The 266010-nt window shown below is 45.6% G+C and overlaps 2 protein-coding genes across 3 annotated transcripts; both read right to left on the minus strand.

Annotated features, from left to right (window-relative positions):
- Nucleotides 1–16328: 16328 nt before the first annotated feature.
- On the minus strand, nucleotides 16329–101857 carry WDR75 (WD repeat domain 75). 2 transcript variants are annotated; one of them, XM_069983542.1, is made up of 21 exons: nucleotides 101548–101857; nucleotides 86080–86209; nucleotides 82513–82578; nucleotides 80475–80565; nucleotides 79135–79259; nucleotides 77127–77194; nucleotides 76914–77030; nucleotides 74999–75087; nucleotides 71031–71189; nucleotides 68332–68391; nucleotides 61526–61641; nucleotides 50896–51074; nucleotides 48463–48626; nucleotides 47272–47452; nucleotides 44846–44940; nucleotides 39798–39893; nucleotides 33253–33422; nucleotides 32988–33047; nucleotides 26007–26159; nucleotides 17405–17496; nucleotides 16329–16609 (listed from the first exon to the last, which is right to left on the minus strand). In XM_069983542.1, the coding sequence occupies exons 1-21, from the start codon at nucleotides 101631–101633 to the stop codon at nucleotides 16390–16392; spliced, it is 2517 nt and encodes an 838-aa protein (XP_069839643.1). In that variant the 5' UTR covers nucleotides 101634–101857; the 3' UTR covers nucleotides 16329–16389. The 2 variants fall into 2 exon arrangements, with proteins under 2 accessions (XP_069839643.1, XP_069839644.1); XM_069983543.1 differs by lacking the exon at nucleotides 101548–101857 and adding an exon at nucleotides 101338–101397.
- Nucleotides 101858–121072: 19215 nt separating this feature from the next.
- Nucleotides 121073–243105, minus strand: SLC29A4 (solute carrier family 29 member 4). The gene is made up of 11 exons (XM_069985334.1): nucleotides 242888–243105; nucleotides 204110–204293; nucleotides 202406–202534; nucleotides 195734–195847; nucleotides 187577–187705; nucleotides 186719–186793; nucleotides 177844–178097; nucleotides 163669–163792; nucleotides 143080–143267; nucleotides 135048–135288; nucleotides 121073–122341 (listed from the first exon to the last, which is right to left on the minus strand). The coding sequence occupies exons 2-11, from the start codon at nucleotides 204276–204278 to the stop codon at nucleotides 122199–122201; spliced, it is 1566 nt and encodes a 521-aa protein (XP_069841435.1). The 5' UTR covers nucleotides 204279–204293; nucleotides 242888–243105; the 3' UTR covers nucleotides 121073–122198.
- Between the last annotated feature and the right edge of the window lie 22905 nt (nucleotides 243106–266010).

Raw genomic sequence — 266010 nt, forward strand, 5'->3', positions numbered from 1 at the left:
TTGTGGGGCTTTCTAACATACAGGCCCCTCAAATACACTTTAAACCTGAACAGGTCCCTAAAAATATCTGATTTTGAAATTTTACTGAAAATTTGGAAATTTGCTGCTAATGTTTTACGCTTTCTATTGTCTAAAAAAAATGAAATATAGTTTAATAAATGCTGCCAACATAAAGTAGACATGTTGCTAATGCTATTTAATATATAATTTATGTGGCATAACCATTTTCTGTATAAGCAGAAAAGGTTTAAAGTTGGAAAAATGCATTTTTTTACAATTTTTCACAATATTTTGGTTTTTTTCATAAAGATTTGTTATAAGTATCGACTCCAATTTACAAGAAATGTGAAGTACAATATGTCACGAGAAAACAATCTCAGAATCAGCCGGATAGGTAAAAGCATCCCGAAGTTATTAATGAATAAAGTGACACAGGTCATAATCATAAAATTTGCTCCGGTCCTTAAGGCCATTTTAGGCCCGGTCCTTAAGGGGTTAAGCGATCACACGCGCGCCAATAACAAACATGTTTATTTATTTTTATTTATAAAATGGGAAAAGGGGGGTGATTCAAACTTTCATTAGGGGAGGGGATTATTATTTTTATTTTTTTTTACACATATACAAGCCCCCCTGGCGATCTTCCCACTAGACACCAGGGAATCGGCTGCAGTAAGTCTTCAGATGCAGCTGTCAATTTTGACAGCTGCATCTAAAGACTTAATTAGCGGGCACAGCGATTGGACCATGCTACATGCCGCACCCGGGACCGCGGCGGCTCAGAGGGGGTTGCCGCGCGGCCCCACTCTGAACTCCCCCACCCGCGCAAAGACGTACAGTTACGCCCTCGTGCGGGAAGGGGTTAAAGAGTTAACTATGTAAAATTGAAAAATATGACATCTTTTTGTCACTTTTAGAGTTAGTACCACTCAGAGTTTATCTAAATAAAGGGTGCATATGTAAAACCCGTATATTCATCCCTGATGGCTTCAGCTCTTTAATTGAAATATCCATTTAGCTTCTACTTTTAGTAAAAGGTTATCAATGTATCCTACTCTTTGGCCAACTTTATGTGTGCTTTTTGTCATGTGGCTATAGATCAAAAAATCTTTGAGGTTTTTCCCTCTCCTGTAAGTAATCATTGGATAAGCTGATAGAACACAAACAGGATGCTCCCAAAAGGGGCCCGTATATACGTATATAGATGACATACTCATTTTCTTGGAGGTAAGCAAAAACAAAATCAGAAAGTAAGGTACTCTTTACCAGCACTGTCCAAAGGAATGCCCACAATAGCCAGAGTCTAAAAAATGGATCTAACATAGTAACATAGTAAATAAGGTTGAAAGAAGACAAGAGTCCATCAGGTTCAACCTAGGAGAATTCTACTGTGTTGATCTAGGAAGGCGAAAAACCCCTATGGGGCAGAAGACAACCGCCCCACCACCTGGAGAAACTCCCCCCCGACTGCAATGGCAACCAGAACAATCCCCGGATCAACGTATCACCAGAAATCTAATGCCCATAACTTGTAATATTATATTGTTCAAGAAAAGCATCCAGGCCTCCCTTGAACTTATTTAATGAATCGGCCATGACAACCTCATGTGGCAGAGAGTTCCACAGTCTTACCGCTCGTACAGTAAAGAACCCGCGTCGATGCTGATGATGAAATCTTCTTTCCTCTAGACGTAGAGGATGCCCCCTTGTCATTGTTACAGACCTAGGAGTAAAAAGACCACTACAAAGATCTCTGTACTGTCCATTCATATATTTGTACATTGTGATCAGATCGCCCCTAAGACGTCTTTTTTCTAGCGTAAATAACCCCAAGCTTGATAACCTGTCTTGGTACTGTAACCCCCCCATTCCCTTAATGACCTTTGTTGCCCTCCTCTGCACCCGCTCCAGTTCACCTATGTCCTTCTTATATACCGGTGCCCAAAACTGTACACAGTATTCCATATGTGGTCTGACTAGTGATTTATAAAGAGGCAAAACTATGTTCTCATCTTTAGCATCTATACCTCTTTTGATGCACCCCATTATTTTATTAGCCTTGGCAGCTGCTGCCTGGCACTGATCACTAAAGTTGAGTTTACTGTCCACCAATACCCCCAGGTCCTTTTCGGAAGTAGTTTTACCCAGTGTTTTATTATTTAGCACATACCTGTACTTATTATTTCTATGGCCCAAATGCATAACCTTACATTTATCCACATTAAACTTCATTTGCCATTTCTCCGCCCAAGCCTCTAGCTTCTCCAAATCCCTCTGTAATATGATATTATCCTCCTCTGTACTGATTACTTTACCCAGTTTAGTATCATCTGCAAAAATGGAGATTCTACTCTGTAGCCCCTCTACAAGATCATTAATAAAAATATTAAAAAGAAGTGGACCCAACACTGACCCCTGTGGTACCCCACTAGTAACTAAAACCCAGTACAGATATTACACGTTTTGGGAACTTAACTCCTTTCATCATATAACCGTATATAACAAAAAAAATCTGGTTTGGTAACGCTCATCTCTACTCACCAAGATCATATCGGTTTTTTTTTTCAACCGTATTAACTATGTATGCTTTGAGATGGATATATCTTGTATTTTCTGAACAGTATCTTTTGTGTCGCCATGTGACCAAAGTAAGTCACATGCAAATCTTACAACACTAACCACACGAGGAGCGACAACGCCACACGGCCGTGTGAGACTGCCACCACCCACTGGCCCGCCCCCTAACGTAATTCTCAATCGTTCACTTCACAGGTACCGGTAAGATGGATATCTACTGTGCAATTAATCTCGCTTCTCCTTCTTGTGTGGTCTTACTGGCATGTACATGCGAGGGTAATCTGCACCACTTGTGAGTTGTGCCTTGTTCCTTGTTTTCTATTTGTTATCATGTAATATGGATGTATATATAAAGCATTATTATGCAGACACTTATCAAGACCCCTTGTACTGATGGAAATCTTTGGGGCAGGGCTGTGGCAGGACCACTCTTCTTTCTCTTACATGGATCTTATACCTGCCTGGTGAGGCTGCATTTGCACTAATTTAAATTTGTGTATTTATCTGGACTTATACTTGTTGCACTAAGACACCTTATACATTTGCACTTGTATTGAATATCTGAGTGTACAAAGTGTTACATAGTTACATAGTTAATACGGTTGAAAAGAGACACATGTCCATCAAGTTCAACCAAGGAGGGGATGGATACAGGGAAGGGGGAGGGGTGATAGGTTCTATACATATGCATCTATATTATTTTGGTCTAAGAACTTGTCTAGCCCTGTTTTGAAGCCCTCTACTGTTGTTGCTGTGACCAGATCCTGTGGTAGACTGTTCCACAGATTCACAGTTCTCATGGTAAAGAAGGCTTGTCGCCTCCGGAGATTGAACCTTTTTTTTCTCCAGGCGGAGGCAGTCCCTCTTGTCCTTTGAGGGGGTTTTACCTGGAACATCTTTTCCCCATATCTCTTGTAGGGGCCATTTATATATTTAAATAAGTTAATCATATCTCCCCTTAAACGTCTCTTCTCCAGACTAAACAAATGTAATTCTTTTAATCTCTCCTCATAACTAAGATGCTCCATTCCCCTTATTAGTTTAGTTGCCCGTCTTTGTACCCTCTCCAGCTCTAGAACATCCTTTTTATGAATCGGGTTCCAAAACTGGACGGCATACTCCAGATGAGGCTGCACCAAAGCTTTATAAAGCGGTAATATTATATCCCTGTCCCGAGAGTCCATGCCTGTTTTAATGCATGACAATATCCTGCTGGCCTTAGAAGCCACTGACTGACATTGTGTGCTGTTCTGTAGTCTATTATCTACAAGTACACCCAGATCCTTCTCCATCGGCGACTCTCCCAGAGTAACTCCCCCCAGGACATATGATGCATGTGGGTTATTAGTACCCAGGTGCATAACTTTACATTTATCCACATTGAACCTCATTTGCCAAGTGGACGGCCAAACACTCAGTGTGTCTAAGTCATCCTGTAACATCTGCACATCCTCCATAGACTGTACTGTACTACAAAGCTTGGTGTCATCTGCAAAGATAGAAACATTGCTGTTAATTCCATTCTCAATATCATTAATAAACAAGTTAAACAGAAGATGGCCCAGTACTGACCCTTGGGGTACACCACTTATTACCGGGGACCATTCGGAGTAGGAATCATTGACCACCACTCTCTGGGTACGATTATTAAGCCAGTTTTCAATCCAGTTACACATTAAATCTTCCAAACCGATAGACTTTAACTTACCCATCAGACGTCCATGAGGAACTGTGTCAAACGCTTTTGCAAAATCCAGGTACACGATATCCACAGCCGCGCCGCCATCCAGGCTTCTACTTACCTCTTCATAGAAACATATTAGGTTCGTTTGACAGCTTCTGTCCTTAGTAAAACCATGCTGGTTATCACTTATAATACTATTAGCCACTACATATTCCTGGATGTAGTCCCTTATAAGCCCCTCAAATAGTTTCCCCACAATGGACGTTAAGCTTACGGGTCTATAGTTACCTGGGGAAGTTCGAGAGCCCTTTTTGAAGATCGGCATTACATTTGCCTTACGCCAGTCCCTCGGCACAATACCAGTAAGCAAAGAATCACGGAATATTTCATACAAGGGTAGTGAAATTACAGAAATGAGTTCCCTAAGAACTCTGGGGTGCAATCCATCAGGCCCTGGAGCTTTGGTTACATTGAGTTTGTTTAATTTATCTTGGACCATATCTATAGTAAACCAGTTCAGTACATTACATGTGTTAGCAGCAATGGCCCCACCCCCACCCACCACAGCTCCATCCTCTTTTGTATATACAGAACTGAAGAACCCATTAAGTAACTCAGCTTTATCCTGATCCCCAGTTATTAACTCCCCGTCGCCATTATTTAGGGGTCCTACATGCTCTGACCTTGGTTTTTTTGCATTAATATATTTGAAGAATTTTTTGGGGTTTCTTTTGCTTTCTATAGCTACCTGCCTTTCATTGTGAATTTTTGCTGCTTTTATTACATTTTTACAGGTTTTGTTGACTTCTTTGTAATGTTTAACCCCTTAAGGACAGAGCCTGAAATGGCCTTAATGACAGAGACAAATTTTATGAATATGACCAGTGTCACTTTAGTCATTAATAACTTCGGGATGCTTTTACCTATCCGGCTGATTCTGAGATTGTTTTCTCGTGACATATTGTACTTTACATTTCTGGTAAATTGGAGTCGATACTCATAACAAATCTTTATGAAAAAAACCCAAATAATGTGAAAAAATGTGAAAAAATGCATTTTTCCAACTTTGAAACTTCTTTGCGTATACAGAAAGTGGTTATACCACATAAATTATATATTAAATAGCATTAGCAACATGTCTACTTTATGTTGGCGGCATTTATTAAACTATCTTTAATTTTTTTTAGACGATAGGAAGCTTAAAACATTAGCAGCAAATTTCCAAATTTTCAGTAAAATTTCAAAATCAGATATTTTTAGGGACCTGTTCAGATTTAAAGTGTATTTGAGGGGCCTGTATGTTAGAAAGCCCCACAAAGCACCCCATTTCAGAAACTGCACCCCCCAAACTCTGCAAAAGCACATCCAGAAAGTGTTTTAACCCTTTAGGGGAGTCACAGAAATAAAAGCTAAGTGTGTAAGGAATTTGAAAATTTTAATTTTCTGTGCAGAGATTTTATTGTAATCCAATATTTTTCATAATTATAAACCTATTACCAGAGAAATGCACCCCAATAATTATTGCCCCGTTTCTGCAGTTTATAGAAATACCCCATATGTGGCCCTATTGCGCTATTTGACGCAACCACAAGCCTCAGATATAAGGGAGCGCCTAGTGAATTTCAACGCCTCCGTTATATTTGGTCATTTTTGACTGTACCACTTCAGGTTGGCAGAGGCTCTGGGGTGTCAAAACCTAAAAAACACCCCTAAAGGGACACCATTTAGAAAACTACACCCCTCAAGGAATGTAACAAGGGGTGCGGTGAGCATCTGGACCCCACAGGTGCTTCACAGATTTTCCGAACAATATGGCGTGAAAAAAGAAAAATTTATTTTTTACACGAAAACGTTGTTCCAGCCTTCAATTTTTCATTTTCTTAAAGGGATAGAAGGCAAAAAAAGACAAAAAATGTGTAGCGCAGTTTCTTCCGAGTACAGAAAAACCCCACATGTGGCGATAAAGTGCCGAGGGGGCGCAGGACGAGCCTCCAAAGGGAAGGAGCGCCAATTGGCTTTTGGAAGCTGAATTTCACTGAAAAGGATTTCAAGGGCCATGTCGCATTTACAGAGCCCTCGTGCTGCCAAGACACTGGAAACCCCCACAAGTGATTCCATTCTGGAAACTACACCCCTCAAGGAATCTAACAAGGGGTGCAGTGAGCATATGGACCCCACTGGTGACGGGCACAAATGTGGAACAATGTGACGTGAAAGGGAAAAATTTCATTTTTTCACTTTCATGGCACAAATGTGCCCGTCATCAAGGGGTCCATATCCTCACTGCACCCCTTGTTAGATTCCTTGAGGGGTGCAGTTTCCAGAATGGGGTCACTTGTGGGGGGTTTCCAGTGTTTTGGCAGCACGAGGGCTCTGTAAATGCGACATGGCGTTCATCATCCATTCTAGCCAAATCCAACCTCCAAAATCCAAATGGCGCTCCTTCCCTTCGGAGGCTTGCCCTGCGCCCACATGGCGCTTTATGTCCACATGTGGGATAAATTCAAGGCTAAACCAACATTATAGTGTGAAAAATGTAATATTTCATTTTCACGCCACATTGTTCCACATTTGTGCCCGTCACCAGTGGGGTCCATATGCTCACTACACCCCTTGTTACATTCCCTGAGGGTTGTAGTTTCCATAATGGGGTCACTTGTGGGGGGTTTCAACTGTCTTGGCAACACAGAGGCCTTTTGAATGCAACATGGCCCCTCAAAATCCATTCCATCCAAATCCAGCCTTCAAAAACGAAATGGCGCTCCTTCCCTTCGGAGGCTTGCCCTGCGCCCACATGGCGCTTTATGTCCACATGTGGGGTATTTACGGACTCGGGGGAAATTGCGCTACACATTTTGTTTTTTTTCTCCTCTTTTAACCCCTTGTGAAAATGATATATTCAAGGCTAAACCAACATTATAGTGTAAAAAATGTAATATTTCATTTTCACGCCACATTGTTCCACATTTGTGTCCGTCACCAGTGGGGTCCATATGCTCACTACACCCCTTGTTACATTCCTTGAGGGGTGCAGTTTCCATAATGGGGTCACTTGTGGGGGGTTTCAACTGTCTTGGCAACACAGGGGCCTTTTGAATGCAACATGGCCCCTCGAAATCCATTCCATCCAAATCCAGCCTTCAAAAACCAAATGGCGCTTCTTCCCTTCGGAGGCTTTCCCTGCACCCGCATGGCGCTTTATGTCCACATGTGGGGTATTTCCGTACTCAGGGGAAATTGCTCTACACATTAAATGTTTTTTTTATCTTTTAACCCCTTGTGAAAATGAAAAAACATGACAAGATTAATGATTTAGAGTAAAAATTTTACAAAAATTACACTAAATGTTGGTCTAGCCTTGATTTTTTTCCATTTCCACAAGATGTTAAAAAAGAAAATGAACACAAAACGTGTAGGGTAGTGTCCCCTGAGTACGAAAATACCCCACATGTGGGCATAATGTGCCATATGGGCACAGGGCAAGTCACCAAAGGGACAGAGCGCCATTTAGAGGCTGGAATGGAGGATGGAGGCCATGTCGCAATTACAAAGCTCCTGTGCTGCCAGGACAGTAGAAACCCCCGACAAGTGACCCCATTCTGGAAACTACACCCCATAAGGAATCTAACAAGGGGTGCAGTGAGCATATGGACCCCACTGGTGACGGGCACTTACGTAGAACATGTGCCGAGAAAATAAAAAATACAATTTTTTTCATTTTCACGTCCCAAATGTGGCCGTCACCAGGGGGCCATATCCCCGCTGCCCCCCTTCTTAGATTCCTTATGGGGTGTAGTTTCCAGAATGGGGTCACTTTTGGGGGGTTTCTACTGTCCTGGCCGCACAGAGGCTTTGTAATTGCATCATGGCATCCTCTAATGGGAATGGCGGCCATACCTACTTAGCTGGGGAAAAGGGACAATTCTAATTTATTTGGGGGTATTAGGCCAATTATTAGTTTATAAGGTTGAAAATGACAGGTGTCCATCAAATTCAACCTGTGTTGATCCAGAGGAAGGCAAAAACCCCTCGTGAGGCAGACGACAGTAGCCTCATCACAGGGGAAAAATTCCTTCCAGACTCCATAATGGCGATCAGAATAATCCCTGGATCAACGTGACCCCTGAAATAGGAATAAGGGACAGAATTTAGATAATGTAGAACCCCAGTGACGTGTGGTGCGCCTTGGAGCGATCCAGTATGCAGAGGCCGGGGGATCAGGACAGGTGTCACACTGGAAAATGGTGTCCTTACTGATCCCCCTGTTACGCCACACTCTGCACTTCTTCTGGGGTCTCCTGTTCTCCAGTGTGGGGGACGTCACCTGGAAAATGTTGTCCTGGTGCGATACGGGGTGCTTCATATCCAGAAGCACTGGGGCCGCTCCATGGCTGCTAAATATTAGGGCGCTATTACTACTTCTGATATGTTCGGATCGTGCCGCAAGCTACAGTAGCTCAGGCAGCGAGGGAGCGGAAGAGGGGGTGCTGGTATAAAAGTTATCCCCGCACAGGTGGTAACCTTTATCCAGCAGTGGGAAGATCAGTTCCCAAACGATCTCCCCACTAACTCCGAGGATGGGGGGGGAGGGGGCATCTGGGGGCTGCATTCGGGTGTCCCTTCCTACATACACTCTAAGGGTACGTGCACACTGCGGAATCGCGACAGATAACCCTTCGTGCATTCCGCAGTTGGCACCCACCGGCGGACTGATGCAGGCGCACGTTTCCATCCGTGTCATAGACTCCATTCTATGCATCCGCTCTCTGTCCAACGTATTCATTCTTTGAATGGACGACGGAATCCGCCCATGCATAACATGGAGTCTATGACACGGGTGGAGACATGCGCCCGCATCAGTCCGCCGGCGGGTGCCAGCTGCGGAATGCACAAAGGGTTATCCTTCGCCATTCCGCAGTGTGCACGTACCCGAAATCTGTAAGTGTACCCTGAGGTACTGTCACAGAGTGTGTAGAATTTCACACCATACCGTCATCTCTTATTGGGACGGTACTGGCGGAAAAGACGTGTCTGGGGGGCAGCGTACGCTACGCTACTCCCAGACATGTCACTGGATGATGAGTATGATGAGGATGAATGGAGGAAAGAAGGATCCCCCCCATTCATCCTCACTGGCTGTTTCGGTGTCGGAGGTAATAATAACGTATCCCTCTGACGCTGAAAACACCCTGGGGGCCATTTGTAAACGGGGATTGGTATATGGGGTATGTAGTGGTGTAGTGTCAAACTTTATTCAATGTAGTGTGGTGTAATGTAGTGTTTTTTTACAGTAAGTATAAAAAAAAAACCTACGCCAACAAAGGAGTTGCTGATAAATGCCGCACTTATGTGCGGCACTTATCAGCAGACCGTGGCAGTAGAATATAGAAAAAAAACACCCTACGCCAAAAAGGAGGAGTTGCTGATTAGCAGCGCACTTTCGTGTGATGCTGATCAACACTCAGCGGCGATAGGGTGCGGAAAATAGAAAAAAAAAAATTTGAAAAAAAAAAATAAAAAAATTTCTACATTCTGAACATCCCTGTAGCTGCTGATAAGTGTATTACACATATCAGCCGCTAGAGGGCAGCAGAGCGCAAAATATGGAAAGAGCCGACGCTGGAGCCGAAAATAGCCGAGAGAAGCCGAACGTGACGTCACAGAGGAAGCCGAAGACCCGAACGAAGACGAGGATGCCGCGAACCCGGAAGACGCCGATCAGGAGCCCGGGACAGGTGAGTAATGTACAAATACCTGCTCTGGACCCCTCGGCTACCTAGCTGAGGGGTCCAGGGCAGGTATTTACTATATTGTGGGACTCTGATCGCCATGCCACCGGCCCGATCGCCGTGAACGGCCGGCCGTTCACGGCGCTCGGGCCGGTGGCACAGCGATCACCATTACTTTTTACAGTAATGGCGGTCGGTGCCGTCCTCGGACAGCACCGACCGCCATTTTTTTCCGGGTCATCGGGTCGCCGATGACCCGGAAAGGTTCCGATCGCCGCTATTGGCTGATCTGAATTGATCAGCCTATAGCGGCGATCGTAAGCACGGGGGTGTTAACCACCCCCCGTGCCGTGAAGCTAAGATGGCCTGCTATGATTTATAGCAGGCCATCTTCCCCGACCGCTGTGTGTGAACACGCAGCGATCGGGGAAACATCGGGCGTAAATTTACGCCCTGATGCGCCAAGTACCAGGGCGCGAGGGCGTAAGTTTACGCCCGATGTCGTTAAGGGGTTAAAGGCTACAGCTGACCCCTCTGATTTATATTTTTTGAATGCCCCTTTTTTCTCATTTATAGCCCTTCTAACCTCGGTTGTAAGCCATGTGGGATTGGATTTTAACCGTTTATATTTGTTACCCATAGGAATATATTTGGCAGTACAGTTATTTAATGTGGATTTGAAGATTTCCCATTTATTAGCTGTATCCGTATGTGACAGCAGCCGCTCCCAGTCTATGCCCTGAAGTTCTGCCCTTAACCCAGGAAAATTGGCCCTTTTAAAATTAAGAGTTTTTGCCCTCCCAACATGTTTTTCTTTTCTACACTTTAAGCTAAAAGTCACTATATTGTGGTCACTATTACCCAGGTGTTCATGGACAGTGACATCCCCAACCAGCTCAGCGTTGTTAGAAATCACCAGATCCAACAAGGCATCACTTCTAGTTGGCTCCTCCACAAACTGGCCCAGAAAATTATCCTGCAGGAGGTTAAGAAATTCCCTACCCTTTGTGGTTTTAGCTGAACCGTGACCCCAATCTATATCTGGGTAGTTGAGGTCCCCCATTATCACTACTGTTCCCTCCCGGGCAGCCCGCTCTATTTGTCTATTCAACTGGCCATCTACCTCCTCAGTAATGTTGGGGGGTCTATAGATTACACCAAGAATAATTTTTTCACTCTTTACCTCCTTCTGTAGTTCTACCCATAATGCTTCCACATCATCACAGTCATCTCCCACTATTGCATCTTTTACACTCACTTTAATATCATTTCTGACATACAGACATACTCCTCCTCCCCTTCTGCCCACCCGGTCCCTTCTGAACAACGTAAATCCCTGAATATTGACAGCCCAGTCATGTGAGGAGTCCAGCCATGTCTCAGTCACACCAACCACATCAATGGACTCCTCCAGAACCAAGGCCTCTAGCTCCCCCATCTTGCTGGCTAGACTTCTGGCATTAGTAACCATACACTTTATATTACCATCGAGTTTAACCGCTTCATTATAAGAAATGGGATTTATTACTGTGCTGTGGCTACAATCATCCTCACTGTTCATCTGCAACATATGGATCTCCCTATGCACTGTTTTTATCCTCCCCCCACAGGACCCTTCTCCTCCCTCCTCAATGTTCTGTCCCCTCTCTAACCTATCTGCCACTACATTACATACTACATTGTCCTCCCTCCACATCCCTAGTTTAAAAACCCCTCCACCCCTTCTAGGATTCTCTCCCCCAGCACAGCGGACCCCCTTCCATTAAGGTGCAAATTATCTGCGGAAAACAGATTGTACCCCAATGAAAAGTGTTGTGCATGCCCTCTCTGCAGGCTTAACAGATAACATGTGATATACAAAGAAGGTGGTTTTGTAATATATTACATTGCATGTATTTGTGTCCTTGGATATTGGGGTAGGGATGGTACGGTGTCCCATCTCTGTTTTTTTTTTTTACTTTCTGTATACAAATGCAAACATGGAATCTGATTGGTTGCTAGGGGCAACTGAGCCAGTTTCACTTTACACCATGTTTGATAAATCTCCCCCTATATTTTTACATTTGGATAAGCATACTTTATTTCTATCAGAGCCTTTTTTTTTAGTTGAGGCTTCATAAATCTTTTTCTGACATAGTGTATTGACACTCCATACACTCTAACGCCCTGTTCACACATGGCAAAACAGCGGCCGTTCTGTGAAACCTAATCATCACTTTATTTGGGTATGCACAATTAGCAATAGAACACAGTGTAAAGTACAGCTGGAAGCTATACTTTACACTGTGTGCGCGCACAGGCTATTTTGAGCCGCCGCTGTTCACTGAATAGCAGCCGCACAAAATAGACATGCAAATGTTTCATTGTGCGGCCACAGTGTATATACACTGCCACCTCCTTTTTGCATTCTGACTCCTCTACACAGGTGTAAAGGGTAAATTTAGCAGTTTTCATCATTATTTTTTATCATACGTCATGGTGCTTGTTCAAGTAAAAAGTGATCTTTTATAAACTGCAGATTGTATTAAGTGGGCGGGGCTTTGTGGCCTTAGTCACTTAGCCCCACCCACAATGCCAGTGTTGGCTCCGCCCCTCCACGACATCATATGCAAATAAGCCCCGCCCCCAAAACCGCTAAATTTACCCATTACACCTGTGTAGAGATGTCATAATGCAAAATGGAGGTGACAGTGTAACTTTAAGCAACGGTCATCCTGCACCAATAACCGTTGTTTTACACTGTGTAACCTGGCCCAAGGGTATGTGCACACTGCAGAATCCTGGCCAATCACCCGCTCATTCTTCGGGGGAATCTGGCAAACCATAGAATGAAGCCTTAGGGACCAGAGGAGATGCGGGCGGCTGCAGGCAGGGGCAAGTTGTGGAATTCGGTGGGGATAATCCGCTAGGATTCCATAATTTGGTGTGAATTATTTGTCAACAAGCTTGTGTATAAGATCATTGCCAAAGGACCACATTCTCCCTCTAATTTTCGTTTTTGCGTTTTCATTTTTTCCTCAACACAATTCTTTTTCTTTGGGGGGTTTGCGTTTTTACGCTGTGTGTCCTATGGGAAAACTGACATGCTATATATGTTCCTCAAGTCGTTACGATTACAACGATATGTAACATGTATAACTTTTATTGAATCTGATGGCCTGTAAAAAATTCAAACCATTGTTACCGAATATATGTTCCTTAAAATCGCTCCATTTTCAGGCTTATAACGCTTTTATCCTTTGGTCTATGGGGCTGTGTGAGGTGTCATTTTTTGCGCCATGATGTGTTCTTTCTATCAGTACCTTGATTGCGCATATGCAACTTTTTGATCGCTTTTTATTACAATTTTTCTGGATTTGATGCGACCAAAAATGCGCAATTTTGCACTTTGGGATTTTTTGGCGTTTACCGTGCGAGATCAGGAATGTGATTAATAGTTCGGGCGATTACGTACGCGGCGATACCAAACATGTTTGTTTATTTATTTATTTTTATTTATAACATGGGAAAAGGCGATTCAAACTTTTATTAGGGGAGGGGACTTTTTTTACTAATTTTTTTTTTTTTTTACACATATACTAGAAGCCCCCCTGGGGGACTTCTGGTATATAAACTTTGATCACTCATTGATCCATGCTGTATACAGTCCCGGAGGAGCGATCTCCGCCACTAGACACCAGGGAAGTGCTGCATCCGGTAATCGGATGCAGCCGTCATCTTTGACAGCTGCACCTGATTACCTTATTAGCGGGCACGGTGCATGAGGCACCCCAGACTGCAGCGGTTCAGAGCGGGGTCACGGCAAGGCCCCGCTCTGAACGCCCACACCCGCGCGAGGACGTACAGTTACGTCCTAGTGGGGGAAAGAGTTAAAGAGACTTACTCGCCTTCCTTTTCAATCGTGAAAGATTTTTCCCATAGCTCACATCAACATGTGAAGTCTTTATTAGAGATGAGCAAACGTCAAAAGTTTGGTTCGGCAGGTTTGCAGAATTTTCGTCCGAACCAAATGTTAAATGAACAGCACTAAAACAGTTAAACTATGGCAGTTACACTAGTGGGACTATTTGTGCTCTTTTGCAGCAAAAAAAAAAAAAAAAAAAGTACAAAATGCTTTCTTTTGCAGCAACAAAAGAATATGTTATATTGCTTTCTATGGGTGAAGCAGCTATTTCAAGTATCATGAACAAATGAATTAAACCAGAAAAGACAGCTAAACACCATTAGAAAGCTGCATCTACATCACTGTGTTTGCGCTTCCATGGACCTGAGTCTCTGCCTGTGTTCCCGCCCCTGCATGCCGAATGAAACCAGTTAAGAAAAGTATGGCGAGAAGTAGGCAGCGTGGTGCAGGTGTTCGTGAGCAACTTGCTTATCCGGAGTCCCCCATCTTTTAAAAAAAAAAAAACAACTTCTGATTGAAAGGACACTATACAGATTTACAGTGACAGAAGTCTTATGTTATCGTGTCTCCACTGCAGCAGTCACCAGACTTTTGTTTACAGGATGCTGTCAATTGAATTTAAAAAAATTAAAAGGACTACTCTGTACTATAATGAATGCCAATAACAAGTGCCTTATCAAGGTGGCTCACTGGGTTAAAGGGGAACTCCAGACAAGGGAAAAATTTTATATTAAAAAATTATATAGATGTGTCTATATAATGTATTACCATTAGAGATGAGCGAACCAGGTTCGGGACGATCCGAATGTTCGGTATTTGATTAGCTGGGGCTGCTGAACTTGGATCAAGCTCTAAGGTTGTCTGTAAAACATGGATACAGCCAATGACTATATCCATGTTTTCCACATAGCCTTAGGGCTTTATCCAACTTCAGCAGCCACCGCTAATCAAATGCCGAAAGTTCGGGTTCGGATCGACTCAAGTATGCTCAAGGTTCGCTAATCTCTAATTACCATATCTGTGCGGTCCTCCCACACTGGTAGTTGAATGACATCCAGGAAGTGAGGAAAACTGGCCTCTGTATCAATTTACTTTGTCTCCTGCTTAGTCTGCTCTCCCACCTCAGGAGAGAGAGAGATTACATGCATCTGTCTCACATTGAGTTTATTTGCTGGGCACAGGCTGATTATGCAGACAGGGGGCAGGGCGTGATGTCACAGGAGGCTTGGCTGAATCTCCCACCCCTCTGAGTTATTCACCATCTCTGATCAACCCCTCTAGCCTACACATGAGCAGGCAAGGAGTGAAAGAAGCAGCTGATGCAACTTCACTGATAGTGTAAAGTTCTGCATTGAAATTAGGTGTGTTCACACATGTTGGAACATATCCACAAAATTGATGCAGCAATTCAATTAAATGATGTTAAAAAGGCACAGAGGATCAGAGCTGGCCCTGTCAATCCCACCTGGACAAAAAACAGGGCATAAATAGTATATCCATGTATGATAAGATCAGGGTTCAACTTAAAAGATAAAAGATGCTCAATTATAATATTTGTGTGAAGATGAGAAGAATTTTTTTTTAATTAAATTCAAAAAGTTCCTTACTTTATTCCAATATCAGCGTTATAGGTAGTAACAGTGTGCTGAATGTGTGTTACAGGTACTAAACAGTGTGCTGTGTGGGTGTTACAGGTAGTACTGCAATTTATTCAGTAACACAACGAAACTGCAATGTGTAAACACAGCCTAGATGTTCTTCAACAGTTGTAGGCAGGGAATGGGCAGGGTGGAGGACTGTGATGAACAGCTAAAGGAAAGCATTGCATTTTGGAACTTGTAGTATTATAGACAACTGCTCAACCAGGAAGTACAGCCACAAAATACAGAACAAATGCCCCCAAAACAAATGGATTTTTGGTAGTATCAAAACTGGGTTAGACAGGTAATCAATGCTATATGCTACTGCAGCAGGTTTATTTATTATTTTATTTTTTTACCTCTACCTGGAGTTCCCATTTAACTTCATCAAGGAGAGCTGTAGAAGGAGGATTACTGGCATACAATAACTCATTGAATGTCAGAGATCTACCAATGTTCACAGCAGGGCTGTGGAGTCTGTAAGCCGCAGCTCCAACTCAGACTCAGACTACTGAATTTTATCAGAACCGACTCAGACTCCACCTCTGCTCCTTCATAAATGGCCAGTCATATACCAGGGGAGTTTGTTTTTTTTATACAAGGGGGGGGGGGGGGGGGGGGGGGGACAGCTCTCTTAGAACACCATTCACATAGGCAGGAGCGCATTGCTATGGCTATACTAAGGAAAATTAATCTGATTCACTCATCTCTATTTCCAGACATTGGCAAACACTGCTCGCTATCCCTCATCCTGTGGGGAGAACTTTTTGAGACTGGAATATCCCTTTAATGGCTTAAGGGGAAAAAAGCAGACAATCTTTATTTTCAAAGTAAAAAATATATAAGAACATTTTATCATAAATCATTATACAGGACTGACATCCAAGAAAAATCTCTCCTTCTTATCCGTTTTAGTTCCTTTTCTTCACACTTTTTGAGAGGAGAATAATCAGAAAGAAAAGGATTTTGACTTTCTGTTGCCTTACATAGATCTTCATCAGTCTTCATATCTTCATCCGAGTCCTCTTCTGACTTTTCACTTTCCAGGTCATCATCTTCACTATATTTCCCTGTACTATTTTAAACAATAGCAATATTAAGGACGTTAGCATATTTGCTAATAAAATCAAATGACAAAACTACAGCACAGTAGATTTACATATCATTAAATTTGCATCAACCAATCTTTAAAATGAAAAGTCTAGAGGGGTCCATATGAATCTTAAGGCGATGTAAAAGTATATAAAAAAATCTGTATAACAAATACATACAAACCAGATTTTTGAGGGTACCAATATTTTAAAAGTTTTAAGTCTCTTATTATTTATATAGGTGAAGAACATTTTGGGATTTTTTTTACTTTCTGTGGCTATCCTTCTTTCTGTTGCAATGTTTGCTTATTTGTTTTACACAATTCTACACAATTTATTTTTCTGCCCATGATTTTTCAATGCTTTCCCACTACCTTCTTATTTTAGTAGTCTGAATGCTTGTTTTTTAATCATTTATTGCATCCCTAACAGCTGTAGTTAACCACATTGGTTTTCTTCTATTTGTACTACTTTTATTCTCATAGGGTATGTATCATATGCTGTCTAAGGGCATTGTCCCAGCCTATGTCACAAAGGTCCTCTTAGGTTTGGGAAACTAGCCTTACTGAAGTTTAAGTTAACTAATGCAGACGCCTGTGCTTTGCTGAGATACCAACACTATCAACGCCTGAACAAGATCTCTGCACATGGCGCTGTATATCTATAAGACCACATGGATTTAATTGTTTGCATGTTCATACAGTGGTTAGTGAAAAGACCCATAGTTTCAACTATATAATAACGAATTAAACATGAAATTGTAATTTAACATAAGTTACCATTTGTTATGGTGGGAAATCAGCAAGGAATCCACAAACAAGGAGCACAAGATGGCTGCAGGTGGCAACACGTGAGCTGGAGTGTGAAGAAACTATGTGGATAAAAGAAACATCAATAAACACGTTTTCACTGGTTCAAAGCACACATCAGGTCTACAATTTGAATGTTGCAACAATTTATAATGTAGAGGTTTAAAGGGGTACTCCGGAGAAAGAAGTTTTTTAAATTAAATGTTGTCATAAAAATATACAGATTTGTAATTTACTTCTATTTAACCCCTTCATGCCAAAGGTCATTGGAGAGAGATCTAGGTAAAATTGAAGCAATGTTCCTCCTCGCCTTCTTAGAATCAGAACGCTTTTATTTTTCTCACCTACAGGGCTGGTTGGGGTGTCATTTATTGGTGTGATACTGGTATAAAAGAAAAATTTAATTGCTTTAATTTTTTTTCTTATATACTCACCAATCAGTTAAAAGATGCTTTATTAGGACAGTAAATGGATCAGCAAAAGGCGCTTTCCACAAAAATTAAAGAGCGACGGCCTTTTCACGTGTAAAATACTTCTTCTCGGCTCAGAGGGCAGAGAAGAAGCGTTTTACACGTGAAACGGCCGTTGCTCTTCAATTTTTGTGGAAAGCGCCTTTTGCTGACGCCTTTACTGTCCTAATAAAGCATCTTTTAACCGATAGTGGTGAGTGCCGCCTTCACTATATTTCTATTGCCAAGATATTGCTGGACTTGTTTAAGCAGAGCACCACAAGTGGTCAAGTGTTATTACATATGGGAGTGTCACGCTGAGGTCTTCATGTGGGTTCCTGTGCTGAGACGGTGCAGACAGTTTGCCTTCTGTATTATATATATTTCAATAGATCTGACAATTCTGTATGCTATGATCTATAATATGTTTATTTGTTTATATGTATATGTGTATATATATATATATATATATATATATATATATATATATATATATATATATTTATTTATTTCATACAAGTCCCACTGTTTAGGGGTCAGTGACAGGAGATGTTTTCCCGACTGACAAAGGTATAATAGTTACTTCTGTGAGGTCCAATTGGCGATCTGCGTAGCAAGGTGCCGATAACACTGATTAATTCTATGCAATGGGATGGAACTGAACAGTAGAAGCAATTTAACGATTGATATAAGTTAAATAAAATATTACAAAGCCCAAAAGTCCAAATCATCCCCACAATAGGGGAATTATAATCATAATTAAAAGCTATGGGTATTGTTATATTGTATTGTTTAGGGACCGACCTACAAGTGCATTGTCTAACACCGGAAAGGCCCCAAAATATGCAAAATGACATTATTTTCCCAATCTTACCCCATAATTAATATTTTGAGGGTTCTGTGCTATATTTTATGGTAGATTGAAAGGAGTGATTTTCAAGTAGAATTGTTGGGAAAAAAGGCCCTCTTAGCAGGCAGAGGTAAAAATTAAAACTCAAAAATTAAAAGAGCTCTGTCCTCATGCCCAAAATCCACTGTGTTCTTAACCCCTTTAAGAACACATTGGATTTTTGACAGAGCTACGGCAAAAAAAAACAAAAAAAAAAACAAACAAAAACAAATCAACCGGTGTCAGAAAGTTATATAGATTTGTAATTTACTTCTATTTAAAAAAAACTCAAGTCTTTCAGTACTTATCACCTAATGTATGTCCTGCATGAAGTCGTGTTTTCTTTTCAGTCTGACACAGTGCTCTCTGCTGCGACTTCTGTCTGAGACAGGGACTGTCCAGAGCAGGAAAGGTTTTCTTTGGGGGATTTGCTCCTGCTCTGGACAGTTCCTGTTAGAAACAAAGGTGGCAGCAGAGACGCAAAGAGCACTGTGTCAGACTGTAAAAAATACACCAGTTCCTGCAGGACATACAGAAGCTGATAAGTACTAAAAAAAAAGACTTAAATAGAAGTAATAACAAAAATTCAGATGCTATTCACGTTGTAAACTGCTGACCCTGTTAGACAGGAGACACGGTACATTTCATATATCTGATTGTGCTTCCAGAACATAGAAAAAAAATTTTTATTCTCCACTGAAAGGTTTCTGATTTTTGACATGCTGGAATACCTCCAAACTATCTTTGTCATGCCTGATCTGACCCTGCTTGACTGACAGTAAGCGGCAAACAAGGGAATGGGTGGGAAGGGAGGTATTGCTACAGCCTAGGAAGATTAGGAGTTTGTGAAAGCCTTTCTGACACTTTTCACTGAACAAAAGCATTTTTCTACAATCTGGAAGTGCAAAGAAATATATGAAAAGTAACAGTGTCTAGTTGACCTAACAGCTATCCAAGAGTGTCAGCAGTTTGCAACATGAATTCCATATAAAAGATTCACTTTAAGGCCATGTTCACACATTGTAAAATAAATAGGTAATACATAAAATATGTCCGGCCATATTTTTAATTTAATTTTGTGCTCAACTGAAGTTAAAGAGAAAAGCACGATTACTTACGGGTAATCTTGTTTTCAATAGCCCATGACAGCACCCCTGGAGAGGACCTCCCACCGCAGAACAGGAAACATGAGAATATAAAAGCTTGACACACCTCTCCAGCCTCAGTTCAAACAAAAGTACTCCAGCGGAGGTAATAATCAACATAGGTAACACAACACAATACTTTTAAACAATATTTCAGCAACGTCCGGCTATATAGGGCAGGGTATGCATGAGGGGTGCTGTCATGGGCTATTGAAAACAAGATTACCCGTAAGTAATCGTGCTTTTACCCCAACGCCCTATGACAGCACCCCTGGAGATTTAGAATAGAAACTAAATTATTAGGGGGGGACTACTGCTGACAGAACTTTTCTGCCGAAGGATAAATCAGAGATTGGCCTTAACTGTACCCTGTAGTGTCTAAAGAAGGTGTGAACAGAGCTCCAAGTGGCAGCTTTGCAAATTTGATCTAAGGTAGCTTCTGCCCTCTCTGCCCAGGATGTTGCCACTGATCTCGTGGAATGAGCTGTGAAGAATGGAGGGGGATCTTTATTCTTACTAGTGTAGGCTAGAGAGATTGACTGTTTAATCCATCTACTTACAGAAGCTTTAGAAGCTGCCTTACCCTTATTAGGTCCTGAAAACTGAACTAACAGGTTTTCAGCTGACCTAAAATCCTTTGTCTTGTCTAAATATTCAAGGAGACATCTCCTGACGTCCAGAGTATGGAAGGACGCCTGCTTCTGGTTTTTAGGGTTGTTACAGAATGACGGCAAAATAATCTCCTGATTTTTATGAAACTCAGATACCACCTTTGGGAGAAAGGTAGGAAGTGTTCTCATAACTACCCTGTCATCTAATATCTGGGTGTAAGGGGGATGTGCCGACAGAGCCTGTATTTCACCTACCAGTCTGGCAGTTGTTATTGCCAGGAGGAATGCCATTTTTAATGTGAGCAACCTAATTGGGATGTCTTCTAGGGGCTCAAAGGGAGTCATAGTTAGAGCCTCCAGGACTAGGTTCAAGTCCCAATGAGGCACCAATGTCTTCTTGGGTGGATTAAGACGAGAAGCAGCAGTTATGAATCTCTTTACTAGGGTATTTTCTGCCAGTTTAAAATTCAAAAAGGAGCTTAGGGCCGACACTTGTACCTTCAAGGTATTCGGGCTTAAGTTCATGTCCATACCAGCCTGTAGGAAGTTGAGCACCAGAGGGATATTGGGCTGGTCTAACGGATCCTGTTTACCTTTGGAAAACCTCAAAAAGGCACGCCAGACTCTAAAATAGATGTTTGTAGTCACATCCTTCCTGCTTGCCAGAAGTGTATTGATTACGCTGTCAGAGAACCCTCTTCTTTTTAGGATGACCCGCTCAGCATCCATAACGTCAAGTGCAGATTCGGGGTATCCGGGTGCTGTACTGGGCCCTGCGACAGCAGATCTTTGTTGTTCGGAAGTACCCATGGCTGTTGTACTGACATTTTCCTCAGGCAGGTTATCCATGGCCTTCTGGGCCAGAATGGAGCTACCAGCAATGTCATTGCTTTGTCTTCCCGAATCTTCCTGATGACCTTCGGGACCAGACGGAATGGTGGGAAGGCATAACCTTTTTCCCTCCCCCAGTCGAGGGAGAAGGCATCTACTTTCGTTGGATTGTCCAGGGGATTCAAGGAACAAAACCTGCTTAGTTTTTTGTTTCCTCTTGTTGCAAACAGGTCTATTGAAGGTGTGCCGAACCTCTTTAGTATTAGATGGAACACGTGATCGTTTAGTGACCACTCTGTCTGCTTTATCTGCACCCTGCTGAGAAAATCCGCAACCTTGTTTTCTTTTCCTCTCAGGTGTACTGCTGAGAGAGATGCCAAGTTTACTTCTGCAAAGGAAAAAATTTGAGAGGACAGATTAAAAAGTGTCTGGGATCTAGTGCCCCCCTGTCGATTCACATAAGACGCTGCCGTTGTGTTGTCTGAGTAGACTACCACATGTTTGTGTCTGACTTGAGCCTGGAAACATCCTAGGGCTAACTGTATTGCCAGTAATTCTTTGTAATTTGAAGAACTGTGCTTGGATTGTGGTGACCAGCGACCCTGGTGGTTTTGATTGTCCATGTGAGCCCCCCACCCCCACGGGCTGGCATCTGTTGTAATTCTTACTATTGGACGAGGGGACCAATGGATCCCTGAAGAGAGATTGTCCGGATTTAGCCAACAGCGAAGAGACAATCTGGCTTTTGAGGATAGAACAAGGGGCCGGTCTAGTGTGTCCTGGGTTCCTTTCCAGGATGTTAAGATGTTCTGTTGTAGATCCCTCGATTTGGACTGAGCCCATTTTACCGCCGGTATACAGGATGTCAGAAGTCCTAAGACAGACATTGCCTCTCTTAAGGATGGTCTGAATGTCCAGAATAACGCCTGCACTCTGTCCATGATTACCTGCTGCTTGACTTCCGGAAGGAAGGTCATCTGAAGTGTTGAGTCCAGCAGGTATCCTAGAAAAACGAAATGTGGTAGAGACAGAGCGGCTGGCACTACTACCTGCACAACCAGACTGCGATGTAACAGACAGGCAAGCTCTAAACTGGATAAAATATACGGCTAGTGGAGGTGCCCAGTGCCAAAGAAAAACAGTCCAGCAAGAATGGGGTAGAAAAATTGAGGCGGTCACTCACCACTTTAGATGCCGAAGGTACTTTATTAATCCAGACATGAACATAGCAGGGAAGGGGGAAGATGGAGGAGCGGGTGCAATCAGATCTGATTGCACCCGCTCCTCCATCTTCCCCCTTCCCTGCTATGTTCATGTCTGGATTAATAAAGTACCTTCGGCATCTAAAGTGGTGAGTGACCGCCTCAATTTTTCTACCCCATTCTATCCTAGAAAAACACAACTGGGAGACGGAATCAGGTTGGACTTTTTTAGGTTGATATTCCAGCCAAGCTGTCTTATTATAGCCGAAGCTTGTTGTATTTGGAGCGTCAAGGTCTGAGATGAGTCTGCCACTAGAAGGAAGTCGTCCAAGTATGGAATGATGACTATGTTCTTGGTCCTTATGAAGGCTGCCATATGAAGGCTACTACTTTTGTGAACACCCTTGGGGCTTGAGAGACCCCAAACGGGAGCGCTTTGTATTGGAAGTGGCACCACCGCCCCTTGATGTTTACTGCCAGCCTCAGATATTTTTGGTGTGAGGTATGGATAGGGACGTGATAGTACGCATCTTCTAAATCTATCGACGCCATCAGGCACCCTGGATAAAGAAGATGGATAGCTGATTTGAGAGTTTCCATACGAAATCTTTTGTATTTCAGGTGGACATTGAGTCCCTTTAGATTTATAATAACTCGATAAGTACCGTTCGGTTTCTTCACCAAGAACAGTGGGGAATAAAATCCCTTCCCCTGTTGATTCACAGGGACTGGGATTATCACATTTTTGTTTACTAAAGAACTTCTGTTTCTAATGCCGACTGTTTCTCTTGGTCTGACATTAATCTGGTGGGAAGATATCTGTCCGGGGGAAAGTTGTTGAACTCCAACAACAGACCCCAAGTTATGGTACTTAGAACCCAGGGACTGGAGGAAATTTCCTTCCAGGCTGGGACAAAATGAGACAGACGACCTCCCACCTGATGAATATCATTGTGACTCCTTGGGCTTGTCCCTTCCTGAGAAAAGGAAACCTTTCCCTTTTCCTGGGACCCTAAATTTTCTATTGGTGTCTTGTCTAGCACGAAAGGGCCTTTTAAATGGCTTCTTCCCCTGAGTGGACTCTTGGGCTCTTTGTTGCCCTGGGAACTGTTTTTTCTTCAGACGCTTTCTCCAGAAGAGAGTCCAGGACCGGCCCAAACAGTGATTCACCGTCACAAGGGATAGTACATAATTTGCCTTTTGACGCTATATCCCCTTTCCACGACTTCAGCCATACTGCTCGTCTAGCAGTCATTTTTAGCGAATCCACTGATGCATCCGCTAGAAAATCTGCAGCTTTGGAGAGAGTTGGTAAGTCTTCCAAAATTCTAGCTGGAGCCTTCTCCTTGATTAGTTGGGTTTTCAAATCTCCTAACCACAACCTTAAGGATCTAGCAACACATGTAGCCGCCACATTAGTTCTTAGGGCACTGGTGGAGGCCTCCCATGTTTTGCGGTTATAATGGTCCGCTTTGCGGTCCATCGGGTCCGGCAGTGACCCAAGGTCCTCAAAGGGCAGACTGTTTTTCTTGGCTATTTCGGCCACCGGGGCGTCCACTGCCGGAGCTTTCTCCCATGTTTTACAATCCTCTTCTTCGAAAGGATACTTCCTTTTAAAGAAGCGTGGAATAAAAAACTTCCTATCAGGGTTCTCCCACTCCTTCTTTATTAGTGACTTAATATTAGCATGGAGAGAAAACGTACGGATCTTTTTAGGTCCTAGACCTTCATATAAGGCATCTTCTGCTGACTTAGGCTGTGTGACTTCTTCTATGTTCATAGACTGTCTTATTGCCTTAATAAGCTGATCCGTATCTTCAGCAGGGCATAATGTATTACTAGCCGAAGAGCCTTCCTCCTCTTCTGCCTGCTGTTCTACTTCCCCTTCTTCTAAATCAACCCAGGTGACCGAAGGGACAGGGGTAGACTCTGTTTTGAGTGTCCGAGGGACCCGGTTGCTCCTGCTGGGGGGTCAGACTTAGATGACCCAGAGAAGCTTTAATCTCATCTCTCACCATCTGTTTAATGCTATTTGCCAGCACAGAGGATTCTTGAGCAACTAGCTTATCAACACATGCAGGGCAAACGGATCTATTATAATCTTCCTTAAGTTCCTTCCTGCATTCACCACACTCTCTGCGGCGATGTCTCTCTTTACTAGAGGACTTAGCACTTGCTGGTGACTTCTAAAATATAAACAGCAAGAAACACCCCAAAAACATAAGTGTAAATAAACAGGACCTCTCACCACTCCCAGGTCTTCACTGGTACCGGACTAGAGTTCTTTCTTTTTTCATGGCGTCCTTTGTCCCCTCCAGAAGGTTCAGACATCACTGCAGGAGGTGTACCAGGCAGACTTGTCAGCTGTAGTACGGGCCGGCTGATGGGGGTCTCAAGCCCCTGGACGCACGAGGCTACGGACGCCAGCTCCCGCTCCCGGGTTTCTAAAATAGCAGAGTCCTGGGCGTTCCGCCGGAAGTGACGCATCCCGGCCGGAAACGTCATCAGAGAGCGCAGGACGTCACTACGTCAGCGTGCACACGCACGCGTCCTGACGTCACACCCAGGGAAACCGGAAGCCGACACACACGGATGCCGGCGTTCCACCATGAGACCCCTCTACTCCACTGGAGATATCGCGCGGTCCCATAGTCCGGAGCGAGGTGGTCATCCGGCGAGCTCCCCCACCAGACTTCCAGGCTGCTCCCAGAAAGAGTCTTATGCCTGCAGGTAACCTCACTGTGCAATGCAGACGGAGGACCTGCGGCCTGCAAGGTGTCAAGATCTTCTTGCTCCCATAGAGGGAGCGTCTTCTCAGACCTCCCATCCGCACGGACAGGAAACCTGAACTGAGGCTGGAGAGGTGTGTCAAGCTTTTATATTCTCAGGTTTCCTGTCCTGCGGTGGGAGGTCCTCTCCAGGGGTTCTGTCATAGGGCGTTGGGGTAAATTGGACGTATAAAATAACATCTATAAATATGACCATCCATAACGAACATGTTGATTACTTACTGCCTGCTTTTGCAAAATACTGCTTTATCTGTCCATACATTGCTTTGTTTTCACTCAAAATTATGGCCGTGCTTAGCGGGGGGGGGGGGGGGGGGGGGGGGGGGCGGGGGGGGATCTGTTTGAGAACCTAGCCCTAGGGTGCTTCACATGCATCGGATTCGCAGCAGATTCCACACTGCAAGTTTGCAGCGAAATCCGCAGTGAATCCTTGTACTGTGAAGTTCAATACCCGCAGCGGTATTTTCATTCCACTGCGAGTATTGTAACCCGACCCGTTTAATCCCCGCTGCCCGGAGCCCACAGCATTCACAGTACAAGAATTTGCAGCGGATTTTGCTGCAAACTCGCAGCGTGAAATCCGCTGCGGATCCGGTACGTGTGAAGCTACCTTAAGAGTGTATTCAAGGGAACAAAAGAGTAAAGATTATACAAACCTCTTTAATGGCAAAAGAATGTTGAGTTTTGCCACCCATTAGAGCAGATTTCTCCAGTTGCCTCTCTGTCTCATTCTCCAATTGTTTTTGTTGCCGTTTCGTTTCCAACAACGTGAAGAAAGGTGTGAAAGGTAAACTATCTTCTGCTGCCAACTAAAAATAAAAGAAGAAAGCATTTGAGTGATATTCAATATAGTTTGGCATTAGAGACAAATATGTGTACTGGTTTTTACCACCATAAGAACGGAGTTGATTCTCGTCTTAGATAATGAGCCTCATTTTACAAATCTCATGTGTCACTCTGTACAGTAATAACTTAACCCCTTCCCCCAATATGACGTCCAGGGACGTCATGAAAAGCAGTGCCAGAACGCATCATGACGTCCTTGGACGTCATGCTTTCCCTGCCTCCCCCCACTGTCCCTATCCGAGATCGGGAAGCAGGAGGAGGCTGTGTCACACAGCCTCCTCTTGCTGCCACTGCCCAGAGGGGAGCTGCACCCCCCAGGGCAGGTAACCCCATAAACGCCGTGGTCATTGCGATCTATGGGAAGACATGATGTCTCCTCCTGCTGATCGGGCGCGGGAGGAGGCTGCGGCACATTGCCTCCTCCAGCCGCCACTGCTGTGATCCTCCCCGTGCTTCGCTCCCCCCTCCCCTCCATGATCCGGCTTCCTCCCCGTGCTCCGCTCCCTACCCCTTCCCGATCTGTCCCCATCCATGGTCCGGCCCCTCCCCGTGCTCCGCTGGCCCCGTTCAACCAGATCCGGCCCCCTCCATGGTCCTGCCCCTGCTCCGCTCGCGCCCCCCCCCCAACCCGTATCGGTCCCCGTGCACCGCCCCCCACCCTCTCACCGTGCTGCTTTCCCCCCTTCCCGAAGCCGCAGGAGCAATCCTGCAACTCCGGGGGTTTACCATAGTGACCCAGACGCTGCCTGGTGCGTCTGGGTCACTATGGTATATAACGATCAGGTCTCTGAGGCAGGGACCAGATCGTTTGAATGAGCTTTCAGCTGTATAGCTGACAGCTCATTCACTATATAATGCAGTGCAGCACACATCATGTGCTGTAATGCATTATATATACACCTGAAAAAGTAAAAAAAAAAAAAAAAAATACACATAAATTAAAATAAATAAATTAAAATAAAATCAATAAATATACACATTCCCTATCCCACTTTCTAAATGATCCCCAATAAAGTACACATATTTGGTATCACCGTGTCCGTAATGACCCCATCTATTAACCTGTTAAATTATACCCCCCGATTAATGCCTTAAAAAAAAAAAAAAAAAAAAAAAACGAACCAAAATGAAATTTTTTTGTTAATCCTGCCCCCTAAAGAATATAGAAAAAAGCTAGCAATACGACACATGTACCTAAAAGGTGTACCGCTATAAACGCCAGCTTATGCCGCAAAAAAAAAAATCCCTCACATTTAAATTTTAAAATATTACTGCTCTTACAATATGCAAGACACAAACAGTATTTATAGTATAAATGCCATTAACTATAACAAAAGTTATATAAAATGGATATCTCTGTAATCGTACCGACCTGAAGAATAACGATAACATGTCATATGTAACGTATAGTAAACGGCGTAGAAAAAAAAATGGTGAAAAACAGCTGCTAAATTGTCTTTTTTATTCGTACCACCTCATAAAAAAATTAAATATTGATCAGGGTGTCACATGTCCCCCCGAATGGTACCGATGGAAACGTCAACCCGTCTTACACAAATATTTTGGCACTGCAAGGCCTCTGTGACATTAAATAATGGCTAAAAAAAAAAAGAAGACTGAAATAAAGTAAGACCCCCAAAATACACAAGGCTTCTGTCATGTCTGCGCCCTGTGGAGTCAGGTGACGCACTGTGGCCACATATGGGTGATTTCTAGAAACACTAAAACATGGGGAATAAATAGTGAGTTCCATTTCTCAGTTAGTATTTGCTGTGTTATAGGAAAAAAAAATGCATTAAAATAGAATATCTGCCCAAAAAAAGAAAATTTTCAATTTCCCCTCTAACTTGCTTACATTTTTGCAAAAAAAACCTAAAGGGTTAATAAACTTATTAAACCTATTATAAACTTTGAATACTTTGAGGGGTGCAGTTTTTACAGTGGAGGGATTTATGCGGGTAACTAACATACAGGCCCCACAAATCCACTTCAGAACTGAACTGGTCCCTAATAAAATCTGAATTTGAAATTTTCCTGAAACTGGAGAGAGAAAAAAAAAAAATTGCTGCAAAATTTCAAAGCCCTCTAACATCCTAAAAAGTAAAAGGACGTTCACCAAATGATGTAATCATAAAGCAGACGTTTTAGATGTTGCAGTAATAATTAGTTTATGTTCAAATTTTTGCGCAAATGTTTTAAAAAAAAAAACAACAAAAAAAAACAGCTGAGTGTATCAACCAAAGTATACCAAAAACAATCTCAGAATAACCGCAATAGTTAAAAGAATCACAGATTTATCACTACATAAAGAGAGACAGGTCAGATTTGAAAAATAAGCCCTGGTCATTCAGGCCAAAACAGGCTGCGGAGGCAAGGGGTTAAACCGTACCCGTCGTTATAACTTTCTAAATCAACAGTAGATGTGCAAGTTTGTAATATACACTCATTTATTTTTTAGTTATCATGGAAAATACGGCACTTCCTGTGCTCTGACTTGCAAATTTTCTTATTTCACATCTACTGTTGATTTAGATTTTGAAAGTTATAATGACAGGTACACTTAAACTTTGGGATGCTTTTATTTATCAGAGTAAGATTTTTTTTTTTTTTTTTTCATGACACACTGTACTTTAGGTTAGTGGTTAATATTCAGTGTGTTTATTTAAAAACATTTTCAAGACAGATATTCATAAAACCAAAATGGTAGCAGCAAGTCACATTTATCATATTTCTGCTTTGTGACTACATAATGTGTTAAAAAAGGGTATTCTGGTAATAAGTGATACCCACCCCAGTTTCCCACCCCACCTTCCAACTCCTCCTGGTCCCTTGCTGCTTGTCTCCTCTCTCTGCTTCAGAGAGGAGAGACTGATGCAGTGCCTGATCTGATCTCCCCTCAGAAGTAGGAGAAGAAATTAACAGGGATCGTAAAGATCATAATGGTAGCTGTGTGGATTGGGGTAGGTAACTATCACTTCCCCAATGTCCTATTGGCCTAACAATGGATTCTGTCTCTCCACCCTGTGAGAGCCGCAGGACAATGATATTTTTACGCTTAAATGTATGATACAGAGTGTATTAATGAATCACGATCATACCATTCTGGCCAAAGAGAGTTTAACCCCTTAACGACCGGGCCAATTTAGATTTTTGCGTTTTTTTTCCTCCTTGTGCTTAAAAGGCCATAGCACTTGCATTTTTCCACCGAGAAACCCACATGAGCCCTTATTTTTTGCGCCACCAATTGTACTTTGCAATGACAGGCTGAATTTATTGTTATATATGTTCCTCAAGTCGTGACGATTAAAACTATATGTAACATGTATAACTTTTATATTATGTGATGGCCTGTAAAAAAAATTCAAACCATTGTTAACAAATATATGTTCCTTAAAATCGTTTAATTACTATGCCTATAGTGCTTTTATCCTTTGGTCTATGGGGCTGTGTGAGGTGTCATTTTTTACCTTGATTGCGCATATGCAAGTTTTTGATCACTTTTTATTACAATTTTTCTGGATTTGATGCAACCAAAAATGTTTGAGCTAATACTGTTTACCGTGCAGGTTTAGGAATGTGATAAATTAATAGTATGGGCGATTACGCACGTGGCGATAGCAAAAATGTTTATTTGTTTACTTTTATTTATTACATGGGAAAATTTCATGGGAAAAGGGGGGTGATTCAGACTTATTAGGGAAGGGGGATTTTTTATTATCACTTTTTATTATTATTATTATTATTATTATTATTTTATTTTTTTATTATTATTATTATTTTATTTACTTTAACACTTATACTAAAAGCCCCACTGGGGGACTTCTAGTATAAGCACTCTGATCTCTCATTGAGATCTATGCTGTATAGTAATACAGCATAGATCAATGAGATAGGCACTCGTTTGCTTTCGGCGGCTGCAGCCGAAAGCATCCGAGTGCAGAGCTGGGATCAGCGCCATCTTGGCGGAGACCCCGGCAGGCAACAGACACTGAGATCGCTCTCCGCCACTAGATACCAGCGGTCGGCTGCAGCTAGTAATCGGATGCAGCTGTCAACTTTGACAGCTGCATCTGATTACTTGATTAGCGGGCACCGTTGGTTGCTAGGGGCAACTAAGACAATTCTACTTTACACCAGTTTGATAAATCTCCCCCTTAGGGTTTTCACAAAGGGTTTGGAAACACTCTCTTATTCTACCGTAGGAGCGAAGCAACTAACAAGCAATATGACAGCATCCATAGAACTTTTCATAAATGGACAGTTCCTAGAGGTGTTGATCCAGATTCTCCTTCAACTCCGCAAATTCTGAACTTTGTACAGAAAGGATTTGATAATGGCCTTAGACCAAGCTTTATTCGTGAACAAATTGCTGTTATGTCAGCGGTTTTAGGTATCAGATTGCTGCAAATTCAAGAAAACAGTTTTCCAAAGCTATTGAAAGGATAAGGCCTCCCCTTAGTATATCAGTTTCAGCCTGTCTGTTCTTAGACAACTTTGTTGTCACTCTTTTGAACCACTAGAGGAAATAGAAATCAGATTCCTAACTCTCAAGGTCACTTTTCTCTAGGCTATAGTAACAGCTAAGAGGGTTGGAGAACTACAAGCGCTAGGATGTACGGAGCCTTATACAGTGGTGCCTTGGATTACAAGCATAATTCGTTCTGGGACCCAGCTTGTAATCCAAATCCACTCTTAAACCAAAGCAAATTTTCCCACTAGAAATCATAGAAATGCAGACAATTGGTTCCACACCTCAAAAATAAATACTTATTATTCTGAACAACATGTAAAACTAATGAAACAAACATTCAGAAACAGCAGAATGTGTGATATTATAAGTTACTGTACAGTAATGGAGAGGATGGGAAACACAAGAGCGGACAGAGACTGCAGGGAGCATAAAGGAATGAGCAGGACAGATGTGGGCACATAAATGCAGTGCTCACTGTCCAGGGAGAGAGGGGTTACAGCTATGGAGAGAATACCTCCACAGTTCTCTCCTCTGATGCAAGCCCCAGCCTGAAGTATATCTGCAATGATTTGGAAGGTGAGGGAGACTTCCTGGGTCAGAGTACAGTGTTGAAGACCCCACTATGCAGTCCTTCCCCTCCCCCACTCACGCTCCCACCCAGTACATGGAGCTCTTAAACCAAAACAATGCTCTTAAACAAAGTCACAATTTTGAAAAACTGTGAGCTCTTAAACCAAAAGGCTCTTAAACCAAGTTACTTTTAAACCAAGGTACCACTGTATATCCTTTCTTTCAGATAAAGCCATCTTTCAGACCTAAAAGGAGAAGTCCGGCCAAAACAATTTTTTTTTATATGTTATTACTTACGGAAAGTTAGACAAATTTCTAATGTACATTAATTATGGGAAATGCACATATAGGGCTATTTCCCTTAATTTATTAGATCAGGGAGATCTCAGATTCTCTGAAATACCGTGACGTCACGAACTGGGGGTGTAATTACAATGGAGTGTCCAGCAGGGGCGCACTATATATAGAAGTATATATTCTATATATAGTGCGCCCCTGCTGGACACTCCATTGAATTACAATGGATGTGTATGTAAATGTCATATACAGTGTTTTTGATTAAATATATTTATGGAATACTTTGGGGAGCAAGTGTCCTTGCTCCCCAAAGTATTCCATAAATGTAATCAATCAGTACATTTGGATATCCATCACAGTAAGCCCGCCGAACCGCCACTGCCGCTCTGGACTTAACTGAGCTACTACTCTCATCACCTGCTCATAGCATGAGCAGGTGATGGGAGGTGTAGCAGCTTGGTTATCGCTATGAGATCGCCGCCGATGCTGCTAGGCGCCGCTCATCACTGCAGGGAGGGGGAGGGGGACGAGGAGAGCATGGCTACCTGCTGAGGTCAGTGCTGGGCACAGTGCACTCTCTCTGGGGGCTCCAGCAGTATGGCGTCTGTTTCTCTCTTTACCTCCATATGTGCTGTGAGCTGCACACAACCGCTCTCAGCTTCATTGTAGCAGACAGGACGCATTCCACAACCACAAGTGGTAGCCACAGCCCCTGGCACAACGGGGAAAAAAAGAGCCCTTCTAGCCCTTTCCAAAACTAATGTTTTGTTTCGCCTTTTTTTTTTTTTTAAACACTCTAAAAAGCATTTTTTTTTTAAATTAACAAAATGGTGGTTACTTTAATACAAGAAAAATAAAAACAAAACAAAAAAACACTGGTATATTTATCTCACTTTACATGCTCACTAGCGGTACAGCTTCATTGATGGCATCCATTAACATTTTTTGACATAAATGCAATGTAGGAACACAGTTTAACACTCACCACTCCCTGCTCCTGTCTGTATGGCCTGGCAACTTCCTCTGCACTGCAGCCTCTATTAGGGTGTGATCATGTGATAGTCACAAGAGGGTGCAGTGCAGCTGAAGATGAAAGGACACAAACAGGAGCAGGGAGGGGTAAGTGCTTGTTCCCCAGCTTCTGTAAGCAGCAATCTGTACAGAATCTGGGCATTCACACATCACACCTATTTCTAACTGCAATATGCAGAGCACGCGTTACAGATTGATGCTTCGTGTGTGTCATAAAAACAGTTGTATGCTGTTTCTATGCAGCCTTAAAAATAAAATAAAATTAGAAAAAGTTAATACTATCTAAGGATCAAGGTCAGCAAAAAAAAAAAAAAAAAGTTTACCCCCTTGGCAAGGAGCTACGACTACTTTTCTAACTTCTCAGGATAACTTTTACACAAGAATGCATATTTTCTTTTGGTATACAGATGTAAACACGTACCTGCTTGCTTAAAGGTTTCAACCTCTCCTCTGTAGATTTTGTGCTAAACGTCATCAGCTCCTAAAGAGAAAAAAGACCATGATGTTGCATAACAAGAATATAGTTGTGTTGGAGAACTAAATCTATTAAAATACTAATTGTTACTACAAACTAGATCCATTTCATAAGAGCATATAAATATAAAATTTTTTACATCATAAAATAACATTGTTACTTTTTTTTTTACAAAACTAAAGCTAAACATGGCTCCACTTATGTTAATTACCTGGTTTCTTGTGAGGAAATACAGCTGCGATTTCACCAGCCAACTGTGCTGCTCTGAATGCAAAACTTCAGGTTCATCTCTTGGCACAAATATAGCCCACTGAACAGTACCTCGACAGACATCCGCATGGACATACAGGGGCACGGGATTAGCAGGGTTGAAAATGAACACTGAAAAAGTATATATAGGCTTTTTGAAGAAATAAAAAGGTGCATGCAAAGTCAACATAAGGGACACAAAGCTATACTTACTTAAAGGGGTTATCCATTGCTACAAAAACATGGCCACTTTCTTCCAGAGACAGCCCCACTCTTGTCTCCAGCTTGGGCTGGTTTTACTTTTCAGTTCCATTGAAGTGAATGGAGCTTAATTGCAAACCGCACCTAAACTGGAGACAAGAGTTGTGTTGTCTCTGAAATTAAGTGGCCATGTTTTTGTAAACCCCTTTAAAATTCAGGTTCAGTCTCCTGAAGGCAGTTTTTTAGTCTTGTGTTGGAAAAAAAAAAAAAGATACAGGAAATACAGGAAGTCCCGGACAGTACTATGTGTCACAGCTCAATGAGTCAATCAATCTAATAAATGCCTTCTCTGGGAGCACTCAGATGACAGGGGCTTCCAGTGTTTAGTCTTTTTTTCAACACAAGACTAAAGTGCTGCCTTCAGGGGACTGGACCTGGTTTCCAAGTAAGTATAACTTTGTTTTAGAGCATGATAAAAAAAAATAAATAAATAAATAAATAAATAAATAAATAAATAATAAATAATAATAATAATAATAATAATAATAATAATAATAATAATAATATTATTATTATTATTAATAGGAAATAAAACCTCTGAAGAGAACAAAATGTAGCTGTGTTATAAAATAAAATGTAATATAACACGTGTAATAATAATAGGAAATAAAACCTCTGAAGAGAACAAAATGTAGCTGTGTAATAAAATAAAATGTAATATAACACGAGACAATATCACACCTTACTATTGCCTTTCAATATTTAACTCCAGGTATGGATCAATTACACTCATCAAATTAACTCTAAGGTGGACATTTATCAAGACTGGCATACACCAGTCCTAAATAAAGCCCCGAGCCCTTTTTCCCGACTGGATTAACTAAGCTGCGCACGCCTTAGTACAGCTGTCCGGCCCTGGTGCAAGTATTGCGAAAATATCTAAACCTGCTTAGAGCAGATGTAGATATTTGCCTGGCGCACACCTTAATAAATCAGGTGCTGGAAGAGGCAATGTCTCCTCTCCTCCTCGCCTTGCCACACCTACAACCTGCTCATTAGGCGAGTAGGGGATACTGTTGGCGAAAGTAGTGGCATAGACCGGTGTGCATGTTAGTAAATGTGCCCCTAAATGATTCTATTAACAAGGAAAGCGCCAATGCCATGCATTGAACAGTGTATGCGATCTAATGATTGCATTTAATAGTCCCCTAGGGGGACTTCAATAGTATTTAAAAAAAAAAAAAAAAAGGTGAAAGAAAAAAAGGTTTTAAAAATATGACAAAGCCCCCACACACCTTATTTTACAAATAAAATATGTTAAAAAAAAATAAAAATTATGTATATTGCAACATATATGATATGCGTAATTGTCCGATCTGTTAAGATAACTATTCTAGTCGTAAACGAAAAAAGGGGAAGAAAAAAAATGCACATATTTTAACAGCAACAATCTTACACTTCACAACTGGGTCCAACAGGCACAGGTCCTGGTAAAAAAAAAAGCAAGGCAAAATAAAAGTACTAAAAATTTATTTAAAAAAAAACACATGTTTCGGGATCGCACCGATCCCTTTCTCAAGGTCAGACACTTGAGAAAGGGATCGGTGCGATCCCGAAACTCGTTGTGTCGTTTTTTTAATAAATTTTTGTACTTTATTTTGCCTTGCTTTTTTTACCTGGACCTGAGCCCATTGGACGCAGTTGTGGAGTGGAGGATTCTGTTGCTGTTACTATCCCGTTGAGGTTGCCTGGGAGTGGCTGCAGTTCATATGCCTGCTGTGGTCAAGTGTTGTGCCTTGTATTTGCACAACACCATCAGGTGAGAATCTCCATTTTCTCTTTTTCCTAATGCCCTTCTGCCTGATTTCTACACTATGGAGCGCTGTTCATTTTTATAATAAACATATTTTGTCACATCAGAAGAAAAAGGTAGATATAAAAAAATATTAACACTATGATACTAATAAAAACTTGAGATTGTGGAGCAAAACATGATGCCCAACTAGCCCTGTAGGTGGAAGAATTTAAGTGCTATGGCTCTTAGAATGGCGAGGAGGTAAAAAACAACAAAAACCTTGTGTAGACACTAATCAAAAGTTTAATGGTCGTAGTCTGATCACAAGAACAAGCGCGCACCTCAAAAGCCAATGTTTCAGTTATTAGGACGGGGCAGTTTTTATGCTAAAACCTTCTAGTATTTATTAGAATTCATTAAAACACATGAATGCATAATCTGTGCAATTTTTTTGAGCAGGTGATAATTTTTTGCGCAGCCCGTAAAAAGTATCATTCGGCGCAAGTGCCTTCATAAATCTAGAAAAACCTTTTCTGAGCACTTTTTGGGTTAAAACAACTTGGCTAAAAAAAATAAAAAATGCTAGGTGTGGAGTACTGCTGCACAATGTTTTGCGCAAATACTGAAAAATTGTGCAAGATAAATTCCACTAACAAAGTAGCTAATAAGTAACCACGCCCCTCTAAGCGTAAAAAATACAAAATGGCACAACCGTTGTAAACTGATCATAAGTAACGCAAATGCCTTTATAAATCTAATGCTATTTTTAACACCGCGCACAAAAAAAAAATCTGTTTTAACCTAAAGTGTACTGCAAACACAATAATGTATCTATCCCTAAAATTCACAAGAATCCCTGTACCATTAACAGGAAAACAAAGATTTAAACACTATTGGTGGCAGATAAGATTACAGTCAGGCACTTTTCTTTGTATGAAAGAAATAGTGAAATGACAAAAAAGGTAAAGAGGTATTCCATTATACAAGTGACTTGTATAATAGTACTCAAGAGGGTGGTAAAAAAATCTTATTACTTTTTCCTTTCTCACTTCCCCGCTCAGTCAGTGGCTGCACCCAAGTAGTGTTACACCTAATGGTGCGTTTAAACAGAGATTTATCTGACAGATTTTGTGAAGCCAAAGCCAGGAATGGATTTAAAAAGAGGAGAAATCTCAGTCTTTATGACCTGTTCCCTGTTATAGTTTGTTCCTGGCTTTGGCTTCAAAGATCTGTCAGATAAATCTCTCTGTGTAAACGCACCATAAGACACTGACTGTTTATAAATCCCCCACGATGAGTTCGAAGAGTGCGGATTTTCTGAAAAGTCTGCACTTGCCGTCGCTGTCCGATGACGACTGTGCTTCCCTTAGCGCTGCAGTCACTAAGGAGGAGGTTGTTGCCACCATAAAATCTCTAAGTAATGGAAAGGCTCCCGGACCCGATGGTTACCCGGGAGAGTTCTATAAGATTCTGTCAGCGCAAATCACCCCAGTGCTTACTGATTACTTTAATTTTGTTCTGAGTACAGGCACCCTTTCCCCTTTGGCAAAGCAAGCGCACATTAAAGTGCTCCCCAAGCCAGGTAAAGACTTAACAGACCCAGGATCATACCGTCCCATCTCCCTGATAAATCAGGATATAAAGTTGATTACTAAGATCCTTGCGGATAGGTTGGCTGCTCTTCTTCCTGGTTTGGTGGGGACCCATCAGGTGGGTTTTGTGAGGAATAGGTCATCTGTAGTAAATATTCGCAAGGTCCTGACAGTGATGGACTTCGTGGGGCGCAGATCTCAGACAGACTCCCAACCGGTTTTACTGACACTAGGCGCAGAAAAAGCGTTTGATAACGTGAGATGGGACTGGCTGGGATCTGTGCTTGATGAATTCGGGATCCGAGGCAACTTTAGGATCTTTTTATCAGGGTTATATCCGGGTCTCACAGCACGTATTTACACGCCGGGCATACTCTCCCCACCCTTTCCGATGGAAAAAGGTACCCGCCAGGGATGTCCCCTATCTCCCCTTTTATTTGACTTAGCCATAGAACCCTTAGCAAGACACTTATTACCTTACGCTTTTGAGGGCATACATCTCCGTCACCACACCGTAAAGTTAGCCATGTTTGCCGACGATGTGCTCCTTTTTTTAAGTAATCCCGTGTCTGATTTGCCTCGCTTATTTCAGTTTTTCTCCTGGTATGGCTCATTCACGGGCTACAAGATTAATATAACAAAGAGCGAGCTCTTGCCATTGGGGAAAGCCTGTGCTCAGTTGCATTCAGTAGCAAGTTCGCTAGGTCTGGTGATAGCCTCCTCCTTTATAACGTATTTGGGAATCAAAATAGGGAAGTCGATCGGCCAGTTATACTCATTGAATACGGAAGGTAGTAACCGAATTGCAGTCTTGGCGCTCCCTTCCGCTTTCTTTCATGGGGCGCTGCCATTTGATTAAAATTATAAGTTTTGCTCGCTTGTTATATCCCTTACAAACCTTGCCACTCCTGATAAAGCATGCGGATATTACCGCACTCCAGGCGGCCTTTTCCAAGTTCATATGGAGTGGCAAGCGGCCGCAGATATCTCTAGCAAAACTTATGTTATGCAAGGCGGAAGGGGGTGTTAACTTTCCAAACGTACGTGGATACAATTTGGTGAGTCTTTTCTGCCATATTATGGACTGGTTGCATGACTCCTCCCACTTCTCTAATCTTCTTTTAGAAAAGGATCTTGCTTTTCCTTGGAACCTTATAAGCCTTTTGCATACCAACTATACCAAATTACCCTCTGAAATAAAGCAATCCTGCATACTCCGTGACTCGATAGTATCATGGAAAGTACTCAGAAAGATGCTTGGGCTTCCTTTTCTGCTGTCCAAGCACATGCCTTTAGATAGACATCCAGAATTTTTGAGGGGCCAAAATGTAGACTGGCTGAAAGTTTGGCATGAAAAAGGCTTTAGCTGCGTTGGTGACCTCATAGATCCTCATCAGCAACGTTGGTTTACACCTCAGGAAATACAGACGAAATTCCAGTTGCCACTCGCACATAATTTATATATTAACCAGGTCCATACATTTTGTACCGCTAGACTTAGGAACATCAGGAAGGAATCCCAACAGCATGGGCTAGACGGGATTGGTGACAGTACTAATAAGGCATCCATATCTATCTTATATAATGCCCTAAGGAACGACTTCCTTAAGGTTGATCCCGCAAAGCTTTTCCACAAATGGGCACTACTGACCGGAGACGAGAACATTACCGAAGTAATTTTGTCAGGGTGGGCGGTTATCAGGAAATGTGTTATAAATGAGCGATGGCGGGAGACATACTTTAAACTCTCACATTCAGCATTATATGGATTCAATATCCTTCCGTCGCCATCCTTCCCTGATAGAATCACTGAATGTCCTAAATGTCACTCCCCCCTGACCAACCTGTGGCATGGAGTGTGGACTTGCCCCTCCACAGTCTCTTATTGGACCATGATAATCACTTACATTCACACCTCTTACAAGATTAAACTTGATTTAGCTCCGAAGGTGCTCTTATTTCACCAATTGAGACCCCCCGAATCGACATTGGATAGCAGAGCAATACCGCAATTGGTGCACATCACTTTACTGATTGCTTTACGGTGCCTGTTTACCAATTAGTTATTGCCTAATGTACCTGACCTTGATTTGGTAGTGGCACAGAAAAAGTTCTTTTTTGGAATCGATAAGATTGATACGGAGAGGCATAAAGATTCTGGTTCAAAGAAGTTTTTCCAGAAATGGAGACCCTTTATTTTACAGCATTATGATACGCAGGCCATTCATGACATAGTGAAGCCCTTCCAGTTCACAAAATGGTATTGTACGGAGTCGCTGAAAGATACATTGGGGGCCTTACAGCTGCCACATTGACTCCCTTTCTTTGTTACTCTGTTTGAATCTTACTAAACCCCTTTGCTATGTTGTAATGTGAGTACCTTTCTTGGTATGGTATGTTGGCCACTCTGTGCTTCTAAGGGTCTCTTTATATGTTCCTATGTCCGGATCTTTTTGGTTATGATCCCGTTATCGGGCTATGTTTTCTCTATTTTTGCTTTATATATGTTGTAATCTTTGTGTCTTGCACGACACCTTATTGTTGTTCTTGATCATCATTTCTGAAAATCCAATAAAAATGTGTCAACCCTAGATGTGCTGTGCATAGAGAATAAAGATCTGCGATAACAGCAGAAGTGAGGAGGAAGGAATACAAAAATTCAGAGAGATTTAAGAATACTAAGGCAATGAGCGGCGCACCAGTCATTGCAATTTGTGCCAAGCTTGTAGATTGAAAGTCCTCATGGGCAGGGTCCTCTTTCCCTATGTACCAGTCTGCCATTTATCTAATTCATGTAATGTGTTTTTGATCTTGTAATGTTCCTGTTTGTTAACCCTGTTTGAATAGCGCTCTAGAATCAAGGGCGCTAAAAAAAATAAATAAATATAATAATACTTTTTGCCTGAAGTTTACACTTACTGGTTGAGCTTCCAGAGATAAATGAAAAGGCAGCAATATTTTCTGAAACAGTGTCAGGTTGCAAAACAAAAGCATTGAGTTGTGCCTTCCACGTTACTGTTAAAAGAAAAAAATAAATAAATATATATATATATATATTAGAATACTTACAAATGTTACATTTGCTTTAAGGGTGGTAAAATATAAACAGGGATATCTTAATTTACTTTTCAAGCACAGTATGGACAATCTTAAGCACAACATGAATCCTTTAGATTATACAGACTGACTCAACTTGCACGTACACAGTTCAGGCTTTCTTCCCTAGACATAATACTAAAACATAATAAATCATAATAAAGTCCTATGTGCCCAATCCCATTTACCCACAGTGCAGCCTCACGGCTCATGGTCTCACGCTAGACTGTGATGTCACTGCCCCACTCAGAAATACCCGGCCAGCCTATCAGTGAGCGAGGCGGGGCACAGCTGCAGTCCCTGACTGGCTGAGCGAGTAGTTCCTGTGGGGCTGCGATGTTTCAAGAGTGTGGACGCTGAAGGAGCTGATAAATCTGGGCTTTTGGCTGACCTTTACATCTTCTAGGTTCTAGGCGCACACACACAGAAGAATCTGCTTTAAATCTTTCCTTATTTGCTAGTAGATCTTCCCAGGATCATGCAGGACATTACACAGAAGCTGCTGAGCCAAGTGTACTTTACACAAGTGTGATAAATAACTCCCCTGGTGTCTTACTGGTCATTTATGAAGGAGCTGGAGTCAGTCCCTGATAAAATCAGGAGTCAGAGTTTTAGTTGGAGCTATGGCTTTCTGACATCACAGCTCTGCAGGGAACCCCAAAGTGTTCCACTCTCAAGCAGACACACCCACACAGTAGGTGTACAGAGCATACATCATACTGTTAGTACATTGCACATGCAATCTTCATGGAGAAAACTAGGTTTGTTTAAATCAAACGTTTCGGTTTAAATGCGTAAAAGGGTACAGTACTTGGGTTACAAAAGATGGTTAACAAAAGAAACACAGACACGGAATATAAAAGCAAAAAAAAGATAAACAGTAAAGTTATGATGCTTAGCAGTAGAGCTCTTCCTTCCAAGGGCATTGGGCATAGACAATTGTACACAAATCAATTTGATTGGTCCCCAAACTTTGTTATACACAAACGTCACATTACTCTCTTTTTAATCCAATTGCTAATGAGGCTGGCCAGAGGCTTCACCTCACATCTGACGCAGCCCCTCTGCGCAAAGCTTCATTACACAGACACTTTCCCAGGTTCCACCAAAAAGATAAGGGTGCAGCCCTTCTTCTTAAAGGGGTAGTGCGGCGGTAAAAAATTATTCACAGAATGACAGAATGACATCAGCCTCTGAGCAGCGATTGGCCGAGCACAGTTATGCTCAGCCAATCGCGGCTGAGCAGCTGATGACGCGGCCGGCACTTGGAAAGATGGGAGGTGTTCAGGCCGGCCGATGACGACGTTTGGCACAAGATTGCGGACGCGTGTCGGCACGGATCAGGTATGTATAATGCACTACACTTCCGGGTACACGGGTGGGGGTGGTGGGACACGGGGAAGGGGGCCATTCACAGACATAACATGCATTACAAAGTTTTATAACTTTGTAATGTGTGTTATTCTGTGAATAATTTTTTACCGCCGCACTACCCCTTTAAATCATATCACACCGTACTGATCCCTGGCACATTAAACACAATATGTACTGGGCATTCAGGACATGAGATCATGCTAATTACTATGTGGAGAAGACTAGCTGCTCTCTCCAAACAGCAAAGAGATGGCAGACTCCACACCAATCGACATCAGATATCAACCTATGAATCAGCACCTATGCCAAGCAAAAAGTTTAACAAAGGCCCAAACAAAAATACTACACTAATATATAAAATATTCACTGTAAATATACATAAATGGACACCACATATGATATCACTTTACAAGAACAGAGACAAGGCTGTCCATATTCCTCACATTCAATTTAATCAAATAGCTTTTCTGATGGCTGGAAAAACTGATCTGCAAAGGTTTTTCAAGTTTTTTTTTGGCACTTTCAACATGTTAATTTTGTTGCCCAGGTCATTACAATCACTATGGTAAATATACAGTAACTGAATTTAAACATGCCTAGGTTAAACATATATCTATCCTAAGATAATAAGAATGGAAATGTAAAAAAAAGGCAAAGGTGGTCTTTTTCTACAGACCTTCTTTTTCTCTATGTAACCCTTACACAGAGCGGACTACAGAAGTTCACTTTCTTGCTTCTCTAAAGGCTTATTCGCAAATCATGTGCATGGTCTATAAATACGGAAGTGCTATGGAACGGAATTCGCAGTGCCCAGATTCATGTATCATTATGATGTCAGGAACTCCAAAACTGTTTAAAGGTTTGCGCTAGTGTACTGACAGCCTGACCTGACAAAAAACTGTATTGACTTTTCTCAAGAGCCTGACCACACATCGGGATTAACTGTAAGGTGGTTAATAACATCATATATTATATACATATATTAGTTTGATAGTACAGGCCATTATGAACAATTTTTTTCTTTTTCTTTTTTTTTTTCAACACATTTAAAAAGGAACCAATCACCTTCGGTGATTGGTTTCCTTTAACCATTAGGTTGTAGTCTTTATACTGATTTGTAACTTAAAGGGGTAGTGCGGTGTAAAACATTTTTCTCCCATTCTGACCCTTTGCCAAAGTTATACATACCCCCCATATGCTTCCTGTACCAGAATGGTCCTTTTCCCTGACTTTGAGCCCCCTCTCCAGCTGCACAGGAATTCCTGTAGTTCTGAAAATCTCTCTGAATGTCGTCACATAGATTTCCCTGTCCTCCATCTTGTGCCAAACGTCAGAGAAGGTGGAACGTGACTGGGCAGTGCTGGCAGTGAGACAGTCTCTTCTTATTGGTTCCCTTCAGGGCTAACTTAAATATGTGGGCGTATGAATTCTTATTGGTGTAGTAGTAGTAGTGAGCAGCAGCCAGGTTGTAACCCACGTAGAATAGCTGACTGCTCATGTCTCTAATGTGATCTCCCTGTATGTACATACAAGCTCTGGTGGATTACAGCGTCCTCCTGGTGTAGCAGAGATGCGTTTCACTGTAGTGCTGCCATGGTCCTGGAGGTAATTTTGCTTCAGGAGCATGGCAGCACCGTAGTGAAAGTCAGCTCTGCTACATCATCAGGGAGATGCTGTAATCCAGAGCTTATATGTGCATTCAGGGACATCACGCTGCCGAACTTCCCCTGGATGCCGCCAGAGTGATGGATGTCCCAGCCAGCGGGGGCTCTGGAGGGGGGGGGGGGTGGCGGCATCCAGGGGAAGTTCGGCAGCGTGATGTCCCTGAATGCACATATAAGCTCTGGATTACAGCATCTCCCTGATGATGTAGCAGAGCTGACTTTCACTACGGTGCTGCCATGCTCCTGGAGCAAAATTACCTCCAGGACCATGGCAGCACTATAGTGAAACTCATCTCTGCTACACCAGCAGGACGCTGTAATCCAGCAGAGCTTGTATGTACATGCAGGGAGATCACATTAGAGACATGAGCAGTCAGCTATTCTACGTGGGTTAGAATCTGGCTGCTGCTCACTACTACTACTACACCAATAAGAATTCATACGCCCACATATTTAAATTAGCCCTGAAGGGGACCAATAAGAAGAGACTGTCTCACTGCCAGCACCGCCCAGTCACATTCCACCTTCTCTGACGTTTGGCACAAGATGGAGGACAGGGAAATCTATGTGACGACATTCAGAAAGATTTTCAGAACTACAGGACTTCCTGTGCAGCTGGAGAGGGGGCTCAAAGTCAGGGAAAAGGACCATTCTGGTACAGGAAGCATATGGGGTGGTATGTATAACTTTGGCAAAGGGTCAGAATAAGAGAAAAATGTTTTACACCGCACTACCCCTTTAACCCCTTAGTGACTGCCATGCAGCCTTTTCACGGCGGTCACTATTGGGCTTTATTCCGATGCATACGCCTTTTAACAGCAGATGCACCAAAATAAACTGCCGCCCCCCTGCGGCAGCAGAGCAGGGGATCAGCTGTCAGTGTGACAGCTGAGCTCCCCCTGTAACTACCCGGAGTGGGCTCTATTCTGCTGCCATCAGCTCTTTATGGCAATGGCACAGAATAGTGCAGCGGCGCCGGTAAGGCCCGCAGCACCCTCCTCTCAGTTATTAACACTATAACGGTCCGATAACATGTCCGGTTTTCCCTCTTTTTAATAAATTGTATTTTTAATGCTATGTAATAAATTTTTATTCGCTACTGAAACTAAGTAGTGTGTGGTAGTATTGGATTTCCAGTATACAAGCCTCCTACATCCACTTACAAAAAAAAAACGAACTGGTCCCTAAAAAGAAAAAAAATGAATAAATCAGTTTTGGAAATTTCATGAAAACTTGATAATCAATCTCAGATTGATCTGTGTCAACAGTTTTTTTCATGCATGTAGTAGCAATAGTTCGTAGTTGCACATAGCAGCAATCTGTATTAAGCATGAGATGTGGCCACAGTATTGGCAAGTATGTTAACAACCATTAGAAGATGGCAATAAATTGATGGTTTTAGTTTACATATTTTGAGGCAAATATACATACAGTATATAGTGTAGTGCTTAGCACTGCTCAGCACTCACTGCAGCTTGATTTGTCTGGCAACATTCTGTTTACTCTTCTATTGGATGGAGAACTGGTATCTGGAGCTAAGTGCATTCTCTTAGATAAAGCTGAAATCTTTGCGCAAGCACATGGGCTGATCGGGGACGCTGGTGCCAGGAGGACTAAGAGCACGAATTTAAAAAACTATAGCATTGCTGCACAAAATCCAGAGATGTTTTGTAGTGTTGTCATCTGTTCCTTTTCGTTCTAAGAAAGATCCCCATGTCTTAATGGAAATAAACCTGGCAGGCAAGTAGAATGTCGGATCCAAAATTAGCTTGAGCTAATTAGTTAAATTAAGCAACATGGGAATTTTTTTATATTTACATTCTATATACTTACAATTACAAGTAAGTAAGTCCCAGCAGTTTATAAATCCATTGTCAGTTGCAACTAGAAGATATTTGGAAGAACTCATTCTACCAAAACAAAGGCTTCTAGAAAAATAAAAAAAGGTTCAAAAAAAGTTAAATTAAAATAGAATTACACATACTGTACACACTCATATATACACACACGCATCTAAGAAATTAGAATATCAAAAAGTTTTTTTTCCCCAGTAATTCAGTTTAAAAGCGAAACCGCTATATTATAATGACTCCAGCATTACAAACAGAGTGAACTTTTTGAAGTGTTTATTTCTGTTGATGATTATGGTTTACAGCCAAAGGTAACCCAAAACTCAGAAAATTTGAAAACTATATAAGACCAACTGTGTGTGTGTAAAAAAAAAAAAAAAAAAAAAAAGCTTTTGAAACTGAAATTTTGGCCGAAATAAAAAGCATATACAGTAATTGCACTCAATACTTGGTCGGGGCTCCTTTTGCATGACTACCAATGTGGCATGGCATGAAGGCAATCAGCCTGTGGCTCTACAGAGGTGTAAAAGAAGCCTCTGTATTGTTTTCATGCAGTTTGATGTTGAATCCTCCATCTAATAGGGCCGTTTAGAGCAATGGGGGCAGGGCTACGGCCTTCAAAGCACCAATCCAGCAAAGCCTGCCCTCTCCACTGATAATCATTAGAAAGGGCAAGCTGCCAGGAAAAAAAAGTCTGTGCTCTTGGGGCAGTAGCCCCGCCCCCACTGCTTCAAGCCGCCCTACTAGACAGAGGATTAAAAGTCAAACTGCACAGAAACAGCCTGTGTGCAATAGGGAGCTATCAACAGGGTAGATTCTTCTAACCGCTTGTACCTACAGATAGCTGCTTTTAATCCAAGCTCTGTCCTGGGGTCCGTTCGGCAGGGGATGCAGCTATTGTCCCAAAAAACAACTTTTAAACTTGCAGCCCCGTGCCCTACAGGAGTGGCTTAGAATATCTGTGCCCTAACTTTTCACCACCTCACCCCCACCCTCTTAATCATTAGGAATGCCACTGGAACATTTTCTGCATGCTGAACATTAGCACGGAACATGGGCTGAATCGTTAAGGCACCTGTGCAAACGGGGGGAATAGGAGACAATCTGCCTGGAGCATTCCTAATGATGAGGAGGGCGGGGAGGAGGGACAGAGAGGTTGTGCCAGCCTATTGCATACACAAACTAGGCCACACCCGTAGGTCATGGGCCTGCAAGTTTAAAAGTTGTTTGTTAGGACAATAAATGCATCACCTGCCGAGCGGACCCCAGGACAGATCTTGGACTAAAAGCAGCTATCCGAAGGTACAAGTAGTTTTGGGGTGTCAAATTGTGGGTACCGAATCGCTTTAATGGTTAAAGGGGTTATCCAGCGCTACAAAAACATGGCCACTTGCTTCTAAAGACAACACGACTCTTGTCTCTAGGTCAGGTGTGGTTTGGAATTGAGCTCCATTCAATTCATTGGAACTAAGTGGAAAACCCCACGCAATCTGGAGACAAGAGTGGAGCTGTCTCTGGAAGAAAGTGGCCATGTTTTTGTAGTGCTGGATAACCCCTTTAAGCACACTGTTGGTTGTAACATATAGATAACCCGTTCTTCCAGAGGATGTCGTGTCATGCAGTGAAACATGTTGAAGGGGCATTAAATGACATTTTAAATAGCTGCTATATTTGTAACTGTTTAGACCAGGAGCTACAGCCTTGGCATATACACTAACAGCTGTATATTTGTGAATTGGATAGGATCCCACAAATGAGATTACTTATGAGTCACATATAACCCTTTTTATATTTAACCTTGTTTTGCACTTTTAAGTTATTAAATAAGTTATATTTTAGGGTTAGGTTCACAATAAAGGGGGTCTTTACACCCCAGGCCTTTGTGCCTGTGGGTTTGTTTAAATATATTGTGAAGTGGATACCCTCTGGCCCACCTTATTGAGAGTAGTGTGATTTTGATAGGTTTCTGGAATATAATATTACAGGTTATTAGTTACCAAGTTCTGGAGAGAATTCAATGACCCAGTGATTTATTTTCTATGCCAATTTTGGAATCAGGAAGGAATTTTTCGCTGTAAAATTGAGAAAACTGGCCTCCACCTCCCAGGGGTTTTTTTTTGTTTTTCTCTAGATAAGGAATGGGAAACCTGTTGCACAACTACAATTCCCATCATGCCCAACCAGTCAAAGCTTTGGCTGTCCAGGCATGATAGCAACAGTTTAATCATTCCTGCTCTAGATCAACACTGCAGAGCAATGGGCTAAACTGAATGGATGTAATCCTTTTTTCAGCCCTATGAGGTGGAAAATGTTGGGAAAAACTGCATTAGACTAACATCTAAATGTTAAATCTAATTATGCTAGAGATCCTAGTTAACGTTTGATCACAGTTCCGTTTTTGTTACTAACCTTATTTTGCCAGGTGGTTGACAGAATGTATGTTTTAGATCCCAAGAACTAGATTCCCATATGGTTACTATATCTTCAAAACTGACAGCAAGAAGAGACCCATCTTCAGAGAAGCTGCAAGCAGTAGCTTTTAATCCATGGTAGCTGCCAAGAAAATCACAGCTCCAGCCACTACTTTGCCCTGCACAACAAAAATAAAAATGTTTTCATAACATGGAGTTTAGATACAAGATAATTAAAATTAATTTATCACAAAAGATTCAGATAACAGCAACAACCCCTTAGCCTATGTGATTGCCATGACACGCCTTTATGATATGGTGTGCCAAGAAGCAGAGCGCACAAAATAGCCAGCTGTCAATTACAGCCGTGTTCCTGCTGCAGCTGCTGAGAGCAATGCTGCCGCAGTTTAACCCTAATGATGCTCCTTAGGTTGTCCATGGGAACCCTTGCAATGCAATCGTGAGGTTCTGATGGATGCCTTGGCCGCTGGGTCTGCCAGCTACAGAAGCCTGTGAGGTCTAGCCAAAATGTAAGTGTGACATTTTTTTTGTTTACAATACAGTCATAAAAGGTCTAAACAGATTCCGGTCAAGGCATGCACAGAATTACCTATCTGGTGCCGCCACGTCATCATGAAGGTGTATCCCCCACATCTCTCAATGATGACGTTTTAGCGCGAGTGCTTATGGCCTTCCACACACCACTGTGGCCATCTTGGGACTTGTGTTACACACCGAGCAGGGCTTCTGGACATGGTATGTGTTATCCAAACATTATGATGTTATTACTACTAATTATTGATATAGTCTTTAGATACTTAGCCCATTTCTTTGCCTATTACCCCTAAGGAAATCCAAGGAGTGGATGGAACGCGTGGGGTTCAGTGTGTTCCGTCCTGTGCTATCCCTGTTGCTACATTATGGTGACACATTGCCTTTCCTAATATTATGCACAGCACTTTATTTCCATTTTTTTTGTGATCGTGCATATGTACCATTTGTTCTAATCATCTAATAAAGACCTAATATTCATATTTGGTGTGCCAGTTGTTTATCTACGTACCCTTCATCTTTCTTGGGGTTGTTCTGTTGTGTATATATGCAATTAATGAAATGACACTACAAGAGCTCAAGGAACTGGAAAGGTTACATCATGCCATGCAAATACAGATTCACATAATGAACTTACGATATGTGTCAGAATTGTCCTCCAGTGTCCAGACTTTAAAAAGGCCATCATTTCCTGTAGTTACTAAAGTTGGATGACCTTTTTCCAAATCACATCCACACTGGAAAGCGAGAGATGTGACTTGATCTTCGTGAGGCAAGTTGATTGTGGTATTTAAGACAAAGCTTTAAGATAAAGAATTGTTACTAAAAGGAATTAACATTTTTTATATTTATGAAGTATGACATGGAATAAGCTTCATGTTTTACTGCCATGGACATATGTAATTTCTCGTGTCTCCTGCTCTTTTACAAGCCATCAAGCAAGACTTAAGACATCTGGTAGGGAGTGACGTTTATCTGTCTTGGAAGATGCTAAATATTCTAAATGAATATTCGCCTTTTCACTCTTCTAATGTTACAGACTTTACAAATATACAATCGCAAAAACTTCTTCCCCGCTTAACAACCTGGGCACCATACTATTCAGTCTGGCCTTCAAGGGGTTAAGCCCCTATTCCACGCGCCGACAGTGAGGAGCAAACAAGCGATGTAAGCACTCGTTTGCGTATCATTCCCCCCTTGCTGCCACCACTATTACACACAGCGGCAGCGAGCAGGTAAGTGCAGGAGGAGCCCCGGGGGGAGGGGGGGGGGGTTGGCTTCACTTCCTGGATAAAATGGTGATGTCACTACCCGACTCCCAGAGCTGTGCGGGCTGTGGCTGCTGGAGAGGATGATGGCAGAGGGATGCTCAGTGTCCCTCAGTGTCCCCCTGCAATCATCCTCTCCAGCAGCCACAGCCGCACAGCTCTGGGAGTCGGGTCATGACATCACAAATTTATCCAAGAATTGAAGCCTTGATGCAGTACTAAGTGCAGGGAAAAAAGCACTTTATAAGCATTTCCCATAATAAGTGTATATGGGTGATTTGTATAAATATTGATTTGTATAAATATTGGCGGCAATACAATGTTTTAATACAAAAAATTTCCCGGACTTCTCCTTTAACTCTTAGGCGACCCTGGACGTACCCGTACGTCCAGGGCCGCCTCCCCGCGTTCATAGCAGGGCTGCGCGACGGCCGCGCTATGAACCGTCGCGGTCCCGGGTGCCGCTCGTAGCCCAGGACCACGGCTATTAGTGGGCACGGTCCGATCGCCGTGCCCACTAATAGCTGCATCTGATTACCGAATGCAGACGTTCCCTGGCGTCTAGTAGGGAGGAACGCTCCTCGAGCGATCCACACATCTTACCTCGTCTGGGGTCAGCGCCGTAATGGCGCTGATCCCGGCTCGGCACTCGATTGCTTCCGGCTGCAGCAGCCGGAAGCAATCAATGTGCCTATCTCATCGATCTGTGCTGCATATCTATGCAGCACAGATCTCAATGAGAGATCAGTGCACTTATACTAGAAGTCCCCCATGGGGGCTTCTAGTATAAGTGTAAAAGTAAAAATAAAAGTGTTATTAGTAAAAAGCCCCCTCCCCTAATAAAAGTCTGAATCACACCCCTTTTCCCCATGTTATAAATAAAAATAAACAAATAAACAAACAAACAAACATGTTTGGTATCGCCGTGTGCGTAAACGCCCGAACTATTAATTTATCCCATTCCCGATAGAAAGAACACATCATGACGCAAAAAATGACACCTCACACAGCCCCATAGACCAAAGGATAAAAGCGTTATAAGCATGGGAATGGAGCAATTAAGGAAAACATATTTGTTAACAATGGTTTAAATTTTTTACAGGCCATCAGATACAATGAAAGTTATACATGTTACATATCGTTGTAATCGTAACAACTTGAGGAACATACATAACAAGTCAGTTTTACCCCAGGGCAAACAGCGTAAAAACAAATACCCCCCAAATAAAAGAAATGCATTTTTTTTTTCAATTTCACCACACTTTGAATTTTTTTCTGGTTTCGCAGTGTACTTTATGAAAAAATTCAGCCTGTCATTGCAAAGCACAATTAGTGCGCAAAAAATAAGGGCTTCTGTGGGTTTCTAGGTGAAAAAATGCAAGTGCTATGGCCTTTTAGGCACAAGGAGGAAAAAACAAAAATGCAAAAATTGAAATTGGCCGGGTGTTCTAAGGGTTAACTGCCGCCAATTGTGTGAACATGGACAATTATGGACTTGTAATTATGAATCTCTCATTGTTTTCATGTTTATTATGCATAGTATAGGTATTCTATTAACTTCACTCTTTATTTTAGCCATATTTTAAATTGGATCATTTATTATAGTAAATCAGCAGGAGTTTTCACCAGGGTATTAGCCAATTGAATTATTGTCTTTCCTTTTATTTATTTATTTTTTTTCTATTTGTGTGTTTGAATATGAAACAATAAAATAACTAAAATAACTGACTAGACAGACAAAAGGGTGCCAATAATCTCAGCCATGACTATTTGCCTGTAAAATAATCTAGTTCCATAGTTACCTCTGTAGTTTATCGTTGTATTCCCAGAACTTCATCTGCACTTCAAGATGATTTGTTCCTTTGCTTTTTAACTCTTCAACAGTTGCTAGCCAGTTACCCTTCTCATCAAATGCAGCCTTCACCAAATCTACATGCTGTAGTCCGGCCTGATGAACAAACTCCTCTTGTACTATGTCCAGCTATGTGCAAGAATATAAATGTTAACATAAGGTAATCCATGAATACATGCACAAAAAACACAACATGTCTGAGTACAGATAACTGCTGTATAAGAAAAAGCCTGAAGTCTCCACCCCCCCTCCCCCTAAAAAAATAATAAAAAATTATTCAACAATCATATGAGTTCAATATTATATGATAGCTTAAGGTACTCAGAGATTAATGGCAGTCTACTACTACCCCCCCCCCCCCAAAACCTTGACATTAGGGTTTTAGTGTCTGCTTGATGATTCAGGAAAACGTCGGGAGGGGCAGATATTCAATAAGGGATGTGACTTACACACATGAGGCTGGCCACCTGAATTTTGCTATATGTACGAAATTCCTTCAACTTCACTGGATGTGCGCAGGCACAGAATACTACACAGAAGCCGGCTACACACAATGAATAGGCATTCCCTTTCCAGGGCTACTTGACAACTCAGCAGACACATCACTGCAGAGATGTAGGGTCTAGATATGCTTAAAGAGAACCAATCATGGACGAAAGTTAAAAAAAATTTATTCCCTAATTAGATGTAAATCATCATTTTATTGACATTTGTAAATATAATTCATTATTTTTATTGCCACGTTTTCACGTGGCAATTATTCACTTTTTACTTTCCTGTCTCGAGCCGGCTCTTTTCAAAAGAGCCGGCGCGAGACAGGAAACTCCCGTCATGCAGAGCGGCAGGAAAGGTTCCCATGATCCTTTGCCCGCCGCTCCGTTAATACACAGTGATCTCGCGCTATACAGCGCAAGATCGCTGTGTATTTTCTAGTCCCTCTTCTCTAATCTATTTATGAAGATACAGACTGCCTCTGCAGTCTGTATCTTTATACTTTACCTATCCTCTTCTTCGGTGCAGCAAGGCCGGCGCCGCCATCTTGATTACGTCACTTGCGTTCCAGCAGTGGAACGCAAGGCCCGTAATCAAGATGGCGGCGCCCGGCCGTGCGGCACTGAAGCAGAGGATAGGTAAAGTATAAAGATACAGACTGCAAATACAGTCTGTATCTTCATGAAGTCTATCTATGAAGATACAGACTGCCTTTGCAGTCTGTATCTTTATACTTTACCCGATTCTCTGTTCCCTGGCTGTTCCGGCGGCGGCGCCTTCTTGACGACGTCACGCTGGAACGCACCGCTGGAACGCAAGTGACGTCATCAAGATGGCGGCGCCCACCGGAACAGCCAGGGAACAGAGGATCAGGTAAAGTATAAAGATACAGACTGCAAATGCAGTCTGTATCTTCATGAATAGCCTTAGGGAGAGATATACTTTCATAATAGGGACAGTTACATTTAGGTGATTGGTTCTCTTTAAAGTACAAGACTTTCTACATTTTTGTCTTAACATTGGACCCAAAGATGTATGACAGATGCCTTTAACCCTTTAAGGATCGGGCCTGAAATGGCCTTAAAGTGACACTGTCACCCCCCTTTTTGAATTCTGACCTCTCTACACAGGTGTAAAGGGTAAATTTAGCAGTTTTCATAACTCATTTTATATCATACTTCATGATTAGAGATGAGCGAAAAGGGTTCGGGTTCGAGTCCATCCGAACTTTATCGTTCGGCATTTGATTAGCCGTGGCTACTGAACTTGGATAAAGCTCTAAGGTTGTCTGGAAAACATGGATACAGCCAATGACTATATCCATGTTTTCCACATAGCCTTAGGGCTTTATCCAAGTTCAGCAGCCACCGCTAATAAAATGCAGAGCGTTCGGGTTCGGATGGACTTGAACACGAACCCGGTTCGCTCATCTCTAGTCATGATGCTTGTTCAAGTAAAAAGTGATCTTTTATCATCTGGGATTGGGATACCTGGGCGGGGTTTCACGACCGAAGTGCCACTTAGCCACACCCCATCACCACTTAGCCACGCCCCTCAGAGACATTATCGCCGCACAGGCCATATCCCCTTAGAGGAAGTGGGGCCTAGACCTTTACGCCGGCCCTTGCAATGGCTGCTGAGGGGGTTGGGCCTATGCAACAATGACGTCACAGAGGGGCATGGCTAAGTGGCGCTGGGACGTGGCTAAGTGGCGCTCCGGACTTGAAAACCCGTCCAGGTATCCCAGATGATAAAAGATCACTTTTTACTTGAACAAGCACAATGTAAAAAGGGGACGACAGTGTCACTTAGGGGCCAAGGCAGATTTTATGAATATGACCTGTGTCAATTTATTCATTAATAACTTTGGGATGCCTTTACCTATCCGGCTGATTCTGAGATTGTTTTCTCGTGACATATTGTACTTTTCTGTAAATTTAAGTCGATAGTCATCACGAATCTTTATGAAAAAACGTGAAAAATTGCGAAAAATTGCATTTTTCCAACTTTCAAACTTTTCTGCTTGTACAGAAAATGGTTTTGCCACATAAATTATATATTAAATAGCATTAGCAACATGTCTACTTTATGTTGGTAGCATTTATTAAACTATCTTTCAATTTATTCAGACAATAGGAAGCCTTAACCCATAGCTGCACCAGGACGTTATTTAACGTCCTCGTGCCGCTATGGGAGTTCAGAGGGGGGTCGCGCGGCGACCACCCTCTGAACTGCCGCGATCCCGGGTGCCGCGAGTAGCCCGGGCTCGCGGCTATTAGCGGGCACGGTCCGATCGCCGTGCCCGCTAATTAAGTACTTAGAAGCAGCTGTCAAAGTTGACAGCTGCTTCTAAATACTTGCGGTTACACATCCCTGGTGGTCTAGTGGGGGGATCGCCCCCCTGCGGCGCGATTGCGGGGGGGCGATCCCTGCATCCATACCGGGCCGGGGTCTGCTCCGTAATGGCGCTGATCCCGGCTCGGCATTCTATTGCTTTTGGCTGCAGCAGCCAAAAGTAATAGAACACCGATCTCATGGATTCATGCAGTATAACTATACTGCATGGATCTCTATGAGAGATCAGAGTGCATATACTAGAAGCCCCCCAGGGGGGCTTCTAGTATATGTGTAAAGTAAAAGAAAAAAGTATTTTTAATAACACAAAACCCCCTCCCCTAATAAAAGTCTGAATCACCCCCCTTTCCCCATTTTATAAATAAAAATAAATAAATAAATTAATAAACAAACATGTTTGCTATCGCCGCGTGCGTAATCGCCCGAACTATTAATTAATCACATTCCTGATCTCGCACGGTAAACGGCGTCAGCACAAAAAAATCCCAAAGTGCAAAATTGCGCATTTTTGGTCGCATCAAATCCAGAATAATTGTAATAAAAAGCGATCAAAAAGTCATATATGCGCAATCAAGGTACCGATAGAAAGATCACATCATGGCGCAAAAAATGACACCTCACACAGACCCATAGACCAAAGGATAAAAGCGTTATAAGCCCGGGAATGGAGCGATTTTAAGGAACGTATATTGGTTAACAACGGTTTGAATTTTATACAGGCCATCAGATACAATATAAGTTATACATGTTACATATCGTTTTAATCGTAACGACTTGAGGAACATGCATAACAAGTCAGTTTTACCCCAGGGCGAATGGCGTAAAAACACATTTCCCCCAAATAAAAGAAATGCGTTTTTTTTTTCAATTTCACCACACATATAATTTTTTTCTGGTTTCCCGGCACATTTTAGGCAAAAATTACATCTGCCTTAGCAAAGTACAATTAGTTGCGCAAAAAATAAGGGCTCATTTGGGTCTCTAGGTGGAAAAATGCAGGCGCTATGGCCTTATATACACGAGGAGGGAAAAACGAAAACGCAAAAATGAAAACTGGCTGTGTCCCCTAAGGGTTAAACATTAGCAGCAATTTTCCAAAGTTTCAGTAAAATTTCAAAATCTGATTTTTTTAGGGACCTGTTCAGATTTAAAGTGTATTTGAGGGACTGTATGTTAAAAAGCCCCACAAAGCACCCCATTTCAGAAACTGCACCCCCCAAACTCTGCAAAAGCACATCCAGAAAGCTATTTAACCCTTTAGGCGAGTCACAGAAATAAAAGCTAAGTGTGTACAAAAATTTAAAATGTCAATTTTCTGTGCAGAAATTTTATTGTAATACAATATCATTCATAATTATAAACCTATTACCAGAGAAATGCACCCCAATATTTATTGGCCCGTTTCTAGTGTTTATAGAAATGCCCCATATGTGGCCCTATTGCATTATTTTACGCAACCACAAGCCTCAGATATAAAGGAGCGCCTACGGAATTTCAATGCCTCCGTTATATTTGGTCATTTTTGACTGTACCACTTCAGGTTGGCAGAGGCTCTGGGGTGCCAAAACAAAAAAAAAAAAAAAAAAAAAAAAAAAAAAACACCCCTAAAAAGGGACACCATTTAGAAGACGACACCCCTTGAGGAATGTAACAAGTGGTGCGGTGAGCATTTGGACCCCACAGGTGCTTCACAGATTTTCAGAACAATGTGGCGTGAAAACAGAAAAAAAAATGGTTTTACACTGAAAAGTTGTTCTAGCCTTCAATTTTTCATTTTCACAAAAGGGATAAAGGGGAAAAAAACAAACAAAAAAAAAACACAAAACGTGTAGCGTAGTTTCTCCCGAGTACGGAAATACCTCACACGTTGACATAAAGTGCCAAGCGGGCGCAGGACAAGCCTCCAAAGGGAAGGAGCGCCAATTGGCTTTTGGAAGCTGGATTTCACTGGAATGGATTTCAAGGGCCATGTTGCATTTACAAAGCCCTCGTGCTGCCAAGACACTGGTAAACCCCCCACAAGTGACCCCATTCTGGAAACTACACCCCTCAAGGAATCTAACAAGACCTGCAGTGAGCATATGGACCCCACTGGTGACGGGCACAAATGTGGAACAACGTGACATGAAAGTTAAAAATTTCATTTTTTTTACTTGCACGGCACAAATGTGCACAAATGTGCCTGTTATCAAGGGGTCCCCCTTGTTAGATTCCTTAAGGTGTGTAGTTTAAAGAATGGGGTTATGTTTGGGGGGGTTTCCACTGTCTTGGCAGCACGAGGGCTCTGTAAATGCGACATGGCGTTCATCATCCATTCTGGCTAAATCCAGCCTCCAAAATCGAAATGGCGCTCCTTCCCTTAGGAGGCTTGCCCTGCTCCCACATGGCGCTTTATGTTCACGTGTGGGGTATTTACGGACACGGGGAAATTGCTCTACACATTTAGTGTATTTTTTTTCTCTGTTAACCACTTGTGAAAAATGATTAAAAAAAAAAAAAAAAAAAAATGAAGGCTAGACCAACATTATAGTGTAAAAAATGCAATATTTCATTTTCACGCCACATTGTTCCACATATGTGCCCGTCACCAGTGGGGTCCATAGGCTCACTACACCCCTTGTTACATTCCTTGTGGGGTGTAGTTTCCATAATAGGGCCACTTGTGGGGGGGGGGGGGGGGCGGGGTTACTACCTTGGCAGCACAGGGAGCTTTTAAATGCAACATACCCCTCGAAATCCATTCTACCCAAATCCAGCCCCATAAAGCTAAATGGCGCTCCTTCCCATTGAAGGCTCGTCTTGCGGCCGCATAGCCCCTTAAATCCACATGTGAGGTACTTCCATATTCAGGGGAAATTTCTCTACATGTTTTGTTCTGTTTCTTCTCTTTTAACCCCTTGTGCAAATGAGAAATGTCAAGACTAGATCAATGATGATGTGTAAAAATCAAATTTTTTACACTTAAACATTGGCCTAGCCGTGAATTTTTCATTTTCACAAAGGTTTAAAAGAGAAGAAAAAACACAAAACGTGTAGGGCAGTTCGTCCAGAGTACGGAAATACCCCACATGTGGACATAAAGCCCCATGCGGCCGCAAGACAGGCCTCCAAAGGGAAGGAGCGCCAATTGGCTTTTGGAGGCTGGATTTGGCTGGAATGGATTTCAAGGGCCATGTTGCATATTCAAAGCCCTCATGCTGCCAGGACAGTGGTAAACCCCCACAAGTGACAAGTGTAGTTCTAGAAACTACACCCCTCAAGGCATCTAACAAGGGGTATAGTGAGCATATGGACCCCACTGGTGACGTGCACAAATGTGGAAAAATGTGACGTGAAAGTAAAAAATTTCCTTTTCTTTTTATTTTCACAGCACAAATGTGCCCGTCATCAAGGGGTCTATATCCTCACTGCACCCCTTATTACATTCCTTGATGGGTGCAGTTTTCGGGGGGGGGGGGGGGGGGGGGGGGGGGTGTCACTTTTGGGGGGCCTCCACTGTCTTGGCAACACAGGGCCTCTGTAAATGCGACATGGCATTTACCATCCATTCTAGCCAAATGGCGCTCCCTTCCTTCAGAGGCTTACCCTGCACCCGCATGGTGCTTTATGTCCACATGTGGGGTATTTCCTTACTTTCATGTTTTTTTTATCTTTTAACCCCTAGTGAAAATAAAAAAAAATAAAGACTAGATCAATGATTGTGTAAAAAAATTAAAAAAATTTTTTACGCTAAATGTTGGTCTAGCCTTGATTTTTTTTTTTCATTTCCACAAGGGGTTAAAAGAGAAAATAAACACAAAACATGTAGGGTAATTTTCCCTGAATACGAAAATACCCCACATGTGGACATAATGTATGGCACAGGGCAAGCCACCAAAGGGACAGCACGCCATTTAGAGGCTGGAATGGAAGATGGAGGCCATGTCACATTTACAAAGCTCCTGTGCTGCCGGGACAGTGGGAACCCCCCACAAGTGACCCCATTCTGGATACTACACCCCTCAAGGAATCTAACAAGGGGTGCAGTGAGCATATGGACCCCACATGTAGAACATGTGCTGTGAAGATGAAAAATACAATTTTTTTCACTTTCACAGCACCAATGTGCCAGTCACAAAGGGGTCCATATCCCCGCTACCCCCCTTGTTAGATTCCTTAAGGGGTGTAGTTTCCAGAATGGGGTCACTTGTGGGGGGTTTCTACTGTCCTGGAAGCACAGAGGCTTTGTAAATGCAACATGGCAAGCCTCTAATGGGAATGGGGGCCATGCCTATTTAATTGGGGAAAAGGGACAGTTTTTAATTTATTTGGGAGTATTATGCCAATTATTAGTTTATAAGGTTGAAAGGACAGGAGTCCATCAAATTCTACCTGTGTTGATCCAGAGGAAGGCAAAAAAAAAAACCTTGTAAGGCAGACAACAGTAGCCTCATCACAGGGAAAAAAATTCCTTCCTGACTCCATAATGGCAATCAGAATAATCCCTGGATCAACGTGACCCCTGAATTAGGAATAAGGGACAGTATTTAGAAAATTTTGAACTCCAATGACGTGTGGTATGCCTTGAAGCGATCTTTATGCAGAGGCCGGGGGGATCAGGACTGGTGTCACACTGGAAAATGGTGTCCTTCCTGATCCCCCTTTTGTGGCACACACTGCATTTCTTTTGGGATCTCCCCTTTTTTCCAGTGTGGGGGACTTCACCTGGAAAATGTTGTCCCTGTACGATACGGGGTCCCTCTTATCCAGAAGCGCTGGGGCCCTCTCCGTGGCTGCCGAATATCAGGGCTTTTAGTACGGCTTCCTGGAATTCAAGGTATTTCCCCGGGTGGCCGGCACATCGGTACAGCACAAAAGCGTTGTACATCTCTGTCTGTACCAGATATACGGCCACATTTGTATACCACCGTCTGTTTTTTCTCGTGGCGTTTTATGGTTTGAGGACTTGATCTGAGAGATCAACTCCTCCCATATACTGATAGTAATCTAGAACACAATCAGGTTTCTTCACCACGTTTGTGGTACCACGTACAGTGATAGGGGTGGCGCTATTCCTGTGAATTGTGGTCAAAATAAGGACATTCTGGGGGTTGGATTTGGGTGTCCCTACCCTCATATACTCTAAATACCTAAGTGTACCCTGAGGTACTTTCACATAGTTTGTATAATTTCACGCCATACCGCGATCTCTTATTGGGAAGGTACTGGCGGAAATGGAGTCTTCCTTTGAAGCTGAGGAGCGACTCATCTACTGAGATGTACTTCTCTGGGATATACATCTCAGTAAAATGCTCTATGACCGGCCGTACTTTGTACGGGCGGTCATATGAGGGATCATCTCGTGGGGGGAAAATGTTGTCATTTCGGCTGCATCAACATGGGTCCACACCATGGGCCTGGCAAAAGAGGAGGAGGGGTTCTGGGCTATAAATTGGTGCGCATACAGGTTTGTTTGCGCCATCATCAAATTTATAAGGTCACCAGAGAAATAGAGCTTGAAAAAGTCCATTTCTCTGAGACCTGTGGGGTTGATTTGGATTCCCGCCATTGCAACAAAGCCAGGAATCTGGGGCTGATAATTTTGGGGGCCTGGGGTCCAGATTGGGTCATCTGTCTGGGGGAAAAAGGGCGGGATGGGATGACGTGTTTGGGGGGCAGCCCGAGGCATCCTCCTTGGACGCCTAGGTGGATAGTCATCATCACTGGATGATGATAATGATGATGAGGATGAATGGAGGAGAGAAGGATCCCCCCCATTTATCCTCACTGGCTGTTTCGGTGTCGGAGGCAATAAGAGCCTATGCCTCTTCCGCCAAAAACACCCTCTGGGCCATTTTTATACAGGGATTAGTACATGGGGGAAGGGCGCAAAAAAATAATAATATATATTATATATATATATATATATATATATATATATATTATATATATATTATATATATATATTAGGTACCTCTTCACCCCAAAGCCACTGATTAGTGTATTATATACACTAATCAGCCGCTAGAGGGAAGGAAAACGTACCTGGTCGAAAATGTCGAATAAAGACGACGGAAACAGACGGGAGCCGAAGAAAGACGACGGAGTTAAAAGAGGACGCCGCCGAACCGCAGATCTTCAGTCTGGATGCCGGGATCAAGTGAGCATGGTGCTCACACACCACACACACCTGCTCTGCTTTCCTTAGCTAACTAACTAAGGGGTGCAGATCAAAGGGTGGCAACATGGCCCCCTTCACTATACACACTAATGGCGATTGGTGCTGTCTCAGACAGCACCAATCACCATTGATTTCCGGGTCCTAGGGTCACCGATGACCCGGGAACCAGAAAATCACTGAAGTTGGCTGATTTGAATAAATAAATGACCCGCTAACTGCCGAAGCCTAAAGCAAATAGGTCAAGGAGAAGGAGCACAGACTATCTTCTGCCTTCGACACAGTTGACCATTCTCTCCTCTTACAAATTCTTTCATCCCTTGGCGTTACTTGCTTAGATCTCTCTTGGATCTCCTCTTACCTCTCCAACCGCACTTTTAGTGTCTCCCACTCCCACACCACCTCCTCTCCTCATCCCCTCACTGTTGGTGTTCCCCAAGGCTCTGTACTCGGGCCTCTTCTTCATCTATACCTCTGGCCTGGGACATATCATAAAAACCCACAGCATCAGGTACCACCTCTATGCTGATGACACTCAGATCTACTTCTCTGGTCCAGATGTTGCCTATTTGCTATCCAGGATTTTAGATTGTCTATCGGCTATATCTTCCTTCTTATCCTCACGCTTTCTAAAACTCAACATAGACAAAACAGAACTAATCATATTTCCCCCATCTCGTTACACCCCACCGTCTAATCTGTCAATCACTATCAATGGTTGCGCTCTGCCCCCTGTCCCCAAAGTCCGCTGCCTTGGGGCCACCTTTGACTCTGCCCTGTCATTTAAACCACATATTCAGGCCCTGACCACCTCCTGCTGCATTCACCTCGAAAACATTTCCAGAATCCGCTCTTTTCTCACCGCCTCCACAAAATTGTTGATACATGTTCTCATTATCTCCGGTTTGGACTACTGTAACATCCTCCTCTCTGGCCTTCTAACTCCCGACTGCCCGACTAATCCACCTTTCCCCTCTGCCAATCCCTTCACTGGCTCCCCATTGCCCAATGTATTCACTATAAATTGTTGACGTACAAGGCCATCCACAACCTGTCCCCTCCGTACATCTCTGACCTGATATCCCGCTACCGTCCCTCACGCAACCTTCAATCCTCCAGTGAGCTCCTTATGCGCTCCCCCCTTGTTCATACCTCACACAACCGCCTCCAGAACTTTGCACGAGCCTCCCCCATACTCTGGAACTCACTACCCTGACAAATCTGTCTCTCATCCACCATCAAGTCCTCCAAAAGAAAACCTGAAAACTCATCTCCTCAAACTAGGCTTCAACCTACAATAACTCTGCATCACACTTAGGAGGTAAAGTGCAGTCAGTTCTCTCCTGTATCTTCTAGATTGTAAGCCCTCACGGGCAGGGTCCTCTTCCCTCATGTACCAGTCTGCCATCTGCCTTCATGTAATGTGTTTTTGATCTTGTATTGTTCCTGTTTGTTACCCCCTATCTCTTTTATAGCGCTTTGAAATTAAGGGAGTTCTATAAATAAATAATAATAAATTGAGTAATTGAAGAACGCAGGAATGCCCTCTCAGACTGGCCATATAGTACAAACTTACATTATAAAGCTGTTTGTCTTCATATAGCGAGTAAAACTGGAGATGACCTGGTTTCCCATTGAGAACTAAAGCTTTGGTTCTAGGATCAAACATCAAGCCAGTGTTCACATCATTTCCTGCGGTGTAAAAAAAATATATATATATATAGAAATTGAAGCTATCTAAAAAAGTAAGCTACATCAAGGATGAGCACATGCAACACAAATTTATTGAAAAAAAAAAAAAAAAGGTCTATATTAGATTAAGATCATGCTGAGCCCTGTAGTCCCCTCTATGGCATGCTGGGTCTTTTAGTCCTCCTGTGTATGCCATATGCTGGGCCTTCTAGCCCCTCAACCTCCCCTCCCTCAACAGCAGAGATGTCAGCGCATACCAGACACCAAATTCCCCAATAGAACATGTCCTATTTTTTGATTGTGTAAATACATGAATAGGATTGAATGGGTCCTAAAATTGACGTGGATCCATGGCCACACACAATTTCACGGGTCATGTGAATAAGGCCTTACACAGAGGCAACATCTAAGATCATAATTATTAGAGTAGATGGGGTGTGGGTATTGTGAAAGGATTGACATAAAATCTAAATATTCCTAGCAAGGCATATGAAGGTAAGAGGAGGTGCCTTTTTTTAAGCAATCATCTCTCATCTCTGTTGACTTTAAGGGGTACTGCAGAGAAAAAAAAATGTTTTTCAAATCAACTAGCGTCAGAAAACAGGAGTTACTCACCGGGTAATGATGTTTCCTCGAGTACATGACAGCACCACGGAGAGAGGGACCCCGCCCCCTGGGACAGGAAACCTGAAGTATAAAAGGATTAGGCCCTCCTCTCAACCTCAGTGAGTATTCCAGAGACCGGAGAGAGCCATGATTAGTATCAGGATTGTTTAATCTTAAGAAGCACCATCACCAACTATAATACAAATTTTTTTTTTTTTTTTTTTTTGCACACTTAAGTGAAACACAGTGAAGGAACCAAAAAAGGGTGGGTAGTAATGGCGCTGTCATGTACTCGAGGAAACATCATTACCCGGTGAGTAACTCCTATTTTCCCCCTCGACATGACAGCACCACGGAGAGAATACCAGAGATAAAAGAAAGATTAGGGAGGGACTATAGCCAGTAAGACCTTACGCCCAAAGGCAACACCAGAGGAATCAGAAAGATCCAACCTATAGTGTCGGAAAAAAGTGTGCGGTGAGGACCAAACCGCCGCCCTGCAGATCTGAGAGATGGAAGCATCACTTCTTTCCGCCCAAGAGGTAGCAACAGCTCGGGTGGAATGGGCTCTGAGCCTAAGGGGAGGAGAAAGACCAGCAGAAGAGTAAGAAGAGCAAATAGCCTGCCTTATCCATCTGGCTATAGAACTACTACTAGCCTTACACCCCTTATTGGGCCCTGAAAATTGCACAAATAGAGACCTAGACTTTCTAAACTGCTTTGTTACTTCTAAGTATTGCAGTACAGAACGTCTTACATCTAGACAATGGAACTCACTCTCCTTCTCATTGGCTGGTTTGTCACAAAAAGAGGGTAACACTATCTCTTGAGAGCAATGAAATTCTGACACCACCTTAGGCAAGAAAGCAGGATCTGGTTTGAAAATAATTCTATCAGACAAAATCTTAGTGTATGGTTCACTGCATGAAAGGCTCGCCAACTCCCCCACCCGTCTGGCCGATGTCACTGCTACCAGGAAGGCGGTCTTAAGTGTAAGATTTTTTAAGGATATATTAGACAAAGGCTCAAAAGGGGCATCTGTTAGACTTTTTAAGACTAGGCTAAGGTCCCAAGGAGGAACTGATGGTGATAATCTTGGCGAGAGTCTGGCTGCTGCTCTAAAGAATCTGACCACCCAAGGATGAGTAGCGATTTGTTGGTTATATAAGGCTCCTAAGGCCGAGGCGTGCACTTTTAAGGTAGCTGGCTTAAGGCCCTTGCCTAAACCCCTCTGTAGGAAGTCTAGGATCTGTGCTATGTTAGGAGAATAAAGATCAACCTTTTTAGTTCCCAAAAATGAAAAATATGCTTTCCATATTCTAAAATAGATCTTTAGAGTTGTAGGCTTCCTGCTCCGCTGTAAGGTAGATATGACCTCGTCCGAGAGTCCATGACTTTTAAGAACTAGCCTTTCAAAAGCCAGGCTGTCAGGTGCAGCTGTTTCGTATCTTGATGAAAAATCGGTCCCTGAGAGAGTAAATCCGGACGGTCCGGTAAGACCCAAGGGTCTGTCACCGACATTGACCTGAGACCTGAGAACCAAGCTCTGCGAGGCCAAAAGGGAGCTATGAGAATCACTCGAGCCTTCTCCTGCCTGATCTTTTTTAGCACCCGGGGAATTAAGGCCAGTGGAGGAAAAGCGTACATTAGACTCCACTGCCAGGTCTGGCTTAGTGCGTCTACACCTAGGGGCCGGTCCGCTGGGGACAAGGAAAGAAACTGTCTCACCTGTCTGTTTCCCCTGGTTGCGAACAGGTCTATGACCGGTCTCCCCCAAAGATCCGTGATCATCTGAAATACAGAAGGATTCAGGCGCCATTCCCCCTGTAGAAGCTGATGTCTGCTGAGAAAATCCGCTCTTATATTCAGAACCCCCTTCAGATGGACTGCTGACAGACTCAAAAGGTTGCGTTCTGCAAAAGAAAATATGTGATAAGACAAGTCCAATAACAGAGGGCTTCTAGTGGTACCCTGTCTATTGATAACTGAGACTGCTGTGGAATTATCTGAAAAAATCTTAACATTAGAGCCCTTAATGTGAGACTCTGCCACTGTTAGTGCAAAATAAACGGCCGCTAATTCCTTAAAATTAGAAGATCTAACGATGAATTCATCGTCCCAGGTGCCTTGAAAATTGTATCGGTCGGTGTGTGCACCCCAACCTGATGGGCTGGCGTCTGTAGTTATCACTTTTGGAGAATCAATAGTCCAACTAAGACCCTGCAGGAGATTAGACCTAGATAGCCACCAGGAAAAACTCTCTAATGTCGCTTTGGACAGGGAGATTTTCCTGTCAAGACCCTTGGGAGATCCATCCCAGGCCTCGAGGAGCTGAGCCTGCAAAGGTCTAGAGTGAGTCTGAGCCCATGGGACTGCTGGAATGGTAGCTGTGAATAGTCCCAGCAGAGACATACCCTTCCTTATAGATGTCACCGGGTTTTTGAGAAGAAGTTGCGTTAAACTTTGTAGTTTCTCTATCTTCTCTTCGGGCAGGAACGACCTTTGTGTCAATGAGTCCAGAGTGATCCCAAGAAAGAGCTTTTTGTTCTCTGGAACTAGAGAGGATTTCTCGAGATTTACAATCCAGCCGAGCTTCTTTAGGATGGATAGAGTTCTTCCCAACATTATCAGAAGTTTTTCTTTTGTTTCTGCTACCAACAGAAAATCGTCTAAATATGGTATATAGATGCCTTCTTCCTCCCTTATGTGGGCTGCCATTTCCGACACTATCTTGTGAAGACTCGAGGAGCGATGGAAATGCCGAAGGGCAGCGCCTGAAACTGTAGGTGGACCAGAGAGTCGTCTATCCAGATTGCCAGCCTCCGGTATCTTTGAAAGTCCTTGTGGATCGGGACGTGTAGGTAGGCGTCCTTGAGATCTATCGAAGCCATGAAACAACCTGGAAAGAGCAAGTTTACTGTACTCTTTATGGTCTCCATTTTGAATCTCTGATACCGTAGATACTGATTTAAAGGTTTGAGATTTATGATGACCCTGTAGTTTTCGTCTGACTTTTTCACCAGAAACAAGGTTGAGTAGAACCCCTGATTTTTCTCCGATTCTGGTACCGGAACAAGCACATTCTTTTCCAGGAGAGACTTGACTTCTGTTTCTAAAGCTTCTTGACGACCTTTGGTTATGACAAACCGAGTGGGAGGTCGGGATACGAAATCTAAGCGAACGCCATCTTGAATAGACCGCAGTACCCAAGTGCTGCCGCAGATTTTCTGCCATTCTTGTGTGAAATGACGCAACCTGCCTCCAACCCGTGGCCTGGCGTCATTGTGTAGAGGATTTTTTGGAAGGATCGGACTTCTGTGAGAACATATATCCCTTGGATCTGTTGTAGCCTCTTCCTCAAGTAGACTTGTCTGTGTTCTCTCTCTGAAACTTTTCATTTCCTTGTCCACGAAAGGACTGGAATCGTTTCGATTGGTAGGAGATAGGAAATCCCTTCTTCCTATCCGCGGCTTTAGCAAGTAAGTCATCCAGATATGATTCAAATATATATTCTCCCTCACAGGGGATGGTGCATAATTTTGCCTTAGCAACTGCATCAACCGACCAATTCTTTAGCCACAAGGCTCTACGAGCCGAGTTGGATTGGGCTGCCGAGCGAGCAGAAAATCTGAGTGCATCGGTAGAAGCGTCAGCTAGAAAAGATGCAGATTTTTTAAGGAGAGGCAATGCTGTCGTAAATTTATCCTTGAAATCATCTGATTGGAGATCTTCTTCCAACTGGGAGAGCCAGACCATCATTGATCTTGCTACACAAGTACCTGCAATGCTAGGTTTGAAACCACCTGTTGCTGCCTCCCAGGTTTTTTTAAGGAAACCCTCTGCCTTCTTGTCCATGGGTTCCTTGAGTACTCCTATATCGTCAAAGGGTAACGAATCCTTGCGTGATATCTTGGAAATAGAAACATCAATTTTTGGAGCTCTATCCCAAGCTGGATTTTCTGACTCGTCAAAAGGGTATTTCCTCTTAACCGCCCGAGGTACGAATCCTTTTTTCCCCAGCCTGTTCCATTCCTTTTGTATAAGGGCTGACACATTTTTATGCACAGGGAAGACCTTCCTCTTTTTCTCTTCCAAACCACCAAACATTATGTCCTGTATGGACTTAGGCTCCTTAGGATCCTCAATGTTCATTGTGGAGCGCACTTCTTTAACCAGGGTACATACATCATCTAAAGAAAATAAAGATCTGATTCCAACATCTGTGTCAGATTCCTCAGCCTCTTCTGCTTCCTCCTCATTAGCTGCCCCTTCCTCGTGGTCAGGAATGGAAATAGTGGAAACTCCATGAGATGGCCCCGGGGTACATACTGGAGTTGCAATAGTAGTGCTCCCAGAAGAACTCTGCATTCCCGTAATCATGTCCTTAACTGATGATAGAATAGACTCTAAGGAGGGCACCTGAGCAGCGACTAACTTATTAATACAGTCCTCACACGTTGGTTTTTCATAACTTGAACTAAGACGTCCTTTACAAACTCTACATTCTTTATGTTTATGGGGAGTCTTAGATTTCCTGGAAGATTCCTACACATGAAAACAAATAAAACAAACTTTTAGGCTTAGGGCCTGCAGTATTCCATCATCTTACCACCCCTACCAGGAGAGAAGAGAGTCAGTACCCGGGAAGAGGCAGGAGCACCAGAAGAATCCTTCCTTGCCTCGCTGCTGGAACTCATGGCTGCATCAGCTGTGAGTCTGCCGGCCGACCTCACCACAGCGCATGCTAGCCTTATCCGGCGTCCTACGTCATATCCTGTGCGCCGCGGAACTCCCCGCCACATAACTATGCGACGTCACCGGAAGTCCCGCGCGCCGGACCGGAAGTGTAACCTAGCGTGGAACGCACGCTCCGGACGGATCCTGCCTCGGCGGCAGCCTGCAAGGAAACCCCCCCCCTCCGCTGCCACTGGCAAACTCTGAGGGTTCCGGTCCGGCCCAACCGCTCTTGAATGCGGTATGTGTGGTGAAGTCGGGCTTAACGGTGCTACACCGGCACCTCCCAAAGTCTTCCTCCGGCCATTCCAACCGGAAAGCCGCAGCAGGTGAGAAAAAACTCCGGCCCATCTAATCCCAGGGAGACCTACACCGAGCCTCCCAACTCCAGGCTTCCCGTAGGGACAGGAAACCACACTGAGGTTGAGAGGAGGGCCTAATCCTTTTATACTTCAGGTTTCCTGTCCCAGGGGGCGGGGTCCCTCTCTCCGTGGTGCTGTCATGTCGAGGGGGAAAGATAAACCAATTTGTAAGTTACTTCCAGAACTAATCAGCTGCTTTAAGTCATGTAGGAAGTGCTTTATTCTTTCCAGTCTGGCAAGGTGCTTTCTGCTGCCATCTCTGTCTGTGTCAGGAACAGTCCAGAGCAGGAGAGGTTTTCTATAGTGATTTCTACTGGCAGCAGAGAGCACAATGTCAGCCTGGAAAGAAAGCTCTACTTCCTTAAGGGCATACGGCAGCCATTAAATACTGGAAGGCTCAGGGTTTTTAAAAAGAAGCAATTTGCAAATCTATATAAAATTTTGATACCAGTTGATTTGAAAAAAGCTGTTGCTAATAATATTTCCACTGGTGATCACAATTGAAATTTTCCTTGGCAAATACTAATGTTGGCTGATGTTTTAGGAGCCTAACCCCTGCATCACCTGAACGTCCTGACAGTTTTCATATCAAAACGATCTAATGATAAAAACTAAAAATTCATAGATACACCTTCTTTCAAAGAAACCATATTCAACAGTCGCAGCATATCTCTTACTGTGAATAATGGTTTATTAAGAGGTACAATTGCTCTTTTTATTTTTTGGGAGACATATGTATGGGAGACAATGGTTGGCATTTGTCACAGTATGCCTAATTTGTTACTAATGCCACGTCTAAGGGCTTGTAGCCCAAAACATGTCGGGTTGTTGGACTATGGAGCATTCGTTTTTACATCAATAAAGATATTTGCATTGGAACCTTGGACTGGAGCTGGACATCTATCAGTTGGGGCTGTATGCCTGTATGTGTTAACATTAGCAATGTTGCAAAAATAAATAAAACCTAAATAAAATAAAAAAAAATTACCTTTTACTAAACCTTGGATGATTCCTGTGACCTTTAAACTGGCATCAATGATTGTAATCTCTGGAGATTAAAATAAAATACACATATATACAAAAGCTTTACAAAAATGAAACCAGGAAGAAAGAAAAACATACAAAACAAAATATAAAGCAACCGAATTTATACACACCTATTGCTAACATACAGACTCCTACTGCCAGCAGTATGTCACCTACATCAACCCTACTATACACTAGGGCAGGGGTGGGGAACCTTTTCCATGTCGAGGGCCGGTCGGGCCTTAATAAAATCATTCGAGGGCCGCACTCAATGTTATACAGTGCGCGGCAGTTAGTAGCGGGGGTTTGCAGCACCCGAACAAGGCAAAGTATTGTTCCCCTAATGCCCCTGCTATTGTAGTTAACCCTCTGTGATGCCCCTTGTACCTGATTTGAATCCTTAGTGATGCCCCTGGTAGCCTAGTTAACCCCCCAGCCATGTCCCTGGTGGCCTAGTTAACCCCCCCAGTCATGTCCCTGGTAGCCTAGTTAACTCCTCAGTCATGTCCCTGGTAGCCTAGTTAACTCCTCAGTCATGTCCCTGGTGGCCTAGTTAACCCCTCAGTCATGTCCCTGGTGGCCTAGTTAACTCCTCAGTCATGTCCCTGGTAGCCTAGTTAACTCCTCAGTCATGTCCCTGGTAGCCTAGTTAACTCCTCAGTCATGTCCCTGGTGGCCTAGTTAACCCCTCAGTCATGTCCCTGGTGGCCTAGTTAACTCCTCAGTCATGTCCCTGGTGGCCTAGTTAACCCCCCAGCCATGTCCCTGGTGGCCTAGTTAACCCCCCCAGTCATGTCCCTGGTAGCCTAGTTAACTCCTCAGTCATGTCCCTGGTGGCCTAGTTAACTCCTCAGTCATGTCCCTGGTGGCCTAATTAACCCCTCAGTCATGTCCCTGGTGGCCTAGTTAACTCCTCAGTCATGTCCCTGGTGGCCTAGTTAACTCCTCAGTCATGTCCCTGGTGGCCTAGTTAACCCCTCAGTCATGTCCCTGGTGGCCTAGTTAACTCCTCAGTCATGTCCCTGGTGGCCTAGTTAACCCCCCCAGTCATGTCCCTGGTAGCCTAGTTAACCCCCCAGTCATGTCCCTGGTAGCCTAGTTAACCCCCCCCCCCCCAGTCATGTCCCTGGTAGCCTAGTTACCCCCCCCCCAGTCATGTCCCTGGTAGCCTAGTTAACCCCCCCCCCCCGTCATGTCCCTGGTCGCCTAGTTAACCCCCCCCCCCCCAGTCATGTCCCTGGTAGCCTAGTTAACCCCCCCCCCCCAGTCATGTCCCTGGTAGCCTAGTTAACCCCCCCCCAGTCATGTCCCTGGTAGCCTAGTTAACCCCCAGTGTCTGCCCCAAATCCCACTCACCTTTCCTCCGCTCCCACGCTGTCCAGGTCCTCTTCTCCCTCCTCTCTTCTGTGCCGGTCTTCTCCTGCAGGCGGCGCGCAATGAAATGACGTCATCGCGCGCGGCCCGCAAGAGTCAGAAGACGTGCGCCGCTCTGCGCCGCGCTGGTGAGGCAGGAGCCGGCATACAACACATCTTCCTGTGTCTGTGCCAGCTCCTGCCTCACCAGCGCGGCGCACGTCACAGGAGGGCAGGAGTCAGAAGATGTGCACCGCTCTGAGGGGGAAGGAGCCGGCACTCACAGCATCCTCCTGGCAGCTGTCACAGACACAGGAGGATGCCGTGTGTGTCGGCTCCTTCTCCTCCAGAGCGGCGCATGTCACAGGGGAGCCGCGGGCCACATCCGGAGGTGTCAGGGGCCGGATGCGGCCCGCGGGCCGGAGGTTCCCCACCCCTGCACTAGGGCAATTTTCAAATGTACGTCAGACTTTTCCAAGCTTTGCTTGTTTATTAGAAACACAAAGGAGACTGTGGTGGGAGAAGATTCACTATGGCACTTAACATTAGTGTCTAATTCAACATTGAAAAAAAATATATATATTTTTTTTTTGAATATGCGCCTGATGAAAGGTGTTCCTATTTAAAGCCACCTGCCCTGAACCTTCACCAATCTAATTACGATTACGGACCACGCTTGTGGAACAACTTAGTGTCCACTAGCTGCATAAGTCTAGCTTTCCCACCCTGAAGGAGAATAAAGGATTAAGACCTAGAGGGCAATTAGACTCTACCCCCTGGGGTGGCCCAAAGCCAAACCAATCGAGCAACACAGCAGGTCCAAACTCGCTGTCTGTTAACAAGTAGAAACCCTCTCCAATCTCTATGGTAAAGCGATTCCAGGGATAAAGACAGACTCGCTCAGCTTAACCCCAAAGGTAAAAAAAAAAAAAAACTAGCAGCAAAAAGGTTAAACATCCCACATCAAACAACTGAGTTGAGGCCTCAATCATACTGAGCTGCAATGAAGAAGTTTCTAGCTGCAATGTTGGGTAGCCAATTTTACACCATTATTTACTGTGTGACGAAAGGACCAGAAGTGGAGATCAGCAGTGACCCGCTGAGGACTGGAAAGGCGGCACCCAGGGGAAACTGCTGTGAGACTACTACACAAAACATTTATTTTAAGCCATTATTGCCATTCGTGCATTTACAAACTTAACTCCCTGTAATTGTAATTTTTCCAAACTCGTTTCTGAATGTAAATATACTATTTGGAAAAACTATTACGTTCTTAACACTGTGTACCAAAATATGTTTGGGTCTTACTGTTATCAGTGTGAGACGTGCATAACAAAGAACCATCGGGGGAAGTGCCAATGTGTTCAATAGCTGCTCCAAGACGAGGAAGAAATTCTCTCTTGTGTTCCAAACCGTGAGACCACTGGACCAGCACTGATTCAATGCCACCACTGAACAGTATAGTACCTACATAAATAAAATAATAAAATGAATTTAACACAAAAAATTTTTACACTACCAAATTTGACAACTTCTTAAAAATCACTTTTAACAAAATGATTTGACTTTAAGAAAAAAAAAAAGAAATCCACTATAAACGTGCAGCTGTCAACTGTAGATTTAGAGTACTGTATGTACAGGAGCAGGTACTGTTTATCCCCAGGCTCCCGGTTTCTGAATAGTGAGCAGCAAAGCATACAGAATTGTCTTCATCGCAGTGCCAGTGGCTCAAAGCTATTCATTTACTCTACGTAGCTTCTCTCTCCAGCACTGTAGAATAATGTGGTTTTAGAAGCCAGGAGACTTCAGACAGAAAAAAGATTATACTGGTGTACTACACACGACAAGGACAGTACAGGTTTCCTGAATTGTCACTACACACTTTGCCATGATCCACCTTTGAAGCCTGGGCAGAAGAAGGAAAGCAGGGAAAATAGAGAAGGATGGAGTACTTTCAAGGAACAACTAAGCCATTCGGTGCAAAAGCCAGAGACTCCTATGTCCAAGCCACAAAAAATATCAGGTCAAGTAATTCTGATGAAGGGGACATTTAGCTGGATCCAGATATTTTCAATTTAGTAGCTGTACTGCAGCAAGTGCCCAACTCGTTGAGTAAAGGCATCAGAGGGAACTTCAGACACAACAGGAAAAGGAGGCACAGCAAACTCGTATGGGGGTGTCAGTCCTGAAGTTATATACTTATTTTTTTCACATGCTTCAAGGGAGGCATTAGAAGACCTAAATACACAGCCACAGCCACAGCCAGTCTGACAAGGAAGGTTCTAAACAAGTGGGAACCAACTTGGGTGACCACGGATGACATTTTTATTAGGGGTTCTGACAGAAACAACTCAAATGAACTCATTGCAAAATTGTGAAAGTTTACTTCAGGATTCTTTGTGCTCTTCTCTGTGCACCCCCTGGTCTCTCTGCTTGCCCTCTTTCAGTCTTTAACTACTTCACCTTCACCCACACTCTGTTCTCTCCTGTGTATTCTAGAGCTGAGTGAACTTCAAGCACGCTCCTGTTCGTCTGAACCCAAGCGTGCGGCATTTGATTAGCTGTGTTGTCTGTTCCGAGCAGAAAGGAGTAAGGCGTAACACCTTATTTACACGTTCCATAATTGTGTCTGCAATTGCGAATCTACAATTATGTTCTTGAGTTATTACCCATTAATTTCTATAGGGCTGTTTACACCATTAAGTCTGTGCATGTGCCAGTGCAGATCCTTTTTTTTTTTTTTTTTTTACAGATTCACCAACAGTAGTCAATAGGATCCGCTTTTTTGTGAGGGATTGTAACCTTTTGGGATTTGTATGATCTGTAAAAATAAAAAAAGGGGATCTGCAATAGGTTAACATCTTTTTTTCTACCCTGATCATTTTTATATAAACTGGTACAGTACACATTTAACAAATTTGCAAAAAAATTATGAATTGCAGATGCACTACAGATAGACTATCCATATTTTTTGGTGGACTGTAAACATAACGGAACAGACAGAAAAAAAACACGCGTGCATAAGGGTTAACGTAGGGAAAATTCTCTCTCTCAGTTAGAACCAAACACCAAGTTTATAGCAAGATTTTATTCCTGCTAGCAAGGAGACATCACACACAGACAAAGGCTAAAGTGAAGTCTAAGGAAAATACAGCGCACCTAGCTTTTAGGCTACGTGCACACAGAGCAAAAGTGGCGGAATTCCGCGGCGGAGCCTCCCTGTCATAATGAAGTCTATGCAAGCCTCGGTCGCCTTCTCTCCCCGCGTTGAAGAATGAACATGTTCAGTCTTAAGCGCGGAGAGAGGAGGTGCCCTCCCATAGACTCTCATTATTTAATTCCGCCACTTTTGGTCGGTATGCGCATAGCCTTATTCGAGTTAAGACAACTATGAGCTAATATTTACAACATCTGGTAAAATACTGGGAAGAAATTTATCTATCTGGGGGTCAAGTAAGCAGACTCCTAAATCTTTATTGTTTACTCATGACCCCATCCCTGAGTATATTAATAACCCATAATATAAGAAATTAATTTAACCTTTTATGACATATTTTAAAGCATTTTCCAACAGTTAATTGCTGTGGCCCTCTGTTGACCTTTCCCTTTTACCATCATTTCCTCCTCCCTCCCTAAACATGCATGGTCATTTTAGTCACGAAAAATAACTTTTGACCATGAAACATGTCAAAAAGTTGTTCAGCAAAGCGGGTCTCACCTTCTAAGACCTGACGTGATTAGGAGATCTAGGAGAGAGCACTGCAACCACTCCCCAGCTGTATATCCTTAACGGCTAATTATGACCATGTCAGTCTATGAGACTACATGGTCAGAGTAAGAGGCCAGCCAGGGAGTAGATCATGCTGCCGCAGCAGCGCACTCTCTAAAGCTAAATCTCCTGATCACAACAGGTCTGTGTTCTTTAGGACGGGCTCTCATTAAAGGGGTTATGCAGCGCTACAAAAAACATGGCCACTTTCTTCTAGAGAGAGTCCCTCTCTTGTCTCCAGCTTGGGCGGGGTTTTGCTGCTCGGTTCCATTGAAGTGAATGGAGCTTAATTGCAAACCACACCTGACCTGGAGACAAGAGTTGTGTTGTTTCTAAAAGAAAGTGGCCATGTTGTTGTAGCACTGGATAACCCCTTTAAGGAGAGTCACTAACCCTTTGATCCACGTCGATAGACCTCTCACTAGCCAGCCAACACCTTGCTCTGCACGGATGAGGGGCAAAAACCCAGAAACAGCTGTCTGCAGATGGAAAATCTTTCCTTTTGGAGAGATTGTTTGGCTTGGCATAAAATCCTCAGTCAATGTTCTAAGGCTCCTTGACTGAGCGAGACTTGACTTGAAGAGACATCTCTTTGCTCAAGAGGTAAAGAGGTATGAGAGCTATTTTGCATATCCTTTCTTCCCAGAATTCTTAGTGGAGCAGCAATGGTCTGTAAGTCTCCACACGTCTTTATGATGGGCTCCCCTTTAGGAGAGTCACTACCCCTTTGACCCATGCCTGTTGGTTTCTAAGGGCCCTTTTACACAGAAAGATTATCTGACAGATTATCTGCCAAAGATTTGAAGCCAAGGCCAGGACTGGATTTGAAAAGAGGATAAATCCAGTCTTTCCTGTATGACCTGATCTCTGTTTATAGTCTGTTCCTGGTTTTGGCTTCAAATCTTTGGCAGATAATCTGTCGGATAACCTTTCTGTGTAAAAGGGCCCTAACAATCCTTAGAGAAGTTGACTGCAAAGATCAACAATAACATCTCAAAATTTGAGTCTATATGGTCTGTATGGGACGCTTACTGTGGTCCAGACCCTACCTGACGTACTCCTAGGATCAACCCCCCCCCCCTCCCCCACCTACTAGGTCTTCTTGTTATGTCCGGTGTCTTTCCTCCCTGTTATTGTGTCCATCGTCTCATGTTTTGAGTTTCACTATAATCAGTTGGGACAGTGTTCCGTTTCTCTCTTTATCTCATACATAGTTATGGTTTGCGTTCTATGCTTATTACAGTATCTCATGGCTAGATTCCATTGTTATTCTTGGATACTCTGTCCCCAGCTTCCTTATGTACATGTTTATTACTCTTGGTGTATAAATGAAAAATTTCAATAAAAATTACAGTTATAAAAAAAAAAAAAGGGCCCTAACAGTCACTGCTCAGCAATGTAATGTGTGGACCAAGCACAGTAATTGACCAATAGTTCAAGTAATAGGACATACCGTTGTGGAGCTAACATACATAGATGCTTTAGTATTAATGTATCTATTACAAACCTTGAGCAGAAAAGGCCAGATCAGCAACAGAATCGTGATGCCAGTGCAGAGAAGAGTAAGTGTAATCTTGCTTATGGTTAAAATTTCTCCTATTAACAGAAATAAACACAAATTTAAAAAAACAAAACAAAAAAAAAAAACAGAAAGAATAAGCACACAAGCTATTTTCTGCATTATGAAGCATAACTTAAAGCATAACTATAAAATATTTTGACCATTCAGTTTTAGTTAGCTTAGGTCATGATAAGAATTTTTGCAATATACTTTTAATACATTAATTTTAGACTCGTTTTGCATATTTAAATTTTGGGGGGCATCAGTGGAGACTCTTGATTGAGTACTTCATTGGAGTTTTTTTTCACTGTTCTCCTTGAGTTCAGTGATTATTGTGTTTTGTTGGTTGATTTGTTATTGCCCCAACTAGCCAGAATCCTACTCCACACTGACGAGGGGCAAATACCCCGAAACGGCTGTCTGTAGATGGAGGCCTGCCTTGGCAAGCCCTTGTCATGATCGCAATACTCGTACCTTGAGTTAGACATTGACAAAAGGGGCCACCCTGGTATTTCGCTGTTGTGTTCCAATACTCGCAACAGAGTGGGACTTAAGGGGCTATTTATCAGGGTGGTGTGGTGCTCTCCCCATCATGGAGGCACCCCGTTGCAACAGGCTAGAGATATCTGGCTATCCTGTGTTTTGAAACTCGCAACCGAGACTCCACGGACTCTTGTTTTGCATATTTAAATTTTTGGGGGCATCAGTGGAAACTCTTGATTGAGTACTTCATTGGAGTTTTTTTTCACTGTTCTCCTTGAGTTCAGTGATTACTGTGTTTTGTTGGTTAATATACATTAATAAACTAAAATGAACAGTTTTTTTTTTTTAAATACATAAAGCTGAATGTCCCCTCAGAGCTCTGTCTGCCTCTGTGATACATGAACACGCCCCTCCCTGGGAATCCATACTGGGTGTACGGACTCTGACAGGAGCATCAGATAACAGCCCTGACACAGACAGAGACAAAACCTCGCCCCCCCCCTACCCTCACAGAGGTCACTTAGCAGAGCTGAGGGTGTTGTGTGAGAAGCAGCGCAGGGGAGGAGCTTGATGGAGGGACCCAGTGCTTTACCCAGGAGGGAGAGTGGGTGAGTCACTAAGGGGAGGACTACAAGTCCCAGCACAACACAGCTGTAGTCCTTCCATAGTACATATAACATTCACTATCAGATGTTGGCAGCAGGTGCCCCACCTTCATGGCTGACATTATCCTACAGTGATGAAAAAAAAGGGAGAGGAGGGGTGCTTCCTTGTGTAGTATGAGGGGGGCCAGGAGTTTGGTAGTAGATTTCTACAAAGATCAACTCACCAGATTAGGCACAACTCTATTGAAGGGATATAAATGTACTCCGCCGCTATTCCGGGGGCATTAACACCAGGAGTGGGAGAGAAGGATGCAGGAAGCGTAATCAGCCGATTACAGGACCAAAGTAGAGTCCCCACACCGCTTGGATCAGCGCAGGAGTACAGGAGTGGGTGCACGGCAGGACAAGCCAAAAACATTAGCCCACGGAGGGTCTCATCCAACCACAGAGGATGTAGTAAAACATATACTTTTATTGCAACGCGTTTCGGCCTTATGTATAATAAAGGCCTTTCTCAAGCATGCTTTTTAATGTGTGTTAATTAAGCAGAAAAAGAAAAACACAGCACTACCCCTTTAAATCTGATCTATAGTGTTTAGCTACAATAAATGCTGATCTAAAGTTTGAAAATTTTAAACAAAAGTTTTAAAAACCAATACTGTATAAAAAGAAGCTAAAATGAATAAAAATCCCTTTAAAAAAAAGTTTATTACGGATGTTCTGTAAATATGCACAGGTGCAAAAAGCTCCAGTATATTCAGGAACATACTCACCATAGTCTTATTTTGCCATCTTTATGCCCTGTAGCAATGCAGTCTTCAACAGGATGGCAGGTGACCACAGTGAATGTATTATTTGCTCCTTTCTTACTTTTACCACTTAATGGAAACCTGGCAAATAATTTACACTATATTAATGTTCATTCCCAAAAAACAAACACACACACACACAACGTAAAGTATCAGTGTCAACTAAAGTAACCTTACCGAAATAGTTTTTTGTTTTTGAAATAGACGAAGAGACAAAGTCCTTTCACTGTAGCAATATACTCTCCCTTCAAAAAATAAATACAAAACTGTAAAAATTGTCTTTTAGGTAAAACATGTAGCACATCACTGTAAAGGATTGTACACATTGGAAACAATGTCACCTGTTGTCTGCTCCATGCTGTGGTTCTCTGAACTGCCCTAAGCATGGTAGGGCAATCATATTAAGGTATTTTATGAGTACTTAAAAGGGGTTGTCCAGCGGGAAAAAAAAATTCTTTCATATCAACTAGAGTCAGAAAGTTATATAGCATTGTAATTTACTTCTATTTAAAAATCTCAAGTCTTCCCATAGTTATTAGTTACTATATATCCTGCAGGAAGTGTTGTTTTATTTACATTCAGACAGTGCTCTCAACTGACATCTCTGGCAGAGACGAGAACAGTCCTGAGCAGGAGAGTTTTTCTATGGAAATTTGCTGCAGCTCTGCACAGTTCATGTCTCGGCCAAAGATGTCAGCAGACAGAACTGTGTCTGAATGTAAATAAAACAATACTTCCTGCAGGATATATAGAAGCCTCTTCTATGGGAAGACTTCAGATTTTTAAATAGAAGTAAATTACAAATCTATATAACTTTCGGACACCAGTTGATTTGAAAGAAAACAGTTTTCGCTGGACAACCCATTCAAGTAAATCATGATAAATCAGGTGCAGGAGGCGGCTACACCTCCTCTCCACACCCCTCTGCCCGCCCTTTAGGCGAAATAGGCTGCGTCTGGTGAATACTTTAAAAATGCACATTTTGAAAATTTGATTTTTAAGTATTCACCAGGCACAGGAATTATAAATCTGGGCCAATGCTTTTTTAGCTCTGAACCTGAGGCATTATGAGATAAAACGAAGATCTGCATAGGGATCCTACAGCATTGCCTTAACGATCTAGACGGTAGTCCCGGTGTGTCCACCCATCTGCCCCACACATGCAGAACATGCTGTATTTCCACTGTACTGCACATTTCAAAATGGGGATTTTTTATTACTAAATATTTTTTTTTTAAAACTTATACAGCCATTTAGTACAGCCACTGGACCCCAGCAAAAGGCCTATAGAGGACATTTAAAGAGAATGTACCATCAGGTACATCCTCTTTAATTTGACCCACCGATAGAATGGCGCCGCCATGGGGAAGCCAGTGCCGTGGTTCGTTTTTCGATCCGTGGCCCGCTTCCCATGTACAGCGCCATCCTATGCACGGATATCGGGCCGGTGCTCAAGCACTGGAGGCCGGCCCGCCCCCAGTGGGAAGGAATTCCATTGAGCACCGGCCCTGTACCCATGCATAGGATGGCGCCGTACACGGGAACTGGGCTGTAGGTCGAAAAACCGACCGCGGCACCGGCTTCCCCGTGACGGTGCCGTTCTATCAGTGGGTCAAATTAAAGAGGATGAAACCAAAGCCTTCCTATGATTTTCGTGTACTCATTAATTAAAAAGCAGTGTTAAAAAAGCACATTTCTGAACAACGTTGTGAATTTTTGTGCAATGGTTCAAAATGTTGTGCAAATCACAGGAAAGGTTGCAAACTATTGATCACCTCAGCTGATTGCGATCTTTCAACATGTTGAAAAATCCAGATCACGTCGGTGGCCCCCAACGGCAGCAGTAGCAGACAGTCCCCCAACGTCAATAGCAAGCAGGGAAGCAGGCGATGAAATGACAGGTTGGCGTTCACTTCCCCCTTATTATTGTGCCGTGTAATACAGTATTTACTCACATAAGATGTGAAGAAAAAAAAACAAAAAAAACCACACTTGCAGTTATCTGCATGGTGCAAAGACATGGGACTTCTCACTGCACTGATAGGGCTCCCAGAACACAAACCAGAATCAGTAACTGTTCCATTCCAACACTACCTTATTCAGGGCTTTTTCTAGCCATGTACAGAGGAATTTTAGATTCAGCTTTTTTACATTAACTTGCACATACTTTCTTATAAAGACTTACATTTCTTCCAACAGCTGTTGCTTTTGGCGACTGGCTGACATCTGCAAATACTTCTATCAGTTCTTTTGCTTCACATTCTTGTTCTGTAGACTTGGGAAGCTTTACCGTCATCAACTGAAATACTTCTGAAAAATTAAGATTCGATGGTTGTTATGGATAAAGCACTAGCACTACAGGCAAAGGCGCTTTATAGAGGAAGCACAAAGTACATGGGTGGTGAAATCAAAGATTTCCCACATTTAAAGGTATATGTAACAGTGTAGGCAAACAGCACAGCGCTGCTTGCACACTTCTAAAAATACAAGAGAGGGGATTCATAAAGTTAAGGAGCAGATGTAAGGAGCAGATAGATGCAATGGGTGGAAGGGCATATACAGATAGGTAAAATTAATATAAGTATTAAGACTGGAGTTCATAATAGGGATAAGCAATATGGCCTACAAATAAATATGTAAACCTTGGATGGACTATACATTAAGACCACTTTTGTGATGTTTGCTGAAGCAATGTAATTAGTGGCAAAATGGGGGGAGGCTTTAATTGATAATAAAGCACAAGTATGGGGGGGGGGGTTCTTTACTTTTTGGTCATAATAATGGACTTTATTGGGAAAGATTTAGTTTTTTTTAAACATCTATCACAGTACTAATATAGCAAAATTAGATCAATACAGCCCTATAGACACATTCAGTGAATCAAAGTGACCCTGTACCCACAATCTGCCCACCCCAAACTGCTTGTACCTTCAGATAGCTGCTTTTAATCCAAGTTCTGTCCTGGGGTCCGTTCGGCAGGTGATGCAGTTATTGTCCTAAAAAACAACTTTTAAACTTGCAGCTCTGTGTCAAACTGGCGTGGCCTAGAGTGTGTGTGCATTAGGCTGGCACAACCTCTCTGTCCCTCCTCCCCGCCCTCTTCATTATTTGGAATGCCCCAGGCAGATTTTCTCCTATTCATCAGCTGTGTGAGCACGGCACATGGGCTGGATCGTTAAGGCACCTGTGCAGTGTTCACTGCAGAGGAATAGGAAAAATCCTGCCAGTGACATTCCTAATGATGAAGAGGGCGGGGAGGGAGAGACGGAAGGGTGGTGCAAAGTTAGGGCACAGATACTCTAGGCAACGGCAGTTTGGCACAGGGCCGCAAGTTTAAAAGTTGTTAAAATCAGCTATCCGAAGGTACAAGTGGTTGGGGGGGGGGGGGGGGAGGGGGAAAAATTGTGGGTACAGAGTGGCTTTAAGGAAAATATATGTATATATACGCCCAATGAACACTGCAGTATGTATGGCATATAGATAAAAACCTACACTCAGTATACAACAGTAAGAACATATACTTACCTGAAGAGTCATTGTTTTGAGTAATAACACACACAGAATCGTGTTTCGGAAGAGTATACAGGCCATAAATTTTTTTCCCGATTAGAAATGTCTAAAAACAAAAAATACAACATTAACACTGATGCATCTGATAAAAAGAACTCATAATCACCCCTAAGTCTGACATCTGTGCTTTTTATGTTATGAGCTTTTTCCCCTAAACCCTAAAATGTAAGTACTGTATTTAAAAAAAAAAAAAAAAAAAAAGGACAAAGAATACAAAGACACATACATAAAAAAAAAAAAAAAAATTAGCACAATTGCAGACTATTACCCTACACACAGTACAGAACAGGACTCATACAGTATAAAACTACTGACACCCGTTTTGCTGCAAGTTTTCTTCCTGGAATAAACTGCACGTAGCAGCGAAACATGCATCAGGTTTTGGGGATCCAGTCTCCCCTCTATTGATTAACAGTGTCATGCTTTGAACTTGAACTACCGATACTTTTTCTTCTTAGATATATTTCCTAAATTGTCTTCTGTGTAGTTCTTCTTACAGGCACCATGTTGTTTATGCATCTACTTTTGAATATTTGCCTAATTTTCATATCAGGGCAGAACTAATGGAAATAGAACCTCTCTGCAATTCCTCTTTATACTGCATATTATATAAAACTTTCAACACAGGGGTTTTATACCGTTCTGTCCTGTTCTGTACTATGTAAAGGAAAAGTCTGTAATTTTGTTCATTGTTATTTTTGTATATATTTTTATATTCTATGTCTTTGTTTTTTTCCATGACTTTTTTTTTTCAATAACATTTTTTTTCTTTTTTTCTCATGTTCATTCTGTATTTTATGTGTGGGATATCATTATTATTTTGGGAGTTCTTTTTTTTCTAAGAAATCTAGGATAAAGCTAAGTCTCTCTGCTTGTCTCATGAACGAACAGTATGTGACGCATATATGGACACATTACCTGTGACGCGTCTTTTGTGGTGATGCAACGGATATGAAGCCCTTATGTGTAATCTTCTGCACTACTGCATACAGCTATCCTGGATGATCGTATAGCCATAGGGAATTTGTTTTCTATTCCATAATCTATTTATTATACTTCCAGTCTAATCTAGAGGTCTCAATACACAATTGTCCTGCCTGTTAGCTACACTGTGAGTCACTTTTAAAATAGAGACAAGAGGATGATGGATAATGTTTCTCTACTGGCACACTATAATGTATACATTAACCTGTTGATACCTGAACTGTCCCACCACTTGTATATGACATGGTCTAAGCTGCAAACTATTATGTGGAGAAAATGGCCAGTTTGTTATTATTCTGGCGAATGTTTGTACCCTCTTGAGTGTTTTGCCTGGGATATTGGTGTATCTTTCATCTAGAATTTTTTCCCCTGGCTTCTGAAAAGTATTCACTTTCATAATGCTATTGTATCTGAGCCTTGCATGGTATCTATCCTAGGGCATTACCAGAGTATTTAGGGTAAGATTTGAGACTGGATTGCCCAAGAGGGGCTGATCTCCAATTAGGTAGGGACAGAACTTTTATAATAAATATAGGGTAAGCTTAAGGAGCTGACAACAGCATTTTAACTTATATCAATAAAAGGTTACATTTTACTAATCCTTCTGTGATATCTGTTTAACTAGTGACAAATTTTTCATTTTGATGATAATCTCTTTTAATACAATGGTGGTGTGTTTGGCTCAATTTTCTAGAAAATGTAGGAGCTGCCAGTTTATTCTTTGTTGTAAATACACACTTATCCCACCCATTGCATATTTTATACTGCAGATTTTACACTAAAAATTTGCAGTGTAAATCTTTGTACACCAAAACAAAATCAATACATTTAAAATGAAATTGCAGAACTGCTGCAGATACGCACAGGTGAATGTACCTTAAAAAATACAATGGAAAGAGTAAATAGTTCAATATGAAATCCATATTAAATTATTTACGGTTTCCATTGTATTTTTTCATATTATGAATAAGCAAGTGGAACAATACAACTTCGCTAAAGAAGAAATTACCTTTATTAGAATGCCATCAATGAAGTCCCATAACTTAACTGTGCCATCCAAAGAGCAAGAGTAGAGCTGTAAAATAAGCATGTAATAAGTAAATAAGAAAAAAACAGTAGCACCAATAGCTTGCTTAGACTTTACTGAGGTGCAGAGGCAGCCGCAAGATATGTAATTTATTAAAAGGACTATCGCTTAATAAATAAGGACCAGACTACTGTCCTGTACATTACCTAAATCTAAGATTGTATCAAATCCCTGCTGCCTATTCCCTGTACTGTGCACATTCCACCCAGTGAAAAAGTTGCAGCTCAGGAAAAGATATGGGACAGCTCTTCTGTGACACTGCAAGCTGCAACACTGAATCACAGTAAATGGCTGTACTGGAAGTTCCAAAGGGCTCCATTATAATTTTGTCAGCTGCTACTTTAGCAGTGAGATGGAGATGAAGAGGCAGTGCATGCGCTGCTGTGCCCGTCTGCCCCTTTATAGCATAGCATTGATCAGTGTTAGGCTGGGCTCACACATTTTTGCAAACTGTGTGCATCCGTTTTTCCATTGACTTCCATTGTAAAAAAAAAAAAAAAAAGTTGGTCAACCATGTTTTTTGTCAGTCAAAAAGGAAAAAAAGGATCCGTTTTGATCAGTCTTTTTTTTTTATAATAGAAGTCAATGAAAAAACAGATGCCCACAGTTGCATCCGTTTTTTTCATCCGTTTTCCATCAGTTTTTTGCAAAAACGTAGTGTGAACCCAGCCTTATCTGCGTGTGCGTTTAGGGGTTAATGGTGGGCGGTCTGCCATTGACAGTGAGGACCAGCTCCTGAGCTGGCCCTGCCACAGTCACTCACTGGCTGGACGGGACCTACAGGGGCCTCAGATGCAGCCGGAGTATGGACCAGGTAAAGTATGCTTCAGGCGGTGACAGGTTAAGAAGGCCTCTTAAAAATGACAGTTTGGGACCCACAGCGGATCAGTCCTGTGTGAGTCTACCCTAAGGGTGCGTTCACACGTACAGGATCTGCACCAGATTTGAATCTGCAACAGATCCGCAGCAGATTTCATGGTCCAGATTGGATTTGCCTTGAATCTGCAACTTCAAATCAGCACCATCAAATCTGCTGCAGATCCTTTACATGTGAACGCACCCTAAAGGTATTCATTTTTTTTTTAAAAGCAGTCAAATAAAATTATATAGGTTGCCTATTGTAATCGAGTCAGGAATTAATTTTTCTTCCTGCAATGGGGCATGAGGGTTCTGCCTTCCACTGGATCAACAACAAAGTTGAACTCTGATGTTTTTTTTCCCAACCTCATTAACTATGAAAGCATGATACAACAACAAAAAACAAAACACATTTACAGTCATATTTAAAGGGGTAGAGCAGCGGTAAACAATTATTCACAGAATAACACACATTACAAAGTTATACAACTTTGTAATGTATGTTATGTCTGTGAATGGCCCCCTTCCCCGTGTCCCACCACCCCCACCCGTGTACCCGGAAGTGTGGTGCGCTATACATACCTGTCACGTGCCGACTCGTCTCCGATCTTCAGTCAGCGATGTCTTCTTCGGCCGAATCCCTCCGTCCGTCTTGAGTGCCGGCCGCCCTCTGCCGTGTCATCGGCTGCTCAGCCTCGATTGGCTGAGCATAACTGTGCTCAGGCAATCGCGGCTGAGCATCTGATGACGCTGAAGAGGGCGGCCGGCACTCAGGACGCTCGGAGGGATTCGGCCCGGCCGTCCAAAGACGACATTGCTGACTGAAGATCGGAGACGAGTCGGCACGTGACAGGTATGTATAGCGCACCAAACTTCAGGGTACACGGGTGGGGGTGGTGGGATACGGGGAAGGGGGCCATTCACAGACATAACATACATTACAAAGTTGTATAACTTTGTAATGAGTGTTATTTTGTGAATTAAAGTTTAGCTCCGCACTACCCCTTTAAGTCGTTGTCCTAGACCAGGGGTGTCAAACTTGCAACCCTCCAACTGTTGCATTGCTACAATTTCCATTATCCATAGGTAGCCAAAGAAAAAGGTTTAACTGTCCAGGTATGATGGGAACTGTACTTTTGAAACAGCTAGAGGGCCACAGTTTAAACACCTGTGTTCTAAAGGAACATGTAGGCAGAGGAGTTACACCGAGTTGCCAATGTTATAACTTGCAACTTGTAATGCTTGTAGTAGTGCTTGTAATCCAAATCCACTCTTATACCAAAGCAAATTTTCCCATAAGAAATCATTGAAATGTAGACAATTGGTTCCACACCCCAAAAATCATTTTATAATCATTATAGCAGCAGTGTGTATAGCTGAGTGTGAGTGCAAGCACATTATAGCAGCAGTGTGTATAGCTGAATGTGAGTGCAAGCACATTATAGCAGCAGTGTGTATAGCTGAGTGTGAGTGCAAGCACATTATAGCAGAAATGGAGAGGATGGGAAACACAAGGACTGATAGAGACTGCAGGGAGCATGAAGGAATGAGCAGGGCAGATGTGGACACAGTATAGAGGCACTCTCTGTCCGGGGAGAGAGGGGTTTAAGCTATAAAGAGATTACCCCCCACAGTCCTGTCCCTTGATGCAAGCCCCAGCCTGAAGTGGATCTGCTATAAATTGGAAGGTGAGAGAGACTTCCTGGGTCAGAGTACTGTGCTGCAGACCCCGCTATGCAGGCCATGCCCCTCCCTCACTCACGCTAAAACCCAATACCAGGAGCTCTTAAACCAAAGCAATGCTCTCAAACCAAGTCACAATTTTGAAAAACTGTAAGCTCTTCTTGCAAAACGCTCTTAAACCAAGTTACTCTTAAACCAAGGTACTCTTAAACCAAGGTACTCTTAAACCAAGGTACTCTTAAACCAAGGTACTCTTAAACCAAGGTACCACTGTACACTTATTACAGGAAATGCACGTAAAGTGTTTTTTTTCAGCGCACTTACTACTGCATCAAGCCATCACTTCCTGGATAACATGGTGATGTCACAACCAAACTCCCAGAGCTGTGCGGGCTGTGACTGCTGGAGAGGATGATGGCAGAGGGACTCTCAGTGTCCCTCCAGTGCCCTGTGTCCCTCTGTGTCCTCCTGCCATCATCCTTTCCAGCAGCCACAGCCCACACAGCTCTGGGAGTTTAAGGGGTAATGACACGCTGCAGCCTGTCATTAACGGTGACGGCCCAGTAACTCACTGCAGCCGGCCCCCCACCTCCTATGAAGCGCGCTCCGCTCCGGAGCACGCTTCAGAGGAAAGGACGTACCGGTATGCCAAGGGTCGTCTGGGGACAGTGACCCATGGTGTACCATTAAGTCCAAAGTCATCTAGGGGTTAATGGCCATGCCACTTCAAACTTTTGATACATCACAATACAAACTTTAACTGATCTGTAAATGAACAGATGGCAAAAAGCTTCACAGAAGCCATACTCCTGGAAGAAATTTCTGCAGATAGCAGTCTACCTATGGAACCATCTCTTGCAGAGAAAAAAAAAATTAGACTAAGAAAACATGTTCACCTTTACCTGAAACTATACATGAAAACATTCCCAGGCTAGTTTTATTCCTCACCTGTAAAGGATTATTTGAATTGAGTTCAATGCCCGTAACCAAATCCTTGTGACTCCACAATACATGTATGCATTGCTCTGTGACAATGCTGAAAACTTTTATAGAGTCACCCGAGACACAGATAAGGTACCTGCAAAATGAAAACAAAAAAAATTAAACTTGTAAGGGTTGTCCACTGAAAAGCTTTTTCTTTCAAATCAGATGGGGTCAGAAAGTTATATAAATCTGTATGGGTATAAAAACTGGCACCAAGGTGGGCAGATGGGCGTTTTTTCCTGATTTGAATTAAGTAACTGGTGTTTTCAAAGAGTTAAAGAGGTTGTCCAGTGAAAAAATGTTTTATTTCAAATCAACTGGTGTCAGAAAGTTATATAGATTTGTAATTTATTTCTATTTAAAAACCTCAAGTCTTCCCATACTTATCAGCTGCTGTATGTCCTGCAGGACAAGTAGTTTAGTCTGACAGTGCTTTTGCTGCCATCTCTTGCAGAGACAAGAACTCTCCAGTGTAGGAGAGGTTTCTATGGGAATCCCCATAGAAAAAGTCTCTTGCTCTGGACAGTAAAGCAGTCATACAGCTACATATAATAGGAATGCAGCAACACAAAAAGTTAATAAACTGTAATGAAGAGTCAAAGAGGAGTTGTGGCTCAGCACTTGTGCGGCACTCCGACACACCTGACCGTCTCTTTCTCCTCCCTCTTCTTCATGAATAATCTCTGCTACCCGGCCTCCCGCTTTAGGCCGTATTCCACGGGACGATTATGGTTCAGATTATCGTTAAATCGTTCGAATCTAAGCTATAATCGTTCGGTTAAATAGCAGTTAACAATTAACGACCGAACGAGAAATCGTTGATCGTTTAATAAGACCTGGACCTATTTTTATCGTTGCTCGTTCGCAAATCGTTCGCATTGAATAAGACGTTGTTCGGATGTTTGCAGTAGTGACGAACGCAACAGCGACGACAAGACAAACGCAAGAATGATCATAAGTAACGATTATTGTTCCATGTAAATGGGTGAACGACTTCAGGTCTTCCGCAATAGCGGATGTTTGGATCGTTTATTGTTAACGATTATGCGAACGATAATCGTCCTGTGGAATAGGGCCCTTACTCAGCTGTCAGTCAGTGTCTTTGATTACAGATAAGTCCTCTGTTGACAGTTTATGTCTAAAAGAAACACTCAGATATAGTTGATTCTCCCAGTCCAAATGTGTTGGAACTGTGGTCTAGGGGTAAATCACCTGTCTAGAGACCCAACAGCATTTTTTCCTTGGTTCGATTCCCCTGATGGAAATAAAATAGTTTGTTTTTTTTTCTTTATTGCTATCTCATTATCATTTTTAAGGCTGGGTTCACACTATGTATATTTGAGGCTGTATTTGTGAGGCTGTATAGCAACCAAAACCAGGAGTGGATTGAAAACACAGAAAGGCTCTGTTCACATAATGTTGTAATTGAGTGCATGGCCATCATTTAATGGCAAATATTTGCTGTTATTTTAAAACAACGGCTGTGGTATTGAAATAATGGCCGTTATTTACCGTTATATGGCGGCCATCCACTCAATTTCAACATTGTGTGAACAGATCCTTTCTGTGTTTTCAATCCACTCCTGGTTTTGGTTGCTATGAGGACCTGACATGAGGACCAAATACTGCCTGAAATATACATAGTGTGAACCCAGCCCCCAGGTGTAAATAATTCATTGAATGAAAAAAATTTATTTTAAAACTAATTTGGACCTTATTGGGAAGTGTTATGCTGCGTTTACACGGAACGATAATTCACCCGATCGTACAATTAACGATTTCGAAGTAAGTTTTTTTTTTTTATAACGATCAGCATTTAGACGGAACGATATATCGTACGGAAAGATCGTTTTGCGATCATTTTTCGATCGCTTAAACCTATCTCGCACATAAGTAAAATCGGTGAACGACTGTTTACACGGAACGATCAGCGATTTTTTTGCGAACGACAAACAACGATTTAAGAACATGTTCAAAGATGAAAATGAATGATTTCTCGCTCGTCGTTTGATCGTTCGCTGCATTTACACCTACGATTATCGTTCGAATTCGTGCAAATCATTATCGTGCAAATTCGCATGATAATCGTTCCGTATAAACGCAGCATTAGCACTTTTAAATATGATATATTAATGAGAAACAATCAAATATAAATAACTGTATTTTATTTCCATCAGGAGAATCAAACCACGGGAAATAAATAGAGATGAGCGAACCGGGTTCGGGTTCGAGTCCATCCGAACCCGATCGTTCGGCATTAGATTAGCGGTAGCTGCTGAACTTGGATAAAGCTCTAAGGTTGTCTGGAAAACATGGATACAACCTATGACTATATCCATGTTTTCCACATAGCCTTATGGCTTTATCCAACTTCAGCAGCCACCGCTAATCAAATGTCGAAAGTTCGGGTTCAGATGGACTTGAGCATACTCGAGGTTCGCTCATCTCTAGAAATAAATGCTTTTGGTCTCTAGACAGGTGATTTACCCCAAGACCACAGATCCAACTATATCTTAGGGCCCTTTTACACAGAAAGATTATCTGACAGATTATCTGCCAAAGATTTGAAGCCAAAACCAGGAACAGATAATAAACAGAGATCAGGTCATACAGGAAAGCCTGAGATTTCTCCTCTTTTCAAATCCAGTCCTGGCCTTGGCTTCAAATCTTTGGCAGATAATCTGTCAGATAATCTTTCTGTGTAAAAGGGCCCTGAGTGTTTGTTTCTGACATAAACTGCATACAGAGGACTGATCTGCAATCAGAGACACTGGCTGACAGCTGAGCAAGCAGGAGGCCAGGCAGCAGAGATTATTCATGAAGAGGAGAAAGGAATAGGTGGTGAGGTAAGCTAGAGTGTTACAAGCGCTGAGAAAAAATGTCACTTTAACTCTTTACACTTATTACAGTAAGAGACCCAAGATTGTGCATAATCAACTATACACACAAATTATATAAAGGTAACATGCTCACTAGGAAACTGCCAATTACTGCACACTGTCAGCCCCTCAGTTAGGGCCCAGGTGCTGACAGTTGCACCCGAACGGTGCACTGGGGAGCCAAGGATTGCCCCCAGTGGTCCAATGGAGTTAATTTACACATTTTACTGAATAAAATTTCTTTCAAAAAGATGCGATCACAGGTTCAGCGCTGGATAGAAAAGGTAGGGAGCTACTGGGAGCTATTAGCAGGTTTTTCTTTCAGCAGCCACCGATAATGTTGCACGCTTGGGTTTGGACAAACCACAGCATGCTCCAAGTTCATTCAACTCTACTAAGTGCTTCTTCACACTCAAACTACCTATGGAGTGGAGAGGTGGAGGACTTAGCACCAAGACTCCAACTTATCAAAACTTGATTATAGTCAGCTTTTGTAAGCGATAGTTAACCACTTAGTGACCGCCGATATAGTTTTTACAGCCTTAAAGAGGTAGTGCAGCGCTAAAAAAAATATTCAAAGAATAACACACATTACAAAGCTATACAACTTTGTAATGTATGTTATGTCTGTGAATCGCCCCTTCCCCGTGTCCCACCACCCCCGCCCGTGTACCCGGAAGTGTGTGGTGCATTATACATTACCTGATCCGTGTCAAGGCCGTCCGCCATCTTGTGCCAAACGTCATCTTCGGATGGACGAATCGCTGCCGCCAACCCCCCTCCGCCTCGTCACAACTGTGCTCAGCCGCGATTGGCTGAGCACAGTTATGCTCAGCCAATCGCGGCTAAGCGGCTGATGACGCGGGGACGGCTTCGACACGGATCAGGTAATGTATAATGCACCACACACTTCCGGGTACACGGGCGGGGGTGGGGACGGCCTCGACACGGATCAGGTAATGTAAAATGCACCACACACTTCCGGGTACACGGGCGGGGGTGGTGGGACACGGGGAAGGGGGCGATTCACAGACATAACATACATTCCAAAGTTGTATAACTTTGTAATGTGTGTTATTCTGTGAATAATTTTTTAGCGCCGCACTACCCCTTTAACTAATAGGCCTTATTTCAACCTATATATGTTTTTACGTCATGATTGAAATAAGGATCTGCCGTGTTCCTGCACCAGCATGGTCAATAATCAGTAAGACAGCTGATCCCCCCCCCCCCTGCTATAACTACCTAGAGCGGAGAATCCTCCAAAGTACAATAAGGGGTACATTAACCCATTACATGCGGCTGTCAAATCACAACAGCAGCATGTAAAGCAGACGTGTCAAATTCAGGTCCTCCAGCTGTTTTAAACTACAGTTCCCATCATGATGGTACTTGTAGTTTTGCAACAGCTGGAGGGCCTGAGTTTGACATCCCTGATGTAAAGGATTGCGGTGGTGTTATGCCTACGGATCTAAGTCCAGCAGCGTGATCTGGCATGCCATCAGTTTCCATGGCAGTCCCGGGGGGTTTCTGAAGGCCCCCAGGCCTGTCATGTGTAGACTGCCTGTCAACATTATTCAGACATATATATTGCACAAATTCAATAGAGTGTGCAATAAAACAGACTCCCCCATCTTACTCTTCCAATAACAAAATGTCATTTTATTCCCCATACAGAACAAATTGTTACATAAAACACTCAAAAAAGTATACAGCTGCATCAGTAACTCCAAAAGTTATAAAACTTTATTTTTACTACATGCTAAATAGCATATACTTAAAGCAATTGTACCATCAGTACATTTACTTTAAGATGTTCACATACATAGAACAGCGCTGACGCGGTCCTTTTCCCATGTACGGCGATGATACATTCGCTTTAAAGAAAATTTATAATAATCACAACTTACCAGTAAGTGAAGTGCCGTGGGGGGAATGGAGTTTAATATGGCCAAAGGTAGGGCTGAGCGATATTGGCCTAAATCAATATCGCGGTTTATCGCGGTTGTAGCTGCGGTAACGATAATTGAATGATAATTATGACACGCCCCTTTTTTGCAAACCACACCCACTTGCTATGCCAAACGAGCAATATTTTGATTAAAAAAAAGTAAAAAAAAAAAAAAAAAAAAAGTAATGTCGTCATTATTAGAGGGTCTCAGCAGAGACCTGGACGTGTATCTACAGGGGGTTACATAGGGAAAGGGGTGTATGACTGTAAAGGGAGGGGCAGATATGGGGTGTATTACTATACAGGGGGGCTGATAGCAGTGTATGTCTATATGGGGGGCTGATAGTGTATGACTATACAGGGGGGACGGACGGGTGTATGATATACGGGGGGCAGATAGGGGTGTATGTGTATACGGGGGCTGATAGCAGTGTATGACTATACAGGGGGGACGGATGGGTGTATGACTACAGGGGGGCTGATAGTGTATGACTATACAGGGGGGACGGATGGGTGTATGACTACAGGGGGGCTGATAGTGTATGACTATACAGGGAGGACGGATAGGGGTGTATGACTACAGGGGGGCTGATAGTGTATGACTATACAGGGAGGACGGATAGGGGTGTATGACTACAGGGGGGCTGATAGTGTATGACTATACAGGGAGGACGGATAGGGGTGTATGACTATACAGGGAGGACGGATAGGGGTGTATGACTATACAGGGAGGACGGATAGGGGTGTATGACTATACAGGGAGGACGGATAGGGGTGTATGACTACAAAGGGGCTGATAGTGTATGACTATACAGGGAGGACGGACAGGGGTGTATGACTATACAGGGGGGCTGATAGCAATGTATGTCTATACGGGGGGCTGATAGCAGTATATGACTAAACGGGGGCTGATAGGGGTGTATTACTATACGGGGGGCTGATAGGGGTGTATTACTATACGGGGGCGGATAGGGGTGTATGACTATACGGGGGGGCGGATAGGGGTGTATGACTATACGGGGGGCGGATAGGGGTGGATAGAGGTGTATGACTATATAGGGGGCACATAGGGGTGGATAGGGGTGTATGACTATATAGGGGGCACATAGGGATAGATGGCGGATAGGGGTGTATGACTATAGGGGGGACGATTAGGGCTTTATTACTATATAAGGGGCACATAGGGATGAAGGTATGGGAAGTACAGTGCTGCAGCTTAGGAGGAATGAATGGGCTGCAGCAGGCAGGATGCCACACACATAACTTATAGGAGACATTGCTGTGTGCTGCAGCCCATTCATTCCTCCTACGCTGCAGCACTGTACTGTTAATGATGCTGATGGAACTACAGTACGGCAGCCTCCCAAATGCTGCTCCACCATATCCTGCCCGTGTCCTCCCTGCACACACAGGACAACAGGTGCAGCGCTTCCCGGTCATGTGTGTGTGGTGCGAGATCGCTCGTACGGGACAGGACTGATGGGGGGGGGCGCTCGGACGGGACTGGGGGGGGGGGGGGGGGGGGCGTTCGTACAGGACTGATCCGGGAGGGGATACTGGGACGGGTGCAGGCGCATTGGTAACGGGCGGGGGGGGGGGGGGGGGGGGGGGGGGGGGCGCTTGTACGGGCCGGGTGCAGGAGGATGGGGCACTCAGACACTCTCACCACTGCTGCTCCTCCTCCACCTCCCGCTCTGATATCAGTGTCCCTGCACATAACGTGCAGCGCTCACGCCGGGCCGCACGTGTGTGTGTGTTGGGGGACGCTCTGACAGGGGGAAGGTACTGACAAGCCGGGACTGGAGCAGGGAGGAGGCGCTCCGACAGGTTGGACAGCTCAGACCAGGAGATAAAAATACAAAAATACCGCAGATACCGTCCTGGCCAAGTTGAGGTCGGTTAACCGACGCCAGAGACGGTATCGGTATTTTTGCGGTATACCGCCCAGCCCTAGCCAAAGGTACCAAGTGGTTGCCACAAAAATAGGCATCAAAGTAAAAATAGAATAAAAAAAAAAAAAAATTTGATTTTGAGCCACTGATGTCGCACTGCCAACAAACAAACATGGCTGCCACATGGCAAACATGGCTGCCACATCAAACATAGTTGAGTGCAGCCTTGCCCAAAGTGGTCCTGGGTATAAAGACTGGCACCAAGGTGGGCAGATGGGCATCTGATTTGCATTAAATGGGCACTGTCGTTTTTTTTTTTGTTTGTTTTTTTAATGAATAGTAAATAAAATTTGGAAACACTTTCTAATTTACTCCTATTAAAAATGTTGTTATTATCACAATTAAAATAAAAGATATAAATTCTGCCAGCAGGGGGCACTGTTTCTGTTTTTTCATGTCTCTCCTCTTATGACGAAAATCATGACTGATGAAAAAAAAAAAAAAAGTCATGAATGCTCGCTCCCGCACAGGCCAGTAACTTGATTGGCAGATCTACAGAGCGCGCTGCGCGTTCACAGTGATGATACAGGACAGTGCAGTTCTGTGGTTCTGTGGCGCTCTGACACACAGGAAAGTTATCGCCTGCTGCTGAAAACAACCTCTGGTCCCTGGAAGTGAATACCCTGCCGGCTCATACAGGACAAGGATTACTCATTTCACTCAGGTAATATAATTTGTGGTAAAATCGGGACCTGAGGGTGGTTTCTTCTTATGGCCCCAGTGACCACCCTGCTCCCTGGGGAGATAAGAATAGGCCATCTGAAGGCCCCGATTTTATAATGTTTATTACAATGCCTCTGTGTCATCACTACTCTGCTTGTTATGTGCCCCGGTTAGGCTAGGTTCACACTGCGTTTTCAGCATCCGTTTAACGCATCCGTTTTTTGAAAAAAACGCATAAAAAACGAATTGCAAAAAACGGATTCATTTGTGTGCATCCGTTTTTCCATTGACTTCCATTATAAAAAAAAAACGGATCCGTTTTTTTTGACGGACCAAAACGGACAAAAAACCGTTGCTGACCCTATTTTTCTGGACGTTAAAAAAAACGGATCCGTTAAACGGATGCTGAAAACGCAGTGTGAACCTAGCCTTAGTGACTCTCGCTTTCAGCTTCACACCGCTCCACTTACTTGCTCTGTGCTGGTGTTTCTTTGCTGATGATGTCTGTGTCAGTGACTGCTCAGGGGCCTTGATTAGAGCTGCTCCTGCCCGATCTTCCTAAGCTGCTGCTGTGTATGTAAGTGACTCCTCAGAGCTGCTCCTGCCCGATCTTCCTAAGCTTCCACAGCAGCAGCTTAGGAAGATCGTGCAGGGGCAGCTGTAATCAGTCACTTACATACAGACACAGCAGCAGCTTAGGAAGATCGTGCAGGGGCAGCTGTAATCAGTCACTTACAGACAGACACAGCAGCAGCTTAGGAAGATCGGGCAGGAGCAGCTCTGAGCAGTCACTTACATACAGACACAGCAACAGCTTAGGAAGATCGGGCAGGAGCAGCTCTGAGCAGTCACTTACATACAGACACAGCAACAGCTTAGGAAGATCGGGCAGGAGCAGCTCTGAGCAGTCACTTACATACAGACACAGCAACAGCTTAGGAAGATCGGGCAGGAGCAGCTCTGAGCAGTCACTTACATACAGACACAGCAACAGCTTAGGAAGATCGGGCAGGAGCAGCTCTGAGCAGTCAAAGCTGCTGCTGTGTGTGTGTAAGTAAGTGACTGCTCAGAGCTGCTCCTGCCCATTTCCACCATGCTGCTGCTGTATCTGTAAGATGTATGTCAGTGTTCCCACCATGCTGCTGCTGTATCTGTAAGATGTATGTCAGTGTTCCCACCATGCTGCTGCTGTATCTGTAAGATGTATGTCAGTGTTCCCACCATGCTGCTGCTGTATCTGTAAGATGTATGTCAATGTTCCCACCATGCTGCTGCTGTATCTGTAAGATGTATGTCAGTGTTCCCACCATGCTGCTGCTGTATCTGTAAGATGTATGTCAGTGTTCCCACCATGCTGCTGCTGTATCTGTAAGAGGTATGTCAGTGTTCCCACCATGCTGCTGCTGTATCTGTAAGATGTATGTCAGTGTTCCCACCATGCTGCTGCTGTATCTGTAAGATGTATGTCAGTGTTCCCACCATGCTGCTGCTGTATCTGTAAGATGTATGTCAGTGTTCCCACCATGCTGCTGCATGGGGGGCGGGGCTTCACGCCAGAGCTGTGCGACTTCATGTGAGACAGACAAGCTACTTCACTTCAGGAAAGTACACGCCCCCCAGTAATGGCTGATGAAAAATCAGTGAGCAGCACATCCAGGGGAATATTGGGGCTCAGGAGCTGCGGATTTTTGCCAAAATTTGCACAGAGCCTAATCTAAGGTAGCACTATGTATGTAGGGCTGGGCGATATGGGCCAAAATCAATATCGCGGTTTATCGCACATGTAGCCGCGGTGACGATAACTGAACGATAATTATGACACGCCCCTTTTTACAAACCACACCCACTTGCCATGCCAAACTGGCGATATCAAAAAAGTAAAAAAGAACTCACTCAGCAGCAACCCGTGGTTAGTCTATTATCATTATTATTATCATTACCATTTGTCATTATTTGGGGATGTATGACTGTACAGGGGGGGGGGCCGACAGGGGTGTATGACTGTACAGGGGGGGGGGCCGACAGGGGTGTATGACTGTACAGGGGGGGGGCCGACAGGGGGGTATGACTGTACAGGGGGGGGGCCGACAGGGGTGTATGACTGTACAGGGGGGGGGCCGACAGGGGTGTATGACTGTACAGGGGGGGGGCCGACAGGGGTGTATGACTGTACAGGGGGGGGGCCGACAGGGGTGTATGACTGTACAGGGGGGGGGCCGACAGGGGTGTATGACTGTACAGGGGGGGGGCCGACAGGGGTGTATGACTGTACAGGGGGGGGGCCGACAGGGGTGTATGACTGTACAGGGGGGGGGGCCGACAGGGGTGTATGACTGTACAGGGGGGGGGGCCGACAGGGGTGTATGACTGTACAGGGGGGGGGGCCGACAGGGGTGTATGACTGTACAGGGGGGGGGGCCGACAGGGGTGTATGACTGTACAGGGGGGGGGCCGACAGGGGTGTATGACTGTACAGGGGGGGGGGCCGACAGGGGTGTATGACTGTACAGGGGGGGGGCCGACAGGGGTGTATGACTGTACAGGGGGGGGGCCGACAGGGGTGTATGACTGTACAGGGGGGGGGGCCGACAGGGGTGTATGACTGTACAGGGGGGGGGCCGAAAGGGGTGTATGACTGTACAGGGGGGGGGGCCGACAGGGGTGTATGACTTTACAGGGGGGGGGCCGACAGGGGTGTATGACTGTACAGGGGGGGGGCCGACAGGGGTGTATGACTGTACAGGGGGGGGGCCGACAGGGGTGTATGACTGTACAGGGGGGGGCCGACAGGGGGGTATGACTGTACAGGGGGGGGGCCGACAGGGGTGTATGACTGTACAGGGGGGGGCCGACAGGGGTGTATGACTGTACAGGGGGGGGCCGACAGGGGTGTATGACTGTACAGGGGGGGGCCGACAGGGGTGTATGACTGTACAGGGGGGGCCGACAGGGGTGTATGACTGTACAGGGGGGGGCCGACAGGGGTGTATGACTGTACAGGGGGGGGGCCGACAGGGGTGTATGACTGTACAGGGGGGGGCCGACAGGGGTGTATGACTGTACAGGGGGGGGCCGACAGGGGTGTATGACTGTACAGGGGGGGGCCGACAGGGGTGTATGACTGTACAGGGGGGGGGCCGACAGGGGTGTATGGACTGTACAGGGGGGGGCCGACAGGGGTGTATGGACTGTACAGGGGGGGGCCGACAGGGGTGTATGACTGTACAGGGGGGGGCCGACAGGGGTGTATGACTGTACAGGGGGGGGCCGACAGGGGGTATGACTGTACAGGGGGGGGCCGACAGGGGTGTATGACTGTACAGGGGGGGGCCGACAGGGGTGTATGACTGTACAGGGGGGGGCCGACAGGGGTGTATGACTGTACAGGGGGGGGCCGACAGGGGTGTATGACTGTACAGGGGGGGCCGACAGGGGTGTATGACTGTACAGGGGGGGGCCGACAGGGTGTATGACTGTACAGGGGGGGGCCGACAGGGGTGTATGACTGTACAGGGGGGGCCGACAGGGGTGTATGACTGTACAGGGGGGCCGACAGGGGTGTATGACTGTACAGGGGGGGCCGACAGGGGTGTATGACTGTACAGGGGGGGCCGACAGGGGTGTATGACTGTACAGGGGGGGCCGACAGGGGTGTATGACTGTACAGGGGGGCGCAGACAGGGGTGTATGACTATACAGGGGGGCGCAGACAGGGGTGTATGACTATACAGGGGGGGTGTATGACTATAAAGGGAGGGGGTGGACAGGGGTGTATGACTGTACAGGGGGGGCAGACAGGGGTGTATGACTGTACAGGGGGGATAGGGGTGTATGACTGTACAGGGGGGATAGGGGTGTATGACTGTACAGGGGGGATAGGGGTGTATGACTGTACAGGGGGGGATAGGGGTGTATGACTGTACAGGGGGGATAGGGGTGTATGACTGTACAGGGGGGGATAGGGGTGTATGACTGTACAGGGGGGATAGGGGTGTATGACTGTACAGGGGGGGATAGGGGTGTATGACTGTACAGGGGGGGATAGGGGTGTATGACTGTACAGGGGGGGATAGGGGTGTATGACTGTACAGGGGGGATAGGGGTGTATGACTGTACAGGGGGGATAGGGGTGTATGACTGTACAGGGGGGGATAGGGGTGTATGACTGTACAGGGGGGGATAGGGGTGTATGACTGTACAGGGGGGGATAGGGGTCTATGACTGTACAGGGGGGGCAGGGGTCTATGACTGTACAGGGGGGGCAGGGGTCTATGACTGTACAGGGGGGGGTAGGGGTGTATGACTGTACAGGGGGGCAGACAGGGCTGTATGACTGTACAGGGGGGGCAGGGGTGTATGACTGTACAGGGGGGGATAGGGGTGTATGACTGTACAGGGGGGGCAGGGGTGTATGACTGTACAGGGGTGCAGGGGTCTATGACTGTACAGGGGGGGGCAGGGGTCTATGACTGTACAGGGGGGGGGCAGGGGTCTATGACTGTACAGGGGGGGGGGCAGGGGTGTATGACTGTAGTTCCCTCATTAACAGTACAGGAGTGTAGCATAGGAGGAGGAGTGAATGGGCTTCAGCAGGCAGGATAAGCTATAGGAGACATTGCTGTGTGTGACATCCTGCTTGCTGCAGCACATCCATTCCTCCTATGCTAGACTCCTGTACTGTTAATGAGGGAACTACAGGACAGCTGCCGCCAAGTGCTGCTCCTCCAGCTCCAGCTCCAGCTCTGAAATGCCAGCGTCCCGGCACACACACGTGCAGCGCTCGCCGGCCGGATGTGGGGGGCGCTCAGATAGGACCGGACCGGTAGGGGCCTCGGACAGGTGGTGAGGCCTCGGACGGGACGGGACCGGACCAGTGGGGTGGGGGCCTTGGACATGTGAGGTGGGACCGGACGGGTGGGGAGAGCGAGCGCTTGGACGGGACTTGCGGGGGGCGGGAGGTAAGCTTTTGCTGCTGCCCCTCCTCCTCCCGCTTTGATGCCGGCGTCCCTGCACATAACGTGCAGCGCTAATGCCGGGCGGCGCGCATGTGTGCTCTGACGGGACAGGAAGTACAAAAATACCGCAGATACCGTCCTGGCTAAGTTGAGGGCGGTTAACCGACGCCAGTGACGGTATCGGTATTTTTGCGGTATACCGCCCAGCTCTATATGTATGTATGAATTTATTTTTTTTTTCGCAAAACGACAGGTACACTTTAAAGCGGCTCTGTACCCACAATCTGCCCCCCCCCCCCAAACCGGATGTACCTTCAAATAGCTGCTTTTAGTCCAAGATCTGTCCTGCGGTCCGTTCGGCAGGTGATGCAGTTATTTTCCTAAAAAAACACTGTTAAAGTGACTGTACCACCAGGGTCAGGCAGAAGCACTGGAGGTGGCCCGACCCACCCTTAGTGGGAAGAAGCCCCAGCCCCTCCATGACGTGACTCCATTAGAATCAATGGAACCCTATCATAGAGAGGCTAGGGTTTCCTCCCACTAAGGGTGTGTCGGCCCGCCTCCTGTGCTTCAGCCTGGGCCTGGTGGTACAGTCACTTTAAACTGGCAGCCCTGAGTCAAACAGCCGTGGCCTAGAATATCTGTGCCCCAACTTTGCACCACCCCTCCGTTCCTCCTCTCCATCATTAGGAATGCTCCAGGCAGATTTTCTACTATTCATCACCTGTGTCAGCACGGCACATGGGCTGGATCGTTAAGGCACCTGTGCAATGTTCAGACAGGAGAAAATGTTCTAGGGGCATTCCTAATAATGAAGAGGGTGGGGAGGAGAGATGGTGCAAAGTTAGGGCACAAATATTCCAAGCCATGGCTGTTTGACTCAGGGCTGCCAGTTTAAAAGTTGTCTTTTAGGACAATAACTGCATCACATAACTGCATTAAAAAGTTAAAGGGGTTGTCCAGCAAAAAAAAATTCTTTCAAATCAACTGGTGTCCGAAAGTTATATAGATTTGTAATTTACTTCTAACTAAAAATCTCAAGTCTTCCCATACTTATTAGCTACTATATGTCCTGCAGGAAGGGTTGTTTTATTTACATTCAGACACAGTGCTCTCTGCTGACATCTCTGGCCGAGACAGGAACTGTCCTGAGCAGGAGAGATGCTCTGCTCTGGAGTGTTCCTGACATGGACAGAGATGTCAGCAGAGAGCGCCGTTTCTGAATGTAACTAAAACATTTCCTGCAGGACATACAGCAGCTGATAAGTACTGGAAAACTTGAGATTTTTAAATAGAAGTAAATTACAAATCTATATAACTTTCTGATAGCAGTTGATTTGAAAGAAATTATTTTTATTATTATTGTACCACCAGGCCCAGGCTGAAGCACTGGAGGTGGGCCGACCCACCCTTAGTGGGAAGAAACCCTAGCCCCTCTATGATAGGGTTCCATTGATTCTAATAGAGTCACGTCATGGAGGGGCTAGAGTTTCTTCCCACTAAGGGTGGGTCAGCCCGCCTCTAGTGCTTCAGCCTGGGCCTGGTGTACAGTCACTTTAAATGAGTATGGGCCACTGATGTCACAGTGTCAACACACAGCGAAATGCTGAGTCCAGCCTTGCCCAAAGTGGTTCTGGGTGTAAAAACTGGCATCAAAGTGGACATAATAGTGGCCCAAACTCATTTAACCCTTTGAAAACACCAGTTACTTAAATGCCTGTCTGCCCACTCTGATGCCAATTTTCACACTCAGTGCCACTTTGGGCCAGGCTGGATTCTTTGGGGTGTAATGCAGAGCACGCCTCCATATGTGTTGGCAGTGTGACATCAGTTGCCCAAAGTCTTTTTTTTGGTGCCTTCATATACACCGGATTTCACGCTGCAGATTTGCAGCGAAATCCGCTGCGGATCCAGTGTCAGTGGATCCCTGTGAGAATACATATTCGCAGTGGAATTGACATCCCTCTGCGTGTATGTAAGTTAACCCCCCAGCGGCCAGAGCATGCATCACCTTCTCTGGCTTACTTCGGGGGTTCCCGGCGTCTGCTTATCCTGCTCAGCCAATCAGTGCGCTGTCCCGCCGCAGCCACTGATTGGCTGAGCAGGACCTCCTGCCGAGAACCCCCCAAAGCAAGCAAGAGCAGGGAGGAGGTGATGTATGCTCCAGCCAGCGGAGGGTTAAAGTGACTGTACCAACAGGCCCAGGCTGAAGCACTGGAGGCGGGCCGACCCACCCTTACTGGGAAGAAACTCTAGCCCCTCTATGATGTGACTCCATTAGAATCAATGGAACCCTATCATAGAGGGGCTGTGGTTTCCTCCCACTAAGGGTGGGTCGGCCCGCCTCCAGTGCTTCAGCCTGGGCCTGGTGGTACAGTCACTTTAACTTACATGTCAATATGTATTCTCATAGGTACCCACTGACATTGGATCCAGTGTGTGTGAACGCACCCTTAGGGTACAAACACACACACTGTATACGCAGAAGATTTGATGGTGCAGATTTGATGCTGTGTTCAGTTATTTAGATCTAATCTGCGGCGTATGGCAGCACACGGTGTGTGTGTTTATACCCTTAATCACAATTTAGTATTTTTACATTGTTGCCCTTTTATATGCCAACCACTGGGCACTTTCTGCCATTTTTAACTCCATTCCCCTCCGGGCACTGCACTTACATATTATAAACTTAATGTTAAAAAAAGCTTAAAAATAAAAATTCCTGTAATTAAGAATCTATATTCAGCATGGTATAGACACGTGTATAAATCCAGCAACGTGTTTTACTCTTTACTATACATTTATACAGTGAAGTTTTATACCTTGAACGTTCACAAAACGCGTTCATTACACTAAGTGTGAACCGGGCCTAATCTATCTATATATTTTCTTCCCCTCCAAACAAGTGATGGGAGCAGTTTGATATGAAAACTGAAATCAGGCACGCTGTTATATGTGTATGTCAGGGTATCACCAGCACTGTGTTACGGCTGCCTCGCCTCACGCTGCACAAAACATAGCAAGTTGCTTACTTGTTATCCGCTGACAGAAGAGGCTTGCGGTAATTTATTTTGCTTCCTCCGCACTGAGTTAAACGAATTTCGGGATCCGCCACCATTTCGCATTACGTTCCGGTCCCCCAAAAAATACACACGTGCTAAAGGAAGAACGGAAACAGCGGACACCGGAAGTTGCGCGAGCTCAAGCGGCCATCTTTAGTTTTGGCAACAGCCCTGCAGTGTGGGTCGCTAGGCGGTACGCAGCGGAGTCAAACTGAGGGATGAAGTCATTGGCTGGGCTTACTAACAGCATAAAATTGTCCCCGCCCTGAGCTAACTTTTAGCGCCGCCTATCATGTCGTCGTGTTACTGTTCACGTGACCGGCTGAGGTCTACGCTAGTGACAGGCACGTGAGCGCTTGTTTTACTTCACGGGGCCTTGCTCCTGTCGTAAAAGTGTACTGAATTATGAAAAATAATAGCTGGCAAGTACAGTGACTGGAGAAAACCTTGATTGCGAAAGGGTTGAATGTACAGTGATGATAACTAGATGCGGTAAATGAGTAAGTGTAGGCTACACTGTGTAGCGCTAAAGTGACAGAAGAGCTCTAGTTATTTATATGGATAAATGCGTTTAGAGTCACTGTCATTATAATTATTTAAAAACAACAACATAGGCTTTATATAAAGTTTGTGAAATACTGTCAATTTTTTTGTTAAAGGACAACTCCAGCCAAAACATATTTTTAATATGTTATTACTTATGGAAAGTTAGATCATTAACCCTTAGAGGACCAGGCCATGACAGGCTGAATTTTTCATAAAGTACACTGCAAAACCAGAAAAAAATTAAATGTGTGGTGAAATTGAAAAAAAAAAAGCATTTCTTTTATTTGGGGGTTTTTCGTGTTTACGCTGCTCGCCCTGGGGTAAAACTGACTTGTTATATATGTTCCTAAAGTCGTTTCGATTACAACGATATGTAACATGTATAACTTTTCTTTTATCTGATGGCCTGTAACAAATTCAAACCATTGTTAACAAATATACGTTCCTTAAAATCGCTCTATTCCCATGCTTATAGCTTTTATCCTTTGGTCTATGGGGCTGTGTGAGGTGTAATTTTTTTTTTTTTATGTTCTTTCATTGTTTTAATTATTTTCTTCAATAAAAGAAAAGGACGTATGCGAATTCCACATAGTTTCCAGCATAAGGTATGAGAATAATACAATGCAACGACACTATTGACAAAAGTTTATCTTATAGCAAACGTTGTACTCCCCAGGAAAGCAATGGCGGGAGATATCGCCAAGGAATCAGGCCGCCTCAGCCTATTATGTACAAATAAACCAAACTGACAAACAAACTAACTCCCCATTCCCTCCCCCCTCCCTTCTCGCGGAGTTGTCTCCCCCACCCATTCCAGAGTAGTGCAAAAGTCCTTTTTATTTTTTATTGTTCATTTTGTTTCCCCTCTGTCTTTCCTCATGGCATGTAAAGGACACTTCAATCAACCTTCAACTTCCCTAGAGAACCCGCTAGATCCCCCTTCAAGTACCATTCAGTCTGACGGAATGGAGAGATAGTATGATAAATCTCAGTTCTGGTCAGAAACGCACAAATAAAGGATTTCCACTTAGTAACAAAATGTTTCGTTTTCTTTGATTTGTGTAGTTCAGTATCTAACTGATCCATTTTTAAGTAGTGTTTAACCTGGTCAATGACCTCAGAAACTGTGGGAACATCGGGTTGTAGCCAGTGAGCTAGTAAACATCTTTTAGCCACCAGAATGAAAATATGTGTGAGGAGGGTCAATGAAGAGTCATCTTCTGGTATATGCAGTAGGATAGTTAGGGGTCGTAGAGGTAAGTGTTGATTCAGTCTGGTTTGCAATGTGTCCCCCAAGGAGGCCCAAAACGGTTCCACTCTAGGACACACCAGCAGGCCATGCATGAGGTCTGTGTTGGGTGTATCGCATTTGGGGCATGCCGTTAGGCGGTTGGGGTCAGTTGGGGTGATGGGTAGCGAAAAGCCATACAAGGCGTGATGCATTATCTTGTACTGCGTTTCCCACCAGCGTTCGTTAACAATAGCAGACTTGACTAGCAGACTCCCCAGCTCTTCAGAATTGCCTCTGTAAAATTTTGTTCCCTCAACTTTCCCTCCCAATAAATGAGATTCCAGGTGAGCGAGCGCTACCTTTTTCAGGTCATGGTATATGAAAGATAAAGAGTGACATATTTCCCTACTATCCACATACCCCTCTATGATATCAGTCTGTACTTCTTTGCCTCGAGCATTATCAGGCCACCTTTGTCCCTGTCTAGTACCAGTTTTCTAAACGCAATTTGCGGGCGTTTATTCGCCCATATGAAAGCGTTAAAGGCCCTTTGCAATAGTTTCACGTCCTGGTGTCTAAGGAGAAGCGGTAACATCTGTAGTGGATATAACAGTTTCGCAAACGACATCGTCTTCAGCAGATGACATCTGGCTAGGAAAGACAGTGGGATGCTAGACCATTTTAGAGCACTGATGTGATTCTCTGTATGATTGGCGGGAAGTTTAGCGTGTACAGGGAATGTGGAGAGTGTCCTACCTGGATGCCCAGATAGCAAATGTGTGTGCGTGTCACTTGGACCGAGATTTGTTGGGGGCCTAGTCTTGGTGACAATGGGGGGGAGATATCTAAGAGTTTGCTTTTTGTCACATTCACCCTATATCCCAAGTGTTGGCCAAATAGGTCTAGGAGACGGAAAACTTCAGGTAAGTCTTGATCAGGTTTTTCTAAAAACAGCAAGAGGTCGTCAGCGAATAATGCAGTCTTCACTTCCTGGTCGCCCACCCTTATTCCCCTAACCTCTGGTATAGATTGCAGAAATCACGACAAAGGCTCAATGGCCAGGTTGAATAGTAAGGGGGAAAGGGGACACCTAGCTTGTGTAGCATGATACATTGCATCAATTAAGTTGGTAAAGGCCTCAGGGAATTCCATACTCCCCAGTATCTTCCGCAACCATCCCCAGTTCACATTTTCGAATGCTTTTTCTGCATCTAGGGACAATATGGCTGGGGATGGGTGCAGTGTTGCCCGCAAGGCCACTTCGTCTAGTATCGCGATGTCCTTCCTTATGTTGGCCACCGCCGCCCTGCCCTTGACAAAGCCCACCTGTACGGGAGAGATCAGACGAGGGAGAATCAAGGCCAATCTGTCTGCCATGATCTTGGACACTATTTTCAGATTAACATTTATCAAAGAAATAGGCCTATAGGAACCCGGCAAAACCGGGTCCTTGCCAGGTTTTGGTAGCACGATATTTGCTGTATTGTTCTGAGAGGGTATCACTTCTCCCGACAGGTAGGCATTGTACATGGACATCAGGGGTTCGGCAATGTCATCCATCAGAATGGAGTAAAATTCGCCTGAGAATCCGTCAGGACCCGGCACTTTGTTACGGGGAAGGGAAGATATGATGCGTTTTACTTCCTCCATTGTGATGGCAGCATTTAGTGTCTCTTTTTCATCGTCTGTAAGAGACGGTAGCAGGTGTGACCACCGTAGCGGGGAGTGGGGGGGGGGGGTTTGGGAGAGGCTGCGAGGTGTCATTTTTTGTGCCATGATGTGTTCTTTCTATCGGTACCTTGATTGCGCATATGCGAGTTTTTGATCGCTTTTTATTGCAATTTTTCCAGATTTGATGCAACCAAAAATGCACAATTTTGCACTTTGGGATTTTTTGGGGCGCTTACGCCATTTACCGAGCGAGATCAGGAATGTGATAAATTAATAGTTTGGGCGATTACGCACGCGGCGATAACAAACATGTTTCCCTTACGTCCTCAGCAGCAGCACGAATGGGGGGGAGATCCTATCTTCCTGCAATGGTAGGACAGATGGTACTAATAAAAGAAGATTGATTAGGAGCCCTATAAGAAGGCCATACAGACCCCTCCTCCTTGTGTTTTTTTTCTGTCCTCCTGTGGGACAGGTGGTAGGAGAGGGAAGCAGGCTCAGGCCTATGTTTGTGTCTGACTTTCCTTTCCAAAGATTCTTCCTTTCCACATGGTCGTGTGGAGAGGGGGAGTTTATAAAAATGTTGTTTTTCCTGCTCTGCTGTATCAGAGAGGAGATTATTTACTTTTTTAGTAGAGTTATCACTCAGCTTCTCTGCTGTATGAAGCCGCTGTGTGAGGGAAGCCATGAAGCTGCTGCAGTAAGTATCATGGTGCTGCCGGATGTGTGTCCTCACCTGGGCGGCTGCTGATGTGTTTCTTGATACTTCAGCAAGGTAAGATATGCTCCTTTTTCTTTTGAGCTGGAAGCCTGGCCTGTGTGTCAGGAGGATTATTTGATATAATGTTGTATGAGGCTTTTACGCCTCAAATGTTTCGTTTCAATATCTTTCACTTTTTTTAACATTGGTTGTGCAAGTCCTGTTAGACTGCTTCACTATATGAGTGACCTATGTAACTATAGTGTGTATACATGAACACAGCTTTAAAGCTGCTAGTTGTGTATTTAGTACACCTGCTGTCTCATTATTTTCTCCAGTACTGCTACAATGAAGCTATGAAACTGTGTGTGTGTGTGAACACAGCCTTAGCGCTGCTAATTGTGTACGCCTGCTGCCTGATTACTTTCTATAGTACTGCTACCAGATGATGCAGTGAAGCTCTGAAACTGTATGTGAACACAGCCCTAGAGCTGCTAATTGTGTACACCTGTTGCCTCATTACTTTCTATAGTACTGCCATCGGATGATGCAGTGAAGCTATAAAACTGTTTGTGTGTGCACACAACCCTAGAGCTGCTATTTATGCATTGTGAACACCTGCTGCCTAATTACTTTCTATAGTACTGCTACCAGATGATGCAGTGAAATTGTGTGTGTGTGTGTGTGTGTGTGTGTGTGTGTGAACACAGCCTTAGAATTGTAGTCGTGTAGTGTGTATACCTGCGGTCTGATTACTTTTCCAGTATTTCTATCAGATGATACAATGAAGCTATAAAACTGTGTGGACACAGCCTTAGAGTTATTGTGTAGTGGTAGATACACCTCCTGTCTAATAACTTTCACTAATACTGCTAACAGATGATGTTGGAGCGTCTGTGTGCTGTGCCAGTGCTGCCATTTAAGAATGCAGTGAAGATACTGTGTGTGAACACGGCCTTAGAATTGTTAGTTGTATACTATACACCTGCTGTCCATTTACTTTCACTATACTGCTGTCAGATGATATAGTGATCATGTGGACCTTCTGTGTGCTAACATTTAAGAATACTGTGTGTGAACACTGCCTTAGAATTTAGCTGTGTACTATGTACACCTGCTGGTTAATTACCTTCGCTAATACTGCTATCAGATGATGGTTATCATGTGGACCCTCTGTGTGCTGCTATTTAAGAATGCAGTGAAGTTATGAAGCCACTGTGTGTAAACATTGCCTTAGAATTGTAGTGTACTGTGTAACACCTGCTGTCTGATTTCTTTCACTATACTGCTATCAGATGATGCAGTGCCCTGTGAAGCTACTGTGTGTGAACACAGCCTTAGAGTTGCTAGTTGTGTACTGGATAAATCTATCTGATTACTTTCCCTAATACTACTATCAGATTATATAGTGACCATATTGAGCTATGTGTGTGAGCACATGCTTAGAGCTGCTGGATGTGTACTGGATACACCTGTTGTCTGATTACTTTCCCTAATACTGCCATCAGATGTACATCTGTGTACTATCTGATTAGTACTGTTATCAGATAATGCAGTGACCTATGAAGCTACATGCTTAGAGATGCTGGATGTGTACTGTGTATACCTGCAGTCTAATTACTCTGTAATACTGTGTACACCTGCTGTCTAGTTACACTCTGTAATACTGATATCAGATGATGCAGTGACCCTATGGAGCTTCTGTGTACTTAAGGATGCAGTAAAGCTATGAAGCTGCTATGTGTGAACACTGCCTTAGGATTGCTGGTTGCATATTCAGTGCACCTGTGTGTCTGATTCCAGGCACTCTGCACTAGTCTGTTAGTCGGCCGGTCAGTCTGGCACATTTTCCATCCTTGGATGTAGCAGGATTCTGGTAACAGAACTTCTGGAGGGGAAAAAGCTTTCTTGGCGTACAGATCCTGCAAGATTCCACTTTCAGGTGGCAGGGAATTCATTTGTGGATTGCAACTTTTTCTCAGAAGAGACAATGACTGCTTAAGATTTTACATCTGAATGATCATCTACAGGCTGAACTGGATGGAGTCCGAGGTCATGGCTCCTTCAGACGAACAAAGACTTTGTTCAAAAAAAATTTTCTTAGTAATTTTCAAAAATAAAAATAAAAAATAAAATTAAATGTCTATTACTATAGCTGAGCAGTATAGTTGGCTGCCCGATCCCCACAGTTTGGAGACTGGTCCTTCGTTGAAAGGGGGCAGATGGTCACTCCAATATAAAGATAGTTGGATCTGTATTGGACATTCTCATGAAAGCCCTTTTTTTTCTTATGATCAGGTCCATTATCTGCCCCAGTCTAATAAGAAGAGAAGCAACTTCTACTTTTGTTCCACAGTCCATAGGAATTCTAGTTCGGAAGGTAAAGGAAAGAATCCTGCACAAGAAGGACCAGACGTCTCGGAGGCCTTGGGGATGGGGACAAGAACTTGTGACTACGTCTTTTCTGACTATTTATTTCCATAATGAGAGAGGTCTGTACCAGTGTTATATGATAGGAAAGGCCCTCAGATTGTGAAATTCAATATGGTAAAGGTGCTGTATGTGGGATCTATGATCTGTAGGTCCGTCCAAGAGGGATGTTATCTGACCGTGTATACCTGTATACAGCCGCCTCTGAGGAGGGTGCTGTATGTGGGATCTATGATCTGTGGGTCCCTCCTAGAGAAGGATGTTATGTGACCAGGTATACCTGCATGTACCTGTATACAGCCTCCTCTGAGAAGGCAGTTGTATGAAAGGTTTATGATCTGTAGTTCCCTCCTAGAAGAAGGACGTTATCTGACCAGGTATACCCGCATGTACCTGTCTACAGACAAAAGCTGCATATTCCTTTACATCAAGACCTTTTGTACAAGGCAATTGGCATTCTTTTCAATTTACAGCCCTTCTGTTTGGAATCATCTTGGCTCCATCTACAGTCACCAAGCTGATGTCTATTGTACTTTGACTGAGAAAATTGAAACTCATCATTGTTTCTGGCATGGAACAATTCCTAGGGAGGAGAATAGATCCCCAGCCTGTCACTCTCTCTTCCTCCAGAGAGATTATAGAAGTTGACACAAGTGGGGGTTCTCGGCACTCCCCAGTTGCTGTCACTTCATCTCATACCCTTGGGTCTTATGTCTACACTGGAAATAACACCCAGAGACAAGGATAGCTTTCCCTGCTCAATGGCAGCAGTCTCCCAATGAAGTGGGTAGAGAAAACCATTGATGTATCAAGCACACAGTGTGGCGCTTGTATGCAGGAGCAACGGGCAAAGGAGCCTTAATCCCCATCAGAGTTGTTGCTGGCATCCAACATATGAAGGGAATACTAGTCCACTCCAGCACATCAATCTATGGGAAGCTATCAGTATAAGATCAAAACTGCATCTAGGATGGCGCATATCGATCTTTATAGGGGCACTAGCAGCATTACTACTGGAGGCAGAGGCATTTTGTCTGCTGGAAATCTATGCTGCGATGTAACCCTGTCGGAGGAACGGTCTCTGGACCAGAAGCTTTCTGGTAAATCGCATGGAGGATAGACCTATTCCTATTGAAGGTTCAAATTGGAAAACCTTTTTTCCTCACTCCTAAAAAGCCCAGAGTCTTGCAGAATCTCAGACAAGGTTGGGCCTTGGTCAGCCTCATTTGCCCCTATTGACCCAAGAGGGCATGGTTCACAATGGTGAGCCCCCTGCCTAAGAATCTTCTGGGAACTCTCCCAGTCTCCCCAGCTACTGACTCAAAGTAGCAGAGATTACTCCCAGTGTCCCTGACAGGTGTGGGCAGAGTCTAAAAATCTTGCAAGTAGCAAGTCTATGGATTCATGATGGCCTTTTATTATCTAAAAGCATGGCGCTCTCTCCTGATACTAAATCCATAGGAATAATCTGGAGGCTTCTGTATACTCTCAGTTAATAACTCAAGAGGGTAGGCTTGTCCGAAGCTTGACTGCCGTCAACAAGGTGGGAATTGATATGCTGTCAAAGTGGTGACCACTCTTCTGCAGTCCAGAGCCACAACTGTCTACAGAACCTACCTGAAGGTAAAGAAGCCTGGTGGGTGAAAGTCTCTTCCACATTTCCATTGTTACAATCCATTACTCCTGCCAACACGGGAAAGAAGGAGCTTCATCCCTTAGATGTGGGAAGGGCTTGGAGCATGTATATTGAACGGACAAACTCCTTCAGGAAATCTAACCACTTGGTTTTTATCCTTTGCAGGGAAAAAACAAAGGATGCAAGTCATCCAAAGCTTCTCTGTCCAGATGGATAAGGGAAGTCGTCTCCATATGCTACCAAGAAGCTGGATTACAAGTACCTGATGCAATCACATTCAATGAGGGCAATATCATCCACATGGGCTGAAAAAAGATCTGTACCCTTGGAACAAATATGCAGGACTGCTTCATGGTCGTCCGTCAATACCTTTGTCAAGCACTATAGACTAGATATTCACGAGTCTGATCAGCCATTCTGTCTTCTGTAATGTAATGGCCCTCCCTAGTCTGTTTTCATAGCTTGCTATATCCCCATTCGTGCTGCTGCTGAGGACGTAAGGGAAAGGATAATTTTTTTTTACTCACCGTAAATTTTCTTTCCTGTAGTCTGAAGCAGCAGCACAGACTTCCCGCCCTGATTTAAACAAACTATTATTTATGCAGCATACCTTGATTGTTTTAATGCCTTATTAACTAAGATTTTATTATGAATTTTAAATTTTTTTTGTCGTTAGAATTGACACAAGGAGGAGGGGTCTGTATGGCCTCCTTTATAGGGCTCCTAATCAATCTTCTTTTATTAGTACCATCTGTCCTACCATTGCAGGAAGATAGGATCTTTCCCCCCCCCCCCCCCCCCCCCCCCCCCCCCATTCGTGCTGCTGCTTCGGACTACAGGAAAGAAAATTCATGGTGAGTAAAAAATTATAATTTATTTATTATTTATAACATGGGAAAAGGGGGGTGACTTTTAATAACCCTTTTTTTTTTTTTTTTTTTTTACTTTTACACTTACACACTCTGATCTCTCATTGAGATCTATCCTGAATACTAATACAAGATAGATCGATAAGATAGGCACTTTGCTTCCGGCTGCTGCCGAGTGCCGAGCCAGGATCAGCGCCATTACGGCGCTGGGCCCGGACGGAGGAGAATGTGTGGATCCACCCCACTGGATCGCTCCACCCGCTTGTGATCGGTCGGCCAGGGGATCATCCGGGTGGCAGGGACAGAGGCAGGCTGGGAAGGTCCCCCCGAACTTCCCTGCTCAGCAGCGTGCGTGTAACGTCATCATGCCGCTGCTGAGCAGGGAAGAAGTTCGGGCATCGCGGGGCTGCACTGTGAGCTTCCGGCCTGTGTGACAGTCTGTGCCGGAAGCTCATGCCGTCCCTGCATAGGGGGACAATCCCAGTCTGCCCCCCGGCTGATCCCTCTGCCTCCCCCCCCCGGCTGGTCCCTCTGCCTCCCCCCCCCGGCTGGTCCCTCTGCCTCCCCCCCCGGCTGGTCCCTCTGCCCCCCCCCCCCCCCCCGCTGTCCCCCTGCCACCCCAGCTGCCCTCCCATCTTCTCACCCCTGCCACTACAGCTGCTCCCCCTCCCCCGGTCGCCCCAGCTGCTCCCCGTTACCCAGCTTCTCCCTTTCCCTGCCACCCCTAGCTGCTCCCCCTCCCCCTGTTGCCCTAGCTTTCCCCCTGTTCCCCAGCTTCTCCCCGTCACCCCAGCTTGAGCGACGGCAATCGGAGAAGACGTCACCTGTGAGTCATTAGTAACTGCACTGTAATCACTTCTATAGTGTGCCGAGCCTGTGTACCATTGGGGTCTAAATGGGTCAGTGTATTGTTTGCGGTAGTGTACTGACACAGCCCTGCGGTCACTACAGTACACTAGCACAAACTTTTAAACTAGAATCCAACTACAACAGCTGCAGGTACTACAACTCCCAGCATATCCTGAGGGCTGCAGACTTTCAGTACATGCTGGGAGTTGTAGTGCCTGCAGTTGTTGTAGTTGGGTCCTATATACTGGATGCTTTGTGGCATATAAGAATACATAGATCTGTGGGGGCTCAGTGCAGGGACGTGACGCTAGAACATCACTAATAGGGGACAGAACAAAAACATCTCCCCCTATCCCCTATTAGTGCTGTTCTGGGGTCACTTCCCTACACTGAGCCCCCACAGATCTATGCATTCTTATATGCCACAAAGCATCCAGTGTATAATGCACCTAGAACCCAACTACAACAGCTGCAGGTACTACAACTCCCAGCATATCCTGAGGGCTGCAGACTGTCAGCACATGCTGGGAGTTGTAGTGCATGCAGCTGTTGTAGTTGGGTCCTAGGTGAATTATACACTGGATGCTTCGTGGGAGATCAGAATACATAGATCTGTGGGGGCTCAGTGTAGGGAAGTGACCCCAGAACATCACTAATAGGGGATAGAACAAAAACATCTACCCCTAGCCCCTATTAGTGATGTTCTGGGGTCACGTCCCTGCACTGTGCCCCCACAGATCTATGTATTCTGATATGCCACAAAACATCCAGTGTATAATTCACCTAGGACCCAAGTACAACAACTGCAGGCACTACAACTCCCAGCATGTACTGAAGTCTGCAGCCCTTAGGATATGCTGGGAGTTGTAGTGCCTGCAGCTGTTGTAGTTGGGTCCTAGGTGAATTGTACACTGGATGCTTTGTAGGAGATCAGAATACATGATCTGTGGGGGCTCAGTGTTGGGAAGTGACCTCAGAACAGCACTAATAGGGGATAGGGGGAGATGTTTTTGTTCTATCCCCTATTAGTGATGTTCTGGGGTCACAACCCTACACTGAGCCCCCACAGATCTATGTATTCTTATATGCCACAAAGCATCCAGTGTATAATGCACCTAGGACCCAACTACAACAGCTGCATGCACTACAACTCCCAGCATGTACTGACAGTCTGCAGCCCTCAGGATATGCTGGGAGTTGTAGTACAGTAGTACAATCCTCTGATAACTGCTGCTGTAGACAGATGTATTGCTGGACCTTCAGGGCTGATGGTTGTCACCAACAGATTGCAGCCACCAGGAGACACAGTGCACACAGTGATTTATTAAGGGTTGTCCTCTCAGAGACTACAACTCCCAGCATACCCTGAGAGCTGTATAAATGGAGGGTGTTCTGAGATTTATCACAGATACAGATAAATCCAGGAAAGGAGCGGGTCAGCATGTCGCGTTTCACTGGTTCTATATTGGTGGGCCCCGGGTATCCCAGTCCAACACTGGACAGAGGCGGTCCCCAAATTAAGTCCCTGACCTCCTTCCTTCCTCCATCACGTCTGTTGATGAGAAGAGCATCAAGCAAAACTGCATCCCAGTACTACTGACAGTCGGGGGGGGGGGGGGGTACACTATGCTTTATTGCTTATATATGTTTATGGAATACTTTGGGGAGCAAAGGGAGCAGGAAGGGAGAGAGGTGCCTGTGCATCTAACCACCTCCCTCCCTGCTCAGTGCTGTGGGCACATACACACTGTGCCACTCCTCCCATCATGTGCTTATAGTATAAGCACATGATGGGGGAGTAGTACCAGGGCCGATCACCAGCACCCCCACCCCAGCCCCACTGCTACTGTTGCCGCCACATTTACACTGTACTAGTCCTCCCATTATGTGCTCATAGTATGAGCACATGATGGGGGAGTAGTACCTGTGCCGATCCCCATCACCAGCATTCTCCCCCAGGCCCACCACCGCTGCACTGCCATTCACATCACAGCATCCCCCTTCCCAGCCAGTTGTCTAACTTTCCATAACATAGTAATAAGTAATAACATATTAAAAAATACTTCTCCTTTAGGGTATAAACCCACACACCGTATACGCAGCAGATACGCAACAAATACGCAGCAGATTTGTTGGTACAGATTTGATGCTGTGTTCAGTTATTTAGATCTAATCTGCTGCGAGTTTGCTGCGTATCGCAGCAGTAAATACGCTGCATATACGGTGTGTGGGTTTATACCCTTTATGATTAGCTGTAAAGCCATCCTATAGTTACTGCCTGCAGGGGTCGCCATTTCCATTAAATCAAGCCCAGCCTTCTTCCAGATGAAATCTCACTGTTTATTGAAAAAAAAAAAAAAAAAGTTGAGACCCCTGAGGTCCCAGCAGCTTGTGTGCACTCAAAAAGGCAGTAATTTAATTGGTCTAAGAGTCTGTGAACTGCGCAGGAGTCCTGCATCCGAGCAGTCAGATACCAGACTGGCTTGTAGACTTGGGACTTGCCAGCTACATCATTAGGACAGCCTGGGCTTACACAGAGCAATGGATCAACACCTGGTGCCAGCATCTCTTCTTCAGGAAAAGTAAAGTATTCTTTTAATCTTGCTTTTCTTTTTTTAGTCTAAAGGGGCTTCTCAAGCTTTCCCAAGATGTTCAGTCTGTATGAAGGGGGTCATCCCAGACTCACACTGGCCCACCAGGGGACCGGGAAATCCCTCAGTAAGCCCCCAAAACCCCGGAAAATTCCAGGGAGCCTGGGGAGCCCACTCGACCACCGAGTGCTTCTCCCACCTTTCACCGTTCCCCCAGGACACAATAGGAATGAGGCCCAAAATTGTTCACCTGCCAACACCTACAGAGTTGTCAGCCACAACCTCAAGAGCTCTATCACTTGTGTCAAATCTTTGCTTCATCGGAGCTCTGCCTCCTTTACCAAAAGCTCGGCCTCCTGCTCCTGATCACCATGTCATGTCAGAGCTGTCTTCACTCATGAAGTGGTAGGTGAGTGTCCTGTGTCCTCCTCCTGCATCCCAACATACTGTCTGCCTATCCTGTCTTCAGTGCTCCCTGCTCTCCTTATAACCTGTGACCCCCGCCTGCTCACCCTGGGTGGCACAGGTATTATCGAACTGGCCTTCCCTTGGTGTCCCCCCCCTCCTCTGGTGTCTCTCCCAGCTTCTGGTCCTTCCTCCCATGATGTTTTACCCAGCCTCTACCCCTGTGCCTTAGGCTGGCTAAAAGGAGATGGCCTACTTGAGCAGTATGTACAGTGAGTCCTGACACTTGGCATTTGCTGCAGAAGTTTTCTACTTTTGTCTGTTTGTTAGCCACGGCAGCATGCAAACTGCATAGTGTGAACAAGTGTGAGTGGAGTACTGGCTATAAGTTGATCCTGTATGCCCAGTTTTGTAGACTTATAGCCTGAGAAAGGCGGTTAGCGAAGTATAGGGTCCAACCCTCTGTGGGGTCGCCTTAACTTGGTTAGTTACATTATATTTGATCAAATGGTTTGCTAAGAACCTCAGATCTACTTTAGGCTGGGGCTTACATCAGGGTAGAGGACTGTGGAAGTAATAATCTTTTGTAGCTGTAACCCCTCTCTCCCCAGTCAGAGTGCGGCATGTATATACACACTGCTGCTTTAATGTGCCTGCATTCACACTTAGCTATACTCACTGCTGTATAGAAAAGTTTTGGTCACTGTCCTCTTGCACAGCTCTGTGATTCTCCCTTCTTGGTCCATGCTGAACACACACCCCTTCCCTATTGCTGTCATGTGGCCACACAGACCTCTGGCAGCAGCTCTGCTTCTCTATTCTAGCCTGTTGTACTATGCTACTGCATTATGGGGATCTGCAGTTCCATCCTGTATGTACACACTGCTGCTGTCTTTACTATACCACATGCTGATCACATGTTCAGCTGTTTCTCATTGTTTGTTTAATCTGTTCTACATTTTGTTAATAATTTTGGGGTGTGGAACCAATTGTGTGGATTTCAATGATTTCTTATTGTAATATTTGCTTTGGTTTAAGAGTGAGTTTCGATTACAAGCACAGTCCTGGAACGAATTATGCTCATAATCCAAGGCACCACTGTATAGTGTCATCACATCTGCTTTACTGCAACCATATGTAAATCAGAGGTTTCATAACATTGGGATGTTGGAGACAACCTCTTTACGTTACCTTTGAAAAGTCGTGATACACAATGTCCACAGCCTCCCCCAAGTCCAGTCTATAACTGACCTCCTCATAGAAGCTGATCAGATTTGATTGACAGGACCGATCCCATAAACCCATGCTGGTGCTGTGCTATTTATAGAAGGTTATTTACTACTTCTGTATAGAATCTCAGAAAACCGTGAAATACTTTATCCACAATAGTTGTTAAAGGGAACCTGTCACCCCCCCGTGCCGGGGTGACAGGCTCCCGACCCCCCGTTAGAGCCCCCTATACTCACCTACTCCCGCCGGGTCCCGCTTCTGGAGGTGGTCGGGTGATGAAGATCTCAGCCGCTGCAGCCCGGCGCGAGCGCTGAGAGATGAGTCCAACACCCATAGAGAATGACAGGAGAGTCCAGCGCTCCGTCGTTCTCTATGAGCGTTGGACTCATCTCTCAGCGCGCGCACCGGGCTGCAGCGGCTGAGATCTTCATCACCCGACCACCTCCAGAAGCGGGACCCGGCGGGATTAGTGAGTATAGGGGGCTCTAACGGGGGGTTGGGAGCCTGTCACCCCGGCACGGGGGGTGACAGGTTCCCTTTAAAGAGATGAGCATACCTCGAGTGTGCAGTATTGGCAGTATCCATGTTTTAGGCTATGTTCACATTAAATTAACAACCAGCCGTTCCGTGACCCCGGCCGGGTCACGGAACGGCCGGTCTTAGCCCGGATCATTGCGGCCGGTACTTAAGTACCGTCTGGGTGATCTTTCCGGCCGCGGAGCTCTGATGCAGGTGCATCAGCGTGCGCCCGCATCAGAGCTTCCCACAGCGCACAGTGAAGCGAGCAGCCGGTGCTGCTCGCTTCACTGTGTGCACTGACAGGTCTTTCTGCGTCCGGAATTCACTGAATGTCAGTTTTTTCCGGCGCCGCACGGGATCCCGGTGTTTGTGTGTACGATGTGTGTACGCTCCAGCCGGGATCCCATTCAAAAATGAAGCTATGTCCCACCCCGCAAAACAACGGCCGTAGTTCTGCGGCGAGAACTACGGCCATAGTTTTATCCAGTGTGAACATAGCCTTAGGCTGGGTTCACACTACGTATATTTAAGTCAGTACTGTGGTCCTCATATTGCAACCAAAACCAGGAGTGGATTAAAAACACAGAAAGGCTCTGTTCACACAATGTTGAAATTGAGTGGATGGCTGTCATATAACAGTAAATAACTGCCATTATTTCAATTAAACAGCCGTTGTTTTAAAATAACAGCAAATATTTGCCATTAAATGGCAGCTATCCACTCAATTTCAACATTGTGTGAACAGATCCTTTCTGTGTTTTCAATCCACTCCTGGTTTTGGTTGCAATATGAGGACCACAATACTGACTGAAATATACGTGGTGTGAACCCAGCCTTATACTGTATCACACTGTTTATACTGGCGCGTATACTCACCAGAGGTGATCGGTGTCTCACGGTATGGCTTCGTTCCGATCCTGTGGCGCCGTTCATATCCAGCACGCTCACATCAGCCCCTCCTGTGACCCCTGTTCAGTCTTCAGTGATAGAAGGCTGGAAGTCACGCTCTCCCATAGAGAATACAATGAAAAGTGTGACTTCTGGCCTTCAATCACAGGAGACAGAAGAGGGGGTCACAGGAGCGGGTGATGTAAGTGCGTGGGACCGGAATAAAGCCACGACGCGGGACAGCGATCACCGCTGTAAGTATATGTACCAGCGCTCATATATACTTCTTCTTTAATTAGGTCACAATATTAAAAATACTATAGATAACATGGCTAGTGAATGTAAAAAGAAAAATTACTGGACAACAAACTAAAGAACCCAAAAAGGTCTAATGTAACATATTTTAATTTGCCAAGTTTTTATTTGCTTAATTTAAATTACTTACATTTAAAATCACAAAAGCTTGCATTTGTATTACAATACCCAAATAATTTTATTTTTAACAATTACACATAGATAATACTAATAAAGCTCATATAATGGAAGTAATCAAAGTTTGGCACTTCTTGACGTCTTTATCTGTAAACATCAGTTATTTTTTTCTGCTTCCTGTTGAAACTCTTGAACATCTGACAGACAAAACAAGTATATCGTACTTATTTTGTATCATTATTTTTTCCTTTTCTTACCAGCATATTTGGCACAGTAAACGGTAAATTTACTGCATTGAAGAACAACATGATTTATTGATAAAAATACATAATAAAAATATAGTAAAAGTAACAAGAAAAATAATGCATGAGACCTTCTCCATGGCATAATTTACAAGGAAGGAGTCCTGGATTTTGGCTAAAATACTGTGCATGCTCTTACAGCACCCAGATGAGAGTGGGGAGGTAACATTAAGGGGTACTCCAGTGAAAAGTTTGAAATTTACTTCTGTTAAAAAATCTCCAGTCTTCCAGTACTTATCAGCTGCTGTATGTCCTGCAGGAAGTGATGTATTCTTTCTAGTCTGACACAGTGCTCTCTGCTGACACCTCTGTCCATGTCAGAAACTGTCCAGAGCAGTAGCAAATTCCCTCTCCTACTCTGGACAGTTCCTGGCATGAACAGAAATGTTAGCAGAGAGATCTGTGTCAGACTGGAAAGAATACACCACTTCCTGTAGGACAGTGATGGCTAACCTTGACACTCCAGCTGTTGCAAAACTAAAGATATAGCTTTTGGTCGCATCAAATCCAGAAAAAATAATAAAAATAAAAGTAATAAAAAGCGATCAAAAAGTCCATCATGCCTGAACAAAAAGTCCATCATGCCTGAACAACCAAAGATAAAGCTTTGGCTGCCTAGGTATGATGGGAATTGTAGTTTTGCAACAGCTGGAGTGTCAAGGTTAGCCATCACTGCTATAGGACATACAGCAGCTTATAAGTACTGGAAGGCTTGAGATTTTTTTTAATAGAGATAATTTACAAATCTCTGGCACTTTCTGGCACCAGGTAATTTGAAACAATTATTTTTTTTTGGTGGAGTGCCCTTTTAAGATAGAATTTATCATTTGCAACTTTTTTTCTACCCTGCACTCTCCCTTATACCAGTTTTAATTGAGCAGAATGTATTCAACTGTTTTGTAATGTATGATTAATTTAAATTTATTTAAAGTGTTTAAATGTCCTTCTTAACCCTTTCCCGCACAAGGACGTAACTGTACGTCCTCGCGCGGGTGCGGGCGTTCAGAACGGGGCCGCACGGCGACCCCGCTCTGAACCGCGGCGGTCCCGGGTGCCGCTTGTAGCCCGGAACCGCCGGCATTAGCCGGCACGGTCCGATCGCCGTGCCCGCTAATACAGTAATCAGATGCAGCTGTCAAACATGACCACTGCATCCGATTACCGGCTGCAGCACTTCCCTGGTGTCTGATGCCGGCCGGGGACTCGTCCAAGATGGCGCCGTCCCCGTCTCGGCACTCGTTTGTATTCGGCTGCAGCAGCCGAAAGCAAACGAGTGCCGATCTCATTGATCTTTGCTGTATATCTATACAGCAAAGATTTCAATGAGAGATCAAAGTATATATACTAGAAGTCCCCTGGGGGGCTTCTAGTATATGTGTAAAAAAAAAAAAAAAAGAAGAAAAAAAGTATTGTTATTAGTAAAAAGCCCCCTCCCCTAATAAAAGTCTGAATCACCCCCCTTTTCCCAGGTTATAAATAAAAGTAAACAAATAAATAAATAAGCATGTTTGCCACCTGCGTAATCGCCCGAACTATTAATTAATCACATTCCTGATCTCGCACAGTAAACGGCGTCAGCGCAAAAAAATCCCAAAGTGCAAAATTGCACATTTTTGGTTGCATCAAATCCAGAAAAAATGTAATAAAAAGCGATCAAAAAGTCGTATATGCGCAATCAAGGTACCAATAGAAAGTAAACATCATGGCGCAAAAAATGACACCTCATACAGCCCCATAGACCAAAGGATAAAAGCGCTATAAGCCTGGGAATAGAGCGATTTTAAGGAACGTATATTTGTTAACAATGGTTAGAATTTTTTACAGGCCATCAGATACAATATAAGTTATACATGTTATATATCGTTTTAATCGTAACGACTTGAACATGCATAACAAGTCAGTTTTACCCCAGGGCGAATGGTGTAAAAACACATTCCTCCCAAATAAAAGAAATGTTTTTTTTTTTCAATTTCACCACACTTTGAATTTTTTTCTGATTTTGTAGTATACTTTATGCAAAAATTCAGCCTGTCATTGCAAAGTACAATTAGTGACGCAAAAAATAAGGGCTCATGTGGGTCTGTAGGTGTAAAAATGCAAGTGCTATGGCCTTTTAAGCACAAGGAGGAAAAAACGAAAACGCAAAAACGAAAATTAGCCTGGTCCCGAAGGGGTTAATGAGTGGTTTGTGTGCCATATAATATGTTGCACATAATAAATGTGGCTATAAACTCACTATACCTCAGCCATGCCTTTTTTATACAGAAACCATGCCCCTTTGGTAAAGGAAATGCATAAAAAGACTAAAAGAGAAAAGTCACTAATTTGTGAGCACAATGAGGCTTACTTTTTTTTCCCCCTTTAATTTTTTTTTTACACTGGAAACTGCCATATAAGCTCTGATAAATTACCTTCTATGGGGAGATGTATCAGACTGGTGTAAAGTAGAAGTGGCTCAGTTGCACCTAGCAACCAATCAAATCCCACCTTTAATTTTCCAAGGAATCTGTTAAGAATGAAAAATGGGATCTTATTGGTTGCTAGAAACAGAGCTAATTCTTCTCTACACCACTTTGACAAATCTCCCCCTATGTGCTTAACTAAGCTTAATGAAGATAAATGGCATAAATAGCTTTACTGCTTTCATTCTTTTTTATATTTTTTATATTTCTTTTTTAAACATATTTTTGATACAAATAATACTATAGTCACTTTTTGGTCTGCTTTCTATTTCAACCATATACATTCTTAATAAAGTATATCACAGTGCACACAGTAATGTTATGAATGTCTTATTTGAGCAGGAAGTTATGCAAAGGTAAGGGCACAATTCACATTTCCCTGTGTTACACCTACAGGGGAGAAGTTATAGAGTCTGCCGAGGTAGCAACCACATCCATCCTGGCCCAGGTGCACAGGGTGACCTAGAGGCCCCTATGCCACAAAAGAAGAAAATGTACTGTTGTGATATATGTGGTAGATGCGAGTACATCATACAAATTTTGCTGTTGTTTCCATGTCATGAATGTCTTATATATGCCAATCTCACTTTTTTGACCTGCACATATTTCTTGACAAGGCCAGATAATGTTCCTAGAGGTGAAATGCACATCTGTCAGACATTTATGGCATATCCTCTGGATGGGAATACCAACTTAACTGGTACCTATTACTATGCGCCTCTCCAGTTTGCGTGGAGATGCAGGTCATGCTGTGTCATTGGGTGTATCAATGCAACGTCTCACATCTCAGCGAGATTTGTGCACAAGTCTTATTCTAATTAATATGGCTCATGCACAAGCCATTGTCTTCTTACCACCATGGCCTTCTTCTCTCATCTGCATTGGGCATGTCCCTGCTCTCAGCTGCCGTCCTCTCCATCGCGACCTGAGCCCTTCGGTCCTAGCAGCATGAAGAAACATGTGTCCCTGTCCTCTCTCATCCAATCATGCAGTATAAATCTGGCCACTAGAAGGGGGCACCTGCACCCTTTCCAGATTTAAAGGCACAGGGCCTTAATTATCCCCACCTCTTCCTGTGGCTTGAAGGGGGCTTCTACCACATATTCCCTGCCTAAACGTTGAGGTCCTATGGACCTGGGAAGGTGTTAATGTGCTAGTATACTGCAAAAGCATACCTATTATTCCACATGTGTACACTTTGCCTGGTGTTCCTGTACCTGCAGTTCTGGTTTCAGTGTTCCCATACCTGTTGTGGTGTTCCTGTTCCTGCTATCTGGTCTTGCACTCCTAGTTGGTTCCTGTCCTGAGTGTGAACTTTACCTGACCCGTGTTCATACGAGCTACCTGTTCCTGCACCATGTGAGCTGCACCTGTGTCTTTATCTCCAGCACCAGTCACCTGCATCTGGTGTATTCTTCTTTAACTACATATTTGCCTGTACTGACTGTATGGCAATTTGTGTGGTTAGCACCCTTGCCATCTGGTCTGCCTGGACCAGCTGTCACATGTTCCATTTAAGTCAAAAGGTAGTGTCCGGGCGTTTCCTCTGGGAAAGTATCTCCACCATCTGGAGTATCTTGTGAAGAACAGAGGATATGCAACCTGATCCCCTGCATGAGATGCGTCTTTATACTGAACTGTGGAGAGACACATAATGATAGGTATCCTGAAAGTGAATGTCACCATAAACTTTGTTTTCTTTTTTTCCACCCATAATCTACACAATTATGATTTTGCTATAAAAAAAAAGTATAATGGTTCTAAAATAGAGATCTGAAAGTAATAATTATAACATGATTAACCTGTATAGTAAAAGAAAAAATAATAAAAAATGCTAGGTCATAAACTTCAAAGTAATGTTTAAATCTCTGGTGGCAAGGAACTGTTGTATATATCTGGATGGAAGCAAATATTCTGAGATGTACTAGCCAGGTTGTAGGCAAAGTAAGCAACAGCTGAACCAAGTGTAAGTCCTGTCATATATGATACAGTCATTGTGTTTCCTGCAGAAAAAAAAAAAAGTATAAATTAGGTCATTTTAATATGTCCACAAAAATATAAATGATTACAAAATATCCAACATAATTTTTTAAGTTCTTAATATGAAAAATATTGCTATATGATGGGCTAGTAATCCTACATTGTGTAACCTTGAAAGCTAAAGTGAGTCTGCCAGTCCTCCTCATATGGCAGCATCCTAGGGCCCTAATACATGAGTCTCAACAAACCAAGACTTGACCATCATGGGAAGAGGACTGCATAAGCGATTGCTCACATGGCCCACTGCTTCCATCAGGGCCGCTTCTGCCATGAGGCGGAATGAGTATTCCACCTCAGGCGGCAGATTCTGAGCCCCTGCAGGGGGCGGCAAGATCTTTACCGCTGTCATTTTAGTTAAGTTTAACTTAGCTAAAATGACAGCAGCAGTCGCGGCCCCACCACACATCTTGCCACCCGCACTCCCCGGCATCCCCACATACCGCCAGTTTCCCTGTCCGACGTCACCTGGCAGCCTTGTCCCTGGTTGGTTGCGTGTGCCACAGCCATCTGGCGCAGCGCTACGCAGCTCTGGTCACAAGGAAGCTGGAGTGTTGCCATGCACTCTGGTAAGTTCACAGGGGTGCAGGCTGCCCCCCAGCGAGCGAGCTTGCGGAGCGAGGCGGGGTGGTGGTGGTTGCAGTGCGGCACCCGGGGGGGGGGTTTGCAGTGCGGCACAGGGGGGCGGCTGTAGCCCAGGTTTGCCTCAGGCGGCAAAAAGCCTGGAAACGGCTCTGGCTTCCATCATTTATTGCTTACATAGTAAAAAATTTTAATCAGGTAATTGGGCTCTCAAAGAGGGGAGGAATCCTAGGATATACAGTTTCCTATGCTTGATTTAGTATTTTTATGTAAAATTCTATTTAAGTGCTGTTAGGAGTCAACAAAATCTTGAGGGTCCTGTTGCACCATGAAACTAACACAGTGATTGACAAGTCTCACAATATACAACCTATAAGGCTATGTGAAAACACAGTATTTTTCAGACGTAAAATATATTTCAGTTGACCTTGCCTCATCAACTTGGATGGGCTTAACCCTTTAAGGACAGAGCAAATTTCGATTTTTGCGTTTTCGGTTTTTCCTCCTTGTGCATAAAAGGCCATAGCACTTGCATTTTTCCACCTAGGAACCCACATGAGCCCTTATTTCTTGCGTCACTAATTGTACTTTGCAATGACAGGCTGAATTTTTGCATAAAGTACACTGCGAAACCAGAAAAAAATTCAAGTGTGGTGAAATTGAAAAAAAAAAAGCATTTTGTTTATTTGGGGGAAACGTGTTTTTACGCCATTCGCCCTGGGGTAAAACTGACTTGTTATATATGTTCCTCAAGTCGTTACGATTAAAATATGTAACATGTATAACTTATATTGTATCTGATGGCCTGTAAAAAATTTAAACCATTGTCAACAAATATACGTCACTTAAAATCGCTCCAATCCCAGGCTTATAGCGCTTTTATCCTTTGGTCTATGGGGCTGTGTCAGGTGTCATTTTCTGCGTCATGATATGTTCTTTCTATCGGTACCTTGATTGCGCATATACGAGTTTTTGATCGCTTTTTATTACAATTTTTCTGGATTTGATGCGACCAAAAATGCGCAATTTTGCACTTTGGGATTTTTTTGCGCTGACGCCGTTTACCGTGCGAGATCAGGAATGTGATTAGTTAATAGTTCGGGCGATTACGCATGCGGCGATAGCAAACATGTTTATTTATTTATTTATTTACTTTTATTTATAACCTGGGAAAAGGGGGGTGATTCAGACTTTTATTAGGGAAGGGGGCTTTTTACTAATAATGACACTTTTTTTTTACTTTAACACTTATACTAGAAGCCCCCCTAGGGGACTTCTAGTATAAGTGCTTTGATCTCTCATTGAGATCTCTGCAGCATAGATATGCTGCAGAGATCCATGAGATAGGCACTCGTTTACTTCCGGCTGCTGCAGCCGAAGTAAATGAGTGCTGAGCCGGGGACGGCGCCATCTTGGAGCGGTCCCCGGCCGGCTTCATTTACGGAGATCGCTCCTCCGGGATAACATCCCGGAGGAGCGATCTCCCCACTAGACACCAGGGATGATGCTGCGTCCGGTAATCGGATGCAGCTGTCATGTTTGACAGCTGCATCTGATTACTGTATTAGCGGCCCCGCTCTGAACTCCCTTACCGGCATCAGGGCGTAAATTTACGCCCGATGTCGTTAAGGGGTTAATGCCTTTGCCAACTATTTTAATTCATGCACAATATACAGTTATGGCTTCACACATCTCTTGGTCCATACTTTACCAGTCAGTTATAGTATTTAAGGACTTGCTTATTAGTATCACCACAAATTTCTTGGGAATTTTAAGGGGGCTAACAACTGCAGTCCCAGGGGGTTGGGACTGTGACTCGGCTGACCAAAGAAGTAGGTGCATTCCATCTCTAATACAACTTTTAACAGTGTGTGCATTCTTACAATACACACACACAGGGGAACATGTATCATCCTGCGTATTTTTTTTTTCGGCGTAAAGAGCCGATTTGAGAACATTTTATTCGCAAAACGCCCGATTTGCAGATAAAATATTCGGGGGGCGGAACAGGGGCGTGGACTCATAGTCCGCGCGATTTATCGTTTTTTTTTAAAAAATACGCTGAAAACCTACTCCAGTCCTCAGCTGGCGTAGGCTTTGGCCATGCGCACCGGCTCACACAGGATTTATGTAGAGGCAGTCTGCCTCTACATAAATCTTCGTAGCGCCGGAGATGCAGTGGCATTTTTAAGTCCGGCACAGAAAACGCCGGACTTAAAAAAGGTCCCCCACAGTCTTCAGCTCCCTGTCCCATCATAAAAGAACCATAGAAGATTGTCGACAGAAAAAGACCACCTGGTCCTGCCTGCCCTTAATTTACAGACTAGATGTTGGGACAGCCTAAGACTTCAGCTTACCAGCTCAGGCAAACCAATATGACAGCATTGTGCTGTCTGCACAAGGAGGTTACGGGAAGGATTTAAAGTACTAGAACACAAAGGGAGCATTTACTAACCTTGCGGCTGTTGTGTACACGATGGAGAAGGCGCAGTTTTGCCCCTTTTCCCTGGTGTACATCTGCTGTATCCCCCGCATGCCAAATTTACCATGATTTACGCCAGGTGTAAATCATGACAGAAATCTACAAGAGCAGGTGTAGATTTCTGTGCCTGCTGTACGGCAGGCTCAGGTCATACTAAAGTGACCAAGAGGTATGTGCCTCCGAGGTTAGTGGATTCGGTGGGGCAATTTGGGGCCCGGGACTAATTTATCTAATTCTTTTATTTTTTAAAAACAAAGGGCCCTAACTACCATGTGGGACACAAGGGGGTATAACTACAATATGTGGGCAAAAGGTTGCTTAATTACAGTATGGGCACACATAGGGAGACCTAAGTAATGTGTGGCACATAAAGAGGCTCTAACAATAATAAGTGATACAGGATTTTTTTGTTTTAATGTTTCTATGCTCTGTTTAATCACTCTACAATGCTCCAGTGCGAGTAATGTTTTTAGTTGTTGTGAGACTTACTAGTAGAGATGAGCGAACCTCAAGCACACTCGGGTTCCTCAGAACCCAAACTCTCAGCATTTGATTACCAGTGGTTGAAGAGGTTGGATAGGCTGCATCCTATGGCTCTATGTATGTTTTCCAGGCAGCATTAGCGCTGCATCCAACTCCCTCAGTCACTGGTAGTCAAATTGCGAGAGTTTGGGTTCGAATGACCCCGAGCGTGCTTAACCTCGTAACGACGCATGACGGGTATACCCGTCATGCGGCCGTTAAGAGTAAACAGAGAGGGCTCCCGGCGTGAGCCCTGTCTGCAGCGCGCGGTCCCCGGTTGCTAAGTGCAGCCAGGGAACGCATGTATTAGCCGGCGCGGCCGATCGCCGCGGCCGGCTAATTAACCATTCAAATGCCGCTCTCAAAGCTGACAGCTGCATTTGAATAGTGAATGTGGCCCCTCTCCCTGGTGTCTAGTGGGGGATCTCCCCCCCCCCCCCCCGCGATGCGATCACGGCGGGGAGATCCGTTGTACTGAGCCGGCCGGGGCTCAGCGTCGCTCCGACGCTGTTCCCGGCTCGGCAATCTATTTAGATGGGCTGCAGCAGACCATTATAATAGAGCCATGATCTGATGGATCATTGCTCTATTGTATACACAGGATTGATCTCAATGGGAGATCAGTTCTGTGTATATAGAAGTCCCCCAGGGGGCTTCATATTACTGTAAGTGAAAGTAAAAAAAAGTTTTTATTAATAAAAAATCCCCTCCCCTAATAAAAGTCTGAATCACCCCCCTTTTCCCATTTTACAAATAAAAATAAATAAATAAACAAACATGTTTGGTATCGCCGCGTGCGTAATCGCCCGAACTATTAATTAATCACATTCCTGATCTCGCACGGTAAATGGCGTAAGCGCAAAAAAATCCCAAAGTGCAAAATTGCGCATTTTCGGTCGCATCAAATCCAGAAAAATTGTAATAAAAAGCGATCAAAAGTCGCATATGCGCAATCAAGGTACCGATAGAAAGTAAACATCATGGCGCAAAAAATGACACCTCACTCAGCCCCATAGGACAAAGGATAAAAGTGTTATAAGACTGGGAATAGAGCGATTTTAACCCCTTAAGGACAGAGCCTGAAATGGCCTTAATGACAGAGACAAATTTTATGAATATGACCAGTGTCACTTTATTCATTAATAACTTCGGGATGCTTTTACCTATCCGGCTGATTCTGAGATTGTTGTTTTCTCGTGACATATTGTACTTTACATTTCTGGTAAATTGGAGTCGATACTCATAACGAATCTTTATGAAAAAAACCCAAATAATGTGAAAAAAATGTGAAACTGCATTTTTCCAACTTTGAAACTTTTTGCATATACAGAAAGTGGTTATACCACATAAATTATATATTAAATAGCATTAGCAACATGTCTACTTTATGTTGGCGGCATTTATTAAACGATCTTTCATTTTTTTAGACAATAGGAAGCTTAAAACATTAGCAGCAAATTTCCAAATTTTCAGTAAAATTTCAAAATCAGATATTTTTAGGGACCTGTTCAGGTTTAAAGTGTATTTGAGGGGCCTGTATGTTAGAAAGCCCCACAAAGCACCCCATTTCAGAAACTGCAGCCCCCACACTCTGCAAAAGCATATCCAGAAAGTGTTTTAACCCTTTAGGGGAGTCACAGAAATAAAGGCCAAGTGTGTAAGAAATTTGAAAATTTTTATTTTCTGTGCAGAGATTTTATTGTAATCCAATATTTTTCATAATTATAAACCTATTACCAGAGAAATGCACCCCAATAATTTTTGCCCCTTTTCTGCAGTTTATAGAAATACCCCATATGTGTCCCTATTGCGCTATTTGACGCAACCACAAGCCTCAGATATAATGGAGCGCCTAGTGAATTTCAATGCCTCCGTTATATTTGGTCATTTTTGACTGTACCACTTCAGGTTGGCAGAGGCTCTGGGGTGCCAAAACCTGAAAAAGACCCCTAAAGGGACACCATTTAGAAAACTACACCCCTCAAGGAATGTAACAAGGGGTGCGGTGAGCATTTGGACCCCACAGGTGCTTCATAGATTTTCCGAACAATATGGCGTGAAAAAAGAAAAATTTATTTTTTACACTAAAACGTTGTTCTAGCCTTCAATTTTTCATGTTCTTAAAGGGATAAGAGGAAAAAAAAGACACAAAATGTGTAGCGCAGTTTCTCCCGAGTACGGAAATACCCCACATGTGGCGATAAAGTGCCAAGGGGGCGCAGGACGAGCCTCCAAAGGGAAGGAGCGCCAATTGGCTTTTGGAAGCTGAATTTCACTGGAAAGGATTTCAAGGGCCATGTCGCATTTACAGAGCCCTCGTGCTGCCAAGACACTGGAAACCCCCCACGAGTGACCCCATTCTGGAAACTACACCCTTCAAGGAATCTAACAAGGGGCACAGTGAGCATATGGACCCCACTGGTGACGGGCACAAATGTGGAACAATGTGACGTAAAAGTAAAACATTTCATTTTTTCACTTTCATGGCACAAATGTGCCCGTCATCAAGGGGTCCATATCCTCACTGCACCCCTTGTTAGATTCCTTTAGGGGTGCAGTTTCCAGAATGGGGTCACTTGTGGGGGTTTCCAGTGTTTTGGCAGCACAAGGGCTCTGTAAATGCGACATGGCGTTCATCATCCATTCTAGCCAAATCCAACCTCCAAAATCCAAATGGCGCTCCTTCCCTTCGGAGGCTTGCCCTGCTTTATGTCCACATGTGGGGTATTTACGGACTCGGGGGAAATTGCTCTACACATTTTGTGTGTTTTTTTTTTTCTCTTTTAACCCCTTGTGAAAATGATAAATTCAAGGTTAAACCAACATTATAGTGTAAAAAATGTAATATTTCATTTTCACGCCACATTGTTCCACATTTGTGCCCGTCACCAGTGGGGTTCATATGCTCACTACACCCCTTGTTACATTCCTTGAGGAGTGTAGTTTCCATAATGGGGTCACTTGTGGGGGGTTTCAACTGTCTTGGCAACACAGAGGCCTTTTGAATGCAACATGGCCCCTCGAAATCCATTCCATCCAAATCCAGCCTTCAAAAACCAAATGGCGCTCCTTCCCTTTGGAGGCTTACCCTGCACCCGCATGGCGCTTTATGTCCACATGTGGGGTATTTCCGTACTCAGGGGAAATTGCTCTACACATTTATTATTTTTTTTTTTTTATCTTTTAGCCCCTTGTGAAAATGAAAAAATCATGACAAGATTAATGATTTAGAGTAAAAATTTTACAAAAATTACACTAAATGTTGGTCTAGCCTTGATTTTTTCCATTTCCACAAGGGGTTAAAAAAGAAAATGAACACAAAACGTGTAGGGTAGTTTCCCCTGAGTACGAAAATACCCCACATGTGGGCATAATGTGCCATATGGGCACAGGGCAAGCCACCAAAGGGACAGAGCGCCATTTAGAGGCTGGAATGGAGGATGGAGGCCATGTCGCAATTACAAAGCTCCTGTGCTGCCAGGTCAGTAGAAACCCCCGACAAGTGACCCCATTCTGGAAACTATACCCCATAAGGAATCTAACAAGGGGTGCAGTGAGGATATGGACCCCACTGGTGACAGTCACTTACGTAGAACATGTGCCGAGAAAATAAAAAATACCATTTTTTTTTTTCATTTTCACGTCCCAAATGTGGCCGTCACCAGGGGGCCATATCCCCGCTGCCCCCCTTGTTAGATTCCTTATGGGGTGTAGTTTCCAGAATGGGGTCACTTGTGGGGGGTTTCTACTGTCCTGGCCGCACAGAGGCTTTGTAATTGCATCATGGCATCCTCTAATGGGAATGGCGGCCATACCTACTTAGCGGGGGAAAAAGGGACAATTCTAATTTATTTGGGGGTATTAGGCCAACTATTGGTTTATAAGGTTGGAAATGACAGGTGTCCATCAAATTCTATCTGTGTTGATCCAGAGGAAGGCAAAAAACCCTCGTGAGGCAGACGACAGTAGCTTTATCACAGGGGAAAAATTCCTTCCCGACTCCATAATGGCAATCAGACTAATCCCTGGATCAACGTGACCCCTGAAATAGGAATAAGGGACAGAATTTAGATAATGTAGAACTCCAATGACGTGTGGTACGCCTTGAAGCGATCCAGTATGCAGAGGCCGGGGGGATCGGGACAGGTGGCACACTGGAAAATGGTGTCCTTCCTGATCCCCCTGTTACGCCACACTCTGCACTTCTTCTGGGGTCTCACTTTCTCCAGTGTGGGGGACGTCACCTGGAAAATGTTGTCCTGGTGCGATACAGGGTCCTTCATATCCAGAAGCGCTGGGTCCGCTATATGGCTACTAATTATTAGGGCTTTATTACTGCTTCTGATATTTTCGGATTGTGCCGCAAGCTACAGTAGCTCGGGCAGTGACGGACCGGAAGAGGGGGGGTGCTGGTATAAAAGTTATCCCCGTACAGGTGGTAACCTTTATCCAGCAGTGGGAAGATCAGTTCCCGGACGATCTTCCCACTTGTTCCAAGGATGGGGGGGGGGGGAGGGGGCATCTGGGGGCTGCATTCGGGTGTCCCTTCCTACATACACTCTAAGGGTATGTGCACACTGCGGAATCGCGACAGATAATCCTTTGTGCATTCTGCAGTTGGCACCCGCCGGCTGACTGATGCAGGCGCACGTCTCCATCCGTGTCATAGACTCCATTCTATGCACGGGCGGATTCCGCTCTCCGTCCAACGTATTCATTCTTTGGATGGACGACGGAATCCGCCCGTGCATAGAATGGAGTCTATGACACGGATGGAGACATGCGCCCGCATCAGTCCGCCGGCGGGTGCCAGCTGCGGAATGCACAAAGGGTTATCCTTCGCCATTCCGCAGTGTGCACGTACCCTAAATCTGTAAGTGTACCCTGAGGTACGCTCACAGAGTTTGTAGAATTTCACATCATACCGTGATCTCTTATTGGGACAGTACTGGCGGAAAAGACGTGTCTGGGGGGCAGCGTACGCTACGCTACCCCCAGACACGTCACCGGATGATGAGGAGGATGAGGATGAATGGAGGAAAGAAGGATCCCCCCCATTCATCCTCACTGGCTGTTTCGGTGTCGGAGGCAATAATAACGTATGCGTCTGACGCCGAAAACACCCTGGGGGCCATCTTTATATGGGGATTGGTATATGGGGTATGTAGTGGTGTAGTGTCAAACTTTATTCAATGTAGTGTGGTGTAATGTAGTGTTTTTACGTGTTTTTTTTTTTTTACAGTAAGTATAAAAAAAACCTAGGCCAACAAAGGAGTTGCTGATAAATGCCGCACTTATGTGCGGCACTTATCAGCAGACCGTGGCAGTAGAATATAGAAAAAAAACACCCTACGCCAAAAAGGAGGAGTTGCTGATTCGCAGCGCACTTTCGTGCGATGCTGATCAACACTCAGCGGCGATAGGGTGCGGAAAATAGAAAAAAAAAAAAATTTGGGAAAAAAAAAAAACTTTTTTTACATTCTGAACATCCCTGTAGCTGCTAAGTGTATTACACATATTAGCCGCTAGAGGGCAGCAGAGCGCAAATTCCGGAAAATGATGAGGCTGGAGCCGAAAGAAGACGACTGGGACCGCCGGAAAGACCCGAAGACCGAACGGAATGACGGAGGACGCCGTGAACCCGGAAGACGCCGATCAGGACCCCGGGACAGGTGAGTAATGTACAAATACCTGCTCTGGACCCCTCAGCTACCTAGCTGAGGGGTCCAGGGCAGGTATTTTTTATTTTGTGGGACTCTGATCGCCGTGCCACCGGCCCGATCGCCGTGAACGGCCGGTGGCACGGTGACCACCATTACTTTTTACAGTAATGGCGGTCAGTGCCGTCCACGGACAGCACCAACCGCCATTTTTTTCCGGGTCATCGATGACCCGGAAAGGTTCCGATCGCCGCTATTGGCTGATCTGAATTGATCAGCCTATAGCGGCGATCGTAAGCACGGGGGGTGTTGACCACCCCCCGTGCCGAGAAGCTATGATGGCCTGCTATGATTTATAGCAGGCCATCTTCCCCGATCGCTGTGTGCGAACACGCAGCGATCGGGGTAACATCGGGCGTAAATTTACGCCCTGATGCGCTAAGTACCAGGGCGCGAGGGCGTAAGTTTACGCCCGATGTCGTTAAGGGGTTAAGGAACGTATATTTGTTAACAATGGTTTTAATTTTTTACAGGCCATCAGATACAATAAAAGTTATACATGTTATATATTGTTTTAATCGTAATGACTTGAGGAACATATATAACAACTAAGTTTTTCCATAGGACACACAGCGTAAAAATGAAGCCCCCCCCAATGAAAAATAATTGCGTTTTTTTTTTCAATTTCACTGCGCATATAATTTTTTTTCTGGTTTCGCAGCATATTTTATTACAATTAAGTACAATTAGTGATGCAAAAAATAAGGGCTCATGTGGGTCTGTAGGTGTAAAATGCAAGTGCTATGGCCTTTTAAGCACATGGAGGAAATAACGAAAACGCAAAAACGAAAGTTAGCACAGTCCTTAATCCTTTGAGGACCAGGCCCAAAATGACCCAGTGGACCACGCAAATTTTGATCTTAGTGTTTCCGTTTTTCCCTCCTCCCCTTCTAAGAGCTCTAGCATTTTTCAGTTTTTTATCTACAAGGCCATGTAATGGCTTATTTGTTACAGGAATAGTTGTACTTTGTAATGGCGTCATTCATTTTACCATAACATGTATGATGGAATTCCAAATATATTATTTATGAAGATATAAATTGGTGAAATCGCAAAAAAGAATGCAATATGGTAACGTTTGGGGGGTTCCTGTGTCTACGTAATGCACTATATGGTAAAAGCGACATGATACTATTATTCTATAGGTCAGCCCGAACACAACCATATGCAGGTTTACACAGATTCTCTAATGTTATATATTTTTTTTAAATGAAATCCTTTTTTTTGGCAATTAAATATAAATAAAATGGGACTATTGTGACGCTTATAACGGTTTTATTTTTTCACCTACGGGGCTGTATGGGGTGTCATTTTTTTCCGCCATTATCTCTAGTTTTTATTAATACCAGATTTGTGAAGATCGGACATTTTGATCACTTTTTATAAAAAAATTTTTTTATATATAATGTAACATAAAATCGGTAATCCGCGCACTTTTTTCCCTCTTTTCGTGTACGCCGTTTACCGTTCGCAATGACACTTGTTATATTTTAATAGATCAGACAATTACGCACGCTACGGTATATTATATGTTTATTTGTTTATTTATTTTTATATGTTTTATTTATATAATGGGAAAGGGGGGTGATTTCAACTTTTATTGGGGGAGGGGTTTTGGGGTAGTGTAATAGTGTTTTTAACTTTCTTTTTTTTACACATTTGAAGTCCCTTTGGGGGACTTTTACATAGATTAGTTTGATTTCTACTCTGATGAATGCTATGCCATAGGCATAGCATTGATCAGTGTTATCGGCGCTCTGCTCATTGAGCCTGCCTGTGCAGGCTCAGTGCAGCAGATCGCCGATCGGACTGCACGGAGGCAGGTAAGAGACCTCCGGCGGCCCGTATTACCGATCGGGACCCCCGCAGTCACACTGCGGGGGTCCCGATCGGTAAGTGACAGGGGACTCCCCCTGTCACTTGCACTTAAACGCTGCGGTCGTGCCGCGATCACGGCGCTTAAGGGGTTAATGACACGCGACAGCGCGATCGCTGCAGGGTGTCATTACCGGTGAGGTCCCGGCTGCTCACTGTAGCCGGCCCCCACCTGCTATGAAGCGCGCTCCGCTCCGGAGCGCGCTTCATAGCGGGAGAAACACCCAGGGCGTACAGTTACGCCCTAGGTCGTCTGGGGACAGACTTCCATGGCGTAACTATACGCCCTGGGTCGTCTAGGGGTTAAAGGGTTAAAGAGTCATTGTCGTTAAAATTTTTTTTGCAGAAATCAATAGTCCATGCGATTTTAAGAAATTTCGTAATTGGGTTTATTAGGCAAATATGCCATTATCTGCATTTAAAAAGACTTTTCCCAGGTCCCCCCCCCTCCTCTCCTTTCTGTCATCCACTGCTCAGAATCAGGAAATCTCATCGGATGCCTCTATTCAGAGGTCAAAGAGGTCAGTGCTGATGTCAGAGGAGATAGCACAATGATGTATCTGTAAATTAACTCTTTGTTGTCCTGTTTTGGTGCCTCATCTCTCCCCTCTCCGTAGAGAACAATGAAGACAGGGGGGAGAGCTTCAAACTGCTTTTTCATGATAAAAATGCATTTTTCGGCTAATGAAACCAATTACAAAGTTTCTTAAAATTGCCTGTACTATTGATTTCTGAAAAAAACCCTTTAATGTATGCTATGCGCATAGAGTCCATCTGAACCCGATCGTTCGGCATTTGATTAGCGGTGGCTGCTGAAGTTGGATAAAGCCCTAAGGCTATGTGGAAAACATGGATATAGTAATTGGCTGTGTCCATGTTTTCCAGACAACCTTAGGCTGGGTTCACACTACGTATATTTCAGTCAGTATTGTGGTCCTCATATTGCAACCAAAACCAGGAGTGGATTAAAAACACAGAAAGGATCTGTTCACACAATGTTGAAATTAAGTGGATGGCCGCCAAATAACAGTAAATAACTGCCATTATTTCAATACAGCAGCCGTTGTTTTAAAATAACAGTAAATATTTGCCATTAAACGGCAGCCATCCACTCAATTTCTACATTGTGTGAACAGAGCCTTTCTGTGTTTTTAATCCACTCCTGGTTTTGGTTGCAATATAAGGACCACAATACTGACTGAAATATACTTAGTGTGAACCCAGCCTTAGAGCTTTATCCAACTTCAGCAGCTACCGCTAATTGAATGCCGAACGATCGGGTTCGGATGGACTCGAGCATGCTCGAGGTTCGCTCATCTCTAGTTATAATGCTTTGCACATAATGCGTATAGTCGGTGGATTAACGAATGGAAGCATTCAACCTGTCATACACCTAAAAATATATAATAATAATAATAGTATACTATATTACTATTATTATCATAACCAATTAATACAACATGATTATTAAATTACAAGTTGAGGACATACCTGCTAGCTCCCGCTGCTCTGGTACAACTAGGCCGGATGCAAGAATCATAGGAACACTGCCAAAATATCCATTGGTGATGCCCATTAGCAGAGAAAAGATGCATGGCCAGGCTGGGTGACTAAAGGTAGGTTTTCCACTTGGATATACGCACATTATAAAAAGTGGAATAAACACAACACGCAAGCTAGAACAAATAAGCAGGTTGATACCACGCCATTCATATGGCACTGCTGCCAGTATCTGGTAGAAATAAAAAATTTAAAAAATTATAAATTTGTATTATAACATATTTTCAATACCAGCAAGTAAATGGTGGGAGGGATTACAAAAAATACAGCAAAATAAACTTTTCAAAAGAAAATCTAGAGGGAAACTTTCTATTTGGTTGCTATATGCATCATGTTCAGTTTTCCTTTTCACTTGTTTTTACACATTTACCTAATAAAATATTGAACAGTAATTCCAATTATTCTTTTTAGGTAGCTCTCAGTACCCAGTTAAAGGGGTACTCCAGACAAGGGCCCTTTTTTGATGTATGCTCAGGGCTCCCTCAGCGCCACAAATTGCTTTCAATACTACATTTTTTTCTGCTGAAACTCAAATTTACCTTGATATAACATCTCCTTCTTGTCCACCTTCATCTTTTCCCCATCCAATTCAACACCAAAAATCATTACATCATCACAATCACATCAATCACTGTTAATGGCTCCATATTTTACTCAAGCCTACTGCATAAAAAAAAAAAGTTTTACTTACATCCTGTCTATCAGACATCAAATCCAATGCCATACTACGTTCTGTTGCATCTTCCTCAAATCTGCTTTTTCCATAACTTCCATAAATAATCAAAAATGCTTAGAAATGGCCTCCATGGACTACTGGCAGTGAGTGTGTAAGTGCGGGAGGGGCTGCGGGGAGACGCTAGATTGCCCAGGCAGCTCATAGAGGATAGTGGCGGTCTGCTGCCGCCGCTCCTATTCCACGGAGCGAAGGCAGCAGATCACTACTATATCAGTCGTTTGTTTTTCAACATGTTTGAAAGACAAACGACTGCAACGATCAGCCGACATGAACGATGTTGACTGACCGTTGCCTTTTATTCCACAAAACGATTATCGGCCCGTAGCGGCCGATATTGTCCGATGCAGCCGATAATCGCTCCATGGAATAGGGCCTTAACTCTCTAAAGAGATTATACACACGGCAGAATGCCTGATTTTGCCTGTTTGCTAGCATTCATATGGTGGAAGTGAGTGCTGTGGAGCACAACAGTTGACGTTCTATACAAGGATAATATAGGAAAGAGAGGAAGGTACTGAGGTAGTTGGCTAGTATTTTTGACAACAAAATTACTGATTTAATTTTTTTAGCATCACATGTAAGAAGAACATGGAGAAAAGCAGCACTTAACCATTGATAAAGCTTTCATTATCCTTTATACAATGCCCATATGAGTGGGGAATACTGACAGCAGGTGCGTTCAACATAAGCGATGGCCGTTCACTCCAGCATGCTCTCTCCAACATTGTGGTACCACTAGCTTTTCTTACATGTGATGGTTGGTACTTCAGTAGAGCACCACTTTGCAGTCCCAATGCTAACTGAAACCCATACAGAGGAATCTGGTATCTACTGCAGCGGTCAGGAACCTATGACTCGTGAGCCAGATGTGGCTCTTTTGATGGACGCATCTGGCTCTGGACGGGAGCGCTGCTCGAGGGTCCACAGAGGCAGGGGGTCCACTGAGGTCCCCAGCAGACTTTTGAGCACCCTGAGGGAGAAGAGCAACCCGGCAACTGTAAGTAAACCCCAAGCGGGGAGTGGAGAGAGGGATGAGGGAGATGGTGGGGTGATTGTGTCTGGTCGCGGGGTAGCCAGCATGCAGGTGGTCACCCAGCTTTCCTAGCATGAGGGGGAGTTACTCAGCTTTCCCAGCAGGGGAGGGGTCGCTCAGCTTTCCAGCATGAGGGGGGGGGGGGGGGTGTCACCCAGCTTTCCAAGCATGAAGGGGGTCAATCAGCTTTCCCAAGATGAAGGGGGTCACTCAGCTTTCCCAACAGGAAGGGGGTCACCCAGCTTTCCCAGCATAAAGTCAGTCATCCAGATTACCCAGCATGAAGGGGGTCACTCAGCTTTCCCAACATGAGTGGGGGGGGGGGGGGGGGTCAGCCAGCTTTTACAGCATAAAGCCAATCACCCAGCTTTCCCAGCTTGAAGGGGATCTCTCAGCTCTCCAGGCATAAAGGGTACCAGAAATCACATTAATTGTGAGAAGTACTATATTCTTCATTGGTTAGCAACAGCATAACAACGTTATTAAAAGAATTAAGAGACTTATTGTACTATAAAAGTGTTGGTCTTACATAAAATCCAAACATTTACTTTTAATTCAGATGTAAACATTTTGTATGGCTCTCACGGAATTACATTTTAAAATATTTGGCGCTCATGGCTCTCTCAGCCAAAAAGGTTCCCTACCCCAATCTAGTGTTTGCCTGATAGTAAGGACAATGCCAGGTTTTCTGTATTCTTTTATGTATCAATTTGTTTACATTCAGCCAAAGGCCTACCTAATTTGTTTCCATCCTTTAGGCTATGTTTACACAATGTATCTATTGTATTAATTATTACAAAAGATAGGCTGCCATAGAAGTCAGAGGGAATCCCGGACAGAGTGTATACATCGGGAGCATGGCAGAAGGATTTTGACAGTGTATCCAACCGCCCTGAAAAGATGACCGTTACACTTTTAGGCAGTGTCGGACTGGAGTGCCTTGGGCCCACCAGGGGAAATCATTCTTAGGGCCCACCCTTCAGCCACCATACTTATCTATGGTAACATTAATAAGGGTCCAGTTACATGGCGTGATTTGGGGCAGTATGGGGCTGCAAACGATTGCTAATCAGCAGGGCAGGAATACACAGAGATGTGCAGCCGACAGCAATGATTTTTACAGCCGCACAAAAGATCAAATCAGCCGACTATGGGGCATTTGCTTGTCAGCTGATCTCTGACACTTTTACATGGGGCTTCCTAGGAGCGCTTGTTACCGATAATTGGCCGGTGTAATTGGGCTATAAGACAATTTCCTTTGTATGATAACACTGTATACTTAGATACAAAAGTCATACAGCTACCAATGACACCAGTATATAAAGAGCAAATATCCCCACACATATTACCGCCATACTATTACTGACCAGATCCTGTATACTGAGACTGATTTTACCAATAATACCATTATATAGGCGGGAAATATTATCACCATACATATTACCGCCACAATTACCGCCATACTGTTACTGACCAGATCCTGTATACTGAGAGTGATATTACTAATAATACCAGTATATCAGAGGGAAATATTATCACCATACATATTACCGCCATACTGTTACTGAACAAATCCTGTATACCAATAATACCAGTATACAAGGGGAAAATATTACCGCCACACCACAACCAATACCATCACTATATTGTTACTGACCAAATCTAGTATACTAAGAACAATAAAAAACAGTACCGAATTACAAGCAACAAATACCACCACATACTGACAAATACCACCACATACTGTCTAATACCACCACATACTGACTAACACCACCACTGCTACTGAATAAGATTCACTGTACACAGATCACCATCACCTCATCCAGTCATATAGAGGTAGACACAGCTCTACACAGGTTCTATACACCATATACGTTACAGTGCAAATATATCAGGTGACTCACAGGGGACGTCTTTTCTGATCGGAGTTCTTCCCTTTTCATCTTCTCCATTCGTCCTGGGCCATAATGAGAACTTCTATGAGCCACGAATCCACAGAATCTGCCAGACAGACATATTAGGCTCCTCACTATGTCACCATCCTCATCTCTCTACAAACTGCACATCTGTATTGGCCCCTGTACGCCCTCACTCATATATTCCTTACAGTATATGGTCCCCCCTCTGTTGTCCCCCTTATAAATTGCACCCCATATTGTCCATCCCCCATATAGGTACCCCCCTTATGCTGTCCATCCCCATATATATAGCCCCCTCAAATTGTCCTTCAATATAGATATCCTCATGTCCATTCACCCCATATGGCCCCCTCATGTTGTCGATTCCTCAGTAATAGCCCCCTCATGTTGTCCATTGCCCCCTATAGCCCCCTCATGTTGTCCAACCCCCCCATAGCCCCCTCATGTTTTCCATCTCCCCATAACCCCCTCATGTTGTGCATCCTCCCCCATAGCCCCCTCATGTTTTCCATTCCCACTATAGCCCTCTCATGTTGTCCATCCCCCCTATAGCCCCCTCATGTTGTCCATCTCCCCCCTATAGCCCCCTCATATTGTCCATCTCCCCCCCATGTTGTCCATCTCCTCCCCATGTTGTCCATCTCCTCCCCATGTTGTCCATCTCCTCCCCATGTTGTCCATCTCCTCCCCATGTTGTCCATCTCCCCCCCCCCTCTCATGTTGTCCATCTCTCCCCCCCCCCATGTTGTCCATCTCCCCCCCCCCCTCTCATGTTGTCCATCTCTCCCCCCCCATGTTGTCCATCTCCCCCCCCTCTCATGTTGTCCATCTCTCCCCCCCCATGTTGTCCATTCTCCCCCCCCCTCTCATGTTGTCCATCTCTCCCCCCCCATGTTGTCCATCTCTCCCCCCCCATGTTGTCCATCTCTCCCCCCCCATGTTGTCCATCTCTCCCCCCCATGTTGTCCATCTCTCCCCCCCCATGTTGTCCATCTCCCCCCCCCTCTCATGTTGTCCATCTCTCCCCCCCCATGTTGTCCATCTCCCCCCCCCCTCTCATGTTGTCCATCTCTCCCCCCCCATGTTGTCCATCTCTCCCCCCCCATGTTGTCCATCTCTCCCCCCCCATGTTGTCCATCTCTCCCCCCCCATGTTGTCCATCTCTCCCCCCCCCCCTCATGTTGTCCATCTCCCCCCCCCCCCCCTCATGTTGTCCATCTCTCCCCCATGTTGTCCATCTCTCCCCCATGTTGTCCATCTCTCCCCTCCCCTCATGTTGTCCATCTCTCCCCCACCCCCCTCATGTTGTCCATCTCCCTCCTATGATAAAAAAAACAAAACTGAAACTCAACTCACCTGTCAACACGCTCCCCCATCGTTGGTCTCTTCTCCACTGTTCCCCGACAGACGAGCAGCTCCTGGTCCTGGACAGCGCCATCAACACCGAGCTCCGTGCGCGCCGCAGCGGCTGGGACTTCCGGTTCACGGGTATGCGCTACGTGAACCGGAAGTCCTAGCAGCCGCACCGCGCACAGAGCTCAGTGGTGATGACGCTGCCGGGACCAGCAGCTGCTCATCTGTCGGGGAGGCGGCGGCGGCAGCACCCTTGTGATCGCAAGCTTGCGATCACAAGGAAGGGAAGGTGCCGGCCAGCTATCGGCGGCTGAGTGGGCCCCCCAGGAGCACGGGGGCCCCCGATGCGGGGGGACCGTGCTCCCTGACTGGGGGGCGGGGCCTACTCCTGCTTGGGGCCCACCGGGGGTTTGCAGGCGCTTACCAGGGCCTCATTCAGCTTCAAACCTCTAACCAGCCTCTAACTGAAATTCATCTGCTTCACCTCAGTCTCTGGTCTCAAACCCCTTATACAATATAATTATAGTGCTTGAAAAGCACTATATTGTAATCCGTATTCTTCTTCTTCTTCTTCTTCTTCCGTTTCTTCTTCCAGCCATTTTTCTGCGCGTAATACAGCCCGAACCGCTTTGCGCACAGACTCCGTTCAAACTGCGTTTCGAAGCCCTCGGCGGTGTGTGGTGTGTGTGGTGTGCTATCTATTTTTCGTTTCGATCAGATTTGTCGTTTAAGAAATTTACGTTTAAAGACCCCAAATTTCCCATAGAAAATAATGGCCCATTGCAAATAATGGCCACACTCTAACCGCTGACAGCCAATCACAGCACATATGCAAATAGCTGAAATATAGCAGCCAATAGGAACTTTAAGGTCTCGTCATGCATTGTATCACACCATCCACAGTCACATGTCCACTATTGGCCAAAAGAAGATATAATATATATGGAAGGTCCTAAACGATTTTGTCTCCCTGACATAAGTAAGATTGTCATGGTAACCGAGCAATGATCTTTACCATTATAAGTAGCAGAGGTCAGTCAGTAAAAGAGCAGAGCTGAGGCAGCCATGTAGCAGGTACGGGATCCAAGCTGCTCTTAAAGGGACGGTACCAAAGCCGCTCTTAAAGGGACCCAAGCCGGTCTAAATGGGTCTCTTTAAGAGCGAACTAAGTACCTGTAAGAGCGACCCAGGTCCCTTTAAGAGCGAAATGGGTCCCTTTAAAGGAAATATTTTGCTCTTAGAGACCCGTTTCGCTCGAACTGGGTCCCTTTAAGAGCGACCTTGGTCCCTTTAAGAGCGAAATATGTCCCTTTAAGCGCAAAATATGTCCCTTTAAGAGATAAATTGGTCCCTTTAAGAGTGACCTTGGTCCCTTTAAGAGCAACCTGGGTCCCTTTAAGAGCGAAATACGTCCCTTTCAGAGCAAAATGGGTCCCTTTAAGAGCGAAATATGTCCCTTTAAGAGCTAAATGTGTCCCTTTAAGAGCAAAATGGGTCCCTTTTAAGAGCTAAATCGGTCCCTTTAAGAGCGACCTGGGTCCCTTTAAAGAGCGACCTGGGTCCCTTTAAAGAGCGACCTGGGTCCCTTTAAAGAGCGACCTGGGTCCCTTTAAAGAGCGACCTGGGTCCCTTTAAAGAGCGACCTGGGTCCCTTTAAAGAGCGACCTGGGTCCCTTTAAAGAGCGACCTGGGTCCCTTTAAAGAGCGACCTGGGTCCCTTTAAGAGGGACCCAGGTCGCTCTTAAAGGGATCCAAGTCTCTCTTAAAGGGATCCATGTAGCTCTTAAAGGGATCCATGTAGCTCTTAAAGGGACGGGACCCAAGTCACTCTTAAATGGACCCAAGTCGCTCTTAAAGGTATGGGACCCAAGTCACTCTTATTGGGACGAGACCCATGTTTCTCTTAAAGGGAAGTCACTGTTAAAGGGGCGCTCTTTTCTGTATAATATCTTTGAGTACTGTATAATATATTTGAGGGCAAGGTTAAAAACTAAATTAGAACTATTGTTACCTCATAGTCATATTTTCTTACTTTTCAATTACCTACATTTATTTTCAAATAGACAGTTAAAATCTAATTTGTTGCCATGAGCAACATAACAGAATGTTCTGCTGGATTTGTCATTCGATGGACATTAGTAGTGACCAACAGACTACATTAATGTATAATAGGCTCTGTCACATTCCATTGGGGTCTCTGTTTTTTGACAGGAAAAATAGCAATGCATTGCATTAAAGCGTAACTGTCATGTTTTTTTTTTATTGCAGAAATCAGTAGTATAAGCGATTTTAAGAAACTCTGTAATAGGTTTCATCAGCCAAAAAAAGCCTCTTTCTGTACTCAAAAAGCAATCTCCCAGCCTCCCCCCCCTGACTTCTTATCTGTGCATTATCAGGCAAACACGTTTTCATTACAGAGAAGCCAGTGAAGACTGGCTCTGCTCTCTCCATTGTAAGCCTATGAAGGGGGGAGGGGCTGGGGGAGATGAGGGAGCAGGAAGAGGTGACATGAAGGTCAGCTGTTTCTAGACTGTCAGGGCAGCTAAAACGCTAAATTCAGGTGTCAGAAAGGTAAGTGCTTATCTATGAACTTACTGAGAGAAGATTGCAGGGTGTTGTGCTGTGCAGGGCTGCTCCGTGCTCAGTCACTCCTAACAGCCCCTCCCCTCTCCATAGCCACATAATGGAGACAGAAATCCTGCTCCTTCTGCAGTGAGGGGGGAGGCTGGGAGATTGCTTTTTCAGTACAGAAGGAAACTCTTTTAGTACATAAAACCTATTACAGAGTTTCTTAAAATCGCTTGTACTGTTGATATTTAATGTTTTCAGAAAAATGACCCTGAAATGACAGTTACGCTTTAACTTAAAGACGTAATGAAAACAATACTGATTATTAAAAAGAAATAAAAAAACACTCACCTTGCCAACAAAGTCTGACAGGTTAAAAATAGCCATGATAAGAATAGGAAGCCATTCTCCCATTGTGCAGTCCCTGATTTCTGACTCCAATCCAGGGAATAGGCAAAGAGTGATAAAGTATGTTACAAGGATAGAAAGCATGTAGGCCCAAATCACCCGCAACACCAAATAACGATGAAACATCATATCTGCAATAACAAGATTAATAATATTGATTCATTTACACTCAAATATGATTAGGATGTTAAGGGATATTGGGGGAGATTTATCAAAGGGTGTAAAATTTAGACTGGCGCAAACTTCCCCCAGCAACCAATCACAGCTCCTCTTTCTTTCCACGAGAGCTGGAAGCTGAGCAATGATTGGTTGCTGTGGCCAGTTTGCACCAATCTAAATATTACACTCTTTGATAAATCTCCCCCATTGTGTTAGAATCAGATCCTTTTAAATTAAGGTATCTCATATTCAGCTCAGTTGAGACAAACTCTTTCCTATTAGAAACTTCGGAATTAATAAAATAGTCCTTTGTTCATTATCCCAATGTTTTGGCTAGAGAAAAGCGTGGTTACAAAGAGCATCCAAAGCTCTGAACTTGTTCTACGCTCCACTACACACAGACCAATGATCTGAATAGACACTGGCCCAGATTTACTATTGCAAATGTGTCAAAAACGTGATTTGTATTATACTGGTTATACGCTTTAGATGCTTTTCAACCAATCCAACAAAAGTAGTATGATCTAAGTTAGGTCAAATGGAATGTGGCATCAGTAATAGCTTTGAAGTAAGCCAACTAATAGTTTGTTTGAACTTAGGGCCACATTTATCATCCGGCGGACGGATGATTTTTGGCGGAAAGTGCCGATTTGCGTATTATTTTATACGCAAATGGCCGATTTGCGAATAAAATAATCGCAAATCAGCACTTTCCGCCGAGTACGCCAGGGGGCGGAAAGGGGGCGGAAAGTAGGCGGGAAGTGGGCGGAACGGAGGGCGCGGACTCAGAGTCCGCGCGATTTATCATCCGTTCCGCCCAAATGTACGCCGAAAACCTACTCCAGTCCTCAGCTGGCGTAGGTTTTCGGCGGTGCGCACCGGCGCGCACAGGATTTATGTACAGGCAGTCCGCCTCTACATAAATCCCCGTACCGCCGGAGCTGCGGGGGCATTTTTAAGTCCGGCGTAAAAAACGCCGGACTTAATAAATGCCTCCCTTAGACTATAGCACCTTCACATGTGCCAGATTTATTAATCAGTCTTATACACTTTGAGAAATCTGTTGAAATTAAAGACTGTCTGGTCAGATGCACATTTCAGATTTCAGTAAATCTGAGTCAATGTGCAATCTTGTTGTTATTCAGTTATAAAAGTCACAATGCCATTAGAAAAAGTAATTGCATACAATATTGGGGTAGTAATATGTGGAATATCAACAAAATGCAAAGCACTTATTCAAATCTAGCAGTTATAAACCAGTGATATACTATCAGTCGAATTGCATGTGAAGCATAATGCTGTAGATGAAAGCTGTATAAGGCTATGTTCACACTATGTTAGTACCGTGGTGATCAAGGTCGTGATTACTACAGTACTTACGTAGTGCTGCAACTGAGGGAATCCTGGTCGGAGTATATACACATAGTATACAGTTCGGCCGAGCGGCGCCGCAAGAAACTGACATGTCAGTTTTCTATGGCCGCTATTCATTTTATTGCAGCCGCAAAAAACCCTGCCAGTTCACACAATTGGGAGTGTGGCTCTGGCTGCACGCTCCATTGTGTGCAGTGGGGAATTCTGATGCGGGCACGCATGGCCAGGATGATCTTTTCTGACACCGGATGTTCCGTGACCTGGACGGGTCACAGAACAGCCGGTCTCTTAAGACTGTATGAATAGAGAAAAAGAAAAAAGGGGGAAGAAAAAAATGTAATGCAGGGGGAAGGGAGAAGGATAAGGGGGAATGGCGACAGGGGAGCAGAGAGGCACACAAAGTTTCCTGTAGGACAAATTTAGATTTTGAAAAAGATGTAATTGTATCAAAAGTTCAGTATATCAGAGGTGGAAACTCCATAAAAATGATCCAGCCACTCCACACTTTTCAAAACGTCTCATTATGGCTGCAGTCTTCTGCAATCAATTATGCATAACTGTGAATTGGGTTAAGCCTTGATGACCAGACAGTCTCACCAGATGTGAACCATCTAACTATCCTCATCTCTAAGGCTGTGTTTGCCCACACAGATAATTGACCAATGTATCTGACAGAATTTTAAAGCCAGACCCCGGAATGGATGTGAAAAGAGAAATCTTGAGCAATGTAGATGCAGACACACAGTGTGAGCCCTAGCGCTAGGCCCTCCAAGACTATCTTTGCCTACTTGCCAGCCAAACCCTAAGCAGTTGGCGACAACTGGGATGACGTTACTTTCACTTGGTAAGTGAAACATAGAACAAGACAGACAAGCACAATAAAGGCAAAGAGGTCAGAATTCCAAGTATGAAATGGCAGCTCAAGCTACAAGAAACTGTCGCAAGCAGTGTCTAAGAGGACAAGTGGACTTCTTATGAGATGCCAGAGTAACAATCCAAGGCCTCCACACAGAACCCAGACTAACAGATAAGGGAGATAAGTTGCCAAGGAACCTATCCATCAGTACTCAGTCTAAACCATCTGCAGCCTGGCACAAGGCTAGCAGAAACCAGATGGGTGTGGGGGTGAACTGGTGCAAAGGAAACCTACAATTCAGACACTGAATCATGACCAAAAGCGCAGTCTCGGCAGAGGACTGCACTAAGGTCTAAACAGGTACAGACATTACAAGTGTAAAGCCTTTTTCCCTTAAGCCCTAGTTATGCGGAGGACTGTCAACCTGCCGGTGGAGGAGTCCACCAGGGGATCCATCATCAAATCTCCTCCCAATATCCTCCAAGACCACCTCCACAAAGCCATCCACCTCCAGTAATATGTCTCATCCTGATCCTTGATTAGAGTTAGCGAGGTAGATATTGGCAATTGTATATGGCTCAAGGTAACAGACTGGCCCAATCGTCTTGAACAGACACAAAATGACTCAGGTATCTCCCCAGGATTTGGTTAACCCAAACAACCTGTCCATTACACTGAGGATGATGGGCAGAGGAAAAGTTCAGTTTTACCTGCAGACAATGGCAAAGGGCTCACCAAAACTTAGAGCATCTCTATCAGAGACTATGTTGAGGGGTAATCCATGAAGACAAAAGATGTGCTGAAAGAGGAGACTGACCAGCCGTAGGGCTAAAGGCAGACCTCTAAAAGATATTGGGTGGCATTTATTAAGTCCAGCGTTTTTTACGCCTGACTTATAAATGCCCCCGCAGCTCCGGCGCTACGGAGATTTATGTAGAGGCGGACTGCCTCTACATAAATCCCGTGCACGCCGGTGCGCACCGCCGAAAACCTACGCCAGCTGAGGACTGGAGTAGGTTTTCGGCGTACATTTGGGCGGAACGGATGGTAAATCGCGCGGACCACTACACGCCCCCTTTCCGCCCCCTGGTGTACTCGTCGGAAAGTGCCGATTTGCGAATATTTTATTCGCAAATCCGCCATTTTCGAATAAAAAAGACGCAAATCGGCACTTTCCACCGAAAATCATCCATTCGCCGGATGATACATGTGGCCCTTTGCCTTCTCCTCTCCCATGACCTTGATCATTGGCCATCCTGATTTTGTACCAGGGATCTCAGTTCCCGGTTTCGGCTCCTGGGTGATTGCCAACAAATACAGGGCTTTCAATTTTATATCCCGTTCGGCATGGCTGACTCCTACTGAACTAGAGGTCCTGTCTGACCCGAGACCACTTGGCACCTGGCGTATCACTCATCTCACACACTTCCTTCTGCTGCACAATTCCCTACATCCAATACGTATTTCGAGGTGTGTTGCGATCTGGCCAACTCCACTACGTGCTACCACTTCTCTATAATGATCTGGTGGCCCCTCCTGACCAGGAGCCTCCTCCATTTCCCATTTTCATGGGAAAATGACTTCCAACTCTCCCTGATTCCGGGACAGGGATCTTGTCCCTCGTTTATAAAAGCGCACGCTTTCAGGAGGCAGGTTATAAAATTCTATCCTGCTGGTACCAGGTACCTGTACGATTGCATGTGATTTGGCCCGAGGTGGACTTCACCTGTTGGATATGTGGGACTGCAGAGGGCACCCACCTACACATTTTTTGGTCCTGCCTGGTACTCAGTCTTTTGGGATAAGGTTAAGGAGATCACATGTCGGGTCACTGGCCTTGAGGTTGAGCTCTCCCTAGCCCTTTTTCTTCTTCACCACACTGAGATTTCTACTAAGAAGTAAAGGCGTTCTCTCCTATGCTTTTTGGTCATGGCACAGTTTTCCCACCAATCTCACTGTGGGTTGCCAAGGTGAAAGAGCTTATGAGAATGGAAGATTTGACCTCTGTGTTACATGACCAAAATGTTCGTTTTGCGAGCACATGGCTGGCATGGAATGAGTTTCAGAACACAGATAAATATGGACTACTGCTTCAAACATATCCATCTCCGACCTCCAGTGGACCTAAAGATTATGCCCTAGACATATGCGCTGTCCCCCCTTCATTGGGTCTGGTCCCCCATACTGGATCCTACCTCTTTGCTTCGAATAACCTTCCCCACTCTCCTCCCCCCTCCCTCACTCCCTCATACCTGTCCCCTCCCCCCCCTTTTTTCTTCTTCCTCTTACTTTCTGCTCCCCTTTCTTTCCTTCCCTCCTTTTCCCCCCCTTTTCCTCTTCCCCCCGCTTTGTTCTTTATTTCTCAGCTGACTCTAATCTACCATCAACTTTTTCCTATGCTCCTGCACATTGAGCTGAATGCTTCTTTCTTTCTTTGTTATGTTAGCAGGCTTCCTTACTATACTAGTGGGCAAGCCTGCCACGCATTAACTTTGTTGTCTGTGATATATGTCCTTCTCTGGAATACTTACCCATGTCTATGGGCCCACTGTTCATTTCATTATGGTTATTTACCTGCTCGGGGTGTGCTTACCCCTACTGTTCGACTCTTCTCTGTCAGAAAATGTGGTTGTTAAATAAAAAAATTTATAAAAAGGTGTCACCTGATTTCTTCAATATTCTACTGCTTTCTGTGGCTAACACGGTAAAGTACGGTAGAGGAAAATAAGACATCTTTGGTGACGACCGTATGACTGTATTGCCAGAGGAGGAAGGCAGATCTGTGATGAAGTCCATAGCAGTATGAAGCCAAGGCCTCTCAGGTACTGACAAAGGTTGGAGCAGGCCTGCGGATTTCAGCCAGGAAGACTAATTGCAAGCACATGAGGAACAAAAAAAAAAAAAGTCTTTAACATCCTTATGAAAGGTCTCCAGGGAGTTGTCCTTCTGATGGACAAAAAAGAATCTGGTGCGGGCAGGAGAAGTGGACTTTTAGATAAATCCTTTCTGAAGATTCTCCTTTATGTAGGCTGACATGGCCTGAGTTACGAGTATTGAGAGTGGGTATCCTCTACCCCGTGGTAGGAGGCTGACTGGGCAATCATATTTTCGATGAGGCGGAATAGTCCTGGTAGACAGCAAGTAAAGCTGACAGAGACTTAGACAGAAATGGAGAGCAGATGAGAGGGCGAGGGGCCTTGATGCATTGTGTAGGGCAGGCATGATCCCAATGAATTACCTCACGCTAATTTCAATCCAGGGTAGGAGTATGGCGTTGAAGCAACAGGAGCCCCAGGCGAAGAGGAACAGGGTAGCACATAGAAAGAAACCTCTTCTTTATGCAGAGCACCCACTTGAAGGGGAACTGTTTCCATACAGTATTGGATAGTCTCACTAATTTATAAAGCCGGACCTGTTGAGCCAGAATCCAGGAAAGCAGTAGTCTAGTACTGCTGTCCGGAAGAATTAGAGACTCAGCCTGGCAAGGACAGTCATAGAGAGGATGTGTTCACACAGAGGGATGCCTCTCTAACATTGCCTATCTGCAGGCATTTCCTGGTCTCTGAGGACACTGTGGGCAGTTTTAAGTGGAAATAATCGGGACTCGAACAGTCCAGGTACAAGTTTTGTTTCTGAAATGGAGTTCTCTCTACTGGTGTCAGGCGTCCACTTGCATGGGTTTCTCAGGGGAGCAGGAAACGCTGGTGCCAACCAAATGGCACAGCGAGGACAAACCAATTTGCACTCTTGGCAGATCTCTTCATCCCTTTTTGAGAGACCCAAGCGTCAATCTGGGAAGCCAGATGGATCAAGTCGTTCAAGAAACAGGGGAGATAAAGGCAGGAAGGCACATCCTTTCACACAGCTGGCAAGACCCTTCTCGTAAGTGGTTACAACAGCAGCACTGTTGTAGTCAAACTATGTGGCCAGGGTTCAGAATTGTTCTGCGTACTTCAGAAGAATTCCCTTGCTGTAGGTTCAGTAGGGCAGCCCTCAGCAGATGAAGCAAGTGCTGGCTCTTCAAAGATGCACCATATATTCTGACAGGAAGGATTGGAAATTAGCAATGACTGGAACATTCCAAAGCCACAGGGGTGTAGCCACTGCCAAGGCTTTCCTAGAGAGAAGACTGATTACGAACACCACCTTGGAGCTTTCTATGGTGAATTGGTTTGCCAAAGCACTTGCACAGCTTAGGGTCCCTGTGTCAAATTTGGAGGGTAGCGCTAGGCGTAGATTTGGTCCTAACATAGATGCTGCTGACAGTGGTGGCGATGTGGGTGTAGGCAGAGATTGTTGAGCTGCAAGAACTTATTGCATCATAGCGGAAAGCTGTTGCATTTTTTGAGATTGCTGTGCAATCTGTTGGTTTTGCTGGGTGACCACTCTGGAGATTTTGCTGGGATCCAGGGCCGGATCTTACTCTACAGCTGAATGATAGTGGTTCTGCTAAGCCTATGCAAGAGATGGTGAAAGCCGCACCAAGGAGCAGAGTGTAAAGGGCCACTGGTCTTCACCAGAGCCAGCCGCAAGGCAGGATGGGCTTGCTGCAGCAGTCGACCCCCAGGTTGCTACCCCTGGCACTTGCTTGCATAGAAAGCAAGGTGAGATGAAGTACAGTAACATGAGACAAATGCATAGTCGGGGACAGGCAGGGCAGGGCAGACGACAGGCAAGAATGGAGTCAAGGGACGTTAATGCTATGGGCACTAAAGATCCAGCAACATGTACCAGGAATGTGCAGATTTTATTGCGGCCAGGGATAGGCATAACCAAAGACCACTGGCTCTTTAAATTACAGCAGGGGCAGGGACCGGGAAAAGAAGAAGAGAGACTACACGGCACAGTCTCAGACTGACTCGGGCTCCATTCACCGTTTTTTCAGCAGTCAGAGCAGCCGCCAATCTAAGACCCCCCCCCCCCCCCCGCTCCAAGATGGCTGCTGCCACGCGCGTCTCTGTGTCGGCACGGTCACAGGACTCTGGCGCTGCTTCCCCAACACTGTCGGGCCGCTCAAGGGGTACAGATGCGGATGAGTCTGAGGACGAGTGGGATCTTAAAGCCTACATTAAAGCTCTACCTACAAAGGAGGACTTTGAGAGGTGCGTCACACGGCTAGAGACGAGCTACAAGAAAAAGGATAAATAAAAAATTTTATAAAAAGGTGTCACCTGATTTCTTCAATATTCTACTGCTTTCTGTGGCTAACACGTAAAGTACGGTAGAGGAAAATAAGACCTCTTTGGTGACGACCGTATGACTGAATTGCCAGAGGAGGAAGGCAGATCTGTGATGAAGTCCATAGCAGTATGAAGCCAAGGCCTCTCAGGTACTGACAAAGGTTGGAGCAGGCCTGCGGATTTCAGCCAGGAAGACTAATTGCAAGCACATGAGGAACAAAAAAAAAAGTCTTTAACATCCTTTTTTCAGCAGTCAGAGCAGCCGCCAGTCTAAGACCCCCCCCCCCCCCCCCCCGCTCCAAGATGGCCACTGCCACGCGCGCCTCTGTGTCGGCACGGTCACAGGACTCTGGCGCTGCTTCCCCAACACTGTCGGGCCGTTCAAGGGGTACAGATGCGGATGAGTAGGAGGACGAGTGGGATCTTAAAGCCTACATTAAAGCTCTACCTACAAAGGAGGACTTTGAGAGGTGCGTCACATGGCTGGAGACGAGCTACAAGAAAGAGGTAGACGCCATAAGGGGGGAAATACAGCACCTAGGCCACCGGGTGGTTGATTTGGACAGACAGCAGGAGGCCATACATGACAGGCTGGACGCGCATACGTCCATTTTACAAGATCATTCGGCCAAGATACAGGATCTTCTTACCATGCAGGAGGACATTGAAAACCGCCATAGGTGTAACAATGTCCGCCTCCGCGGTATACCGGAATCTGTGCAGCCGCAGGAGTTGGAGGAGACGGCTCAACGTCTATTTAACAAGCTCCTGGGCCCCGATCACACTGGGCCAGTTGAGATGGACCGCATACACCGCTCGCTGGGAGCTTACAAGGAAAAAGACAAAATCATGTCTGCTGCCAGGGGAAAGGGCCCTCTCGACCTAGATGGCGCGCCTGTCATTCTATTGCCTGATCTAGCCCGTCGTACCCTGCAGTTGCGCAGAGCACTCAAACCAGTCCTGGAGGCCCTGAAGGAACGGGAGATCCCGTACAGATGGGGATTCCCCTTTCAACTGATCGTCCGACATGGCAGCAAGTCGGTGACCTTTAGACATCTTGGTGACCTGCCTAATTTTCTGGGAGTCCTTGGCCTGCTGATGATTTCCCTCCCGGATTGGCCACCCGTGCTATACCCTGCTGACCCCCCACGTAGGGAAAGATGGCAAGATGTCCCTCGCAAGAATAGATCCTCCGGGTCTGCCTCTACGCTGTCCAGAAGGCCGAGGCCCTGACTTTTCTGCCCTGGTGGTCCCATGGGATTGTCCGGGACTTTGCCGTAGTCTCCTTTGACTCGGGGTGTTCCCCGACCGCTGCTGAGAATGTGGTCCACTAATGTTTCTCGGCTTCTTGTTTGCTACTTAGTTCCCTGGTTCAGTTTCATATACTGTTTCGTTTCTCTGAGTATTCTGGCTCTTATTCATGCATATCTTTTCTGTGTTATTAGGGTGTGGGGCAGGGGGAGGGGCGGGGGTTGGTCACTTGTGTTGGTCCTCCTGTTTTAGTTGGCTTTCATTCCCCCCAGTAGGGTTTGTAGCCAGCGGGCTGACTACAAGTATAATAGATTTCTAGTTATTTCTCAGTGGTTGATGCCATACATTTGCTTAGAAATGCAAACTGTTCTTTGTGCAGTGGTGTTCTTTCAGTTTGTTGTTTTTGCTCTTTCAGACTTCTCTGACTTTTCTTTCCCTCTTTTCTGATTACCCTCCTCTGTTGTTCCCTTCCCTTCCTCTTCCCGGTCTCGTCCCACCCTCCCTTTACCCCCCCTTTTTTGTTCCTTGACCACTTATGGATGCCTTAACTATCTGTTCTTTCAACGTTAAAGGCCTGAATGTGCCTCAAAAACGGGGCCACATCCTCTCCTATCTCCAGAAACACAAGGTTTCCATTGCCCTATTCCAGAAAACGCACTTTCAAACCTTGGCCTGTCCCAGGTTATCCACCAGACTGTACCCAACCTGGTACCATTCTACTAATGACGAGGCCAAATCTAAAGGCGTTTCTATCGCCTTCCATAGGTCCTTTCAACCGGATGTATCTAAGATCCAGACGGACCCGTTGGGTCGTTACCTTTTCCTCCAGTTCACCTATGCCTCGCAGTTATTCACAATTGCCTCTGTTTATTTTCCTAACAGGGTCAAGTCTCGTTTGGATTGGATCTTCTTTGCAGCTTAGATAATTTTGCCGGGTCCTCCAAGATTATTCTTGCTGGTGATTTTAACTGGGTGTGGGATCCTGCTCTGGATTCTTCGAGTGGTAAGTCCTCACTCTCCTTTGCAGCACTCCGTAGACTGAGGAAAGAATTCCACTCCCGACACCTAATTGATGCCTGGCGTGTTTTACACCCTGGCATCAAAGACTACACCTTTTTTTCCCCTTCTCGTGCTTCTTATTCCCGATTAGACATGATCTTTGTCAGTCATCCTCTCTTGTCTCATGCTCCTAAGACGTCCATTGATTCAATACTCTGGTCTGACCATGCCTTGATCCATTGGAGTTCAGCACCAACCCTGGCCGACCATTCTCGGAGGCTTAATGACCACCTGCTTAAGGACACATTGTGTCAAGCGGAGGTTCACCGTGTTATCACCACATTTCTTGAAACACATAGCTCTGACCCCACGGCGGCCCCACTTAAGTGGGAGGCCTTGAAGTGTACTGTAAGGGGCATTTTCATGTCCCATGGGGCGAGACTTAAGAAAGCCAACTCCCTCAAACTGAAAAAGCTGTTTGCGGACCTAGCCTCTGCTGAAACTCTAAATAAACATACGTTTTCTGTGGAGCTCCAGCAGGCCCGGATTGGTAATCTGGCGGTCCGGGCAAATGCCCGCTGGGCCGCCGAGATTACCAATCCATGGGCCGCCGGTCCCGCTGCAGACTTCACTCTGACCTGGGAATACGCTGCCCTGGAAGAGCTGTTGAGTGAATAGCGTGGCCGCCGGCCGCGCTGTTCTTGAACGCTGTATAGGGCCAGGGCCGCTGCCACAGGTGCAAGTATGCAACGGGACCGGCGGCCCTCTGCAACAGTCGAGAACAGCGCGGCCGGCCGCTATTCACTCAACAGCTCTAGCAGGGATGGGCGGCATATTCCCAGGTCAGCGCCCACAGCCCCCGTCTCCAGCGCCTCCCCCTTGCTTACAGCACTTGGGGGCTGCTCTGCCTCTTTACAATTTTACTCTGCCGCGCGCAGGCACGTCTGCTACAACCCCTCTGGCGGCTGACGTCACTTCCTGGACGTGCCGCCGAGGAGAACACAGTGCAGTGAGCCGCAGCAGCAGCAGAGGATAGCTGCTGAGCCGGAAGAACACTACTGGGAGCGAGGTGACAGGTGAGCATACAGTTTTTTTTGTTTTGTTTCACACAGGGGCTTTTTGGGACCTTACAAAAGGGGTACCAAGTCTTCATGGGGGAGGGGGGAGACGAAAACTATGGGGATGTTACAAGGGGGGAGGGGTTGGGGAGCTGTATATGGGGATGTTACAAGGGGGGGAGCTGTATATGGGGATGTTACAAGGGGGGGCTGTATATGGGGATGTTACAAGGGGGGGAGCTGTATATGGGGATGTTACAAGGGGGGGGGAGCTGTATATAGGGATGTTACTGGGGGGGAGCTGTATATGGGGATGTTACTGGGGGGGGAGCTGTATATAGGGATGTTACTGGGGGAGAGCTGTATATGGGGATGTTACTGGGGGGGGAGCTGTATATAGGGATGTTACTGGGGGGGAGCTGTATATGGGGATGTTACTGGGGGGGGAGCTGTATATAGGGATGTTACTGGGGGGGAGCTGTATATGGGGATGTTACTGGGGGGGGGAGCTGTATATAGGGATGTTACTGGGGGGGAGCTGTATATGGGGATGTTACAGGGGGGGGGGAGCTGTATATGGGGATGTTACAAGGGGGGGAGCTGTATATGGGGATGTTACAAGGGGGGGCTGTATATGGGGATGTTACTAGGGGGAAGCTGTATATGGGGATGTTACAAGGGGGGGGAGCTGTATATGGGGTTGTTACAAGGGGGGGAGCTGTATATGGGGATGTTACTAGGGGGAAGCTGTATATGGGGATGTTACTTGGGGGGAGCTGTATATGGGGATGTTACTTGGGGGGAGCTGTATATGGGGATGTTACTAGGGGGAAGCTGTATATGGGGATGTTACTTGGGGGGAGCTGTATATGGGGATGTTACTTGGGGGGAGCTGTATATGGGGATGTTACTGGGGGGGGAGCTGTATATGGGGATGTTACTTGGGGGGAGCTGTATATGGGGATGTTACTAGGGGGAAGCTGTATATGGGGATGTTACTTGGGGGGAGCTGTATATGGGGATGTTACTGGGGGGGGGAGCTGTATATGGGGATGTTACTAGGGGGGCTGTATATGGGGATGTTACTTGGGGGGGCTGTATATGGGGATGTTACTAGGGGGGCTGTATATTGGGGTGTTACTGGGGGGGTGTATATGGGGATGTTACTGGGGGGGGCTGTATATGGGGATGTTACAAGGGGGGAAGCAGTATATGGGGATGTTACAAGGGGGGAAGCTGTATATGCGGATGTTACAAGGGGGGAAGCTGTATATGGGCATGTTACAAGGTGGGGTGGCCCTGTATATGGGGATGTTACAAGGGGGGGGCTGTATATGAGGATGTTACAAAGGGGGGGGCTGTATATAAGGGATGTTACAAGGGGGGAGGGGGATTATATGGGGATGTTACAAAGGGAGGGTTATATGGGGATGTTACAAGGGGGGAGTTATATGGGCATGTTACAAGGGGGGAAGCTGTATATGGGGATGTTACAAGGGGGGAAGCTGTATATGGGCATGTTACAAGGTGGGGTGGCCCTGTATATGGGGATGTTACAAGGGGGGGGGGCTGTATATGAGGATGTTACAAAGGGGGGCTGTATATGGGGATGTTACAAGGGGGGAGGGGGATTATATGGGGATGTTACAAAGGGAGGGTTATATGGGGATGTTACAAGGGGGGGGTTATATGGGGATGTTACAAGGGGGATATTCCTTATGGGCATGTTACAAAGGAGGGGCCTATTGTTTATGGGGATGTTACAAAGTGGGAACTGCTAACTGCTTATATGGGGGCACAGAGGGAGCAAGGTTACTGTGTGAAACAATACAAATTTGTACATAGATGTGAATGATGCTGGAGCAAGGAGCCTAAAATAGTTTGTCCCGTAGATTTCTACATGGAGGAGTCATGGCCTGAGAAGTCTTCATGATAGCCAAGCAAGAAAAAGTGACCAACTTCAGCAAAAACGTCACTTGCAATTCATGCAGAGAAGAAGAGAAGACGCCTCCTGTGAGTCACTGAATGTAATTTCACTATATTCACTCCATTTATAATTATCCTTTTCAGTACCAGTTGAGGCTATGTTCACACTACGTAAAAGTACGGCCGTTGTTGCCATCAGCAACAAGAGCTGTACTTTGTGCAAAGTGCAAAGTAGCCTATTGATCTATGGGATCCCGGCCGGAGCGTATACACATCGTATATGCTCCGGCCGGAATCCTGTGCGGCCCCGCAAATAACTGACATTTCAGTTTTCTGCAGCTGCAATTCAGTAAATTGCGGCCGCAGAAAGACCTGTCAGTTCACACAATATGCTATGGGCGCATCAGAACCCTGCGGCCAAAAGATCATTCGGCTGGTACTGCAGTACCGGCCGGGATGATCCGTGCAGAGACCGGACGTTCCATGACCCGGCCGGGTCACAGAACGGCTGGTGTCTGTACGTTGTGTGAACATAGCCTGAAGTGTCACAGCGACAGCCGCAGCACCACCATGTATGTCAGTCAGAGCAGGAAGGGGTGGCGGCAGGAGGTGCTTCTGTGGCTCTGCTCCGCCTCTGTGACTCTGTGGCTGGTAATGAAAAGGAGGATTATAAAAGTTTACACTGGACTAAAGGTGCTGTCACTTATACTGTAGCTCCCCCACACCTTTGTACAGCTCTGTACCTGGTAGGGACCTCACAGGCTCCCTTTAAGGGCACATACATATCTAATCTATTGCAGATTTGATGCTGTTGAAACACATAAATATGCAACATCAAATCCACAGCAGATTATGTATATTATTTTTATGCTGTGGGGTTCACATATTTAAGGGAATAATGAGGAACATGGCGAATTAAAGCAGAATTGGCTACAGCATGTATAGTACACTGCTATGTGTAATATATCGGGGAGAATATAGTATGTGGGCTGCTGAGGTTTGAGTGTCAGGGCTGATTTTAATTCCCAGTCCGGCCCTGAGCTCCAGGCCCATATTTCGGCTATCCGCCAACAAATCCTCTCCATGCTAGACAAACGATATTTGTGTATGCGGGAGAAAGTTCATCGTGGCTATTACGAGCATGCAGACGAGCATGAGCATGCAGACGAGCATGCAGACGAACAAGAGCGGCTCCTGGCTGGCAAGATACCTGCATTCTAGGAAATCCTCCACTTACATGCTTTCCCTGAACTCTCCTTCTAAAGGCAAGTTACACATCACTTCCCAAATCCTGGAGGAGTTTTGCTCCTATTTTGAATCCTTGTATCATTTAAAAGTTCTCTGACCTTCCCCCACCACTCCTTCGGGATAAAATTCTAGCATACTTATGTATGAACAAACTTCCTACTATTCCTGAGGAGCGATAGGAGGCCCTGGAGGAGCCAATGAGCCAGGAGGAACTGAGTGTGGTGATTAAAGGCCTAAAAAATGGAAAGAGCCCAGGTCCCGATGGATTCACTGCACGGTTCTATAAGACCTTCGGTGGAATCCTCTCGACTCCTCTCTTGGAGTCCTTTAACTCCATCACTCAGGGTTCCCACTTCCCACTTAACCGCCCATATTTCGGTTATCTTGAAACCAGGGAAAGATAAGGAAACATGCGCTAATTATCGCCCTATATCCTTAATTAACATAGATATTAAAATGTACTCCAAAATTCTCGCCATGCAGCTGGGTCCCTTGCTTCCCTCCCTGGTCCATTATGATCAAGTTGGTTTTGTGCCCGGGCGGGAGGCCAGGGACAACACTCACATGACGTTCTCACCCATGGCTGCCGCAAGGCAACATAAGACCCCCACCTGTCTGCTTTCTATCGACGCCGAAAAGGCATATGACAGGATAGGTTGGGATTTTATGAAGCTGGCATTGGAGGAGATGGGTATGGGCCCTACTATGCTCCATTATATTCTTGCCCTATATAGGGGTGCTTTAGCTCAGGTACGCGTGAATGGGACCCTGTCTTCTCCCTTTGCAATATGTAACGGGACTAGACAGGGCTGCCCCCTATCGCCCCTACTTTACGTCTTGGTGATGGAGCATCTGGCGGTGGCTCTGAGACAGAACCCTTCCATCGCAGGTCTCACTTTTGGTAGCTTCACCTCCAAATTCTCATTATATGCAGACGACCTCCTTTTATATATTACCTCCCCCCGAACATGTCTTCCCGCTATACTTGCAGAATTCGAGGCCTTCGGCTCCCTAAGTAATTATAAAGTCAATACGCATAAATCCGAGATCTTAAATGTATCATTGCCCTTAGAGGATTTTCACTGGATAGCTAACCAATTTCCTTTTAAAGTCCAGTCCACCCAGCTATGGTACCTAGGGATCAATATTAGTAGCGACCTGAACGACGTGTTTGGGGCTAATTTTCCTGCGCTGCTACGCTCCATTGAAGGAGATCTGCAGTCATGGACTAATCTTACATTGTCATGGTTTGGCAAGATGGCGGCCCTAAAGATGGATATCTTACCTAAAGTACTTTATCTTATTCAGGCTCTCCCTTGCTCCGTTCCGGGATCCTTCCTGGCTAAATTTAGGACCCTGATTACGCGGTTCATGTGGTATCCTGGGGGCCCACGTATATGTTATAATGTACTAATCAGATCTAAGGAGTGCGGAGGTGTTGGTCTTCCGAATCTTAAACTATATTACGAAGCAGCCATCTGCACCCGTGTTCTGGACCTTTGTCATCACACGACCACCAAAAGGTGGGTGGCATTTGAATCTGCCTTATCTGGGGCTCGCCCCTCCGCCTTACCTTGGCTTCCTCCGTTAGACCGCCCCCCAGCTCCGACCATTCCTTACGTAACAAGAGTACTCGTCTGTTTGGGATGGTTTCTTCCCAAAGACAGGCCTCTCTTCTAGACCGGGCCCTCCGCCGGGTGCATGGCTCCTCCGGGGTCGCTTAGTTCACTTTAACTCACTTTCTCCCAAACATCAGATTTATAGAGACCTTTCACCCTTTGAACTATTATGCACACAATCCTCCCCCCCTTCCCATACAGTTTCCTCAGTCTACGGTTTGCTCAGAGGCCACGTGGAGGAAGCGGATGCCAGGCCCAGTTATATCTCACATTGGGAGCAAGATCTCAATAGAACTCTTTCAGAGGAGGAGCTCTCTAAAATCTTCCTGCTCACCCATAAAGCTTCATCGTCGGGCAAGATCCAAGAAAGGAATTATAAGATTCTGAGCAGGTGGTATAGGTGCCCAGATAGGATACATTCCATGTTCCCCTCTACCTCCTCCACTTGCTGGAGGTGTGGTGGGGCCACCGGCTCCTACCTTCATATTTGGTGGGACTGCCCCATAATTGCTCCCTTCTGGGCATCTGTCTTCCGTCTGTATAACGAGGTGAGCTCCTCCTCTGTCTCGCCAAGCCCCGAAGTGGCGCTCCTTTCCTTACTACCTGGCCCCTCGCACCTCTCCAAGAAGGGTCTTCTCCGGCACTTCATGGAAGCTGCTCGATTGGTCATTCCACGTTTGTGGAAACAATCTAGACCGCCCACTAAATTGGAATTCGTGGATGCACTGAATAGGGTCAGGAGAATGGAGGAGATGGTAGCAGACGATACGGACAAACCGGATCCATTTAAAGGTACGTGGTTGATCTGGGACATGTTCCGAGATACGGACGCCTTTCAGACTTGGCTCCGCTGATGGGCCTAGGTGCCCTTAAGATAGGTGCCATGGAGGCACTCCCTAGGTGGTCAACCCCTGTGTCAGTTTGCCCTTCCCTCCCCTTCCTGCCCCTTCCCCTCTCGTTTCCTTTCTCTCTGCTCTCTCTCCTTCTCTTTCTCTCTTACCCTTGGTTCAGGTTACCTACCAATTGCTATTAGCTCTTGATTCCAGATGACATTGATAATTGTTTGACTCTTACCGTTCTGATGCAACACCACCTCGGTGACTTGGAAACCGCTTGTCTGGTGCACTCTCCATCATGGACTGTCTTCCACTACTCACCAGACTCTCATCGTTTGTCCGGGATGAACTTTGGGGTCTCCCCCCACCGCGACATCTTATCTGCTTTTTGGACTCTCCATCCTCGTACTAGACCCCTGTATCTTGGCTCCCTGTCGCCTACATTATGTGTCATTGTACTGCTGTTGGTGAACTGTTATACATCTGGTTCTATAATAAAATTATTTAACCATAAATCCCTATTAAAAAGACTTAAGGCCCTATTCCACGGAACAATTATCGGCTGTATTCGCCCCATGGTATAGAAGGCAATGATGAGCCGACATTGTTCATGTGACTGGCGACAAATACTCGCATGGTTCCGATTAGATCTTCGGCGAAGCCCGGAGGTTCAGGGCCATGCCATGTGATCAGTCATGTGATCAGTGACATGGATGCAGCTCCGTGTGGTCCACGATCTGGATCGGGTGCTTGGCACTATACCATGAGACCGGCAACCCACTCATGTGACTACTCAGGTGATACGTCGCGTGACCCATTACGCTGGTCACCTGACACGCCACAATGACACTTCCGCCTTGCGATATGCAGCGTCCATGTGGTGAGCGGGGAGAGGAGACATGGAGTTGGTGAAACCGTATAGGAATTTATTATAATATTCAACACAATTTTCTCCCATACCGGTGCTTTGTGATTACCAAGCACTGATTACACAAACTGCCTCTTGGCTTATAAATAGCATATTGACCTCCATGCTCATTATCCCCTGAGGAAGTCTTCAGTAGGGATGATCCGAACCTGGTTCGGTTCGGGTTCGGACGAACCCGAACTCTCGTAAATGATTTCCGTTGTCTGCCCGCTCCGTGGAGAGGGTGGATACAGCGGGAGGACCACCTGGAAAACTGGGATACAGCCATAGCCATAGGCTGTATCCCAGTTTTCCAGACGGTCCTCCCGCTGTATCCACCCGCTGCACGAAGCGGGCAGACAGCGGGAATCTGATGCCGAGCGTTCGGGTTTATATGAACCGAACCTCGGCAAGTTCGGACCATCCCTAGTCTTGAGGACGGAACGCGTGGGAACTTTCTTCCACTTACCCCACTGAAAGCTGAGATAAAACCAGGTGGTTTATTTTCTTACATTGGTTACTTTAGCGAATTGGAAAACATATTTTCTCTTGGTTCAATTCATTGTTTTTTGCATTGTGTCATTCACTATTTGGGATATACAATATTTTCTTTATTTCATTGTTTGGTAGCACATAATTATGTTATATTGTGAGATTTCTTGCCATGGTCAGGGTCAACTTGTATAGTAGCTCTCAGAACCACCATTTTGGGTTAGGAGGGTATGTGGTTGCACACTGAACCTTACTTGGTTCTGTACATGTCATGTGTGCAATTTTAAATGTTTTTAATGTTTGTATCTAGCAGTTGTGTTTAATAAAATAGATTCTCTGTGATTTTCATATTTTGTGGTGTGTAGCCCTTTTGTTTCTAGCTTTTTCCATGTTTTGTTTCATGTCGGCTGATTGTTGCATCGTTTGTCTTTCAAACATGTTGAAAAGCAAATGACTCATACAGCAAATATCTGCTGCCGTCGCTCTGAGGAATAGCGGCGGCAGCGAGCGGGGAACGAGGAGCAAACGATCGCTGATAGCGCTCGTTTGCTCCTATCAGTCGGCCCGTGGAATAGGGCTTTAATTCAGCCACCCACACAACCAAAAATAACACTTGATATTGACAGATGTCACTAAAGACTAGTTCACCACATAAGAAAGCTGTCTATGTTTAATTCTTCTAAGTCAAAGGAAGGTTATGCCAGCTGGAGGTACAACCGTGCAGGAAGATCCGGGACTTTTAGTGGCGCTGACGGCATCAGATGGACATCACTCCTTTTAATGATGGGAGTAGTAGTACTTGATGTAAAATCAAAGCTTGATGTAAAATTAAAGTTTTATTGCAGGAATTACGTTTCAAGGCACAGCCTCTTCATCAGATTTGCATTGGTAAAGGGATTGAATTGTAAACACATCAATTCAGTGTAATTGAACTCACAACCCTGTGTACGGCAAGCTGGTACGATACCATTACTCCACAGAGCCATTCATAAATTCAGCCCTGCTCTACTACATGAAGTCCCTATCACACATTATGCCGACACTGTATTTTAATGCCGTTCTTTTTAACAACTCACATTATCATTACTATTACTTTTTTATCATGACACAGACTCTACTCAATGATGTTGTAATCTAATAATTTTATTATTTTTTACATTGGAATTCATGTTTTAAAGGGGTTGTCCGGCGATAAAAAATCATTCACAGAATAACACACATTACAAAGTTATACAACTTTGTAATGTATGTTATGTCTGTGAATGGCCCCCTTCCCCGTGTCCCACCACCCCCACCAGTGTACCCGGAAGTGTGGTGCGCTATACATTACCTGTCACGTGCCGACCACGGTCTCCGATCCTCAGCAGTGACGTCTTCTTCGGGAGTCCAGCGGATCTTCCCGAGTGCCGGCCGCCCTCTGCAGCGTCATCCGAAGCTCAGCCGCGATTGGCTGAGCATAACTGTGCTCAGCCAATCGCGGCTGAGCGGCTGATGACGCGGCCACGTCATCAGCTGCTCAGCCGCTATTGGCTGAGCACAGTTATGCTCAGCCAATCGCGGCTGAGCTTCGGATGACGCTGCAGAGGGCGGCCGGCACTCGGGAAGATCCGCTGGACTCCCGAAGAAGACGTCACTGCTGAGGATCGGAGACCGTGGACGACACGAGATGCGGTGAGTATAATGCACCACACTTCCGGGTCTAGCGTGGGTGGGGGGAAACACGGGGAAGGGGACCATTCACAGACATAACATACATTACAAAGTTGTATAACTTTGTAATGTGTGTTATTCTGTGAATAATTTTTTATCGTCGGACAACCCCTTTAAGTGTTTATGCAAATTACCTATGAGAGTGATTCCCGGGCAATTCAAACAGTGGTTTCCTGTTTTTTTACTGCATAAATGTCCAGAGTGTACATCCCTTTACCATGCGAATCTGATGAAGAGGTTGTGCCTTGAAATGCGTAATTCCTGCAATAAAACGTTAATTTTACATCAAGCTTTGATTTTACACCAAGGACTACTACTCCCATCATTAAAGGAGTGATGTCCATCTGATGCTGTCAGCGCCACTAAAAGTCCTGGATCTTCCTGCACGGTTGTACCTCCAGCTGGCATACCCTTCCTTTGATTCTACACCGGGATCTCCCGGCGCACGGACTGGCTGCAAGAGGCTCGTTATTTGATTATGCGATCAGCGGTGTCGGGCTCGTAGCATGACCACCCCAGGTGAGCGGCTCCAAAGCCACCATTTCTATTCGAATGTCCAGTTTGCAGTAACACACTATGTGCGCCCCCGATGTTTTTTAATCTCTCCAGTTTAATTCTACTAAGTGGAACAGTACACACAAATGCAAGATTAACTTACATATAGTATAAATCTTTTCTCACCTGACAATCACAATAAAGGCTGGTTTAAATACCATAGGGAAAAAAAAGCATCAGCATCAGTTCGGTTATTTAATTTCTGCAATCCAGATGGCAAACCAGAAGATGAACCATGCTAATTATTGACTGAAGAACCACCATTTTTATACCTTTTTAGATATAGGCATAGAAGACCTTCTATAAGAAATAGTGAGGCCATGATGAAAACATATTTACATTAGTATAAAACGAATTCTTACCTCTGAAATTTGGCCAGATGCTTTTAATTTTGTGCTCAGGAACATCAAACCTAATGTAGGTTCCTCTTGTTGTTACATCTGACTGCAGTTCCATGCTGTTTTCTGTTGCAGCACATCTATTATCCTTGAAAATATACCATAAAAAAAAAAACTCAAACTGTAGTTCAGAAATATTTTAAAATGCAGTTCAAGTAGCTTTGCTTTATGATACTGAGTGATCTGTGTCTACTCCCATTCATACCTGTGCCTTGCACAGGGCCGTTTCTAGGTAGTTTTGACTACAGGGCGAATCTTGCTAAAAGCGCCCCCCCCCCCCCCCCCTCTCAAGTGATGTCGGGGAGGGGGGGAGGGAGTTGTTGCTATGAAGAAGCAGTGTGTGTATTATGGCATTGAGCAGTGTTATTTAACCATTTTCAACTGAAACAAAAAAAAAGTCAGTGACTCACAGGTGACGTCTTCTTTGATCTGAGGCATCATTTTCCTTTCCCTCTCCATCTGGCCCAGGCCTCCATGATGATTTCTTGCAGCTACAATTCGTCTCTTCTGAACCTGCCAGACAAACATCTTAGGCTCCACACTTTTACAACAACTTCCCCTTTTTATGACGTCTGTGCTCTGCCCCATAGTAATAACCCCCCCTCCCGTGCTGTCCCTATAATAATAATATCCCCTGTGCTGTCTCTATAGAAATAATCTTCCCTGTGGTCTGCCCCATAGTAATAATCCCCCCCCTGTGCTGTTCTCATAGTAATAATCCCCCCTGTGCTCTGTCCCCATAGTAATAATCCCCCTGTGCTCTGTCTCCATAGTAATAATCCCCCTGTGCTGCCCTCATAGTAATAATCCCCACTGTGCTCTGTCCCCATAGTAATAACCCCCCTGTGCTTTGCCCAATAGTAAAAATCCCCCCCATGTTCTGCCCCATAGTAATAATCACACCTTCCATGTTCTGCCCCATAGGAATAATCCCCCTACAATGTTCTGCCCCATAGTAAACCCCCCATGTTTTGCCCATAGTATTAATTCCCCCTCCCATGTTCTGCCCCATAGTAACCCCCCATGTTCTGCCCCATAGTACTAATTCCCCCTCCCATGTTCTGCCCCATAGTAATAATCCCCCTCCCATGTTCTGCCATATAATAAATAATCCCCCCTCCCATGTTCTGCCATATAATAATAATCCTCCCTCTCATGTTCTGCCATATAATAATAATCCCCCTCCCATGTTTTGCTATATAATAATAATCTCCCCCCCTCCCCCCATGTTCTGCTCCTTAGTGATACCCTTCATTGCCGCAACACAACACAAAAAAAACAAACAAACATTATACTCACCTTCTTGCACACAGCGGGTCCCTCTTTCTCTCATCAGATCTTCTCTTCTGGCCTGCGCCTAGCGGCCGCATGATCTGCCTCCCCCGACCGCAGCTCCTGCCTCCCCACCCGCCGGCCACATTATCTGCCTCCCCCGCCCGACCGCAGCTCCTGCCTCTCCGCGCGCCGGCCGCATGATGTGCACAGATCGCCGGACTGCAGCTCCTCCCCGGCCCATCACCTGACAGCAGGCCGCTGCCCCCGAACACATCTCTATCCTCAAGTAGGCGAATGACGTCATATCACGGCGCCTGCTGGAGGATAGAGAAGATGTGTTCGGGGGTGGCGGCCTGTGTCAGGTGATGGGCCGGGGAGGAGCTGAAGTCCGGCAATCTGCGCAGATCATGCGGCCGGCGCGCGGGGCAGCAGGAGCTGCGGTCAGGCGGAGGAGGCTGATAATGTGGCCGGTGGAGGCAGGAGCTGCGGTCGGGCGTGGAGGCAGATAATGTAGCCGGTGGAAGGTCTGGCGGCTGGCGGGGGCGTGCGCAGCTAGGTGAGGTCTGGGAAGGTGCCACCAGCGCCCCCTAGCTGTCGGCGCCCCGTGTGGTCGCCCGGCCGGCCCGCCGCTAGAAACGGCCCTGGCCTTGCAGGACACTTATTTATTGCTTTTGTTTTTTACCAAGCAAATTAGAAATGAGATGCAGAAGAATAATTCATTACTGGATGCCTAGTCTGAATAATACTTGCAAAAAGTTTAATTACAATCCAATATTATTTAGTTGTCCTAAAAAAAATTCCCTGCCACAATAAATCTAAAAAAAAATAAATAGTTGGCATGTTTACACATAGGCTTGATTAACCCCTTAACGACCGCGGGCGTAAGTGTACGCCCCCAAAACCCGTGCCTTAACCCTTTGAGGACCAGGCCCAAAATGACCCAGTGGACCGCGCAAATTTTGATCTTAGTGTTTCCGTTTTCCCCTCCTCCCCTTCTAAGAGCTCCAGCACTCTCAGTTTTTTATCTACAGGCCATGTAAGTGCTTGTTTTTTACAGGAATAGTTGTACTTTGTAATGGCGTCATTCATTTTACCATAACATGTATGATGGAATTCCAAATATATTATTTATGAAGATATAAATTGGTGAAATCGCAAAAAAGAATGCAATATGGTAACGTTTGGGGGGTTCCTGTGTCTACGTAATATACTATATGGTAAAAGCGACATGATACCATTACTCTATAGGTCAGTCCGAACACAACCATATGCAGGTTTACGCAGATTCTCTAATGTTATATATTTTTTTTAAATGAAATCCTTTTTTTTGGCAATTAATTATAAATAAAATGGGACTATTGAGACGCTTATAACTGTTTTATTTTTTCACCTACGGGGCTGTATGGGGTGTAATTTTTTCCGCCATGATCTCTAGTTTTTATTAATACCATATTTGTGAAGATCGGACGTTTTGATCACTTTTTATTAATTTTTTTATAGATATAATGTAACATAAAATCGGTAATCCGCACACTTTTTTCCCTCTTTTCGTGTACGCCATTTACCGTTCGCAATGACGCTTGTTATATTTTAATAGATCGGACAATTACGCACGCTACGGTATATTATATGTTTATCTATTTATTTATTTTTATATGTTTTATTTATATAATGGGAAAGGGGGGTGATTTAGACTTTTATTGGGGGAGGGGTTTTGGGGTAGTGTGTTAGTGATTTTAACTTTTTTTTTTTTACACATTTGAAGTCCCTTTGGGGGACTTTTACATTCACTACTTGGATTTTTACACTGATGAATGCTATGCCATAGGCATAGCATTGATCAGTGTTATCGGCGCTCTGCTCATTGAGCCTGCCTGTGCAGGCTCAGTGTAGCAGATCGCCGATCGGACCGCACGGAGGCAGGTGAGAGACCTCCGGCGGCCCGTTTTACCGATCGGGACCCTCGCAGTCACACTGCGGGGGTCCCGATCGGTAAGTGACAGGGGACTCCCCCGTCACTTACACTTAAACGCCGCGGTCGCGCCGCGATCGCGGCGTTTAAGGAGTTAATGACTCGCGGCAGCGCGATCGCTGCAGCGTGTCATTACCGGTGGGGTCCCGGCTGCTGATTGCAGCCGGCCCCCACCTGCTATGAAGCGCGCTCCGCTCCGGAGCACGCTTCATAGCGGGAGAAACACCCAGGGCGTACAGTTACGCCCTAGGTCGTCTGGGGACAGACTTCCATGGCGTAACTATACGCCCTGGGTCGTCTAAGGGTTAAAGAGTAACTGTCATGGTTTTTTTATTGCAGAAATCAGTAGTTTAAGCGATTTTAAGAAACTCTGTAATAGGTTTCATCAGCCAAAAAAGCCTCCTTCTGTACTCAAGAAGCAATCTCCCAGCCTCCTCCCCTGACTTCTTATCTGTGCATTATCAGGCAAACACGTCTTCATTACAGAGAAGCCAGTGAAGACGGGTTCTGCTCTCTCCATTGTAAGCCTATGGAGGGGGGAGGGGCTGAGGGAGATGAGGGAGCAGGAAGAGGTGACATGAAGGTCAGCTGTTTGTAGACTCTCTGGGCACCTAAAATGCTAAATTCAGGTGTCAGAAAGGTCAGTGCTTATCTATGAACTTACTGAGAGAAGATTGCAGGGTGTTGTGCTTTGCAGGACTGCTCCGTGCTCAGTCACTCCTAACAGCCCCTCCCCTGAGGGGGGGAGGCTGGGAGATTGCTTTTTCAGTACAGAAGGAAACTCTTTTAGTACATAAAACCTATTACAGAGTTTCTTAAAATCGCTTGTACTGTTGATATTTAATGTTTTCAGAAAAATGACCCTGAAATGACAGTTACGCTTTAACGCAAACGGGCGTACATTTACGCCCGCGGTTTCCCCGATTGCTGCGTGTACACAAGCAACGATCGGGAAAGATGGCCTGCTATAATGTATAGCAGGCCATCCCTGCTTGTCGGCACGGGGGGTGATTAACCCCTCCCGTGCTGACGATCGCAGCTACTGGCTGATCAATTCAGATCAGCCAATGGCGGCGATCTGCAGCTTTCCGGGTCATCGGTGACCCGATGGCCCGGAAAGCAATGGCGGTCGGTGCTGTCCGAGAACGGCACCGACCGCTATTACTGTTAAAAGTAATGGTGGCCACGGTGCCACGTCCTGATCACGGCGATATAAGTACCCCATGAAAGGGTTAAATACCTGCTTTGGACACCTCAGCTAGGTAGCTGAGGTGTCCATAGCAGGTATTGACCCATATTCACCTGATCCAGCACCCCGATCGCATCTTCCGGGTTCCAATCGCGTCCTCGTCTTCGTCTTTTTCCGGCGGTCCCCATCAGCAATCATCGGCTCCAGAGTCGTCAAACTTCGGCTTTTTCCGGAATTTGCGTTCTACTGCCCCCTCGCCGCTGATAAGTGTATATAATACACATATCAGTAGCTATAGGGTTGAAGAAAGTGTTTTTTTTTATTTATTTATTTATTTATTTATTTTTTTTTTCCGCACCCTATCGCCGCTGAGTGCTGATCAGCATCGCACGTAAGTGCGCCGCTGATCAGCAACTCCTCCTTTTTGGCGTAGGGTGTTTTTTTCCTATATTCTACAGCCACGGTCTGCTGATTTTTTTTATACTTAATGTTAAAAAAAACATGTAAAAAACACAATTACACTACACGGAATAAAGTTTTACACTACACCACTACACATTTACATACCCCGTATACCAATCTCTGTATAACGATGGCCCCCAGGGTGTTTTCGGCGTCGGATGCATTTGCTATTATTGCCTCCGACACCGAAACAGCCAGTGGGGATTAATGGGGGGATCCTTCTTTCCTCCATTCATCCTCATCCTCCAATGACGTATCTGGGGGTAGCGTAGCGTACGCTGCCCCCCAGACACGTCTTTTCCGCAAGTACCATCCCAATAAGAGATGACGGTATGGCGTGAAATTCTCCAAACTCTGTGAGAGTACCTCAGGGTACACTAACAGATTTAGGGTACGTGAACACTGCGGAATGGCGAAAGATAACCCTTTGTGCATTCCGCAGCTGGCACCCACCGGCGGACTGATGCAGGCGTGTGTCTCCACCCGTGTCATAGACTCCGTTCTATGCACGGGCGGATTCCATCGTCCGTCCAAAAAAAAAGAATGAACACATTGAACGAAGAGCGGAATCCGCCCGTGCATAGAATAGGAGTCTATGACACGGACGGAGACGCGTGCCCGCATCAGTCCGCCGGTGGGTGCCAGCTGCGGAATGCACAAAGGGTTATCCTTCGCCATTCCGCAGTGTGCACGTACCCTTAGAGTGTATGTAGGAAGGTACACCCAAATCCAGCCCCCAGATGCCTCCCCCCCCATCCTCGGAGTTAGTGGGAAAATCGTTCGGGAACTGATCTTCCCACTGCTGGATAAAGGTTACCACCTGTATGGGGATAACTTTTATACTAGCACCCCCTCTTCCGGTCCATCGCTGCCCGAGCTACAGTAGCTTGCGGCACGATCCAAAAATATCAGAGGCAGTAATAGAGCCCTGATATTTAGCAGCCATGGAGCGTACCCAGCGCTTCTGGATATGAGGGACCCCGTATCGCACCAGGGCAACATTTTCCAGGTGATGTTCCCCACACTGGAAAACAGGAGACACAAAAAAAAAAACCACAATGTGTAGAGCAATTTCCCTATAGTACGGAATTACCCCACATGTGGACATAAAGCGCCATGCGGGTGCAGGGTAAGCCTCCAAAGGGAAGGAGCGCCATTTGGTTTTTTGAGGCTGGATTTGGCTGGAATGGATTTCGAGGGGCCATGTTGCATTTAAAAGGCCCCTGTGTTGCCATGACAGTTGAAACCCCCACAAGTGACCCCATTATGGAAACTACACCCCTCAGGGAATGTAACAAGGGGTGTACTGAGCATATGAACCCCACTGGTGACGGGCACAAATGTGGAACAATGTGGCGTGAAAATGAAATATTACATTTTTTACACTATAATGTTGGTCTAGCCTTAAATTTTTCATTTTCACAAGGGGTTAAAAGAGAAAAAAACACACAAAATGTGTAGGGCAATTTCCCCCAAGTCCGTAAATACCCCACATGTGGACATAAAGTGCCATGTGGGCGCAGGGCAAGCCTCCGAAGGGAAGGAGCGCCATTTGGATTTTGGAGGTTGGATTTGGCTAGAATGGATGATGAACGCCATGTCGCATTTACAGAGCCCTTGTGCTGCCAAGACAGTGAAAACCCCCCACAAGTGACCCCATTCTGGAAACTACAGCCCTTAAGGAATCTAACAAGGGGTGCAAGGATATGGACCCCTTGATGACGGGCACATTTGTGCCGTGAAAGTGAAAAAATGAAAATTTTCACTTTCACGTCACATTTTTCCACATTTGTGCCAGTCACCAGTTGGGTCCATATGCTCACTGCACCCCTTGTTAGATTCCTTCAGGGGTGTAGTTTCCAGAATGGGGTCACTTGTGGGGGGTTTCTGGTGTTTTGGCATCACGAGGGCTCTATAAATGCGGCCCTTGAAATCCATTCCAATGAAATCCAGCTTCCAAAAGCCAATTGGCACTCCTTCCCTTTGGAGGCTCGTCCTGCACCCGCTTGGCACTTTATGTTCACATGTGGGGTATTTCTGTACCTTTTTTCCTTTTATCCCTTTGTGAAAATCATTCACAATCATTAACAATCAAGGAATATTGTTAGGAAAATCTGTGAAGCACCTGTGGGGTCCACATGCTCACCGCACCCCTTGTTACATTCCTTAAGGGGTGTAGTTTTCTGAATGGTGTCCCTTTAGTGGTGTTTTTAAGGTTTTGGCACCCCAGAGCCTCTGCCAACCTGAAGTGGTACAGTCAGAAATGACCAAATATAACGGAGCCATTGAAATGCACTAGGCGCTCCTTTATATCTGAGGCTTGTGGTTGCGTCAAATAGCGCAATAGGGCCACATATGGGGTATTTTTGTAAACTGCAGAAACGGGGCAATCAATATTAGAGTGCATGTCTTTGGTAATAAGTTTATAATTATGAAAAATATTGGATTACAATAAAATCTTTGCACAGAAAATTACAATTTTCAAATTTCTTACACAATTGGCTTTTATTTCTGTTACTCCCCTAAAGGGTTAAAAAACTTTCTGGATGTGCTTTTGCAGAGATTTGGGGGTGCAGTTTCTGAAATGGGGTGCTTTGTGGGGCTAACATACAGGACCCTCAAATACACTTTAAACCTGAACAGGTCCCTAAAAATATCTGATTTTGAAATTTTACTGAAAATTTGGAAAATTGCTGCTAATGTTTTACGCTTTCTATTGTCTAAAAAAAAATGAAATATAGTTTAATAAATGCTGCCAACATAAAGTAGACATGTTGCTAAAGCTATTTAATATATAATTTATGTGGCATAACCATTTTCTGTATAAGCAGAAAATCATAAAGATTCGTTATAAGTATCGACTACAATTTACAAGAAATGTGAAGTACAATATGTCACGAGAAAACAATCTCAGAATCAGCCGGTTAGGTAAAAGCATCCCGAAGTTATTAATGAATAAAGTGACACAGGTCATATTCATAAAATTTGCTCCGGTCCTTAAGGCCATTTCAGGCCCGGTCTTTAAGGGGTTAAAAAATCCCACCACAGTTTGTTTCCAAACTGTGTTTCCATGGTTACAGACTACATGTTACCTGTAGTCTGATTGTACCTTTATACTCTCTTTTCATCTTTTCTCTATTTGTGATGTACCAAATGTATGCTAGAAAGAAATAAGGTTTAAAGCGACTCTGTACCCACAATCTGACCCCCCAAACTGCTTGTACCGGATAGCTGCTTTTAATCCAAGATCTGTCCTGCGGTCCGTTCGGCAGGTGATGCAGTTATTGTCCTAAAAAACAACTTTTAAACTGGCAGCCCCATGCCCTACGGGCGTGGCCTAGATTGTGTATGGATTAGGCTGTCACATCCTTTCTGTCCCTCCTCATCATTAGGAATGCTCCAGGCAGATTGTCTCCTATTTGTCAGCTGTGTGAATACTGAACATGGGCTGGATCGTTAAGTAACTGTGTAGTTTTCAGCATGTAGAAAATGTTCCAGTGGCATTCCTAATGATAGAGGGTGGGGAGGAGGGACAGAGGGCTGGTGCAAAATTAGGGCACAGATGCTGTGCAAGTTTAAAAGTTGTTTTTAGGACAAATAACTGCATCACCTGCCAAACGGACCCCAGGACAGATCTTGGATTAAAAGCAGCTATCCGAAGGTACAAGCAATTTGGGGGGGGGGGGTCAGATTGTGGGTACAGAGTCGCTTTAAGTGGAGCATGACTGCAGGATCAGACTACATGAAGTTTTTTGTTTTTGAGGAGCCAAAAATGTCAAGTTCTACTTGTACCATGCTTCATTGTTTTGAATACTGCACGGAAGCTCCATAGAAATAAATAGAGCTGCCGGAAAGGGCCAAGTAAGCACTTTCCAGTTTACTCAGCTCTTTCCAGCGGCTCCATAGGGATGAATAGAGCATCCTTGATGATTTTATCTCAACTTTATGTTTGCACCATTTACAACTACACTTAACGTTTAGTCCCTAAATAGGTCCAGGGAAATTAACTTGTCCCCTATCCACAGGGGACAAATAAGAGATAGCGGGGGTTCGACTTCTGAAACCCCCACCGATCTCCATATCTGGCCCCCAGCTACTTTGTTTTTAATAAAGCCGTGGGTATGGCACGTGACCCGCTGCTCTATTCATTCCTATGGAGCCACCGTAAAGAGCCGAGTAAGCCAAAAAGTGCTTACTGGGCTCTTTCTGATGGTGCTTTTCATTCCTATGGAGCCACCGGAAAGACACACGCACGCACGCTAGGGAGAGGAACGCTACCTGAAAGCGCATGACCCTGCCGCACATACACAGCCAACAGCAGAGACATTACCAGCTCCAGCATTTCCTACAGAATCCAAAACTATCTACGTCCTGGGGGGACTACAGGAGCGGTGAGTGGTGTTCATTCACCATATGATAACCATACTATATTATGAGGACATGTATAATCTGTAATTTCGGTAATAAGAAGACTTGGTCCAAATAATATAGACACCACCTGTTTTATTCTTAACAAAATATGAGTATATATTTATTTAATTTAAAACAGCAATTTTAACTAACATTTGAAATCGGGAACTCAGAGATTGTATACATAGCATGCAAGGGCCCTGCATTGCTTTAACCCCTTGCCTCTAAAGCCTGTTTTGGCCTTAATGACCAGGCTCATTTTTCAAAATCTGACCTGTCTCACTTTATGCGCTTATAGCTCAGTGATGCTTTAACGTATAAGTTTCTCATTTTCAAAAGGAACATGAGAAAAAAAGCATGCCAAAATTTGTAACGCAGGTTCTCCTGAATACAACGGTACCCCAGATGTGGGCGTACACCACTGTATGGGCACACAGCCGGGCTCAGAAGGAAAGGAGCGCCAATTAGCTTTTTTAATGCAGATTTTGCTGAAGAAGTTTCTGAGCGCCAGGTGCATTTGCAGAGCCCCTGTAGTGTCCGCAGAATAGAATCCCCCAAAAGTCACCCCATTTTCGAAAGTACACCCCTAAAAGAATTCATCTTTGGGTAGGATGAGCATTTTGACCCCACATGCATTAGAGGAAAGTATTCAAAATTAGACAGTAAAAATGAAAAACACTAATTTTTCCAATAATATGTTTGTTTAGTTTGAAATTTCTCAATTTCACGAGGAACAAGAGAAAAAAAGTACCCCAAAATTTGTAAAGAAGGTTCTCCTGAATACAATGGTACCCCATATGTGGGCATAAACCACTGTATGGGTACCCAGCCGGGCTTAGAAGGGAAGGAGCGCCAATTAGCATTTTCAGTGCAGATTTTTCCGAAGAAGTTTCTGAGCGCCAGGTGCGTTTGCAGCGCCCCTGTAGTGTCAGCAGAATAGAACCCCACCAAAAGTCACCCCATTTAGGAAAGTACACCCCTGAAAGAATTCATCTTGGGGTGCAGTGAGCGGTTTGACCCCACAGGTATTAGAGGAAAGTATTCAAAATAAGACAGTAAAAATGAAAAACTTGAATTTTTCCAATAATATGTTTGTTTAGTTAAAAATTTCTTAATTTCACGAGGAATAGGAGAGAAAAACGTACCCCAAAATCTGTAACGCAGCTTCTTCTGAGTAAAACGGTACCCCATATGGGCTCAGAAGGAAGGGAGCGCCAATTTGCTGGAGCAAAACCGCAGCTAGTAATAGTTATTAGAATAGCGCAGTTACTAAAATACAATAAAAAATGAGATTACAGGTAATGTGGGGTGGTCACGGGACACCTGGGGTGGTCACGGGACACCTGGGGTGGTCACGGGCAATCTGGGGTGGTTATGGGCAACGTGGGGTGGTTACGGGCAACGTGGGGTGGTTACGGATAAACTGAAGTGCTTATAGGTAATCTGGGAGGGGTAGCTGTAATTTGGGGTCGTTACAGGCAATCTGGCCTGGTTACGGGCAATCTGGAGAGGGTCACTGGCAATTTGGGGTGGTTATAGGCAACGTGCGGTGGTTATAGGCAACGTGCGGTGGTCAGAGGCAACGTGCGGTGGTCACGTGCAATCTGGGGGGTTACGGGCAATCTGTTAGGGGCAACGTGCGGCGGTTAGGGGCAACGTGCGGTGGTTATAGGCAACGTGCGGTGGTCAGAGGCAACGTGCGGTGGTCAGAGGCAACGTGCGGTGGTCAGAAGCAACGTGCGGTGGTCACGTGCAATCTGGGGGGTTACGGGCAATCGGTTAGGGGCAACGTGCGGCGGTTAGGGGCAACGTGCGGCGGTTAGGGGCAATGTGCGGTGATTACGTGCAATCTGGCGTGATTACGGGCAACCTGGGGCGGATATGGGCAACCTGCGGTGGTTACAGGTAATCTGGGGGGGTTAGGGGTAATTTGGGAGTAAACTGCAATTATTACTATAATAAAAAATGTGTGTTTTATTTTTTTGTATGTTTGTCACTTTTTGTAATTTATACATTCATTTTCACTATATTACTATGATTACTGTGATATTTTCTATCACAGTAATCATAGTTCAGTGACAGAGACCAAATTGGTCTCTGTCACTTTAAATTTTCAGAGCTGGCTGGTTGTGAAGCGCATGCGCACTTCATAACCAGCCAGGACACCGAAGAGAAAGGAGCTCCAGGAGCAGGTAACGTATATGGGGAAGGGAGGTGACTGGGGGGGTGGGGAGCAACACACTGACACTTTTTATCCCCTGTCACCAATGATTTATGGTGATAGGGGATAAAAAGTGCTTCTTTGCACTGGGAACAGGCGATCAGCGGTATATAGTATATACCGCCGATCGCCTGCTCCGGGACCACACGGGGGGGGGTCCCCGATCACTGCCCCATGCTCTCCGCTACCTCCGGTGGCGGAGAGCATGGGGCTTTGATCATTTATTCATTTCCATCCCTGCGAACAAACATAGTTTGTTCGCAGGGATGGGGGCGGCCATCTTGGATGTGATGGCCGCCAGGGGAGGGGAGGGTTAGTGATCGCCCACTAGGGGGGCTGATCTGGGGTCTGATTTATACATTTTCATCTCCCCCCACCGTGGATTTACAGTGGGGGGATATGAAAGCGATCGGCGGCGCCGGTAATACCCGTTACCGGCGGATCGCCGCTATAACGTTAATAGCGGCGATCCGCCGGTTTCGGGGGACGAGGGGGGGGCCGGGGGACACTTTAGAAGTGCGGCGGGAGGAGGCAACGTTCTGCAACCTCCTCCCGAAGCCCGATCGTCGGGAGAACACAAATCTCCCCATAGACGCTGCGGTCGCATTGACCGCAGCGTTTATGGGGTTAACTGCCCGCGGGGAGCGCGGCTCCCCTCCGGGCAGAGGCAGCGGGAGGATGCTATGTGACATAGCCTCCTCCCGCTGCCCGATCACCGTCAGGGACAGCGGGGGGAGGCAGGGAAGCCATGACGTTTGGGGAACGTCATGTTGCGGGAACTACTTGTTTTACATGACGTTCCCGAAAAGGTCATTTTGCGGCAAGGGGTTAAATAAGATAGTTTTGTTTTTATGTTTTTAATACTTTATATGCATTTTTAACTGAATTCAAATTGAAATAAATAAAATTAAATTGAAATTAAATAAAATTGATTGACACTTAAATTGCTGCCACTTAAAACTGACTGGGGAGACAAAGGTTACCACACAAGGGGAGGTGAAAGGGTACTTGAAGGGGGAATGGAACTGGAACAACGTCTTTTGAAAAATTTGCTACTCTGTTATAGTCCTACTATTGTAGCTACTATAGTTTGGCTGTTTTAGGTTACAAACCCACTTGCCGGATCTGCAGCGAGTCTCCTTGCTGCGTTTTTGCAGCGAGACTCGCTGCAGATCCCGGCCCTATACTTTCAATAGCAGAGAAACTCGCAGCAGGGATGTACATCCCTGCTGCGATTTTGTCTGCAGCCCGCCCCATTAACCCCCTGGCCGCCAGACATTATACATTACCCGGTCCCCGTTCCTGCTTGCTTCGGGGCTCCCGGTGTCTTCACGGCCCGCCCGGGCCAATCAGTGCGCTGCGGCGGGGCAGCGCACTGATTGGCCGGGCGGAACGTGCCGGGAGCCGCCGAAGCAAGCAGGAGCCGGGATCAGGTAATGTATATCCTGCCCTCCCCCAGCCCCCGGCCGCATGATCGCTCGCAGCCCCCAGTCCCGCAGCCCCCGGCTGCACGATCGCCCGCTGGGGGCGATCGTGCGGCCGGGGGCTGCGATGCTGGGGGCGATCGTGCGGCCGGGGGCTGCGATGCTGGGGGCGATCGTGCGGCCGGGGGCTGCGATGCTGGGGGCGATCGTGCGGCCGGGGGCTGCGATACTGGGGGCGATCGTGCGGCCGGATGCTGCAGGGCTGGGGGCGATCGTGCGGCCCGGGGCTGCGGGGGGCGATCATGCGGCCGGGGTCTGCGGGGGGCGATCATGCGGCCGGGGGCTGCGGGGGGCGTTCATGCGGCCGGGGGCTGGGGGCGATATACATTACCTGATCCCGGCTCCTGCTTGCTTCAGCGGCTCCCGGCACGTTCCGCCCGGCCAATCAGTGCGCTGCCCCGCCGCATCGCACTGATTGGCCGGGCAGGCCGTGAAGACACCGGGAGCCCCGAAGCAAGCAGGAACGGGGACCGGGTAATGTATAATGTCCGGCGGCCGGGGGGTTAATGGGGCGGGCTGCAGACAAAATCGTAGCAGGGATGTACATCCCTGCTGCGAGTTTCTCTGCTATTGAAAGTATAGGGCCGGGATCTGCAGCGAGTCTCGCTACAAAAACGCAGCAAGGAGACTCGCTGCAGATCCGGCAAGTGGGTTTGTAACCTTAATAAGATTTATTTGGCTTATGGTGCATTTACACAGACAGATTTATCTGACAGATCTTTGAAGCCAAAACCAGGAACAGACTATAAACAGGGATCAGGTCATAAAGGAAAGACTGGGATCTATCCTGTTTTTAAATCCATTCCTGGATTTGGCTTCCAAAATCTGTCAGATAAATCTTTCTGTGTAAACGCACCCTTAGATTCGCAAATATTATAAAATCTGCCCCAAAATTTGCGAACCTTGCAAAATGAATTTTCAGCTGCTTCACTCATCTCTAGTCATAAAACAGCATTAGATTAAGTATAATTGATCTTAAAACTGCTTAGTTTAATGAAAATGTGATTTTTTTAAACCAAATAATTTACTGTCATGTCAATACTGAAAAATAATATGACCCAATAAATGTTACCCATCATCTAAATTATTAGATACATTTTTCCAACAAAACCAGGTAAAAACTTACATCATCTCCATAGGTGCTGTGATGCACTTTATAACGGAAACTTGGTTCTGAGACATTCCTACAGGAATTTTTGACCAGGGCTTTGTTTGTATAATACTGAACGAATCGAGTTCTTCTCACAAGCAGGTGCAAAACAAAGCACATAAATTCTAGGGAGATGGAGATTAGGAAGAAGATAATGGTACTCTCTTTTTCATTTGGCAAAAGAAGTTTGGTGAATATCCGGCTAAGAGATATTATTACTCCGGCAGTACCTAAAAAGTGATATTGAAAGGATATTAGTGAAATTTCATCAAGACTACTGAAGTTAATTAAGCCATTAACTTATCAATTAAGTTTTCTGCACTTAATAAATATTGGGTTTTATAATGACACCAGCTACCCATGGTAAAATTGCTGAATAACCATACAAGTTGGTCTGCCATAGTTTCAGAAACCTTTAGGGTCCACACACACACACACACACCGACACACACACACACACACACACACACACACACACACACACACACACAGAATCTGCAGCAGATTTGAGGTCACAGATTTGAGGCTGTGTTCCATCATTTAGTTACATTGATATCTGCAGCAGATCCTGTACGTGTTACTGCAGAGCTAAACTGCAAAAGCTAAGGACATTTAGGTAACTGTTCAGACTCAGACACTATCCTAGGCCCTGTGGGACAAAATACAATACTTAGGTTCATGGGTACAGGATTTAAGATGTAAACCAAGTTCCAGAAAGCTGGAGGACTAATAAAACAGAAACCTGACTAATTATGCCCAGGGAGTATAAATGTGTGGGTTAATGTAGGACTGCAATAAATGTAATGGGACACCAAGCAAGAGCATTTTATTATTTAACCCCTTCAAGACAGAGCCCTTTGATGCACAAAAGTCCAGGTCAAATTAATGCAACCTTCCTCCCCGCTTTTTAAAAGCCATAGCTCTTTTATTTTTCCATCTACAGGGCTGGCTGGGGTGTCATATTTTGATGATCTCTAGTTTTTATTAACCCTTTGAGGACCAGGCCCAAAATGACCCAGTGGACCGCGCAAATTTTGATCTTAGTGTTTTCGTTTTTCCCTCCTTCCCTTCTAAGAGCTCTAGCACTCTCAGTTTTCTATCTACAGGCCATGTAAGTGCTTGTTTTTTACAGGAATAGATGTACTTTGTAATGGCGTCATTCATTTTACCATAACATGTATGATGGAATTCCAAATATATTATTTATGAAGATATAAATAGGTGAAATCGTAAGAAAGAATGCAATATGGTAATGTTTGGGGGGTTCCTGTGTCTACGTAATGCACTTTATGGTAACAGCGACATGACACTATTATTCTATAGGTCAGTCCGAACACAACCATATGCAGGTTACACAGATTCTCTAATGTTATATATATATTTTTTTATGAAATCCTTTTTTTTGGCAATTAAATATTAATAAAATGGGCCTATTGTGCCGCTTATAACGGTTTTATTTTTTCACCTACGGGGCTGTATGGGGTGTCATTTTTTCCGCCATGATCTCTAGTTTTTATTAATACCATATTTGTGAAGATCGGACGTTTTGATCACTTTTTATAGATTTTTCTTAATATATAATGTAACATAAAATCGGTAATCTGCGCACTTTTTCCCCTCTTTTCGTGTACGCTGTTTACCGATCACAATGACGCTTGTTATATTTTAATAGATCGGACAATTACGCATGCTATGGTATATTATATGTTTATCTATTTATTCATTTTTATATGTTTTATTTATATAATGGGAAAGGGGGGTGATTTCAACTTTTATTGGGGGAGGGGTTTTGGGGTAGTGTGTTAGTGTTTTGAACTTTTTTTTTTTTTACACTTTTGAAGTCCCTTTGGGGGACTTCTACATACAATACTTAGATTTCTACACTGATGAATTCTATGCCATAGGCATAGCATTGATCAGTGTTATCGGCGCTCTGCTCATTGAGCCTGCCTGTGCAGGCTCAGTGTAGCAGATCGCCGATCGGACCGCAAGGAGGCAGGTAAGAGACCTCCAGCAGTCCGTTTTACCGATCGGGACTCCCGCAGTCACACTGCGGGGGTCCCGATCGGTAAGTGACAGGGGACTCCCCCTGTCACTTACACTTAAACGCCGCGGCGTTTAAGGGGTTAATGACACGCGGCAGCGCGATCGCTGCAGCGTGTCATTACCGGTGAGGTCCCGGCTGCTGATTGCAGCCGGCCCCCACCTGCTATGAAGCGCGCTCCGCTCCGGAGCACGCTTCATAGCGGGAGAAACACCCATGACGTAAGGTTACGTCATGGGTCGTCTGGGGACAGACTTCCATGACGTAACCCTACGTCCAGGGTTGTCTAGGGGTTAATATCATATTGGTGTAACAGAAAAATTTTGATAGCTTTTTATAAAAAATTTTCTGATACATAATTTAAAAAAATCAGCAATCCTGGTGGGTTTTTTTTTAGTTTGTCTGTTTACGCCGTTCACCGTGCGGGAACCACAGTGGAATATCTTAATAGATCGGACAATTCCACACGCTACAATATATAATATGTTTATTCATTCATTTATTTATTTTTTATAATCGCCAAGGGGGTATATTAAAGAGGATGTTCAACTCTATGCAAAATAAAAAAAATTGCAGGTTTAGTAGTTCTAGCTTACCCAAGTCCCCCTAGCTATTTCTGCTGTAATCCGCTACATTTTGGGGCCACTGTGGATGTTTTTCTTTTCACCCATCTTTTCTTTACTTCCTGGTTTGGATCAGTTGAGCAAGGGACTTGCTGCACTACACAGACCAGCATTCCCTGTGTGCCGGAGCCCGCCCCCTTTCACCAGCCTTCTTGTAATTCCTCCCACATTCCCTTCCACCAGTGACCACTAGCCTATCTAAAGTAGGAACCACAAAAACACCAGCACCCAGCCATCATTCCCCATATGATTCCTCAGCATATTCCCAGATGCTGCTGCCTCTGCTGTAAAATGATAGAAGCAGCCAGCACAGGCAGTCATCTCTTTTGCATTGTTTATATACAGTATCTATGGAGAAGAGCTGACTGCCACTGAGCTCCAGTCCCTGCATGTATATGACTGCCACTGAGCTCCAGTGATGTCCCTGCATGTATATGACTGCCACTGAGCTCCAGTGATGTCCCTGCATGTATAGGACTGCCACTGAGCTCCAGTGATGTCCCTGCATGTATATGACTGCCACTGAGCTCCAGTGATGTCCCTGCATGTATATGACTGCCACTGAGCTCCAGTGATGTCCCTGCATGTATAGGACTGCCACTGAGCTCCAGTGATGTCCCTGCATGTATAGGACTGCCACTGAGCTCCAGTGATGTCCCTGCATGTATATGACTGCCACTGAGCTCCAGTCCCTGCATGTATATGACTGCCACTAAGCTCCAGTGATGTCCCTGCATGTATATGACTGCCACTGAGGCGCAGTGATGTCCCTGCATGTATGACTGCCACTGAGGTCCAGTGATGTCCCTGCATGTATATACAAGCTCTGCTGGATAGGGGGAGATGACGTGGGGAGTAGTGGTCACTGTTTTCACTATTCATAGAGCACAGATAATCCATTTCTTCTCCACAGAACACTGCACTATTAGGCAGCAGGGTCAATCTCTGTGATTCTATTGGCTCTGAGGGACCATGTGATGAAGGTCCTGAAGAGCACTGTCAATGGCTAAAAAGGAACATGTGACACTGAGTGTAACAAACTAATAGGACTCTCTCACTGCCAGGACCGCCCAGTGCAATGACACTTTCTGTGATGTATTGGCACAAAATGGAGGACAGTAACATGTACTGTGACAACAATTATAGAAATTTTTAGAACTACAGAACTTCCTTTGCAGCTGTAGGGGTGGTCAAAGTCAGGGAAAATGACCAGACTGGAACTGGAAGCATATGGGTGGTATGTATAACTTTGGGAAAGGAACAGAAAGGAAGAAAAAAAAAAAAGTATTAAACTGGACAACCCCTTTAAACCTTTATTGGGAGCGGAGGTATAAGGGTTTTCTTTTATACTTTAAAAACTTTTTTTACTACAATTTTTTTTAACACTTTTTTTCGCAGTAAAACATGCAATCATTAGATCACAGCATAGATCAGTGTCTTTGGCGATCTATGCATAGAGCCTGCCTGAGTGCAGGCACAGAACACCGAAAACCGACAGGACAGAGGTAAGAGGCTTACCCCCCGCCCGTCAGTACATGCAATAAGGTCCCAATAACTCAGTGACAGACGCTTGTTCTATCACTGAGTACCTTAAACGCTGTGATCTTTAGCGGCGTTTTAAGGGGATAATGAAACGCAGCTGCAGGATCTTGCACACATCAAACCAATTAAGTGTCACGAACGTGGATATACGTTCCTGCTGCACATACCAAGTTTGTGTATTTATGTATTACTGATGTGAAGGGGTTAATCACTTGGCGCAGCAAGCACATGGTTTTGCAAGAGTAGAATTGACAGTAATGGGAAGTTTAGACAGAGATTTATCTGACAGATTTTTGAAGCCAAAGCCAGGAACAGACTATAAAGAGAACAGATCGTAAAGAAAAGACTGAGATTTATCCTCTTCTCAAATCTATTCCTGGCTTTGGCTTCAGAAATCTGTCAGATTTCTCTGTGTAAACACACCATAAGATAGGTGATTGGTAATTCAATTGGGAATGCAGAGATTGTCTATTACCTACAGTAATGACCTATAACATACTGTCAAAACATGTCAAATACATACTGTCAATTTGTCAAAATTAGAAATAAGCTAATTTACAGTGTTAACAGAGCAAAGCGCTTCATTAGCTCGGCAGTTGGCTTATCATCTAGCTGCATTTGAACTCATTGCCTCTCTTCCCCGGCTGCCTGGAAAAGCTGGATCCAGTCCTGGGAAACTTCTCCCAGTTTCCCCAAACTGGATCCAGCTTTTCGAGGCACTCAGAGTAGAATGGTGTTCAAAGGCAATATATAAGCCAACTGCTGAGTTAACAAAGCGCTTCACTCTGTTATTAAAGGGGTAGTGCGGCGGTAAAGAATTATTCACAGAATAACACATTACAAAGTTATACAACTTTGTAATGTATGTTATGTCTGTGAATGGCCCCCTTCCCCGTGTCCCACTACCCCCACCCGTGTACCCGGAAGTGTGGTGCACTATACTCACCTGCAGGGCCGCTTTAACCAGAGGGCACATGGTGCACGTGCACCGGGCCCACTGGTTAAAGGGGCCCACCCTGAGCAGGGCCGGCCTTTGCTCTGTGCGACCATTGCGGTCGCACAGGGCCCCGGCCACCAGCCTGCCAGGGGGGCGCCATCGGGATGGGTAAGTTATCCACCCATGGCGCCCCCTGCAGGGCCCCCCCGCCTGCTGCTGCGCTCTGTACTGTAGCTATGAGCGCTCATAACAAGCGCTCATAGGTACAGGCAGCAGCAGCGGCACTGACAGGTCGGGAGCCATTGGCTCCCTCCCTGTCAGTCATCCCTGTGGCCGCAGGCAGTGCTTTGCCTGCGGTCACAAGAGGCCGCTCTTCTGTAGTGGTATCGGCGCTGAGTGACGTCACTCAGCGCCGACACCGCGAGAGGGGAGAGCGGCCTCTTGTGACCGCAGGCAAAGCACTGCCTGTGGCCACAAGGGTGGAGTGATGAGAAGAGGAACGCGCGGACCCAGGTGAGTATAAAGTGTTTTTTTTTATTTGCTATATGGGAGGGGGGAGCACACAGGGGGTATATATAACTGGGGGGGCACACAGGGGGTATATATAACTGGGGGGGCACACAGGGGGTATATATAACTGGGGGGGCACACAGGGGGTATATATAACTGGGGGGGAGCGCACAGGGGGGTATATATAACGGGGAGCGCACAGGGGGGTATATATATAACTCGGGGAGGGCACAGGGGGGCTATATACTACTGGGGGTGCATAGGGGGTATATATAACTTGGGGAGTGCACAGGTGGGCTATATACTACTGGGGGGTGCACAGTGGGGTATATATAACTGGGGGAGTGTACAGGGGGATATATATAACTGGGGGAGCGCACAGGGGGATATTTATAACTGGGGGAGCGCACTGGGGGTATATATATAACTGGGGGAGCGCACAGGGGGTATATATATATATATATATAACTGGGGGAGCGCACGGGGGGGTATATATAACTGGGGGAGTGCACAGGGGGGTATATATAACAGGAAGCACAGAGGGGGGCTATATACAACTGGGGGGTGCACAGGGGGGTATATAACTGGGGGGGGCACACAGGGGGTATATATAACTGGGGGAGTGCAGAGGGGGGCTATACACAACTGGGGCGCACAGGGGATATATATACAACTGGGCGGTGCACGGGGGGGTATATATAACTGGGGGGCGCACGGGGGTATATATATAACTGGGGGCGCACAGGGGGTATATATAACGTATATATAACGGGGAGCGCAAATGGGGGCTATATACTACTCTGGGGCGCACAGGGGATATATAACTGGGGGATGCACAGGTTTTATATATATATATATATATATATATATATATATATATATATGGGGGGTGCACAGGGGTTATTTATAACTGGGAAAGCGTACTGGGGGGAGCACAAGGGATATAGATATACTACTGAGGGGTGCACAGGGGGACTATATACTACTGGGGGAGCACAGGGGATATACATACTACTGTGGGTGCACAGGGGGAGTATATACTACTGGGTGATGCACGGGGGGTATATATAACTGGGGGAGCACAGAGGGGGCTATATACTACTGGGGCAGCACCTAGTGGTCTATAGTACTGGGGGAAGCACACAAGGGGTCTATATACTACTGGAAGCAGCACAATGGGGTCTATATACTACTGGGGGGTGCACAGGGGGTATATATACTACTGGGAGCAGCACCTATTGGTCTATAGTACTGGGGGCAGCACACAGCTGTGGGGGAGCACAGAGGGGTGTAACTACTGTATAGGGGTACATAGGGGGGTAACTACTGTATAGGGGTACATAGGGGGGTTACTACTGTATAGGGGTACAGGGGACCTTACTACTGTACGTGTTGGAGCCTAAAATGTTTCTCTGGCAGATTTTGGAGAGAAGATTGACAGCCAGGAGAAGACTTCATGGTGGCCCATGCTGGATGGAGTGAAAGAAAAGGTGAAAGACTCTGATGAGCGAAGACGCCCCCTGTGAGTAAATGGATGTAACTGTTATAGGGCTGTAGTGATAGTGGTCATGGTGTGGCGGTATTATATAATGGTATCATTGGTGATATCGTTATGAGGTAACTACCGTATGTATTGGGGCTCTTAATACAGTGTGGGGACATTTTCAGGGGATCATACTGTGTGTGGAGCTCCGATTCTGATAACGCTGGGTTGGGGGGGGGGGGCACTCCTGAGGCCTGTGCACTGGGCCCACCAATGTCATTCAGTGACGTCTTTTTCGGCCGGCCGGCAAACAGCTCCGTCTGTTCCGAATGCCGGCCGCCCTCTGCAGCGTAATCCGATGCTCAGCCGCGATTGGCTAAGCATAACTGTGCTCAGCCAATCGCGGCTGAGCACAGTTGTGATGCGGCAGAGGCGGGACGGGCGGCAGCGACTCGGCCGTCCGTCCGAATATGACGTTTGGCACAAAATGGCGGACGGCCCTCGACACGGATCAGGTAATGTATAATGCACCAACACTTCCGGGTACACGGGTGGGGGTGGTGGGACACGGGGAAGGGGGCTATTCACAGACATAACATACATTACAAAGTTGTATAACTTTGTAATGTGTGTTATTCTGTGAATAATTTTTTAGCGCCGCACTACTCCAATGTAAATTGTTCATCTCTACTGAAAATCCTTATAACAAGATAAAAGGCATAGTGCCACCTTTAATGTTTTTAACGCAGAACTGCACCATTTAGGTTGGATGAGATTTGCTGGAGTATTTTACATTATCCATGTCATCTGTCATTCGATTTTCTTGTTTGAATACAGTACAGAAGGCATTTAATAGATTCAACTTTTCCTTATGCCCCACCACCATTATACCTAGGGCCTTTACTCTGTTCACTGCTAGCTGATGCCTGCAGCTGACCAGTCTTGTACTGTATGTTCCTTGACGTGCAGGTGCCTCTGCCAGTTAGGGTGTTTGCTATCTAAGCGCCGGTCCAATGGGGAGTTGGACCAGACTCCTTCACCTCATAAATAGTAAACATGGTCAGCAGCAAGTCGCCGGCTATTAGTGTATACTGAGCTTAGCGGTTTTTACTGTGCCCTGTATCTCCTGTTTTTAACCCTTGCCTGTCCTCCTCACCTGTCTAGTTTTGCCGCCTGCCCTGACCTTATTGCCTGTCTCTTTGCCTGACAATTCCTCTTTCTCATGTTTTGTACTTTCGCTGCTTGCTGTTACCAACCCAGTTTGAAGACCTTGGCCTATTGTGGTGTTTTGTCTGTCTCAGTTTTGTGTTCTCACTTGGTGTAGTATAGGGGCTGTCACTGTGGTTGCCCGCAATTGTTTAGGACTGTCTTGAGGTAAGTAGGTAGGGACGGGAGGGGGGTGGGGGCTTCAGCTTTAGGGCTCACTGTTGCTTCATGTTCCCTACCTTGTACTACCCGTCCCTGACAGTTTCTGCTTTGAAACACGCATTGGACTTAGTCCTGTGCTAGGTTAACTTACCGCCGTTTTTTGGTCGTTTTTGGCCTTCCATAATGCTTGTTATTTTAAAGGAGATCCATGAGATCAAAATACAGGATGTTATTTGTCCCCAAAATTACATACATCCAAAAAAACAGCCATCGGTGAACCTAGCCTTAGGTTGCAATTATTTGGCTACATTTTTAAAGTTTGAGATACTGTTAATGATACTTACTTTCACCCGTCATTACTCCTTGAGTGTAACGTTTAGGTAGCATCCCCGTGTAGCCATAGAAACTGGATTGCTGCACTTGTGAAATAAAGTCAATATTTATAAGATAAAGTACACAGGAATAATATAAAAAATACATACTGTATAGACCCAACATAGTTGTGAACACTGTATAGATCCAAAATAATTTGTGGTTCCATAACAATATGACTAATATCTACAATTCTGTACTATGACTGCTGTGAATGCTAATTTATTAATAATGCAAATTATAATTTAAAGGGGAACAATAAGCAGGTTAGACAAATCCATTCTGCTAATAGCTTCCTAGGATGGAGGTATGTCTGTTCCCTTCATCCTATGTGCCCTTCCTGCCCGGTAAGCCATTAGGAGCACTGGGGGTGGAGATGGACGTGGGTTCTGTACTGGCATATTCAGCTTCCTGGGAGGGGGGGGCATCTTGCTGTGGGGTTACGCTTATATGGGATCCCACATTTTCATGGATTCCACAGATGTGGCATCTGTGGAATCAGTGAAAAGAACTGTCCCCACAGACTTCTATGAGGGGATCCTTGCCACGATCCGCCTCCACACTAGGACAATTTTTCCTACTTTTTCGCGTCACAGATTGCGCCACGTCTGAATGGACTAATAGGATTCAATGTCCCCTAAAATTGTTTGTGAACGCGGATCCGCAATTTCAGAGAATTTCACAGGACACGTGATAAAGGCCTAACATTTAGCTCATTTACACAAATCTTTTATTGCCTCATAATCAGTTATATATTTATGTCCAGCAATAGAACACTTTAGGTTCATTTTCAGTAACATTCAGTTAAGTTGTTTTGCTATATTACTTACCAGTGCATCCAAAAGCTACCACCCCAACTGCAAAAAGGTTTACGGCATATGACTGTTTAAATGTAAATAGCTCAAGCCAAATGTCACAAATTCCAATAAAGATTAGAGGCCCAAGAGCAAAAATATACCCTGCAAATAAAATAAAAAGACATGTCAACTGTTACATAAGTTAATGCAACCATTAGGCTTCGTTCACATGTTGCATTTGAAACATAGAAGATTGTTGGCAGAAAAAGACCACTTGGTCCATCTAGTCTGCCCTTTTAGTGTTTCCTTTCTTATTATCTTAGGATAGATATGTTTATCCCAGACATGTTTAAATTCTGTTATTGTAGATTTACCTACCACATCTACTGCAAGTTTGTTTCAAGCATCTTTCAGTAAAGTAATATTTTCTTATGTTAGATTTTTTCCACAAATGAATAAAACCACATAATGGCAGTATTCTGGGCAGTTTCTCACAAGGACAGAAGTGACAGCAGGGAGCACTGTGTCTGACTGCACAAAATACACCACTTCCCTCCCAAGAAGATTAACTGTATGTAAACTTAAAAAATAAATAAGTATAATCCAAACTAACATGGGTGGAAAATGTGCCTATATTATGGCAGAGCGAAATCAGTCTATGACTATTTTAGTTTTTTTTTATTTTTTATATGGTTTCAATACTTTTCTTGATTCTTTTACTATTATACTTTACATTTGGACATATTTGTCTCCTTTTCCTAAGTTCAACAATACAAGACAAATAAAACATGAATATGTGCTGCAAATAATAGTATATTGTCAGTTTCTGGCACAAGTAAAAGGGTTTCATATCTCCCCATCCACTATTGCTTTGAATGTGACTACCATCATTTCATAGACAATCATCATAAATTTGACTTGCAACTTTCTTGTGCCTGTCATTGGGGGACACAGCACCAGTGGGTATAGGCTACTGCCACTAGGAGGCGACACTAGACAGAAGAAGTGACTCCGCCTGGCAGGCTATACCCCTCCTACAGGCACCAGGCTAACTCAGTTTTAGTCTAGTGTCCGTAGGAGGTAGACACAGGTGCCACGCACCTCTTTATTATTTTAGTTTTATTTCTTTTTCTTCTTTTCTAGGTTATCAGGGGGACCATCGGCGTGGCTGCCACACCAGACGTAGCCTCCCCCTGAGGGTGCACTGGAAGTTTTCACTTCCCATGCGCCGGTCACCCGTCCCCCATTGCCAGCTCCCTGCGGCAGGATGCCGGTACCCCACCCAGGTGCGAGGTTACCGAGGGGGTGACCCTGCGAGCACCCGAAGATGCCGGACAGGTGAGTTGTCCTGTCCTTGAGGGGGGGGGGGGTCATCCTGGCTAGGGCAACCAGTAGCCTCTTCCCTGCTCTCCCTAGTACCCATTGCCACAGCGCACACTTCCCTGCAGCACAGCCCTCCCTCCCCTATCCCCTGTCCTAGCTGGACAGCTTGCCTCCTGCTCCCCCTTCTCATCACCCTCCTAGCTGGGCTGATGCCCACCTCTTTTCGTTCCCACGGAGCCACTGCAGCTCGCAGCGGCTTCATAGGGGACAGCTGGGGGGTTGCTGGGCTCCTCTCTCCTCCTTTTGCCTCCGGCGGTCGCGTTTTTTGGCGCTCCGCGCCGCCGTCTCACTGCCGCCGGCCTGCCCCACAAATTTAGGCCCCGGCTTCTGCCGGAGCTAGGCCGCGTCGGCGCACACTAGTGATGTCACTGGGGGGCGGGGCGCCCGCCTGTTTTTCGGCTCTTCCCGCCACAGCCCTTTCCCCTATTGGCTACTCTGTAGCCCCCACCTTTTCTTCCTGTGCCCCCTCCCTTCCTCCTCCTCTTGCCGGCAGCAGCTTCAGCTCGTGGCCACCTGCTGTTATCACTGTCTGCCAGTACAGCAGCCTCAGCTCCCTGTGCACAGCAGCAGTCTAGCATCCAGTGCAGCTATTCCAGCGTGCACCAGCTACAGCTTCCAGTGCAGCAGTTCCAGCGTGTCTCAGCTCCAACATCCAGTGCAGCTCCAGCATCCAGTGCGGCAGCAGCTCCAGCATCCAGTGCGGCAGCAGCTCCAGGGTCTGGTAGGCTCACCCAGTGGGTGATATTCCCCTCCTCCACTCCCCAGGCTAACAGCCCTAGCTACCATGTCTGGTCCCCGGGATGACCCCCCTAGGCAGCTCACTCCCGCGGCTGTGGCGACACACTTTGCGTGTGCTCGTTGCAATAAGAAATTCCCCTGTGGTTAGCCTGGTTCCCTCTGCCTGCTATGCCTTAACCCTGGTGCCACTTCCCCTCCAGGTTCTGATGTAGCCTCTCCTGAGTGGGCTAGATCCCTGTCCCAGGCAATCGGTGACCTCTCTAAGCTGTCGCAGGTCATGATCCATGCCATTGAGCGGTATCTTCTGACTCCCCTTCCAGAGGACGGTCTCATAAGAGACCTAGACTCTCTGTCTCACGGTCGCCCTCCCAGCGACCCCTCTCCGCTTCCCAGCGACCCCTCTCCGTCACCTCGGGGGACCCCTCTGACTCTGCTTCAGAGTCTGAAAGGGAGGATCAGCTGGCCTCTGCAGTGCAAGCCTTGATCCGTGCAGTGCGAGACACCTTACATATTGAGGAAGAGTCCTCTTCTACCTCCAAGAGTGAGGTTTCCTTCCGTCGCCATAAGCAACAGCCATTGGTTTTTCCCAGCCATAAGGATTTTGAGGATCTCCTAGCCAAGGAGTGGAATCACCCTGACCGGCGGATTCCATCCTCTAAGCGTGCCGAGGCTTTGTTTCCCTTCTCCCCTGACCTGGTCACTACATGGACAGTGCCCCCATCTGTGGATCCTCTGGTTTCTCGACTTTCCAAGTCAACTACTCTGCCTCTGGCAGATAGTGCTTCACTCACTGACCCGGTGGACAAGAAAATCGACGCTTTTTCGAAGTCTGTCTTTGTTGCAGCTGGTTCGGCCCTACGTCCTACCTTTGCTGCATCCTGGGTCAGCAAGGCTTGTTCCTCTTGGGCCAGGCAGTAGTCCATGACCTCTCCCTGGACACCCCGCGTGAGGATCTCCTGTCTCTGGCCTCACAGATTCTACATGCGTCCAAATACTTGTGCGACGCTTCTCAGGAAGCTGCTCGTTTGTCTGCGCGGGCCCTGGCAAACTCTGTAGCCATCCGATGCTCTGTCTGGTTAAAATGCTGGTCAGCTGACGCCGCCTCCAAGAAGGCTCTGACTTCTCTTCCCTTTGCAGGAAACAGACTTTTTGGGGAGCGGCTGGATAAAATAATCTCGGACGCTACGGGGGGGGAAGAGCTCCTTGCTTCCTCAAAACCGATCCCGGCACCCTCAGCCTCCCAGGCGTTCCAGCTGTTTCCGCTCCTTTGAGCCTCCGGCACGTCGTCGCCCGGCTAAGGATACGCCTCCAGCTCCTTCTAGGAAGCCCTCCTTTAAACCCCGCCCCTCCTGGCAGCCCCGTTCTCGCCCTTCTAAGGGTCCTGCACCCAAGTCTTCTTCCTGAGGGTCTTTCCCCACTCGGGTCTCTCCCTCAAGTAGGGAGTCGTATGCTCTCCTTAAAGGAGATTTGGCTCGCCCATGTGTCCGATGTGTGGGCTCGGGAGGTGGTGTCCTCAGGGTACAAAATCGAGTTGTGTGCATTCCACCGCCTCGCTTTTTTCCATCAAATCTCCCACGCTCTTCGGCACGGCTTTCCGAGCTTTTTCGGGCGGTTAAAAATCTCCCAGTGGTCCCAGTTCCTCCCTCTGAGCACTTCCAGGGATTCTATTCCAATCTGTTCACAGTCCCCAAAAAGGACGGCTCGGTCCGTCCTATCCTGGATTTAAAACGGCTGAACAGGTTTGTTCGCCTTCGGCGGTTCCGCATGGAATCCTTGCGGTCGGTGGTCATCCGCGACGCCTATCTGCATGTTCCCATCGCAGCCAGTCATCAACGTTTACTACGTTTCGCCGTCGGTTCTGGACATTTACCAAGATCCTTGCACCTTTGATGGCTCTGCTTCGGTCAAAGGGGGTGGCTGTCCTGCCATACCTGGACGACCTCTTGGTAAAGGGCCGCTCCAAGCAGGACACTTTGTCCAGCCTCCAGATCACACTCGATCTCTTGACCAATTTCGGTTGGGTGATCAATTACCAAAAATCTTCCCTACTTCCCTCCCGCTCTATGGAGTTTCTCGAGATGCTATTCAACACTGAGACGGCCTGCGTCCTCCTTCCTCCCAACAAAGTTGCCTCCCTGCGCTCGGCAGTCTCTCTGCTCCGCTCGGGCGCCCCCTGTTCGATTCGCCTTTGCATGCGAGTCCTGAGCAAGATGGTCTCCTCTTTCGAGGCGATCCCCTTTGCTCAGTTTCATTGGCGCCCTCTGCAGCAAGCGATTCTGTCTCAGTGGGACAGGTCCCCTCTGTCTCTCCACAAGAAGATCCTCCTGTCCCCTGCTGTTCGCAGGGAGCTTCTTTGGTGGTTGACGTCTCCGGTGGTCCTCCTCAGCCGCTCGTTTTCCCCTCAATTGGCTGGTCGTCTCTACAGATGCCAGCCTGTCCGGGTGGGGGGCTGTCTTCGGGAGCCACACAGCTCAGGGCTCTTGGTCGCCGATGGAGGCTCGGCTTCACATCAATATCCTGGAGCTCCGAGCCATCTTTCTCGCCCTGTCTCAGTGGACCGATCTCCTGAGGGGTTACCCGGTCTGTGTTCAGACCGACAACGTCACCGCCGTTGCTTATCTGAACCGTCAAGGCGGCACCAGGAGCCGCTCTGTCATGACAGAGGCCGCTCGCATTCTCCATTGGGCGGAGCGGTTTGTTCCAGCTCTCTCGGCAATCCACATTCCCGGGGTGGACAATTGGGCGGTGGACTACCTCAGCCGCGAAAGACCGGATCAGGGCGAATGGGCTCTACATCCCGAGGTGTTTCTTCAAATCTGCCGGCGGTGGGGATTCCCAGATGTGGATCTCTTCGCCTCCAGGCTGAACCACAAACTCACCATCTATGTGACTCGAGCCCGGATCCTTGCGGGTTCGCGGTCGACGCCTTGGTGACCCCATGGGAGCAGTTCTCCCTGGTTTACGCCTTTCCTCCTCTGCCCATTCTCTCACGAGTCCTGAAGCGCATCAAGGCACTCGGCGTTCCCGCCATTCTTGTCGCTCCAGACTGGCCGCGACGGTCCTGGTACGCCGACGTAATGCACCTCACGGCCGACGCCCCCTGGCGCTTTCCCCTGCGGGCCGACCTCCTTTCACAAGTGCCAATATTCCACCCCAATTTACCTCAGCTGAGTTTAACTGCGTGGCTGTTAAAGCCGCTGTATTGAGGTTTCGTGGGTTCTCAGAACCAGTCATCCAAACCATGCTTAAGGCCCGTAAGCCTCAGTCAGCTCGGATCTACCATCTCGTGTGGAAGGCCTTTTTTTCTTGGTGCGAACAGAATAATTTTCACCCCTTTGTGTGTTTCACACCCAAGATTCTTTCCTTTTTACAATCCGGGCTGGATAAAGGCCTCAGTCATTCCGCAGATTTCCGCCCTGTCTGTTCTTTTTCAGCGGGCTCTCGCTTTCCGCCCCCAGGTGAAGACCTTTTTTCAGGGGGTGGTCCATTTGGCCCCTCCTTTTAGTCAGCCTTTAGAGCCCTGGGACTTTAATTTAGTCCTCGAGGTTCTACAAGGTCCTCCCTTTGAGCCTCTTCGGGAGGTGTCTTTGTTTCCTTTCTTGGAAAGTCGCCTTCCTGGTGGCGATTACCTCCATCTGTAGGGTGTCTGAACTGGCAGCGCTCTCTTGTCGCTCCCCTTATCTGGTCCTTCACAAGGACAAGGTGGTGCTTCGTCCTCTTCCTTCCTTCCTGCCGAAGGTCATGTCTGCATTCCACCTTAATGAGGACATCATTCTCCCCTCTTTTTGCCCTGCGCCCTCCCATCCTAGGGAACGGTCCCTGCATTGTTTGGACCTTGTCCGGGCCATACGGATCTACTTGTCCGTCACTGCTTCCTTCCGCCGCTCGGATTCCTTGTTTGTGGTCCCGTCGGGTCCGCGCAAGGGGCTGGCGGCTTCCAAGACCACCATTGGGTGTTGGATCAGGGCAGCCATCGCAGAGGCCTACCTCGTTCGTGGCAGGGCTCCTCCTTTTCGGGTCAACGCTCATTCTACTCGAGCTGTGGGGGCCTCTTGGGCGGTTCGCCATCAGGCCTCAGTGTCCCAGGTCTGCAAGGCCGCCACCTGGTCTTCAGTTCACACTTTTTCAAAGTTTTATCAGGTCCATATCCTGGCTTCCTCTGACGCCAGTCTGGGCCGCAAGGTTCTGCAGGCCACCGTGCGTTAGGCAGGCCGCATGGGGATTGTAATCTTCTTTTCCCACCCTCTGGGACTGCTTTTGTACGTCCCACTGGTGCTGTGTCCCCCAATGACAGGCACAAGAAAAGAGGATTTTTTTTTGTACTCATCGTAAAATCCCTTTCTTGTGGCTTCATTGGGGGACACAGCTCCCACCCTGTTTGAGGTTGTGCTCCCGGGGCTTGTTCTGTTCTTGGGGTTTTCGTTCCCAGGACCAGCCTGTTTTTTTGCCTGTTTTTGTTACTACTTTCTACTGCTTGTGACTAAACTGAGTTAGCCTGGTGCCTGTAGGAGGGGTATAGCCTGCCAGGTGGAGTCACTTCTTCTTATGTCTAGTGTCGCCTCCTAGTGGCAGTAGCCTATACCCACTGGTGCTGTGTCCCCCAATGAAGCCACAAGAAAGGGATTTTATGGTGAGTACAAAAAAAATCCTCTTATTTAGCATATACTTAGTTATGCAGAAAATTACATTTTAATATGCGGGCGCTTGGCAGGCAGAGCTACACACTCGTGTCTAGTCACCGCTCTCTGTCTGTCAAGCTTGCTTAGCGGGGGAGTATTGACAGGCAGACAGGCCAGTAACGGGCCATCCAGATGACTACCTGCCTGCCTCTGCCTGCCGCACACCCGGGGATTAAACTTAATTTTCTCCCATATAAAGCTGCTGCTGTAACCAGAATAAGCCGCGAGCTGCACAGCAACTTTATACAGTGATGCAGGGAACCAAATCAGCCCACTTGGGCTCATTGGTTCCCTTTAACACTGCCTGAATCCTTCTGGGCACACTCTTGATCATATTTAAGCATGTCTTGACTGAAATCTGATCCCAGGTCTCTTCTACATATTCCTCATGTTGGTGCATAACTCTACAAACAAGTATTCAATTGGGTTAAGATCTGGGGACTGTGGGGGCCAATCCAGCAACTCTACTTAATTCTCATTGAACCATTTCTTCGCCAATCTATGTATGTATGCTTCAGGTCGTTGCCCTGCTGGAACACTGTTGTCCTTTTCAAACCTATAGTACTCAAGTGTACAAAGTTACATATCTTGTAGGATATTCACATACAGTTTAGCAATGAGACCACCATCGATCCTTGTCAATCCAACGTCTTTGGCTTCGAAACAACCCCATATCATCAGGCTTCTTCCACTGAACTATTTCCCTCATTCTTCCAGACCCATTTGCCCATGAGATTGCTATTTATTGTTTATTTATTATTTCATCTCACTGCCCACTTTTCACACTTTGAGTGTTGAGTCAACACTTCTTATGACAATAATGAAGGCTTCTTAACCTTTTTTTGGGCGACCATTCCAGACTTGTGTAATGCACGTCACACAGTGAGTGCACTGATCTCACGATTACGAAGCAAACAAGCCACGTCCACTGCCGTGTTTGTTGTGCCACATACAATATTTTGCCTGGACCACACCCCTCTTGGTATTTCACATTCTTCCAACTGTCTTGGCACTAACATGATGCAGTTTGGAAATGTTCTTGTTCAGGAGATCGGCTATTGATAAGCTGGATGATGCCATTTCTCTTTTCTTAGGAAATCTACGTCATGGCTGCCCCTTGTTTTGAACCAGGAATATGAGAACAAAGTGTAATATAGCATACAAGAAAAACTGTAAAGAGAGCAAAACAGTAACACTGCAGTTGCTTGACAAGAATCTGCATAAATAAGTTGCAAGTCAAATCTATTTATACTATAGCCAAGATAAAGTTGTAATGGATGTGAGATATGGAGCCCAGAAGTAAAAAAAAACAACATTGTTACCCTTTTGCTTGTCAGTGCTTTAGTTTTATAGTATGTGTTTTGAGCAAGTGGATCTTTAAGTAACTCACCAGCAGTGATTCTCATATGTGTGGTAAGAAGTTCCACTGTAGCATTATTAAGGACAACAGCAGCTAATGCTACCAGGATATATGTCAAACTCATGTCGAATACAATAGACGTGCCTAGAATGGAAAAAATATGAACAGTTTTTTTTGGGCAAGAATCATTTATGCACAAAGCCATGCCCCGTTTTGTGTACAAGTTGGGCTTATCAGGTAAATTATATTTTACTGGTAAAAACTCATTGTCATTTTGTAGGGTTTTTAACCTGTTTTCATAAGTGAAAAGTATTTATGTATCTTCCCCATTGCATAAAAAATTGGCTGTAATTATAACATTAGAATTGCTGACTTTTAAAAATACAATTTCGGCACTGACACTTTTCTATAAACCTTAATAGAACACGTTATTAGATTAAAAAAAACTAAACTTGCTGAGGCTTCCTGTTATATCTGTGGTGATATGGAGGAGACTTCTGTAAATTGATCTATACAACATTACAGTGAAGGGTGACACCATTAACATTATGGGCGATTGTTAATTGTAAGGCTGCGTTCACACTACGTATATTTCAGTCAGTATTGCAACCAAAACCAGGAGTGGATTAAAAACACAGAAAGGATCTGTTCACACAATGTTGAAATTGAGTGGATGGCTGCCATATAACAGTAAATAACTGCCATTATTTCAATATAACAGCCGTTCTAAAATAACAGCAAATATTTGCCATTAAATGGCAGCCATCCACTCAATTTCAACATTGTGTGAACAGAGCCTGTGTTTTTAATCCACTCCTGGTTTTGGTTGCAATACTGACTGAAATATGCGTAGTGTGAACGCAGCCTAATCTTGATTTATTATTGTTAAATAGAAATTTTTTTCCTTGAATCATTAGAAAATATTTTACTTATGTTTGAGGCAGCAATTGTATCGCTTCACACAGTATCAACACCTCCGATGTGCGGGGGCACATTAGAGGCATTGATACTGTGTGAAGAGATACAATTGCTGCCTCAAACATAAGTAAAATATTTTCTAGTCTAGTATATGGAGGCACAGGGTGTTGTCTTCTGTATGGGGATATAGAAGACAATACCCTGTGCCTCCATATACTAGACAAGCCCCCGCTGTGCTCCCATATAGTAGGCTAGCCTCCATTGTGCTCCCATGTAGTAGACAAGCCCCATATGCTCCTTCTATAAGCAGTTATGCTCAGTGTGTGTCATCAAATAGTATTTGGGCCGCTCTATGCCCCATATAGTAGACAATCCACCCCCATTTGTGCCCCATATAGTATAGATCTTCTCTGTGCCTCCATAAAGTTGTTGGGTCCCCTTTGTACATCTATTAAAATACATTAAAAAAGATGAGGGTGGTACTAGTAGCAGTAGTAGAGGTATAGTTGATGAGTGTAGTAGAGGTATAGTTGATGAGGAGTGTAGTAGTAGTATAGTTGATGAGGAGTGTAGTAGTAATATAGTTGATGAGGAGAGTAGTAGTAGTAGTATTATAGTTGATGAGGAGAGTAGTAGTATAGTACATATACAGCACGGGGGCTCAGTGGTTAGCACTGTAGCCTTGCAGTGCTGGGTTCAAATCCCACCAAGGACAACATCTGTAAAGAGTCTGTATGTTCTTTCCAGTTTGCTCACACATCCAAAACATACAGATAGGTGAATTTAGATTAAGCGCCCTCATAGGGACAGGGAGAAATAATTGGCAACATGCTGCAGAATCTGTATGCCCTATACAAATAAAAGCATTATAAGTAAGTAGCAGCAGTAATATAGTTCATGAGGGCTGTAGTAATGGTAGCAGCAGCAGTATTGAAGACAAAGGGTGTAGTAGTAGCAGTATAGTAAATAAAGTGAATAAGTAGCATGAGCAGCAGTATAGTTAATGGGAGTGTAATAATAGCAGAATAGAAGATGGGGTTTAGTAGAGGAGATATAGTAAATAAAAGCTGTAGTATTAGTAGATGATTGGTGTAGTAGTAGTAGCAGCAGTAGTTGACAAGGGGTGTAGTAATAGTAGCAACTATAGTAGATGAGGGGTGTAGTAGTAGCAGCAGAATAGGAGATAGGGGGTGTTAGTAGTAGTAGTAGCAGCGAAAAAGGTGATGAGGGGTGTAGCAGTAGCAGGGCACAGTAAATGTACCGTATTTTCCGGCGTATAAGACGACCCTTGACTTTAAAGAAGATTGTCAGGGGTTCGCCTTATGCGCCGGAAAATGTTAACCCCCCGGGGGTTAACTGCAACTAAATTAAAAGAAAAACAGTTAACTCACCTGGGGCCCATTCCCGACACAGGCAGTGTGATGTACACTGCCTGCGCCGGGGATCCCCTGAAGCTCTCCTGAGCAGCTGAGTGTCTCATGGGAGACGCTCAGAGACGCTCGGCTGCCGGGAGAGCTTCGGGAGAATGACAGAGGCTTCAGGTGAGTTAGCTGCTTGTTTTTTTTTTTTTTTTTTTTTTTTTTTTTTTTTAATAATGGTCGCCCCATATGGTGGGGATGCGGACATTTTTGAGCCCCCCACCCCCCCACCCTATGAGGTGACCATACCTGGCGTATAAGACGAGCACCAACTTCTAAGAAGATTTTTCAGGGTTAACTAGATTTGCATTCCCAGGGAAATACAAAGTGCTTGATAAGACTGCCCCTTTACCAGTGACTTCCAGAGCGCCCCTTTACCAGTGACTTTAACCCTGGGTGCCGTCCCTTTAAGATCAACTAGGGTCGCGTCCCTTTAAGAACGACTTGGGTCCCATCCCTTTAAGAGCAACTTGGGTCGCGTCCCTTTAAGAGCAACATGGGTCCCTTTAAGAGCGACTTGGGTCCTTTTAAGAGCTAAATGGATCCCTTTAAGAGCTAAATGGATCCCTTTAAGAGCTACTTGGGTCCCTTTAAGAGCGACCTGGTTCCCATCCCTTTAAGAGCAACCTGGGTCCCTTTAAGAGCGACCTGGGTACTTATAATGGTGAAGATCATTGCTCGGTTACCATGACAATCTTACTCATGTCAATGAGACAAAATCGTTAAGGACCTTCCATCTTCTCCATCTTCTATTGGCCAATAGTGGACATGTGACTGTGTGAATGTTGTGATACATTGACTGACAAGACCTTAGAATTTCTATTGGCTGCTATATTTCAACTATTTGCATACGTGCTGTGATTGGCTGTTAGCGTTTAGAGTGTGGCCATTATTTCCAAAAGGGCCATTATTTTCTATGGGAAATTAGGGGTCTTTAAACGTAAATTCCTTAAAAACGACAATTCCAATCGAAAAATAGATAGCACATCTCACACCGCCGAGGGCTTACATATCACATATTATATACATATTACATATCACAATGTAATCAATAAAGATTTGCAATTGGAATATTTAATTCATATCATCCCCTAGTCCAGGGGTCCTCAACTAGCGGACCGCGGAGGCCAGCTGTCCGGACCTGGTCAGACCTCCTAACCGCCCCGGGACGGACCGGATCTGGGGAGGTTAGGAGGTCCTGCTCCCCACCGCAATGCCTCCCGCGGCAGTATCGGTCCGCCCCCCGGCTGATACGCGCTCTCTGGGGACGTCCCGGGGATTCCCCAGCAGAGCGCGCACCAGTAACCTCAGTGTGCGCTGCTGGCCTGTATTTCCAGGTGCGCGCTCTGCTGGGGAATCCCCTGGACATCCCCAGAGAGCACGTATCAGCCGGGGGCCGGACCAACAGGAGAAAAGAAAAAGAAGACAGCCGCAGCAGGGAACGAGGTGCTAGTTGAGTTGTGGTTTGTTTTTTTTGTTTTTTTTTGTCTATAAGGGGAGAGCGCACAGGGGGAGCTATATACTACTGGAGGGAGCTCACAGGGGGGCTATATACTACTGGGCGGAGCTCACAGGGGGGCTATATACTACTGGGGGAGCTATATACTATTGGGGGAGCTATATACTACTGGGGGGAGCTCACAGGGGGACTATATATAACTAGTGGGCGAGCACAGGGAGGGCTATATACTACAGGGGGAGATCACAGGGGGGCTATATATTACTAGTGGGAGCTCACAGGGGGGCTATATACTACTGGGGGGAGCTCACAGGGGGCTATATACAGGGGGAGAGCACAGGGGGGCTATATACTACTGGGGGAGCACACAGGAGGGCTATATACTACTGGGGGACAGCGCACAGGGGGCTATATACTACAGAGGGTGAGCGCACAGGGGGGCTATATACTACTGAGGGAGAAACAGGGGGCTATATACTACTGGGGGAGAGCGCACAGGGTGGCTATACACTACTGGGGGAGCAACAGGGGGGCTATATACTACCAGGGTAGTCACCTCCTTTGTACCTAATATCAAAGGGCTGGTGAGAGAAAAATATACCAGTTTTCCCACTAATAAGCAGCAATTCTGTATCTAAATAGTTGAACGTTTGTGAAAAGTAACAAAACTCTTTTCCTACTGATGTTCAGCTCGGACCTTCACCTGACAATAGACCCCGGTAAGTGGACCTTCACTAAAAGTTGTTGAGTACCCCTGCCCTAGTCTACTCCATGTGATGCTTCCCCTTAATTCTGCAGGTTCCACAGGGCTTTCATGTTAGTTTCACCTTCAGGCTATGTTTCCAACACAGTATTTTTGCTCAGTGTTTTGCAACCAAAACCAGGAGTGGATTGAAAACGCAGAAACACTGTTGAAATTGAGTAGATAGCCACCATTTAATGGCAAATAATTACCGTTATTTTAAAAGAATGGCCATTATTTGCTATTAAATGCAATGCTACATTTGCTTTAAAACAACGTCCATTGTTATCATAGAAAAATTTGTTACATTGAACTCAATGCAAGCAACAGCCGTTGTTCTCACAATGTATTGAACTATAGATGTTGTTTGATATGGCTGTTGAAATAATTGACATGTCAATTATTTCCGGCCATTGTGCATTGATTTTAATGGAATTTTCAGTGCAAGAACGGCTGCTGTTTGACACTTACTGCAGTGGCAGTTGTTTTTGCATGCCAAACATGCATGCTGTTGTCCATACATTGTTTGAACATATAAATACTATGTGTGACCATAGCCTAAGGCTGTCAGTCTTTTGGTCAGTATTTTTTCAATCAAAACCAGGAGTGTTTTTTTTTTCACTCTTTTCATTATAAACTAGAAAATGTACCCGGAGCTGCCCGGGTATAAAGTGTCAGTGTGTTAATTAGATTGTTTTGTTTCATCTGAGTTAATCAGTGGAATTAGTGTATACCTGTAGTGCTTAGTTGGAGGGGTTCTGTATACATACAGTGTATAGTTTTTAGGGGTCCCACATATCTGTAGTGCATAGTTGGGGGGGGCTGTATACTTATAGTGTATAGTTGGGGGGGGGTCCTGTATACCTGTAGTGTGTAGTTGAGGGAGGTCCTGTATAGCAGTAGTGTATAGTTTGGGGGGGGCTGTATACCTGCAGTGTATAGTTGGTGAATGTCCTGTATACCTGTAATGTATAGTTGGTTGAGGTCTTGTATACCTGTAGTTTATAGTTGGTGAATGTCCTGGATACCTGTAGTGTATAGTTGGTGGAGGTCTTGTATACCTGTAGTTTATAGTTGGTGAAGGTGCTGTATACCTGTAGTATAGAGTTGGTGGAGGTCCTGTATCCCTGTAGTGTATAGTTTGGGGTCCTGTATACCTGTAGTGTATAGTTGGTGGAGGTCCTGTATACCTGTATAGTTTTGGGGTCCTGTATACCTGTAGTGTATAGTTTTGGGGTCCTGTATACCTCTAGTGTCCTATATACTTGCAGGGTCGTATTTACCATTAGGCACCCATGGTCTGGTGCCTAGGGTAGCACCTTGCAGAGGGGCAGTACCCTCCCGTTCAGACTTGCCAGAAAATCTGGTGTCTTTTCGAGGAGGGGTATGGCGGTATTGGTCAGGTCTGATATGGCGGTGTTATCCAGTCACAGTGTGGCGGTATTGGTCAGGTCTGGTGTAGCGGTGTTATCCAGTCACAGTTTGGCGTTATTGGTCAGGTCTGGTATAGCGGTGTTATCCAGTCACAGTATGGTGGTATTACCTACTACTGGAGCTATTACCTACCAATCTATCATAATGCTAATTGGTGAGTGAGGATGGGGCATCTTCAGGTTTACTGCTTAGGGCAGCAGCAGCTGGTAATACTGCCCTGTATACATGTACTGTATAGATGGAGTAGGGGGTCTACCAGTTATTTCTGTGCATCTGTTGTGAGGCAGCTGCCCTAGCAACCACAGCTCCCTGTGAAAATGAAAGTAGTAATCCTATTGGTTGCTAAGGCTCCCAACTGTCATTTTCTCTGGGCAGCTGCAGCTAATTATATGTCACCTGTGTGTGCAAAGTGGAGATTTTCCCAGTCATTTCTATGGGCGCAATACTCGTTCCCCTCCCCCTCCCCTCCTGTACATTTGGCGGGGCTGGGACCATCGCTCTAACCTTCCCGGGAACCCAATGTATTTGTGTGCCAAATTTGGGGTCAAACGGTTCAGGCATTTGGAAGTCTATATGGGACAGACAGACAAACTTTCATTTTTATTATATACATATAGATGTTCTCTGTCGATTCCATTCATGATTTTGGCTACAAATACTGACCAAAATACTATGTGCAAACGGAGCCAAATAAAGTGACAAAGACATGTGTGATGATCAGAAATACCAACCTGGAAATTTGTGGTGTAGATAATCCACATCTGTAATGAAGCTGTTATATGGAAGAAGAAACCCAACTCCAGCAAGCAACATTGCAAAATATATTCCATGATACCGATCCTGAGGCTCTGGACTTGTATCTAAACAAACAGAGTAAGGTATTTTAGAAAAACACCAGCAATCTAATACATGACCATAAATGCTTAATAAATAAGCAGTGAAATATATTAAAGCATTAAAAATAAATAAGTAGTAAAATATATTAAAGAATTTAAAAAATCGCCCATGGGCAGGGAACTGGGTAAAAAAAAAGGAAATTTATACTGTCAGTAACAGTGTCATCTACAAAAATAATGCAAACAGTATAAATAGGCAATCTAATATCAAAATTAATTTCATGGCGGTTGTTCCACATAATTTAGGGTCTACAGAGCTGATCCTTGTGCTTACAGCTCTGCACACACACATAGCTGTTGGTAGGATCGAGCTATCACACTGACAGCTTAATTCTGTACTGACAAAAAAATGGAAAAAAATCAGTTCACTGTCACTACAAGCCTACGAGCACAGCGCTTAAATCAAGCTCCTGAATGTAGAAGCTCTGCTTCCAGCGGTTGCTTTGGAAGCCCATAGGACCAGTAATGTAGTTTTTATAAATTGTTATGGAGGTTTCAATGTGGACATAGATTAGCACTTACCCAGTCAGATGACAGCATCTGTGTTCAGGCCTTCACCCCCCCCCCCCCCCCGCCTATGGTGTAACGGGGACCCAACTTGCCACCTCACTGCTCCCCCTCCGCATGGGCATTCGCTTTAAAAATGAAAGTCTCTGTCACTGATGGTTTCTTATTCAAAATCTCAAAAAAAAAGTCTGTTTCATCTTATTATGTTTATCCTTACCTTTCAGTGATTTCTTTAATGTATGTGCTCTAGTGATATGGCACTGAGTTAACCAGCGGTAACCCAGAGATGGAAATTCCTGAATTGCATGGGCTTTCTGTATATACATATATAACAAATTCTGGAGTCACACTGGGTTGGCCATCAAATTACCCTTGTTATTTCCTTTTGCTAACTACACGCGCTTTTCCGGTGTTAAAGGGGTAGTGCGGCGCTAAACAATTATTCACAAAATAACACACATTACAAAGTTATACAACTTTGTAATGTATGTTATGTATGTGAATGGCCCCCTGTCAACTTCGGGCGGCTGGCCGAACCGCTCCATCCGTCCCTCGTGCCGGTCCCCCTCTTCCGCGTCATCAGCTGCTCAGCCGCGATAGGCTTAGCATAACTGTACTCAGCCAATCGCTGCTGAGCACAGTTATGACTCGGCAGAGGGGGGCCGGCACGAGGGACGGATGGAGCGGTTCGGCCGGCCGCCCGAAGATGACATCATTGTCCCAAGATGGCAGACGGGGGTCGACACGGATCAGGTGAGTATAGTGCATCACACTTCCGGGTCTGGCATGGGTGGGGGAAACACGGGAAAGGGGGTCATTCACATACAAAACATACTGTATATAATGCAATACAGCACATGATCTGTGCTGTAATGCATTATATAGTGAATGAACTGTCAGTATTACAGCTCATTCAAATGATATGTTCCCTGATCATTAGAAATCACAGCAACCCAGACGCAATGAGTGAGCTGGCTGGGGGGGGAGGGGGAACATAGGAGGTCACATTAGTAGTCAAAGTAGTCAAATTACTACCTGGTTCCATTAGTGTAAGAATTCCTTGTGCTTGCTGGCATCCTCTTCCCTGCAGTTCTTCTTCTTCAAGCTGGCAGCTATCGAAACTAAAGCTCATAACCACATTTCCTTCAAGAGTCACGGTTGGACTAAGTTCTCTATAACAATCGCCCTTGGTTGCTTTCATATTCCTTCCTGCAACCTGAAAGACAGATAATGATAAAGAAAAAAAAAAATCTTTATGACGTACTGTAGCACAAAGATCATAACCCAATCTTTTTGAATCATACAGTCCAGGGGCGTAACTAGAAATGGCGGGGCCCCATAGCAAACTTCTGATTGGCCCCCCTTTGACTGACCACTAGGCCATCAAGTGCATAAGTGCAAGTGCTCATCAGGAGTTCTTGCAGTTAAAGGGACTTTTGCAAAACCTGGTAGGCCACCGGGTGCTGCAAATGATGAAAGCTCAGGGGCCCAGTGTATTACAGGAGCAGGCCACCAGGGCCCCCTGATGTGGCGGGCCCCATAGCAGCCGCTATGGCTGCTACAGTGGTAGTTACGCCCCTGATACAGTCCCTGGTAAAACATATGAAGACACCACAATCAGAGGTTTTAAACCTTGTGGCAAACACACAAATCACAGATTTAACCCAAACGATCTTTATTTATCCTTTTTAGGGATGGTCCGAACAGAGTTCAGTTCGGGTTCGTACGAACCCGAACTCTCGGTAATGATTCCCGCTGTCTGCCCGCTCCGTGCAGCGGGCAGATCCAGCGGGAGGACCGCCTGGAAACTGGGATACAGCCATAGCCATAGGCTGTATCCCAGTTTTCCAGGCGGTCCTCCCGCTGTATCCACCCACTCCGCGGAGCGGGCAGACAGCGGGAATCTGATGCCGAGCGTTCGGGTTCATACGAACCCGAACCTCGGAGGGTTCGGACCATCCCTGATCCTTTTCATGCCCAGACTAAACTTTTTTTTAAATGCTGCCTTGTAAGGCTTCCCTTAGACAATAATTTTACACTGAAAATTTTTGGGCTACAAAAACACCAGAAAACTAAGCAGTTCTATGGCATTTAATCATTTTTGTCTAAATTAGTAGTTTTTACTGTCTGACGTTTTATCCCTTACTTTTTTTTCATTACATGTCACGTGATATTTTAATCACACGATTCCAGGATTTCTACTGAAAAAAAAAACACCATTGTAAGGGATTAGGTAGCGGGTTAGTCGTCTCCTGGGTAGACACTTTGACTGACAGGCACACACGGAACAGTGGAGTTCGTTCAACTGACCTCAGCCAGTTTTATTTAGAGATTGTGGTACAGAAATAAAACACAAACAAAATCCTATGCCTGTCCTGCACTAAATAAACAGCAGGATACCTCTCTAACAAGGTGCCGGCCTAATACCGGGCACTGCTCGCATAGGTTCTTAGCAGATGACCTGTTCCCAGGCTGAGAGCCAAGGTGTGTCTGCACTCCTGGCCTTTTATAAGGCTTGCACACCTGAGGACTGATTGATTAATCAGACAGCCCAAGACCCAGACTGTCTGGATGGAGTGGGGCCCACCCTCACTCCCCACTCCAGCAACACAGGCCCTGATAACTGGTTTTGTCCAAACCTGATCTGCAGAAACCACAGATTTCTGGACACTCTATTTTCCTGGTTGCTTTTTATATAACAGACATTATAAATCTTAGGTATACATACACCCCATCTACCACTTCTCCAGACACTCTGTTACATATCCTCCCCCCCTGTTTAAGACCGGGGGCTGGAACACATCTAGACACAAGACAATGTACACGGGACAAGGCATCTGCATTTACCATTTGTGTTCTTGGCCTGTGCTTTACAGTAAACCTGTACTCTTGTAAAGCCAAGAACCACCTTGTGACCCTCCTATTCTTTTCCTTTTTCTCGCACATCCATTTGAGGGGAGCATGATCAGTAATTAATACAAAGTGCCGCCCGAGCAAGTAGTAGCGGATTGCTTCCAGGGCCCATTTAATAGCAAGGCACTCTTTTTGCACAATTGCATACCTTTTCTCGTGGTCATTGAGTTTTCTACTTAAATACAGTGCAGGGTGTTCTTCCCCATCCCGCACCTGTGACAGTACAGCCCCTAGTCCCACATCAGATGCATCAGTTTGAAGTACAAACTCTTTCTCAAAGTCTGGGGTTATTAGCACTGGCTGGGCACACAGAAGGCTTTTAAGGGTCTGAAATGCTTTCTCGGCCTCTGGTGTCCACCTAACCATGACAGTCTTTCCCTTTTGTCAGGTCAGTCAAAGGGGCTGCAAGAGAAGCCAAGTTTGGAATAAACCTGCTGTAGTATCCAGTAATCCCCAAGAAGGCACGAACTTGCTTCTAATTTATGGACTGAGGCCAACTTTGTATCGCTTGAATTTTATTTATTTGGGGCTTTACAAGACCACGGCCTATAGTGTAACCTAGGTATTTCACCTCCTCCAGACCAATGGCAAACTTTTTTGGATTGGCTGTGAATCCTGCCTCACACAGAGAATCTATAACAGCTTGCACCCTAGGTAGATGGGATTCCCAATCCAGACTTTGGATGATAATGTCATCTAGATAGGCTGCTGCGTAGAGTCTATGGGGTCTTAAAATCTTATCCATAACCCTCTGAAAAGTTACGGGGGCCCCACGCAAACCAAAAGGCAAAACAACATAATGGAATAGCCCATCAGGGATGGCAAAGGCAGTTTTCTCTTTGGCCTCATCAGTTAGTGGTATCTGCCAATACCCTTTGGTCAGATCTAAGGTGGTGACGTGCCTTACCTAGTCTGTCAATGAGCTCATTCACACGTGGCATCGGGTAAGCATCAAACTTAGATATGGAATTTAGTTTGCGAAAATCATTGCAGAACCTCCAGCTGCCGTCTGGCTTGGGGATCAGAACTATGGGTCTGGACCATTGGCTATGAGACTCTTCAATTACCCCTAGTTCCAGCATTTTCCTCACCTCTTCGGATATAACCCCTCTCCTGGCCTCTGGTATTCTGTAGGGCCTTAGCTTAAAGCGACTCTGTACCCACAATCTGACCCCCCCCCCCCCAAACCCCTGCAAGTTTAAAAGTGGTTTTTAAACCAATAACTGCATCACCTGCCGAACGGACCCCAGGACAGATCTTGGATTAAAAGCAGCTATCCGAAGGTACAAGTGTTTTTTTTGAGGGGGGGGGACAGATTGTGGGTACAGAGTCACTTAAACTTTTTCCCCTGGTTCAGTAATGATTTCATGTTTCATAAGAGAGGTGCGACCTGGGATATCAGAGAAAAAATGTCTGTTCCTAAAGAGGAAATCATGTACCTCGACCTTTTGCGCCTTTGCAAGAGAGTCAGGTACTGTTACCTCTGGCATCAATGGCTTCTCGGAGCACAGCTGCCTTGGTGGTAATGAGGTGTCGTGCTCAGGCTTCCTCTTACCTGGCTGGTGGATTGTTGTAGTTTACCTCATTTACTTTTTCTATTACCTCAAAGGGGCCTTGCCACTTAGGGTCCATTTAGACAGAAAGATTATCTGCCAAAGATTTAAAGCCAAAGCCAGAAATAGACTATAAACAGAGATCAGGTCATAAAGGAAAGCCTGAGATTTCTCCTCTTTTCAAATCCATTCCTGGCTTTGGCTTCAAATCTTTGGCAGATAATCTGTCAGATAATCTTTCTGTGTAAATGGACCCTTAGCTAGAAACTTACTTTCTACTGTAGGGATCAACACTAGAACCCTGTCACTTGGGGAAAAAGTATGTATTCTGGCACTGCGGTTATACACCCTTTGTTGTGCCTCCTGGGCCTGGGCCATATGTTCACGTACAATAGGCATTACTGCAAATATCCTATCTTGCATTTGGGCAACATGTTCAATGACACTTCTATAGGGGGTAGCTTCCTCTTCCCAGGTTTCTTCCGCTATGTCTAGAAGACCCCTAGGGTGACGGCCATAAAGCAACTCAAAAGGAGAATACCCTGTGGATGACTGCGGGACCTCACGGATGGCAAACATGAGATAGGGAAAAAGAAAATCCCCACTTTCTTTAGCATGGCTTTTAGGGTCTTATTAAATCTCTCTACCAACCCATCAGTCTGCGGATGGTAGACAGAGGTACGCAGCTGTTTAACCTGGAATAATTTACACAACTCTTTCATGACTCGTGACATAAAAGGGGTACCCTGATCTGTAAGGATTTCTTTTGGTATTCCCACACGACTTAACACCTGCACCAACTCTTTGGCTATGGACTTGGATGATGTGTTACGCAAGGGTATAGCTTCGGGGTAACGAGTAGCATAATCCATAACAACAAGTATATGCTGGTGACCTCGAGCAGATTTTACAACAGGCCCCACCAGATTCATTGCTATTGTCTCAAATGGCACCTCAATGATAGGTAAGGGTACCAGGGGGCTACGATAGTGGGATCTGGGAGCTGAAATCTGGCACTCTGGACAGGAGTCACAAAAATCTCTCACATTTTTGTGAACCCCAGGCCAAAAGAAACGTTGGAGGACTCTATCTGTAGTTTTTTCAACTCCCAAATGTCCCCCCCATAATGTGACTGTGGGCCAGATCTAGTATGGTTCTGCGATAAGCTTTAGGTACCACTAGCTGCTCCACCAGATCCTCTCCCCTTTTCACCACTTGGTACAGCAAGTGATGTTTAACAGCCATGTATGGAAATGCAAGTATGGTGTGAAGCTCCACCAGGTTACTATCAATCATTTTCACATTTTCCCTGGCTCTGATAAGGGTAGGATCTTTTAACTGTTCTGCACCAAACTGATCTTTCCTCACTTCAAGATCAGGCATATTGTCACTAGGGGGGTCTGGACTGCTCTCACCCTCTGGGGACACAACATCAAGGGGTTCAGCTTCCTCACTCTCCCCAGCCATAACAGAGAAGGGGAAAGTTTCCTCCTCACCTAGAGCCCCACTCTCAGGCAGTGTACTAGAGACTCTCTGTTCCCATAACCTCCAGAAATGTGGGAAATCCTGCCCCATGATGACATCATGCATTAGTGATGGAACTAACCCAACCATAAATTTTATGGCCCCAAACTGGGTATGTATGTCCACTAGAGCAGTGTTATAATGGCAGGTGTCCCCATGTATGCATGTCACCCCAATGGTTTTAACCAGGCGTTTTCTGGGATCTACCCAATCAGCTTTTACCAGGGTGACTAGACTGCCTGAGTCTAACAATGCATTTACATCTTTACCTTCAACAGTAATAGCACACATTTGTTTCTCCCTCCCAGCATTTGGTAATGCAGCACACACAAGCTGAGCATACAGGGATAAACGGTGGTTTATATACGAAGCATCACATTGCATGGGTTCATCATACATTGGGCAATTGGCAACATGACCTGGCATATGACATCTGAAGTAGGGATGGTCCGAACCGAGTTCGGTTCGGGTTCGTACAAACCCGAACGCTTGCAATGATTCCCGCTGTCTGCCCTCTCTGTGAAGAGGGTGGATACAGTGGGAGGACCGCCTGGAAAACTGGGATACAGCCATAGCCATAGGCTGTATCCTAGTTTTCCAGGCGGTCCTCCCGCTGTTTCCACCTGCTGCACGGAGTGGGCAGACAGCAGGAATCTGATGCCGAGCGTTCGGGTACCCATACGAACCCGAACCTCGGCAGTTTCGGACCATCCCTAATCTGAAGCATTTTATTAAGTCTTTATTTAGTCTCTTATATGCCACAGACCTCTCTGGCATGGCTTGCCAGTTTCTAGAGCCTGGGCCTTCAGTCTCTCCCCTTGCACGCACAACCATATTGGATCTGCCAGTCCCCTCGTCCCTTGGAACAGTCTTACCAGAATGTCCTGGAGTTTCCTCTCCATCATCTGGTCAGCATTTTAGGGATCTCCATGACTCAAGTCAAAATATGCCTTATGGGGCTCTCCAGAAAGGAAAGGTGCCAAAAGTCCCACCCACTGCTCCTTTGGCCAACTTTCTCACTCTGCAGTTCTTTCAAAAGTTGACAGGTAGGCTTCCACGTCATCAGCTGATGTAATCTTTTGTAGAAAATGGCTAGCCCTTATGGAGGTGTGAGAAGCATCTGCATTACCTAGGACCCGTCCAGCAACAGTGGTTAGTTGCTGCACCACAGTTTTTAAGGTCTCCCGGTCTTTTCTTTGCTCCTCCTGGGCAGCTTCTAGTTGGGCTGTCAGCCTGCGGGTTGTTTCCTCAAGCGCCCTTTGCTGCCTTCTGGTAGCCTCTTGTTGCACTCGGGTAGCCTCCTGTTGAAATGCAACAGCATTCAAAAGAGCTTTAACTACATCCTCTATATTATCAGATGTAGAGACACAGTCTTTAAGCCAGTGCAATAAGAGTGACACTGGCCCTTTAAATTTTCCAGTCTTGTTTTCTTCTGCCAAGATTTGTGCCTTAAGCCTCCTCCACCAAATGTAAGGGATTAGGTAGCGGGTTAGTCGTCTCCTGGGTAGACGGGTAGACACTTTCACAGGCACACACGGAACACTGGAGTTCGTTCAACTGACCTCAGCCAGTTTTATTTAGAGATTGTGGTACAGAAATAAAATAACACAAACAAAATCCTATGCCTGTCCGGCACTAAATAAACAGCAGGATGCCTAACAAGGTGTCAGCCTAATACCGGGCACCGCACATAACAGATATTGTACGTACCACTTGTATGGCTCTCACAGCAGATGACCTGTTCCCAGGCTGAGAGCCAAGGTGTGTCTGCACTCCTGGCCTTTTATAAGGCTTGCACACCTGAGTACTGATTGATTAATCAGACAGCCCAAGACCCAGACTGTCTGGATGGAGTGGGGCCCACCCTCACTCCCCACTCCAGCAACACAGGCCCTGATAACTGGTTTTGTCCAAACCTGATCTGCAGAAACCACAGATCTCTGGACACTCTATTTTCCTGGCTGCTTTTTATATAACAGACATTACAAATCTTGGGCATTCATACACCCCATCTACCACTTCTCCACTCTGTCACACCATATATAGACATGACACCCCCCCCCCCCCCCTGTGGTTCTGTTATAAAAGCCCAAATGCACAGCATGTTATGATTTAGGAAAACCGTAAAACTGCAGAAAAGTGCCAGAATGTCCTTAAAAAACCTTGAAACCCAAAAAGTGACGTGTGTATTGCATTTCATATTTCCCTACTGGTTCTCAGCTAGCATCTGACTTCAGGATTTCTGAGCCAAAATAAGCCATGCGCCAATTGTCAATTTTATTGGTGTTTTTTGTTGTATAAAAAAGAAAAAAATGCTTTTTCTTAGTTCACCCCAATACATTTGGTTTCCCTTTTAATAGGCCAAACTGTAATTTATTATTATTTTTTTAACTGGAGTGGTTACCAATTAATTTTATAGAAACTCTTTAAAGAGGACCTGTCACCCCCCGTGCCGGGGTGACAGGCTCCCGATCCCCTGTTAGATCCCCCTATACTTACGTGATCCCGCCGGGTCCCGCTTCTTGAGCCGGCCGGGTCCCGGAGATTTCAGCGCCCGAAGCCCGGCGCGCGCAGAGAGATGAGTCCGATGCCCATAGAGAATGACGGAGCATCGGACTCCCCATTCAGGGGGTCGGGAGCCTGTCACCCCGACATGGGGGGTGACAGGTGTCCTTTAAGAAAAATGCTCAGAAACTAAATTAAAAAGAGACTCCAGGGGTTACTAGGTCTGGAAGCAGTCAGGAGGGCCAGGGAGGGGTAGCTTCTGGCAAAGCCACGGGATCGGGCCACATGCGACTGAAGGAAGACAGCCTTGGAGAGGCAACTGTCATCCCTGACTACTATGATGATATGGCAGACCCCACTTGGAATCTGGATGCACAGGACCAGGCATTTGACGGGCAGCGGTGGCAGTCTCTTAACAGCCGTTAAGCAGTGCCTCTACTATAAAGAACCGCCAACTGTGATCAGAGGTGTGGCAATTTTTCCATCTCAACATCTGTTATCACTCCCAATACTGCTCCTACTAATACTCCCACTACTGCTGCTACTACCACTCCCACTAGAGATGAGTGAACCTCGAGCATGCTCGAGTCGATCCGAACCCTAAGGCTATGTGGAAAACATGGATATAGTCATTGGCTGTATCCATGTTTTCCAGACAACCTTAGAGCTTTATCCAACTTCAGCAGCCCCCACTAATCAAATGCCGATCGTTCGGGTTTGGATGGACTCGAACCCGAACCCGGTTCGCTCATCTCTAACTCCCACTTATACTACTCCCTCTACTGCTGTTACTACTCACACTACTGATACTACTTCTCCCACTACTGATACTTCCCTTATCTACTACTACACCCCTTATCTACTAGACCTCTACTATTACTAATACTACAGCCCTCGTTCACTATGCCCCTACTATTACACCCATCATCATGGGCAAAAAAAAAAAAAAAAGCTTTAAATCAAGAAAAAAAATTTTTTATTGAGATTTTAACCCTTTGAGGACCAAGCCCAAAATGACCCAGTGGACCACGCAAATTTTCATTTTTGTATTTTCGTTTTTTCTAAGAGCTCTAGCACTTTCCTTTTTCTATCTACAGGGCCATGTAAGGGCTTGTTTTTTTTACAGGAGTAGTTTTACTTTGTAATGTCGTCTTTTATTCTACCATAACATGTATGATGGAACTTCAAAATTATTATTTATGAAGATATAAATTGGTGAAATCGTAAAAAAAAAAGAATGCAATATGGTAACTTTTGGGGGGTTCCTGTGTCTACATAATGCACTATACGGTAAAAGCAACCTGATACCATTATTCTATAGGTCAGCCCGAACACAACCATATACAGGTTTACACATATTTTCTAATGTTATATATATTTTTTTTATGAAAATTTCTTTTTTTTGCAATTAATTATTAATAAAATGGGCCTATTGTGACGCTTATAACGTTTCATTTTTTCACCTACGGGGCTGTATACGGTGTAATTTTTTTCGCCATGATCTCTAGTTTTTATTAATATATTTGTAAAGATCGGACGTTTTAATCACTTTTTATTATTTTTTTAATGTATAATGTAACAAAAAATCAGTAATCCTGGCCATGGGCCCACTGTAACTATGGCGGCACTAGCTTTAGTCTTTTTCCTCCACAATGCAGCCTGTAAAGGACCTGTGATGACATCATTGTCACATGATAAGGTCCTTCAGTATGTTCTCTAATGTTACTGCATTGTCTCCTGGCTGCAGCTTTTCCCTGATTTGTGCAAAACTGCGGTAAAAAGCAGCAATTTTTATGCAAATCATGGCAGAACTGTAGCCAGAAGATAATACACCAAGAGTAAGTCTGTTTGGGGGACCATGAGCCCCACAGGAGCACAGGGCTCCGGGCTACCGCCCGAAATGGACCTGTTATAATTCACTACTGATCCTGGCACTTTTTTCGCTCTTTTCGTTTACACCATTAGCTTAGATAAAGCTTGTTATATTTTAATAGATCAGACAATTACAGGGTGATTTAAACTTTTATTGGAGGAGGGGCTTTTTGGGTATTGTAATAATGATTTTCACTTTTTTAAAAACATTTTAAGTCCATGATCAGTGTTCTGCTCATTGAGCCTGCCTGTGGCAGACTCAATGACCAGAAAGCCAATCGGGCGGCACAGAGGAAGGTAAGAGACCTCCAGCGGTCCGTTACACTTAAACTGTTACTTACACTTAAACTCCGTAGCTGATAATCGCTTCATATAACATTTCTATGTGGAACTACCTAGCTCCACACTGAAACTATTCTGTAATAGTATTTCTGAAAGGCAACATAGTACCGAGAAGCCCTGCAGCAACATGTTAATACACCATCAGGGTGAAGGTTTTTTGGCAGTGATGAAAGCAAGGGTGGGACAGTCGCTCCTAAACCTCATCAAGGGTTTCCCACTTCCCAGTTCGAGCAAACTTGAGAGGCTAAAACACCCCAAGAGATACATGTATGGGTTGCACCTTGCACTTTGTTGGCACATTAAACTGGTGTCAATATGCATGTTTTGGAAAAAGTCACAGGCCAAGAATTAAAAAGGTTTTTTACCACATTAGTATTAACAGTTTTTTTTTAACTAGTTCCAGTACAGTGGCAAATGTTTCTACAACTTTTAGTTATAGTAAAATTTGCCACTCTTTTATTTAATACAATCTGTGTAAAGCCTTCTTCAATCTGGGCCTCTCTCTACCACATGGATCATGCTTTTGTGGCTGGGGTTTACCTGTGTATTTAAGTGTGTCTTACTTGACTAGGTGTTTACTTCCATTTACTGGCAGTTGAATGGCCCATGTAAGATTACATTACTTGAAGTTTAAAAAAAAAAAAAAGTTTCTCAGGCAATGTTCACACAACGTCAAAAATAGAAAAAAGGTGGACAATTTTGATATTTAAAAAAAAGTCTTTTATTGTCGCGATTTAACTGATTGCAATGGCAATGCATTAAAGACAATAGAAAGATGGACATCCAATGCACACAGTGTATTGAATAACGAAAGTTTTTACCGCGGACGTCAAAATAATGAACATGATCATTATTTTCGGACGTCTTGCAAATAGCGGATGTTTTTATTAGTTGTTCACATACAGTTTTTCTTTTTTCACCGTTCTTTCTCCGTTTTTACTATTAAATTCAATTGACTTTTCAATTAAGCCACACCAAAGGTCAATTAGTAATCCCAAACTAGAATAATGTACCAATGTGCTAAATGATGTCCATTATTTTAGACTCAAAATGACAGACGTAATTTTAAATAGAGCTGAAAAAACGTTGGGTGAACATAGCCTCGCGTGTGTATGTATATTCATCGGGGGCTTTCTTTTCTTAGATGGTCAAAAGGATTGAAGAAAGTCCTGCTACACCACCTGTTTCCACCATCAAATGTCTATTCTATGTCCCTCAGGCTGAAGAAGGATGCTAATGCTGTTGCTGCCACCTCCAGATATCTGTCGTAGGCCCCTCAAGCTAAGGAAGGATGCTGCCACTGCTGCTGCTGCCACCTCCAGGTGTCTGTGCTAGGCCCTTCACACTTCAAACTAGTTCAAATAGATTGCCCTGATCAAGGCCGCTTCTGCCATGAGGCAGAATGAGCTTTCTTACTCAGGTGGCAGATTCTTTGCTCCACTAGAGGGTGGCACAATCCCTTATTTTCACTCTGCAAGTGGCAAGATCTCTGGTTATCTTTCCACTTGCATCCGATCTGCAGGCACATCACCAGGCACCCCTGCCTCCTCAGGCCCCTCTGCCTCCTCCTCAGGCCTCTCCCTAGCCTCTCCCTTCCTCGGATGGAACCTCAAGCAGAGTCCGCCGCACGGCCTCCACTTGAAATTTTTGAGCATGTTCCATTGTGTGAACATACCTTGAGACTATAGAAACTATATACAGTGGTACCTTGGTTTAAGAGTAACTTGGTTTAAGAGCATTTTGGTTTAAGAGCTCACAGTTTTTCAAAATTGAGACTTGGTGTAAGAGCATTGCTTTGGTGTAAGAGCTCCCTGTACTGGGTGGGAGCGGGAGGGGGGGATGGGCAGGGTCTGCATAGCGGGGTCTACAGCCATGTACTCTGACCCAGGAAGTCTCACTTACCTTCCAAATCATAGCAGATCCACCGCACACTGGGGCTTGCATCAGGGGACAGGACTGTGGAGGTAATCTCTCCATAGCTGTAAACCCTCTCTCCCCAGAGAGTGCTGCTATACTGTGCCCACATCTGTCCTGCTCATTCTTTCATGCTCCTGCAGTCTCTGTCAGCCCTTGTGTTTCCCATCCTCTAAATTATTGTACAGTAACTTGTAATATCACATATTCTGCTGTTTCTGAATGTTTGTTTCATTAGTTTTACATGTTATTCAGAATAATAAATCATTATTTTTGGGGTGAGGAACCAATTGTCTGCAGATCAGTGATTTCTTACGTGAAAATTTGCTTTGGTTTAAGAGTGGATTTGGATTACATGCACGGTCCCGGAACGAATTATGCTCGTAATCCAATAATAATCCCTCCTATATCCTCATATACCATAGCAGAGCCCCCTCAGCCCCTCATACACTGTAATAATCCCTCCTATGTTCTCATATACCATAGCAGTGCCCCCTCAGCCCCTCATACACTGTAATAATTCCTTCTATATCCTCATATACCATAGCAGAGCCCCCTCAGCCCCTCATACACTGTAATAATTCCTTCTATATCCTCATATACCATAGCAGAGCCCCCTCAGTCCTCCATGCACTGTAAAAATCCCTCCAATATCCTCATATAACATAGCAGAGCCCCCTCAGCCCCATATACACTGTAATAATCCCTCCTATGTTCTCATATACCATAGCAGAGCCCCCTCAGCCCCATATAAACTGTAATAATCCCTCCTATGTCCTCATATACGATAGCAGAGCCCCCTAAGCCCCCCATACACTGTAATAATCCCTCCTATGTCCTCATATACCATAGCAGGGCCCACTCAGCCCCCCATACACTGTAATAATCCCTCCTTTTTCCTCATATACCATAGCAGAGCCCCCTCAGCCCCCCATACACTGTAATAATCCCTCCTATGTTCTCATAAACCATAGCAGAGCCCCCTCAGCCCCTCATACACTGTAATAATCCCTCCTATGTCCTCATATACCATAACAGAGCCCCCTCAGCCCCTCATACACTGTAATAATCGCTCCTATGTTCTCATATACCATAGCAGAGCCCCCTCAGCCCCTCATACACTGTAATAATCCCTCCTATATCCTCATATACCATAGCAGAGCCCCCTCAGTCCTCCATACACTGTAATAATCCCTCCTATGTCCTCATATGCTATAGCACAGCCCCCTCAGCCCCATATACACTGTAATAATCCCTCCTATGTCCTCATATACCATAGCAGAGCCCCCTCAGCCCCCCATACACTGTAATAATTCCTTCTATATCCTCATATACCATAGCAGAGCCCCCTCAGCCCCTCATACACTGTAATAATCCCTACTATGTCTTCATATACCATAGCAGAGCCCCCTCATAAGCTGTAATAATGACCTGGACAATGAGCTGTGTTACATTGGGCTATAGGCAGGCACAGCAGAGCTGAGTTGTCAGTGCGGTAGGGACTGGTTCAGCAGTAGCAGATTTATATACTATTCCAGGATGGGCACACACACACACACACACACACACTCACTCTCTCACACACACTCACTCTCTCTCTCACACACACACACACACTCACTCTCTCTCACACACACACACAAACACACACACACTTACTCTATGCAGGGAAGCTCCGGCCCATTCTGCAGTCTTCTGCTTCTCACACAGTGGCTCTGGCCCTTCCCCCTCCCTCTCATGTTCTGACTTTACAGCATGTACTGTAAGAGAGAGAGGGAGGGGGTCCTGTGTCTCTAACTCTTCCTGCCTGTGCGGTACAGCTGTAAAGAGCCTGTATGAAGTGAGGCTGGACGGCCGGGCCACCCTGGATCCTAGTTTGAGGCCGGGCCCCTTACATCTGTACCGCCAATACTGCCCCGATGGCGGCCCTGGACAGTAGATGCAGATTTAAGGCTCACCTTGATGCCCCTTTGGCTTCTTGTGTATTGACCTGACATGAGGGGTTGCAAATGTGACTGGTGCGGTGTCTGCAGTCAACAGTGGTGCTTGCAAGCTGGCTGGAGTACTAAAAACAGGATGCTCCCATAAAGGGCCTGTGGGTGCAAAGTGCAAAAAAAAAAAAAAAGCTGTACTCACTGGGTGCCAGCGTACATGTACTCAGAAATAAATAAAAGTGATTTATTAAATGTACATTTGATGGGTTTCGGGAAACTGGTTCCCTTCCTCAGATAAAGTGCAGGTTGCTTACAGTCAGGGTACAGGTTTACCAAGTGAATGTACCATCAGGTACATTCGCTTTAAGTATTACCCATGTATAGGATGGCGCTGGTGCGGGGAAGCCGTTGCAGCTGTCCTTTTTTTTTAACCGCGGCCTGTTTCCCGTTTACGGCCCTGTTCTATTCACGGTTACCGGGGTGGGGGTGAAGCACTGGAGGTGGGCCGGCCCGCCTTCAGTGGGAGAAAACCCCCTCCCTTCTATGACACGGCTCCATTAGAATCAATGATTAATACTTAAAGCAAATGTACCTGATGGTACATTCACTTTAACCCCTTAACAACCGCGGGCGTACATTTTCGCCCCCAAAGTCCGTGCCTTAACGCAAATAGACGTAAATGTACGCCCGCGGTTTCCCCGATCGCTGTGTGTACACACGCAGCGATCGGGGAAGATGGCCTGCTATAATGTATAGCAGGCCATCTTAGCTTGTTAACCACCCCCCCTGCCGACGATCGCTGCTATTGGCTGATCAATTCAGATCAGCCAATAGCGGCGATCTGCAGGAAGGCACCGACCGCCATTACTGATAAAAGTAATGGTGGCCCGATGCCACGGTCCCGATCGCCGTGATCGGCCGGCCGGGACCGACTGGCCGATCATGGCGATGTAAGTGCCCCCAAAATGTAAAATACCTGCTCTGGACCCCTCAGCTAGGTAGCTGAGGGATCCAGAGCAGGTATTTGGGCCCTACTCACCTGAACCGGGGTCCCGACTGGCGTCTTCCGGGTCCACGGCGTCCTCTTCTCGCAACGTCATCTTCGGCTATTTCCGGCGGTCCCCTTCGGCTTTTTTCGGGTCCCTCGTCGTCTATCTTCGGCTTTTTCCGGAATACTGCCCCCAAGCGGCTGATAAGTGTATATTATACACTTATCAGTAGCTACAGGGATGTTCCGCATGTAGAAAATGTTTTGGTTTTTTTCCCAATTTTTTTTTTCTTTAATTTTCCGCACCCTACCGCCGCTGAGTGTTGATCAGCATCGAACGTAAGTGCGCTGCTAACCAGCGACTCCTCCTTTTTGGCGTAGAGTGTTTTTTTCTATATCCTACCGCCACGGTCTGCTGATAAGTACGGCACATATGTGCGGCATTTATAAGTAACACCTTTTTTGGCGTAGGTTTTTTTTTTTTATACTTAAAGGGACAGTGTCACATTTTTGAAAATATTTTAATAAAAAGTAACAAGAAAAAATAGGTGTGTTGTATTATTTTTTTTTTTACATTGGTCTTGAGTGTCTTTTATTCAAACTAATGTATGCACAGGGGGCTGCCATTTTAATAGTGTCTGTGTGTGACGTAATTTCACGACACACACACAGACACTATACGGCACCTCCATAACATTGGAGTGAACCGACGGAGTCCGTCTGGTTCACTCAAACTGGAGGCTCCGTCACTGTGTACTGCGCATGTGCATAGACATGCGCAGTACACAGCTTACCTGGGGAGGGGTGGCCATTTTTTTTGAAGTCCCTGCAAGAGGAAGGAGAACAGGGGAGGAGAGAGACCGCACAGTGAGTGGGCAGGAGAATTCTGTGCAGCTCTCCCCCAGCGTCGGACTAGGCGTCCGCCCCCACTAACCTTGCAGCAGACCGCAGACCAGCCAGGACGGTCCCCCCCAGTATAGTTACAGGGCCGGAGTGAGCTTCGGGCACGGAAAGGCTGTAATACACCATCCCGGAAGCTCACAGCTGCAGCCCCTCGGTGCCTGGATTCTCTCCTGCTCGGCGGCCATGTGACATTGCGCTGCAGAGCAGGAGAGAATCCAGGCACCGAGGGGCTGCAGCTGTGAGCTTCCGGGAGGGTGTATTACAGCCTGTCCGTGCCCGGCCCTGTAACTATACTGGGGGGGACCGTCCTGGCTGGTCTGCGGTCTGCTGCAAGGTCAGTGGGAGCGGACGCCCAGCTCACTCCGGCCCCGTAACGGGGGACCAGCCTGCCTCTACCGCGCTTCTCCCTGTGCCCCACATCAGCTCCCCCCCCATCACCCCAGCCTCTCTCCCCCTGTCACCCCAGCATCTCTCCCCCCTGTCACCCCAGCCTCTCTCCCCCTGTCACCCCAGCATCTCTCCCCCCTGTCACCCCAGCATCTCTCCCCCCTGTCACCCCAGCCTCTCTCCCCCCGTCACCCCAGCCTCTCTCCCCCCGTCACCCCAGCATCTCTCCCCCCTGTCACCCCAGCCTCTCTCCCCCCTGTCACCCCAGCCTCTCTCCCCCCTGTCACCCCAGCCTCTCTCCCCCCTGTCACCCCAGCCTCTCTCCCCCCTGTCACCCCAGCCTCTCTCCCCCCTGTCACCCCAGCCTCTCTTCCCCCTGTCACCCCAGCCTCTCTCCCCCCTGTCACCCCAGCCTCTCTCCCCCCTGTCACCCCAGCCTCTCTCCCCCCTGTCACCCCAGCCTCTCTCCTTCCTGTCACTCCAGCCTCTCTCCCCCGTCACCCCGGCCTCTCTCCCCCTGTCACCCCAGCATCTCTCCTCGTCACCCCAGCGCCTCTCTCCCCGTCACCCCAGACACTCTCCCCCCTGTCACCCCAGCCTCTCTCCCCCCTGTCACCCCAGCCTCTCTCCCCCCTGTCACCCCAGCCTCTCTCCCCCCTGTCACCCCAACCTCCCTTCCCCCTGCCACATCAGCTTCTCGCCGTCACCCCAGCTTCTCTCCCCCGTCACCCCAGCCTCTCCCCACTGTCACCCCAGCCTCCCTCTCCCCTGCCACATCAGCTTCTCCCCACTGTCACCCCAGCCTCCCTCCCCGTCACCCCAGCCTCTCTCCCCCCCTGTCACCCCAGCCTCTCTCCCCCTGTCACCCCAGCGCCTCTCCCCGTCACCCTAGCCTCTCTCCCCCCTGTCACCCCAGCCTCTCTCCCCGTCACCCCAACCTCCCTTCCCCCTGCCACATCAGCTTCTCCCCGTCACCCCAGCGTGCCCCCCCTTGTCACCCCAGCATCTCTCCCCCCTGTCACCCCAGCCTCTCTCCCCTGTCACCCCAGCCTCTCTCCCCCTGTCACCCCAGCCTCTCTCCCCCTGTCACCCCAGCATCTCTCCCCCTGTCACCCCAGCATCTCTCCCCCTGTCACCCCAGCATCTCTCACCCCCGTCACCCCAGCATCTCTCCCCCCCGTCACCCCAGCATCTCTCCCCGTCACCCCAGCCTCTCCCCACTGCCATCCCAGCCTCTCCCCACTGTCACCCCAGCCTCCCTCCCCCCTGCCACATCAGCTTCTCCCCGTCACCCCAGCGTGCCCCCCCTTGTCACCCCAGCATCTCTCCCCCTGTCACCCCAGCCTCTCTCCCCCTGTCACCCCAGCATCTCTCCCCCTGTCACCCCAGCATCTCTCACCCCCGTCACCCCAGCATCTCTCCCCCCCGTCACCCCAGCATCTCTCCCCGTCACCCCAGCCTCTCCCCACTGCCATCCCAGCCTCTCCCCACTGTCACCCCAGCCTCCCTCCCCCCTGCCACATCAGCTTCTCCCTGTCACCCCAGTGTGCCTACCCCCCCCCCTACCCCCAGCTTCTTCGCTGCCCTACCTGTGTAATGTCTGACATCAGAGAGCAATAGCCTGTACTCTCCTCGTGTGTGTGTGTGTGTGTGTGTTGTGTGTGTGTGTGTGTGTGTATATATATACTGTATATATATGATAGTACAGGATATTGCTCGCTGGTATCACTGGTGTCCGCAGTGTCACACATTACACAGGTAGAGGAGGTGTATGTGTATGTATATGTATATATGTGTATATATATATATATGCAAAAAAGGGGTCCGTGGAGCCTCAGTTACGAGTCTCAAAACACGGGAATAGCCAGATTTCCCTCTCTCCAGAGAAGGAAGCCCAGATATCCCTCTGGAGAGAGGGATATCTGGCTATTCCCGTGTTTTGAGACTCGTAATCCTTTTTTGCATATTCAAATTTTGTATGGGACAATCAATGGAGACTCGTAAATGAGTACTCCATTGGAATTTTTCACTGTTCTCCCTGAGTTCAGTGATTGTTGTGTTTTGTTGGAATATATATATATATATATGTATAGATATAGAAAGGTAGAAAACTGCAGCACTCCGGATAAATTCAAAAGAATGTGGTTTTTATTTTCACCCAAAAACTTGCGACGTTCCGCTGAGAGCTTTATTAAGCAGTGTGCCAGCGAGAGCGAAACCTTGCAAGTTTTTGGGTGAAAATAAAAACCACATTCTTTTGAATTTATCCGGAGTGCTGCGGTTTTCTACCTTTCGATAAGTTTGGCACGACTGGTCCCTTGTGCTTAGCGCTCGGCACCAACGTGTATTACATTTGTGGAGTGCTGCAGGACTTTGCCCATATATATATATATATATACACACCTCCTCTACCTGTGTAACGTGTGACACTGCTGATACCAGAGAACAATAGCCTGTACTCTCCTGTATGTGTGTGTATATAATATATATATATATTCAGTGGTACCTTGGTTTAAGAATAACTTGGATTAAGAGTGTTTTGGTTTAAGAGCTCAGTTTTTCAAAATTGTGACTTGGTGTAAGAGCATTGCTTTGGTGTAAGAGCTCCCTATACTGGGTGGAAGCGAGTGGAGGAGGGGCATGGTCTGCATAGCGGGGTCTACAGCCCTGTACTCTGACCCAGGAAGTCTCCCTCACCTTCCAAATCATAGCAGATCCACTTCAGGCTGGGGCTTGCATCAGGGGACAGGACTGTGGAGGTAATCTCATACCTCCCAACTTTTGCAAAGAGCAAAGAGGGACATGTGCGCCGTGGTCCCCATAGCCACGCCCTCATAGCGACCCTCCATAGCCACGCCCCCATAGCAACACTCCATAGCCACGCCCCCATAGCAACCCTCCATAGCCACTCCCCTAGTCACCACATGCTGCTGACTGAATAGTGCCTTATACAGTATCCAATCCCGCCAAAAATGCCCTATATAGTATCCAATCCCCCATTATAGTGCCCCACATAGTGTCCAATCCCCATATAGTGCCCCACATAGAATCCAATCCCCCACATAGTGCCCCACATAGAATCCAATCCCCCATATAGTGCCCCACATAGTATCCAATGCCCCCATATAGTGCCCCACATACTAGCCATTGCCCCCATATAGTGCCCCCACATAGTAGCCAATCCCCATATAGTGCCCCACATAGTAGCCAATCCCCCCATATAGTGCCCACATAGTAGCCAATGCCCCATTTATGCCCCACATAGTAGCCAATCCCCCATATATGCCCCACATAGTAGCCAATCCCCCATATATGCCCCACATAGTAGCCAATCCCCCATATATGCCCCACATAGTAGCCAATGCCCCCATATATGCCCCACATAGTAGCCAATCCCCCATATAGTGCCCCACATAGTAGCCAATCCCCCCATATAGTGCCCCACATAGTAGCCAATCCCCATATAGTGCCCCACATAGTATCCAATCCCCCATATAGTGCCCCACATAGTAGCCAATGCCCATATAGTGCCCCACATAGTGGCCAATCCCCCCACATAGTAGCCAATACCCCATATAGCGCCCCACAGAGTAGCCAATACCCCCCATTAGTGTGGCCCCAGCGGAAAAAAAACAATAAACCAGTAACTCACCTGTCCTCCGGTCCCAGCAGCTCCTCTCCCGGCAGAGCGCGCACTCCCGTCATCCTCCGGGGCGGGCAGCGGGGTACAGAGTCACTGACTGCACCGGAAGTGATTCCTGATAGAGGCTGCAGGTCACTTCCCGCACAGTCAGTGTCTGTATACCCCGCTGCCCGCCCCGGAGGATGACGGGAGTGCGCGCTCTGCCGGGAGAGGAGCTGCTGGGACCGGAGGACAGGTGAGTTACTGGCTTATTGTTTTTTCGCTGGGGCCACATATAATGCGGGACATGGGGGGCCGTTCCGGGACCGCGGGACAGCACCCCGAAAACGGGACTGTCCCGCGAAATCCGGGACGGTTGGGAGGTATGTAATCTCTCCATAGCTGTAACCTCTCTCTCCCCAGACAGAGAGCGCTGCTATACTGTGCCCACATCTGTCCTACTCATTCCTTCCTGCTCCCTGCAGTCTCTGTCCGCCCTTGTGTTTCCCATTCTCTTCATTACTGTACAATAACTTATAATATCACAGATTCTGCTGTTTCTGAATGTTTGTTTCATCTGTTTTACATGTTATTCAGAATAATAAATCAATATTTTTGGGGGGTGGAACCAATTGTCTGCATTTCTATGATTTCTTATGGGAAAATTTTGCTTTGGTTTAACCCTTTGAGGACCAGGCCCAAATGACCCAGTGGACCGCGCAAATTTTGATCTTAGTGTTTCCGTTTTTCCCTCCTCCCCTTCTAAGAGCTCTAGCACTCTCAGTTTTCTATCTACAAGCCATGTAAGTGCTTGTTTTTTACAGGAATAGTTGTACTTTGTAATGGCATCATTCATTTTACCATAACATGTACGATGGAATTCCAAATATATTATTTATGAAGATATAAATTGGTGAAATCGCAAAAAAGAATGCAATATGGTAACGTTTGGGGGGTTCCTGTGTCTACGTAATGCACTATATGGTAAAAGCGACATGATACCATTACTCTATAGGTCAGTACGAACACAACCATATGCAGGTTTACGCAGATTCTATAATGTTATATATTTTTTTTAAATGAAATCCTTTTTTTTTGGCAATTAATTATAATAAAATGGGACTATTGTGACGCTTATAACGGTTTTATTTTTTCACCTACGGGGCTGTATGGGGTGTCATTTTTTCCGCCATGATCTCTAGTTTTTATTAATACCATATTTGTGAAGATCGGACGTTTTGATCACTTTTTATTAATTTTTTTATATATATAATGTAACATAAAATCGGTAATCCGCGCACTTTTTTCCCTCTTTTCGTGTACGCCGTTTACCGTTCGCAATGACGCTTGTTATATTTTAATAGATCGGACAATTACGCACGCTACGGTATATTATATGTTTATTTGTTTATTTATTTTTATATGTTTTATTTATATAATGGGAAAGGGGGGTGATTTCAACTTTTATTGGGGGAGGGGTTTTGGGGTAGTGTGTTAGTGTTTTTAACTTTTTTTTTTTTACACATTTGAAGTCCCTTTGGGGGACTTTTACATTCACTACTTGGATTTTTACACTGATGATTGCTATGCCATAGGCATAGCATTGATCAGTGTTATCGGCGCTCTGCTCATTGAGCCTGCCTGTGCAGGCTCAGTGACCAGAGCGCCGATCGGACCGCACGGAGGCAGGTGAGAGAGCTCCGGCGGCCCGTTTTACCGATCGGGACCCCCGCAGTCACACTGCGGGGGTCCCGATCGGTAGGTGACAGGGACTCCCCCCTGTCACTTACACTTAAACGCCGCGGTCGCGCCGCGATCGCGGCGTTTAAGGAGTTAATGACACGCGGCAGCGCGATCGCTGCAGCGGGTCATTACCGGTGAGGTCCCGGCTGCGGATTGCAGCCGGCCCCCCCCGGCTATGAAGCGCGCTCCGCTCCGGAGCGCGCTTCATAGCGGGAGAAACACCCAGGGCGTACAGTTACGCCCTAGGTCGTCTGGGGACAGACTTCCATGGCGTAACTATACGCCCTGGGTCGTCTAAGGGTTAAGAGTGGATTGGGATTACAAGCGCCGTCCCGGAACGAATTTTGCTCGTAATCCAAGGCCCTACTGTATATATATATATATCATAAAAATCAAAGTCTGTCTGTCTGTCCTTCTGTCTGTCTGTCTGGAAGTCTATAGAGGACAGACAAACGCCTGAACCGTTTGACCCCAAATTTGGCACACAGATACATTGGGTACCCGGGAAGGTTATTGCGAAGGTCCCGTCCCCGCCCGATGTACAGGAGGGGAGGGGGAGGGGGACGAGCGCCCCATAGAGATGAATGGGAAAATCTCCTCACTGCAAACACAGGTGATATAATTAGCTGCAGCAGACACGGCAGTTGGAGCCTTAGCAACCAATAGGATTACTGCTTTCATTTTCACAGGGAGCAATGGTTGCTAGGGAAGCTGCCTCACAACATCCACAGTAATAACTGGTAGACCCCCTACTCCATCTGTACAGTACATGTATATACAGGACCCCCTACTCCATCTATACAGTACATGTATATACAGGACCCCCTACTCCATCTATACAGTACATGTATATACAGGACCCCCTACTCCATCTATACAGTACATGTATATACAGGACCCCCTATTCCATCTATACAGTACATGTGTATATACAGGACCCCCTACTCCATCTATACAGTACATGTGTATATACAGGACCCCCTACTCCATCTATACAGTACATGTATACAGGACCCCCTACTCCATCTATACAGTACATGTATATACAGGACCCCCTACTCCATCTATACAGTACATGTATACAGGACCCCCTACTCCATCTATACAGTACATGTATATACAGGACCCCCTACTCCATCTATACAGTACATGTATATACAGGACCCCCTACTCCATCTGTACAGTACATGTATACAGAACCCCCTACTCCATCTATACAGTACATGTATATACAGGACCCCCTACTCCATCTATACAGTACATGTATACAGGACCCCCTACTCCATCTATACAGTACATGTATATACAGGGCCCCCTACTCCATCTATACAGTACATGTATATACAGGGCACTACAGGTATACCAAACTGTGACTGGGTAACACTGCCACACCAGACCTGACCAATACCGCCATACTGTGACTGGATAACACTGTCATACCAGACCTGACCAATACCGCCACACTGTGACTGGATAACACCATCATATCAGACCTGACCAATACTGCCATACTGTGACTGGATAACACCGCTATACCAGACCTGACCAATACCACCATGCCGTGACTGGATAACACCGCCACACCAGACCTGACCAATACCGCCATACTGTGACTGCATAACACTGTCATACCAGACCTGACCAATACCGCCATACTGTGACTGGATAACACCGCCATACCAGACATGACCAATACCGCCATACTGTGAATGGATAACACCGCCACACCAGACCTGACCAACACCGCTATACTGTGCTGGATAACACTGTCATATCAGAACTGACCAATACTGCCATACTGTGACTGGATAACACCGCTATACCAGACCTGACCAATACCACCATACCGTTACGGGATAACACCGCCACACCAGACCTAACCAATACCGCCATACTGTGACTGGATAACACCACCACACCAGACCTGACCAATACCGCCATACTGTGACTGCATAACACTGTCATACCAGACCTGACCAATACCGCCATACTGTGACTGGATAACACCGCCATACCAGACATGACCAATACCGCCATACTGTGAATGGATAACACCGCCACACCAGACCTGACCAATACCGCTATACTGTGCTGGATAACACTGTCATATCAGACCTGGCCAATACCGCCATACTGTGACTGGATAACACTGCCATACCAGACCTGACCAATACCGCCATACTGTGCTGGATAACACTGTCATACTAGACCTGACCAATACTGCCATACTGTGACTGGATAACACTGCCATACCAGACCTGGCCAATACCAGCAAACTGTGACTGGGTAACACCGCCACACCAGACCTGACCAATACCGCCATACTGTGACTGGATAGCACCATCATATCAGACCTGAACAATACTGCCATACTGTGACTGGATAACACCGCTATACCAGACCTGACCAATACCACCATGCCGTGACTGGATAACACTGCCACACCAGACCTGACCAATACCGCCATACTGTGACTGGATAACACCGCCATACCAGACATGACCAATACCGACACACTGTGACTGAATAACACTGCCATACGGGTAAATACAACCCTGCAGGTATACAGGACACTACAGGTATACAGGACCCCAAAACTATACACTACAGGTCCTCCACCAACTCTATACTATAGTTATATAGGACCCTCAAACTATTCACTACAGGTATACAGGACCCCCGAACTATATACTACAGGTACACAAGACCTCCACCAATTATACACTACAGGTATCCAGGACCCTCAAACTATAAACTACAGGTATACAAGACCTCCACCAACTATACATTACAGGTATACAGTACCAACTATATACTACAGGTATACAGGACCCCCGAACTATACAGTACAGGTATACAGGACCTTCACCAACTGTACACTGCAGGTATACAGGTCCTCCCTCAACTATACACTACAGGTATACAGCCCCCCCTCAACTACACACTACAGGTATACAGGACCCCCCCAACTATACACTATAGGTATACAGCCCCCCCAACTATGCACTACAGATATGCGAGACTCCTAAAAACTATACATTGTGGGTATACAGAACCCCTCCAACTATGCACTACAGGTATACACTAATTCCACTGATGAACTCAGATGAAACAATACCTTTAGCTTGGCCTCCTGGGCACCTTAGAACAGATCTAATTAACACACTGACACTTTATACCCGGGCAGCGCCGGGTACATTTTCTAGTATTATATATAAATACACACACACACACACACACAAACACACACACACACCACCTCTACCTGTGTAATGTGTGACACTACTGACGCCAGAGAGCATTAGCCTGTACATACATGTGTGTATATATATATATATATATATATATATATATATATATATATATATATACACACACCTCCTCTACCTATGTGCATGCGGGGGATGGGTAGTGAGAAGTGAGTGAGGTGAGTGGGCGAGCTGTATGCAGGTTTAGGTGTATTAGGAGGTTCTGCAGCAGCTGAGGTGCATTATGGAAGGCTAGGGACATGCTTCTTCTATGTGTACTGCTGTGCAGACAACAGCAAAATGGCGCTGCCCAGCAGTAAACATAGTATCACCTTTCCCCTCTTTGTTCTCCTGTGAAAAGAGGAGGGAGGTGATGATGTCACAGCAGTTGAACAGGGACTGCCTCTTCTTTTCAGCATTCAGCTTTCAGGCTGCATTTACCAGCAGTTTCCTGGTGGAGCTCCCCCTGGTGGCCATCACTGGGAAATAGGAAAAATTAGATTGTTAATTTTTCATATTTCCTTACATGTAAAAAAAATGAAAAACATCTAAATTAACAAAAAAACAAAAAACAAATTCAGTTTTAACACTTCAAATTTTTTTTTTTACTTTGCCACACATTCCCTTTAATGTACAAAAAAAACATAAAAAAACACTACATTACACAAAATAAAGTTTTACACTACACCACTACACATTTACATACCCCATATACCAGTCCCCATATAAAGATGGCCCCCAGGGTGTTTTCGGCGGCAGAGGCATACGCTATTATTGCCTCCGACACCGGAACAGCCAGTGAGGATGAATGGGGGGATCCTTCTTTCCTCCACTCACCCTCATCATCCTCATAATCCAGTGACGTGTCTAGAGGTAGCATAGCGTACGCTGCCCCCCAGACACGTCTTTTCCGCCAGTACCTTCCCAATAAGAGATGACAGTATGGCGTGAAATTCTACAAACTCTGTGAGAGTACCTCAGGGTACACTTACAGATTTAGGGTACGTGCACACTGCGGAATGGCAAAGGATAACCCTTTGTGCATTCCGCAGCTGGCACCTGCCGGCGGACTGATGCAGGTGCGCGTCTCCACCCGTGTCATAGACTCAATTCTATGCACAGGCGGATTCCGTCGTCCCTCCAAAGAATGAACACGTTCATTCTTTGGACAGAGGGCGGAATCCGCCCGTGCATAGAATGGAGTGTGACACAAGCGGAGAGGCGCGCCTGCATCAGTCCGCTGGCAGGTGCCAGCTGCGGAATGCACAAAGGGTTATCCTTCACCATTCCGCAGTGTGCACGTACCCTTACAGTGTATGAGGGAAGGGACAGCCGAATCCAGCTCCCAGATGCCCCCCATCCTCCTAGTTACTGGGAAGATCGTTCGGGAACTGATCTTCCCACTGCTGGATAAAGGTTACCACCTGTACGGGGATAACTTTTATACCAGCACCCCCTCTTCCGGTCCCTCGCTGCCCAAGCTACAGTAGCTTGCGGCACGATCCGAAAATATCAGAAGCAGTAATAAAGCCCTAATAATTAGCAGCCACGGAGCGGACCCAGCGCTTCTGGATATGAAGGACCCCGTATCGCACCAGGCAACATTTTCCAGGTGACATCCCCCCACACTGGAGAACGGGAGACCCCAGAAGAAGTGCAAAGTGTGGTGTAACAGGGGGATCAGGAAAGACACCATTTTCCAGTGTGACACCTGTCCTGATCGCACCGGCCTCTGCATACTGGATCGCTTCAAGGCGTACCACACGTCATTGGGGTTCTACATTTTCTAAATTCTGTCCCTTATTCCTATTTCAGGGGTCAAGTTGATCTGGGGATTATTCTGATTGCCAATATGGAGTCGGGAAGGAATTTTTTCCCAGTGATGAGGCTACTGTCGTCTGCCTTATGAGGATTTCTTGCCTTCCTCTGGATCAACACAGGTTGAATTTGATTGACTTCTGTCATTTTCAACCTTATAAACTAATAATTGGCTTAATACCCCCAAATAAATTAAAATTGTCCCTTTTCCCCAGCTAAGTAGGTATGGCCGCCATTCCCATTAGAGGAAGCCATGATGCAATTACAAAGCCTCTGTACGGCCAGGACAGTGGAAACACCCCACAAGTGACCCCATTCTGGAAACTACACCCCAAAAGGAATCTAACAAGGGGGGCAATGGGGATATGGACCCCTGGTGATGGGCACATTTGTGCTGTGAAAATGAAAAAAATTGTATTTTTATTTTCACAGCACATGTTCTACACATGTGCCCGTCACCAGTGGGGTCCATATGCTCACTGCATCCCTTGTTAGATTCCTTATCGGGTGTAGTTTCCAGAATGGGGTCACTTTGGTGGCTTGCCCTGTGCCCTTATGGCCCATTATGTCCACATGTGGGGTATTTTCGTACTCATGGGAAATTACTCTACACGTTTTGCATTAATTTTCTTTTTAACCCCTTGTGGAAATGGAACAAATCAAGGCTAGACCAACATTTAGTGTAAAAAATTTTTAATTTTTACACTAAATCATTGCTCTTGTCTTGATTTTTTCATTTTCACAAGGGGTTAAAAGATAAAAAAAAAAAACACAAAATGTATAGAGCAATTTACCCTTAGTACAGAAATACCCCACATGTGACATAAAGTGCCATGCGGGTGCAGGGTAAGCCTCCAAAGGGACAGAGCGCCATTTGGCTTTTGGAGGCTAGATTTGGTTGGAATAGATTTCGAGGGCCATGTTGCATTTAAAAGGCCTCTGTGTTGCCAAGACAGTTAAAACCCTCCATAAGTGACCCCGTTATGGAAACTACACCCCTCAGGGAATGTAACAAGGGGTGTAGTGAGCATATGGACCCCACTGGTGACGGGCACAAATGTGGAACAATGTGGCGTGAAAATAAAATATAAAATTTTTTACACTAATGTTGGTTTAGCCTTGAATTTATCATTTTCACAAGGGGTTAAAAGAGAAAACACACAAAATGTGTAGAGCAATTTCCCCCGAGTTCGTAAATACCCCACATGTGGACATAAAGCGCCATGTGGGTGCAGGGCAAGCCTCCGAAGGGAAGGAGCGCCATTTGGATTTTGGAGGCTGGATTTGGCTAGAATGGATGATGAATGCCATGTCGCATTTACAGAGCCCTCGTGCTGCCAAAACACTGGAAATGCCCCACAAGTGACCCCATTCTGGAAACTACACCCCTCAAGGAATCTAACAAGGGGTGCAATGAGGATATGGACCCCTTGATGACGGGCACATTTGTGCAGTGAAAGTGAAAAAATGAAAATTTTCACTTTCACGTCACATTGTTCCACATTTGTGCCCGTCACCAGTGGGGTCCATATGCTCACTGCACCCCTTGTTAGATTCCTTCAGGGGTGTAGCTTCCAGAATGGGGTCACTTGTTGGGGGTTTCCAGTGTCTTGGCAGCACGAGGGCTCTGTAAATGCGACATGGCCCTTGAAATCCATTCCAGTGCAGTTTTCTAAATGGTGTCCCTTTTAGGGGTGTTTTTTATGTTTTGGCACCCCAGAGCCTGTCAACCTGAAGTGGTACGGTCAAAAATGACCAAATAAAACAGAGGCGTTGAAATTCACTAGGCGCTCCTTTATATCTGAGGTTTGTGGTTGCGTCAAATAGCGCAATAGGGCCACATAGATTACAATAAAATCTCTGCACAGAAAATTAAAATTTTTTAATTTCTTACACACTTAGCTTTTATTTCTGTGCCTTCCCTAAAGGGTTAAAAAAATTTCTGGATGTGCTTTTGCAGAGTTTAGGGGGTGCAGTTTCTGAAATGGGGTGCTTTGTGGGGCTTTCTAACACACAGTCCCCTCAAATACACTTCAAACCTGAACAGGTCCCTAAAAAAATCTGATTTTGAAAATTTACAGAAAATTTGGAAATTTGCTGCTAATGTTTTAAGCTTCCTATTGTCTAAAAAAAATGAAAAATAGTTTAATAAATGCCACCAACATAAAGTACCTATGTAAAAACAAAAAGAAAAAAACGCACTTTGGGAACGGTGATGTTCCTATGGTTGAAACAGGACTCTAGGAAATAAAACTCTAGGAAATAAAACTCTAGGAAATAAAACAGGACTCTAGGAAATAAAACACTCACAATTGGTGAGTGGTGAAGCTTCACCACTCACTGCAGATCAACGCCCAAGAGATTAATAACACAATTCTGTCGGGATCGCTACACCCTCCGGAGGATCCAAGTCACCAGTCCAACATGGAAATGCATAAAAAAAAAGAAAAATTGGGGAGCGATCTATTCTCTAGCAACCAACATTTAACCTTGATATGCTTGAAGTAAGTGGGTTACTCACGTCTCGGAGGGGAGATTGGTCAAACTCCCCCCCGCCGCCAGGAAATCTCGTAGCCGCAATACAGCCAGTCGATGTTGCACTTCTCAATGCACTTCTCAGTGAAGGACAGGATTTCTCCCCAGATCTTCTATGCACAGCATATTGAGTCTTCTATCGTGCTTTACAGCTAGGACCGGAGCAAATTCTTCGATCACAGTGATTTGAAGATAAATTCGGTCATAATATTAAAACAAAAAATTTGTTGTTTTAATATTATCACCGAATTTATCTTCAAATCACGAAATTTCCTGGCGGCGGGGGGGAGTTTGACCAATCTCCCCTCCGAGACGTGAGTAACCCACCTACTTCAAGGATATCAAGGTTAAATGTTGGTTGCTAGAGAATAGATCGCTCCCCAATTTTTCTTTTTTTTATGCCTTGCCAACATAAAGTAGACATGTTGCTTATGCAATTAAATATATAATTTATGTGGCATAACCATTTTCTGTATAAGCAGAAAAGTTTCAAAGGTGGAAAAATGCAATTTTTCACAATTTTTCACATTATTTTGGATTTTTTCATAAAGATTCGTTATAAGTATTGACTCCAATTTACCAGAAATGTAAAGTACAATATGTCACGAGAAAACAATCTCAGAATCAGCTGGATAGGTAAAAGCATCCCGAAGTTATTAATGACTAAAGTGACGCAGGTCATATTCATAAAATTTGCCTCGGTCCTTAAGGCCATTTTAGGCCCGGTCCTTAACCCATAGCTGCACCAGGACGTTATTTAACGTCCTCGTGCCGCTATGGGAGTTCAGAGGGGGGTCGCGCGGCGACCACCCTCTGAACTGCCGCGATCCCGGGTGCCGCGAGTAGCCCGGGCTCGCGGCTATTAGCGGGCACGGTCCGATCGCCGTGCCCGCTAATTAAGTACTTAGAAGCAGCTGTCAAAGTTGACAGCTGCTTCTAAATACTTGCGGTTATACATCCCTGGTGGTCTAGTGGGGGATCGCCCCCCTGCGGCGCGATTGCGGGGGGGCGATCCCTGCATCCATACCGGGCCGGGGTCTGCTCCGTAATGGCGCTGATCCCGGCTCGGCATTCTATTGCTTTTGGCTGCAGCAGCCAAAAGTAATAGAACACCGATCTCATGGATTCATGCAGTATAACTATACTGCATGGATCTCTATGAGAGATCAGAGTGCATATACTAGAAGCCCCCCAGGGGGGCTTCTAGTATATGTCTAAAGTAAAAGAAAAAAGTATTTTTAATAACACAAAACCCCCTCCCCTAATAAAAGTCTGAATCACCCCCCTTTCCCCATTTTATAAATAAAAATAAATAAATAAATTAATAAACAAACATGTTTGCTATCGCCGCGTGCGTAATCGCCCGAACTATTAATTAATCACATTCCTGATCTCACACGGTAAACGGCGTCAGCACAAAAAAATCCCAAAGTGCAAAATTGCGCATTTTTGGTCGCATCAAATCCAGAATAATTGTAATAAAAAGCGATCAAAAAGTCCTATATGCGCAATCAAGGTACCGATAGAAAGATCACATCATGGCGCAAAAAATGACACCTCACACAGACCCATAGACCAAAGGATAAAAGCGCTATAAGCCCGGGAATGGAGCGATTTTAAGGAACGTATATTGGTTAACAACGGTTTGAATTTTATACAGGCCATCAGATACAATATAAGTTATACATGTTACATATCGTTTTAATCGTAACGACTTGAGGAACATGCATAACAAGTCAGTTTTACCCCAGGGCGAATGGCGTAAAAACACATTTCCCCCAAATAAAAGAAATGCGTTTTTTTTTTCAATTTCACCACACATATAATTTTTTTCTGGTTTCCCGGCACATTTTAGGCAAAAATTACATCTGCCTTAGCAAAGGACAATTAGTTGCGCAAAAAATAAGGGCTCATTTGGGTCTCTAGGTGGAAAAATGCAGGCGCTATGGCCTTATATACACGAGGAGGGAAAAACGAAAACGCAAAAATGAAAACTGGCTGTGTCCCCTAAGGGTTAAGGGGTTAAATATACATGGAATACACATAAAAGGGCACCAGCCCCACCCACTCATTAGCATAAAATAAACAAAACCTGCAACAACTAATAAAGTGCATCAAAACAATTCAAAAACATATGTCACACAATAGGTTGGACGCTGGCAGTACATAAATATAAGTAGAATACAGATTTGTACATGATATACATATTAAAACAATGTGAAAAGCAGGGATGTGTGAATCCCCATAGGTGCCGTGACGAGGTACAACAGCCCGGCAATAGAGTTTGTAGTGAGGAAAGCCATGCCTCCAATGTTAGATGGAGACCATGTGATCAGATTAGACCAATCAGAGGTGGAGGTGTGCATATGTAATCTAGTGCCTATAAATTATAATATATTTTTCAAGTACAGCCTCCAGGCCTCCCTTGAACTTATTTAATGAATTAGCCATGACATCATGTGGTAGAAAGTGCCACAGTCTCACCACTCGTACAGTAAAGAATCCCTGTCTGTGCTAATGGTGAAACCTTATTTCCTCTAGACAAAGAGGATGCCCCCTTGTCATGGTTAAAGACCTAGGTGTAAAAAGACCACTACAAAGATCTCTGTACTGTCCATTCATATATTTGCACATTGTAATAGGATCGCCCCTAAGATGTCTTTTTTCTAAACTAAATAGCCCCAAGCTTAATAACCTGTCTTGGTACTGTAACCCACCCATTCCCCTAATGACTTTGGTCGCCCTCCATTGCACCCCCTCCAGTTCAGCCAGTATTCCATATGTGGTCTGACCAGTGATTTTTAAAAAGTTAAAACTATGTTCTCATCTTTATCATCTATGCCTCTTTTAATGTATCCTATGATTTATTAGCCTTGGCACCGCTGCCTGGCACTGATCACTTAAGTTGAGTACACAAATACACAACATCCACGGCCTCCCCCAGGTCCAGTCTATAACTGACCTTGTCATAGAAGCCGATCAGATGAGTCTGACAGGACCGATCCCTCATAAATCCAAACTGGTGTTGTTATTAGATTATTTTCATTAAGATACTCCAATATAGCATCTCTTACAAAACCCTCAAATACTTTACCCATCATGCTAGACTTACAGGCCTATAGATTCCAGGATAACTTTTTGACCTCTTCTTAAATATTGGTACCACGTTAGATATCTGCCAATCTTGTGGAACAATCCCTGTCATAGAATATTTTAAAGAGTCACTGTTGTTAAATTTTTTTTTGCAGAAATCAATAGTCCAGGCGATTTTAAGAAACTATTTAAATTGGTTTATTAGGCAAATCTGCCATTATGTGCATTCAAAAAGACTTTTTCCAGGTCCCCCCCCCCTCCTCTCCTTTCTGTCATCCACTGCTTAGAATGAGAAAATCTCAATCAGACGGATCCTGTCTGAGCTATGGAGAGGGGAGGGGGAGGAGAGACGGAGGAGAAATGTCAGCAGCAGAGAGCAGAGAACAAAGGATTACACAACGGTGGAGCTATTCAGAGGTCAGATAGGTCAGTGGTGACATCATAGGAGAGAGCCCAGTGAGGGAGAGCTTCAAGCTGCTTTTTCAGGATAAAAATTCATTATCCGGCTAATAAACCCAATTACAAAGTTTCTTAAAATCGCCTGTACTATTGATTTCTGCAAAAAAAAAATGTTTAATGACAGTGACACTTTAAGTATTAGAAATAAGGGTCTGTCTAACAAAACTCTGGGATGAAAATTATTCACAATTAAACACAAAAGTTCTGCGTGAAAATTATATTTAATAATTCTCATCAGAAATGTCATCTCATATAAATTTCACAACAATCAACAATATCCACTAGGAAACCCACTACTAACCATTATACCAAACACAAAAAACATGGTTAAAAAACTCCATAAAAATATTTTTTAATTAATGATCCCCTAAAACAGGGGTGGGGAACCTTTTCCATGTCGAGGGCCGGTCGGGCCTTAATAAAATCATTCGAGGGCCGCACTCAATGTTATACCGTGCGCGGCAGTTAGTAGCGGGGGTTTGCAGCACCCGAACAAGGCAAAGTATTGTTCCCCTAATGCCCCTGCTATTGTAGTTAACCCTCTGTGATGCCCCTTGTACCTGATTTGAATCCTTAGTGATGCCCCTGGTAGCCTAGTTAACCCCCCAGCCATGTCCCTGGTGGCCTAGTTAACCCCCCCCAGTCATGTCCCTGGTAGCCTAGTTAACTCCTCAGTCATGTCCCTGGTGGCCTAGTTAACCCCTCAGTCATGTCCCTGGTAGCCTAGGTAACTACTCAGTCATGTCCCTGGTAGCCTAGTTAACTCCCTCAGTCATGTCCCTGGTGGCCTAGTTAACCCCCCAGTCATGTCCCTGGTGGCCTAGTTAACCCCCATGTCCCTGGTAGCCTAGTTAACTCCTCAGTCATGTCCCTGGTGGCCTAGTTAACCCCTCAGTCATGTCCCTGGTAGCCTAGTTAACTCCTCAGTCATGTCCCTGGTAGCCTAGTTAACTCCTCAGTCATGTCCCTGGTGGCCTAGTTAACCCCTCAGTCATGTCCCTGGTAGCCTAGTTAACTCCTCAGTCATGTCCCTCGTGGCCTAGTTAACCCCCCCAGTCATGTCCCTGGTAGCCTAGTTAACTCCTCAGTCATGTCCCTGGTGGCATAGTTAACTCCTCAGTCATGTCCCTGGTGGCCTAGTTAACTCCTCAGTCATGTCCCTGGTGGCCTAGTTAACTCCTCAGTCATGTCCCTGGTAGCCTAGTTAACTCCTCAGTCATGTCCCTGGTGGCCTAGTTAACCCCCCCAGTCATGTCCCTGGTAGCCTAGTTAACCCCCCAGTCATGTCCCTGGTGGCCTAGTTACCCCTCCCCCCCAGTCATGTCCCTGGTAGCCTAGTTAACCCCTCAGTCATGTCCCTGGTAGCCTAGTTAACTCCTCAGTCATGTCCCTGGTGGCCTAGTTAACCCCCCCAGTCATGTCCCTGGTAGCCTAGTTAACCCCCCAGTCATGTCCCTGGTGGCCTAGTTACCCCTCCCCCCCAGTCATGTCCCTGGTAGCCTAGTTAACCCCTCAGTCATGTCCTTGGTAGCCTAGTTAACTCCTCAGTCATGTCCCTGGTGGCCTAGTTAACCCCCCCAGTCATGTCCCTGGTAGCCTAGTTACCCCCCCCCAGTCATGTCCCTGGTGGACTAGTTAACTCCTCAGTCATGTCCCTGGTGGCCTAGTTAACCCCCCCAGTCATGTCCCTGGTAGCCTAGTTAACTCCTCAGTCATGTCCCTGGTGGCCTAGTTAACTCCTCAGTCATGTCCCTGGTGGCCTAGTTAACCCCCCAGCCATGTCCCTGGTAGCCTAGTTAACCCCCCAGTCATGTCCCTGGTGGCCTAGTTAACCCCCAGTCATGTCCCTGGTAGCCTAGTTAACCCCTCAGTCATGTCCCTGGTGGCCTAGTTAACCCCCCCAGTCATGTCCCTGGTAGCCTAGTTAACCCCTCAGTTATGTCCCTGGTGGCCTAGTTAACCCCCCCAGTCATGTCCCTGGTGGCCTAGTTAACCCCCCAGTCATGTCCCTGGTGGCCTAGTTAACCCCCCAGTCATGTCCCTGGTAGCCTAGTTACCCCCCCCCCCAGTCATGTCCCTGGTAGCCTAGTTACCCCCCAGTGTCTGCCCCAAATGAAAAAAATAAACATCCCACTCACCTTTCCTCCGCTCCCACGCTGTCCAGGTCCTCTTCTCCCTCCTCTCTTCTGTGCCGGTCTTCTCCTGCAGGCGGCGCGCGATGAAATGACGTCATCGCGCGCGGCCCGCAGGAGTCAGAAGACGTGCGCCGCTCTGCGCCGCGCTGGTGAGGCAGGAGCCGGCATACAACACATCTTCCTGTGTCTGTGCCAGCTCCTGCCTCACCAGCGCGGCAAACGTCACAGGAGGGCAGGAGACAGAAGATGTGCACCGCTCTGAGGGGAAGGAGCCGGCACTTACAGCATCCTCCTGGCAGCTGTCACAGACACAGGAGGATGCAGTGTGTGTCGGCTCCTTCTCCTCCAGAGCGGCGCATGTCACAGGGGAGCCGCGGGCCACATCCGGAGGTGTCAGGGGCCGGATGCGGCCCGCGGCCGGAGGTTCCCCACCCCTGCCCTAAAATATTACAATATCATAATAAATACTGTGCAAAAAGAGATCCTATATAGACACTACACCACCACATATATACATATCTGTGGACCAAGATTTTTTTCTACGGATCCTCTGATAGAAATCAATGGGATCCGCTATTTTTTTACACATGGTAACCAGTTTGGCATCCGTATTTCCGTAAAAAAATACGGATGACTCATAGGTCGTAAAGTTGTGTTTTTAAGCAACCACAACCAGGAAGAAGGAACAGCAGAAGCACATGTGCTTGCAAACAGAAAGAGGATTACCTAATTAATTAACAGTAAAGCAAACCAGAAATGGCAATATGGCTGACAAGCGATTACATTACTTTTTTTTAGGGGTTGGGCATACTGGTGCTAGTTTTTTTTAAACTACTCAACTTTATTAAATAGTATTGTGCAGTAAGTAAAAAAAAAAACGGATTTACAGAAATACGGATGCCCAATCTGTATTTTTTAGCAGATTGTACGGGTGGATAGCGGGAGGACCCTACGGACTTGAAAACAATACTGGATGTGTGAATAAGGCCTTAGGCAGCAGAGATTTATGTCATGTCACCTGTTTAGAATAGAATTCTCCTCTGAGTATACAGTAGAGAAGAATGTATTTAGTAGATTGGCTTTTTCATCATTCCCCTCCACCCAGATTATTTATGAGGGGACCAACATTTTAATAATTAGTCTCTTAATATTTATATAGGTGATGAACATTTTAGGATTCTTTTTAATTTCTGAAGCAATCAGTGATCATATGCCTTATGCTATGTTTACACGAGGTGATTATTGGCCCGATCTTATGATTAACGATTTCAAAGTAACGATTTTTTTTATAACGATCAGTGTTTAGATGGAACGATATATCGTACAGAAAATTCGTTTTGCGATCGCTTAAGCCTATCTCACACATAGGTAAAATCAGTGAACGACTGTTTACACGGAATGATCGGCGATGTTTTTGAGAACGTCGAACGACGATTTAAGAACATGATCAAAATGAACGATTTATCGATCGTTCGACGCGTTTACACGTGCGATTATTGTTCGAATTCGATCGTTATCAGAAAAATTCGCCCGATAATCGTTCCGTGTAAACGTAGCATAATGGCATGTTTACACAGAAAGATTATCTGACAGATTATCTGCCAAAGATTTGAAGCCAAAGCCAGGAACAGACCATAAACATAGATCAGGTAATAAAGGAAAGCCTGAGATTTCTCCTCTTTTCAAATCCATTCCTGGTTTTGGCTTTAAATCTTTGGCAGATAATCTGTCAAATAATCTTTCTATGTAAATGGACCCTTAGGGGTCGACCGAAGCGGCGGCGGGGGTGGCGATCGGAGCAGCGGCGGGGGTGGCGATCGGAGCGGCAGCGGGGGGGTGGCGATCGGAGCGGCAGCGGGGGGGGGGGCGACCGGAGCGGCAGCGGGTGGCGATGAGAGCGGCGGCGGCGGCAGCGATGAGAGCGGCGGGGTTGGCGCAGGGGGCTGCGGATGAGCGGGGGGCCGGGCTGCGAGCGGGGGGCCGGGCAGCGGGCACGCGATCGCAAAACGATTTTTCCATACGATATATCGTACCGTCTAAACGCTGATCGTTATGAAAAAAAATCGGTACTCCGACATCGTTAATCGTACGATCGGGCCAATTATCGCTTCGTGTAAACGCACCATTATGCTGGGTATGCTGGGCACGGAATGATTATCGCGCGAATTTGCACGATAACGATCAAATTCAAACGATAATCGTACGTGTAAACGCGGCGAACGATCGAACGACGAGCGAGAAATCGTTCATTTTGATCATTTAACAGGTTCTTAAATAATCGTTCCTCGTTCGCAAAAAATTCGTAGATCGTTCCATGGAAACCGCCGTCACGCGATAGTCCGCCCGCCCGCAGCCCCGCCCGCAGCCCGGCCCCCCGCTCATCCGCAGCCCCCTGCGTCGGCTCGATCGCCACCCCCGCCGCGGCTCCGATCGCCCCCGCCGCGACCATACTTTACCTGCTCCGCGTAGCAGGTCTTCCACATCCCCAGCTTCCCTCTTCAGTCCACTGATTGGCTGAAGAGGGGAGCCGGAAATTTCAAACGGGTCCTCTTCAGCCAATCAGTGCTCCTCTTCAGCACTGATTGCCTGAAGGGGAGCCGTTTGAAATTTCCAGCTCCCCTCTTCAGCCAATCAATGCAAGGCAGCACTGATTGGCTGAAGAGGAGCCGTTTGAAATTCCCGGCTCCCCTCTTCAGCCAATCAATGCACGGCAGCACTGATTGGCTGAAGAGGGGAGCCGGGAATTTCAAACGGCTCCCCTTCAGCCAATCAGTGCCGGCGGGGGCGATCGGAGTGGCGGCGATCGGAGGGGGGGGGCGATCGAAGCGGCGACGGGGGGGCCATCGGAGCGGCGGCGGGGGTGGCGATCGGATCGGCAGCAGGGGGGCGATCGGAGCGGCAGCGGATGGGCAATCGGAGCGGCGGGGGTGGCGATCGGAGTGGCGGGGGTGGCAATCGGAGCGGTGTGGGTGGCGATCGGAGCGGCGGGGGTGGCGATCGCAGCGGGGGGGGGGGGCGTTCAGAGCGGTGGGGGTAACGATCGGGGTGGCGCAGGGGGCTGCGGTTGAGTGGGGGGGGCGGGCTGCGGGTGCGCGATCGCAAAACGATTTTTCCGTATGATATATCATACCATCTAAACGCTGATTGTTATAAAAAAAATCGGTACTTCGAAATCTTTAATCGTACGATCGGGCCAATAATTGCCTCGTGTAAACTTAGCATTAGTTCTTTGAGCGGAGAGCAGCGGCAGTGGACAAGCGCGCGCCCTCTCCATTCACTTACAGCAGCATCTTGCTCAGTGTGAACTGGCCCTTAGTGGTAAGGCCAGTAAGAATTGCACTTGACTGCTGAGGGAAGTTATGATGGCTCACAACCTGTAAACAAACACTTTTATTTTATTTTATTTTAGGACACACCCTGTTTTTTTTTAAATCTAGAACCACCATGGCTGCTTCACCCAGCTATATGTATATATTACATATATAGTATGGTGCTCAGAAGCACCGTTATCTGGAGCTCATGAGCTGCCTGTGGCCTATGCACATTACAAGAAAGCTGTGAGTTGGGCGTATTTCCTTCTCCAGACCTGACAGCTAAGGTGACAAGGGCCAAAGCGTCTTGCAATACTATACATTTCTTGTAAAGCTATAATGTGACGGTCACATAAGATGGTATATTGCCCACATCACTATAACAGCCAACACTACCTCCCTTTCCCATACTGCTATCTGATGGTTTCCATCTTCTGCTGAAAAAATAGGGCGTGACTAAGCTAGCTCCACATTCTGCTTTACGGCGCTCACACGGCACAGAAGGATTATAGGGTACTATTATACTGTACACATCCAGCAGACCTCTCATACATCAACCAAAGCATATGGGAAATGCCCACTATATAGAGATATGTCACTATATGTCACTATATAGAGAAACCCAACAAACACTAGAGATAAAAGAAACAAGCAAAACTTCAAAGCCCAATAGAGAGGAGCCCAGTATTATATGGTGACTGGCCTGACCCCCTCATACACAACCAGCACACAGCCCCCCACACCTCTGCATGGATAACACCCCATCCCCTCACCGCAGCCCGGTACGTGCAGCAGGGGACACAGCCATCTGTTGAGCCACGCCAACATGTTAGGGCGCCATCACCTGCACTTCTCTCACAACATGGCTCGTCCTGTCATACACGTAGGAGCCATCAATTGCTGAGAAGATTTCATTCCTACTCAGGCAGCCGATAAAACGTGTGGAGACGCGATCGCACAGGTGCTGACGATCCGGGGACACGTCCCTCACGGTGACAACCATCATCTTACCCCCAAGCTCCAGGACAAAGGACAGCGCCGAGAATCCGGTCAGTCAGAGCTGCTGAGCGCACCACAGCAGGACAGGGAGGCAGAAAGCATCATGCGTCCCAATCCCGCCTACCAATATTCTCCCTTCAAAGATCACTGCAGAGCTCCGGCCCTCCTTACTGGCGGAAGCCATGCACAATCCAGGCGAAGTGAGCGCCCGGGGGCAATGAGCTAAAACCAGCCACCTGCAGCTAATGGAGGGATAGAGAATAAAGGGTCTGCTGATAGCTAAGAGGACGGCAGTGGACAGTGTGTGGGGGGAGCACGGGGCTATTAGCACCTTATGTAATATGTGCTGTGGACATAATCTCTGACAGACAGCTGCCATAGCACACTGAAGAAAAACACTGTCTTTTCTTTGAGAGAAAACACCACACTGAGGATATCAAGCATCCAGGAAGAGAACAGATCTTCCCCTACACAATGGACTCTTCAGCTCAGAAACAAGCTGCCAAATAGAGACCACAAACTTTTCCTCAACCGCCCTTATCTAATAGGGCCATTGCTTTATTACTGATATACGGAGGAAACTAAATAAATGTGTTATAAATCGTTATAAATAAAGGGCTTAGATTGATAGAACATAATATATATAAATGAGGAACATTTATAAAATTTTGAAAGATTTTTTTCTAAAGCAGAAGTCGGAGTCGGTATATTTTTTCCAACTCTGACTCCATGACTTCAACTTCACAGCCCTGGTCCCAGGTTTCAGCAGACCCTTGGGTGACAGAGCCTAATAGGCTCCTTTTCAGTGCAACCCATGCGCTGGCAGTAAAACAGCAGAAACTACAGACACCAAGGGGGACATTTATTAAGACTTAGATTAGGTGCTACCCCCCAATCAGTGGCGTAGCTATAGGGGTCGCAGGGGTTGCCATGGCGACCGGGCCCCTACGCTAGGGGGGCCCGCACGGCCCCCCTTGCCACTTCCTCCTGTGCTCCCCCAATCCGGGGGGGCCGCAGCAGGGTATATGCCCCCCGCCCCCCGTGCAGTTAAATAGCCGCGCCGGACCTCTTTCAATTCAGTGAGCTTCCGGGATGCCGGCCCTGGCCGGAAGCTCACTGATGCAGGACCGCGGCGCCGGGACTTCTCCTCCTCGGCAGCTGACATGTGACGTCATCACGTCATATGTCAGCCGCCGTGCAGTAGAGAGAAGAAATCCGGGCGCCGCGGTCCTGCATCAGTGAGCTTCCGGCCAGGGCCGGCATCCCGGAAGCTCACTGAACTGAAGAGAAGCTGCCAGGCCTGAGGGAGATCAAGGATCCAGGTGAGGTGAGTTTATTTAGTTTTTTTTTCTTTTTTTTCATTGTTTACATAAATGTTGCGATGTGGGGGGCTGCACAAGGGGTCTATACTGGGGGGGGGCTGCACAAGGGGTCTATACTGGGGGGGGCCGCACAAGGGGTCTATACTGGGGGGGGCTGCACAAGGGGTCTATACTGGGGGGGGGTCTATCCTGGGGGGGCTGCACAAGGGGTCTATCCTGGGGGGGCTGCACAAGGGGTCTATCCTAGGGGGGGGGGTTGCACAAGGGGTCTATCCTGGGGGGGGGGGGTTGCACAAGGGGTCTATACTGGGGGGGGGGCTGCACAAGGGGTCTATCCTGGGGGGGGGGCTGCACAAGGGGTCTATCCTGGGGGGGGCTGCACAAGGGGGCTATCATGGGGGGGGCTGCACAAGGGGTCTAACCTGGGTGGGGGGGCTGCACAAGGGGTCTATCCTGGGGGGGCTGCACAAGGGGTCTATACTGGGGGGGGTTGCCCAAGGGGTCTATACTGGGGGGGGGGGGCTGCACAAGGGGTCTATACTGGGGGGGGCTGCACAAGGGGTCTATACTGGGGGAGCTGCACAAGGGGTCTATACTATGAGAGGGGGGCTCCACAGGGGGTCTATACTATGAGAGGGTTACACAGGGGTTCTGTACTGTGGGGGATCTACACAGGGGGTCTATACTGTGGGGGGGCTACACAGGGGTCTATACTGTGGGGGGGCTACACAGGGGGTCTATACTGTGGGGGGGGGCTACACAGGGGGTCTATACTATGGGGGGGCTACACAGGGGGTCTATATCTACATTATCTGTACTCAGAGATATCACTGTGTTATCTGCTCTGTTACATAGGACTGCAGGTGACTACTACATTATCTGTACTCAGGGATATCACTGTGTTGTCTGTGGTGTTACATAGGACTGCAGGTGACATCTACTGCATTATCTGTACTCAGAGATATCACTGTGTTATCTGTGGTGTTACATAGGACTGCAGGTGACATCTACTACATTATCTGTACTCAGAGATATCACTGTGTTATCTGTGGTGTTACATAGGACTGCAGGTGACATCTACTGCATTATTTGTACTCAGAGATATCACTGTTATCTGTGGTGTTACATAGGACTGCAGGTGACTACTACATTATCTGTACTCAGATATTACTGTGTTATCTGTGGCGTTACATAGGACTGCAGGTGATATCAGGTGACTTCTCCAGGTTGCAAAAGTTCAAACTTCATCGTGCCCTGCTGATAGTTTATTATGGGAGTTTTGCAGCATTTGGCTCTTCAGGTTGCAGCACTACAACCCCCATCATATCCAACTGGCAGTTCATGATGAGAGTTGTAGTTTTTCAGCTGGAGAGTCAAAGATTGGAATACAATGATTAGACAATGACACAGTACAGTCCATTAATTATAGGGGGCAGTAGTGCAGTACATGAGGTGGAGGCAGTGACAGGGCATTAGAACATGGTGGCACATAAGAGTAATTGGATATAACTTTAGATAGGACTTTGCCTGATCGGGTGAGATGGGGGGCCCCAAGCTAAAATTTTGCACCAGGGCCCATCAGCCTTTAGCTACGCCCCTGCCCCCAATTACCTTGCCGGATTCACTAAGAGGCTCACATTTCTTAGCGAATTCAGCGGGGCCTGTGCTTGGCACAGGAACTGCACAACAATTTACACCTGCCCTTTTCCATCGCATACGCCAGGGGTGCATTTTGATTAATATCCGCTCAGATGTTTTGCTTGGCACCTGTTGTCATTAGATTAAATTGAAAATGTTGAAGGAGTTGTCCATCGCGGTAAGCCCCGCCTCTGGCTCCGACGCTATGCAGTGCATGTTGCCAGCAGTACCGGGCTTAAGCCGGTAAGCCCCGCCCCCATCGCAGTAAGCCCGCCCCCGACGCTATGCCATGCAGTGCATGTTACCAGCTGTACCAGGCTTATGCCGGTAAGCCCCGCCCCCATCGCGGTAAGTTCCGCCTCCAACGCTATCCCATGCAGTGCATGTTACCAACAGTACCGGGCTTAAGCCAGTAGGCCCCGCCCCCTGCACCAACACAATGCTATGCAATCCTCTATATATATATATATTATGTTTGTTTTTGGGAGGAAACCAGAGTACCCAGACGAAACCTACACAAACACAGAGAACATTCAAACTCTTTGCAGATGTTGCCCTTAGTGGGATTTGAACCCAGGACCACAGCGCTGCAAGGCTAGTGTGCTAACCACTGAGCCACCATGCTGCCTCTACAGAAATGCCATTTAAATGGGGGCATGTGTAAAAAAATGGGGTTGCTATGCCATGAGAAGCAACAGCCGACCAAGCGCCAAAGGAAATAAAGTGTTGCGTCTGCTGAAGAGGTTTCAGATAGCATTGCATGTTGCCATAGTTGCAAACTTTATCGGGCATGACGCGGTAAGCCCCGTACCCCCCCCCCCGCGCCGACTCTATGCAATGCATTGCATGTTGCCAGCAGTACCGGGCTTCAGCCGGTAAGTCCCACCCCCATCGCGGTAAGCCCGCCCCCGGCTCCGACACTATGCCATGCAGTGCTGGCAACATGCACTGCATGGCATAGCGTCGGAGACGGAAGCGGGGCTTACCGCGATGGGGGCGGGGCTTACCGGCATAAGCCCGGTACAGCTGGCAACATGCACTGCATGGCAAAGCGTCGGAGCCGGGGGCGGGCTTACCGCGATGGGGGCAAGGCTTACCGGCATAAGCCCGGTACAGCTGGCAACATGCACTGCATGGCATAGCGTCGGAGCCGGGGCGGGGCTTACCGCGATGGGGGCGGTGCTATGCCATGCACTTTATGTTGCCAACTGTACCGGCTTAAGCCGGTAAGCCCCGCCCCCATTGCGGGGGCTTGTTTAAAAATACAAATGGCAGTGCAATGCCATGAGAAGTAACAGCGGCCCCAGCGCCGAAAGAAAAAAAGTGTTGCGTCTGCTGAAGAGGTGGCAGTAAGAATTGCAGGTTGCCAACAGTATCGGGCTTATGCCGGTAAGCCCCGCCCACATCGCGGTAAGCCCCGCCTCCGGCTCCGACGCTATGCCATGCAGTGCATGTTGTCAGCTGTACCGAGCTTATGCCGGTAAGCCCCGCCCCCATCGCGGTAAGTTCCGCCTCCGGCTCCAACGCTATGCCATGCAGTGCATGTTGCCAGCTGTACCGGGCTTATGCCGGTAAGCCCCGCCCCCATCGCGGTAAGCCCCGCCCCCGGCTCCGACGCTATGCCATGCACTTTATGTTGCCAACTGTACCGGCTTAAGCCGGTAAGCCCCGCCCCCATTGCGGGGGCTTGTTTAAAAATACAAATGGCAGTGCAATGCCATGAGAAGTAATAGCGGCCCCAGCGCCGAAAGAAAAAAGTGTTGCGTCTGCTGAAGGGGTGGCAGTAAGCATTGCATGTTGCCAACAGTACCGGGTAGGCCCCGCCCCCTGCGCCAACACAATGCTATGCAATCCAATATATATATATATATATATATATATAATATGCTTGCTTTTGGGAAGAAACCGGAGTACCCAGGCGAAACCTACACAAACACAGAGAACATTCAAACTCTTTGCAGATGTTGCCCTTAGTGGGATTTGAACCCAGGACCACAGCGCTGCAAGGCTAGTGTGCTAACCACTGAGCCACCGTGCTGCCTCTACAGAAATGCCATTTAAATGGGGACATGTGTAAAAAAATGGGGTTGCTATGCCATGAGAGGCAACAGCCGACCAAGCGCCAAAGGAAATAAAGTGTTGCGTCTGCTGAAGAGGTGGCAGATAGCATTGCACGTTGCTATAGTTGCAAACTTTTTTGGGCATGACGCGGTAAGCCCCCGCCCCCCCAGACGCTATGAAATGCATTGCATGTTGCCAGCAGTACCGGGCTTCAGCCGGTAAGTCCCACCCCCATCGCGGTAAGCCCGCCCCCGGCTCCGACGCTATGCCATGCAGTGCTGGCAACATGCACTGCATGGCATAGCGTCGGAGACGGAAGCGGGGCTTACCACAATGGGGGCGGGGCTTACCGGCATAAGCCCGGTACAGCTGGCAACATGCACTGCATGGCAAAGCGTCGGAGCCGGGGGCGGGCTTACCGCGATGGGGGCGGGGCTTACCGGCATAAGCCCTTTACAGCTGGCAACATGCACTGCATGGCAAAGCGTCGGAGCCGGGGGCGGGCTTACCGCGATGGGGGCGGGGCTTACCGGCTGAAGCCCGCTATGCCATGCACTTTATGTTGCCAACTGTACCGGCTTAAGCCGGTAAGCCCCGCTTCCATTGCGGGGGCTTGTTTAAAAATACAAATGGCAGTGCAATGCCATGAGAAGTAACAGCGGCCCCAGCGCCGAAAGAAAAAAAGTGTTGCGTCTGCTGAAGAGGTGGCAGTAAGAATTGCAGGTTGCCAACAGTACCGGGCTTATGCCGGTAAGCCCCGCTTACATCGCGGTAAGCCCCGCCTCCGGCTCCGACGCTATGCCATGCAGTGCATGTTGCCAGCTGTACCGGGCTTATGCCGGTAAGCCCCGCCCCCATCGCGGTAAGCCCCGCTTCCGGCTCCGACGCTATGCCATGCAGTGCATGTTGCCAGGTGTACCGGGCTTATGCCGGTAAGCCCCGCCCCCATCACGGTAAGCCCCGCCCCCGGCTCCGACGCTATGCCATGCACTTTATGTTGCCAACTGTACCGGCTTAAGCCGTTAAGCCCCGCCCCCATTGCGGGGGCTTGTTTAAAATTACAAATGGCAGTGCAATGCCATGAGAAGTAACAGCGGCCCCAGCGCTGAAAGAAAAAAAGTGTTGCGTCTGCTGAAGGGGTGGCAGTAAGCATTGCATGTTGCCACTGTACCGGGCTTAAGCCGGTAGGCTCCGCCCCCAGCGCCAACACAATGCTATGCAATCCAATATATATATATATATATATATATTATGTTTGTTTTTGGGAGGAAACCGGAGTACCCAGACGAAACCTACACAAACACAGAGAACATTCAAACTCCTTGCAGATGTTGCCCTTAGTGGGATTTGAACCCAGGACCACAGCGCTGCAAGGCTAGTGTGCTAACCACTGAGCCACCGTGCTGCCTCTACAGAAATGCCATTTAAATGGGGGCATGTGTAAAAAAAATGGGGTTGCTATGCCATGAGAAGCAACAGCCGACCAAGCGCCAAAGGAAATAAAGTGTTGCGTCTGCTGAAGAGGTTTCCGATAGCATTGCATGTTGCCATAGTTGCAAACTTTATCGGGCATGTGTAATAAGGATGAGGTTTAAAAAAAAAAGGAAAAGTGTGCTTTGGAGGGAAATTTGAATGATCCAGGACGGCAGAAGAAAACTTGTTGGTAAAAATATGGTGGGTTTAATTCTTCACCAAAGGAGGTACAAATATCATATAAGCAGGATATCAATCATAAGAGAAATAAGGCAATAGTCTTACAAATGTCTTAGAATGTCTCTGTGGTTCAAGTCTCAGAGTCCCAAAAATGATGGGATGTAGTCTCTTTCCAATAGTGACTGAAGATTTGGCTAGAGAACAAAGAACTTCCTTGGGTGAATTCCTGAGGTGGGGGCTAACAAACCCCAGATGTGCGTGGAGGCTTCTCTTGAAAGATGGTATACAAAAAGACCCCCAACCAACTAACCTTCTAAGTCTTTATACTCTCTTGACCGGGAAAATATATACACTTATGCCCAAATATGGTTACACCCAGTACAACTTATATCCCAAAAATGGTATACTGGCAAAGCTCCAATTGGATTGGTCAAGCTGGACACGTAGCTATATCTCACTATGATCCATACTTTACCCACGTGACCATTTAGACACGACCATATTAGGACTTCCAGTCATCCACCATTTTGGAGGTCAAGAAATTACTAGGTGAGAGTTCAGCCCTATACTCAATATGAGAGTGGAGAAGAGAATGAGACTGTAATACAGTGTAGATATATCTTGGATGATAATAATTTGATTCCACTAATGCCAAAGATAATATGATCCATTCTGCCATTAATAAGGTTAGATGTTATAGATGGGGTTACAGGTTATTAGTTTTTACATTTCCCCCAATTTATGCTTTGGAGATAATTTCCAAGCATAAAATTTTCATGCAAACCCATTCATTCCTCCATTCGTATCACATTCGTATCACATTCATCCGTCACCGCATGTCACACTTTGTCATGGATCGTATTATTTTGCTTGGCTTGTGGTATAACTTGTTCCAAATTGCTTACAGACTTAGTATTTTGTATTCTCTTCACCATTTCTCTTATTATATTGTCTCCTTTGTTTACCTCTAATTTTACCTTGTTATACAATTTTTTCATTCTATACATCAGGAATATTTGATAAATAATACATAATAATACAAGAATAGAAATAATAACAATAGGATTAGATAATATGTTTCCTGCAGCAGAATTCACAGAAGTTTTCGACCACATATTTACAGATTTCTTTAAGTTTTTCCACCAACTATACCCTGACATCTGATCCCATTCATGTCGGATTTGTTCCAATTGGCCCTGTTGGTGTTGGAAAGTAATATCAGCATTCTGTAATTGTTTCTGTAAAATTTCCAATAGCCCTTTATCCTTCTTTATCTCCTCAGTCCATTGCTGCCAAGGGAACTGATTTACCTGAGTAAGATTTAGTTGTATCGGTAACGCCCTGAGATGTTCTGTAGGGATAGACGTTACACTGATCTTTTCCCCCTGTATCTCTATGGCTTTTACATCGCCTTCCATACAATATAATCCTCTAGATAAAGTCTCTCTATGGATACAAGTGCTAAAAAATGCTGTTACCACTTCCTCCTCCAACATCACCTGGAAACAGATTTTCTCAATTTCACTTGAGTTACAAGATCATTGATAGATGTCACCGTCTCAATTCTTGCCTGGCATGATGTCTGATTGTGATAGCAAGAATGATGGATAACCTTGTCTTGACCCATTAAACAAATGATCTTAGAATCAAAGTGCAGACATGATGATAAGTCTAATTGTACCAAATCATCCCCCTCAACTACAAACTGTGTGTATTGTAAGTGATAGAGAATGACCTGTGTATCACTAACAGGAATACCTAATACTGTGACAGGTATGAGTGACTGTTCGTTCCCAGTTATTGGTATTAATGAGGTGCCAATACAAACCTCTTCATCACAGCCGTTCCACTTATTTACCCATAACTCCATGTGTCTTAAGCTGAAGCCATAACGTTCGGGTAAATTTTTCAATAGACCTAAAGGTACGATGCCACCTTGCAAAGCCTGAGTGATCATCTTTAGGTTAGTTGAGTACTCCACTTGGATCTCTAGACAAGCCCTGGAGACTTGCGTCTCTTCTTGACTTTCTATTACTCCAAGTGAAACCTCCTGAAGATGAGACACTGAGTATCCCAATACTTTGGCTGTATCTAGAATCATACTTTCAACGAGCTGGTTCAACCCTTTTTGTACAGCTACTCCCTTATTACCAATATATCCTCATAGCCTGTTGGAGTACACTCCCATGTTCCTGATTGATTATTGTGCATGTAGTTACCCTGAAACTGTGTAAACCCAGTCTTAGGTCCTGCCATTATATTCATTTCTACGGTGGCATTATGTTCAAAATGGATTTCTACACAACATGTAGCTTCATATCCCACACAAAGATTCCCCACTAGGTCATTGGCAGTATCAATGTCTCCTGTATCCAACAAATCATCAACGATGGTAACTTCTCTAGATTTGCGCGAGATCAGTTCCTTCTGAGTTGGTTCCTTGAATTCGCTTGCAGATCGTTTGGAAGAATAATGATGTACTTCATATATCGTACATATGGATAATATAAGGAATATTGGTGTTAGGAACCACCTCTTCTTCACATCCTGTAGACATCGACTTCCCTCTTGAAGATTTCGCTCCGTCCGGAGATGACTTTTATTCGTCATTTTACTTCTGAGAGGTTTGACCTGTAAAGACAAGCAGTATCATTAATCAGGTACATACAGTTTGCACTGATCAACATGTATCCATAACTTATGCTGTCTACGCTTATTTTTAATCGTCTTAGCTGTTCTTTGAACTAGGATCATAACCTGACCCATTGTGTCAATGATTTCAAAAGGACCTTCCCAGTTACTTTTCCAAGGTCCACTCTTCCTAAAGGTTTTTATCATTACAAAAGCTCCCTTTACAAATTTAGAAGAATGAGGAGGTACCATGCGCTGCATTCTAGATGCTGCATGCGGTAGAATAGTTTTCAGATTCTCTTGGAGTAACTGTAGCCATTTAGTTCTTGCTATGGCATCTTTCTGTGGTGTCGACAAAAATGGTTTCATTAGGAAACACCAGAGGCATTTTCCTACCTGTCATCAATTCAAACAGAGTAAACTGTGTAGTTGAAGAGCTTGACCCTCTGATACTCATGAGTACAAAAGGTATTGCATCAACCCACGTATTACCTCTGTCCAATAACATTTTGGCAATTCTGGACTTAATCGTTCTGTTCATCCTTTCAACAATCCCTGCTGACTGTGGATGATAAGGCACATGGAATCGTTGTTGTATACCTAAGATTGAACATACAGCTTGCATAACTTTGCCAGTAAAATGGCTACCTCGGTCAGAAGATATTAACTTCGGGATCCCCCATGTACAAAAGACATGATTCACCAATGCTCTAGCCGTAGATAAAGCATCGTCTTTCCGGACCGGAACCAGTTCCACCCATTTAGAGAAAACATCCACCACAACTAAGGCGTATCTAAGACCGTTCTTACCCGCAACTAGAGGTCCGATGTAGTCTATTTGTAAAGATGCCCATGCCCCCTCTGCAGGTGCAATCCTCAGAAGTGGAGGTTTCTGTCCTTTCGGCCTTGGATTCACTTGAGCACAAACAAGACATGACTGAACAACTCGTTGTACAGTCAATTCCATGGAAGTCCAGAAAAATTTTCCTTTAACCCTTTAAGGACATAGCCCATTTTCGTTTTTACGTTTTCGGTTTTTCCTCCTTGTGTTTAAAAGGTCATAGCACTTGCATTTTTCCACCTAGAAACCCACATGACCCCTTATTTTTGCGTCACTAATTGTACTAATTGTAAAAAAATTCAAAGTGTGGTGAAATTGAAAAAAAAAAACGCATTTCTTTTATTTGGGGAAATGTGTTTTTACGCCATTCGCCCTGGGGTAAAACTGACTTGTTATGCATGTTCCTCAAGTCGTTACGATTAAAACGATATATAACATGTATAACTTATATTGTATCTGATGGCCTGTAAAAAATTCAAACCGTTGTTAACCAATATACGTTCCTTAAAATCGCTCCATTCCCAGGCTTATAGCACTTTTATCCTTTGGTCTATGGGGCTGTGCGAGGTGTCATTTTTTGCGCCATGATGTGATCTTTCTATCGGTACCTTGATTGCGCATATACGACTTTTTGATCGCTTTATATTACATTTTTTCTGGATTTGATGCGACCAAAAATGCGCAATTTTGCACTTTGGGATTTTTTTGCGCTGACGCCGTTTACCGTACGAGATCAGGAATGTGATTAATTAATAGTTCGGGCGATTACGCACGCAGCGATAGCAAACATGTTTATTTATTTATTTATTTGTTTACTTTTATTTAAAACCTGGGAAAAGGGGGGTGATTCAGACTTTTATTAGGGGAGGGGGCTTTTACTATTAACAACACTTTTTTTTTTTTTTTTACACATATACTAGAAGCCCCCCTGGGGGACTTCTAGTATATACACTTGGATCTCTCATTGAGATCTCTGCAGCATAGATATGCTGCAGAGATCCATGAGATCGGCACTCGTTTGCTTTCGGCTGCTGCAGCCGGAAGTAAACGAGTGCTGAGCCGAGGACGGCGCCATCTTGGACGCGTCCCCGGCCGGCATCAGTAACGGAGATCGCTCCTCCGGGACAAGGTCCCGGAGGAGCGATCTCCCCCACTAGACACCAGGGAAACGTTGCCTCCGGTAATCGGAGGCAGCTGTCAACTTTGACAGCTGCCTCCGATTAGCTAATTAGCGGGCACGGCGATCCGACCGTGCCCGCTAATAGCAGCGGTCCCGGGCTACTCGCGGCACCCGGGATCGCGGCACTTCAAAGCGGGGCCGCCGCGCGGCCCCGCTTTGAAGTGCAAGTGAGGACATATGACGTAGGGGGTACGTCATATGTCCTTAAGAGGTTAAGGACTTCCATCAACTTCTGTTGACCCAAATGACCCAGACTTTCATGGTTAAAACGAGTGAACTCCATTTGCAAGTGTTTTGGTACAACTGGTAATAAGTTTCCATCTTTTTCATAACACACCACTCCATTTTCACAAACAAATGGATGTGTTATATTGTTCTTGCATTCAATGATGAACTGATCTTTCATCTGCTCCTCACTGAATGATATCACCTTATTCTCAACAAATCTTAATTGGTACGGCTTCCAGAGATTCAGTCCTCCATCACTATCTCTCCTGTCAGAGCTGCCTCTTTTGCAAGAAAATCCGCCTTCTCATTGCCCACAGCTAAATCACTAGTTCCTTTCCTGTGTCCTGGAACTTTGACAATGGCATATTTGTTAGGATTTTTGGAAGCAAGCTCAAAGATAGTTTGCAATGTGTCTTTGTGGACTAACACCTTGTTAGAAGAATCCACAAATCCTCTTCCTTTTCCACACAGATAGGTATTCAGTCAATGATCGAACAACATAAGCACTGTCACTGTAAATTACCAAGGGAACCACCGTTCTCTCTCTCATTGAGCTCCAAAACTGTTTTTACAGCTTCAAGTTCTGCTCTCTGAGCTGAGAAACCTCCTGGTAATCTGTACATTAATTCTCGACTTTGGTTTGGAAAAGCAGATGCCACATCCAGTATGATATGTGCCTCTTAGACAGAAACGTGATCCGTCAACAAAAACTGGGTTATCATCTTCTCCTGCTTCTCTTCTGAAGAGAATTGGATACTCCCCCTGAAAACGTATCAATGCACTCATGACACTCCCCCTCATACGGCATTAGTTGAGGAAGAACGTACTTTGCATTGTGGTCTACTTCAATCTGTTTTTGGGACAAGATAACAACCAATGTGCAAATCTCTGATGGAAACACCTGGCACAACTCTTTTCAAGAAGAAGTTTCAAAGTAGAGTGAGGAGTTTGCAAAATTAATTTGTCAAATCCCACAATGTGTTCTGTAGCCTTAACTGCAAAATGCACACCCACTAGATGCCTGGCACAAGTTTCAAATCCCTTCTCAACCGGAGAAAGAAGTTTAGAAAAATAAACCAATGATCCTCCATTCATTACCCTGCTGTTGTAACAGGACAGCTGAGACAGCCGTCTCAGACGTATGAACCTGTATTCCAAAGGCCTTTGAGGGATACATTGTAGCCAGAGCTGGAGCTCTCTGCAAATCAAGTTTCAATTGCTCAAAAGCCATCTGCTGTTCATTACCCCAAACAAAGGATTTGTCATCATCAGTATCTTTCAATACATCATACAGAGGCTTGGCCTTCTCTGCAAATCCTTCAATGAACTCTCTGGAAAAATTCACAAGACCCAAAAACTGTCTCAACTTTTGTATGTTGTAGGGACAGGCAACAATGCAATAGTCTCCACTCTTTCCTGTAGGGGGCGTCTCTGACCAGGACTAATCCAAACTCCCAAGTATCTAACCTCATGTTTCAACAGTTGTACTTTCTTTGGGTTCAATTTCAGCCCAGATTCATGCAGCACTCTGAACAATTCATCCAACAAAATCAGATGAGTCTCCCTGTCCTCCGTTGCCAACAAAATGTCATCCACATATTGCAAAATACAATCTGGCCTAGAAAATTTTGACAACACTTTTGCCAACGCCTGATGAAATACACTTGGGGATAGGTGAGCCCCTTGCGGAAGCCTGCAAAAAACGTACTGTTCATCGCCGAACGAAAAAGCTAATTTGTACCTCGATTCTTTTTGTATAATTAATGAAAAAAAGCCGTTACTTACATCTAACACGGTAAAATATTTCGCCCTTGCGTTCAACCGCGCCATTATATCAGGTGTGCTGGCCACGATAGGCGCTACATTTGGCGTATACTTATTAAACAACCTCAAATCCAAAAGCATCCTGACTGATTTGTCACTTTTCATCACTGCCCAAATTGGATTATTTGTTATTGAATTGGCTTTGCAAACAACTCCTTGTTGAAGAAATTCCTTAATTATCTTAGACAAAGGCTCTATGGTTTCTGGCGGCAACTTGTACTGCTTCTGTGGGGGAGGGTCTAATCCATCCACTCTGACTTCAAATCCTTTCAATGTTCCAACCTCATTCCTAAACTGAGCCCATAGAGAAGGATATTTCTGCACAATCTCAACAAGTTCCAGATTATCATTGTCTACCTCTGGCCAAACATGATTTGGAGAAATTTGCTCAACCAAATTAATCCCTGCAACTGAAGCATAATCACTTGGATCAACCACCACAGCTTTACAATTTTTATTGCCTTTCCAGATCACTTGATTTGCTAGATCAATGATCCAGCCTTTGGCTTTCATCAAATCAGTACCAAGAATATTCTGAGAACTAGGACAATACCAAACATCAATCTCTATGCTCAAATAACCAGGAATCTCAAACAAAACACCTTTCACCAAAGTTGCGTCAGTGGTCCCCTTTCCACTGAAACCAACAATTGTACAAACTTGGAGCATTAGGGCTTAACAACATGTGCTGCTGATTAGTTACACTGAGCTGAGCTCCTGTATCCAAAAGGAATGTGACGTCATTACCATCAAGAATCCCCCCTCACAAATGGCCTTCCACAATTATCCACTGAGAAAGGGGCTACAAGTTCCAGTGAACAATGGGTTTAAAACATTCCTTAGTCATGGGAGGATGGCACACCCTCCTCAGGTCTCCCTGCCCCCCTGCTGTCCGGAATAGCAGAACCATTCTTTTTCATTTCCTGTATCTGTCTTGTTAGGTCGCATACGGAGAGTGTAGAAGTACTTTCTCCAGACACAGAATTTGTAATAGTCGGTGCTGTTGGGACTAAACCATTTTCATGGGACCCTAGAAAGTTGTCTACGGAGAAAAGCACGGCACTGATTTTTTATGTGACCAGGCCCTCTTACAAAAAAAACACGTGGCCTGAATTCTACCTCTTTTCTGGGTCCTAAATTCCCCCTGTCCAGCAGCCTGATGTATCTGTGGCTTGGGTAGGCTGCCCTGGGTTTTGCTCTAACTGTTGAATCACTTTTATTCTGTACAGTTGCAACCTTAGCCTTCACCTGATTCACTTTGATTGATCTCCTTATGCGATCAATAAAAAGTAGCCGCCTCATGCAAGGATGGCTTTTCTGACGCAATATGCAAAGACAAAAGAATCCAAATAACCAAACTTTTTCACAAATGCAGCAATCATTTCCAGAGGCTCCTCCCCCTCCTCCACCTTCATTACCATGCGGTACGCTTTCTCAAATTTCATCAGAAATGAGAACGGGTCCTCCTGTGGGCTAACTTTTAATGATTCCAATATAGACAAAGAAGGGAGAGGCTCTCCTGTCATAAACATAAGTAATTGCCTCAACCGATCCGAATCCGAACTATGATAGCCATCGCTCCTCGGAGATGTCTCTAATCTTTTTGACATATGGGAGGGTAACCAAACCTTGAATACTTTATTCTTTTGTTCCTCAGTCAGATTAAATTTATCACAATTCGACTCAAAAAGATCAATGTTAAAGAATGCATCATCCTATCATTAAAAAGCCGGAATATCCTTTGCTATTTCATCAACTGATCATGAATTTGTCAAATTCAACTTAGCAGCTCTCTCATGCAATTTTCTACGTTTTATTACATCTGTACTAATAATCTCTTCGTCATCGCTATCTATTACATTTCCGGAAACTCTCGGATTTGGCACAAAAGACCCATCTGCAGTAGTTTTACTCTTCTTAGTTAATGTACACACATTTCTGTTATTTCTATGATCAATCCTGTTACCCCTGGATATGTCTGATAACAACTGCGGTTTTTACATCAATTTCCTGTTCATACAATCAAGCTGCTGTGCCAAATGAAACAGTTTCTCACAATCTGAATAATCCTTCTCTGACTTTGTCTCTGCCTGCTGAACCACACGACATTTCTTCTTTGACCGTCCTCTATTAGTATATCATTGAAAATCTTTACCAGATTTAAAACATTTCTAAGTTTTCTTTTCTCTTTATCTATACACAACAATTTCTTGTCAATCAATTATTACTCTCCAAACATTGCTGATACAATCTCTCCCATAACTGTGCATTTGTCTGACAATTATCAAAGCTAAAACTGTACAGTACTTTTACTGGCATAGGTATCAATGAAATCCATCCTCTATATATGATATAAAGAAGGAATTAAAATACTCACACTCTGGTAGCTTTTAGATGTTCTCCTCCTGGGATGCTATCTCCGTCACTGCCTGGATGCTGAAGGACGCTTCCGTTGTGACTCCTTTAATAGCCTTTAAATCCCAGACTTTAAACCTCGTGCTTCAGGTCCTTTTCTTTGTTTATTTATTTGTCCGTAACCTTGTACAAACAACGCACAAGTCTGTCCCCCCTGAACTAGGTGAGGATCCAAAAATAAATAAAAGAATCTGGTTGGCTCGCCACTCTGTAATAAGGATGAGGTTTAAAAAAAAAAAGGAAAAGTGTGCTTTGGAGGGAAATTTGAATGATCCAGGACGGCAGAAGAAAAACTTGTTGGTAAAAATATGGTGGGTTTAATTCTTCACCAAAGGAGGTACAAATATCATATAAGCAGGATATCAATCATAAGAGAAATAAGGCAATAGTCTTACAAATGTCTTAGAATGTCTCTGTGGTTCAAGTCTCAGAGTCCCAAAAAATGATGGGGATGTAGTCTCTTTCCAATGGTGACTGAAGATTTGGCTAGAGAACAAAGAACTTCCTTGGGTGAATTCCTGAGGTGGGGGCTAACAAACCCCAGATGTGCGTGGAGGCTTCTCTTGAAAGATGGTATACAAAAAGACCCCCAACCAACTAACCCTTCTAAGTCTATATACTCTCTTGACCGGGAAAATATATACACTTATGCCCAAATATGGTTACACCCAGTACAACTTATATCCCAAAAATGGTATACTGGCAAAGCTCCAATTTGATTGGTCAAGCTGGACACGTAGCTATATCTCACTATGATCCATACTTTACCCACGTGACCATTTAGACACGACCATATTAGGACTTCCAGTCATCCACCATTTTGGAGGTCAAGAAATTACTAGGTGAGAGTTCAGCCCTATACTCAATATGAGAGTGGAGAAGAGAATGAGACTGTAATACAGTGTAGATATATCTTGGATGATAATAATTTGATTCCACTAATGCCAAAGATAATATGATCCATTCTGCCATTAATAAGGTTAGATGTTATAGATGGGGTTACAGGTTATTAGTTTTTTACAGCATGACGCGGTAAGCCCCGTACCCCCCCCCCCGCGCCGACGCTATGCAACGCATTGCATGTTGCCAGCAGTACCGGGCTTAAGCCGGTAAGCCCCACCCCCATCGCGGTAAGCCCGCCCCCCGGCTCCGACGCTATGCCATGCAGTGCATGTTGCCAGCTGTACCGGGCTTATGCCGGTAAGCCCCGCCCCCATCGCGGTAAGCCCCCCCCCCGCGCCGACGCTATGCAATGCAGGGAATGTAGCCAGCAGTACCGGGCTTAAGCCGGTAAGCCCCGCCCCCATCGCGGTAAGCCCGCCCCCGGCTCCGACGCTAATGCCATGCAGTGCATGTTGCCAGCTGTACCGAGCATATGCCGGTAAGCCCCGCCCCCATCGCGGTAAGTTCCGCCTCCGGCTCCAACGCTATCCCATGCAGTGCATGTTGCCAGCTGTACCCGGGCTTATGCCGGTAAGCCCCCGCCCCCATCGCGGTAAGCCTCGCCTCCGGCTCCGACGCTATGCCATGCAGTGCATGTTGCCAGCTGTACCGGGCTTATGCCGGTAAGCCCCGCCCCCATCGCGGAAGCCCCGCCTCCGGCTCCGACGCTATGCCATGCAGTGCATGTTGCCAGCTGTACCGGGCTTATGCCGGTAAGCCCCGCCCCCATCGCGGTAAGCCCCGCCTCCGGCTCCGACGCTATGCCATGCAGTGCATGTTGCCAGCTGTACCGGGCTTATGCCGGTAAGCCCCGCCCCCATCGCGGTAAGCCACGCCCCCGGCTCTCCGACGCTATGCCATGCACTTTATGTTGCGGGGGCTTGTTTATAAATACAAATGGCAGTGCAATTGCCATTAGTGGCCCCAGCGCCGAAAGAAAAAAAAAGTGTTTTCGTCTGCTGAAGAGGTGGCATTGCATGTTGCCAACAGTACCGGGCTTAAGCCAGTAGGCCGCGCCCCCTGCGCCACACAATGCTATGCAATCCTCTGTAATCCAATACATGTATTATATTTTTGGTTTTGGGAGGTGTGAGGATGATCAATATATATTCACGATCTTGAATAAAATATCCCTGATCACTCCTTTGGCAAAGCTCCTCACCCCCCCCCCCCCCCACACACACACACTTTTTTTGTTTCTTTTTGAAGCTGGTGTCCTGTTTCCTTTGGGCACTAGATGTCATGGCTAGATGGATTGGGGCCATATAGTGAGAGTCCTGGATATTAACAGGTTTCGCTTATCTCTTACCAGACTGGGGGGCAATAAAACGTCCTCATGCTGTAATGGCTTTATGACAAGGGGTCTGGCTGCAATATGCATCCAGAGTTCACGCAGGAGACAATCAGAGGTCACTGTAGACGTCTATGGAGAAATTTGACCCCTTCAGAAAGATGACAAGCTGTCATATTCCAGAGGTGAGATTCGCTACAGGTCAGCAGGGTAGGGAGAGGGACCCACCATGGTAAAAGCAAGAAAGTGGCTCTAGGGGAACCCAGGGAAACCTGTAACTCCTCTAATCAGGTGCACACCAGACCCATGGTTGGTATGCCGTGACCGGCAGGTGATGCCCCGTAGTTTGATGCCCCTGGAATGCTGATCGGAAACGCGCCTGCCAAGTTAATGAGGATTTGAAAATCTTCAGGCAAGCGTCTCCGGTCATAAAAGATGGACCATTAGCTCATTAGCATAGTCCCTGTCACCCCCCTGTGAGGTCAGAGGAGGGAGGGAGACAACTGCTCTCACCATGCTTGATAAGCAGGAGGATGATGGGAGAGTGTTCAACTTGGGGAACTTGTTATGAGTGTGTTGGCCCGCCGTTCCTGCTAATCCCCATAGCGTTCCAGTTCCAAACAGCCCGATAGCAAGTAGGTTCTGGTTTTCTCCTTTTATTTTAAGAACTGTTTTTACTGTGTGTGTATGTGTCTGTTTATTTTGTACCATCTCTTTTTTTTCGTGACCTGTACTGTATGCACTGTCCTTTTTTATTTGATATTAATTTTCACTTTAATAAGAGCTTTCCTGTGTTCTAAAAAGGCCCTATGTCTCTGAAGTAAACGTTACCAGGGTAAGTGATTATCATAAGATTGTGATAGACGTAATTTGTAGTTGCCTTCGGTGTGCATAAGGATAAGGTGTCACGTCAGCCTTATTGTGACGTGTGGTGGCAGCAGAAAACGTGTACTGGGTGTTAGGTTCTGGTTGGTAGCTGATCCAAGACGGTCCGAGGTGAGCCCGGTTGCCTACTAGCCAGAACCTAAGTCACGGGGATCGTGACAAATTGGTGGCAGCGGTGGGATCTTAGAACATTAAGTCTGTGGAGTAATAAATTGCTCTGTACACTTAAGGGCTGAGTTATCTGTAGCAGACTTTTTCAGTCTACAGGAAGGCTCTCAGTGCATACACTTGGTTTATACAGACATATATATGTGAAACAGTTTTTCCCCTCCCCTGTTCTCTGTTCTTCTATCCTATCTTTTATTTGGCAAATCCCTGCTAAAATGGCGGAGGCATATCGAACTACACGAGAGATGGGCTACGCAGTCTTTGTGAGCAAAGAGGTCTGGAAGGAGGGAATCGCAGTAAAGACCAGCTGATCCAAGCATTGATGGAAGATGATGCCCGCCAGAGCAGCCTGTGGTCACCACACCATCATCGGAGGCAGCAGAGGGTCCGGTTCTGGAATCCATGGGGCACCAACGTACCGGTAGCGCCAGTCCCCAGAATGGTACGGACTCTCCTTTACCTTTGATTCTCCAACAGATGACCGCTGCGACCAAGCTTTGCGGTTGGAGCTCATACGGGAATTTGCAGCAGCGGCAGCACACAGCAACAGCAGGAGGCTGATCGAAATTCGCAGCACGCGAACGCCAAGCTGAACGAGAATTCACCGCACGACAGGCAGAGGCCGAGAGGCAGCATCAGCTGGAGCTAGCACGTGCCCAGAGGTCCAGTAATTTCCCACCCAACCGTGAGTCCAGTGAGACGGGACACCTTAAACCCGTTTAGATCACTTCCCGGTGATGGAGAAGGATGGGGACCTGGACACGTTTCTCAGAGGCTTTGAGAAAATTTGCAGACAGTACCAGTTGCCTTGTGAGCAGTGGGCGCGGTACTTGACCCCAGGACTGAGAGGCAAAGCCCTGGAGGTTTTGTCTCCTTGCCCAGAGACAAGGACGGTGACTATGAGGCCATTAAGCAAGCCCTCATCCAGAAATACAATCTCTCGCCAGAGATGTATCGGAAACGATTCCGGGCTATGCAGCGTGGACCTCATGACAGTTATTCAGATGTCGTTGATGGATTGAACACCAACTTTCACCAGTGGATCGAAGGACTGTCTATCCACACCTTTGAGGATCTCAAAGACCTGATGGTCAAGGATCATTTTTGCACCTGTGTCCCGCAGAAGTTCGTCAGTTCATCTTGGACCGAGACCCAGAGACGCAGCGCAAGCAGCCAAGCTGGCCGACACCTACACTGCCAATCGGGCCCCGCATTATCAGAAGCCGGCAGTGACCAGCTGGAAAGGGGTAAGCAGACTTCTACTACCAACTCTGTCCCTGCTACTCGACCCTCTGGGGGTTCTACCCCTGTGGTCCCACCAAACCTGTTGCTGATACCCGCATCTGTTTTAGTGTCGCAAAGGGGGACATATTAGTCGAGACTGTCCCGAGAGGAAGAACCAACCCCTGTGCCCAATCGCCGGTTTCCCCATCTACTGTTTTGTTTGTGGTGGACGGGGAGGGAAGCTCAGTGATAACATGCAGGCCGTTACCGTGGGTAACAAAATCACAATGGGCTTGAGGGACACTGGGGCGGAGATCACCCTGGTTCGCCCTGAACTGGTGAACGAAGAGGACTTAATCCCTGGGAAAACACGAACTGTGACTGGGATTGGAGGAGTGAGCCCCGCTTTGCCCATGGCGAGGGTATTTCTTGACTGGGGGGCTGGGAGTGGAATAAGGGAGGTGGAGTGACGGATCATATTCCCACGGATGTCTTATTAGCCACTGATCTTGGTTCCTTAGTCTCCTTATGTACCTGCTGATGTCAGGGAGGATTCACAGGTTCCTGGCATTTCGTGTGAATCCCCCTCATTGGTTGGTGCTAGTGCGGAGGTCGATAAAGATGACCTCCCTGTTTGTACTAACCCTTTAAATGTGATAAACATGGTACTAATCCTGATGCCAATGACATAGGTAATGAATCTGATGTATATAACCAGGACTGTACCAGGCTTCCATCTGTCCCCCTCACCCCTGATCCTCAGCAGTGGCGGAACAGATTGTAAGTACATAGCTGTGGTGACGCGTAGTTGGCGGGGGCCACTCTGACACAGTGAGTGGAAGCTCCTCTGCGGTGTGTATATACCAGCAGCTGGAGGGTCAGCTGACAGCTCACAGCTGACTCAAGGCATCAGAGCAGACGAGTGATTTCTGGCAACTCTCAAAGTGACTGGGCCCAATTTCAGGCAGCTTTGCTGACTGATGGGACGTTACAGAAACTGAGAGATCTGGCTGATAGCACCCCGGCTGAATCGGATACCGAGCGGATAACCTGGGATCAGGGCCGTCTCTATAGCAGATGATTCCCACCGAGGATCAACCGGAATGGGTGCAGAGTAGGCAGCTGGTAGTGCCTCGTCCATTCCGGGAGCGACTACTGCAAGTGGCCCATGAGATACCCCTCGCAGGCCACTTGGGTATCCGCAAGACCCAGGACCGGTGAAACAGCGTTTCTATTGGCCGGGTATGGGAAAAGAAGTGTCTAACTTCTGCCGGTCATGTCTGGTCTGTCAAAGGATGGGAAAGCCTGGGCATGTTCCCAAGGCTCCCCTCATCCCTTTACCCGATCATAGATGAGCCGTTCCGCGGGTGGCCGTAGATATTGTAGGACCGTTAGCAGTACCCAGTAGTTTCTGGCAAAAGCTACATTCTTACCGTGGTAGATTATGCTACTAGGTACCCAGAAGCAGTTGCCCTATCCTCCATCAGGGCCGATAAAGTTGCGGATGCACTTCTCACCATCTTTCCCGAGTAGGATTTCCTAAGGAGATGCTGACGGATCAGGGAACACAGTTTATGTCTAACTTGATGGAGTGCCTCTGCAAGAAAATACAGGTGCAGCATCTGGTCGCCAGTGCCTATCACCCACAGACTAATGGTCTGTGTGAGCGGTTCAATGGCGTCCTCAAGCAGATGCTCAAGATGCTTGTGGAGTCCCACGGACGGGACTGGGAGCGGTACCTCCCGCACCTGCTATTTGCTTACAGAGAAGTACCTCAGGCATCCACTGGGTTCTCTCCGTTGAGCTCCTCTATGGAAGACGAGTACGGGTCCCCTAGATCTCATCAAGGAATCCTGGGAGGGAGAAGTGGGTCACCCCGACGTCTCGGTCGTAGACTATGTACTAAGATTCAGGGAGAGGATGGAAACCCTGACCGGCCTGGTTCAGGATAACATGGCCCAGGCGCAGGATAGTCAGAAAAGGTGGTACGACCGAAATGCCGAGAGCGCATTTACGCCGTCGGACAAAAGGTGTGGGTACTAGTACCCATGCCTCAAACAAGCTGCAGGGCCGCATGGGAAGGTCCTTACACCATTCACCAGCGGTGATGATGTGAACTATGTCGTCACTATTGATCATATTCGCAAGAACACAAAGTGTTTCATGTTAACATGATCAAGGCCCATGTGGAGCGTGACACGTGCGTCATGCCAGTGTGCAGTCTGCCAGAGGAAGGGAGAGTGACAGTCTAGTTGACGTCGTAGCTGATGCAAAGACCGAGAGGACCCTAGCCGAGGCCCAGCTGAACCCACAGCTAACAGAGACCCAGAAGTCCCAGCTGTGGGCGGGTGCTGAACCTTTCCTGTCCCGTTCACGGGAAAACCAGGGAGGACTAGCCTTGCGGTGCACCATGTAGACACGGGTGGCGCACCTCCCTATCCGACAGTCAGCCTACCGGTTCTCCTTAGAGGTGCGGGCGGACATAAGAGGGAGATAGAGGAGATGTTGGGCATGGGCGGATCCAGAGAATCCCATAGCTCATGGGCCTCACCGGTTGTCTTATCCCTAAAAAGACCGGACAACTCGTTTTTGTGGGGACTATCGGAACACTGAATGCCATCACGGTGTTTCGATGCGTATCCGATGCCCCGCATTGAAGAGTTACTGGATCAGCTCGCCGGTGCCCAATACATCACGAATATGGACTTTAAGTAGGGGATACTGGCAGATTCCCATGTCCAAAGAAGCCCAGGAGAGGTCAGAGCCTTCAACACGGTGAGCCCATTTTCGGGGCTGTACAGTATGTCGTCATGCCCTTTGGCATGAAGAATG

The sequence above is a fragment of the Dendropsophus ebraccatus genome, chromosome 9, assembly GCF_027789765.1.
Source record: "Dendropsophus ebraccatus isolate aDenEbr1 chromosome 9, aDenEbr1.pat, whole genome shotgun sequence".
NCBI classification, from domain to species: Eukaryota; Metazoa; Chordata; class Amphibia; order Anura; family Hylidae; genus Dendropsophus; species Dendropsophus ebraccatus.

Bases quoted from the DNA above. Each gene is read 5' to 3' on its own strand.
- WDR75 (XM_069983542.1), bottom strand. From the start codon at position 101,633: ATGGTGGCGGATCCCGAAATTCGTTTAACTCAGTGCGGAGGAAGCAAA. The intron at 44,941-47,271 runs GTTAGTAACAAA...TTATTTTTCTAG, and splicing joins CAACCACCTGGCAAAATAAG to AAGCCTTTGTTTTGGTAGAA. The intron at 16,610-17,404 runs GTAACTTATGTT...TGTTTAAAATAG, and splicing joins ATTTCCCACCATAACAAATG to TACAGGGAAATATAGTGAAG.
- SLC29A4 (XM_069985334.1), bottom strand. From the start codon at position 204,278: ATGAAAGCAACCAAGGGCGATTGTTATAGAGAACTTAGTCCAACCGTG. The intron at 186,794-187,576 runs GTAAGTAATATA...TTATTTCACAAG, and splicing joins GGTAGCTTTTGGATGCACTG to TGCAGCAATCCAGTTTCTAT. The intron at 143,268-163,668 runs GTAAGAATTCGT...TTGTTATTGCAG, and splicing joins CATCTGGCCAAATTTCAGAG to ATATGATGTTTCATCGTTAT.